At 37.2% G+C, this 233,872-nt stretch overlaps 8 protein-coding genes and 1 pseudogene across 31 annotated transcripts; 7 read left to right on the forward strand and 2 right to left on the reverse strand.

Moving 5' to 3' along the window:
• The first annotated feature begins 12,932 nt into the window (after positions 1 to 12,932).
• On the forward strand, positions 12,933 to 15,174 carry CALHM6 (calcium homeostasis modulator family member 6). The gene is made up of 2 exons (XM_079939720.1): positions 12,933 to 13,627; positions 14,566 to 15,174. The coding sequence occupies exons 1-2, from the start codon at positions 13,100 to 13,102 to the stop codon at positions 14,986 to 14,988; spliced, it is 951 nt and encodes a 316-aa protein (XP_079795846.1). The 5' UTR covers positions 12,933 to 13,099; the 3' UTR covers positions 14,989 to 15,174.
• A 20,172-nt stretch (positions 15,175 to 35,346) lies between these two features.
• TRAPPC3L (trafficking protein particle complex subunit 3L) lies at positions 35,347 to 39,840 on the reverse strand (the record flags this gene model as incomplete). Its single annotated transcript, XM_079939605.1, has 3 exons — positions 35,347 to 35,466; positions 38,593 to 38,778; positions 39,754 to 39,840. The coding sequence occupies 3 exons, from the start codon at positions 39,838 to 39,840 to the stop codon at positions 35,347 to 35,349; spliced, it is 393 nt and encodes a 130-aa protein (XP_079795731.1).
• Positions 39,841 to 40,968: 1,128 nt separating this feature from the next.
• CALHM5 (calcium homeostasis modulator family member 5) lies at positions 40,969 to 46,484 on the forward strand. The gene is made up of 2 exons (XM_079939255.1): positions 40,969 to 41,530; positions 44,999 to 46,484. Exons 1-2 carry the CDS (start codon positions 40,991 to 40,993, stop codon positions 45,404 to 45,406), a joined length of 948 nt encoding a protein of 315 aa, XP_079795381.1. The 5' UTR covers positions 40,969 to 40,990; the 3' UTR covers positions 45,407 to 46,484.
• A 22,005-nt stretch (positions 46,485 to 68,489) lies between these two features.
• RWDD1 (RWD domain containing 1) lies at positions 68,490 to 94,729 on the forward strand. Of its 3 annotated transcripts, XM_079939664.1 has the most exons (9): positions 68,750 to 68,884; positions 70,087 to 70,214; positions 71,233 to 71,343; positions 76,409 to 76,474; positions 78,286 to 78,416; positions 80,131 to 80,274; positions 80,971 to 81,103; positions 81,620 to 81,682; positions 91,273 to 94,729. In XM_079939664.1, exons 6-9 carry the CDS (start codon positions 80,149 to 80,151, stop codon positions 91,392 to 91,394), a joined length of 444 nt encoding a protein of 147 aa, XP_079795790.1. In that variant the 5' UTR covers positions 68,750 to 68,884; positions 70,087 to 70,214; positions 71,233 to 71,343; positions 76,409 to 76,474; positions 78,286 to 78,416; positions 80,131 to 80,148; the 3' UTR covers positions 91,395 to 94,729. The 3 variants fall into 3 exon arrangements, with proteins under 3 accessions (XP_079795789.1, XP_079795790.1, XP_079795791.1); XM_079939663.1 differs by lacking the exons at positions 70,087 to 70,214; positions 71,233 to 71,343 and having other exon boundaries at positions 68,490 to 68,884; XM_079939665.1 differs by lacking the exons at positions 68,750 to 68,884; positions 70,087 to 70,214 and having other exon boundaries at positions 70,970 to 71,343.
• Positions 94,730 to 105,399: 10,670 nt separating this feature from the next.
• On the forward strand, positions 105,400 to 121,537 carry LOC307195599 (amine sulfotransferase-like). 11 transcript variants are annotated; one of them, XM_079939814.1, is made up of 10 exons: positions 105,400 to 105,562; positions 106,819 to 106,867; positions 107,487 to 107,774; positions 108,393 to 108,540; positions 110,583 to 110,734; positions 113,022 to 113,230; positions 115,895 to 116,021; positions 116,963 to 117,057; positions 119,540 to 119,726; positions 121,165 to 121,537. In XM_079939814.1, the coding sequence occupies exons 5-10, from the start codon at positions 110,593 to 110,595 to the stop codon at positions 121,284 to 121,286; spliced, it is 882 nt and encodes a 293-aa protein (XP_079795940.1). In that variant the 5' UTR covers positions 105,400 to 105,562; positions 106,819 to 106,867; positions 107,487 to 107,774; positions 108,393 to 108,540; positions 110,583 to 110,592; the 3' UTR covers positions 121,287 to 121,537. The 11 variants fall into 11 exon arrangements, with proteins under 11 accessions (XP_079795940.1, XP_079795942.1, XP_079795935.1 ...); XM_079939816.1 differs by lacking the exon at positions 106,819 to 106,867 and having other exon boundaries at positions 107,487 to 107,583; positions 107,654 to 107,774; XM_079939809.1 differs by lacking the exon at positions 106,819 to 106,867 and having other exon boundaries at positions 107,487 to 107,583; positions 107,682 to 107,774.
• A 708-nt stretch (positions 121,538 to 122,245) lies between these two features.
• LOC307195485 (N(6)-adenosine-methyltransferase non-catalytic subunit METTL14-like) lies at positions 122,246 to 142,232 on the forward strand (annotated as a pseudogene). The gene is made up of 4 exons: positions 122,246 to 122,721; positions 122,951 to 123,979; positions 124,156 to 124,297; positions 142,089 to 142,232. The product of its transcript is annotated as a N(6)-adenosine-methyltransferase non-catalytic subunit METTL14-like (transcript).
• On the forward strand, positions 142,219 to 158,321 carry RSPH4A (radial spoke head component 4A). 2 transcript variants are annotated; one of them, XM_079939417.1, is made up of 6 exons: positions 142,219 to 143,176; positions 145,594 to 145,828; positions 150,849 to 151,580; positions 152,643 to 152,784; positions 156,219 to 156,336; positions 157,924 to 158,321. In XM_079939417.1, exons 1-6 carry the CDS (start codon positions 142,500 to 142,502, stop codon positions 158,159 to 158,161), a joined length of 2,142 nt encoding a protein of 713 aa, XP_079795543.1. In that variant the 5' UTR covers positions 142,219 to 142,499; the 3' UTR covers positions 158,162 to 158,321. The 2 variants fall into 2 exon arrangements, with proteins under 2 accessions (XP_079795543.1, XP_079795544.1); XM_079939418.1 differs by lacking the exons at positions 152,643 to 152,784; positions 157,924 to 158,321 and having other exon boundaries at positions 156,219 to 156,410.
• On the reverse strand, positions 154,758 to 182,839 carry ZUP1 (zinc finger containing ubiquitin peptidase 1). Of its 6 annotated transcripts, XM_079939420.1 has the most exons (11): positions 182,176 to 182,834; positions 180,187 to 180,762; positions 177,162 to 177,272; positions 175,311 to 175,432; positions 173,551 to 173,719; positions 167,127 to 167,315; positions 166,674 to 166,839; positions 163,886 to 164,037; positions 162,574 to 162,794; positions 161,028 to 161,079; positions 154,876 to 154,970 (listed from the first exon to the last, which is right to left on the reverse strand). In XM_079939420.1, the coding sequence occupies exons 1-10, from the start codon at positions 182,444 to 182,446 to the stop codon at positions 161,032 to 161,034; spliced, it is 2,025 nt and encodes a 674-aa protein (XP_079795546.1). In that variant the 5' UTR covers positions 182,447 to 182,834; the 3' UTR covers positions 154,876 to 154,970; positions 161,028 to 161,031. The 6 variants fall into 6 exon arrangements, with proteins under 6 accessions (XP_079795547.1, XP_079795546.1, XP_079795545.1 ...); XM_079939421.1 differs by lacking the exon at positions 162,574 to 162,794 and having other exon boundaries at positions 154,758 to 154,970; positions 182,176 to 182,839; XM_079939419.1 differs by lacking the exon at positions 154,876 to 154,970 and having other exon boundaries at positions 159,176 to 161,079; positions 182,176 to 182,833.
• A 631-nt stretch (positions 182,840 to 183,470) lies between these two features.
• On the forward strand, positions 183,471 to 232,732 carry KPNA5 (karyopherin subunit alpha 5). 5 transcript variants are annotated; one of them, XM_079939868.1, is made up of 15 exons: positions 183,471 to 183,725; positions 183,833 to 184,142; positions 188,561 to 188,694; positions 190,083 to 190,184; positions 190,297 to 190,396; positions 194,892 to 194,986; positions 197,162 to 197,293; positions 199,204 to 199,292; positions 213,590 to 213,689; positions 216,297 to 216,460; positions 218,483 to 218,561; positions 220,451 to 220,576; positions 221,147 to 221,274; positions 224,224 to 224,402; positions 229,167 to 232,732. In XM_079939868.1, the coding sequence occupies exons 3-15, from the start codon at positions 188,566 to 188,568 to the stop codon at positions 229,352 to 229,354; spliced, it is 1,611 nt and encodes a 536-aa protein (XP_079795994.1). In that variant the 5' UTR covers positions 183,471 to 183,725; positions 183,833 to 184,142; positions 188,561 to 188,565; the 3' UTR covers positions 229,355 to 232,732. The 5 variants fall into 5 exon arrangements, with proteins under 5 accessions (XP_079795994.1, XP_079795993.1, XP_079795996.1 ...); XM_079939869.1 differs by having other exon boundaries at positions 183,713 to 183,725; positions 183,867 to 184,142; XM_079939867.1 differs by lacking the exon at positions 183,833 to 184,142.
• Positions 232,733 to 233,872: the final 1,140 nt, after the last annotated feature.

A 233,872-nucleotide genomic window follows, 5' to 3' on the forward strand; every position in this document is an offset into this window, starting at 1 on the left:
ACTGGCTTGTTTCTGTCAACTCCAATCCCATGTTCTTGCTGGCTTATATTTCAGCCTCCTGTTTAGTTACCATTCAACCATCTACTCTCAGCTTCCATGGTCTTGTTTTATTCTCCATTCATTCATTCTGAAAATATTTTTTGAGTACCCACTAAGTGCGAGGCACCGTTCTGGTGCTTGGAATACTACATTAGTGAATAAAAAAATTAAGATCCTGCCTTCTTGGTGCTTACATTCTAGGGGTGGGTCTGACAAATTAGCATAATTCATAAGTAAATTATATAACCTATTAAAAGCTAATAGGTGCTATGAAAGCAAGGGAAAGATGGGATAAGGAGATTGAGAAGGGGAGGGTGTAATTTTAAATAGGGTGGTCGGAATAGGCTCTACTGATGTCCCCACCCCCATTCTCTTTTTCATTTTTAAAATCCCTTTAGTGGATTTAGTAGAGTTTCAGGAAGGATCAGAAATAATTCATATATTGAATCCAATATGTTTAAGGGGCCCTCAGGATACTGTGTCTCTGAGTCTCATTTACTGTAGAAGAGCAGATTGCCTGACTTGGCTCTGACCCAATCACCTGACTGTCCCTTAATAAACAGAAAATTGTGCAAACCTTCCTGCCATTTCTATTTTCAGCCTGCCTGTTTCAGGCCTTCACCTAGACGTGTGGCTGGAGTGTAGGGTGTGTAATGGAAAGGTGGTGGGAAACAAAACTGGGAAGGTAAACGGGGGTGCAGAGGAGGTGCTCCTTTCTTCCCCCTCCACTTAATTTTTTAAAATAACACCAATTGTAGGAGCATTTTGAGTAATCCAGGCAGTTGGAATACCTTCCACATGGGACAAGTAAAAGTGCTTCTTCTTTTCCATGTCTTATTGGGAAGTCTGTGTTGTAGAAGAATCATGTGATTTTCATGGTGAATCTCAAAGGAAACACCAATGATTTGGGAGGGGTCTTTGAGGCTTTGGTTTAAGGTAGATTTTCTTAAAGCAAGAGCTTCTAAAAACATTTCAGTCAGCCCATCACTTTCCAAATTAAACAATGAAAACTGATTTTAGTATATATTTAGGAATTATTTTCTGAACAAAAAAGTTTTCGGTGGTTTAGGTACCTTCTTTTACTTTCAAAGAAATAGTAATAACGGTACTGGAAATACCTTTCTGTCTGAAGGGAACATTTGTCAATTTTCCCTACTTTTCCTTGTTTCCCATTTTTCAGCATTTATTATTTACCACTTCTAAAATTTTGTCCAGGATAAGAGACAACCGGTAAAATAAAAGAAATTCCCATTTATTGCCTTCCTGTGCAGATACTCTTGATTTCTTAGCTCCTTCACCCCACTCTCTAAGGAATTTGTTTTACTGACGGAAGGATGGACCCATGCCATTTATTCGAGTTCTGAGAAGAATTCTTGGAGCCCTTAATATATTCCATATTTAAAGCTCTGTTCTTAATACAAAAAGAATTGAAGAGAGGAAAATGTGATTATTTTGAAAGATGAATTCACAGAACTTTTTATCAAAGTTGAATATAAATTGCAATAACAATTTAAAACATTGCTATTACTAAATATTGCCCTTCGGTAGCTCACACTTAGGAGATATAAAGAGATTATAAAAGTTGCTACTCCACCTGTCTTCCCCACTGGACTACACTCCTGGGGGGCTACATTCCTTGAACTACACTCTCTTGCTTATTGTATGTACATGATTCTTACACAGTACCTGGCACGTACATGGTATTCAAAAAATACTTGATGAATTGACTAACTGAATACATGAATGGAGCACAGAAGACTGTGGCCCCAAAAAACCTTAGCATACAAAGCTCCAGCTCTTACGATGAGCTGACATCACTAACCTCCCACACACTAGATCCTAGAGCTGTTTCAACATTGTCACCTCTGGGCTATGTGGTGGCCCTAAAAAAATCAATGTTCAGGACAAGTTACATGAAAAAGACAGATGTTAACAAGATACACATACAGTTGCTATATGGCTGTTACACATGTGGCGGTCCCCTGTGGGATAGAAAGCCCAGATGCCAAAGCACAACTTAAAATAACACACCGTTTGTGTGGGATGTTGTAAACCACCAGTAATCAACAGACTGTTACTAAGCTTCAGCAGTTACCCATGAGGAGGCCTTTTGAGTGCAATCCAGCAAGCGAGGCTACGCCAGCACAGCTGACTTCCTAAAGAACACAGGACAGTGCAGTGTGGGTGCAGGGGATGTGAGCAGGCAGTGCGGCTGGGAGGGTGGCTTGTTCAGCTGGCTCTACAGCCACACCTACACACGTGGAGAGTCCCACCTTGGCACCTCGGAATACGCCAGACTTCCTCAAAAAGACTCTGGCAAGGGCTTCTCATTGCGGTGGCTTCTCTTGTTGCGGAGCACGGGCTCTAGGCGCACGGGCTTCAGTAGTTGCAGCACGTGGGCTCAGTAGTTGTGACTCGTAGGATCTAGAGCACAGGTTCAGTAGTTGTGGCACACGGGCTTAGTTGCTCCGCGGCATGTGAGATCTTCCCGGACCAGGGATCGAACCCGTGTACCCTGCATTGGCAGGTGGATTCTTAACCGCTGTGCCACCAGGGATGTCCAATATTTGCCTTTAATTATTTGGAATGTTCAAAATGCCGCATTGTAATCATTTAAACTATTAGTTGAGTTATCAGCATCGTTATATCAAACCTATTTTGATATAGCAATTTTTTACCTTTAATCTTGTGAAACTGAAGAGAGTAAGCAAATTTTTCTTGTCAAAATAGATTTTTAAAAATAAGACAGACTAAAGGACATCTCTGTAATTTAGAAATTACTACCACTCCGTCAGAGTTTAGGGTCCTGCAGGACAGCTTACAGGGAGTATAAGATACACCATTAGAGCAAAATCAGACTTCTGTTTTTCGTTTCTAGTCTCATTCTGCACTCAAACTGTGAGTTATTTCGATGCTTTCCAAATAGAAGAGGGTCATAAAGGTAAAAACAAATTATTTACTAATTTATTCATATCCATCTTTAGTATTGTTTTCTGGATTTTGCCCTTAGTCATAGATGTTTGTGGTTTTTCAGGTGGTTGAAATTAATGAAGTCATTGTAAAACTTGAGTTTTTTGTTGGCCAGCTCATACTTTCTACAAAATAGGCCCACTTATCACCCTCTCCTAAAGAAGACAGAGATTTGGCTGAAATAGCTATTAACAGGTGTGAAGATACAGAAGAGGCTACAGAATATTTCTTTCACAAACAATACATCTTTCAGACATCCAATCGTTTGTCACTCACATTGACTTTTTAAACTCCAGCATTACGTGGAAGAAAAATATGGAACTTTTGTCTTCTGTTTGGCACATTTTAAAAATTCTTTGTTTTTCACATTTGATTGAATTTTGTCACTTCTTGGTTGAGTGTTTGTATTTTTGGAGACCATGACTGTTTCTTTAATAAGCTAGAATTGTATATTATAGAATGTTAGAGTTAAGAAGGACCCTGAAGATGATCTAGTCTAACCCTTCCATTTTACAGTTGAGGAAACACCTTGCTTGGCATTTCTTCACTGTAGTGCAGGTGAGGGCATCACCTAAATCATCACTGCCTGTTTAGACTTTTCTACTGTTAGTTGGATCAACCCTAGGTTGGGAAATAAGGTTTACGATGCCATCAATCTGGCTGTTGGACTGTTCTTCCCCAAAATAACTTCAAGTGAATTATAGGCTTAAATTTTTGAATTATATTACTTTATTTCATTAAATACAGATGGCTGATAGTTTGTTTACTAAACTTCCAGTTCTTTCTTTTGTTCTTGGTTAGATGAGCAAGTTAAGCGTTACTGCCCCACAGAGCACAGTAGCCTATTATATGGTGCCTTAGCGCCCTCTGGCACATCTCTGAGTCACCACTGTTAAAAAATCTTTTACAAAGTGTAATTGTGAAACTAAAATGTTCTAAGTACTGTGCTGGGTTCTTTACACTATCTCACTTTATTTTTTAATACAGAAATTGTATGACAAAGGTTGAGACAGCTCCCAGTCAAGACCCCAAGACAATAACCATTTTCCTTGTGATTCTTAATCACTTCTTTTTTTCTACAGTTTTGTCGCTTATGTATACATCCTCAAAAAGTAAAGTTTAGTTTTGTCTGTTTCTGAACTTTTTATGAATGGACTCATACTGAATATATTCTTTGTGTTTGATTTCTATTGCTCAACATTATGTTTTAAAGAGTCATCCTTGTTGTTGATTGTTGCTATAGTAGTATTTATTTACATTGCTGTATAGTATTCTATTGTTTGAATATTTCGCAGTTTATCTTGTCTGCTGTTGTTGGATATTTGTTCTTTGATTTTTAACCAGTTTTCACAGAATGCAAACAATACTACTATGAGATGTTTCTACCCTGTTCACATGTGCATAACACTTTCTAGGGTATATTCAGATTCCTTTTTCATGACTGTGTGGCAGAAAGAGTGGGATGAAGTAATAAGGGTCTGTCCACTTTCAGTGAGGATGGAGAGGTCCAATCTGAGAAATGGTCCTCAGGATGAATTGAGCTGCACAGGAAATGGAGTGGCATCCACAACTGACCCTGAGTTTTCTAGCTTGAAAGACTGATACCCTTAACTGACATCAAAACTCTGGAGGAGAAATAAGTTTTAGGGAAAAGAGAGTTCTGTTCTGGGTTTGAGGTGACTGCTGGGCATATAAGTGAAAATATCTGCTAGGCAATCAGAAATGCCTATCTAGAACTTAGGAAAAGGAGGAGCGGGAGATGAAGATTTGGAAATGGCAACATACAGTTGGCTGTCAAAGCCAAGGGAAAGGAGAATAAGGCTAACTGACAATGCTTTTTGAGCATTTACTATGTGCCAGGCATTGTGCTAAGAATGTTACTTGTAACAACTCACTATCTAAACAACAACCCAATCAGGCAAGGTAATATTATTATTTTCATTTTACAGAGAGAATTGAGGCACAGAGAGGCCAATTGGCTTGCCCAAGGTCACACAGGTAGTCAGTGTTGGCACCAAGAGGAGATTATTCGGAAGTTTATGTGGAAAGGATTGAACTTTAGTGAGCACCAATATTAATGGTTGGAAGGCAGAGGAGCCTGGGAAGGAGACACAGATGAAGTCTTCAAGTTAGGAGGAGAGCCAGAAGAGTGTAATTAATAGTCAAACTGAAATTAACTTAATAAGGGAAGTACTGCAGGCGCCCAGCCCTCCTGGGGGAGGTCAGGTAGCATACCAAAGTAGAGTCACAAATAGTCTGAGTCTAGGTGTCAACAAAACCTACTCAGGCTCAGTTCATTGCTTCCAAGAAAGGAAGTGAAACCTCTTTATGGAATCTAATAATAAAATATAGAAAAATAGTTACTTCCCTTTGGTTGCTGTCTACAGCTAAAGTACAAAGAAGAATCTCTCCCCTAAGGAGTTCAGTTATGTATGGGTATGGGAAGATGGTGGAGAAATGGGGCAGGTGGCGGGGAAGTTGAGCACTACATTCCAGACAACTCTGCTGAGAAAACAAGCTCTGCCAGGCGGGAAGGAGGCCAGGAGGCAGTCACGGGACCGTCCCTGCTCTGCCAAGGCCTGCGGCCCTAACAAACACCCCCCACTGTGGTTTGGTGACACTGATGAAAGTGGGTGGGAATGGGTGTCCAGGTGGCCCTACAGCTGTACCGGGACCTGCCCGATGGCCTTGTCCTCTCCCTGGTATTGCCCTGTTCCTGTCTGCATAGACTTACCTACTGTCTGTCACAAGGTTGGCAATTCAAGATGCTTTATGTTATTCTGAGCTGGGTGGCGTGCCCAGAAGGGCTCAAGTTCTGAGCTGAAGAAAGCAGGCGTGGTGCTGACTCTGCAGTAAGAGCAGAGAACTTCCAAGTCTGCTTCTTGTTCTTTCATTCATTCACTGATTCACTCATTAGTTCCACAAATATTTATTGAACACCTATAATGTCCTGGGTACTATGTTAAGACCTGTGTGACCAAAAAGGGATTAAATCAAACATGGTCCTTGCCCTCATGAAATGGATAATCTAGTTGGGGATTTGAAAGACATAGTAAGCAGCAAATAAAAGACTATAAAACTATCATATGAAATAAGGAAACAAATATGAGGCTAAAAATGGTCAAGGGATGGATGGGGGAATTGAAAAAGAATGGTCATAGTAGACATGGTAGACACATCCCATGTCCAGTTCTCTTTTCCTCAAAGTCCTGGGAGAGGACCATACTTCTTTCCCTTGCAGTTAGGTAGAGCCTTGTGACTAGTTCTGACCAGATATTGATACTGGAACAGGGTATTTCCATAATAAAAGTCTCCTTTTGTCTTCCTCACTACTTGTCCCATTTCTCCACCATCTTCCCATACTCACACATAAGTGAATTACCTGACGGAGGGATTTTCTCTGTACTTTAGCTGTGGGCAGGAACCAAAGGGAAATAACTATTTTTCTATATTTTATTATTAGATTCTTTAAAGACATTTCACTTCCTTTCCTAAAATATGTGGCAATAGCTTAGCAGTCCAGTGGTAGATGGAAAGCACGGAAACTGATCGTGGAGGCTGGAGAGATGGCATTTCTTCTTATGTGGTTGTTGATAAAACTGACTCATGCCTTAACTTGGAAGGAAGATTATGTAGCTTCAAAAAATGTGACTCTAGGGAGAAAGATTGGAAAACAATGTTTCCAGTGTGTGTTGGTTGCTCCTGGCTGTGTCTTGGCAAGGCTTTATAAGCTGAAAAAGGAACTGGTTGACTTGTAAGCAGAAATGAACAGGAATAGAGATATTTCACAAAACTAGGGCTTGCAAAACTGGAAAACCTGATGAGTTTTAGACTCCAAACACTAAGAGGGAAATTGAGGAAACCTCAAAAGACAAAGTCCATTAAAATAAACCCGTGGAAAGGCCAAATTAAAGTATGGTCTCCACACCTATTGGTAATACCTCTCAGTAAATTAAGGAACTTCAAGGCAAAGGTAGAATTAAGATATTCAATTGGATAAAGAGCCAGGACAAAGATCAAAGTACAAGTTTTCTACAGAAAACTGTAGTCTCATATTTACTCAGGGTACCTGTAATGGCAAGAGAGAGACAGATTATATCTATACCTATACCTATACCTATACCTATACCTATACCTATACCTATATCTTTATCTAGAGAGAGAATGGAGCAAGAAAGCAAAAGGATACACCAGATGTGAGAACCATGTTTTGAAAACAACTGAGTATAGGTATCGGCAAATATAGTTTACTGAATAAAAAAGACAAGAAGCTTATGAAAATCTGAGAGACATTTATAGTGAAAGGAATCGTAATCCCAACTGGACCTGTGGTCTTTCAACATTGTACAAGTAGCACATGGATGAAGAAAACAGCCACCAAGAAGGGCAAGTGCGCATTAAGTAGTATTGAGCCAAGGAAGATAACAGAAGACCTTCCAGAGGGTCGAGTCATGAGAATCCAAGAACGTTTTGCAGTCACCAGGGTAGGGACTTCTGTGGTGTTGGCCCAGGAGTAATTCAGAATTGTAGCAGGTCAGTTAGTGCCTGATGCCTACTTCCATTTTTCCCTTTCAGGATGGAGCGTTTCCTGGGGTTGTCCTGGCCCTGTTTCTCCACTAGGCATTGTCTGTGGCAAACGGATTAATCTATTACTGTGAATTCATAGTCTGCGGACCAAGAAGGGCCACATGAAGACCTGATGTGGAGACTATCACACACTACCCAGATATTCTGGACTCTGAGCTCCATGTCATGACCGGTTTGGACTTTCGCTTTGTTTCATTTGGGAAGATTAGTGAGTTTCAGTCTCTCACCCACCTCCTTCCCTCTCCACCCACCTTTCCCCTTGGCCTTGTTTCTATCCCAACAGTGGGCACACGGAAGACTCTACAGAGCACAGCTGGAGCGTTGTCTGAATGAGGCAGGTGGCTCTTTCCAGCCTGTATCCCCCAGGGCTTGGGCAGACGCCACCAGATCCCGATCCCATCTTTTCCACTTACCTTCCTATTGATTTTTGACACCTTTCAGTTCTCAAATGGTTCTTTATCTTCCATATTCTTTAAACACAGTTTCTCACTAGGATTTATTACTTTTGGCAACAAGAGGTGAGTTATTAGGATTCTAGGTTCAGGGAGCAGCCCTTGATATGAGCCCTGTGTGCAAAGAAAGAGAAAGAAGAGACTGAAAAAGCCTCTTCCCAGAGTTGTTCCTTAGATCTTCTCATCACATCAGGGCATTTTATATTAGTTTTTTAAATTGTAGAAATAACATATACATGTTAAAAAATCAAATACTGTTTATATATCTTAAAATTTTTTGCTTTATTTTTACACAATGGATTGTGTGACATGCAGTGTTTTTGCTTGCCTTTTTCAATTACCATGTCTACTCTGTCTTTTCAACCACACCAGCACATACAGATCGACCTCAGTCATACGGATCTGCTTTGTATTCTATTGCATAGATGCCCATAACTTATATATATAGTTCTCTACAACTGAACCTTATCTGATTGTGAATGTTTTAAATATGCAGCATATTTCATGTGATTTATTCTTTTAGGGAAGATCTTTCACAACAGTTTAACTTCTCCAATGAGTTGATTTAAATTTTTGAGATTTTGCAATAGTCACGTTTATAATTTGAAGAAACACGAATTTTCTCCTATTAAGTTATTTTCATTTCCTTTATCCTAATCCTTTAATCTTATTTGTTATTCAACGTTATTATCTTTGGAAATCCAAATCTTTGGTCATAGTTCATAAACTAGCAAACCAAATTTGAGTTCAGGGGAACTAGGCTTGTGATGAAGCAAAGGATGAATGGCCATTGGCAGTGAAGCGCTATCCCATGTTAAAATCACTCTAAAATGACTCTCTGAATTGATGGGAAAACACAATTTAATGTGTGTTTATCAAGATTCCTAATAGATACAGGTCTTAAGAACCATGGAAGGAAAACTAGGACCTTTAATAGCCTTTTATGGTACCAGATGATGATGATGGTGGTGACAACAAAGACTGGCCACATCTAGGTTCTCAGAGTTAAAATAATCATCTACCATAAGAAAAAAAATTTGGGGGGTGGGAATCACGGAATACTTAAAATTTTGTGATAGGTTTAGGAAATTCAAGCTCAGAAAAGGGGAAACTAATCTATTAAAAGGTTACTTGAAATGTTATGGGATTGCCACTTAGCAACTGACACCGCTGTGCTAAGGAAAAGTCTGAACTTTCCTTCTTTCTGCTTTATACTTCCAGAGGAAGAACTTTTATAAACATTCAAAAATCTTATTATATTAGCAAGTCCCAGGTCCCATACTCTCAAATACATTACTTAACATAAACAGTATATTCCACAAATTACAGCATGCAGAAAGGTACACTCTAAGATTCAGAATATCAGACGTTCTAAATTTACTTGTTATTTTGGCATCCAAAGTTGTGTCTTGCATATTCCAGATACTTAAAAGATATATGAACCTTAATTTGATTTTACTCTCGCGGGTCTTGGGGCCAGGATTGACACTTTGCTGGAATATAGCAGTTGTATTCCAAGCAGGACCATACAAAATTAGTCTCAGTTCTCATGAGAACTACAGAGACTAATGTTTGACATCCAGCTCACTTAAGGATGACTGCAAGGGACTTTCAGATTCACAGTGTGAATGTATACTTCCTTTCAAGAGTTTCTCTTGCTTTCTTTTCCAAGAAATGTTTTGTGGTTTCTGAAATCCATTTCTGACACCGATAATAACAGTGTTGAGAAACAAAGTACTACAGTTTAACAAAACAAAACAAAACCCATAACCATTGGTTTTTCGCTGTGTTTAACATGCGAGTCTCTCACTCATTTCTTAGAAGCTAAAGTAAATTGGTGTTAAATTATAGGTTTTCAAAAGTGTAAAGTTCTTTCAAATATTATTTAGTGTACTCTCAGAGAAAATTCTTGAATCTTCTTGAATTACTATGTTACTCTATTTGCACTAAAGGCTGAACTTCTGAGCAATGGCCTCTCAGAACAGAGCCGGCTATAAAGGGCTGGACAATCTTCAATAGACCCAGAACTAGAACCACCCATTGCTCCAGAGGTGGTAAGGGTGGGTGTCCGGGCACTAGACTCAAATCAGGGGCTGGGAGGAAATTCAGGCTGGTGGGCCGCAGCTGGACTCTAATAGTTATGGAAACCTGGAATAAGTACAGAAGGATCGTCTTATCTGGGAGATCTGTGATCGGGGGGACACAGTGGTGGCATCCCCAGGAGGTAGTGTTTAGAGACACAAGCTGACAGGATAATAGGTGAGGATGCAGCTCAGTCTGTAATGAGTTTCTGGGGCAGGATCATAAACCTCATACCCTGGTCTGTAAAGCCCCTAAACCTGACCTTCCACCTGCAGCTCTGACCTCGTGATGCACCACCTTCCTTCTCACTCTCAATGCTCTCGTCACTCTGGCTGTCTTTCTAACCGCAGAATACTAAGCTCCTTTACACCCAGAGCCTTTGTCATTCGCATTTCTGCTTAAATGTCCTCTCCTCATAGAGGCTTTCTCAGGACACTCTGTACCACATGATTGCATTTTAATTATCTGCGTAACCTGCAGACGTTCCCCCTCATCATCTATATCCTCTCCACTAGAACATCAGCTCAATGAAAGCAGGGCATCTCTTGGTCTTGTTCCTTGTTGTACCAAATAACACCAGGCACTTTTATAGGTACCTGGCATATTCTGGGTGCTTATTAAACCTTTAAATGAATGACTGAATGAACAAATGAACTAATTAATAAATTGGTTAACAAATGAATTACTCTAGTCAGGATAGTAACTAAAAATAAATGAAACCAAATCCTTGACAGAGGCGAGGAAGAAGAGGAAGGCTGTCGCCAGATGCAAACGTCTTAATAAACGAAGGGAATGAAAACAGATTGCAGGACTGAGGTGACGGAGGAGGTCATGCTAAACAGCTTGAGCCCTGATGGAGAATAAACTATTAGAAGTGATGGGAAAAGCCCAGGTGTGGATGTAGTAGTGGGGGAATGCCAGCCCTCCCTCTTGTTCTGAGAAATGTGGGAGAATAAATAAATCTCACTCAAGAGAATGGAAGGGTATGTTTGAGTTAGGTTACAATTAAGGGAGATTTGGATAAAGCCGTCTGCACAAAGGTTGTGATATAGTGGAATTGGTTCAGGACGGTATGTGGAAAGCGTGGGAAAGGAGGCAACATCTCAGAGGAGTAGTGTGGCAGTGAAGAGAGGAGAAGGGTCACCCACAGGAAAAGGGAAGGAAGAGTTTTTGCATATGTGGGCTTACAGAGATGATAGTCATAGCAGAAGTGATTTGCCTCAAACATGCAACTTTGATGCAAGTTTACAGGAAGCCTGGCAGTACCTGGTCCAACTCCAGAGAAGAGGGCCCCAACTGTCCAGCATGACAGAAAGGACCTTGATCTGGGGACAGCTTCTGAACACTCACACAGAGAGAGTAGCTATTCATCCCAGTGCCAGGTGGTTCTGTGCCAGGAACTGGTGCTGGGAGGGAGCTCAGGAGGCAAGTTGAACTAAGAAAAGAGTAACATGTTCCTGCCCCGTCTCTAACAGTTCAGTAGGCTCTGTGGGCTACCTGTTCTTCCCAGATAAATAAGGCAAACCTAGGGGATGGGCTTGAGCAGCAACCAGTTCACTGCGACCTGCCCCGCCAGACTCTGTATCCAGACACCCTCCTTGAAGTGAAATGGACAGCTCAGGGCACACTGATCCTCTGAAGGTCGTGGAGGATCATTGAGTCACTGAATACAATCCTTGATCTAAAATAGAGCATTCATTTGGATTCTTAAATAATGTACAACACAGTTGTCTGTTGTCTCTTCCTGACGTTGCAAGGTGAGAGGTAATCCCTCACACTGAGCATTCACTAATAGGCACACCCTGTGTGTAAAAGTGCTTTACAGATGCTACGCAATTTACTTGTCTCAACAATCTTGAAAAGTGAGCACTGTATTCTGCTTTTACAAATGAGCATGATGAGTCTATTAAACACACACATACACACACACAATGCACCTGACTTCACAGCCCATGTCCTTTCAAGTACACCTCACCTCACTCTAGAGCTGCTCAGAGTAAGGCTCAGTTTCACAGAAGTGGTTTTAGCCTGTGTCAGAGAAATGCTGCTTTGAGAAAACTGAAAGTGGAGGAAATAATGTTAGTTAGATGTGGCTGCAGATCGAAATTTTTTGGTTCAACTAGTGTTTTTTGAGCAACCATGTACCGCTCTCCTCTGCTGATCAACTTGGTGGTCACTGAGTAAGGATTTGACACTTGTCCACATACTACCAGTGTTAGGACCCACCTGAGGGGGAAAAAAAGAGGCAGAAGTCAATACTGTCTATTCAGGCTAATGTCCTGCAGGAGACCAGGCGGAGGAGAGGACAGTGGTAGTTCTGTCCAGAAGGGGGACAGAAAGGAGACAGACATCATGGACATACTGGAATTTGAGCGGGGCTTTGCTGCGATTTAGTTTATGAAAGAGAAACTGGAAATTTGCCCTTGAATAATGTTTCCTTTAAATGATCAGTTTTGTTTGATTTCTTTGTTTTGTTTTGTTTCTTGCAATTGTTTGGTCTGACTGGGAGTGGGTTTAGGAGCCAGGGTGGCTGCCATCGAGGAAAAGCTGGTGTTTTTCCCAGTTTATCCAAGTAAAAAGTATTCATTTGGTGACTGCATAGGGTCATTAAGGGTAAGGAAAGTCCCCTTGTCAGGAGGAAACAAAACTCACAGTGGAACAGGGCCTATCTTCCCTCAGAGTTCCGGAATTGAGGGATAAAGGTCACCAGTACCTCCCTTTCTGGAAAGGCATGAGTACTAGGGAGGTCAATGGTGTGTGTGTTTGAGTCTGCCGCACCTGGTCTGGTTGAAATAAGAAAGCGAAAGCTCAGGAAACCCAGAGAAGACCCTTTCTTTTTTGGAAGGCTTGGCTTAGCAGAGCAGGGAAAACCCCAGACCCCAAACCCTCCCCCAAATCATTCGAGGAGCTGGGCAGCGAAGAGGCAGAAGCACACGGGCACATCCACGGCGCCCTGGGGTAGGAGACCAATGGAGAAGTTTAGGGCGGTGCTGGACCTGCACCTCAAGCACCGCAATACGCTGGGTTACGTCCTGGTGAGCTTGCTGACGGTGGGTGGGGAGCGCATCTTCTCCACCGCGGTGTTCCAGTGCCCGTGCAGCGACGCCTGGAACCTGCCCTACGGCCTGGTCTTCCTGCTGGTGCCCGCGCTGGCGCTCTTCCTCCTGGGCTACGTGCTGAGCGCGCGCACCTGGCGCCTGCTGACCGGCTGCTGCGCGCCGGGCGCGCGCACTGGCTGCGGCGCAGCGTTGCGGGGGGCCCTGGTGTGCGCGCAGCTCAGCGCTGTCGCTGCGGTCGCGCCGCTCACCTGGGTGGCCGTGGCGCTGCTCGGGGGCTCCTTCTACGAGTGCGCCGCCAGCGGGAGCGCCTTCGTGGCGCGGCGCCTGTGCTTCGGCCGCAGCCCCGGCTGCGCGGACCAGCTGCCGCTGGTGCCGTGCCATCAGGTCCAGGCTCCCGACGTGCAGGACCTGCAGAAGGAGCTCAAGGCCCAGTCGCAGGTCGGGCGCCCGCGCTGGACGCGCTGGGGGGATCGGAGAGGGACGGGTTTCTACGGGGATGGACGGGGGAGGTAGAAATGCGTGCCCTTTCTCCAGACATACGACATCCGAAGACTAACTAGAATGGTTGTTGGCTTCTCGTGAGCCGATAGGCATTCCTTCCTTCTTTCCTCCCTCCCTCTCTCTTTCTTTCTTTCTTCTCTCCCTCCTTCCTTCCTTTCTTTCTTTCTTCTTCCTTTCCCCTAACTCCCTTCTTTCCTTCCTTTCTATCTCGGTGCTTTTTCTTTTCTTTTTTAAATTGAAGTACAGTTGATTTACAATATCGTGTTAGTTTCAGGTGTACAGCACAGAGATTCAGTTATACGTGTGTGTGTATCCTTCTTCAGAGTCTCTTCCCTTACAGGTTATTACAAAATATTGAGGATAACTAATTAACGGGAGAAAGGCACTTGGGCACTCATATAGTGTCAGGCATCCACTCTGTACCAGTCACTGTGCTGGGCCCTTTACTTCCTTTATTATTCTCTTCTGTCTTTACAGTGAATACACTGAGTCCAGGTCAAGTTGCTTGTCCAGTCAGAATTGTTACAGTAAAATGAGTCTGCCTGACTCTAAAGCCATCACCCCACACTACTTCTTGGAAATGAATGTTTGTTTCATTGGATTTTCTGAAATTCCACGTTTTGAGTTCCAGGGATTCGACATATAAACTCCTCCTTGGGCCCTTGACATGCCTTGGAAAATGACTGTCTTGTCAAGTGAGCACTTGTACTGAGGGGTTCGAGAGGTTACTGCCACTTCTTTCTCGTAAGGGATTAAGACCTAAAGCTGTTGCTTGTTCATCATCATAACTCTAAGTAGTTCACACTTTATCTGAGGATTTAAAAATTTCTAAAAAAAAATGTGACTAAATTGCTATTCTGTTGTGTTTTCTGAAGGTGTTGGGCTGGGTCCTGATAGCAGTTGTTATCATCGTCCTCCTGATTTTTACATCCATCACCCGATGCCTATCTCCAGTTAGCTTCCTGCAGCTGAAATTTTGGAAAATCTATTTGGAACAGGAGCAGCAGATCCTTAAAAGTCAAGCCACAGAACATGCAACCAAACTGGCAAAAGAAAATATCAAGTGTTTCTTTGAGTGTTCACATCCAAAGGAATACAACACTCCAAGCATAAAAGACTGGCAGCAAATTTCATCACTATATACTTTCAATCCAAAGGAACAGTACTACAGCATTTTGCACAAATATGTGAACAGAAAAGAGAAGAATCAAAGTATCAGATCTTCCAAAGAAGATGTGGTGGTTCCTGTTCTTGGCTTTGTAGATTCATCTGATATGAACAGCACTCCAGACTTATGACCTTATGAATAGGAAAAATGTTCTTTTGAGTTATTGATTCATTAAAAAAAATAAACATTGGTATTGTTTATGACTTTTTTTTTGGTCTTCCAAATTATGGAAACATAGCATATTAAATCAAATAAAAATTCAGAACTTTATCTCTTTATTATATTATAAGAAAAAAAGGAAGCAAAGGTAAATGGTTCACTCAAAGTGACAACCTGGAACTAAATCAGAATTTTTATATCCCTAGCCTAGGGTATTTTTCACTGAAAAATAATGCTGCTTTCAAATAAAAGAATTTAGTAGCAAAAACAGCAAAATAACAATTGAACTTCAGACCTTTCTTTTAGGGTATCTGATTTCAAATTCACTTTCATGCAGACAGCACATTGTTTGGTACTTTAAAATACTGGCATTTTATGGCTACTAAAACAAAATACAAAAACAAATCATCATGAAAAGGGAAGTAAATTTTTTTAAAAACAAAATTTGAAAAACTATGATAATTGCAGGCATAACCTGTATTTAGTTTGTAGGATCAGAAGGAAATTTTTAAAGCTGTTTGTTGTGGTAAATTTCAAATATACACAAAGGTAGAAAGGATAGTATTATGAACCCTCACATGGTCATTACACAGCTTCAATGGAGTGGGGAAGTCAGCTAAAGCCTACACCATACAAATAAATATAGAAATACAAATTGTGAGCTGGTTTAGATTGAGGAGGAGGGGATTGAGGAGGTCTATGAGAAACTGAAATCTGTAGAGTCAGAGAAGAGCATTTCAGTTTGCAGAACAGTATGTACAAAGGTGGAGGTAAGGAAGATCTTAGTACAGTCAGAAGCCTTAAAGGCGACTAGAGAAAATGTGCAAGGGACAGCTCGTGCAGCCCCTCGAAATCATGCAAAGGATTTTGGTTTTCATCCTATGAACATCTCAGGAAGATTGATCTGCTTTTCTTTTTATTTATTTATTATTATTTTTTTTTGTGGTACGCGGGCCTCTCACTGTTGTGTTGAGGCGGACTCTCAACCACTGCGCCACCAGGGAAGCCCTGATCTGCTTTTCTTGTGGGAAAAGGAATGGCAGGGGGAAGAGGGAGAGCCAGGGTGGAAATGGAGAGATTAATCAGGAGGCTACTGCAGGGGAAATAGGTGGGAGTGAACTTGAACCTGGTTGATGGTGATGAAGACAGAAAAAGAAGATAGATTCAAGGTAAACTTTGACAGCATTTGTTGATGGAAAGGATGCAAGGATGTTTTTGAGAGCAAAAATATCTATAGATAAAATTCTGTTGCTTGATAATGCCAGGACTTTCCAGGGGATCTTAGACTGTCATTCCTGTCCATCTCCCAAATTTATGGCTGTTCTGTGCGTTTAAAAAAATGACTTATGAAAACTTTGCAAAACAACTAAGCACAGATCATATTTAGCCCTTCTTCCTCTTTTGGCAGATCCTTGCTCCTGCTTCTATTTGCCCTTTGTTGCATAGGGGCCATTAAAAAGTACTGGTCAGTAGAGCTGAATATCCTGTTATTGAGAGTCATATATCGCAAGAAAGTTGGCAGAGAAACTGCATGATCAGTTCTTTTCTATTCCCTAATGAATAGTTTTGAAAATCATATCATGACTACTTTCATTTTTGCTTCCCTTATTTTAAAATTTCTTTAGTATATTCTTCTCTTCAACATTTTTTTTCTGGCCTACGATTTATACTTATGTATAATACTGTCTTCAATAGTCTCATGTTCCATTTTATTGACTTATGCTACACTTTCTCTTGCACGGTCTTTAATATTGTTGTGAAAGTATATATGCTTAAGATAAAAAATGATGATGGAGAAATGTGTGAAAGAAAAAGTGAAATCACCTCATTCCTTTGCAATATGTTCTTCCCAGAGGAAGCTGTATACTCCATGTCTAGATAAACATTATCTCATACTATAAATGTGGCTTTGCACATTTTTCATATAAAATATCATAGTTCCATGTATATATACATAACAATTTACCTCCTGAAAAATTACTGCATAGTATTCTACTGATTAGTAGGATATGATTCCTTTTTTGTTAAAAAAAAATACACACACATGCACACATATATATGCACACATTCATAGAGTATATAAAGATAGGCACAAAATTGTCAGATTTGGTCAATTCTGAGGAATAATAATGGGTCAGGGGATTCTTTTGAACCTCATGCACTTTTTTTTTTTTTTTGCGGTACACGGGCCTCTCACTGTTGTGGCCTCTCCTGTTGCAGAGCACAGGCTCCGGATGCGCAGGCCCAGTGGCCATGGCTCACGGGTCCAGCCGCTCCGCGGCATGTGGGATCTTCCCGGACCGGGGCACGAACCCGTGTCCCCTGCATCGGCAGGCGGACTCTCAGCCACTGCGCCACCAGGGAAGCCCAAACATCATGCACTTTTGATCTTTGGATTTTAAAATAATAAATATTAAGAGTATAATTAGAAACGATTAAAAAGAACCTTACTACTGGTGTAGGGCTTTACAGTCAATGAAGAGGTTTTGCATCTTTCACTTCATTTTATTTTCAGGAGTTTGTGGGATACCCATGAAACATATCACTCACACTTACAAGTAAGGAATCGAAGGTTAGAGAAGTCACATTGCTAGGCCAAGGTCACATGGTAGAACCGAAGCTAAGGGACTGCTCCTCTCTGGATCATGTAGTTCAAAGTGGCCACTTGGCTGTTTTTATTACTGGGTTAGATTTTTTCCCCTTTTAAATCCATGTGCCCTTGTGAGCGGAAAAGATACAGATGTCCTTAGTGACCCCCAGGAATTTTCATGTCCTTCAGAAACTTGGCGACTACTGATAGCTAAGACCACTTTGAACAAACACAGTGAGATCAGGACACAGCACAGTTATTTCATGGTGGGAACACGGTCACCACTGTTTCGCAGGATACATCACTCTTCTGACCCTGGCCCCAAACAGGCCATGTTGTGGGCTCAAGAAGCATTTTTATACTCAACGTATAGTCTTTATAATATCGCAATTAAGAGCTCAGTCACTGGAGACAAATGGGTGGTATATGAGCAATTGAAACTTATTTTTCACAGTTCTGGAGGCTGGGAAATCCAAGGTCAAGGCACCAGCACATTAAGTGTCTGGTGACAGCCCACTTCCTGGTTCACAGATGGTTATCTTCTCACTGTGTCCTACATGGTGGAAGGGGCACTAATCCCATTCATGAGGGCTCTGCTCTCATGACCTAATCACCTCCCAAAGCCCCAACCTCCAAACACCATCACATTGGGGATTAGATTTCAACATATGGATTTTGGAGGGACACATTCAGTCTACAGTACTGGGTTGTTGTTCTGGCTCAGCCTCTACTAAGGATATGAGCTTAATCATCTCTCCAAATCTTGGTTTCAGCAGTTGTAAAATGTAAAAAATTTACATTTTTTTAAATTTGTAAATTTAAAAAATTTAAATTTTTAAATTTAAATTATCTCAGTTTTAAATTTAAATTAAATCTCAGTTTTAAATTTAAATTATCTCAGTTAAATTAAATTTTTAAATTTAAATTATCTCAGTTGTGAGCTCACAACTGAGATAATGCCAGGAAAATGCTCAATAAACATAATATATTTTTATTATTGTAAGGCAGTAGGCTAACTGGATTGGAGAAAAAGAGAGAAATAAGATAACACTCTTAAGGAACTCTCAAGGAATTGATAGGCAAATAAATAAACAGTTAACCATTATAGGAAGGGGAATAGAATATACGATAATTAGAAACATAAGCAAGGTGTTTTGAGAAAAGAGAAAATAAATTCTGCCTAGGAATATTTGGAGGAATTTTCACAAAAGAGGAAATAGTTTAAGGCTTCCTAGTGAGTTGGATCCCACTCCTCAGGGAGGGACTGAAAAGTCAGCCTACCAAAACTGTAATAAACTCCCAAGCTACCCAGAGCCTCCCAACGAAGGTCCCTTGAGTTACATTCCTATTGAACATTGCTGCTCTAGAACATGTTAATCAGCGTTAAGTCTTAAAGAATTCTCCCCGCCCCACCCCGATGTGCCATTTCAGAGTTTCTCCACAATAGCTTCTTCCTCAGGAGAGTTCTTTCTTGAATTCAACTTCTTTTGTGGGCGTGGTGATTGTAGATTTCAATGTAATGTTTCATTCGGTGTGTGTAGAATTTTTTTAATTTATTTTTTAACAGTGGCAGCTTAAGAATCTATCTAATTCAAACCAATACTGCTATGGAGACTAACTTCTTCAGAACTCTTCCCAGTATGTTCACAGTGTCTGGTCACCTTTTCTCATATATTAAACAGTGATTGTCACAAAGAGCTCAATAACCACAAATTTTGACATTCATTGCGAATCAAGACAAACCAATTCAACATATGAATTTTGAAAAGTCACAGATATTCAGTCCATAGCATCGTCATTTAAAGCTTTTAAAACCTACCTGTCCTCTACTCCATCCCACCTGTCTACCCTTACTTTTTAATATTATCCAATATAAATATAATCTCTGAGTTAATCAGGCTTTTGATGTCCTACCACACCCATTAAACAGCATGAAAGGCTCAGTCTTACCTCTTCACTCAACTGGTTCTCTTTTCAGTCAGTGTTCCAATGTCTTGACTGGGATTTGATTTTATCCTACTTACAAGCTAATAGTTAGCCTGTTATTGTAACATGGAGGCTGGCAGGAGAGATGAAATTTCTGGGCCAATGACCAAAATCTATATTAATCACAGCAGCACAGACAGCATGAGCATTGTGTTTGCACTCGTTCCCCTTGCCCCCAAGTCCTAGGGGGAACAACACAGAAAGCTAAGATGGATACCTGCACACAGTGTGCGTTGTGTTGCTGGAGAGAACACTGAGCTTAGGGCACCACCATTTTATAGCAAGTAGTAATGAAGCCTGCTTTCTGTCTAAGAGAGACATTGTTTCTCTCAAGGCAGGTTGCTGCAAACACAACCCTGAGAAATGACCTGGTAAAAAACAGTCAGAGCCTTGCATTCCTAGCATACTAGTAAGACGTGCAAAAGCATGAGAGACCAAGGGAGGACTATCTCCCATCACACAATATCTTCCAACTTTCAAGCCCCATTTCCAATCATACTTCCCCCCAATGCATCCCCCAACTGCATCAGTCCACAGCAACTTCTTCCTTCTCTGAACTCATGACTTCACCTCTCAAACTCACTGTAGCACTTGATCAGATACCTGCTTGTATCATATTAAAATTTTGTGTTTTCTCTTCCCAGAATGATTTTATGACTTCTGAAGACTTAAAAAAAATTATCTTGTAAATGCCACAAAACAACAACAAAACTGATAAAAACAAGTGAGAAAGATTAAATATATTTATTATTTCATTAAGAAGAAAAAAGAGTTTAAGTATCACAAATACTTCTTGAAATTTTAAGACACAGGGTACATGACCATGATAATATATCAGTAACCAGAGACTGTGTTTTGGTAAATACACTATCATTTCTAGACTTGAAAACCACTTGTTTGTCAATCACGTGATTATTTATGTTATTTGTTCGTCTTTTGTGTATGGCACTCCATTTCTTAAAGGCAGTTTATAGCATAAGAAAAACAGTTATATAAATATATTTAATATTTTGCTTGCATATCATAGAGAAACAAAATTTAATAGCCAAAAGTTTTTTTTCATGGCGTATCCACTAGCAACTTGAGTTACTGATGTTCCACAGAATGCAGTTTGGGAACCAGTACCTCAGATAATCAGAGGCAGATGGAAAATCCACTGCTGTTTGGCTTGCTTCACGGTATTCTCAAATCACATAGTCTATTCAAAAATAGCAACTTGAATGAACTCAAGTCTGAGACATGGTCAAGCTGTGGGGCAACATTTCAATGGCCAAGCAAGTAAATGGATACATAGGGGATTCATTAAACTATAGTTTATTTCATGGAGACCAGATCATCATGTGTCTAGGCATCTTTAAAGATACTTAAAAGCACTTGGAAAGAGGGCAGTGCATAAAATAAAAACCAGATGTTTCTCCTCTTAAAAAATCAAAACAATCCTAACCCCTTGCTCAGCTCCCAGCTCTGCTCAAGAACTCTTGATGAGACAACTGCTTTTTATTCAATTCCTATGCAATCTAAGAAGACTAACTTTGAGTCCACATGCTTTAACTTTAAATCTGCTTGCCACTGTACATACCAACAAAATTCCACAACCCTTCCAGCCTCATAGGCACATTTACCCCAGCTAGAAGCTGCCTAACTCTCCCTGCAGATGTGTGCTGAATCTGTCTATAAAATAGGCATTTTATTTTCTAAAAATGTAAACGTTTACTGCACATCCTCTATATCCCCCCTCCAATTTGAGATTCAATAATTTATACTTGCTTAAGGAGTGCTTGATAAATGTGATCATTGGCAGTGAAAGGCTACCCAAAGAGGTACTTCTGGCTTAAATTGTTGGTTTGAAAGTATATATTCAGCCACAAGCAAACAAAATAGAAGGATTTCTTTCATGTCATAAAGCAACCAGAGAACAGGAGAGGAAAAGGCAACACTTTTTCTGGAAGTTGGAAAGCAGGTGGTAAGTGGTGACTGTACTACCAGGCCTGAGAAATCTGAATCCCAAGCCAGAACTGGAGAAAGATAAGAAGCAATATGATTTGTACCGTACAATCTGTACAAAAGGATCAGGATTCAGCAGCAGCAGCCACCTCTGGAAATGGGTCTGGCAGCAGAGTTATACGCAGGATTGGTTGAAAGCTTGTTTAAGAAGAACTGGTCCCTCAGATCTCTGCTGCCATTCCAAGCAGCTGGACAGCTGCTTCTCCCTACCTTAGCAAAAATGGGGGCTTTAATCTCTAGATAGAGTTTTTCAAAAAATTTCTGAACTGAGACAACAGGATAGTTGAAGACAGGGATACTATATTGAACAAAGTGAAATAAAAGTTAAAATATACATACTGAATTTTATTTTCTCCAACCTGGCTCCCAGAATGCTGGCATTCAGGCTCACATTCTTCAAGCAGTAGGTCAGGAGTCATATCTAGCACATTTGACTGCCCAAGAGAAGAGACCTCAACAAAATGACACATTTTGAGGGTCACATTTAAATTCCCCAACTTGCCATACTGCTCGGGGGTGGCAGGCAGCTGGGGCAACTAACATCACATCTGCCCTCTCCATGGTCTGAGTGGCAATCCTGACCTCCTGGGGTGCTTACAGTGCACCAGTTTAAGATGCAAAATTAACAACTGTTTTCTCTCTCCTTCTGCCTTGCCTTCCTTCTAAAGAAGAGCTGTTTGTCTCAATTATCATTCCTGCCCCTCTCTGAGCCCTGAGTTTTAGTGCCAGGGCTCTCACACAAATCTAGCTTCACATCCTGAGTGAAATATTTCACAAGAATGTAATTCTGGAATGATCTCACTGAAAAAGCACAGCCAGAAAAGGCCATAAGCATTCACACCCATTGCCCGTTCACACCCAAGGCCAAGGAGATCGCAGACCCCTTTCCCTTAAACAGAGAATGTGCTTGGGGCCCAAAGCAAAGCCCACCAGCTGCCCATGGATATTATCCTGCCCACTGCCAGACCCCCTGCTTGCAGACTGAAGCCTGGGTGCAGAACAGCCACCACCACAAAACATTCTGCACTGTACAAGGACAGACTCAGGAGAGAATCCAAGCAAACAGGCCCCCTTTGCAGATGCTCCCTATGTTTCACGGGAGATATCTGGCTCCAGGAAAGACTGGAAGAAACTATTGACACTCCCCTGTCACAGCCCCATAAGACAGAAGAATGTCAGAAGCCAAGCTGTTAAGGATCCTTCCCATAGCTGCCTGCTTTTCCCAACTCTCTAACTCAGTTGCTATCCAACTCTTGAGAGAGTCAGAAAGTAGGGTATTTAACTCTGAAACTAGATGTCAAAGCCAGGTCTAGATCAGTCCAGCAGGGCTGAGACCAAGTGAAACTGGAGAAGAAATAATGTACTTTGATGGACTTTCAAAAATCCTAGCTGAAAAATCACCAAGTTGGAATCTTTGGAAAAAAATTCCTTACTCCAATCTGTACCCCACTCCCAATGAATCCTCATAAAATGATCCAGAAGAGGAGAAAACAAATTAATGGTTTGCCGGGTCTATAAATCTAAAGCTATTCTAAAGTAAAATGTTTATTAAGATAAAAAATAATATAATAAGTCCCTCAATTTATTATTCTATGTTGAAGCCCATAATCTACAAGCTCCACTAAAGTTCATATTTTATCCAATATGAGTGGATAACCAAGGAGCTCCAGAGATTTGAAAAAAGTATGAGAGGCAGAAGCCAAAACAAATGGAAAAAGTTACTTGGAGGAAACAGACACTATGTACTCCTAAGAAAACTTTAAAAAGACGACCAATAATGATTTTAGAGATGTAACAGGAGACATGACATGTATGAAATGAGAATAGAATTGTATTTAAAAACATTTGAAGGACAAAAGAGTTCTTGAAAATTAACATGATAGCAGAAATTTAAAATGCAATAGGGCTTCCCTGGTGGCAAAGTGGTTGAGAGTCCGCCTGCCGATGCAGGGGACACGGGTTCATGCCCTGGTCCGGGAGGATCCCACATGCCACAGAGTGGCTGGGTCCGTGAGCCATGGCCGCTGAGCCTGTGTGTCCGGAGCCTGTGCTCCACAGTGGGAGAGGCCACAACAGTGAGAGGCCCGTGTACCACACACACACAAAAAAAAATGCAATAGAAGGTTTGGAAAATAAACTTGAGGAAATCTCCCAGGATGTAAAATATTAATATAAAGAGATGGAAAAGAGAGAAAAGTTAAAAAAAAAAAAAAGAGAGAGAGAACTAGTCTAGGAGATCTAACATCCTACTAATAAGAGCCTAGCAGAAAGCAGGGAAAATGGATAGAATAGGATAAGAAATCATCACAGAAATAATTCAATGTTTTCACCAAATGGAAGATGGATTTCTAGATTGAAGAGTTCATCAGGTGATCAGCACAGTAGAAGGACACAGAGCCACAGTGAGATGCATCATGGTGCAATTTTGGAACAATGGGGATAAGAAGATCCTAAAGTTTTCCAGAGAGAAATAATAGACCAAGAATCCAAAATCAAACGGCACTGAACTTCTGAAAAATATCTGGAAGCTAGATGATCATGTTTTCACAAACCTTATCCCCTATTCACTCTTTATCATGAAACTACTAAGGTATGCACTCTTTCAGAAGAGGGAGGACACCGAGAAAGGAAAGTCATAGGATCAAGGAAACAAAGGATCCCATAGAAGATAGAGGAGAAGAGAATCTCTAAGAGGATAGTGAGAGAAGACAAGAATGACAGTAAAATTAACCCCTGATAATAAGATTAACCCTATCTGGGTTAGTCAAGGGTTAGAAAGGAAAAAAGTTAAACACAACAAAATTATGCATTCTTAATATTTTACTGGAAAATCACTGTGATATCTTTCAAATAGCATGTGGTGTTTATAAAACATTGTCCACAGATTCTTTGAAACTCCTTCCTTCAAGAGATAGAGATGAATTCCCTTACTTGATTGTGAGCTGGACTTAGTGACCCATTTCTAATGAATGGGAAAAAAGTGGAAGTGATGATATCAAGTGTCTTTAGAACCTAGGTCATAAAAGATGTTGCAGCCTCCTTTCTCTCTCTCTCCTGGATTTCTCTCTCTGGTGGAATTCAGTTGCTGGGTTGTGAGGGTGATAGAGCAGCCTCAGGAGAAGCCCATGTTGTGAGAAATTGAAATTTCCTGTCAATAGCCATGTGAATGGCCTGTCTCGAAATCAAATCCTCCAGCTCTAGTCAAGCCTTCAGATGGCTACAGACTCTGCTGACATCCTGATGGCAGCCTTGAGAGAAACCCTGAACCAGAATGACCCAGCTAAGCTGCTCCTGAATTCTTGACCCCCAGAGACTGTGAGATAATTATTGTTGTTAGATCATTAATTATTTTAAAATTATGGGGTGGTTTGTTACACAGCAAAGGGTAACTAATTCACTGCCTTTTGAAGTAACTTATGTCTCTAAGGTCCATTCTCCCACCTGTTGTTTTATGACATTATATCTCATTTGCTCTTAGCTGAGTGTCACAGGTTGACACTCTTGTTGACCATGAGGCAATTTTTGGAGAGAGTTTTACACTGTACTCGTGTGTAAAATAACTGTGGTTTTGATGGGTTAAGGAACCTGGATTTGTAAATGCCCAACTACTGGCTGGTAATCACCACTTCTTCATTCCTGAATTGCAGCTCTCAGCATCATCAAAATCTTATTTTAAATTTTGAGTACGTTTTTTTCCCACTGCAGTAGGTAAGCAACAAGACAACATCAAAAGGCTTGAGAGAGACTATCTCTAAGAAGATAAATTGATAGAGAACTTAATGTGTTTGAAAATATTAAGAGGAGATTTATGCACATGGGGGAAGAATTTAAGGATTACTGATAAGAATAGGGAAAGTTAAGAAAATGTAAAGACTCTTCTATTATTAACTCTAGGGAAAAGTTGTAGAGGAAAGGAAACCTACTCTTAGTGTGCTGCATGGTCCAATGGTCAATAGTGTTTACACAGTCTTGGTAATGTAACCACCGAATATTGATCTAACCCCGATTACGCCCTAGTAGGAGGGATGGCAGTCAGGAAGTTTGCCTATGTGTGTGGTTAGGATGGAGACTGTGTGTGAGAAAGCCTTACATTTCTTGTGTGGAAATAAAAAAATAATATCTCAGACTGAAAAAATAAAGAGCTATGTAAGCATTTTATGCATAAAGGTGAAGTAAATGACAGAAGAATCAGTCACAAGAGTAGAGAGGAGATGCTGAGGTGAAGCAGGAAACGGTAAAAGGTAAAAGTGATGGAGGTCAGGGAGGAGAGGCAGGCAGATGATTCACACTCTCATCTGATGCTTTAGATTGTTTGCACAAATACATTTTTTTAAGTAAATTTTAAAAGAAAAGAGAAATAAGATAATTACTAAAATAATCACTAAAATGTATGGAAAGAGTCTGTAAATGTCACCAATGTTACTAACAGGTGCTTTATGTCTTTTGCAATGTCAAATCCTTTTCCAGGGGCCCCTCAGATATGGTCCTTACAGGTACAGAGAGGAATACTTGCTTGATATTAACTTTCACTTAAGATCTTCCAGTGTTTTCTGAACTGATGAAAAATAATCCTATGACTGGAGCCATAATAATCTGCTCTTTGAGAAGAATATCTTTGTGTTTTGAGATGAAACAAATTTCTAGTGACAACTTTAATCAGTTCTGGTGACTATTTTGTTGATTACTGATTTAAAGTATGAAAAACAATATTCCAGTTATTGAATAGATTTTCTTCATTTTAGCCTTTCCTTCTCTTTGCAATGTCACTCCAAAAACTTTTGAAACGGGAGACAGATTGATTTAATTAATATTTATTAAGCATTCATTACATGATCATAGTCTAGCAGGGGATGGGCAGCCCTGGAATCAAATAATTAAAATGCAATGGGACTTGTGCAAAGATTAATGTGTGTACATGTCAGAGAAATAGTAGAGAGATAATTTCTCTGAGAGTTGCCCCAGGTATTTATGGAAGCGGGCAAGATATAAATTGACTAAGGAGTTGGAGAGAGGTGATAAGGGAAGGTTTTAGAGAACACGAGACCAGTAGAGGTTTTCTGTGTAAGGGTTCTACTATCCAGGGGAAATATCTACCTTGAGAAAAGTGCCAACCATGGAGCCTGCATATATCAGAATCTGGGGAAGAAAGAGGAACTGGAGGAGAATGAAGGAGACTTAGGATTAATAGCCAGCTAAAATAGAGGAGAAGAATCAGGATAGAGAAATTTTAAGACAAATATTTTAACATAGAATTGTCCAGTTTCAAAGCTGGCACTCTGTCTTTGTTTGGGCTGCTATAACAAAATTCCATAGACTTGGTGGCTTAAACAACAAAACACATTTATCCCTCACAGTTCTGGAGGCTGGGAAGTTCAGTATCAAGGTGCCTGCAGATTCAGTTCCTGGTTTGCAGATGGCTGCCCTGTTGTATCCTCAGAAGGCCAGGAGAGAGGGATCTTATGTCTCTCTTCTTGTAAGAGAATTAATCCCATCATGAGGGCCTCACTCTCAAGACCTAATCTAACCTTAATTGCCTCCCAAAGTTCCTACCTCCAAATATGATCACATTGGGGTTAGGGCTTCAACATATGACATTTCGGGAGAGACAAACATTCAGTCCATAAAACACTCTTTCTGCTACATCACATTTTCTTAAAATTTGCCAGTGAAAGGATGAAGGAGGCATCAATTGTCTGTTAACTAAGCAGTGTTGAGAATGTTGTTTGTTTGTTTGTTTTTTTGCGGTACGCGGGCCTCTCACTGCTGTGGCCCCTCCCACTGCGGAGCACAGGCTCCTGACGCGCAGGCCCAGCGGCCATGGCCCACAGGCCCAGCCGCTCCGCGGCACGCGGGATCCTCCCGGACTGGAGCATGAACCCGCGTCCCCTGCATCGGCAGGCGGACTCTCAACCACTGCACCACCAGGGAAGCCCTCGAGAATGTTTTTTTTAGGATGGTGGAGACTTGAGCATACTTTTAGGCTTATGAGAAAGAGCCAAGTGAAAGGTGAAGGTGGATAAGTGACTAAGGTTCCTGAGGATGTAGTGGGAGCTAGAGCATGCCTGTGTCTCTATAAGCAAATCCATAGACTAGTAATTATTTAATTTGCTCTGGGGTCTTCCTCCTGACACCATTATCAACCTTTCAGGTCTCAGTAACTTTATTAATTTTTTTAAAAGCAGGATACTTTAGATAATTCCCAAGACCATGTTTGGTACTAAACTTTTATCTTTGTAGCTTTTTCTATAAAATCCACCATCCCAGAGCTGGAAAAAACTCTCTGAGTTATTGTATGGTCTATCTTCCTGCTGCCAAGCCAGATTTGCTGCAAATATTTTTATCTCTAAAAGGTAGCTACCAGGCATATCATCGTGTTCAAGTACATTTAACTTTCAGTTATAGAGTATCACAAATCTTTGCCCAGTCCGTGCATAGAAACTATTGGACCTGGAGAAGTTGAATTCTTGGCAAAGAATTGTCCCCAGAGCTGTGTAAACTCAAGCAACTAGTTTTGGCCTCCTTTTCCCCCCAGTTCATTCATTTTGATTTGACATCCTCATGAAGGACTCCACCCGGTGGCTGTTTAGAAAAGTTTAAAGAGGCAATTTCCCACCTCTCAAGGGGGTTGAAAAGCACATTGTTTAGACCTGGAGAGCTTCCAAACTGTCTGAAATGTCTTAGGTAGTCACAGGGCAGACACAGGTTATAGTTTTTAGGGACTGCTGACATTCAGGAGGGGGATTTGTTTCTTTCTGTTAGTTTTTTTTTTTTTTTTTTTTTCCTGTATGTGGGCCTCTCACTGTTGTGGCCTCTCCCGTTGCGGAGCACAGGCTCCAGACGCGCAGGCCCAACGGCCATGGCTCCCGGGCCCAGCCGCTCCGTGGCACGCGGGATCCTCCCGGACCAGGTCACGAACCCGCGTCCCCTGCATCGACAGGCGGACTCTCAACCACTGCGCCACCAGGGAAGCCCCTTTCTGTTAGTTTTTAAGTGTCTCTGCAGCAGTAAAAATTATGTCCATGGACACTTTTTACTTTTCAGCTCCAGCTTTTGTGCTGCTTTTCCTGTATTTTTTTTTTTCAATAGTGGCATTTGTCAGCTTTTTGCAGGATTCTGTGTGAACCCTTGAAAAATCTTTCCCAAAGAGGAACAGTGCCATTTCTTTTACATCTTTGGGAAAATCGCCTTACAAGGCTTTGTAGTCCAGTTATGTGGCTTTCTATGGCTTTCCTTAGTGGTCAGTTTTCTGTGTACACCATCAGCAGTTTCAGAATGCAGGAGTCCCTGGGGCAACTTTGTAACCACAAATCTAGTGCCCGTTGCAGGGAAGAGCTCCTTAAAAGAGCTGAATTTCCCAATCTCCTTCTGAGACACAGGGAATCCCGCTTTTGATCCAGGTGGAGTCTCAGGTCAGAGCGTGCAGTGAGGCTGTTATCCCCTTTGTGTTTGTGCGAGGGTGGAGAATGGTTCATTAGAGCACAGGGGAAGTAAAGGTGATCTGTATTTTCTCCCCAGGCATGTGTACAGTTATTCAAGCTGAAGGTTGGGGTATTTTCTACTTCCGGGTGTGCTTGCTGAGAGGATGGGTGGTGACCTGCCCCAAGAGGTGTCCTTATCCAGCCTCCACCCCCACTCCATCTCCACAAAGACCATGAACCTTGCTTCACAGTGAAGATTGAGGCCAGTGGTCACGAGCTCTAAGCTCTTCCCCTAACACCACCAATCCCATTCCTATTTATGCCCATTCTCACCACCATCACTTTTTCTCAGGGGAAGGGGTGGTCTTTCTGCTGTTCAGAGTCAAACTTTTCTCTTATGATCTGGATCTTGTCCCCTTCTACCTTCTGACAACCTTGCCTTGTCAATCATTCTCTCTCTCTATTTTTCTATGCCTGCATTCTTAAAAAATAAAAATAAAAGAGCAAACAGCCCAACTTTATACCAGTATCCTACTTCTCTTTCCATTTACAGTCAAGTTCCAAGAATCATTTATACTAGTATCTCACCTGCCACTGACCCTTCAATCCACTGCAATGAGGCTGCTGTCTCCATCTTGCCCTGTTGATCTGAGGCAAAGACCTCCTCATCAAGTCCAATGTCCCTTTTCTGGACTAACTTTCTTGACTGTCCTGTGGCATCTAACACCTCTGACCACTCTACTCTCCTTGAAACTCTCTTGGCCTCAGTGTCACCAGTTTCTCCCATCTCCATCTTTGACTAGAAGTCCAGCCTCCCTCGTGCTCTTCTTCTCTTGCTGCCTCTTGAGCGGTGGTATTTCTCAAGATTCTATCTTCGCTTCTTGTATTTTCGGAAGTCCACCCAGCCTCCCAAGCTAGACACTCGGGAGACATTGCCAACTCACTGGACTTCCGGTCCCACGAATAATACACTTAAGGCAGGCAAATTTAGGCCCTTTGTAGTTTCATATCCAACTCCTTTTTTCTCCCCGTTACCAACTTAATGCCTCACAGATTATTATGAAAATTAAGTGACATACCACATAATTAACGTGCCTAGCACCTGATAAAAATCTTAATTGAATCCAAAACCAAGAAAGCAGCATTTCCAGATGCTTCTATTGTTTGGCAAATACGGACCACTGGGAATTAGCACTTCCTCTTTTAAGTCATTAAAATCTATGTGGTTCACATGCTACAAGGAAATAGCAAGTCACTAAGTACAGTCTGCTGGCTTGAAAGATTCAGGCCACTTGGGAGGCTCCAGAAATCAGAAGGATTCCGAGTTGGAAATCCTCAAGTGACTCTGGATGTGACTTAAGTTTCCAGTAGAAATAGTTGAAGGAAGAACCTGAAATGTATGAGTTTTTTGTGTTTTTTTTTTTAAGAGCTACCACTGATTGAAAATGTCTTTTTTCTATGAAATCTACTTTTTCTGGAACCTGTGCTCTGTGGATGCACACCTTAATGCTCGTTCTATTCTCTCTGTCCTGTAACCTTTTCCTCTCTGTGAGGAAAAGAGCTATTGTCAATGCAAATTTTATTTCATTGAGCATTCAACCATGTGAAAAATGTAATAATAAGCAGTTTATTCTCTTTGGTACTCCAATATGTTGCAAATTATCTGACCTATCACATAGTTATCATGCAATGAACCTTGTTGCATTACTGTAACAGAAACCCAACTCTACTACTTAAGGAATATAGTAAATTTATTGCCTCATGTAACAGGCAGGTTTTTCTTCTCTTCAGTCCATTCAGCCTTGTTCCCCTCCCTATGTCAGCAGCAATGACTGTGGTCTGGGGAATGCCATGTCACGATTGGCTTAGATCTGACTGGCAAGATTTTAAACTGGGAAAGAGCCACTGTACCTAGGTAAGAGCAATGAAGCTGGGTGTATGGATGACTTCCTCTGAAGTAGATGGGTTGCGTTGCCTAATAAAATGCTGGGCACCTGAACAGAAACATGTCATTCTATTGGGACAGGGAAACATACAGGCAGCCAACAAATGTCCATACATGAAGAATAATTAAAATAAAGGAACTGAAACGGAGAATAAAAAAAGGAAGTAAAGGAGCTGCAGGGAGACTTCTTTGGAAGAAAGAGAAGTGTATGTAGTGGAAACAGAGCTCCTAGAAGAAAAAATGGAAGACAAAAGAAACTGAAGGAAGAAAAGCAAAGAAAGATTTAATTGGGAAAAACAGAGTCTGAGTTTAAGGGAGAACAAGGAATTATCCTAGGACATTTATTTCTTAACTGTTTTTAGTGAAGGATTTCCAATGGTTGATGCGTTTTGTTTGTCTTCTGTCAGTGAAACACTTGAAAAATAAAACTTTGCCAATGATTGTTGTGGCTATGGCTTGTTTTCGATTTTAGGGTAACTATTACTGATTGAATAAGAACGGTTTCCTTTTCAGATCATTAGAGGTGTACATTATACTGGCTGCATCCCTTTTCTGTCAGCTGATTATTTGCCATAGCCACTGTAGGTTGACCATTGGTCATGTCCAGTTAAAGTTCTGGAAGGTTTACCAGAATGAAGAAGTGCAGCAACTGGACAGATTTTTTTTAAGGAATAGGCAACCAAGCCATGTAAAGAAAACTTGGTTCATTTTTTAAAAAGGGAGTCTTTTGTTGTCCCAGGTTTCTAGGACTGGGAGGGTGCCCTCGTCAGGGACTCCTTCAGTGTTACTGAGAAGAAATGAATTAGCCTCCATAGCTGGTGGACGAAGCTGTGAACTCTCACCACCACCCAGAGTCTACAGTCCCAACTCCAGAGACTCTTAACAATGAATAACATTATATCTTTCAGCATTTTCTGTGCTACTCAACATTTAGCAGGTCTTGGTTAAAGGGACCTCTTTGGTTACAAAAGTTTTAATGTTATATTTGCACTTCAAGTGTCTGGTTTTCCAAATTTCTGCTTTGGTCCTTCATAAACAAGGAGAAGAGGGAATTTTCCACTTATTCATAATAGTCCATTCCAACTGCTAAAGAGATCCAGGCTTCCAATAACTAATGGATGAAACTGAGAGATTTGAGAAGACAATAATTAAATGTGCAGGCTGCTGAGGGAAGTATGTCTGATTCCTGGCATCTTTAAACAGTGAACAGGCAACCAAGGCAGGTCTCCTCAGAAAATAGCTCGAGGAACCATCTGGTGATGTCATTTGAATAGCACGAAACTATCCCTCTGTCCCAAACTTTTCTTCCCTTTGGCTGTGCCAAGATGACAGAAATCTCTGCATCGGTTAAGGTTTGGGGTTCAGAGTGAAGGCTTTTATGAAATAAAAATAGTATATAACTCTGTAGTTACACTGTGCAATTTCCACAAGTTCTTTGTGTAAAGACTCAACTTTACACAAAGGCAATGAAAATACACTTGGAGCCCAGGGGGTGGTGTGCAACCTTTCTTTACTATGAAGCATTTTTGTTTTTATGAATCCTCATTCAGTTTGTGAAGAGATAGAATTTCATGCATCTCTGATGTTCTCTTTCTCTTTACCTTTTATCTTTTCTATTCATCTCCTCTTTCCCTCTCCATGAACCTGGATCCTCCCCACTTATTCTTTGTGTCCAAGGTCAAGGAGATCCAATAGATCTTTGACTGGGAATTCTAGACCTGTGTACATATTACAGTAGCTGCAGCCACATACGGCTATTGCACACTTACAATGCGACTAGTGTGACCGAGGAAATGAATTTTTATTTTAGTTTAATTTTAATTAATTTAGATTTAAAAACTGAAGCTACTAAACAACACTAAACACAGTTTGATTGTTTTGGTAGGACTGCATTTTACTGTAAACTTTGAAAACTTAGCATTGAATTGAGATGTGCTAGAAGTGTAAAATACACACTAGAGTTCAAAGATTTAGTATAAAAAAGAATGTAAAATGTCTATAATCATTTTTATGTTAGCTAAAAGTTGAAATAATATTTTGGATAATTAGTCTAAATAAAATATGTTGTTAAAATTTATGTTACCTGTTTCTTTTTACTTTTTTAATGTGGTTATTAGAAAATTTATATATGTGTCTCTCATAATTCTAATGAACAGCACTTTCTAGATTCTTGCATTCTTCAAGATGGAGCAATTCAAGATTGAATACAAACGAGCCATTCTCTTGGTTATATAGATCATCTTTCATAGCATAAATTCAATGCCAAGAGACTTGCCTCCCTCTCCAGGGTGAGGAAAACAAAAAAGTATGGAGAACAAACCCCATCTTGAAGCAATCACCAGTTCCAACACTCAGCACCACGGAGAGTATCAGATTAGCTGCCTTCGGGGGGTGGGTAATAAAAGGACCGGGAGAAGCAAATTTTGATGTCTGGGTTGGGAAAGAAAGGAGACGAAGGTGTAGAAAAGTAGGAGAATATTCCAAGTCATGGAACATTTTCAAGACAGCTTGTTGAGTGCTAACTTCAGAGGGAGACCCTTAGACATGAATATCTTGGGTTTCTGGAGGGGTGAGTGTACTATAGAGGAGAAAGAGGAAACTGAGCAGAAGATGGAAACATCCCAAAATAAGTTTTGGGGTGGATTGTCGACAAACATCCTTGAAGGCATCCGTTTAAAATCCATGGCTTACGATATCACTTCTGATATCAGATAACATTCTTCTTCCAGATTCCACTCCTGGTCTTCTGTGGCTTTGGTTTGAAAGTCCTTCCATTGATGCTGCAGCTGCCCCAGTGACCTTATTTTGTCCTTAGTACCTACCTCAATGTCCTTTTGAAGAGATAGTTGAGTAGGTGGGAAACAAACAATTTCCCCATAGCCTTCTAAAGTCCAAAAATGTAGAATTTCAGTGGTGGTTGTTTATGTCATTTAAACTTACTGATATAATTTTAGATTTTTTTTTTTTTTGGCATACGCGGGCCTCTCACTGTTGCAGCCTCTCCCGTTGCAGAGCACAGGCTCTGGACGCGCAGGCTCAGTGGCCATGGCTTACGGGCCCACCCGCTCAGCAGCATGTGGGATCTTCCCGGACCGGGGCACGAACTTGTGTCCCCTGCATCGGCAGGTGGACTCTCAACCACTGCGCCAACAGGGAAGCCCAATTTTAGATATTTACTACATCCAATCCTCTCATTTTACAGATAAGTGAGAGAGAGACAGACAGAGACAGAGATAGAGACACAGACTGACAGAGAGACAGAGATGGAGAGAGGCTGAGAGATGATGTGCCTTGCCCAGGATTAGCCACTAGTCAGGATCAGCTGAAGCCACTAGAAACAGAACTGGGACTGTATCTTCAGGATCCTTGAGACCTAGTTGAGGTCTACCACTACCTTATTACTTACACCAGTTTTAACTGATGGTGCCACCCTAATTGGTACTTTTACTTATAATTTGAGTTCTCTGCAGAGCCTAGTAGATTCTGGACTGCTATATGCTTATGGTCTGGTAAAGATGATCATTTATTTAATCCAGTACATTTTGAATTTTAAAAATGTTCTGGTCACAAACAAAATACACTTTGTACAATTTTTAGGAGATAAAAATGATACTAAAGTTTCTAACTGAATAAGCTTTGGGATAAGAAAGTATTCTCAAAGAACATTCTTTACCTTTCATTTTATTTCCTGGCCTGACCATCAGTAATATTTCCTGAGAAAAGGAAGGAATTTGGTTATTACCAGCTATCTAAAAATTAAATGAATTAAAATTAAATGCTATTTTAAAATATTTCAGAATTAGCATTCAAATAAATAGCTTGCCTTGATGATTACAAGTCAAGAGTAGCTTCAGGAGGCCGAAGCTATAAGCCAAGCCTATATACGAGAAAAGTCATATCTACAGCTTCTCAAAAATATGGAAAATTGTTACAAATGGTACTGTTCCTATAGAGAATGCAATATACAGTATCTAGAAACTGTCTTTATATAGTGACATTGATATTGTATAATTTCATCCCATTTTTCCAGTAAGAAGGGATAAATACACCAACTGTGTAGGTCATATACTTTTTTTTCACCATAAGAAAATGAAAAAAAACAGACTCTCTTAGGATGGATTATGTAATATGTAGAATTCATGCTTACTATTTTACAAGGAGTTATTTGTATATGAAATCTTGCGGACTCGAGATTGAAAATGTGTGATTTACAAGCAAAGAAAAAAACAGCTTTAAATCTTAGTGCCCTGCATTTCAAATTTCTGGCTGATTTATAAGTCTTTTAAACCCCATGCTATTAAACAATTCAAAACTTCTATGGCTCTATATGTGCAGCTAATATTAACTGCTCAGCCGGCCAGCCTGTGGCATTTTGCATGCTATTCTTCATTTTTTCCGTCTGTATTTTTCCTCATCCAGCATTTTCAGAAATGTCATTCCTATTTCTGTCACACTGTCACCTTTTAGTCTGTTTTGCAAGAATGTAACATCAGCAGCTAAATGAACCTAGGAAAGACAAAAAGAAAAAACAAAGCAAAACAGGCCTGAGTCATTCAGGTTTAAAAAAAAACAACCTCTAATTTTTTCTGTCTTTATTTTCAGTTTGATTTACCCCATAAAGAGCTGACTTTCTTTACAAAATGATAAAAAAAGAGCTTTTTCTGTGGATGAAGGGCCCTTTACTGTGCGTCCTCCATTGATGATCTGGCTGTGGTCAGCTCTGTGTGTGAGTCTGCAAAGAGAGGGGTGGTCCAGGACAGGCTCAACCTGCTTGATTCTGGGGCAAGCCCAGGATGTGGGCCCCTTTTTGTTCACAGTGTGGGTCTAAACTAAGGCTCCATCTCAGGAAGAACACAAATTCCCAACTCAAAGATAGCCTTGACTCAATGTGCCTTGCCAAGCAGAACTTCCAAGGATAAATGGCTTCTTAAAATGATTTTTCTCCAATTGACTTGCTATAAATCACTCTGTCATTAGCTCAATAACATAATCACTTGTCCTAACAACATTTAGCAATTACTTATGGCTTTGAGAGCTGTGAAAAAACACCAACTAAATAAATTATAAGTATAAAATTAAAAATTGAAATTATAGACATGGATATTTGATACCCAGGCCTTCATTTCCACAATAAAGCATTTCTCATTTCCCAGACACTGAAGTAAACCCTAGGGCTTGCTTCTCTATTCATTAAAATATACTCACATTGGGCTTCTCTGGTGGCGCTGTGGTTGAGAGTCCGCCTGCCGGTACAGGGAACACGGGTTCATGCCCCGGTCTGGGAGGATCCCACGTGCTGCGGAGCGGCTAGGCCCATGAGCCGTGACCACTAAGCCTGCGCGTCCAGAGCCTGTGCCCCGCAATGGGAGAGGCCACAACAATGAGAGGCCCATGTACCGCAAAAAAAAAAAAAAAAAAAGAAAGAAAAAGAAATATATATGTATATATATATATATATATATATATATATATACTCACATAAGAGCAGCATATTGCTGACCTACCCTCAATAGAGTACCTGTTCAGCTATTTTAAGTCATTGGGATAGATAAGATATAAGCAAAATTACCTAGTAAAAAATACCTAGTAGTTAAATTATGACAAAGACAAAAACGATCTTATGGGGAAAAAATGAGAGTGAATTTAGCTTCCATATTTCAAAGTGCACTGTACATATGAACTACCATATGACCCAGCAATCCCACTATTGGGCATATACACTGAGAAAACCATAATTCAAAAAGAGTCATGTACCACAATGTTCACTGCAGCTCTATTTACAATAGCCAGGACATGGAGGCAACCTAAGTGTCCATCGAAAGACGAATGGATAAAAAAGATGTGACACATATATAAAATGGAATATTACTCAGCCATAAAAAGAAATGAAATTTGAGTTATTTGTAGTGAGGTGATGGACCTGGAGTCTGTCATACAGAGTGAAGTAAGTCAGAAAGAGAAAAACAAATACTGTATGCTAACATATATATATGGAATCTAAAAAAAAAAAAAAAAGGTTCCAAAGAACCTAGGGGCAGGACAGGAATAGAGATGCAGACGTAGAGAATGGACTTGAGGACGTGGGGAGGGGGAAGGGTAAGCTGGGACAAAGTGAGAGAGTGGCATGGACATATATACACTGCCAAAGGTAAAATAGATAGCTAGTGGGAAGCAGCCACATAGCACAGGGAGATCAGCTCAGTGCTTTGGGACCACCTAGAGGGGTGGGATAGGGAGGGTGGGAGGGAGATGCAAGAGGGAGGGGATATGGGGATATATGTATATGTATAGCTGATTATACAGCAGCAACTAACACAACAATGTAAAGCAATTATACTCCAATAAAAATGTTTTTAAAAATACCTAGTAAAAGCAAATAATAAGTGAAAAAACCTGGGTCTAGTAGGCAGTTAATTAATATTTATTGAGTCTTATCTGACTCACTCCCCTCTCTCACTAAGAATTCCCTGGCCAACCAGCCTGCATTTGTTAAACCATAGACTTTGGTGTACCAGCTTATCTGCTCCTGTAGCATGCAAAAACCATGCTTTTGTGATTCTCACCATCCAATAGAAGGATGTACAACGCACTTTGAAATATGGAAGCTAAATTCACTCTCATTTCTTCCCCATAAGATCTTTTTTGTCTTTGTCATACTTTAACTGAAAATCAGTTAAAATATCAAAAAGACTACATTGAAATTGTTTGGATATTTGGGACCATATGATGTCTGATACATATTTGTCATTCAGCACATATAATCAACTGCTACCCATGAAAGCTGGAGACTTCTTTATCCTATTTCAGACCTGATTTTTTTCCCCAATCTATGTGTGAATCACACTGAACTAGTTCAACTTCCTTGTCCCTTGAACAAAATATTATTTTTGTGCCTTTGGGCAAGGTCCTCCTTTTACCTGGAATATTATTTTCCTCTTACCCCAAGACCTTCACCTAACTGCTTTTTGTCTTTCAGATGTCAGCTCAGAGATTCCGTAGGAAAGCTTCCCTGCCCACCTCCCACCCCACTCCACCCCACCCCATCCCAGGTCCTCCCGTGGCCCTAAGTCATTTGACTTCTCTACTGGACAGAAGATTCTTGAAGGGCAATAACTGTGTTTTGTTCATCTGTGTATGCTCCGTGCCTCTTAACAGATGCTGATCACTGTCTTGGTTAAATCAATGAATAATTCAGGTGTGGAAGCCAGCCTCCAAGATGGCCCACAATGACCCCGCCTCCTATCATTCAGGTAGTTCCCTCCAACGTTGTCCCAGAGTTGACAGCACCTGTTGTGATTAGAGCTACAAAGAGACCTATGTGACAAAGAACTTCATGAAGCCTCTAACCGACTGCGAGAAAGGCACTGAAGCCACGTGACTGAGCTTGGAAGTAGATTCCCAGCCTTAGTCAAGCCTTCAGAGACTGCAGCCCTGACCAACCGCTTGACTGCATGTGCATTAAGCTGTGAAAGGCTTTGAATCACAGCCACCTAGCAAAGCTGCTACCAGATTCCTGATCCTCAGAAACTGTGTGAGATAATAAATATTTGTTGTTTTAAGAGGCTGCATTTGGGGGTAGTTACACTGCACTAGATAATGAATATACCTGGCAAAGTAGAGTCTGTGCCTTACCATTTCCAGGGCCCCTCTGATAATCCCACAGAGTAAACTGCAGTAGCACAGAGAAGATCGCCCAGCAGGGAGCTCTTCCACAAACTCCACCAGAGGATTCTTTTCTGGAATCAGCGAAAATTCATTTCTGCTTGAATTGTTACAGGTCACACTTGGTGTAGTTCCCAAGTACATCTTGAAGGCAACCTAGTAAACAGGAAAAAATTTACAAAACTTGGTCTAGAACAAAGAACTGTTAGTAAGGCACCCAAATACCCTTTTCCAGGCACAATGGTTAAGCTCGTGGCGTGTGTAGTCAGAAAGCTTGGGTTCACGCTCAGCTTTGAAATTTACTGACCCTCTGACTTGGACAACCCTTCAACCCTTTTATTTTCATGGAGTATCCTAAAGGACAAGTTTTCTATGGAAATAATATGGTTTATGAAACTTAGAGTTAAGGCATCATTTTTGAAAAAATCTTTTTCAAAAGTGAATATCCTTTAGGAGGGTAAGAAATTAAAATATTACCAATCATCAGCATACTAGCATAATGTTTGTCACATGTGCCTAGTAAAGGATAAGATCCTGAATTAGAAGGGACCCAAGACACACCTGCCACAACAGGAAGGCGACAGAGCAGAGGGCAGAGGGTGCCATGGGAAGATTAAACCCAAGGGTGTGTTTTGGGAAGTGGAGGGAGCCGTAACACCAAGGATGACAGGCCTCTGAGAAGGAACAAGGGTTAGTGGTGGGAGGCACATAAGTGAGTCATAACGCAGCTTCTCAAAAAAGTCTGCTGTTTTAAAGCTGAAAGAATTCTACAATGTAGAGATAGAGGAAGCCTTGGAGACTATTTCTTGCATACCTCCAGTTTCTCAAATGAGTAAACTGGGACTCAGAGAAGTAAAATGACGTGGCTAAGTTTACATTGTAACTTAGTTCCCTGGCTTCCAGTCCAAGGGACTTCCTTGTCACAAAATATACAGGCCTGGAATCTGAAGTTCATTAATGGAAATTTTCAGCTTGACTGTTGTCTTTCAAGTGCCTTAATTAATTTAATTTTAAAATTAAAAGCAGTGTAGGACAGATATGGGGACAATTTCCTTAAATTATTTATAATTAGAAGTACTAGAAGTTTCACCATTCATTCATTCATTCAATAGTACTCATTGAGTACTGTGCCTGTCTAGCACAGTGCCTGGCACACTGTGTAGTGGAGTGTGGAGTTCGATAACTATTTGAAAAACGAATTATTGAGTAAGCATCCATTCTGTGTTTGACATCATATTTATGCCCAGAATACAAAATGTAATAAGATGTAGTTCCTGTTTTATAAGAGCTCACAGTTAAAGAGGAGCTATAGATATTAAAAAAATAACTGCAATACTATAAGCTCTGCAAGAACAATGTTATATATTTGGTAGCAACCCTTGAAATATTCACAGAATAAGAAGCTTCTACCCTGTTTATGAATATTGAGTGAAAGTTTGCCAGGTGGACAAGGTCAGGTGTGTGTGTGTTGTGTGTGGGGGGGGATATTCCAGATAGAAGGAACATGTCAAGGGCATGAAATACCATGATGAGGTTCAGGGGAAGTTGGCATCTATCAATTTGTGGGCAACAGGGAGCCCCAAAGGTGTGAGTAGGCTAGGGAGGAACTGGTTTTCTGTTTTAGAGGGATCTCCTTTATGTCAGCATAGAGGATGGATTTAGGGTTGAGAATGGGGGTGGCCATGAGGTCAAAGGCAGAGATACCAATCAAGAGGTTACTATGAAAGTCTAGGAAAGAAATGATTAGGACCCTTCTCACTTTGTCTTTCATTCAAAACTCAAACTCTCCCTGAACTTTTCCATATAAGTTTCAAATAGCCCAACTCCTAAAATTTGGTTTAAGTCACTAGTCAGTTAAAGAGGATGTAAAATGAATCTTCCAGATCTTAAGTCAAAGTGCAAAAGTCTTAAGCAACAAAAGAAAAATACCATCATGAAACTCTAGGCTAGGAGGCTTGATTCAATGGCTCTCAATCAATTGGCTGAAACCCTATTTCTGCTAATGTTGATTCCTCTGGTTGGAAAATTCCTAGACTATTACTATCTGCAGAGTCGCAATTTCCTTCTGATTCTCAATCCAAGCCACATGGAAATAACACAAAAATGGAGGCTGTTCACTTTGAATTTACTCTAATTCTCAGTGTTTTGGCTCTAGTTTCATGGCCTAATATCCACCAGTAGGAGGCATTATCTGAACACTGTTGGGAAATATTCATTCCTAGGGAATGACATTGTTTCCTTATCTGGCTGAATTCAGTCTGAGAAGGACTGTTGCTTCTAACGAAGAAAGAGCTCCACCCTCGGCCACTGCCACAGCTGCTCTGCCAATAAGTAAGAGCAAAGCGTTTTCCCTTTGTGTATCTCCATCATGGATGCTTTTCAGGGGATTTTAAGATTCATCCTCAACCGGAAAACTGTTATTGGCTACAGCTTTTTGGCTCTGCTGACTGTGGGAGGTGAGCGTCTCTTTTCACTCGTGGCTTTTAAGTGTCCCTGCAGCACTGAGAATGTGGTGTACGGATTGGTTTTCCTTTTTGCTCCTGCCTGGGTGTTACTGATCCTGGGATTCTTTCTGAACAACAGGTCATGGAGACTCTTCACAGGCTGCTGTGTGAATCCCAGGAAAATCTTCCCCAGGGGCCACAGCTGCCGCTTCTTCTATGTCCTCGGTCAGATCACTCTGAGTTCATTGGTGGCTCCAGTAATGTGGCTTTCTGTGGCTTTGCTCAATGGGACGTTTTATGAATGTGCCATGAGTGGGACCAAAAATTCCAGACTCCTGGGGCTGATTTGCAAGGGCAAGCCCAAAGAGTGCTGGGACGAACTTCACAAGGTACCTTGCGGCAAAATCAGCATGACCCATACAGACAACGAAGAACTGAAACTGTCCCTGCAAGCCCAGTCTCAGGTAAGAGAGGACAAACATGACTTTTTTCTTTTTTTCCCCAGAGTGAGCTTGAAGTATTCTCTCTGTACTCTGTTGAGCCAGGGCTGAGTCTGAATCCTCCTAAAACATTTTGAAACTAAATGGAAATTGGAACACGGGGCAGCATTAAGACAATCTGAGGAAAAGCTTTTCAGTGGTTGCTTGGCTAGACATATTGCTGATTGGATTGTTTTTTCCATTTCTGAAAAGAAATCTCCTCTGAGTTATACATATGTAAATACTTATGTATTTTAAGACAATCCCTCTGGGTTGATTTTGTAAATAATGCATGACACTAACTCACAATAGAGTGCTAATGGCAGAGTAATTAGAAGTTACTGGCTTCTATTAATTATTTTTAAACTGGTTTCTCAGAAAAACACACGTATCTATTAAAATACAGCTGAACGAAATGAGATAATACTTTCCAAAGCCGCACATAATACAATGAGTGTAGAGATTCCCTTGCATGATTTCTGGCAACTGCTACCTCTATGTATAAATATTGTCGAGATGGAGGAGAACTTCCTGTATAAAGTGGGGGTTGGCAGTCTCTAAATAGCCTTCAGTGAAACGGGACCATATTCTCCAGGGAGGTTTCGTCCTGTGCTCTGTGCTCTACAGCTAAAAAAGTTCTTACATTATTTTAGAAGCTCAAGATTTGGGGCACTGTTTTATTTAACAGCAGGAAATTGTAGCTTTACCTAACTGACACAAGGAAGTAGCTTGTCATCCTTCCAGGTACGTGAGCACAAATCCAGATGTGAGCCTGGCCCTGGCCTCAGGAAAAGACTGAATTCCTACTTGTGAGGAGTAGGAATGACATTCCCCAAATCAAAACAAGCAATAAGAGTAGATAAATAGATCCACAGTTTGTCAGGAATGCTATTTGTTCAAGAATAAATGTGCTGAAAATAGTGTAATTTTACTTTTTTTCAGCATAGACTTGCCTTTTCAACAACACATCAAGGCAAAATCTTTTTCTAAAATCATACTTTCCAAAACTGGTTGGCGATATAGTCATACTCTTCATAAACTGCTAAGCCTAAAAATGCTCCCCAAACAAAATCTTTTGTTTCATGCATAAAGCGCATCTTAGATAAAAACATGCCAGGCTCCCTTCTTTGGTTGAAGGAAGGTATTAATTACAAATGTTATGATACAATGAGTGATGTATGATTTGTGTCCTCGGGCACCAGGCTCCATTCAGATAGATCCAAACACTTGTCACTGTGTGAACTTTTCTTCTCTAAACAGAGACATAAGGAAATCATGCACATCCTCCCATAGCTTAGCCTGGGCGCGCTGACCTGTTTACTTTTCAGAGGAATGAGAAGGGCCTGGGGCTGATTCCTAGAAGAGGCATAAGAGATGTGGACAAAGGGAGCTGCGTCACAGCAGGTGCTGACTACAGTGCTTCCCACAGGCAGGAGCGACAAAGAGTCCAGACCAACAGCTGGGTGTGCGGCTGGGGGTAAAAGGTGCCACGTCCATGGGTGGAGCAGAGAAATGAATCCAGCTGGGTGGCTTGCTATTCCTCAGGAAGGTAGGGTAGAGCAGTGGCAAGAACTCCGTCTTGGAGTTCACTCTCCTTGGGTTTGAATACTGATTCTACCACTTACCAGCTATGTGGCCCAGAGCTACTGGTTTGACCCCTCAGGGTCCCATTTTCCTCATAGTTTCCTCCTACCTGGGAGGGGTGCCAGGATGTATAGTAGATGATGGACGTAAATGGACATAAAGCTGCTGGCACGGGGTAAGTGTTCTAAACTGACGAGAAAAACGCCAGGGTTTCAGGGAGAAGACTCGTGCAGAATGGGACACTCTTGAGGGCTGGGGTGGGAGCATCCACCATGTCTAGGTAGACCCTGGGTACCATGAATTTGGGAAGAACAGAGGGCTCAGTGCTCAGTGCTCAGCGCTCAGGTGAGAGCGAGTCGAAGGTAAGGTCATGCAGTGGAGGGAGGGGGAGTCTGAAGCTGATCAAACAGTTGACGACACAGCAGCATTGGTTCAGATACTGAGGTGGGATGGCCTACTGGCCTACAGGAGAACCTATGAGGAAAAAGAAAGAGGTTAAAGAAAAGAGGAAGATCTGAGGGAGCTAAGCCCAAGTGACTAAAGTAAATGTGAGGACTTTTCACACGATGGAAGCTGTGCTTCATTTGTTAAATCACATCAGAAAGATATCCTGTGTTCAGTAATGCTTTTACATAGACATGGATACATTTGAAAAGTAGCAGCACATGACAATGGCGGATACTTACTGAGTCACGTGTATGTCTACATCATCTTTTTTTTTTTTTTTTCATCATCTCATTTTAATGCCCCAAATTACCCTCTGAGGTAGGTAAGCCCCACTTTACAACTGAGAATCCTGAGGCATGGAGAATAGCCACAGAAAGGAGAAAGTTGAGATTTAAACCCAACTAGTGGCAACCCAGAATTAACATTCATGTGGGGTCTGGGACCCTGTACAATGACCTCCATAGTCTGGAGTTGGAGTTTGGGAAACACTTGTTTAAAGCATTGGAGCATATTTGTGGTTCTGTTACGGTCTGAATGGGTTCATTTGCAGATTGTTTCTGTGTTCATATAGGCCCATCTGCTGAGAAATAGTAAGGGCCATCTAACTAAAATGTCAAGAGAAACTTTGAAAGAGCTTTGTTAGCTGTCCACATTTGAAATTAATTCCAATTGTGAAAAATATAATTAGAACAACAAAAAGTTTAGAAGATAAGTTGAGCTGCTTAGACTTCTGCTTTTAAAGTTCAGAAAAAAACCCCAGCAGAACCATTTCGTATTCAAAGAGGAATTTGTTTTTTCCAATTACCCAGATTCAGAACCAGCAAATCCTGAAGGTTTGCAATGACTCTATTTTTTTTTTCTTGGCTTTTATGCAGGCTTCCAATTCTTATAGCTTCAGTTTCCTTATTGTGTTACGTTTGTCTCACTTTATCCTGGATAATGAGTGATGATACTTCTGTCAGGGAGGGTCTGCTGTTCTCTGCAAACAATGTAACATGGGAAAAATCAGTCACGGGTCATGAATATGCACGTATCAACGCCTGAAAGCACTCCGCTAAGGAACTGGTCATTTGCTCAAATGAGCGCATTTACTCATGCACAGAATTCTTCCCTCTAATAGCTAGTACTATTTGAGGGCTTGGTTTTCCCAGTTCTTGGATAATCTATATTTTTGCTCATTTCCATTTGCCTACCTTCTGGGTCTTTCTTTGCATACCAGCAATGGTGGGTAGGATGGAGAATAGAGGTTAGGTAAACCCTAACTTTATTTGACTGTAAAAAAAACCTGTCGTTAGTAATTAAGAGGAAGGATTTCAACCGAGGTCTGATATTAAATTAGCCATACACTTCCCAATAACACTACCCCGGCTCCCGGAGAAGTGGCTTTGCTTTGGAGGTCCTCAATATTTCTTTCTTTCTAAGATTCTAGGCTGGTTCCTGATTTGTTCAGCAGCTTTCTTCTCTCTGCTCACTGCTTGTTATGCTCGCTGCCGATCAAAAGTTAGCTACCTTCAGCTGAGTTTTTGGAAGACGTATGCACAAACGGAGAAGGAGTACTTGGAAAATACGCTCCTGGACTATGCCAAAAAGCTGAGTGAGAGGAACCTGAAATGCTTCTTCGAAAACAAGAGGCCAGAGGTCTTCTCCATGCCTACATTTGCGGCCTGGGAGTCTGCTTCAGAGCTGCATTCTTTCCACCCAAACCAGCAACATTACAGCGCCCTCCACAGGGTGGTGGAAGATGGTCTGGAACTTCGCCCTGAGGATGATGAGACTACAATGGTGCTTGTGGATGCTTCTCAAAATGTGCAGCTCACCGACCATCACTGACTCGTGGTGTCTAGACATCTTCCTACTGCATCAACAGCTACCCGAGCGTCTCTGCGTTTTCTCACATTTAGCGTTTCTTTATAAGACAATAACGCAAAGGCAAGCAGCTTTGCAGCTCCCAGCTGCAGACAGTGTCATGTGCTCAAACTGATGCTGAGTGACCGGCCAAGGATGGTGACAGAGGTGCTGCCGCATTTGTCGGGGGTTGGGCTCAGGGGCTTCAAGTTCTAAGATTTTATGATTGACAGTGAGACTCATGCAAGAAGGTCTGCCACTCTGTGTAAATATGGTCATGGCATCCGGGGGTAGCAGTGGTGACTTGGGAGTGAGTGTGGTACTCTTAACAGACTTCTGTACCGTGGGATCTGCAGTGTAGTTGGTAGAAATCCTCACTCAGTAAATCTATCCTACTGCCTTTCAAGGATGTGTGAAATTCTATCATTTGAAATTCATTTCCTTGGAATCTGAAGACACCGGTTCTCAAAATAACACACTAAAAGAATATGATGCATAAAATTCAGAGCTTTTCACATGTTTCCACTATGCACTGAAAGTAGACCCCTACGGTCAGGGCTGTATTATGACTTTTGTGGGCTCTAGGTACTTTTGCCTTCATGAAACCATTTCTACATTAAAAAATACACATACACACAAGCACAAATATACATATATATATTTATGACTATTGATATAGACATATATTAATATTACATGTTAAAACTTTTTTTCAACCTTGAAGTTCATTTATTTCCTGTGACTTTATAAGAAACTAAAAACACTTTTGTGGGCACTTACAGAATGCAAATTTTGCATTCTATTATGTAATATATCCACATTAGTTTAACTATACAGATATATTAATTCCCTCTAAATCTCTGAGTGGGATTGATATTTAAGGGAGAGGCACCATGTTCTATGCTGTGGCTCACATCTTATACCACAGAGAGTCCTTGCCTCCTAGTTGGAGAATCCTGGGGATGAACTCCTTATTACTATGGAACATTATCCCAAATTGGGGAAAGGACCCTATAGGTATAAGACCTGAAAAAACATATCCTTGGGAACTTGGAGGTGCAGAGTCAGGTTGTGTGTGTGTGTGTGTGTGTGTGTGTGTGTGTGTGTGTGTATGTGTAGGTGGGAGAGTGGGAGGTGGGGGCTGTGATGTTGCAATATTTGAAATATTGTTTCGGTTTTAAACATGGTATGTGATAAATGTTTAACAACTGGCTCTCAAAAAAAAAAAAAAACAACCCTGATTTGAAGTGTTTGCCAATTTCTATGATGTAATTTCAAGTTACCAAGGTGATGTCACTGAAAGCAGAGTTAGGAAGAGATGCTAACTATGGGCTCTATGAGCCGGAACTTTCTAAGAAGTTTTTTATAGCTAGTATTTTTTTTTTTGCATTTACTTTGATTCTAGCCAGACCATCTCCCGTGCAACTTCGGTGCATCTGAGTTTCACTGTAATAAAACCTAACCATGGGAAATTAAACTTGGCTCAGTGGCTCCAATTGAGAGATGGAGTCTCTTTCTCTTCTTGATTCTGACCTTAATGAACCAATAGAATGTAGCAGAAGTGAATCTAGATTGCAGAATTGTTGCAGCTTATGCCTTGGTCTCTGGCAATGCTCAGCCTGGTAAAAGCCAGCCACCATGTAAGAAGTCCAATTACCCTGAGAGCGCCAAGCTCTGAAGAAAGCCAAGCTAGCCAAATGGAGAGAGAGAGAGAGAGAGATTAAAAAGAGTTAGTTGGCTAACTCCAACTCTTTGAGTCATTCTATTGATAGGTTAGGTAAAGTACCAGGCATCTGAGTGAAGAAGTCATTTTGGACATTCCAGCCTCAGCAGACAAGACATGGAGAAGAACCAGGGGACCCAACCGACAGCCAGAAAAAAGGTCCCAGGTCTATGGTCTGAGTGAAGTCATTCCAGCCATCAGACTTTCGAGCCACACCATCTGAGGCTGCAGACATTACAAGGGGGTCCCCACTATGTCCTGTCCAAATCCCTGATCCAGAAAATCATGAGCTTAAAAAAATATTTGTTGTTTTAAGCCATCAGATTTGGGGGCACTATGAAGTAAGATAGCCTGAACACTAATATGTGAAAATCAGAATTTATTAAAAGAGAGAAATTAGAGGCAAATTGAATTTATACATAGACTTATACCAAAATTCTCCCTATGCATAGGTGTTTCCTTAATAATTTTTTCCTCTTGATTTCAGGAAGCAGTATATCCTCTATGGAATGATTTGATAGATGCTGAATAGGGACCTCTCCAAACTAGCTCCACCAAAGCCTGAAATTCATTTTTAATGATTTTGGTTTGAAAGGAACACACTGATGTGAGTTAATTCAGTTTAAAATAAATAACTGAGAGGAGAAACATACTGTTATCATTAATACCTAGAAGAAAATGGCAGTAGAAGGCACAGGATAGGTTGGCCTTGAGTAAAAGCTAGAAACAGATTGGTCTTCTAGGCTTGCTCCTCAAAGTGTTGCCTTCAAACCACAGCGTCAGTAAACGAGGGAGCTGTTAGAAATGCAGAACCACACCCCATCCTAGACCTGTTGAATCAAGCCTGCTGTTAAACGAGATCTTAGGTGATTCCTACGCAACTTAAATTTTAGAAGTGCTGGAGTGGTGGTTCTCAAACTTCAACGCATGCCAAAATCATCTGGAGGGCTTGTTAACATGTAGATTGCTGAGCCCAAGTGTCTGATTTGGTAGGTTTGGGGGGAGAATTTGCATTTCTAACAAGTTATCAGGTGCTGCTGCTGCTGGTCTAGGGATCACATCTTGAGAACAGCTGCTCTAAAGCAGGGGTCCCCAGCTGCCGGTCCGTGCCTTGTTAGGGACCAGGCCGCATAGCAGGAGGTGAGCAGCGGGCGAGCGAGCGAAGCTTCACCTGCCGCTCCCCATCGCTCCCCATCACTCACATCACCGCCTGAAACATCCCTCCCAAACCCCGGTCTGTGGAAAAATTGTCTTCCACAAAACCGGTCCCTGGTGCTGAAAAGGTTGGGGACCACTGCTCTAAAGCACAAAGCAGGCCACACCAAGGAAGGAAGCCTAGAAGAACTTCAGAATCTTGGCCCCCACCTCAGACCTACTGAATTAGACTTTATGCTGTTATCAACCTGAGAACATGGGGTAACTTTCCATGTATTTTCTATTTATTCAAGGTGACCTTTTATCCCTTAATGATATTTTAAAGTTTTCCTCCCGTAAGTTTTGCAAGCACTGTGCATTTGTAGGTAACTTCTTTGCTGCTAGTCTAATGGTTTCTTTTTCCTGTGATATTTTCTAAGTGATGGTTATTTGAGTACATGAAAAAGCTATTACTTTATGCATATTAGTTTTATACCACTATATCTTACTGATTTTTAAATTATCTTATACTTCGTAGAGCTTTTCAGAATTAGAAAATAAATATTTTGCAACCCCTAATGACATAATGGATCTGGACAACAAATAATGAATTCTGAACTACCAGGTGAAGGCGGGATGGGTGAGGAACATGCAACTTGAAGCCACTCCTCTGTCTTAGCATCCCTAAAAATGGGACAACCACACATTATGTGACTCCTTATGTTATGCAGTGCAAGAGTAAGTACACAGTACAACTTGTGAAATATTGTTTCCTAAAATAACTAAATCTGACTCTAATCAAGATCTTACGCTTAGTTTATAGGAAATGTAGGCAAGAGAAAACAAGTTAATTAACACCATGAGGAAGCAACCAAGTAAATATAGAATATAGGACATGCTATCGGATGTATGACCCAGCTTTCCGTAGACCAATGCCATTAAAAAAAAGGAGAATACAAGACTTAAGACATGTAATGACCAGAAACAACATGTGGGCCTCATTTGTATCCTGTTTCAAACAACCACTGACATAGGATACCTTTGAGATATTTAGGGAAATATGAATGGGTATTAAATGGGTATTAGATAATTTCAAGGAATTGTTCATTTTGATGTGTATGATAATAGCACATTTGTTTATGCTTTACCACTTTGAGAGGCACATTGAAATATTTATATGTGAATTACCAGAATGTCTAGAGTTTTCTTTAAAATATTTCAGCACAAAAAAAGGGGGAGCTGATAGTTGAAACAAGAAGGGCAAAATACTGATACTTATTGAAGCTGGATAGTAGGTACTTGGGACTTACTACATATTCTCTTTATATTTGTGTAGGTTTGAAATTTTTCATAATAGTTGTATAATGAAATAAACAATGTGCTCACCTCAGTTCTTTTTGCTGAAGTTCTGTCAATCAACTCCTGCTTGCCTGGAGTTTACCCTCCAGTATTATTCTCAGAAAAAGTTCTCAGGAATCCTATTCCCTGAATTTTTACATATTCAAGTTATTGACCTATTCTATACTTGAAGGACAGTTTAGCTGGTTCACACTTTCTCTACTTGAGTATATTTTAAGTGTTACTCCACTGTCTTTTGTCATTGAATTCTGTTAAGGAAACATCTGATGCCATCTTAATTTATTACTCACATGATGTTTTTAACCTATATTCTCACAAAATTCTTTCTTTATCTTTAAAGTCCAAAAACAGTACCAAATATGCTTTCAGGTAGGTCTTTTGGATCAATTTTCCCTGCTACAAGTTATACTCTTTCATTATGGAGAAATATTTTCTCTTGTTTCAAGAAAATGGAGTTGGCGAGTTTCCCATTATTCTCCTTGTTGCTCTATATGATTTTTAAGAAACCTTATGGTTTTAGATTCAGAACTAAGCCACTGCTGTGTTCCTATTGGAATCTCATTAATTTAATAATAATTTTAAAAAGCTAAGTTATCTTGTGGTCTTGATTCTTGTTTAACCCATTCCTACCCTCTCCTTCTCCTTTGCCCGTTCATGCAACCAGCATAAAGTCAATACTTGCAGCCCCTCACCTATGAGATGAATAGCAAGGAGCAGTGGGTCCACACATGTACCTTTTATATGGAAGCTGCAAGGATGAAGACTTTTCTCGTTTGTGTGGTTGCTGCCTTGATTGTTGTCCTGTATTCAAACAATCCCATCATTGCCCAAAGTTCCCAGGGGAACCTAGATTGCCCTGAGGAGCTGACACAAGGAAGGATCTGGCTCCAGTTCTAATCATTTATAGCAGTGGTTTCTGACTAAACCTAAATGAAGCCCCAAATGTGTACTGGGACATAATGAGACTTAAGGAGAGGTAGAAGGGCAAGCTGAGCTACTGAGGCTGGACTTGCATGGAGCGTAACTCCAGAAGGAGGCCTGGCGTTGCTTGTAGGCAAGGGAAGTGTCAGTGGCTTTGTACTTATACCTATACTTATACCTATAGGGTTTTGGTCAAGAGCATTAGGTTAGTTTAATCCCTTTTGGAGATTGGAAGATTCTTTTTTTTTTAACTTAAAAAAAATTATATTTATTTATTTATTTTTGGCTGCATTGGGTCTTCATTGCTGCATGCAGGCTGTATCTAGTTGCAGTGAGCAGGGGGCTACCCTTCATTGTGGTGCGTGGGCTTCTCATTGTGGTGGCTTCTCTTGTTGTGAGTCTAGGCACGCGGGCTTCAGTAGTTGTGGCTCATGGGCTCAGTAGTTGTGGCTCGTGGGGTCTAGAGCACAGGCTCAGTAGTTGTGGCTCATGGGCTTAGTTGCTCCATGACATGTGGGATCTTCCTGGACCAGGGCTCAAACCCGTGTGCCCTGCAATGGCAGGTGGATTCTTAACCACTGCGCCACCAGGGAGCTCAGAAGATTCTTATTACAAACATAAAATGTCATATTTGAGTCTGGAAGAAAACTGCTTTTAGGTTGCTTCAAATAATATTTTCAAAGTTCAGTAGTTTGTTAAAATTGAGTTATGCAGAAAGAATATTTGCCCAGCTGTAAGAGAGATCATATTCTAAATTTTGCTATTCCACCGAAGAGGAAAGGCAGAATTAAAATTTATTAACAAACTATTATGTGCTGGATACTTTACATAAGATTTATATTTAAAATTTCACAAGCATACTGGGAAGGATTATTGTTTCCATTTTTTACGAATAATGCTAAATTTCAAAAAGGTTAAGTTTAAGCCGCAGGTAAGAGATAGAGCTTAAATTTGGACCTGAATTAGTCTGATTCCTAACTTCCATCACACAAATGCTGCCTCATGTTGGTTTATTCTCAAGTGTTTATTTAATCTTTTGAAGCAAGTTTTTTCACTTGTAATATTAGAGTGTTGGATTAATACATCAGAATTTCTTTCAATTCTGTCGTCCTAAATCTTAAGGCCAGTAGCACATGAATTCCCAGTCAGTTGGCTTCTTGATATACTCCTGGGAATTGATGCCTATCTCCAAGTTTCTTGGCCTCTGTCTGGGTCCCTGGCCCCTTTCCCTTTCAGCACAGCTTTTCCACCTTGGGTTTCTAGATATTTGAGACAGTTATGCTCTAACTATACTTCTAGTTCTCTATATTGATAAGGTCAACTTCCCATTTTATTTCCTTAGGTAAAAATGACAATTGAGGGCTTCCCTGGTGGCGCAGTGGTTGAGAGTCCGCCTGCCAATGCAGGGGACACGAGTTCTTGCCCCGGTCCGGGAAGATCCCACATGCCACGGCGCGGCTAGGCCCGTGAGCCATGGCCGCTGAGCCTGCGCGTCCGGAGCCTGTGCTCCGCAACGGGAGAGGCCACAACAGTGAGAGGCCCACATACCGAAAAAAAAAAAAAAAAAAAAAAGACAATTGATAAAGAAGGAATTTTCAGCAAGGGAAAGTTCATAAAAGATTTAGAATAGTCCCCAAACTTTAACTTTTATACCTTTTAGAGTACAACTTTCTGTCTGTCTGTGTGAACAGCTCTCTCTTCACAGTTTCAAATTTCCTGACCCTACAGCTACACCAATGCCAGAGAAAAATCTTTAAACGTTTTAAATTGTAATGAAAACTGAGATTAAATTGGGAAAAATGAATTAATCAATTCACCTAATCACATTCTCTAGATCATTTCAAGGAATAGGATAAAGTAAGAAAAGTTATCAACTCAGGTGAATATTGAATAATTTTGCTTTAGAAAATACCTCAGAATATATGCATCCTTTGGCAGAATACATAACCTATAAAATGATTACTAGTTGCATTGTAACAACGTTTTATTCCTACATTTTAACATAAAAGGATGTGCTTCTGCAATAATAATAATTGCTGATGATATCAACAGATCAAGATGATTCTCCCAGGAGTTTTGTCCGTATTTGTGCCATGAGAGGAAACACAAGGGATAGTGCTTTTAAAACGCTTGCTCCCTTAAACAACTGGCTATGAGTGAGTTTCACTGACCCTATATGGGAAGTAAAGTGGTTAAAGAAATATGCAGACAAATATAGAGTTACAGACTAGTGTTTGATCAATATCCATCTTCTTTGGAGTGAAGGACCTGGGAGACAAAACTTCTCTCCCTACCTCCTCTGCGAGAGATAAGCTAGTTATCTCTAGTTATCTCTAGGTGGGCTTTGTTTTAATCGAGACTATCCTTGATTACATCTCTCTAATGTTTTCCACTTTTTTTCCAATGACATTTTATTTTATTTGAAACACTTAAAGGAGACAAAATGAGTGGTAACTCTGGAAGAATTTGGACTGAGGGACGGGAGGGTAGCAGTCATCACATGCCGCCTTGCCTCTGCAGTGATCACCCTAGAGGACCAAGGAACGCAGTTTGAAAACCCCTGCTCTAGGGCACTGGATGCCCATTAAGATCACCTGGGGAGCATTAAAAAAGTTCTGATCCCTGAGTCTTTTTCCCAGAGAGTGTGATTTAATTGGTCAAAATTAGGGCCTGGGCATCAGGATTTTGGGGGGGAAAGTTCCAGGAGATTCTATGGGGGAGTCAGGATTCATAACCATTACCCTGGAGCCTCACTGAGAGGTCAGGGTAAGTCTGGACAAAATCTTACTTCTGACACAAACTAAGAGTCACACCAAGCAGGGCTGACCAAGGGTGTGGCTGGCCTTCCATGTGTCTCTGAGTGTGGCTGGCCTTCCCCATGCGTTCCTGAACCTTTAGGCTCAGATAAAGGTTGCTTGAGCCTTGGGGGTTTTGTTTCCCAGAGTATTTCCTCAACTGTTTTCATCTCTCGGTAAGGAGTTTCATTGTAAATAGTTACATTAATGAAACGTTCCCCATGCGATTGTTATTTTCAATCCACACACTTAGATTTGTTTCATAAGTCAGTCTCTCATGAGTTTCTTCCAAATAAGTTAAGCAATAGGAATAAAAACAAGAATCTCCAATGGAAACTTAGGACAGCCTAGATTTTCATGGACTGAGATATCTGGAAGATTGAAAACTTCCTTCTGGAACATCTTTGGTAATAGTGTTAAGGAGACAAGATGCCTAGAGAAAGCCAGTTTGCTTGTAAGACTGGGTCATGAACAGGAGTGGAAGATGGACGTTCATGAGTAAGGGGAGATAACTTGCAGAATTTACTGAGAATTGAGCCTTAAGAGATACTTTTCTGGGACTAAAAGAAAAATAATGTTACACAAACGTAGTAACAATAAAAGTTTAAGCGTAATTTTCCTGCAGATGCCTTGCCTTCATATCGGGAATCTGCCTTAAGTAATTGATGCAGTTTTCTGGGTTAGACCTAATCAGTCTGCAGAACCCACAGATCTTGTGGTTATGCACACAAGCTTGTCCACAAATGAAAACTTTCTACGTTTTTCTTCTTTCTCCCCTCCCAGAAGTACAAAGGGGAAGAGAGCAAGTGCGTGGGTGTTTATATAAGGCAGTTCTTGCTTACTCAGAGGGGAAAATTAAGCCTAAATGGTTATGTTTGTTTAAACAAGTTTCTCATTTTTAATAATTCCTCCGCCATATTTCTGGACCAAATGGTAAGAATTTTCAAAATATTTTGTGCGTTCCTTTTGCTGTTAATATTCACCATTCTTAAATACTGAGAATTTTATGACTATAAAGGGTTTTTCTATCCTTTTAATTTTTTCCACTCCCGTCTTCCTTGCTCAAAAATGTTACTAAGAAGGAAAATGGCCTGACATTCAGCTAACTGTGAGGCCATCCTTCTCTGGAATGCTGTCTGGTGCCGTGCTGTGACTTCTATGGAATTCAATCCCTGTTTACCAAGGGTTTCCACTTATTTTAATATCATATGTTGGAAAAAGTAAAGTAATTCAATAGACCTCTACCACTAAATTGTGAGTTAGCTTTGAAAAATAGTAAGTAGTAGCAAAGAAAGATGTTCTATTTAGGCCTAATCTGATTAGCTTCCATTGCTTCGTGGAGGGAAGAAAGGAAGCAGTAATCCTAGGAAGGAGGTTGGGAATTAGGCACACACTGTGCCTTAACCCTGGGACCCACCTCTGCCTGCACTGTGCTAAGAACTGCCCTCTGACCTGGTCTCCAGTCCACCCTGTTGGTTGTGAATCTGACCCTCCAGGGCTGCCCAGACCCTTCTGATGAGTGACCGAGTCTGTCACTTGGCTTCTTCCCACCCTTCAGCTCCCTGCATGAGTCACAGGTAAGGAATGCCTGGCTCCCGAATGCAACGTAGACTCTGAGGACCTCAGTTTCCCACTTCAATCTTTTGGATGGGGTTAGAGGCCCATACCATCATGGCTAAATACTCAATCTTCTATTTACAAATGATTCTAGTATAAAACAGTGGCAAGATACCTAAATATTTTAGGATTGGGGAATCTTTGTGACAGAGTCACAATGCTTGGCTGTGTGATGGAGGTGACATTAGTGGTAGCCACGCTGCCCCTTCTCCCCCTTCCCACACTGCACTGTTGGGATTCCTGGCAGGTTATCTTTGAGTTGCCTGATGTGGATAGATTTGAGCTGAGTGGAAGTTGGCCTCCAGTAGTATGTGTGTGGGGAGCACATGTTCCAGAAGAAGGAAGGCTGGGCCAGGGCATGTCATCATCTGGTGGTGCTGACCACTAGGCAGAGGCAATGACACGCTCCCAGCCCTGATGCGGTAAAAGCAAGACACATCACGGCAAAATACAGTCCTCCGCATCAGTGAGAGATTTCAACAAAGGGCAAGCATTGCCCAGCAATAAAAATGTTCCAAGTCTCCCTCTATTTCATGCCATTCAGGCTGCATTTCTTCGTCTATGCCTTTGAGTAAGTTGTGTGTAAAAGGAAGGGGTATGTGTCTGTCTATGTGTGTCTGCGTGTTGGGTGGGAGGGTGGTGTGGGAATGGAGGCAACTTTAAAATTAAGATTTAAATTTTCATCCTGGTAAAGGAAAAAAAAAAAAAACGTTCAAAGCACTGAAAACAGCCTCTCCATTTTGTGCACAGAGTTATGATGTCAACACAATCCTGCGTGTTGTGCCTGGTACTGGGTGCATTCCATTTAGGCTTATACTCAGAATTGTGAAATATGGTAATTTTCAGGGAAAATACTTCTTTTAAAAATGTACATTGTTTAGAAAATGAAAGGAGCCAAATATGGGGGGAAAAAAGGAGAGAAAGTAAAATACAGAAACATAAGGAACAAAACTGTTTGTTTTGTTTTTAAGAGAAAAACAATATCCTAAGATATGCTGATGTCTCTGACTTGAATGGCCTGGTTCAAGTTCACTTCACCTGGGCAGTTTTTCTATTCACATAAAAAAATCAGGTCATCTCTGGTAACATTCTCTGAAAAAACACAGACTGCCAAGAGAAAGGACTGCAAGAGATTTAGAAAAAGAGAAACAAAAGCAAAAGCCCCATAGGATTAGAGGACCAGAACTTTTATGATTGGTTCCTTTATAAGAAATTCAAAAGAAAAACCTAATACTATCTACTGTAGTACAAAATCATTTTTCTTAGGAGAACTTGGTTGTCTCCCTTCCACCAAAGCATCCCTCTGAGTTTACTGTTCTAAGAAATGTCTGCCCCACTCTTGCTAATGGTCTAAAATATTTACTTTCAACTAACAATGTAGTTTCACTTGGACTGCCTCATGGGGGAAGTTTTTTTTTTTTGGCGAAAGGTTTGCTTACTTGATTATTATCTCCAAAATGCATAACAATGACAATTCCCTACTTCAATACCTTATAGTTAGCATGCTAAATGGAGCCTGCTACACTATTCTCTACAGGACTTCTAGCTTCTGGAACAAAGGAAAACAAACAACAGCATCAAGATGAACAGTAAGATGAAGCAAGTGAGCAGAGCATTCATAGGTGAAGTAAGACTCATAAATTACTGCTACTAATTTCCTAGACAGGAAGAACAAGGTCTTTGCCAGTTACTTTTCCCCATTTGGGGAAAACTCAGGATGTTTTTCATAACCAAATGCCCTTCCTGAGGGGTTCCCTACGATGGCCATGCTTTGTGTCTCATTACCCTATTGTTTTGGCCACGGATAATGGACAAGGATGGGCATTTGAGAACCCGGACTGTCAGTCCATAGTTTGGCTGTAGGCCTGAAAGTGGCTTAGCATGAAAACTCTACCCAGCAGAGGGCTAGTGATTGGCTGCACAGGCTAGAGACTCTTTTTGGGACTTTGAATGTGAGACACACAGAGAGAGTCACAGTTTGGATGATTGGGCAGAAGACAAAAAATGCCTGGGGAAAAGAGAGTAAGCAGAAACCAAGAGGCAGCAGAATCACGGAGATGGAGAGAAGATATAGAAGAATAGAATGATATTAATATGTAGCTGCAAGAGCATAATAACCAGAGAGTAGTTGAGTCACCAAAATGGCAGAAGACTGAAGTAGGGAACCATAAATGCCTGCTACTGAGATGACAAGACAGACTGAATTTCTGTTCTTCCATGAGGCTTAGCTGTCGTGTCCCAGAATATCCTCACAATAAACCCCTATGACCTGACAACCCAAATGCCAGCAACATAAAGAAGCCCACCTAACACAATTTGGCTGCATGATGAGTTTTAGGATACATTTCAAATATTTTCCACAATAAATGAGAATGATTTATTTAAATGATCATTTTTGTCTCTAGCATCTCCTGATAATAAAACTGACCATAAGTATGTTTGGAAAGCATGAGATATATTTTTGTGTAACTAAAGAGATGTTTTCTAGATCTTAGACCAGAGAAAGGTACAATTGTATTTTCTATTTGCGCTTGTAATAAACTGGAAGAGATATGAGCCCATTAAGTAAGTTAAGTGATATAAAATATCTAGTGATTTGATTACCTCTTTAATGTTTGCATTTTGTAATTACAATTGACATCAATGTAGCAAGAATGAATCTTGCCCCGAAACTTTCTACACTCATATAAATCATGGAAAAAATAAACGTTTCTATAAAATTATCAAGATGAGTTTACTGTCTATTATTTAATGACAGTTATTTTCCTGTCCAGGATCCTATTGTAATTCAAATTTTGTTATTGCTGTTTTGTTATTGTGAGCAACCAGACATTTCTGGAGCATTGAATTTTCACCGTAGTAAATATTGCTTGAAATAAGGGGGCTTTTGCCAGTAGTGAGAGTTAGGGTAAGGGGGAAGGGATAGGAAAGAGTCTTTAATTTGGAGATGAATGTTGCCCACTGCCCTCTTCTGGACAGAATAGGAGGAGCAACAGTGTGTAGATGTGTGAAAAAAAAAATCTTCAAATATTTTGTAAATTCACTTCTATATTTAATGAATGTCTACAATGTACTGGTTTGCCATGGCATGGTGGTCCAAACCCCAAGAATGTCTGAAATTTCCCTTCCTTTGGAAAAGCTTACAGACGTGATGGGGAAATGAAATTTCCCAGAAATGAACTATAACTTCACTGGATAATCTAAGAAAGTATCAAGTCAAATTGTATGTCTATTAACATAACTCGAGAAAACTTCATATGATTTTCGTTCTTTGTAAAACATTTTTGCTCTAGTTGGATGGAGAATAGGAATATATACAAAAGAAGCTGGCCAGCAGCAAGTTCTTAGAAGATCAACAGGCACAAAATACAGTAAAACTGTGTGTCACATACTGATTAAAACATTAAACTAAAGGGCAGATTTATACAGCTCTATGTTCGTAATAAAGATGCTCTCAGTAAAGTTGATCATGAGTTCCCTTACCTTTCCAAGGTTTCAATTTATACTATTCAAAGTAAAAGATCTCATTTTTGCTTTCCAGAATTTCTAACAAGCACAATATATGGAGTTCCAATTTTTCAACCTAAGGATCAGAATTTCAAGTTTTATAAGTCTGTTTCTATTTTTTATATATTTTATATCATATTTTTCTCTATTTAAAAATTTCATCTTACTGTGACACCACCAATGATGTGATGTTTTTACTGAAAAATCATACATTCCCCCATACCCCTCAGAACAAACATCATAATGACATTGACCTGACAGTAAAAAGCTTTCCCAGCTTTGATGAACAGAGTTTGCACCAGGCCAAGTATTTGTAAACACTATCTGTAACTAGAAGGCCCGGATGCCCTAAGGGGGGCTTTGGAAGCTACAATCAACACACTCATCTATTTATGATCTAGTCTGTGTCCAGAGTTTAGCTAGGGAAAGCAATACCTGAAAATCAGGAGAACTAAGGCTGGAAGAGGTCTCACCTGACAGATACGAAAAACGAGGTCTGGACAGGCTAAATGACTTGCTCAGGGTCACACAGTGGGAATGTGGCGGAGCAGGATATGTACTCTTTTTTTTTTTTTTTTTTCCGTACGCTGGCCTCTCACTGTTGTGGCCTCTCCCGTTGCGGAGCACAGGCTCCGGACGCGCAGGCTCAGCGGCCATGGCTCACGTGCCTAGCTACTCCGCGGCATGTGGGATCTTCCCGGACCGGGGCACGAACCCATGTCCCCCGCATCGGCAGGCGGACTCTCAACCACTGCGCCACCAGGGAAGCCCTGTACTCATATTTAATCTCCATTACATTGGACTTGGTTAGACTACCGCTCTGAATCTGAGGAGGATCAGAGCTCTTCATGTTTAACTCGTAACGGCAACATCATAATATTTCTTGTCAAACCTATCCTTTACGATGATCTTGATTTAAATGATCAAGTTTATCTCTGATTAGCTTCTCCTAATAATAAAACTTTTATCATAAATGTGTTTGGAAACCATGAAATATATTTTTGTGTATCTAAGGAGCTTTCTTTTAGACCTTAGACAGGAGAGAAGTACAACTTTATTTTCGGCTTGCTCTTATAATAAACACAGGGATTTATGTCTGTTAAGTTAAACCCTCTAATATTTCATTACTACAACTAAAATCAACTATGGTAACTCTACTGCAAATTCCACATTTTCATTTTTCTCAGAATGATGATCATAATAGGAGAAAATCTTCAAAGCTATATTTTATATATATATTTTTTATTGAAGTATAGTTGATTTCCAATGTTGTGTTAGTTTAAAGTGTACAGCAAAGTGATTCAGTTGTACATATATATATTCTATTCAAAGTTATATTTTAAAGAAACAATTAATTTTTGGAAAAAGCACTAGAATAAAGTCAGAAGAATTAAATTCTAAGCTGGCTTTTTTTTCTCTGAAAATTATACATTTTTAAAATTGAAGTATAGTTGACTTACAATACTGTATTTGTTTTAGGTGTATAACACAGTGATTTGATATTTTTATAGATTATACACCACACAAAGTTATTAAAAATATTGTCTATATTCCTTGTGCTGTACATTATATCCCTGTTACTTGTTTATTTTATAACTGGTAGTTTGTACCTCTTAATCCCCTTCAACTATTTCACCCCTCCTCCCATCCCTGCTCTGGCAACCACTAGTTTGTTCTCTGTATCTGTGAGTCTGTTTCTGTTTTGTTATGTCTGTTCATTTGTTTTGCTTTTTAGATTCCACATATAAGTAAAGTCATATAGTATCTGTCTTTCTCTGTCTTTCTCTATCTGACTTATCTCACTTAGCGTAATACCCTCTAGGTCCATCCATGTTATTGCAAATGGCAAGATTTTGTTCTTTTTTTAAATGGCTGAGTAGTATTCCATTATATATATATATATATATATATATATATATATATAATGGAATATATATTTATATATATATTCCATTATATATGTATATGTATTCCACATCTTCTTTATCCATTCGTCTATTAAGGGGCACTTAGATTGCTTCCATATCTTGACTATTGTAAACAATGCTGCAATGAACATAGGGGTGCATATATCTTTTCTTTAATTACTGTTTTTGTTTTCTTCAAGTAAATACCCAGGAGTGGAATTGCTGGATCTTATGATAGTTCTACTTTTAATTTTTTTTTAGGAATCTCCATACTGTTTTCCATAGTAGCTGTACCAATTTACATTCCTACAAAAAGTTAAACTGGCTTTTCTTACTATGTTCGTGGTGACATCACCTAAGTCTTAATTACAGCATCAGTAAAATGAGGCTAATGACAGATGTAAAATGAGGCTAATGGCAGATGCCCTTTTTACTTCACAAGGCTCTTGTAATGGAAAAACAGATAATAGGTGGGAATTACTTTGAGCTTTTCTGAAGAAACGCTCTGTATTATTCATGTTTTAAAATATCAGGACTTCTCTGGTGGCGCAGTGGTTAAGAATCTGCCTGCCAGTGCAGGGGACACGGGTTCGAGCCCTGGTCCAGGAAGATCCCACATGCCGCGGAGCAACTAAGCCTGTGAGCCACAACTACTGAGCCCGCGTGCCACAGCTACTGAAGCCCGCTTGCCTAGAGCCTGTGCTCCGCAACAAGAGAAGCCACTGCAACGAGAAGCCCGCGCACCGCAAGGAAGAGTAGCCCCCGCTCACCACAACTAGAGAAAGCCCGTGCACAGCTACGAAGACCCAACGCAGCCAAAAATTAAAAAAAAAAAAATAATATTTATAAAAAAATAAAATATCATGTGCTGCTGTATATCATATGTTACAATGCTGCTGACAATTTTCATAAATAATGCCTTATTTAAATTTTGTAGTTGTATTTTGAGTCAATAACCACAAAAAGTACACTTGTATATGATAAAATCACATTTAAAGTGTATATATTTTAATGTTGCAGGAAGTTGACATTAGAAGTAACCTATCTCCTTTTTATTTAAAATGTAAGGCTGACTACCCTCCTACACTGTTGGTGGGAATGTAAACTGGTGCAGCCACTATGGAGAATAGTATGGAGGTTCCTTAACAAACTAAAAATTGAGCTACCATATGATCCTGCAATCCCACTCCTGGGCATACATCTGGAGAAAAACATGGTCCGAAAAGATACATGCACCCCACTGTTTACTGCAACAAGACAATAGCCAAGACATGGAAGCAACCTAAATGTCTATAGACAGAGGAATGGATAAAGAAGATGTGGTATATATATACAATGGAATATTACTCAGCCATTAAAAAGAATGAAATAATGCCATTTGCAGCAACATGGATGAACCTAGAGATTAGCATACTGAGGGAAATAAGTCAGACAGAGAAAGAGAAGTATCGTATGATATGGCTTATATGCGGAATCTAAAAAAAGGAAGTGTTTTAATGGCCTGAAATGTGGTATATTTTGGTGAATGTTGCATGTAATTTTGAGAAAAATGTATATTCTGTTATTGAATAAAATTTTCTATACATGTCAAAAATGATTTGGTCTCCGGCATGAGATTTCTTTTCACATCGCTAGATGGCGCAATTTAAGGTTAAAGCCTGTCATAAGAATTTGTCAGAAGCCTAGTGATAGAGTGACAATCTGCCCTGTAGAAAAGGCAAAATGAGGAAAACAAGAGAGAGGAGAATGTTATTAGTACCCTAAGTCACATAGTTGTCTCCTCTCAGAGACAAAGGAGTGTCGAGTAGGGCATAAAGTCAGGAGACCTGTTCCTATGTGCAGCCTTTCACTAATCAGCTCTGTAAGAATCACTTAACTCATATGGGTATAGATTTCTTCATCTAGTCAATTCCCTTCAAATGCATCCTCTTTCTCTCTTTCCTTCTCTGGAGTCAGGAAACAGTCATGAGTTCTGTGGAAGCCATGGTATGTAGGTATACAGTAGGTACTTGGGAATGATGATGATGGTTTTCTGTACAAGTGCATGGTCTGAGAGGGCAGCCAAACGAAAGGCACACCATTAGGTTCTGTTCCTGATTCTTCTGTGCTCCACGGGCAGCATGTGACTATGTGGACTTCCTCTAACCTTGCCCCACTTCTCTATAACACCAGCTATAGAACATTTTACACTTGCCTAATGAGATAACGCTGCTGAAGGCCAAACCTTTTAACAAAAGCTACTAATTATAAGCAAAGCATCAGAGGGTGAGTATAAAGTCTGACCCTTCATTTGTGTTAAAAAGCTCTTGAACTGGGTGACATCATTCCCACATGTAAAAGAACACTTTGCTGGTGAAGTGAAATTGATCAAGAGGGAGGAAATCAGGTCTTTGAAGGAAAATGCAAAGGCCAAGAGACAGCCCCTTTGCACAAGAGAAGGGTGAGGGTGACAGAATATTCTCTTCATTAATAAGAAGGAATTTTGTATAGGAGTGGAAGTGGATCTTTTCCCAGTTCATTGAGGACAGGAGGGGCAGACAAGAATTTACATGACATCAGAAAGGTCAGAAAGACATAAAGTTTAGAGAAGAGATATTTGGAAAGTGGATGTTGTATACATTCTTAGTTTTATAACAAACAGACCTGTTTCTTTTAAGTTTTTTTTTTTTATTGTGGTAAGAACACTTTAGCGTGAGACCTACCCTTTAACACATTTTTTAAGTGTACATTTTTGTTAATGTACATAGGTACAATGTTGTACAGCAGACCTCTGGAGCTCATTCTTTTTTTTTTTTTTTTTGGCCACGAGGCATGTGTGATCTTAGTTCCCCAACCAGGGATTGAACCCGCCCCCTTACATTGGAAGGGCAGAGTCTTAACCACTGGACCGCCAGGGAAGTCCCCTAGAGCTCATTCATCTTGCTTGACTGAAACTTTGTGCCCTTTGATTAGTAACTCCCCATTTCTCCCTCCCCCCAGCTGCTAGCAACCATCATTCCACTCTTTGATTCAACAAATTTGCCTATTTTAGATACTTCATATAAGTGAAATCATGCCGTATTTGTCATTCTGTAACTGGCTTCAACCATGTTGTTGCATATTGCAGAATTTGCTTCTTTTTAAAGACTGGATAGTATGCTATCGTTATGTATTGACCACATTTTCTTTATCCATTCACCTGTTGATCGAATTTTAGGTTGCTTCCACATCTTGAATAGTGCTGCAATGAATATAGGCATGCTAATATCTTTCAATTCTTTTGGATAAATATCTCCAAAGTATGCAAGCAGCTCATGCAGCTCAATATCAAAAAAACAAACAACCCAATACAAAAGTGGACAGAAGACCTAAACAGACATTTCTCCAAAGAAGATATACAGACTGCCAACAAACACATCAAAGGATGCTCAACATCACTAATAATTAGCAAAATGAAATCAAAACTACAATGAGGTATCACCTCACACCGCTCAGAATGGCCATCATCAAAACGTCTACAAACAATAAATGCTGGAGAGGGTGTGGAGAAAAGGGAACACTCTTGCACTGTTGGTGGGAATGTCAATTGATACAGCCACTATGGAGAACAGTATGGAGGTTCCTTAAAAAACTATGACCCAGCAATCCCACTACTGGGCATATACCCTGAGAAAACCATAATTCAAAAAGAGTCATGTACCACAATGTTCATTGCAGCTGTATTTACAATAGCCAGGTCATGGAAGCAACCTAAGTGTCCATCATCAGATGGATGGATAAAGAAGATGTGGCACATATATACAATGGAATATTACTCAGCCATAAAAAGAAACGAAATTGAGTTATTTGTAGTGAGGTGGATGGACCTAGAGTCTGTCATACAGAGTGAAGTAAGTCAGAAAGAGAAAAACAAATACCGTATGCTAACACATATATATGGAATCAAAAAAAAGTTGGTTATGAAGAAACTAGGGGGCAGGACAGTAGTAAAGACGCAGACTAGAGAATGGACTTGAGGACACGGGGAGGGGGAAGGGAAAGCTGGGACGAAGTGAGAGAGTCACATGGACATATATACACTACCAAATGTAAAATAGATAGCTAGTGGGAAGCAGCCGCATAGCACAGGGAGATCAGCTCGGTGCTTTATGACCACCTAGAGGGGTGGGATAGGGAGGGTGGGAGGGAGATGCAACAGGGAGGGGATATGGGGATATATGTATATGTATAGCTGATTCACTTTGTTATACAGCAGAAACTAACACACCATTGTAAAGCAATTACACTCCAGTAAAGATGTTAAAAAAAAAAGGCAAAAAAAAGAAAAAAAGTTGGGACAGAAGATTTTCAATAGGAGGAAATCAGAGGGCCTAGATTTTGTTACAGATAGAGGAAATGGTGGACTTCAATGTTAGAAGACAAATAATCAATAGAAATCATGTAATAACAATTTCCAGATGAAATTAGTGCATGTACTCTTTAGAAACAAGTTCAATACCCACTGAGAAGTTGATGAGTCTGCTCAGAGAAGAAAGGGAATTTTATTTGTATTGCATACATATTATAAAACCTGTAGCTTGTTTTCAGGAATGACAATATAATTGGCCTCACTTTGGGAGAAATTCCACAAATAAAGAAATACTAATCGAATAAAAAAAAATGGAGATGAGGGAGTAGGCCATTTGGGCATGGGAGAAAGAGCATTCCAGAAGGAGGGAACAGCAAGTCCCTCCTTAGGAAGAGAACCTGCCTTGTGGGTTTGAGGAACAGCAAGGAGTCTAGTGTGGCTGAAGCACAGAATAAGTGGCAGAGTAATAGGAGATAAGGTTAGAGAGGTCCCAAGAGCTGCAGGTGATGGCCAGGGAGCCAGATTCTATAGAGTTTACGCTGTAAATACATGGGCCTCTAATCTGAGACGGGGAGGGGGCAGCTATGAGCAAAGGAGTAACATGACCTAATTTACATTGTAGCAGGATCAATCTGGCTGCTGTGTTGAGTCAGTCAGGGAGATCAGTTAGGCTAGAAGAAGTGATACTGAAATTCACTACCCTTCAAAGGAACTCACAGAATTAGAATTTCATATGGCTGTATTTGTGACTGGTGATGAGTTCTTGAGACACCTGGCTAAATAAAAATTAGCCACATGAACTGTGCTTGAGGAAATTAACCTTTAAATAGGGAATTCTCAATTCTGCACCTCTGAGAGAGGCGAGATTGCCTAGAAAACTCATAAGGACAGAAAAGCAAAAATAAACGTCAAAACACACTTTAAAGACTGCTAATATTAGGAAGCAGCAACTGTGACTTTGCGTTCTTTGCAGAAAAAAACTTAAACACAAATGAGTAAGATGAATCTCTCAGGGACATTTTTCTTTAGCAATGAAGATGAACAGAGAAGAGGGAGAACAGAACTGCTTCAGAGGAATATATATATGTGTATGTATATATATTACTAATTACTAATAACACTGATATCCTATTTGAGAATTTGCAGTGTGTTTTCACATACATTATTTCATGTTATTCGAATGATCTTGTAAGTTTACATAACCTGTAAATGGCTAAGGCTGGGCTTCTCATTTTTGGCTCCAGATCCCATGATGGTTATTCCCACCAAATCATTTACATCCCTGCAGAGCTTGAAACACACTTATCCGATAACATCTGTAACTACAAATTAAAAATGAGACACTGAAAGCAAGCCAATCTGCCTCATAAAAATTCTCCATTTTCAGGAAGTTAAGGACTTCCCTGTGTTTGCTGAAGTGTCTCTGTGTCAAAATGAAATTAGAGATCAACGAAAAATGCTTAATGATGCCCATGTAGGTGTGACAAAGATTTGGAGGTATGTTCTCTTCCTTACATTAGCATTGGAAGTCTCTTAGAAAGTTCTCCCTAGTAGTAAAAAACTAAAGAACAACTCTTGAGCATTCTGAAATATGAAGGCTTTTTACAGTGGATAAACAACAGGTTTGAAAAGGACGTTTTAACAAAAACTCTGTTAATAAAAGAGTAAAGCAAATAAAGGGGCACTCCATTTACCTAAACTTGTAACCAGTATTAACCTTCTCTTTCTAATATAAACCTTAAATTGGTTGCTTTGCTGCACCTATTTTGATAAGTTGTGTTTTTATTATCAGTTAGGAAATTTAAAAAAATTTTTACTTGATGTTTTTCTTTGATCCATGGATTAAAGGTGCATCAGCTTCCTTGCCATACTCATTCTGTCTTCCTCACCTGTCACTGTGGTCAAAAGAACTTCATCTTTCCAGTTGTTCCAGCCAAAAATCACCCCTTACTTCTCCCTTTCGTACAACACATATCGAATCCTGACAGCTTCAAAGTATATCCAGAATTCGTTCAGTCCTATAGCTTTGGTGCAAGTCATCGCTATTTTTTGCCTAGGTTACTGCCATGGACTAATTGGTCTCCATGCTTTCAGACTTTGTCCCTCTAAAATTGTCACTCTTCCACCTAAACCCTCCAATGATCCCACATGATCTGGATTCCCACACCAGTTCACTGTGCACCAGCCACACTGGCTTCCAAAATATCAAGTGGGCTCTCACCTTAGGACCTCAGCACTGGCTGTTCCCTCTGCACAGAAGCTCCTTCTCCAATAACAAATCATTGATTTCTCTAAGCTGCGGATATCCAGAATAAGAAGCACCTTGTATTTGCAAAGTTACTTCCTGTATTTTATTTGATTCTTACCATCATCAGAAGAGTTTCCACATTTTTCCTGAAAGTTTAAAAGAATGTCCCAAATCAACCCTTAATACTGAAGACATGGAATCAGTACCAAAGTGTACCTGAATATGTTTGCTTTAACGTATCCTTCTGCTATAAGTAGGCAACAATTCCCAACAAAAGATCAAGACGCCTTCTGGTCCATGGGACCATCATTTTAACAAGAGAAAACTTTAGAGCCTTTATCGTTCGGGAACTTCCTATTTAAAAACTGTTTCCCCCACTACACAAGTGAAACCAGCTTTAATACAAAAAACAAAACAAAGGAAAACACAAATGAATGTGAAAAATCTTTTAATGTTTGAATATTTTCTTACATTTTTTCTGCATTAAAAACAACATAAACATCTTCCTTTATTATAAACATAAATGGTACTTCAGCATTCATTTCATAAAAGTACCATGTTTATCCATTTTCTTAGCTTGTTGCCACATATGGCAACAAGGTTATATACTTGTTGCCATTATATCTCTTTGTAACTGCTGCGATGAACTTGAAGATAACAGATGTATATATATATACGTTAAGTGCTATTATTTCCTTAGTTTCACTCTCCCAAATCAAAAATTCTGAATATTTTTCGGAGTATTTATACTTACTTTCACATTACTTATCAAAACTGTTACCCAAATTTACACACCCTTCATCAGTTCATAAATTGCTATCACAGAAATATTTAGATCTGCATCCTGCCGCGTTCATTTTACAAATTCAAAAGTGAAGCCTGGAATCCGAATCTAGAACCCAGATCTCAGGCCTTCCAGTTGACTTCTCCCCCGGATTCACTCTGGCTATTCTACAGTTGGGCCGATCCTTCTGGACTCGCCCGATGCACTAACAGAGCTTCTGCACCTCTGCCCACTGGATCTTTTGTTTGTTGTTTTTTTTTTTTTTTTGCGGTACGCGGGCCTCCCACTGCTGTGGTCTCTCCCGTTGCGGAGCACAGGCTCCGGACGCGCAGGCTCAGCGGCCATGGCCCACGGGCCCAGCCGCTCCGCGGCATGTGGGATCCTCCCGGACCGGGACACGAACCCGCGTGCCCTGCATCGGCAGGCAGACTCCCAACCACTGCGCCGCCAGGGAAGCCCTGCCCACTGGATCTTACACTCTCGTGGGATGCCAAGAACTTGGAGGTTCCAGGAACGTAGAAATCACCTGTGACCCGCCACTAGCCATCACCAGGACATGCCTTTGCCCAGTCTGCCGCTGCCGCAGCGTCCTAACCCGGAAACCTGGTCCCGCCTCCGGTCCCGACTCCCCCAGAGTCCCGCCTCCAGCTACATAGTCACGCCCCCGCACGCCAGGCCGGCCTTAAGCCCAGACAAGTCGGGCAAGGATGCGCCGCTGAGGGGCTTCTCAGGCTCAGGCCCTGCAAAGCCCAGGAACCAATCCTTAGGTGTCCATGGCAAATGCCAGACCGGGTGTCTTCACTATCCCTGCAAATCCCGAGCGGGCGTGGGACAGGCGGCCCACCGGCCAGGCCCAACGAGTCGAACGCGGAACTAGGGAGCAGGCGGAGGCAGGCGCTGGGCTGTGGCTCAGCAGGCCTAGCCTGGCTTTGGGCCTCCGGCCTCTCAGCCGGGGACTCTGCGCCTGCGCCCGCCCGGCAGCTGCCTGCTCTCCCAGTGCGCCGCGGTCCCGGCTGCCGCGCGCCGCCTGGGTGTCTGGGCGATCCATGGGCTGCAGCGAGGGCCGCGATGACAGATTACGGCGAGGAGCAGCGCAACGAGCTGGAGGCTCTGGAGTCCATCTACCCTGACTCCTTCACAGGTGACTTACGCGGCCGCGGGCCCGCAGCTACTCGGGGTGGAGTGGGACCGGCCGCCACCGCCACGGCCCTCGGCATCCTGGGCCAGGATGGAGAAGGGAACGGAGAGGCCGTGTGGCCACTGCGCCCTCTTCTCTACTTCTCTTCAAGGGTTCAGGCATCTACGAGTAACTCTACGGCTGTTTTCTCTTCTTCGCTTGTTTCCTGAAATCTGAAAGTCCGGGCGAGGCTGGCGAGGTCCCTGGAGTCTCGGGCCTGGAATTCAGTCGGGGGCAAAACCAGAGAGTTCCATTGTGACTTAACAGCAGCCCGAGGTTTAGTGAAATACACGAATATAGATACTCCAAGTGGGAGTAGTCTTTCCAGTGCCGCACAAGTGTCAGTTTTCACATTTTCACCTCTATTCAGGTAGAAGCTGTTTTTCAGACGATGGCGTTTTAAAGTTTGTGGGATTCAGAATTCTCAGTTACCCAGAATCCGTTTTGAGAGTAGTGTTGTCCCAGAAGTTTGTCGTTTTTCTTTTCTCTTCTTTCTTTCTTTCGTTCTTCTTCTTTTTTTACATTCTCATATTCTGCAGAATGCCCCATGAATGAGGTGGCCCAAATTTCAGGTCCACTGTAAGATCACAGGTAATTAGACCAATAGTAGGATATCATCAGGCCTGGCTTCCTCTTGCTAGAAGCAAGGTAGTGGAGGCTCAGGAGAGGTAAGTGCTTGCTCTGGGTTGGCCAGAAAGTTAGTGGCAGGACTGGTAATAAGAGTAAGGTCTGGGGCTTGGGATCCAGCTCCAGCTGGGATGAGGGGGAGCAGAAGATTACTTGGGAAGTTGGGCTAATGTGAAATATTAATGAGAAGTTCATTTGGTATATTTTAAAGGAAGAGAATTCTTCAGTATTAAGCCTTCAGATGATTCTGAAAATGCTGCAAGATAACCATATCAATATGGCTTCTCTCACTTTACACTCAGTTTTTGAGAGGTGATCTAATAAAGCAAACATGAGCGAGTATAGCCTAGGTTTGTGGGATTTACCTTCCCTATCCCTTCCTTTGAGTGTTGTCCATCACTGATTGTCAGAATTCAGAGTGTAAGGTAATGTTATTTTAACTCATAAACTCCCTTTTCATTGTTTAGCTTAGTTTTCTTAGCTCTACCCTTTGATCACTGCTTGCAATGGTAGCAAATTTTGTTCTGCTTTGCCAACAGGCAGATGTCTCTCAGCTATCCCTGTATAGCTCCAGTCCTGTTCATGTTCTCTGTCAACAGCAGTACAGCTGTGCTGTGAGGATGTTAAGGGGATGAGTGAAGAGGGGTTTGAGAGTGTCATTAACTGGGTGAGTGTGTATGGAGTCTGGCTCCCTTATCTATCCTTGCTTATATATCAATGTCTAAATAAAATAGAATATAGGGTCAGTTGTTGGATATATTCTTAATCATGACGTTTGGTCATTTCTAGTATATTGGAAACGTAACAGGCATGAACACAGTGTAGGCAGAGTTAAGAAAGCATAAGATGTGCTGTTGTTTTCATTTCTTTGGGCATAAGGTATCACTCATTAAGTACTGTGCACATAAGCATTTATGACAGTGATACATTTTTAACCCTAGAATAATTGGATGGTTCTTTCAAATTGTACTAAGCTCTGATGTAGTTCAGTATGTGAAATTCTTGTCAGATGCAAAAGTGCTTGAGGATTCCGAGCCAGGGTAATGAAGGACAATATGTGAATCTTTGACGCATCAAGTATTCTGCAGTGTCAGCTGAGCCCACCTGTCTCTAATTCCTATCAGCAGTCCTACAATTGCATTAAATAAATTAAAATGAGATGTCTTGATTTATAGTTCTTTAGGAACTTTGATCAAGTTCTGTATGATGCCTCAAGGAAAAGGCAGAGGGCTTTGGAATCATATATTTCCATGTTTGGTCTTTTGAAATTTTGAGGATTTGCAAGGTTTACTGTTTTACAGCTTTCTTTCGTGTTGATGATTTCATACTTTAATATTTTCATACCAGGTTTCAGAAAGAGACCTTGTTTGTGTCAGTTTGCCAAGGAACACTAATTGGTAGTTTTCAAACGTCACTTTGAATCACATTGAATATTAGATTTGGTAAATACTTTTTTTTCAGTACATGGTAGAGTGCTGACAGAGAAGCCTTTGTTAAGTACATCATGACCCCCTTGTGGATGCTGAAGAGGCACAGTTCAGCCAGCCATAGTCCTAGGCACATAGACCTAACCTGACTTTAGAATTGTTGCTTGACTATTTGCAGAGAACTTTTGGCCTGATGTTGCATTTGTTGTGAAATATGACAGATCATAATACAGTTTCTTCTCTGTGCCTATTCTGTAGCTTGACTGCACATTGATCCAATTCTCCTAACAACTAGTCTCCCAAAATGTAAATGGACTTTCCTGATACCACATTCTCCTTCAGTGCTTCACTTGACAAGGTCCTGCTAAGGTAGTTGAATTTGGTTATTTCCATTTCTGTGTCAAAATCCTGGCTATCGGGTGTTTTGTTGGAACAAATTGGTTAGCTTTAGGCTAATCAAAAGTTAGGTTCCCTTAATTCTCTTTGATCTTACAGAGAGGGGTACGTAATCCTGTATTTGTTTATATTAGTACCTCTAAGTAACACCCATGAGCTTAACAGTTAAAATTGCATCTTAGAGATGGGGCAGAAGTCATCTTGTGAAAGCAGTTTTTCTAGGACAGTCACTTTCTAAGATCCAAAGAGACTTATTTTATCATGAGCTGATCTGGTTCTTTGTGAAAACCTTAGTGTCATTTGTGTGTCCTGTTAGTGTACCTTTCAGCTACTACCTCCGTTTTCTCTGCTCTTTACAAAATCCTAAATTCTGTCTAGTTTACCATCATCTGCCCCTATATCACCTAACACTTATGCTCCTCCGCTGGTTCCTTCCGCAATGCCCACCAACCTTATTCTTTTTCTCAAAAGTATTTTGATCCACTCACAGTGGTGGAAGTCTGGTCTCTAGTGAAAGTTAATCTTTCCTCAACTCGCCCCAACTCACAGTGTGTAATGCATTGGGATAGGATTATTGCTTCATGAGAACTCAAGAATAATTCATCTTTTCAAGTTCAATTCAGTAAGTTTCCCTATTTTAGTAACCTCCAAGCTTTGGAATATAATCCCTTTTCCATTTTTTTTTAATTAGATTAAGCTATGATACGAACCCCCAAATAACTGGTTTTAAAAAGGTAAAAGTTTATTGCTCTTGCACATAAATGATAGATGTGTAGCTCTGGTGCAAGAATTCTTCAGGGACCCAGGCTTCTTCTTAGTTCTTTGTCATTGCTAAGATGTAGTCTCATGCTCATGGTGAAGATGGCAGCATTCCTTTTCCAGGCAGTAGGATAGATAAAGGAAGGAAGGGAAAAAAAGAAGAAGAAGAAGTAAAAGACAGCAGTTTCTTAAGAAATTTCTTAAATATTTCTTAAATTTCCTTAAGGAAATTTCCTCAAAACTATAAAAGGGCTTATTTCTTTCTATCCCATTAGCTGGAACTCGGTCATTTGGTGAGACCTAACTGGAAGGGACGCTGGGAGAGATAGTCTTCATCCTGGGTGGGCAATACGCTCAGTTAAAAATGGTATAACTGGAAGAAGGGGAGAGTGGATATTAGCAGTGTTCTCCAATATTTTTTTTTGTTTGTTCCTGGTTCACAATTTTCTCTCTGTAATGGCAGTTTGGTGGAATGCGTATCAGCTCTTTGTCCTTGGACAAATCATATAACCTCTCCAAGCCTCAGTTTACATATCTATTTAATAAGGAATAATGTAAGTGTAAAAACTTTATAACTGTTAAACAAATATAAGATACTCTTTACTAGAAATTTACCATCTTAGTTGTGGATTCTTCTAATAACATGGCTTCATAACTCCCGTCTTTATCAACGAACAGTTTTGATTTCTGTTTCCTCCAACTGCAGGGGCCATAGCCACAGCTTGGATGGGCCATCTTTAAAATTTTGGCCTCTGAAATTCCTCTTTCTGTCTATAAGCTTTGTAGCCCTACGGTTTTTCATTCCCATGCTTTTAGTGAACATGCCTCTCATCATGAATTCTCATGGTTTGTTAGTTTATCAGCTTCTTTCTTGTTCATCTTGCCTCCCTCTCCTGTCTAGCTCCCAAGGTCAGGCAGTTCAGGGATGTTCTTGCTAGCATTCCCATGTCCTCATTTACCACATGGGGTCCTCATTTACCATATATTTAGTATACTTATTGTTAGAAGCTCAATCTCTTGGGAAAAGACATCAGGTAAATAATTTACAACACAATGTGATGATTCTTTCATGGAGGTTCATATAGAATGCAGCCACAGCAAAGGGAGAGGGGACGGTCTGAGTTGTTTTGGAGAGCTGAGGGGTGATGAGTTATGTGAATGAGACTGGGGGATGGGGCATATGTGCAGAAGCATGACTCTGTGAGAGCCAAATGTGTTCAAAGGACAAGTAGCTGGGTATGGCTAGAAAGTAAAGTGAGAGTCACGGAAAATGAGACTGACAAGTACACAGGGGCCAGATCACGAAGGGCCTTGTTAGGGATTTAGATATGATCTTACAGGCCAATGGTTCATTCCCCATTCCCCCTACCAACAGCTGCTCAGACACATACAGCACATAGAGACTGCCATGTCAGAGCTGGATCTCTCGGTACTTAGGTGGATTCACAAATAAAATAGGCTTCTCTTGAGTTTGTCTTTACCTGTCATGGCTGCTACTTTTCTTTTAACCTTTGGCACTTTTTCCTCCTCTTACTTTTGTTCTGCAAATTTAGGATCCCTTACATAGCTGACATTGGCCCTTATTTTTCTCTCTGTATTCTCTCTGGCGATTTCATTTAGTCGAATGGCTTTAGCTGTCACCTCTGTGGATGATCCCAAATTAAATTCAGGCCCAACTCTCTTTAGCCCCATTTGCCCATTTCTAATTGCATACTTGATACCTCCAACTGAAATTCTGTGTTCTTCAAATACATCTGGTTTTTCTTTTCTATTTCTGGTTTTTGTTATTGGCACTGCCTACAAATTCAAGTTGTCACACATCACCATCTTAGATTTGTCCCTGTTCTCTGCTGTTCCCATTGCTCCCAGCCTAGTTCAGAACCTCATTAACTTTGCTGAAATGATTTCAGTAACTATCAAGTTTCATCCTGCATCTAGTCTTGTTTTTCCCCTTCCACTTTATGCACTGTTGCTAGATTTATCTTCTATGCTTAGAAATAGAATTCTGACCTTATTACTTCTGCTAAAGAAAGCTATCACTGTCCACACTAAACTTTCAGCTGTATATTTTCAACTTGTTTTATTCACCGCATGTACATTCTCTAGTGGAATAATTTCTAATTCCTTGCATAGTCCTTAAGCTTTCACACCATTATACCCTTTGCCGTGTTACTCTATTCTGCATTCCTTTTCTCCATCTCTATTTACCAGTATGCCTTTATTCACAGCCTAGCTCAAATGACTTCCCTGGAATTTCTCAGCTGGAAAAATTTTTTTTAAAGAGAATGAAACTCTATACAGTTTATATTCAGTCCTGCCAGTTACTGGCTATATAACTCTTTTATCTCAGTTTCCACCTCTCTAAAATTGGGATGATACTATATTTAACTGATTCAAAGACATAGTTTTACATGTAAACATTTCTGAAATATGAATTTGTCTTATAATTGATTACATATCATAGTTTAATTGGTAGTTTCTTTCTTAGTGGTACATAAAGTAGGGTGCATCACATAATTGATGGCATCTTAAACTTAGTGAAATGTGGTAACGGTATAAAAGCAGGATTTTGGTGTGAGAAGTAAAGGATCTTTGTGTAAATGCATAGAACAGCACAGGTGCAAAGTAATGCTCAATAAATGTTAGCTGTTGTTACTGGTTATAGGTAACCCCTAAATTACAGCCTCATGGAGCCCTAGAAAATGATAATAAGTTGGAATGTCATTGAGTTGAACCCTTATTTATATAGTTGCAATGTTTATATTTCATGACATGTAAATGCTAAGGTTGGTCATGAAAAGAAATAGGAATGAAGTACATCAAACATATTTTACACACGTTTGTTAGAAAAAAGGTAGGGCCAATCATATTATAAAAGCTTTATTATAATTACCTTTTAGGGACTTTTTCTGCATAGGCTGGACTGCCTGAGGCCTATTAAAATATGAGTCCAGTGAGTCTCTTATCTTCCTGACAAACACCTTTGTACTAACCATAGATGTTCATCATTGCTTCAAGTACTTTCAAACTTCAATTAAAATGAGGGAATATGTCTTGATTTTTTTTTTTTTTTTAACATTTTGGCCGTGCCACTGGGCATGTGGGATCTTAGTTCCCCCACCAGGGATCGAACCTGTGCCCCCTGTGGTGGAAGCACCGGAGTCTTAACCACTGGACTGCCAGGGAAGTCCCCTGAAACTTTTATTGATAATTCATTTTATTGATAATTCATTTATTTATGAAGACTTCAGAAGTTCTCGAATAGGAAAAGCTGAGTAGTTTTTGTGGTGACTTCTTCAGAGATCCCCTTACTCTTTCATGTCCGAAAGAGGCTGCTGAGCTGCACAGGGGTCAGGGCTTCCCAGGCCTGAAGTGAAGCACAGACTTTTCTTTTGGACTCAGCAGCAATCAAGGGTGACTTGAATTTTCCTTGTTTAATCATCTAATGGTTCTGAATATTAGTTCAGCTCTTTCATTGAGCCAAACTTTATTGAGTTTCTAGATACTGCCAGGCACTGATGTAGGAGTTCTCAGAGTTTTTACAGTATTCTTGTGGGGGAATAGATCATAAACAGGTAAATAGTATCAGATAGACATCAGGCTTCAAAATAGCATATAAAACTTTCTTATTTATGTAAATGTTGATTGACATGTCTTGCTTAACAAATTATAAGTAATTTGATACTTGGATTCATGGATAATTTTGTAATTCCATGGAAGATGGTAGATTTTCAATAATTTCTGAAAGAATAAAGCTTGGTTCTAGAGATGATATAGAAGAATGAGAGAGCTAGAAGACACAAACTCTAACAAATTAATATTTACTGTTTGTCATGGAGATTCTGAATTATATTTCAGAATATATAAGTATAAAAATTAGTGATAATACTGAGTATTTATGAGGGTAGGTTCTGATGAGAAACATCAATTTTTTTTTTTGCCGTTTCATTTGGAAATTTTTTAGAATGTAATTTTCCATGTATAGGTGGAAATTTTGAATTAAAAAGTAAATTACTTATTTTAATTGATTTGATAAAACTCAAAGAGGGTATCTATTATAGGTATTTTTTTCCCCAGATTAAAGAAAACCCTAGATTTAAATAGAAATTGATGGACGTTTTATCGTTTGAATTGTTCTATTCAGTCTGTATTTATGGAAATGGAAATACAGGCTAGGAATCAGTTTCCAGGACTGGATATTGATATTTTGCTAATAAGGAAAAGCATGTGCCGTAGGAAGCATCTTAATAACTTAATCTCTGTGTATAATTTCTTGCAGTATTATCAGAAAATCCACCCAGCTTCACCATTACTGTGACATCTGAGGCTGGAGAAAATGATGAAAGTAAGTCTAATCAAAAATACTTTAGGTTTTTCTAAGCCCTTCTCTCGGGAATTTTATTCATTCTGCAGCCATTGTGTTGGGCATTGCATGTGTGGAGGTGCTAAGGTGCTGTTAAGAATTTAGTATGAATGTTACATATTTCTTGTCAGTATTTACTATGGAATAATGACTTCTAGAGAAACAGAGAGGAAGTCAAGGAGATGTGTTCTGACAGTAAGCTTAATTCTTAAAAGTGAAACAGAAACATTAACAATACAGCAGATAAGAAAAGGGTAGGACATATTTGTCAAGAACACTTGGCATGCACATGTAATTTAGTGGTTGTGTGGTATTCCTTGGCATAGCATGGACTTTTTCCTTTTCGGATATTTAGATTGTTTACTGGACATTTGCTGTTATAAATTGGGCTGGATAAATACCTCTCTGCATTTTTCCCCTCTCTCTTTAGAATGGATATTGTACTGTTATTTAAGTATGTGTATACATAAAACCAAATAAAAACCAATATTATACAAGTGTAGAACTAAGACAAATATACAAATTGAAATAAAGGAGCTATAAAACTAATAAATTAAAATTAATTTAAATTTGATACATGTTGGGGGAAGAGTGTCTTAAGTTCTTTTCTGCTTTTAGTCCAGTTCAGTTAATATTGTAATTTGATAAGAATGTTGTATAAGTTGGTGTTAACCCCAAGGATTTTTTTTTTTTTCCTGTCAACTAAAATTCTGTCATGGGTATTCAGTAATACCGTTTTAGTGGTGTCATTTGATAACTCTAAATCTGTCTTGTAGAATTGAAAATGAGGTTAGTATTGATATTACTGAAATCTGAATTAAAAAGCTGTTGAATACAGTTATTTACATATATTTATATAGATAGATATTTATATATATTTATATATAATTATATAAACTTCTTTGTTAACGTCATACATAAAAATTAAAACAAAATATCAAGCCAGCACATTTTGAGGTGTTTTTTTTTCCATTCCCATGGAGAGAAATCTAGATTTCAATTAAAATCATCAATATCAGGAAGTTTTAATAATTAAAATGTGAGTTACAGGAAAGGCAAAATCTAGACAAAGGGTCATTTTGATGAGTAAGTTTTAACAGAAAATGTTTAGCCCTACTGCTTAGTTGACGAAATTGAGAATTCATCATGCTAGGTAGCAGAGAGATACTTTGCACTAATGCGCCTGTAAGAATCTCACACCTATACCAGTGTCAGATCTGTGAATTGGCACAGGCCAAAAGACTGGGGGAGCATGTATGGATGAGTCAGGTTAAAAGTTTCTCAGATAGCCTCTCAAACTGTCCAGTTAACAGCTGTGTACTCTAGCAACCCCTTAGCAGTGCCCTGCTGGCATTGTGCAGATAGCAGTATGGACTCCTGCACTGGAGCTGGCTCTGGTAGAGGCCTGAAAATGAGCCTAAGGTAGTACTTTTTCTGTATGTCATATTCAGTGCATTTTGTTCATCTTAAGGAGAGTTTTAAAAAGAATGTGTTCTTCATCCTCTTTCTCTGATGTGCAACATGATAAAATACTCATAAGTAGTAGATGTGTTAGAAGTGATCTTTGGTATTCCTGTGATTTGTTTTCACTTATATTTGTGGTACATGTTGTTTATGTTAGTAGTAATTATCTATCTGGTCTCATGGTAACCTTGTTTCTCTTTGTAGGAAAATCTGTTATGCTACTTTTCATTGACACATTGTAAATTAATTAATGATTCAACAAAGATGTTGACCTCTCTGTACTTTACATTTTAAGGTGTTCATATCAATCTCTTATCTTGTGTCTTTAGCTGTCCAGACTACCCTCAAGTTTACATACAGTGAAAAATACCCAGATGAAGCTCCCCTTTATGAAATATTCTCTCAGTTAAATCTAGATGATAATGATGTCTCAGACATTTTAAAATTATTAGCATTACAGGTAAGGAAGTAACAAGTTTTGTAATGGCATTATTTTATTGGCCTTAAATATTATACAGTAATGTTAAGGGTCAGAAAATGCTATTAAATATGTATAACCAGTGTTTTGAACAAGCAAAATTCATGATGTGTGTGTGTGTATATATATTCACAAAGCATCTTTATTTTTGTTTCCCACTGTACCTTTAAAATTTGAGTAAGAGAAGTTCTTCCTATACCCTTGTTTAAAACTCAGTTAACCCTGTGACTTGTAGGCGATAAAAATGTGATTAGGGACTCTAAGTTATAAACACAGTTAAAATTTGGTTCTCAGAATGCCTAGTCCCGTGTAAACTTAAAAATTCCAACTTAAAAAACATTAAAACTCCTAACCCCCCTGACCTGTTGCAGGCTAGTTGCCTATAATTTGGTAAGAGAAGTGGTGGAAAATGGATATCAGAAAGTTCTTACCTGGCTATTTCTGTGATGGGATGGGCTACTCACAGTCTGGGCATGGGGGATATTTAAAGCTCTCTCTTGCTTGGGTAGAGAGTTTTCATGGGATCTTCAGAGTAGGGAGTAGGGAGGGCAAGTAAAATCTTACTCCACCAGCTTAAAACAGAAGTCCTGATTTTGTTTGTTTTCTAAGAAGAACTGACATAAAACATGTCTCCATCATAAATGTGACTTGTATATTTCAAAGACTATAGATGCTCTAAATGCTGACATTTTAAAAATATCTGGAGCTATTAGAGAATGAAGAGGGAAGGGATATATCAAACATTAATTGATGCTGATCTGGGCCCTGTTCACTCTGTTACCCAGTGTGAAGTTATATTAATTCTCTATATTTGGTTTAACATTCTTCTTGTAAAAACATTGCAGAGAGCCTGGAACAATATACTGTATTCAGTCAGTCATATATTAATGTAAGTTATTTGATCTGAGTGATTTTGTTAATATGCATTTTATATTTCATTTATACTCAAACTCCTTTCTTTCAAAAAGAAAGTTTTGATTTCTTTCTGATACTTAACCTGAGATCAGAGATAGAGCACATATTTGTATTTTTTCCCCTAAAAGTAGTTATATTAATTTTTAGTTATCAAAATAATGAATTTATATTATAGAAAACTCAGAAAATACAGAAAATAATGAAGAAGAAAATAAAGATTACCCTTAATCTCACCAGTCAGGTATAAATGCCTAATAACATTTTGGTACGAATTCAGAAAACTTTTTCCTACAGTAGCTAGCACTATCAGTTCTCCAGTATGTTATCATTATTTTAGTTCTTTGAGGGTATCTTAAGAGCTCTGACAATGGACTGAATTTTGAGGGCAAAGTGATTTTCTAATATAATACAACAATAAAGAATGTAGGTACTTTTATGATTTATCTTTATGTATCCTTTTTTCTTTCTATTTGTAATGGTTTAAAACTAAAATCATGAAAACACGCTGGAGAACTGATGTTGCTAGCTACTGCAGAAAAACGTTTTCTGAATTCTACGTATATTTATGATTATTACATAGAATTTATTGAAATTTCTTTTTTTCTCTGTTTTAGGTTGAATATGGCAAATTACAAGACTTTTAAAATGTTATTTTTATATATATGCTTAATATATATATATATGCTTAATTATATATATATATATATATATATATATATATGCTTAATTCTTAATTCTTAAGTGAAACACTACAACCGTTTTTTCTTTTTTGGTTACATAGACAGAAGAAAACCTTGGTATGGTGATGATCTTTACTTTAGTGACAGCCGTGCAAGAAAAATTAAATGAAATAGTAGATCAAATAAAAACTAGACAAGAAGAAGAAAAAAAACAAAAAGAAAAAGAAGCAGAAGAAGCTGAAAAGGTATATTTAAAAGTCAGATTTTCTTTCATTATTCTTTAAATCTGTATTTTTTGGGGGGGTTTGCTTTTGGAAATTTCAGTAATTTGGGGGGAATCACAAAAAGAAGCACAAGTAAATTTTAATAAAGCTTTACTAAGTAAAATTTTAGAAGGTCCCTCATTTAGTTGATGCACATGGCACAATAATGATTAATAATCAGTTAGTTAAAGGTTATTAAAGCTTATGCAGGTAAAATCAAGAAATATAAACTATTTCACTTACGGTATAGAGTTTAGAATTATAAAGCCTCCACCAGAGTGATTTAAATATTTACTAAATGTAAAGAAAACCTTAGATTCTAAAATGAAGTAAAAAAGATAAGCAATGATGTTAGTGTTATGAATTGATGTGTATTTAAACATATTAATATTGACAGTAGCAACTTTCTTCTTAACAGTGAATAGCAATGGGGACACATTACGTATTATCTTTGCTTTTTTGTAATAAAAATTAAAAAAGGACTTTTCCAGAGTAAATTGCCAAAACCAATTAGAGTAGCCAATGCAGGCAGAAATCAGACTAAATATTTTAAACTTGAAACCATTTTTCTCTGTTTTTCCTGTGAGTGGCTGTATTCATTTGTCTAGAAGATCATTAGGCTTTATTTTCTAACTGTTGTATCATTTATCTGGTGGTGTGTCTTTCTTCTTTTCTAAGCAATTATTCCATGGCACTCCTGTTACAATCGAGAATTTCTTAAGTTGGAAGGCCAAGTTTGATGCAGAACTCTTGGAAATTAAAAAGAAACGAATGAAAGAAGAAGAACAAGCAGGAAAAAATAAATTAAGTGGTATGACCCCTCATATCCTGTTCCTTTAAGCCCTCCTATATTATTTCTTACATAGCAAGAGGATCATTTGGACAGATTTCTATAAGAAAATAATATACTTAGGCATCTAGGACAAAAAGAGAAAGCATTCTCTCCATATGGTGATGTTTCTTCACACATAATTATAATTAATTTTTATGGCTTATCTTTCATCTAAATATTGGAGTGGATAGATGTTGAGATATAATTACCATGACTTTTAGGATCACAAGCCTTAGGACTGATAGAATCAAACCGTTTGTTTTTCTAGGACTCTGAGGCAGATTAGGTTTTCACTTCTTCCATTTTAATGCAAATACATTTCATATGCCTCTTAGCTACTCACTGAGTTCATAAATTGATTGAAATTCACAGAAAAAACAGGTTTTAAGACTTGTTTTTTTTATAACTTGTTTATATTATTCTACTGTTTAAAGCATTGTAGGGGAGATGGAGGAAAAGTATGCCATTCGAGTTAAATATGTTTATTTCTTTTAGGGAGACAGCTATTTGAAACAGATCATAATCTCGACACATCTGATATTCAGTTCTTGGAAGATGGTAAGATAATGTTAGAATTCCACATGTACATAATGTGCTGTTTTTATTAAACCATGAAAATCATAGTGGTAACTTAATGTAAATTTTTCCTCCCAAGGCTATAAAGAAACACATTTTGAAGAATAAATTCAAATGTTTGATCAATTTATACATTAAACTACAGCAAAGTATTTTTTTGGTAACATCTTTATTGGAGTATAATTGCTTTACACTGGTGTGTAAATTTCTGCTTTATAACAAAGTGAATTAGCTATACATATACATATATCCCCATATCTCCTCCCTCTTAGGTCTCCCTCCCACCCTCCCTATCCCATCCCTCTAGGTGGTCACAAAGCCCCGAGCTGATCTCCCAGTGCTATGCAGCTGCTTCCCATTAGCTATTTCTTTTACATATGGTAGTATATATAACTCCATGACACTCTCTCACTTCATCCCAGCTTACCCTTCCCCCTCCCTGTGTCCTCAAGTCCATTCTCTACATCCCTGTCTTTATTCCTGTCATGCCCCTAGGTTCTTCATGACATTTATTTCCTTAAATTCCATATATATGTGTTAGCATATGGTATTTGTTTCTCTCTTTCTGACTTACTTCATTCTGTATGACAGACTCTAGGTCCATCCACCTCACTACAAATAACTCAATTTCGTTTCTTTTTATGGCTGAGTTATGTTCCACTGTATATATGTGCCACACCTTCTTTATCCATTCATCTGTCGATGGACACTTAGGTTGCTTCCATATCCTGGCTATTGTAAATACAGCTGCAATGAACATTGTGATATATGGCTCTTTTTGAATTATGGTTTTCTCAGGGTATATGCCCAGTAGTGGGATTGCTGGGTCATATGATAATTCTATTTGTAGTTTTTTAAGGAACCTCCTTACTGTTCTCCATAGTGGCTGTATCAATTTACATTCCCACCAACAGTGCAAGAGGGTTTCCTTTTCTCCACACCCTCTCCAGCATTTATTGTTTGTAGATTTTTTGATGATGGCCATTCTGACTGGTGTGAGATGATACCTCATTGTAGTTTTGATTGTGCATTTCTCTAATGATTAGCGGTGTTGAGCATACTTTCATGTGTTTGTTGGCAATCTGTATATCTTCTTTGGAGAAATGTCTATTTAGGTCTTCTGTCCAGTTTTGGATTGGGTTGTTTGTTTTTTTGATATTGAGCTGCATGTGCTGCTTGTAAATTTTGGAGATTAATCCTTTGTCAGTTGCTTCATTTGCAAATATTTCTCCCATTCTGAGGGTTGTCTTTTGGTCTCATTATGGTTTCCTTTGCTGTGCAAAAGATTTTAAGTTTCATTAGGTCCCATTTGTTTATTTTTGTTTTTATTTCCATTTCTCTAGGAGGAAGGTCAAAAAGGATCTTGCTGTGACTCATGTCATAGAGTGTTCTGCCTATGTTTTCCTCTAAGAGTTTTATAGTGTCTGGCCTTACATTTAGGTCTTTAATCCATTTTGAGTTTATTTTTGTGTATGGTGTTAGGGAGTGTTCTAATTTCATTCTTTTACATGTAGCTGTCCAGTTTTCCCAACACCACTTATTGAAGAGGCTGTCTTTTCTCCATTTTACATTCTTGCCTCCTTTGTCAAAGGTAAGGTGACCATATGTGTGTGGGTTTATCTCTGGGCTTTCTGTGCTGTTCCATTGATCTATACTTCTGTTTTTGTGCCAGTACCATACTGTCTAGATTACTGTAGCTTTTTAGTATAGTCTGAAGTCTGGGAGCCTGATTCCTCCAGCTCCGATTTTCTTTCTCAAAATTGCTTTGGCTATTCGGGGTCTTTTGTGTTTCCATACAAATTGTGAAATTTTTTGTTCTAGTTCTGTGAAAAATGCCATTGGTAGTTTGATAGGGATTGCATTGAATCTGTAGATTTCTTTGGGTAGTATAGTTATTTTCACAGTGTTGATTTTTCCAATTCAAGAACATGGTATATCTCTCCATCTGTTTGTGTCATCTTTAATTTCTTACATCAGTGTCTTATAGTTTTCCGCATACAGGTCTTTTGTCTTCTTAGGTAGGTTTATCCCTAGGTATTTTATTCTTTTTGTTGCAATGGTAAATGGGAGTGTTTCCTTAATTTCTCTTTCAGATTTTTCATCATTAGTGTATAGGAATGCAAGAGATTTCTGTGCATTAATTCTGTATCCTGCTACTTTACCAAATTCATTGATTAGCTCTACTAGTTTTCTGGTAGCATCTTTAGGATTCACTACGTATAGTATCATGTCTTCTGCAAACAGTAACAGTTTTATTTCTTCTTTTCCGATTTGGATTCCTTTTATTGCTTCTCTGATTGCTGTGGCTAAAAATTCAAAAACTAGGTTAATAGAGGTGAGAATAGGCAACCCTCTCTTGTTCCTGATCTTAGGGGAAATGGTTTCAGTTTTTCATCACTGAGAACGATGTTGGCTATGGGTTTGTCATATATGGCCTTTATTATGTTGAGGTAAGTTCCCTCTATTCCTGCTTTCTGGACGGTCTTTATCATAAATGGGTGTTGAATTTTGTCAAAAGCTTTTTCTGCACCTATTGAAATGATCATATGGTTTTTCTTCTTCAGTTTGTTAATATGGTGTATTGCATGATTGATTTGCGTATATTGAAGAATCCTTGCATTCCTGGGATACACCCCACTTGATCATGGTGTATGATCCTTTTAATGTGCTGTTGGATTCTGTTTGCTGGTATTTTGCTGAGGATTTTTGCATCTATGTTCATCAGTGATATTGGCCTGTAGTTTTCTTTCTTTGTGACATCCTTGTCTGGTTTTGGTATCAAGGTGATGGTGGCCTCGTAGAATGACTTTCGCAGTGTTCCTCTCTCTGCTGTATTTTGGTAGAGTTTGAGAAGGATAGGTGTTAGCTTTTCTCTAAATGTTTGATAGAATTCGCCTGTGAAGCCATCTGGTCGTGGGCTTTTGTTTGTTGGAAGATTTTTAAACACAATTTCAATTTCAGTGCTTATGATTGGTCTGTTCATATTTTCTATTTCTTCCTGGTTCAGTCTTGGAAGGTTGTGCTTTTCTAAGAATTTGTCCGTTTCTTCCAGGTGGTCCTTTTTTTTTTTTTTTTTTTTTTGGTATGTGGACCTCTCACTGTTGTGGCCTCTCCCATTGTGGAACACAGGCTCCAGATGCGCAGGCTCAGTGGCCATGGCTCACAGGCCCAGCCGCTCCACAGCACGTGGGATCTTCCTGGACCGGGGCATGAACCCATGTCCCCTGCATTGGCAGGCAGACTCTCAACCACTGCGCCACCAGGGAAGCCCCAGGTTGTCCATTTTATTGGCATATAGTTGCTTGTAGTAATCTCTCATGATCCTTTGTATTTCTGCAGTGTCAGTTATTACTTCTCCTTTTTCATTTCTAATTCTATTGATTTGAGTCTTCTCCCTTTTTTTCTTGATATGTCTGGCTAATGGTTTATCAATTTTGTTTATCTTCTCAAAGAACCAGCTTTTAGTTTTATTGATCTTTGTTATCATTTCCTTCATTTCTTTTTTATTTATTTCTGATCTGATTTTTATGATTTCTTTCTTTCTGGTAACTTTGGGATTTTTTTGTTCTTTTTCTAATTGCTTTAGGTGTAAGGTTAGGTTGCTTATCTGAGATGTTTCTTGTTTCTTGAGGTAGGATTGTATTGCTATGAACTTCCTTCTTAGAACTGCTTTTGCTGCATCCCATAGGTTTTGCGTCATTGTGTTTTCATTGTCATTAGTTTCTAGGTATTTTTTGATTTCCTCTTTGATTTCTTCAGTGATCTCTTGGTTATTAAGTAGTGTGTTGTTTAGCCTCCATGTGTTTGTATTTCTTACAGATTTTTTCTGTAAGATATCTAGTCTCATAGCGTTGTGGTTGGAAAAGATACTTGATACGATTTCAATTTTCTTAAATTTACCAAGGCTTGATTTGTGACTCAATAAATGATCTATCCTGGAGAATGTTCTATGAGCACTTGAGAAGAAAGTGTATTCTGTTGTTTTTGGATGGAATGTCCTATAAATATCAATTAAGTCCATCTTGTTTAATGTATCATTTAAAGCTTGTGTTTCCTTATTTATTTTCATTTTGGATGATCTGTCCATTGGTGATAGTGGGGTGTTAAAGTCCCCTACTATTATGTTACTGTCAATTTCCCCTTTTATTATGGCTGTTAGCATTTGCCTTATATATTGAGGTGCTCCTATGTTGGGTGCATAAATATTTACAATTGTTATATCTTCTTCTTGGCTTGATCCCTTGAGCATTATGTAGTGTCCTTCTTTTTCTCTTCTAATAGTCTTTATTTTAAAGTCTATTATGTCTGATATGAGAATTGCTACTCCAGCTTTCTTTTGATTTCTATTTGCATGGAATATCTTTTTCCGTCCCCTCACTTTCAGTCTTTACGTGTCCCTAGGTCTGAAGTGGGTCTGTCGTAGACAGCATATATACGGGTCTTGTTTTTGTATCCATTCAGCCAATCTACGTCTTTTGGTTGGAGCATTTAATCCCTTTACATTTAGGGTAATTTTTGATATGTATGTTCCTATTCCCATTTTCTTAGTTGTTTTGGGTTTGTTATTGTAGGTCTTTTCCTTCTCTTGTGTTTCCTGCCTACAGAAGTTCCTTTAGCATTTGTTGTAAAGCTGGTTTGGTGGTGCTGAATTATCTTATTAGCTTTTGCTTGTTTGTAAAGGTTTTAATTTCTCCGTTGAATCTGAATGAGTTCCTTGCTGGGTAGATTAGTCTTGGTTGTAGGTTTTTCCCTTCATCACTTTAAATATGTCCTGCCACTCCCTTCTGGTTTGTAGAGTTTCTGCTGAAATATCAGCTGTTAACCTTATGGGGATTCCCTTGTATGTTATTTGTTGCTTTTCCCTTGCTGCTTTTAATATTTTTTCTTTGTATGTAATTTTTGATAGTTTGATTAATATGTGTCTTGGCATGTTTCTTCTTGGATTTATTCTGTATGGGACTCTCTGTGCTTCCTGGACTTGATTAACTATTTCCTTTCCCATATTAGGGAAGTTTTCAACTATCATCTCTTCAAATATTTTCTCCGTCCCTTTCCTTTTCTCTTCTTCTCAGACCCTTATAATTTGAATGTTGGTGTTTTTAATGTTGTCCCAGAGGTCTCTGAGAGTGTCTTCAGTTCTTTTCATTCTTTTTTCTTTATTCTGCTCTGTGGTAGTTATTTCCACTATTTTACTTTCCAGGTCACTTATCCATTCTTCTGCCTCAGTTATTCTGCTGTTGATTCCTTCTAGAGAATTTTTAATTTCATTTATTGTGTTGTTCATCATTGTTTATTTACTCTTCAGTTCTTCTGCATCCTTGTTGAATGTTTCTTGTATTTTCTCGATTCTATTTTCAAGATTTTGGATCATCTTTACTATCATTACTCTGAATTCTTTTTCAGGTAGACTTCCTATTTCCTCTTCCTTTGTTTGGTCTGGTGGGTTTTTACCTTGCTCCTTCATCTGCTGTGTGCTTCTCTGTCTTCTCAGTTTGCTTAACTTACTGTGTTTGTGATCTCCTTTTTGCAGGCTTCAGGTTCGTAGTTCCTTTTGTTTTTGGTGTCTGCCCCCAGTGGCTAAGGTTGTGTAGGCTTCCTGGGGGAGGGGACTAGAGGTTGTGTTCTGGTGGATGAGGCTGGATCTTGTCTTTCTGGGAGGCAGGACCTCCTCTGGTGGTGTGTTTTGGGGTGTCTGTGACCTTATGATTTTAGGCAGCCTCTCTGCTAATGGATGGGATTGTGTTCCTGTTTTGCTAGTTGTTTGGCATAGGGTGTCCAGCACTGTAGCTTGCTGGTCATTGAGTGGAGCTGGGTCTTAGCGTTGAGATGGTGATCTCTGGGATAGCTTTCACCGTTTGATATTACATGGAGCTGGGAGGACTCTGGTGGACCAATGTCCTGAACTCCGCTCTCCCACCTCAAAGTCACAGGCCTGACAGCCGGCCGGAGCACTGAGACCCTGTCAGCCAGAAAGAAAGAGAGAGAGAGAGAGAGAGAAGGAGAGAGAGAGAGAAAGAAAGAGCAACCAAACCAAAAAAACGAATCCAGCAATGATAACAAGTGCTAAATTATACTAAAACCAAAATAAAACAAACAAAAAAAACAGACAGAACCCTAGGACAAATGGTAAAAGCAAAGCTATACAGACAAAATCACACACAGAAGCATACACACAAAAAGAGAAAAAGGAAAAAAATATATATATTGTTGCTCCGAAAGTCCACCGCCTCAATTTGGGATGATTCATTGTGTGTTCAGGTATTCCACAGATGCAGGGTATATCAAGTTGATTGTGGAGATTTAATCCGCTGCTCCTGAGGCTGCTGGGAGAGATTTCCCTTTCTCTTTGTTCGCACAGCTCCTGGGGTTCAGCTCTGGATTTGGACCCTCTGCGTGTAGGTCGCCTGAGGGAGTCTGTTCTTTGCTCAGACAGGACGAGGTTAAAGTATCCGCTGATTCGGGGGCTCTGGCTCACTCAGGCTGGGGGGAGGGAGAGGTATGGAATGCAGGGCGAGCCTGTGGCGGCAGAGGCCAGCATGATGTTGCACCAGCCTGAGGTGCGCCGTGTGTTCTCCCAGGAAAGTTGTCCCTGGATCCCGGGACCCTGGCAGTGGCGGGCTGCACAGGCTCCCCGGAAGGGGGGTGTGGATAGTGACCTGTGCTCACACACAGGCTTCTTGGTGGCGGCAGCAGCAGCCTTAGAGTCTCATGCCCGTCTCTGGGGTCCACGCTGGTAGCCGTGGCTCGCGCCAGTCTCTGGAGCTCGTTTAGGCAGTGCTCTTAATCCCCTCTCCTTGCACCCCGAAATAATGGTCTCTTGCCTCTTAGGCAGTTCCAGACCTTTTCCCCGGACTCCCTCCCGGCTAGCTGTGGGGGAGTACCCCTTCAGGCTGTGTTCATGCAGCCAACCCCAGTCCTGTCCCTGGGATCGACCTCCGAAGCCCGAGCCTCAGCTCCCAGCCCTCGCCCGCCCCGGCGGGTGAGCAGACAAGCATCTCGGGCTGGTGAGTGCTGGTCGGCACCGATCCTCTGTGCGGGAATCTTTCTGCTTTGCCCTCCGCACCCCTGTTGCTGCGCTCTCCTCCGTGGCTCTGAAGCTGCTTCCCCCCCCTCCGCCACCCCCTACCCCCATCTCCACCTGTGAAGGGGCTTCCTAGTGTGTGGAAGCTTTTCCTCCTTCACAGCTCCCTCCCACTGGTGCAGGTCCCGTCCCTATCCTTTTGTCTCTGTTTATTCTTTTTCCTTTTGCCCTACCCAGGTACGTGGGGGGTTTCTTGCCTTTTGGGAGGTCTGAGGTCTTCTGCCAGCGTTCAGTAGGTGTTCTGTAGGAGTTGTTCCACGTGTAGATGTATTTCTGATGTATTTGTGGGGAGGAAGGTGATCTCCGTGTCTTACTCTTCCGCCATCTTGAAGGTCTCCCCCCAGCAATGTATTTTTTAAAGTTTTATGATAACTTAAGCAGTATCAAAGATAGCAATAGATAAACAATGTGGTCACGTTTGCCTCTAACAACTAGTAAACCAGGTCACTATGACTCAAGTGACCTGTTTCCTTCAAATTTCTAGTATCACAAGTCTATGGTCTATCATGGAGCTTTATAAAAACCTCAAGCGTAGAACTAACCAAAAGTCTTAGATTTTATATCACTCTCACTGTCTTTGGCACCTCTAGTCCCTTGTGCTTTCCTTTTCTTTTTTATCCTGACCCTTATGCTCTTGCTGCCTTTGTCCATCCATTGTCCATCCATCCACAAATATTTATTGCATCCCTGTAAGGCAGGCACTGTCCTGGCCGCTGAGAATACAGCAGAGAACAATTTAGACAGATTTCCCTGCCCTCATGGAGCTTGAGCCCTATGTGTATCTCTTAAACTGAGCTCCTTACTCAGTCACCCCTCCAGTAGCTCCCTGGGTTCTGTACTTCATCGTCCTTCTGTCATTCCCATTATGCCAGCTGGGGATCCTCTAGCATCTGGCCTTTCGACCTTGTTCCTGGACTACCTTCTGGAAAAGGTTAAGAAGGTTCAGAATCAGCTATCTGTTGAGGTGGCCCACTGCTAAATCATGCTTCTTAACCTGAGCTGGGCTCCTACTGACACTGAGCAATTTTTTTAAATTTTAATATCTTATTACATTCTTGTTCTAAGATTTTTAGTCTCAAAAAAAAAATTCCAAAACCAAAAACCGTGAAACAGAAAACAAGGATATCTTCATCTATCCTCCTTCTCATTTTAGGAGCTTATTTTCCTTTCTATTTTGTTGATAAGTTTTAGATCCAGAAAGTTGAGTCTCATTCTCTCTTGAACTTTAAAAGTTTTACTGTCTTTACTCATTTTTGACTCTTTTCCTTGTCTAATGGATCAAGTGTCTCCTTATATCCAGTAACTTACCAAAAGCTCTGTTGATTCTGCCTCTGAAATGTCTTTTCAGCTCTTTCCTCCTAATTTGAAAGTTTTGTTATTTTTCAACTGGACTTTAGTAATAGCTTCATAAATTATTTCCCTGCCTCAGTCTCTTCCTCCTGGTGCCCTTTCCTACCTTGTAGTCACCACCTCTGAGGTGGTATTTCTAAAAGCCATGTGTAATGATGCCATTTCTCTCCGTACGGTCCTCTGCTGCTTAGAGGGAGAGGTTGACCTGCACAGTCATTCAGTTTGGCCTTCATCTGTGTTATCTCCAGATGTTTTTCCTCAAGAATCTTGTGTTCCACTTAGAAGTATTCAAGGTCTTAGCTCTTCTCTCTGCCTTTGCATAACCTACCTAGAATTGCTTCATCCTGGCCACTTTTCTTCTGGTTGCGTTCAAATTTATCATGAAGATATTTCAGATGTCGTCTGCCCTGTGAGGGCTTTACTGCTTCTCCCAGGCTGAGTCAGTTATTCGTCGGCTTGGACTTGACAAATTGTATTTTATTACTGAACTGCTCTTAGGCATGAAGCAAGACTCCTTCTCATTAAGTTGAATGTCAGTGGACTAGAGTCTGAGAGGGAAAGAAGGTAAACAATGTTTGGTGATTTAAGAGTACTCTGATATCCTACTTTATTTACTACAGATAGACTGAAGAGTGAAGATGTTTCATACAAAGCCTGGGTGTTACTTCCTATAGAGCTTAGACATTTGGAATCTTAGAAAGGCATACCACTGGTTACAGGGGAAGCGGGTGAGAGTGAAGATCAAATTTGTCAATTAATTATAAGTATGGTTGAGCTTTAATGATGTATATATCTCCAGTATTGGAAGAGATAAACTCTTGGTACAGGTCTCCTGGTCAGTGATAATCAACTTTGTATCATCATTGTCTTCAACTTATAACATGCCAGATCATAAATAATTCATTCTAGATTGGCATTTTTGTAGCTGGATTTTTTAGACTATGAACTGGAACCATGAAGTTGCTCTTAAAATGTGTCTCTGCTGACCAATGCAGATCACTGTTGGTATGAGTAGTAGTTCAGGATTTCGTCACTTGCACCTCAGATGCACATTTAAGAAGTCTCTGTTTGGTACTGCCATTGGGTTGTATCTTTTATTTCTGAGCGTAAGACTGCAGGGGAAATCTTCTGTCTTTTGCAGCTGGAAACAACGTGGAGGTAGATGAGTCTTTGTTCCAGGAAATGGATGACTTGGAGCTGGAGGATGATGAGGATGACCCAGACTACAATCCTGCTGACCGGGAGAGTGACTTGACCGACTAATGGACTAGCCCGTCTCCAGAGAGGCTTGACTGCCATAGCATCTGTGGCTGTGCTAAGAGGGTGTTGATTTTCCTTTCTTTTTTCTAAGAAAAAATAATTTTCAGGAGAATATTCTTCTGATGGCTTTCATCATTGAACTTAATAAACTGATCTTAAAATTTCAGATATAAAATGTTCAATTCCTCTTATTGGTGGGAAGAAGGCCACATGTTTAAAATCATTTAGTGTTGGAGAGAAATTCTGCCTAAAACACCAAGACTGGAAGGTCAGCTGTTGCTGTACCCAGGTGTGGGTTTACATGCAAGGAATTGGAATAACTTGGAATTTCTGTGCTAGAGACTGGTGGCGTTTGAATTCTAAGGTTTGTCATTCATATAAAATATTAGAAGACTGAGGTGAACAGAGCATTAAACCTTCTGAATTCTAGCCTTCGGGCATAATAAATTTAAGTCTTAACAAAACCAGAAGCCCATATAATAGTCAGGAGTAAAATGGACTTTAGTCATATAGTAGTATCTGCATCAGAATCATCTTTGAGTTATTAAAAAGTGTGCACTCCTGGTCCCTTCTCAGTGGAGGTTAATAAACACTGAGCCTCATTCTGAGTTTTAAAACAGTGAAATCTCATACCTGTGACACAGGTGATTGTGATGCACACTCCTGATGAAGAACTACTGTCCTACAGTTGTCAAGTCTATAAATTGTGATTTTCCCCACTTTTCTAATTAACCAGTCTGAAGTGGTTTGAATTCTTGGGATTGTACACTGTCTGCAAGAGTACCACACATCCACATTCATGCACACATTAGACCTTTGTGATAATTTGGAATGATCGACTTGGGGGCTCCAGGCAGGAGAGCCAGGCTTCGTGCAAGTTATCCAGTCATTGCAGTTCTGGAGGATTGAATCTTAACTGCAATAGGAAATCACTTGTGCTATTGCAAATGGCTTCCTCAATTCAGAAATACTATGTACCCACAAACACAGCAATATCAATCCATGTTTATTTTTGAAGTCAGACCTTATGATTAAAATAAAGTTAAGACAGAACTATCATTGCGGAATTTAATGCTTTTCACCCACCTTGATCCTGACCAATAAAGAGGAATAGCAGTAATGTTCAGTATTTCTATGCAGAGAGAAGTCCAAAAGTTTGTTACGTGAGATTTTGCTTTTCCTAAGGAGATCCTTTCTGCAGCTGATCAGCAGTTGCATAAGAACCTGAAGGAGTGGTTCAGTTAAGAAAAGCAGTCGTGAGCAGTGTAGTATGAGGTCAATGAAGACTTGACCTTGAAGTATCAAGAATGATTACACTTGCCCCTCACATAATTTTTTAAAGTCTAAGTTTTACACATTTTCTACAGATATTGAATAACCACCTTTGTCATTTCAGAATGTAGGCAGACCCTAATGAAATGGAAATAAAGACAACCTGGTTAGTTCTAATGATAATCCCAAATATTTTCACCCGGAGTAAAAATTAACTTTACTGTTGGCTTTGTATTCTGGGAATTAACCAAAGACTCTGCTTCTCAAACTGGAGCACACTTAATTCCTGGATGTGTAACAGCATGACTGGTAGTATTTGAAGCAATAATTGGCCCGTCCTGAATTATCAGTTTTGCTCTTGGATTTGGGAAAATTTTTGTTTTGGTTTTTCTACTCGTGTTAACTTGTATACAGTATTATTAAGTTAAAAACATACACAGATATTTGTATTCATTGCTGTATCCCTGGAACAATGGCGCTGAGTAGGCACCTAATTGTAGGAATAGTATGCAAGATGCTTATGCATTTTAAAGATAAAATATAAGGGTTCAAAGAAATGTTCTATTTGCTGTCTGCTGCAACTTTGAGTAATGCTTCTGGGTTCTGCTTTACATCACATTCTCCTGGCAGCAAGCATGCCTTAGGGAAAAAAAAGTGGATAAATACTAACCTAAGGTAACACATCTAAAAGGTTACAGGAACATTTCCTAGTTGAGGTAAAACCAAGAAAGATATCAGTAACATCTCTTATCAGTGAAAAGGATGAGATCATTGATTTTACTGTCCCAAACTCCCAAGATATATGTGCCAAGAAGTAAAGAGATGCATTCTTGGATTCCAGAAGAAAGGAAGTTGTGGGTTTTCAATATTTATGTGCTAGCTGGTTGTTAGGTGTTATGAAGGTGCAAACAGATAGTAAGTAAAAGACTGCAAGTAGCTCCTAGTGTTTGTCTTTCAGAGAACATACATGACAGGCAGCAGTCGTAGGGATTGTATGATTATGGGTCAAAATGAGTCACACAGTTCAAGAACTGTAGGGAGTAATTTTAGAGAGACCATTGAGGTCTAACGTGACAGGGAAAGTTTTCCACAAACGACACATGGAGTGTGAATTTATGTAGATAGGTAAATGTGAATGACACTAGTTTGTTTGCTGCCTTAGGACCTGTGTCTGAGTAACAGAGATGACAGAATGTTGCCAAAAGTTGTACTGTGAAGTTTATAGGTTTCTTTTTCATGTCACCTTTCTTGGGCAAACTCATCAAAGGACTTGAAAGAAGGGGGGTGTGTTGGATTCCAAATGTACTAACTCCCCTCCATTAATAAAAGATGGGAAAATGCTGGGGAAGTTTCAAGAATATTGTAAAGGGTTTCAATATTTCAAATTTCAAAAATTTCACAGTGCTGTGCAAAGCCATAACAGCACCTGAGCTAAAAGGAGAAACCAATAATTATTTAAAATTTGGATAATTCATTTATCATGGATTTTTACATTGATTTTTATTTTTTAAATGCAGCATTAAAATATTATTTATCTTTGTTGAATTTTATGCATCTCCTTAAATTTTGCACCCAGGGTAAGTGCCTCACTCACCTGACCATCGTCCTTGCTGTTTCAAAGAGGTTCTCAGGATCCTATGGCCTCCATCCCAAAGAACATTAGGTAGAAAGACCAGGAAAAGAAACTACTTTTTCAGGTAAAGTGGGCTTCTCTGCATAAGTGAAAGTGCTCAGTGGACAAACAAAATGAAGCCATATTACTACCGGCCAAATAGTTAAGGTAAAGTAATTAAGGACATGAAATTACTGGAGTGTGGGCTGCTGCCACATGCCCAAGACATTAAAAAATAGGTCAGTGGCTTTACTCATACCAGTCCAAGCTTATTTAAATGTGATAGACGTCTTCATTATAATTTGGTATCATTAATAGATTTATTGTTGTGGAACTCTGTTTTGAAATTATGGATCTAGAGCATTCTCCACCTGTACATTTGAGAGAAAGTTAAAAGAATTTATTGATTTTAATTTGGATGTATCTTCTGATGTAAATTTTGCTTTTAAAATATCGGAGTGATCCATCTCTATTGATCTAAAGGCCCTTAAGACATTAGGATCTGTTACTAAAGGTATTTGTTTTAAAAGGTAAATATTGATGCTAATAAAGGTATGCATTTAATGTTTTCCATGCTATTATCAGCTGATATTATGGGATTCTATTTGAGAATAGAATAGAAATAGTCTCTGTGCATATGGTTTTTTTTTACATAGTGAGGCTGAGATTTCTCACCGACATTGGTGCTCAATTGATAATAAACCAAGCACACTTTGAGCCAGCCCCTGGGAACTTGAGCAGAAAAGGAAAAAAGTAAGGATTTAATACTTGATATTTCAGTTCACCACTGAAATTTAATGTGTTGCTTAATATGAAAATATCTGAGATGGTTCTGCTGGAAAGAGGTGTGAATTGGAATAATGGGCTTGTCTACTAACTGTGGGAGCTTGAAGAAAATTCACATAACCTCTGATCGTCAACTTTCTCATCTGTAAGGTGGGGGATTATAATAGTTCCTTAACATGAAAAAGGTGTTAAAAAAAGGAAACTTAAACATCAAAACTGGGCTGTTAACAGGGAACTTCTTCACAGGCCTTTGTCTACAAATCTCTCCCACCTTTCCCATTCCACCTGCCCTACACAATCAAATTATAATGAAGACGTCTACTGCTATGGACTGAAGATTTGAGTTCCCTGAAATTCAGATGTTGAAATTATAACCCCCATGGTGATGATGTTAGGAGGTAGTGCCTTTGGGAGTTGACGAATGGGATAATTGCCCTTGTAAAAAGAGGGCCTTGAAAGCTCCCTGCCCCTTCTGCCATGTGAAGTTACAGTGAGAAGACAGCCAAGGGAGCCAATTCTCACCAGACAAGAATATGCTGCTGTCATGACCTTGGACTTCCCAGCCTCCAGAACTGTGAGAAATAAATTTCTATTGTTTATAAGCCACCCAGTCTATGGTATTTTGTTAGAGCAGTCTGAGTAGACTCAGACAAATACTCCTCCATCTTCCTTCTGCCAGTATTTCATCAAAAAATCGAATTCTGGAAAAGAACAAAAGATACATTTGCAGCGGAGATAGCACCTCCTTTAGCTCCAGTTGTTGCCCTGCATTTTCATCTGTAGCAGCAAAAGTGCCTCAAGTGAGAACAGCTCTGACGGGTGTCCCAGCTCCTTAGCCCCGTGTTTGTGACCCGCTGTGGATACTGTTAAACCGCATTGCAGTTCAACTTCTCCCTGTGCCCAGTCTTGCTTCCTTCACTCCCTCACAGGTGGTGTTCCTGAGAGCTCTTCCCAGTCTGCAGGCACGTCTCTGTTTCCTGGGGGAACCCAACCTAAAATGTCTTACAATAATTTTTACAATAAATGTCTTACAGTAATAATTAAATTAAAGCAGCATGGTGACTCAATGGCAGAACAATGATAGATCAGAACATATGAGGGCAGAGTTTGGTGGGATGGACCTTGAGTCAGTGCCCTTGGCTGCCCATAGACCCTAAGTGGTGCTCGGGAGTGATTCTGGGTCAGGGTTAAAGTGTGGGAGCGTTTTTGGCTGTCACAATATATCAGGGTGGCTAGAAGCCAGAGATACTAGACATTTTCTGGTGGGAGGACGTTCTCACAACAAGAAAAACTATTCTGAATCTTGCACAAATTTCTCACCTTCCTCTGGACATTCAAGGCTGTGAAAAACCTGTCTAACTACCTTAGAGTTGAACTAATTCCAGTTGTGTGTGAACTCAAAGTTTATTTTGCATAATTTTAAGAACTTCAGAATATTGTTACCATTCAAATTAAGAAAAGATTGTATTTTGTTTCCAGAAATTTATAAAAAAAATTTCAACATCAAAAAAATAACACTTCAGGGGGCTTCCCTCATGGCGCAGTGGTTGAGAATCCGCCTGCCAATGCAGGGGCACGGGTTCGAGCCCTGGCCCGGGAGGATCCCACATGCCGTGGAGCAGCTGGGCCCCTGCGCCACAACTACTGAGCTTGCGCTCCAGAGCTCGTGAGGCACAACTACTGAAGCCCAGCGCCTACAGCCCGTGCTCCACAACAAGAGAAGCCATTGCAGTGAGAAGCCCACGCACAGCAGTGAAGACCCAACGCAGCCAAAAAAAAAAAAAAAAAACATTGCAGGTAACAACTCCTCATATTCAACATGAATTACCAAGGCGATGTATATATTGCATTCATTAGAGTTGTTCCCTCTATGGTGATTCTGCTTGTAGGTGAAATGACTGGCCTACTCTATGAAATCTTATATTGCAGGAATACTTGAGTATTTCATATGTAAATACACGTTATTTTTTATTTGTAACTTTCTTTGTATTTCTTTATAATCGGTATTATATTGATTTATTTTTCAAATTTCATATGTAGTTAGGTCATGTTGTTTATGGATTTTATGTTAGGAAAGTAAAGGAATTACAATGAAAAAATCACAATAATATACTTTACACTCACTAGAATGTCTAAAATTTTTTAAAAAACGAACAATCTGGGGCTTCCCTGGTGGCACAGTGGTTGAGAGTCCGCCTGCCAATGCAGGGGACACGGGTTCGTGCCCCGGTCCGGGAAGATCCCACATGCCGCGGAGCGGCTGGGCCCGTGAGCCATGGCCGCTGAGCCTGAGCATCAGGAGCCTGTGCTCCGCAACGGGAGAGGCCACAACAGTGAGAGGCCCGCATACCGCAAAAAAAAACAACAACAAAAAAACCCCCGAACAATCTGAATGTTGGTGCAGGTGTGCAGCAGCTGCAATTTGTTCACACTGATGCTGGGGTGAAAAATGGCACGAGCGCTTTAGAAAACTGGATGTTTCTTACAAAGTAAGCAGTACATCTATTCTACAACCCAGTAATTTTATCGTTAGGTATTTGTACAAGAGATGTAAAATGTATGTCCAAAAAGTGTTGTACAAGAATATACATAGCAGCGTAATTCATAATTGTCCTAAAATATCTCTTGATAGGTAAATGAACAAATTGTGTTATATTTATGCAATATAATTCTACTCAGCAATAAAAAGGAACAAACTACTGGTACACATTCAAACATGGATGACTATCAACAATTTTCTGTTTAGCAAAAGATAATTGATGCGCTTTAGGTAAAGTTTTAGGACAGGGAAATCTAATCAATGTTGATTAAGAAAATCAAAACAATGGTTTCCTCTGAGTTATGGGAGATTAACTGGAAAAGATCACATGAGAACTTCCTGGGTTGAGGGAACTGTATATATTTTACAAAATTCATCAACTACGTACTTAACATTCATGAATTTTATAGGATGTAAATCACACCTCAACTTAAACAAAAAGTGTTATGAAAAAAAGAGGGAAAACCCCCAAAGATGTGGGGATGTGATAGGGCTGAGAACTATTTTTCTAGGACGTTAAGTTCCGCCAAGCTCTATAAAGGATGAAGAAGTAATAATAGAATCGGACAAGAAGAAACCTGGGAGGGGGGATAAGAGGCTCCTGAGTAGGAGGAACTTGAGACCTCAGGCAAAGCAGGTCCACGGTCACCAGCAGCTGCCAGTTTCATGCAACACACACCTGTGCCAGAGGCCGCGGTGGAAGGAGAGACGTTTCCCTGGAGGTCTGCAAAGCTTGAGAAGACAGAGCATAGGCCAGTCTAGACGAGACTCCCCCCACCAGTATGCAGACCGTTTTGAGAAGGAGAAGTAGGAGGAAAGATAAGTTAGGAGGAGTGAAACAGCTTGACAGGGAGTTTAAAGTGTCTTAATTAAATTTACCTCAAGTCCATGTTCAACACTGGAGGAGACATATAATCTTAATCTATCGTTTTATTATTTATTTATTTTGTTAGTGGGAAGGAGGATTTGTGAATAAGATGAATTGGTATAGAAAATAGAAAATGTATACTTTTTCACACAGGGCTTAGTCATGGAGTATAAATCATTAATTTTGTTATAGGAGAATTAAATTGAGATCATATAATTAGAGCCTTGTCTTGAATTTGACTCAGTGCCAGGAGGCAGCTTCAAGGTAGCAAATAGCTTAGTTAATAAATAAGCACAGAGTATAATCTATTGAAAATCCCTGTGGGTATGAAAATCATGCAGGTCCTGCAGTTATGCTTCAAGAATGTTAGGTTCTAGCTATATCAGAAAGACGGTACTGCTTGTATTGTAGCAAGTGAGATGAGTTTCTTTAATTATTCATAATTTGTATGATGAAAAAATAAGCAAAGATAAGCACATGCCCAAGCATGGTTGTGAATGGGGAAGTCAGTTTTATTCTGTATTGCCACCTGATACAATACATTATTACCATTTCAGAAAAAACTCTTTGTTCGTAATAGAGTCCTTTTTGTTAAGCACAGAGTGTATTCCTGAGACTGCCTGTTCACTCTGTAAATGATGTTAAATACCTCTTTTGATCTTGAAGAGGACTGTATCACCATCTATCAACCAAAATGAGTAAATTATCTTGAAAATGCTGGGTTTGCAAGTGTCATCTAGTGGTTAAGGAATCTATTGCGTTTTTAACCACCAGTATTTTTGGACAACAGTGGCTGGCTCCAGGGACAAAGAGGGCAAAACCCAAAACTTATCAAACAAAAAATAGGAGACCATCCCCGTCATGACCAATTATTCAAGTTTTGCATCCCCTCCACGCAATGTCTGCCTTCGTTTACTCTTCGGTATCTTCAACTAGTCGTGGGTTTTTAAGTCACTTGTCCAGAGAGTTTATAGATATTTGAAAGATAGGCTGAAAGGAGTTATGCCACCATCCCGGAACAAGAACTTGAGTGATAGGGTTTTTTGTTTTGTTTTGCGGTACGCGGGCCTCTCTCTGTTGTGGCCTCTCCCGTTGCGGAGCACAGGCTCCGGATGCGCAGGCTCAGTGGCCATGGCTCACGGGCCCAGCCGCTCCGCAGCATGTGGGATCTTCCCGGACCGGGACACGAACCCGTGTCCCCTGCATCGGCAGGCGGACTCTCAACCACTGCGCCACCAGGGAAGCCCCGAGTGATAGGGTTTTGATTCTAGAATCTTATGGAGCTTTGGATGACCATGTTGGGCTTTATCCTCTAGATTGGATTGCTCTCAGAGAAAATTCTGACTCCCAGATAAGATTCTCTCTCTTCTAGTATGAGTAAGGTTTTTATACAGAAAAATAGGCACCTGTAGTTGTTCCTTGGAATGTGGCCCGTCTTAGGTTCCCTGCCTAAAATTTCCTGCATCCCTGTTTTTCCCAGGAAACAATTGAACTGCATTTAAACCTTAAATCAACGCCCACTTAGAAAAAATTCAGAGAGAAGAGATTTCTTTTTTCCAAGTCTCAATCACACCCATTGACATAAAAGAAACAGAGAATGACATCAGCACCTTGGTGGCGTAAGATATTCCTTTACTCTTCTCCTTTGATTTATAACTAATTGGACATCCATAACCAAACAAAAGTGACTCTGCACAGCACACCAGGACACCTGAGAAACATCCATTTTGTGCATCTGAAAGTGGGTGGGTTGGACCTCGAAGGAGACTGTGGAGCCGAGGGTGTCACGGCTGCTATAGAGGCAAAGGTGGCAGTGGTGGCCTCTCTAGCCAAGGAGGTAGAAAGGTGTTTAGTGAAAATCTGTCTGGCTCCCCCGGGTGCAGCTGGAGAGACCTGTTGCTCTCCAGCAGCACCTGTATCTGTGAAGAGACCTCAGTGACCGGGAGGAGGGAAAGGAAAGGGAAGAAGGCAGACAAAGAGAATAACGGATCACATTTCCTGCTGTCCACCCCATGATTTCAGCAAGAGGACAACCCACAGTCCCCTGGGACTCCCTACGGGCTCTAGACACAGCCAAAGCCCCAGTGCTATGCATATATCTCTCCCACGCTGCCACCACCTTCTTTTCATGCCGTATTTTTTAGGGTCACTCCCAACTTTAGTTGCAAGTCAGCTCCACTAAAAGAAACCAAAAATTTGTGCTAAGAGCCAGCTTCTGGAAAACAAAAGAAAGATTTCTAATTGTCGATCTGTTGAATCAAGGTAAACAAAGCCTTCCCTAAATAAGAAAGGTGTTTGCCATTTCAAATGAGATGGTAAAGGTGCATTTTAACATTATCACACACTAGGAAATTGCCCAGTAATACGGCATCACAAGAAGAAAACAATTCTTCAGCAAAGCAATCGAAAGACACAGAATGCTGCAATCTAACTGATAAAGAATTCAGATGGCTGTTTTGAAGAAATTCAACGAGGTACAAGATAACTCAGAAAGGCAATTTAATGAACTTAAGAATAAAATTAACTCTATGGAAGCTGTTTCCCCAGCAGGATGCAAACTTTGATGTCTCCACTCATTAAAAGAAATTAAAAGTTGCAGTTTTATATTTACATATGGGCCTGCATAGCAGCATAGCTTAGTGATCAGTCAATAATAGGTCAGAGTCTGTGCTTAAATAATTTAAGCTAGTAAGTTTTCCACCTTTTCACCCTTATAAGACTGGAAATGAATTAGAAAGTTCACCAACCATAAGATTCAGTTTACTTGCCTTAATTTATTCACTTTAGTTGGAATCTCATAATTTTTCTCTTCTATTAACATACTTTGTCTTCTAGAAATGGCTTATTTTTTAACATTTAGAAATCGTGGAAAAAGGCAGTCTGAATAATTATAAGGTCAAGTGTCTGTCACATTAAACTCTTATTTTCTTAGCAGTAATGATTTCTTCGGTAAAAAGGGATTGAAGCCTTCCTTGGATTAAGTTTTTATTTAATGAAAGGTGACAATAGGAAAGATGAAACTATGAACTCCAAAGCTACTAAGAGTTGTTCTAAGTGAGAAATACAATGTGGCCTTGCCTGGTGCAGTGGCTACGGGACAGGAGTGAGGGGAAGTGTGTTAGGAAGAGCTTGAGTTATGTTCCAAACCAGATAGTGTGTAGTGGTTGGTGGAGTCTAACAGATAAGAAACTGGTCTATAACCCTATTGTCTATGTTACTGCGTCCTATATTTGTTTCTTAGCTCATCACCCTGTAAGAAAAAGTGAGGTACCAAACCCCACAGAGAACTAATGAATATTTGGCTTGGGTTGGAGAAGAGATTAAAGTGGGTTGTAGGAAATTTTGTCCTGTTAGTGCTACCTCCTCACCCAGGTGCTGTCCATGTGCTTGTCCCACGAGGTATCATTGGACACTGGAAACATCACTTGACCATGGAGCAAAATGAAAGATTTGACAGAATTTTCCAAAGGAAGATGAAAGATTTTCCCTTGAAGTTCATCTAGGATATAAACGAGGAGTAGAATCAATGTGAAAGAATCATATAAAAAAATCTGCTAACCAGGGAGCATATTTTAATACACATATTAATTTGTGCTGTTCATACAAATGTTAATTATACAATTTTATTACAAAACAAAGTGACTAAACTGTGCTTAGATTAGTTGTCATGAGTTTGATGAACACATTGAAATTTTGAAAATTAAAATGATTTGAGAGATAGTTTGCATTTGTAACCTATATGATAAAGGGATAGACAAAAGGCATGCAACATGAATTGTAAATGTATGGAGAGAGTTTTCTGTAGCGTGTATATTTTCTTTATATGCAATTAAATTTAGGATCAATCAAACATTAAAAATCCTTTTATTCTTTTATTTAAACCTTAAGTCTTTGGTTTAAAATCATTGTGAATGTCAAAATAGAGAAATCTCATGTAAACACAATGCATCTATTAATAATTTACCAGATCACAAAGTCTGAAGGGCAATCAAAGGTTCAAAAATGGAGTAATTATTTAATGGTTCAATTATTTAACTATTTGTTTGAAAATAGTTTCGGTTGTGTAACCGAAAGTGGGGTCTGGCTGCTCGCCGCTCAAAAGCCAATAAAGAGGCAAGGTTGGTGGAAAGGAAATTTCCGAGGCCTGCAACCGGGGTGGGGGGAATGTCTGTGCCAGGCCAACTGCCCCCCACTGACAGTCGGGGGCAAGACCTTTCTTTTATAGACGGCGCGAGGTGGCTACATGCAGAAACAGCACAGTCAGCTCTGACGTCATCTTGAAATCGGTCATCGGTGGTCTGACCAGTGTCATCTTGATTGTTTTAAGTACAGTTAATCTTCAGTTCCAAGGTCAGTTTGTTTCCATTTCTTTGAGGCCAATTCTCGGAACTGTGGCAGCCTGTGTCATGGCTACAGCCTGGTCATCATGTAGTTAACTTCTTCCACCTGGTAGGGGTTTCAGTCTCTATAAGACAGCTCAGAGGACATGGCTCAGAATATTATCTACAGCCCTTGAGGGAGAACTAAGGGGCCTTGACTTTGCTTAATGACTACATTATTATGTGGTCTCATTTGACTGTTTTCCTTTGTTTCTGCATTTTCTCACTTCTCCGATTAAACTTATCAGAGAAATAAGAAACTTAAAGTTTTTCCACAGACAAAAGGCAGATGGAGGACACGAGCAAGGACCTTAGGGTACTGCTCCGTTTCAGCTGTACCTGTAACTGTGCCCAAAGCATATTACTCACTAAACTAATTCCACCACGTGGAATTTAATTTTCACATTTCATATTTGAATATTTAAGATAAGTTATTTTGGTAACTAGAAAAATATAGGTGAATCTGTTTATAATTCCCAAATAGAGAAAAACTCGTGAAGCATAAAAGCAGTGGAAGAAACTTAAAAGAAAAAATTTAGGAAATTTACAATCATAAACAGTTCAAGCGCCACTGTCCTTAATAGTCAACAAATGGAAACAGCTCAATGTCCACGTACAGTTAAAAAAAAAATTATGGCATTTCAAATAAGGAAACACAATTAGGATGCATGCATTACGACTACATGGAAAATATACATGAACCTCAGAAACGTAATATTCAGTGAGAAAAACCGGGCACTTGTTGAATGATTTGCTATGTAAGATTTAAAAAACAGCAAAGTTACTCTATGGGTTAGAAGCAGAGTTATTACCTCTGGACAGGTAAATGAAGGAATTCCTGGGGTGTTGGTAATATTCTTTTCTTGAGTCTTAGTGCTGGTTCCCTAGGTGTTGTTACTGAAAATTTTCATTGGGACGTGCATGTAGAATTTGTGAATTTTTCTGTATTTATGTCATAATTAATAAAAATTGTGAAATAATTCCTGAACATGCAAACATTTTGTGAGACCAGACAACCAAAATCTTGCCATTTATAGAAAATGCAAAACATTTAGTCATAATTAGCAAAAGTTTAAAAATGCAGAATGCTCAATGTTAGAAAGACTAGGATGAAAAAAACATTCTCATATATTTTTGTGGAAATGGAAATCATTTCCAATCTTCTTTATAGCAATATTGATACAGGATCAATAGTCTTAAAAATCGTTACGTCCTATTATCCTGTAATTTCATTTCTAGGAAGCTTCTCAACTCCTTTCAATTAACTCAGTCTTCTGTAATTTAAATTTTACATTCACTCCAGTTTTTTTAAACTAACATTTTTTTTCCACGTCCATACAATTGGATTATTTTTTTACAGTTAAAACATCTATTTACATATCTGTGGGAATATGAATCTGAGATTTTCTCTCATTTTAAAAATGATTTCCCTGGCATTTGGTCAAGCACATTGTTGCAAATAAGAATAATCTACTTCTGACCAGTTTATGCATAATATGATTATGATTGATACGATTCAAGAAATCAGAAGAAATTGTCATACCTTCCTGAAGAACTAGAACCAAAGGGTATGAAGCCATTAGGGATTCACATATTTTTTCAATTTTTTTCTCTCTCTCTCTTGTCTTGGATTTTCGTGGTCTCTCATTTCTGTGTTCTTTATGTGAAGAAGACATTCTTTTTTGTGTCTCTGAAGACTAGCTGTGCTTCAGCATGATTGTAGTCAGACACTAAATCCAAATGAAATTAGTTCAAATAACAAACAGAGATAGGCTGGTGTTGTTGAATTCACATGAAAACTCCAGGGAGAGAAACTGAAGGGTATAGGTTAGGTCATCTAGCTTCTGTGAGCAGTCAACTTACAGTCAAGGGAAAATGGTCATGGAGTATAAGCACGGCACATAGAACCTTGTAGCATCCTTGAAAGGAGGAGATAGACATGAAAAAAAAATCTATTAAACTTGCTATAGCTTGAATTATCCCTAAAGGGCATGTTAATGTCTTAACCCCCATTACTTCAAAATGTAACATTTTTTTGGAAATAGGGTCATTGTACATATAATTAATTATATTCAGACACTGGAGTGGTGTGTGTCCTTAATCTAATAAAACTGGTGTCCTTATAAGAAGAAGAAAGATACGGAGTGAAATGGCCATGTGATGACAGAGGCTGAGTTTGGAGTGATGTAAGCCAAGGAATGGCAAAGATTTTCAGCAAACACCATAATCTAGAAGCTACAAGGAAGGATTCTCACCTACAGTCTTCAGAGGGAGTATGGCAGTGTTTAATTTGACTCAACATGGGAAGTGCTTCTTCATTTCCAACTGACAACCCTCTAGGGAATATTGTGGCAGACTGGTCAACCTATAATTATAAACCTATAAATAAGGAAAAAATAATTTAACACTGTGGTCACAATATTCTTTAGACTCTGGAGAAAACTTGTTGAGATGAAACTCTTTGGAAATTCCAAAACTGGCCCTTTTCCCATGTGCAGTTATAGAAAGTTGGCTTGATAAAATACTTTTTTCAGAACACTAACCCTGAGAGAACAAAAATATTCTTAGGAGAAAACTTGAAGTTAACTCTTATCATGTCCTTGAAGTAAAAACACAGCCCACTTTGCCTGGGACTTCAGCCTTGGGTTAATTAGTAGAACTTCAAGCCAAGGGAGGAAAAAAGGGAAGAAAAAGAAGCGTTTTAAAATCAAATGTGTAAGTTTGACTATTCTGACTGTTATTTGTAAACTGGTATGTTTAATTGAAATGGCTGATTCATGAACTATAAAAAGATGAAACAAAGAGATCTCTGTTTGTTTGGATGTATGTATGTCTCAGTATGTGTCTTTGTCTTTGGATAATATTGCTGAGGTTAATTTGAAAATGAGCTTTATTTAATTGGCTTAAAGAAAGGTAAGTGCTTACAAATGAAACAAATCTAAATTTACCTACTTTTATCTTCTTGCAAGAGGGAAACTAAAGATGTTTGTGTTTATTAGACACATGTCTTGTGCCACTTTGAGAAAAGAAATTGTGCTTTGGGAAAATGCATGTTTTTAGAGGTTATAGAATATATTCTTAAATTTGCAAATCAGAGAATGCCAATATGACAAACAATTCACAATTGCTTTCTTCTTAGTTCTCACTAGAGAACAAGGTTTTTTTGTTTAAGGGTTAAAAATTATAACGTGTAATTAAAACTACTAAAATGATATAGGAAACATTTCAATGTGTAATGCAAGTAGGAGATACATTGCCAGCGAGAGAAGATATAAAGACTGGAAATATTTTTGTTGAGGAAAATAATGATGCCAATAACAGTCCTACAGTTGGCTGTTTCTGGATGGAAAGAATAAGGGACAAATTAATATGAATCCAGAAAGTGATAAAAGTGTTGTGAAAAAGGCACTTTGAGAAAAGAATTTTGTACATCATTAAGACTGAGCTCCTCATTGTCAGACTTCTGCCATTCTGGTGACCTTATAACATGGAAACGGTCTACTCCTAAATCAGGAAATTTAAAATGAATAAACAATAGCTGTATATTTTTTAAAATCAGGGCTATGGGAAGTCCAAGATGGCCACTTGACTTTTCCTGGCTCCTGACAAACCTCATTTTCTATTCGGTGGGTTAAAGTTTTCCCTGGTTGCAGGGCTGATACCCTCACAATGAAAAGGAAAAGGTTAGAAAATGTGTTTCCCACTTGGAGTGTACTTTCTACAATCTCCAGTGATCAAGACATCCACTTCACTGGACAAATCATACAAGCCTTAACAAAAACTTCATGAACTTCTTGAAATTATCACTGTCACTATCATCCTCAATCATCAGCCAAGGTCAATGAAACTAATGGAAAAACTGGGCTCAAACAGAACAAAGATTAATTATATGGGATTAAATGAACTACTAAATATGACTAATTTTTATGACTTGTCTGACACACTACTGGCTTCTAATCTTTGTTTTTCAGATATAAAAAAGCACTTTTCCTCAAGCTACTCATGATTTACAACAATTTGGTAATTTACACTTGTGGTTAAAATTAAAATATTTTTCTTGCTGCCTGGTTCCTCCAGAAATTGGAGACTCTTGGGTCCAGAGCAACCTTATCAGGTGAATGGAAAAAACTGTCTCTTGGCATGTGCAGAAATCTAGATATTCTGGTGACCTGGAAAAGAGACAAATTTGACCAATATATGTATATCACAGGCAGAATCTGAAGGCAAGCCATTGGCATGGCTTTCCTGGCCTTGAAAGGCCTTTTAAAAGTTCAATCTGAGATTCCTAATGAAAAGTTCCAGTGCAGCCAGTTTAAAAGAGCCTATATGAGCAATTACATTTATATGAATAATCAGGCCATGTTTATTGAAACCAGACTTATTTTGAACAAATCAGCCTTAATTTAGCTGGATTTAGTAAAAATGAGGATAATCCAGAGAGAAAAATTGTGTTTCAATAATATACATTTGTGGATATTGAAGTTTTGTATTTACTGAGGCTTTGCATTTATTATCTAAGTCCAAGATGTGTCCTTGTTGCTATGTTACATTATTATAAAGTTTAATTGAATTAGTAAAAGAATATTCTAAGCTTGTTTCTAAAGCAGATCACAGTAATCTATCTTTGGTTGAAGATCAGATGCCCTGTGACCTACATCTATCTAAGAGGCTACGCATACTGGAAAAGACATCATTTAAAGGACTGTCTCCAAACTAAATAAAAGGACTCTTATCAGGTACTCTTAACTAGCACATGTACAACAGAAGTGAAGGGAATTGACTCCTGAATTCGTATTTCCATTTAAGAAGGGCCTCTGCATTGGACTGTCTATAGAAAAGACTGCTGACCCCAAATGACACTCACAGCGGGATGAGAAGGAGACAATAGCAGTGGAAGACAGCTGACATAAAAATCTGGACCAGACCTGTAAGAACCATCCAACTAATTCAATTGCACTGTTACCAAGTGTTTGTCTTCCTATCAAAATGGAAATTTATTGTTTTACTTCTAACCATACTTTTGACCCCAATGTTCAGGATGAAAAGAAAATCCTCTAGTGGAGTTGTCACAGAGTATAACTATCCATGACATGTATCACTGCTTGTTTTAAGTGTGTTGCTAAAAGCACATGTACACTGCTTGTGTGGCAATTAAGTACAAGTGATAAAATGTATAGCCCACACAGCATTTCCCCATTAGCATACCTCTGAGCCAGTTCATGATATCTGATTCCCCCCCAATGTGGAGAACTAGGTAAACTAGTTTCTGGAGAGTTTTTTTTTTTTTTTATCATAAATGGGTGTTTTTGAATTTTGTCAGAAACTTTTTCTGCATCTATTGAGATGATCATATGGTTTTTATCCTTCAATCTGTTGATGTGGTTGGTGTATCACACAGATTGATTTGTGTTTTGTACGGATGCCAAAATTAAGTAAGCAGGACTACTGTGTACCTGAAGTTCTCTAGTATTCGACTCCTTTGCTTTTTCTGGAGTAAACAGATAATGTTAATGCCAACTAAATCTTACCCAATTTATTTTTCCAGATTGAGCTAGCTGTTTACACCCTGGAACACTACTCATTGGCCAAGACAAACTCTGCAGGGAATATTTCTTTCTCGACCACAAGTGGATCGCTATCATCCTTAAAGTGATATCAGAAGTGGATTTTGCTTCCTCAGTATATCTGTAACAGTGAGTAGAAAAAGGGTAGATTTAGAGCCTTTTCAAGTCGCACCCTCTCTTCAGCATACAAATGTATTTATTTTTTTCTCCTCAATTTTCTGTTTTTCCTTCTCTTCTTTCAGACTTCAGTGAATGAATAAGAGGGAGACATTAGATGTCCTATCTCTTTATCCAAGCACTTTCTTCTATATTCATCAAGGAGATACAAACAATATATGATTTGCCAATACTGAGATCCTATATGAATCTACACTCTTTTTCTCTTGTTTCTGTAACAAAAAGCTCTCTAATTTTCTCTCTTCTGAGACAGTGCAAGAGAGACTAAGCTTACAAATAGCAAAAAAGAGTGATGCTCAGAAGGTTTCTGTGGAATGCCTGGCGCTCTTTCCTCTCTTCTCAGCATTCTGAGTTTCTGAAATTGGTGTTTTTTAGGGCATGTTTGGGGTGGCTTTGTGGGGCATCAGGAGGTATGTGACAGTGACTCACACTGTCATCCTTGGTTTTCACTTCAAGTTTGATTGTTTGTAAAGGGATTAATTGTTTCTTGACATGCAATTTAGACAAAACCATATGTGCAGCTTTTTAACAAATTCATTTTCTTGGTGTTCACAGAAATTTTTAAAAGTGCATAATGAAAATATATGCTTATTCTAAATCTAACGTTATTAGAACTTCTGGGATCCCTCACCTATTTCACATTCAACATTTCTCAGGCATGGCTAATAAAGAAATGCTTGCCTGGTCCAATTGTAAACTTTTAAAAAATTATTTATTTATTTACTTATTTATTTAGGCTGTGTTGGGTCTTCATTATTGTGTGGAGGCTTTCTCTAGTTGTGGTGAGTGGGGGCTACTCTTCGTTGTGGTGCGCGGGCTTCTCATTACGGTGGCTTCTCTTATTGTGGAGCATGGGCTCTAGGTGCGTGGGCTTCAGTAGTTGTGGCGCACAGGCTTAGCTACTCTGCAACATGTAGGATCTTCCCCAACCAGGGATTGAACCCGTGTCCCCAGCATTGGCAGGCGGATTCTTAACCACTGAGCCACCAGAGAAGTCCCTGGTCCAATTTTTGAACAGGTGTATCTTTAGACAGTTTGCTTCTGATTTTTGGCTTTCATTTTTAGATTTATTTCAGAATTCTGATAAAAAACTCCTTTTGGAAAATATGACGATTACCATAAAACATCTTGCAACTATATGAGGGAACATTTCCAAAGGAAATGCAATAAGTATTTCTCATGCAAAACATTTCCCACAATTCATTTCAAACAGTGTATCAGATCTCAAAGCCTCAGAAGCTTCTTTCACAGATAGCAGATTATTTATGTTCCAGAAAAAAAAAAAAGAAATAAAAATCATATTAATTAAAGAATTTTCTATTTCTGGAACAATGAAAAAAATGTAAGAATAAAAATATAGGGCTTCCCTGGTGGCGCAGTGGTTGAGAGTCCACCTGCCGATGCAGGGGACACGGGTTCGTGCCCTGGTCTGGGAAGATCCCACATGCCACGGAGCGGCTGGGCCCATGAGCCATGGCCGCTGGGCCTGCGCGTCCAGAGCCTGTGCTCCGCAACAGGAGAGGCCACGACAGTGAGAGGCCTGTGTACCACAAAAAACAACAGCAACAAAAAAGAATAAAAATATAAAGTATTAAGAAAATATGATAAAGTGATTAAAAGCATGGACTCTGGCTAAATTGGCATCACTCTTGCAGCTGGGCCACCTTGAATAGTTTGCCGAACCTCTTGTGCCTTAATTTTCTCATCTGTATGTTTGGAATCATGATTATAACTCATTCATGGGGTTTTAGGAAAAGATGTTTAACCTCTTAGTGTCTTAGTTTCTTAATCCTTGAAGTAGTTGTAATAACAATACCTTTAGCAACTTTGGGTTGCTGTGAAGAGTAAATGATTTAATATAGAGAAGGTGGTTTGTATGCTAAATGAGTTGATACACATGGGACATTTTGCACATACTGAACACTCAGGAAGTGTTAGTCGTTATTATGAAATACTCAGAACTTTGAAATAATTGTATCTGTTTTTACTTGTAGGTGAATAATTATGGACAACACAGACACATATTTATTGAACTTTAAAGGCTGTTATTTTCAACGTTCTTTAGTTGATGTTGACCTTGTAGAACATTTAGATGATTTTGAAATTAGAGATGATGATGTGTTTATAATTACATATCCAAAATCTGGTAAGTTTGAGGAGTGGCCACCTGTTTTAGTCTTCACCATGGTTTGGTAATTCATGTGGACAAATGTGCCCTTTTCCAGACACTGACGGTAACCCATCTACATTTACAGAACTGTTTAGGATCACAAAAAGTTAAATAAATCTCAAATCTCTATGCATTTGTAATGCATATATTGTCATTTCTGATGGAATATATGAAGAAACCAAATATTGAACCAAGAGGAGGTACTTGGTAAATACTGACCTGTTGGCTTGGTCTGAGAATTGAAGAAAATATATTTAAAAACCGAGGAAGATTTTTGTTACAATCATATCTCAGTCAGAACTAATTCCTAATATTCTTTTCAATTACTCTAATTGTTTTTTATTTCCTTAGAATAATACAATAATTTTTTTTTTTTTTTTTTTTTTTCGGTACGCGGGCCTCTCACTGTTGTGGCCTCTCCCGTTGCGGAGCACAGGCTCCGGACGCGCAGGCTCAGCGGCCGTGGCTCACGGGCCCAGCCGCTCCGCGGCATGTGGGATCTTCCCGGACCGGGGCACGAACCCGTGTCCCCTGCATCGGCAGGCGGACTCTCAACCACTGCGCCACCAGGGAAGCCCCATAATACAATAATTTTAAACTAAAATTAATTGCTCTTAATCTTAAATTCCAAAAAAAAAAAAAGACAAAAACCCAACCTTATTTTTTTATATTGCACTTTTCAGAACATAGGATGATAGGATGACTGGCGCCACTGAAGCAATGTTGTACAGAGTATTTAATGTGGTTCAAAGATATACTGGAGTCTAAGGCAATAAAAAAAAGTGTTCCTGATTTTCATGAAAATGCTCCAGTCCCTCCCTTTTAATCTACTTTGAAAATCATGACCTTGTTTACTTTCCCCAAATTAGTAACACGTTGCTTTACCCCTGAATTCTTCCACTCTCAGAACTTATGAGCACATCTGATTGAGCTTTTTTTTTCCTGCATTTGATGTAAGTGGTATCTCAGTTTGCTTAGTTTTAGGTCAAGCACAGCTGTCCATAAAAGAGTCTTTTCTTTCCCATTAATCCTAGTCTAGTGTTTGGGACACAACACACCAGTCCCCAGTGCAGCTTGCTGGATTCTTGCTCATCTTGGAGGGGAGATTAGTGAGTCTCCCCAGGATTCACTATAAATTGCATCAAATCTATCACGTAGGTACATCAGTTGCATAGTGACATTGTGAGACTTTTGGCATCTCACATCCTTTTAGAACATTGATGATATATTCATGGACAAAAATGCAAAAATCCTAAACCCAATATAAGCAAAACACATATAGCAATGTTAAATCATAAATACACTATGACAAAAGTGGGTTTCTTTCAAGAATCAAGATTGGTTTAAAAAATTATTAATGTAGTTCACCCACATTACTGAAGTATAAGAGAAAGCCTGAATTATCATCTCAATAAAGCATTCAAAAAATTCAGCAGTCATTCATAATGAAAACCATTAGCAAACTAAGGAGAAAAGGGAACTTCTTCAACTTGATAGAGTTTACCAAAATTTCCACAATATCGTGTGCAACAGTGATACAAATAAATATTACATTTAAAATCAGGAACAAGAAAAGAATGCCTGCTGTCACTACTGTTATTCAATATTGTGTGGGAAGACTTATGCTACACAATAAGTAAACAAAAAAAGTAAAAGAGGACTTGAGTTCTTAACTTTTTTTTTTTTTTTTGCGGTACGCGGGCCTCTCACTGTTGTGGCCTCTCCCGTGGCGGAGCACAGGCTCCGGACGCGCAGGCTCAGCGGCCATGGCTCACAGGCCCAGCCGCTCCGCAGCACGTGGGATCCTCCCGGACAGGGGCACGAACCTGTGTCCCCTGCATCGGCAGGCAGACTCTCAACCACTGCACCACCAGGGAAGCCCTTAAGTTGTCTTCTAAAAGATAACACTCTAAGAAAGGAGACTAAGGAAAGAGAAACAAAGGTAGCCAGAGAAAATTGTGGAAACAGACTTTACTTGAAGTACAGGAAAGAGAGGAGCTGAAAGATTAATCTGAATCACTGCTATCATGGAGTCAGAACCATCACAGCTCTTCAGAGTGAAAAAGAAACTGAGTCCTTGATTTTATCTTCATTAATTTTAATGTAAATGCAGACAAACAAAAAATTGGGCAAATTATTGACATCCTTAGAGTGATTAAAAGAAATAAAAGTTCCAAATCATTTTAAGAAGGACAGCCTTACTGTTGACATTTATAATTAAAAATTAACTCAGAGTTGAAAACAAGATTATTTGTTTTCACAGGTACAATCTGGACTCAGCAGATATTAAGCTTGATTTATTTTGAAGGACATCGTAACAGAAGTGAACTGGTGAACACATGTGATAGAGTCCCCTTCCTGGAATACAGTGCACAAAAAATGGACCATGTCAACAGACCATCCCCTCGTCTCTTCACTTCCCACCTCCCGTATTATTTAGCACCGAAAGGTCTCAAGAACCGAAAAGCTAAAGTAAGTCACAGAAATAGCTTATAGACATTTTTCACAGACAAAATTACTTTATTCAGATATTGTTTTCCAGCCCCATTCATCCACATCTTTTCAAATGTGATTACTATAGTCTTTATAATCTTGTTTTACATAATAAAAATATATACAAAATTATAGGTATATATATAAATTGGGTCACCATACATCATTGTTTGCAGTATAATTATGTAACATATAGTAAAAATAATTTTATATCAGCATATATAGTTCTATTTTTTAATGGTTTAGTAGGATTTTGCTGTATGACTACACAATATTGAATGTGTATTGATGGACAGGTAGGTGGCAGCCAATGAACATATCATATAGCAATAAACATTCTCATAGATCTTTGCACTTTTTTGTCCTGATGAAATGATTTCCTAAAAGTAGAATTTTCAGGTTGAAGTGTCCAAAAGTTTTGTGTTGGTACTTATTATCTATTTGCCTTCTATAATGTATCAATTCACACTTCTCAAACAGCAAGAATGATTTTTTCCTCTCACACTCACCAGAGATTGTGTGTTAGGTAAAACAATCTCATTCTTAAGTAACTGCAACCTTTTTGTTTTTAATAATTTTGAGCATCTTTTTATATATTTTGAGATCTTGAAATATCTATTATATTCTTTGCCCATTTTTCTCTAGCTTGTCTTTTATTTACTGTTTTGCAGAAGTCTTTATATGGGGGACATATTTTCCCAATTAACAATTTACCTTTACAAATTGTTGAATGATTCTAATATTATAGAATCAACTATCAATCTTTCTTTCATAGTTTCTGGATCTTGTGTCTTGCCAAGAAAACATTTCCTCACCAAAAAAAGAAAATATATGCAAATACACTTCAGATTTTTTCTAATTAACTTTATGTATTTATTTTTTTACATTTCACTGTAAATTATATCTGGCAATACATGTGATCTGAAATATGACTATTGCATGATATTTGCTAGGGGGTTGGCCAGTTGACCATCTATGAGTTGTTAAGTATTTAGTCTTTCCAACTAATTTGAAGTCTGCACTTTGATATACTACATTACCATAGTTCCTCCCTCTGACCCTGCATTCTTCATACCAAAATTGGTATGATCTGTTTAATATGTGATAGTTCTTCATATTATAACTGAGAAGGCAAATTGCCATCAACTTTATTTTTAATATGTTTATTCCCTCAATAATATTTAGATATTGATTAGAATTGATCAATTATATAGATTAATTCTAGGACAATCGTTAGCATTGCAGTACTCCAACATTTCATCCTGCATTATTCTGATGCTCTATTTATCAGGTCTACTTTCAAACCCACCTCATGTGCTATGTTTTTCTCTGCATGCTTTTTACACATTTTTTTTTCTGAAGTTGCAGTTTTTTATTCCTATTTTATGGATATTATGAACAGGTAATTTTTTCACAATTATTTTTTCTGTTTAATTATAAAGTAAATGGCACTGATTTTGGTACACTATTATATTTGGCTTCCTTAATTTCTCTTATTAGTTTTATTAATTTTCCCTATATTCTCTGGAATATATTTCTTCTTAAAATAATAATACATTTTATATTCCTTTATTTTCCAATATTTGCACTTCTATTTCCTTAGTTAAAATCTGCAGAAAAAAACAGAATAATGGAGGTGATGATGAATGTTGTTCTCTTGTCTTTGTAGCATTTTTAATATCTTTTCTTGGTTTTGTTTTGTTTTGCAATTGATTTTTGAGGCACATGATGCTGAGAAATAATTTTTTCCTGTTCTTAGTTTAATTGGAATTTTACTTTTTTTTTTCTTTTTGCTGTTCAGAAAAGGTCTACTTACATAAAATGCCTTTTTTGACAAATCTGACAGTACCACGTCTCCCCTCCTCCCCAAACCTCCCTTCAATTTATAATGAAATGAAATTCATTAATAATTTACTAATACTCTATTTCTGGAATAAATCCTACTTGTTTATAGTTTAGTACTTGTTTTAACATACTGCAAGAAGAGTTTTGTTTTCTTTTACTCAGAAATTTTTATCTGTAATTATTTAAAAATATACTTTAGGGCTTCCCTGGTGGCGCAGTGGTTGAGAGTCCGCCTGCCGATGCAGGGGACACGGGTTCGTGCCCCGGTCCGGGAAGATCCCACATGCCGCGGAGCGGCTGGGCCCGTGAGCCATGGCCACTGAGCCTGCCTGTGCTCTGCAACAGGAGAGGCCACAACAGTGAGAGGCCCGCATACCGCAAAAAAAAAATAATAATAATAAAAAATAAAAAAATATATATATATACTTTAATTTTTTGCAATTGCTCTATCTTTATTTTAGTATTGCTTTTATTCTAGTCTTGTAAATAAGTTTAGAAGCTTTTGGTATTTTTGCTAAGTTATCAAGTAGTTATAAATGTAAATCAACAGAATTTTTTGAAGTTTTAATTAAAGCCCATTATAAGTATATCTGACCCTGTTACCTTCATAATTCCACAACATTTTTCCTTTTTCTTATGCTTTTTTCGAAATTAGTTGTCTTTCCCTAAAGCAGTATTATGATTTTCCTAGATAAAATAAATTATTATGCATTCATATGATGTAATACTATGTAGATATTAAAATATCTGTTAAGATGACCAAGAATTGTTAAAATTGTTTCACTCTTCCCCCTGCAGATTGTTTACATCTATAGAAACCCCAAGGATGTTTTGACTTCATATTTTCATTTTTCAAATTGGTTAGTTACATTTGAACCTTCCGATAACATAGAACATTTCATGAAAAGGTTTCTAGATGGAAAAGGTAACTATTAATTCATTTCTCAGGCAACATTTTATGAGGCAATGTTGCTGTTTAGTCAACAATTCTCAAACCCATGGAAAAAAGTTTGGGGAGATGGAGAAGGGTAATCATAGAAGGAGGAATTGCACATAAGCGGTCACTATTGTCTGTCAACTTAATCTGTCACCCAAAGGTTTTTCTGTCCTCAGCAGGACCACTCTGGGGATTGTCAAGGTTGCAAAGATATATTTTGACCAAATGAAAAGAGATCTACAAATGGCCTAGCAATTCAAACTGGCTAGATCCAAAGTTAGATCCAGGTGTTTCAATATAGCTAATGTTTAGGTTGGGTGAAGTTTTTGTGCTCTGTCATGGCCCTTGGGTAGGCTTTATATGGCAGCTGTGAAATGTTCATTCCAGCACTGAGGAGGATTAATTGATGCAAGAGGCTTGTGGAATGTGCAATCAGTGCTCTCACTCATTTCAGAAATTATATTCAGGTTAGCTAAATATTGGGTTGGCCAAAAAGTTCCTTCGGGTTTTTCTGTAACATGGCGAAACCCGAAGGAACTTTTTGGCCAGCCCAATATAAATAGATAGCTAAACTTGCTCTGAACAGATCTTAAAACAGGCAACAAGAGGGGAAATAAAGACTTATGTTTTCAGGTGGATGAAGTAGGAAAAGGAAGGGGCTTACCTTAAAGAAATCTTCAAAATGAATTCTTTGAGATTGTTTTTTCTGAATTCCCTATTTCTTACATACACAGAGTACCTTGCAAAGGCAGGTTTCTGTGAAAACCATTTACTTGTTTGCTCAAACACCATTTTAAAAAGGTAGCATAGATCTAGTCCAGTGGTGGGTGCTTGATTTGTCTTGATGATCCAGAACAGAAAAGAAAAACTGTAGTTTGCTGTTCAATAAGTGCAACATTTTTACCTTCTTATGTATTAATTTTCCACAGTGATGGGAAGCCTTTGGTTTGATCACATCAGAGGCTGGTATGAACACAGACATGACTTCAATATTTTGTTCATGATGTATGAGGAGATGAAGAAGGTAGGAAGAGTGTTTTGTTTTTAAAATTATTCCTTTGAGACCTTTTCTTATCTTGGTTAATGAACTGCATTCTCCTAGTTATCTTTGTATCACTGTATACACTATAACTGAAACTATGATTATGCATAAAATTGAGAGTGGGAAGGGAGAAAGGTAGAAAAAGAGGAGGAAGAAAGAAAGGGGGAAAGAGGAGAGAGAAAAAAAAGAACTAGAATCTGTAATTGAGAGACATTAAGACAAATAGTTTGGGTACGGAGAGAAAGCCTACCCAGGTAACAAAAGATACTATCAGAAACGTAGCAAGGGAAGTACCCCTTTGTTGTACCCCTTTGAATTCTTGTGGGTTTATACCCCCAAGTAGAATTGTTGGATGATATTGTAATTATATACTTATTTTTTTGAGGAACCACCATACTATTCATACTATTTTCCATACTGACTGCACCATTTTATTCCTACTAGTAGTACACGAGGTATTTCTAATTACTCCACATCTTCATCAACACTTATTTTATTTATTTAAATAATAGCCATTCTAGTCCTTGTGAGGTATCTCATTGTGGTTTTTGCTTTATTTTTCCTTAGTGATTAATAATGTTGAGTATCTTTTCATGTGCTTATACATTTTTTATATATTATCCTTGGAGAAATATATTTAAGCCTAATTCATTTTGAGTTAATTTTTGTCAATGGTATAAATAGCATACCATAGTTATTCTTTTGCGTGTAAACATTCAGTTTTCTCAAAACTATTTATTGAAAAAGCTGTCCTTTCTCCATTGAATGATCTTGGTACCCTTCTCAAAATTCATTTGATCTTATATGTAGGGGTTTCTTTCTGGGCTGTACATTCTGTTCCATTGACCTATCTGTCTGACTTTATGTCAGCACCACACTGTTTTGATAAATGTGGTTTTCTGGTAAGTTTTGAACTCAAGAGTCTGATGCCTCCAACTTTCCTCTCTGTTTTCATGATTGCTTTAGACTTTCAGGGTCCCTTGAGATTCCACATAAATTGTAGAAGAAAATGTCACTGGGATATTCATAAAGACTGCATTGAATCTGTGGATCACTTTGGGTAGTATTGATATCTTGACATTATTAAGTCTTCCAATTCATCAACATTGGATGTTGGTCCAGTTATTTGTGTCTTCTTTAATTTCTTTTGCAGTGGCTTGCAGTTCTGACTACACAAATCTTTCACTCTTGGTTAAGTTTATTCCTAAGTATTTTTTTCTTTTTGCTGAACTTGTAAATGGAATTTAAAAAAAATTTCCATTTGGATTTTTCTTTGTTATTATATAGAAAAGTGACTGACTTTTGCCTGTTGGTTTTGTACTGTGCAACATTTTAACATTTGTATATTAGTCCTAACAGTTTGTTTTGCAGAATCTTAGGGTCTTCTGTGTATAAAATCATATTGTCTGTGAAGAGAAATAATTTTACTTCTTTTTTAGTTTGGATGCTGTTTATTTCTTTTTCTTACCTAATTTCTCTGGCTTGGACTTCCAGTACTATGTTGAAAAAAAGTGTCTTGTTCTTGATCTTTGCAAAGTATCTTCCAGTCTGTCACCACTGAGTACAATTTTAGTAGTAGGTAATTCATATATGACCTTTTAGGTGGAGGTAGTTTCCTTCTATTCTTCCTTCATTCAGTGTTTTGTCACAAAAAGGTGAAGGATATTGTCAAATGCTTTTTCTTCATCAGTTGAGATAATCATGCCGTTTCTTTATCTTTTTTCTGTAAATGTGGCATTACGTTATTTTCATATGTTTAAACTTGCTTGCATGACAGGAGTAAATCCCACTTGATCATGGTATATAATTCTCTTAATGTGTTGTTGGTTTATTTTGCTAGTAGTTTGTTGAGGATTTTTGCATTTTTATCTTTCATGATATTGGTCTTTAATTTTCTTTTCCCATAGTGTTTCTCTGGCTTTGGTATCAGGATAATGCTCCTTATTGAATGAGTTTGAAAGTATTCCCTTTTTTTCAATTTTTTGGAAGAGTTTGATGAGTATTGGTGTTAATTCTTTAAATGCTTTGTAGCAGTCACCAAAGAAGCCATCCAAACCTGGGCTTTTCTTTCTTGTGCCCATGGTATTTAATTACTTGCTTGACTCTACTCCTCATGATACTGTGGATTCTTAATGAACCCAGATAGCATGTTATTATTCTCTTAACCTTCTCCAGCATCTTGCACAGTTTTTAAAACTTATTAGGTATCCTAATAGTGTTGGTTATTTGAATGAATTGAGGTGAGTTCTCCTTATAAAATCAAACAGTAGGATGCTCTAACAGAGCTGACAACCAGAGCACTCATTTTCAAAGAACAAATAAGGTAGGAATATATTCTTGTCAAACTTTAGACTTAGAATAACCCCAAGCACTTTCAGTTTTCCAATATGTGATAAAGATGTTGGTCTGTAACTCATGTATTCCTTATAGGCTTAATAGACTCTTATACACACAATTTTTTCAGGATCTCAGAAGTTCTGTGCTTAAAATCAGCAGTTTTCTTGAAAAAGAACTGAGTGAAGAGGATTTGGATGTTGTTGTGAACCAGGCTACATTTCAGAACATGAAACTTGATCCACAAGCGAATTACGATTATATTCTAGAAGCTGAAAACTGGACAAGAACAAAAGAAGGAGATTTCCTGCGCAAAGGTGATGCTCAGTGGTTAAGAGGAGCAAAACGTTGAACGTTTTCTTGACTCCTTGGCCCCTAGATTAATTAAGGAGTGCTTCCAACATTTCTTTCCGAGCACTGCCATCTGGGCCCTAGAGAGGACCAAAGATTCTAACTGAAATAGCCTCTAAAAGTATCCCTGGAAACAGAACCATTCTGACTTATAAATATTAGATTCTTTCCTTCTAGTACAAGTGACCCTACTCTTGAAAATTGGTTAACAAGTCTTATCTGGAGGCAAGGATATATGTGACCAGAATAGCTGCAAGTCTTTGTTTTATTTTTCCTAGAACATCCTAGAAGTAAAGTTAACATGTATTTTGTTTTGAGAGACGGGGTTTGAACTATTGTAATTTCCTCATGTGTTAGATTTCCTTCATTGTCAAAAGTAGACTGATACCTCATTAACCTAATCTGCTATTCAGTTATTCAACAATGTGTGATACATTTTTATTGTGCTCCTATAACATGCCAGGAGTTGTTAAGAAAGAAAATATTTTCCTTCTGATACTCCTTAAGCTCAAAAATTTTTTAATTTAATCTTTTAAGGTACACCATTCTAAAACATAATGGGTACTTCTCTAATTTATTCATATTTTATTCCCTAAAATTTTCATAAGTTAGCATTATGTGATGGGCATTGATTGATCTTAATTATCTAAAGATCTTATTGAAATTGATGTAGATATTGATATTTTAAAAAGTTATTGTTTCTTCTTTTGTCCCATGTATTATCAGCTTTCACTTCTCGTTGCTCAATCAGATTACATATAAAGCATTTTTCAAGCCCATAAAAGCTTGCTTACTATTCCACATTCCAACAATAACCTTTACATAAGAAAATCTGATACCTTAAAAATGCCAAATTATTAATCTTCATTGTAAAATTGTCTGAATAATGATGGTTTCAAACTTGTGTCATATAAAACTGCAGCAATGGCAGCTCTGGCCAACCTCTGTGACTTTGATTTCATTACTTGAAAACATTTGGGTCCAATTTTTTTAATGAAGTAGTACTTATCTTGAAGTGTTGGTTAAGAATTATATTCATGATAGATGTAGTTTGACAAGTGTGGTGCCTGGCACTTACTGAAATATTTTTAAATATTTTAATCTCTTCATGTATTTTGGCTTTATTTTTCCTTCTAAGGAAAGGCTATAATTTAATGCAGTGGCTGGTGGAAGTCTAATACATAAGGTAGTGGACGATAACTCTATTTTCTGTGTTACTGCATCCTAAGATTTTTTCTTAGCTCATCCCTGTATAAGAAAAAAGTACGGTATCAAGCCCCATGGGGAACTAACAGATAGACATTTAGCTTGCCTTGGAGAACAGATTAGAGTGGGTTGCAGGAAACTTTTATCCTGATAGTGCTATCTCCTCACCAAGTGCTGTCCATGTGCTTATCCCACTAGGTACCATCGGAGACTGGAAACATCACTTGACTGTGGAGCAAAATGAAAGATTTGACAGAATATTCCAAATGAAGATGAAAGATTTTCCCTTGAAGTTCATCTGGGATATAAATGAGGAGTAGAATCAGTGTAAAACAATCACATAAAAAATCTACTAGCCAGAAAGCATATTTTAAATATACATACTAATTTGTGCTGCTCACATAAACGTTAATTATACGACTTTATTAATAAGCAAAATGAGTAAGCTTTACTTACATTAGTTGCCATGAGTTTGATGGACATTTTGAACATTTTAAATTAAAATGATTTGAGTAATATTCGGCATTGGTAGCCAATATGACAAAAGGAAAAATAGCATGCACAATGAATTCTGCATGTCTTTTGATTTGAGATTGAGATTTCTCAAATGATTGAGATTTCTGTTGAGTGTATTTTTTTCATTATCTATAATTACATTTAGAATTAATCAACATTAAAAGTCCTTTATTTCTTCTAATTAAACATTAATTCTTTGGTTTAAAATCAGTATGAGTGTTGAAATAAAGAAAACACATGTAAACACATGCATCTGTGAATAATTTATGAGATCACAAAATCTGCACTAAAGGGCTTCCCTGGTGGCGCAGTGGTTGAGAATCTGCCTGCCAATGCAGGGGACGCGGGTTCGAGCCCTGGTCTGGGAAGATCCCACATGCCGCGGAGCAACTGGGCCCATGAGACACAATTGCTGAGCCTGCACGTCTGGAGCCTGTGCTCCGCAACAACAGAGGCCGCGATAGTGAGAGGCCTGCGCACCGTGATGAAGAGTGGCCCCCGCTTGCCACAACTAGAGGAATGCCCACGCACAGAAACGAAGATCCAACACAGCCATAAATAAATAAATTAATTAATTAAAAAAAAGAAAATCTGCACTAAAGATTGAAGTTTCAAAGGTGGATTACTTCATGTAATGGTGCAATTATTTAACTATTTGGATTAAAAATAGATGTATTCATAACATATCACTCAATAAACTAATTCAAAGTGTATTTAATAGTTAAATATTTAAGACAAAATCATTTTGAAGAGTTAGAAAAATATAGCTGAATGAGTTTTTAATTCCCAAATGGAAAAAAACTTGTGAAGCATAAATACATTGGAAGAGGAAACACCTATTGAAAAAATACTGGGTACCCGTCGCCTGAAGCTCCTGGAGAATTTTGTGTTCCACGGTCTCCGAAGAAAAACTGGGCGGGTATTCATCCGCTAATTGCCAAGTTTTCGAGGTAGTGGAAAACAAGGGTTGGGACATGGAGAGCCACTTGCAGGAGATCCGGGAGCGGCAGAAGTTACCGCGACAGCTTCTCGCACAGCAGTTGGGAGCTGAAAGTGCTGCCAGTATTGATGTTGTGTTAAATAGCAAAGACGAGCAGAGAGAAATTGCTGAAACAAGAGAAACTTGCAGGGCTTCCTATGATACTTCTGCTCCAAATGCAAAACGTTAAGTATCAGGATGAAGGAGAGACAGATGAAGACAAAATGGAAGAATATAAGGATGAATTAGAAATGCAACAGGAGGGGCTTCCCAGGTGATGCAGTGGTTGAGAGTTCCCCTGCCGATGCAGGGGACACAGGTTCGTACCCCGGTCCGGGAAGATCCCACATACTGCGGAGTGGCTAGGCCTGCGAGCCATGGCCGCTGAGCCTGCGCGTCCGGAGCCTGTGCCCCGCAACAGGAGAGGCCACAACAGCGAGAGGCCCGCGTACCGCAAAAAAAAAAAAAAAAAAAGAAGAAATGCAACAGGAGGAAGAGATTTTGCCATATGAAGAAGAGATTTACAAAGATTCTAGTACTTTTCTTAAGGGAACACAGAGTTTAAATCCCCATAATGATTATTGCCAACATTTTATAGACACTGGACATAGAGCTCAAAATTTCATCAGAGATGTAGGTTTGGCTGACAGATTTGAAGAATACCCTAAACTGAGGGAGCTCATCAGGCTGAAGGATGTTAACAGATAAATCTAACACTCCTCCTATGTACTTACAAGCAGATATAGAAGCCTTTGACATCAGAGAACTAACACCCAAATTCGATGTGATTCTTCTTGAACCCCCTTTAGAAGAATATTACAGAGAGACTGGCATCACTGCTAATGAAAAATGCTGGACTTGGGGTGACATTATGAAGTTAGAAATTGATGAGATTGCAGCACCTCGATCATTTATTTTTCTCTGGTGTGGTTCTGGGGAAGGATTGGACCTTGGAAGAGTGTGTTTATGCAAGTAAACATACAGATGTGAAGATATTTGTTGGATTAAAACCAATAAAAACAATCCTGGGAAGACCAAGACTTTAGATCCAAAGGCCGTCTTCCAGAGAACAAAGGAACACTGCCTTATGGGGATCAAAGGAACTGTTGAGCGTAGCACAGATGGGACTTCATTCATGCTATTGTTGACATTGACTTGATTATCACAGAAGAACCTGAAATTGGCAATATAGAAAAGCCTGTAGAAATTTTTCATATAATTGAACTTTTTTGTCTTGGTAGAAGACGCCTTCATTTATTTGGAAGAGATAGTACAATTCCACCAGGCTGGCTTGCAGCTGGACCAACTCTTACAAATAGCAACTACGTATGCAGAAACATAGGCATCCTACTTCAGTGGCCCAAATTCTTACTTGACTGGATGTACAGAAGAAATTGAGAGACTTAGACCAAAATAACCTCCTCCCAAATCTAAATCTGATCGGGGAGGTGGAGCTCCCAGAGGAGGAGGAAGAGGTGGAACTAAAGCACTTTGCTTTAGTTTCTCCAAGCTGCAGGAGTATTTTAGCCAACCTCTGTTGCAGCTGTCACTGTCTGGTTTTGTCCAGAATAAATGAGTCATCCTGTCTTTTGTCATGTGCATGTAACCGAACAGAATGGAACAACACAAATACCCTCACTTTCAGAGACTGAATTTATAGATTTCAACTAATTACAAAGGCTTTTGCTTTTTAGAAATAAAGTGAGCAGTGAAAAAGACCCAATCTGGATTATCATACTAGTGCTGACAGTAGTTGATAATGGACATCCTGCCACTGCTGTCACAGCAAGTGGGAAGCTGTTTGACAGCCTTGATGGAATGGAGTTGGGACAGCTGGTAAACTTCTCTTAGGCTTTTTTTTTTTTTTGGTACGCGGGCCTCTCACTGTTGCGGCCTCTCCCGTTGCAGAGCACAGGCTCCGGACGCGCAGGCTCAGGGGCCATGGCTCACGGGCCCAGCCGCTCCGCGGTATGTGGGATCTTCCTGGACCGGGGCACGAACCCGCAGACTCTCAACCACTGCGCCACCAGGGAAGCCCTCTCTTAGGCTTTTAATATTTTCTTGTTGAAACAATAAAAAGAGACTTCTTTTTTCTTCCTTTTTGAAAAATCTTAAATAACTCATATAATTTGACCACAGAAGAAATTGAGACACTTGGAACAAAATCACCTCCTCCCAAATCTAAATCTGATTGGGGGGGGTGGAGCTCCCAGGGTTGGGCAGGGAAGAGGTAGAACCTAGTAGGCAGACTTTACAAAGAGAAAAAAAAAATACTCATTATAATCTCAGTTGCGCAGCTACTGATGACTGTTAATCATACTTCCTAAAAAGTGAACAAGGACAAATATCCAAGTGCTAGAACTTTGGTATGGACTTGATCTTGGATTGACTTTCAAAACAGTTTCATATTCCTTAACAAAATAAAAGAATTGGAGGCATCAGAGACATCTGGTTATCAGGTACTTGGTTTAAACATTTTGGGGAATAAAGTACTTGGTGATGAGGAAATGACATGCATCTTTAAACTTGTTATGGAGAAAATAATGTAAAACCAATTACAGAAGACCCTCAACTTAAGAAGTGAGCTTGGAAAATGGAACTACAGTTGCCTTTTAAGGGACTGGTTTTCCAGATCAGTTAGTTGTGTGAGACTTTATGTTGTCATTTCTCTTTCTATACTGTAACCCATGTTTTAAATGAATTTGCTGAATGAAATAATGCCATTATTGTTCTTGATAAATATATTTTTTATTTTGCATATGATTTTTCTAATGAAACTTTAAACCTTTTAAAAAAATTGGAAGAGACTGAAAAGAAAAAATTTAGTAAATTCACAATCATTGATACTTGAAGGCACCATCGTCCATAATAGCCAACAAATGGAAAGAATCCAATGTTCGTGACAGTAAAATGAATAAGTAAATTGTGACATTTCATAAAAGGAGAAACAATAAGAATGCGTGAATTACAGTACTTGAAAACATTCATGAATCTCAGAAACATACTACTCAGTGGAAAAAACCAGACACTGATTTCATGCTTCATTATATAAGATTAAAAAATAAGTAAAATTAATTTATGGGTTTAGAAGGAGCGTTGGTTTTCTTTGGGAGATGGTATAACTGGCCAGGCAAATGAGAGCGTTCCTAGGGTGTTGGTAATATTCTGCTTCTTGATCTTAGTGCTGGCTGTATAGGTGTAGACACTGTGACTATACATCGCACTGTGCATGTATAATTTGTGACGTTTTCTGTATTTTTTCATATATTAATAAAATTTGTGAAATAATTCACAGGCATGAAAATTTTCTGGACTACTAGATGAACAAAACCCTTGCAGTTTGAAGAAAAGATAAAACATTGGGATTCATAACTGGCAAAAGTTTAAAACCCTAGGAATGCTCAATGTTAGACTAAGGCAAAATGAATGTTGTCTCATATAAATTGTGACAAAACTAGTTCAAGTGTTCTTTATAGCAATTTTGAAACAGGATCAAAAGTCTTAAGAATGGTCACATTCTATAATCCTGTAATTTCTTTTCTAGGAAACTTCCAAACTCCTATCTGTTAAGTCAATTTTCTGCAGTTTAAATTTCACTTTCACTACATTTCTTTTTTTCAACTAACTACTTTTCCATGTGCATGCAATTAGCTTATTTTTATTGCACAGGTAAAACATCTATTTACATCTTTGTGAAGAACATTAAATCTGAGATTTTCTCTCATTTTTGAAACTCTTTCTCCTTGCATCTCGGTCAAGCTACTTCTAAGCAGCTTATTCAAAATAGGGTAGTTCGTTAAAATGATTCACAGAACAACAGAATAAGAATTTTCTTGAACTTCTTGAAGATCTAGAACCAAGAAATATGACGCTCTCAGGGATTCATATCTTTCTGACATTTCTCCTCTCTCTCTCTAGTCTTAGAACTTCATGGTCTCTCATCTCTGTTCTGCATGTGAAGGACACATTCTTCTCTCTGTTTCTGAAGACTGGCTTTGCTTCAGCATGGTGGCAGTCATATACTATGTCCAAAAGTAGCAGAGAAGAACAAACTTGACTCCACATTGGAAGTATTCTTTTACCTCTAAACTTTGTGCTCTGTTGCCCGTGCTTAGTCATGCTGGCTCTGCACCTTTGTCTAAAAGAATGTTGCCTATAGCCTGAGTATACATAATAGCCCTTTCTCAAGGCTCTGCATCCCAGGATGTGACATTTAAACACAAAACACTTTTCATTCATATAGAGATAAAAAGATGCAGAACAGAAAATAACATTTGTCTTGTTGAAGGTTTATAGGAACATGTGACCAGACATATATGGACAGCTGCAAGATCAAAGGATTATCACATCCTCTCTGGGGTCGGGTGAACACCAAGAAGTCTGCAATAACTAGCTACCCTTCCTCCCCTTTTAGTATAAAAGAAGCCTGAATTCTAACTTGGGTAAGATGGTTCTTTGGGACACTAACTAGTATGCCAACTTCTCAGTCTGCTGGCTTTCTGAATAAAGTTGCTATTCCTTGTCCCAACACCTCCTCTCCATTTATTGGCTTGTTATGTTGAGCGGTATGAGCTTGGACTGTGCAACACAAATTTTCTCAATTCAAACAACAAAAAAAGATAGCAGTTGTTGAATTCAAATTCAGGAAGAGAAACTGAATGGCGTAGGTTAGGTCACTAGGCTTCCCTGAGCAGTCAACCTGTGGTCCAAGCAAAATAGCCATGGAGTACAAACACAGCATATAGAAAGCTGTGACGTCCTAGAGAGGATGAGATGGACAGGGGAAAAAATCTATTATACTTATTATTGCTGAATTATCCTCAAAGGGTATGTGTAAGTCCTAAACTCCCTTACCTCAAATGTGACATTATTTGAAATAAGGTCATTGTAGATGTAATTAGGTTTTTTTTTTTCAAATACTGGAGGAGGAAGGGTATCTAATCCAATAATACTGATGTGCTCATGAGAAAAGGAAAGACACTAGGTTAAAGACAGTCATGTGATGACAGAGGTTAAGTTTGGCATGATGCTTCTATAAGCCAAAGGATACAAAAAAATGGCCGGCAAACACCAGAACCTAGAAGAGGCAAGGAAGGATTCTCTCCTACAGTTTTTAAAGAGAGTATGTCCCTACTGACATTTTGATTTTGGACTTCTAGATCCAGATTGTGAGGCAATAAATTCCTCTTGCTTTAAGCCATCTGTACGTCAGTATTTTGTTACAGCAGCCCTGGGAAACTAATACAATACCTCAACTCAATTAAATAATTGCTAGTCTAAACCACAGCCATCAGGGCAGGTTCTGGAGCAAAACCAAAGGGGTCAGTAAGGTAGCATACTGCTCAGTAGCTTTGATGCATGAGATAAATATCCAAACATATGTCAGCAAAACTGTAATAGTAATTGGATATTTAAGTCCATTCTCAACACTCCTATTCAGCATAGTACTGGAAAAGCCTAGCTAGGACAATAAAGCAAGAAAAGGCAAAAAAAGGTATATAGATGGGAAAATCATGTCATTTTCAAATGACGTGATAGTCTATGTAGAAAATTCAAAGGGATTAACAAATCTAGATGATTTTGAAATTAGAGATGATAATGTCTTTACTATAACATGTCTAAAATCTGGTAAGTTTGAAGAGTGGGACACCTGTTTCAGTCTTCACTCTGGTTTGGTAATACACATGAACAGACGTGCCTGTTCGAGACATTGACAGTAGCCTACCCACATTTATAGAACTTTTGAGGATCAGAAAAGAGTTAAATATATCTTGAATTTCTATGATATAAGGCCATTTGAAATGCATATGCTGTCATTTCTGCTGGCACATATGAAGAAGCCAAATACTGAGCCAACAGCTGATATTTCATAAATGTTTAGTAGGAGATGGAACAAAATATGTTTGAAAACCCAGCAAGATTTTTATCATCAGATTATCTCAGTCGGAACTAATTCCTAATATGTCTTTCAATTACTCTAATTGCTTTATATTTATCTATAATAATGCAATAATTTTAAATTAAAATTAATTATCCTCAAATCTTACATTGCAAAAAAAAAAACACCCTTATTTTTAAATTGTGCTTTTTAGAACATGGGTTGATTAGTGCCGTTGAAGTAATTTGTACTGAGTGGTTAATGTTGCTCAAAGGTACACTGGAGTTTAAGTCAATATAAAAAAAAAAAAAGATTATTCCTGATTTTCATGAATATGCTGCAGTCCCTATTTTTGCCACCTAGTTTGAAAATTATGACCTTGTTTACTTTCCCCAAAGTAGTAATACATTGCTTTATCCCTGGAGTCTTTTACTCTGTAAAATTCTTAGCACATCTAATATTGTTTTTTTTCTGCCTAGAAGTTGGTGACATCTCAGTTTGCTTAGTTTTAGGTCAAGCATTGCAACCATAAAATCTTAAATCTTTTCTTTACCCTTAAAACTGCCCAGGTGTTTGAGACATCGCATACCAGTTCTCAGTCCGGCCTGCTGAGTTCTTACTCATCTTGGAGGGGAGATTAGTGAGTCTCCCCTGGATTCACTATAAACTGTATCAAATCTATCATGGATGTAAATCAGTTGAGTAGTGACATTTGTAAGATTGTTGACATCACACCTCTTTCAGAACGTTGATGGCATATTAACGAAAAAATCATAAACCGATTATAAGCAAAACAAATACAGCAATGTTAAAAAATACACCATGACCAAGGTGGGTTTATTTCAAGCATAAAGACTGTTTTAAACATTTATTAGTGTGGTTCACTCTTATTACTAGAATATAAGAGAAAGCTTGAATTATCATCTCATTACTGCAGAACAAGCATCCAATAAAATTCAGCAGCAATTCATAATAGAAACTACTAATAAACTAGGGAGATGAGGGAACTACTTTAACCTGATAACAGAGCCTACCAAAACTACCACAAATATCAAATGCAATAGACATTTATAGTGAGGAACAGGACAAGGATGCCAGCTACCACTACTTTTACTCAACATTCTATAGGAAGACCTATGCTATACAATAAGGGAAACTGTTAACTGACCAGTTTTGAATTTGTTTATTAAGTTTCCTTTTTAAATATATTTTTCATATACAGGACTATCATCTTCTGGGTGAGAAAACTGAGGATCAGAGGTTATGTGAATTTTTTTCAAGCTCCCACCGTTAGTAGAAGAATCTATTATTCTAATTTTCACCTCTGTTTCATCAGAACCACCTCATACATTTTCATACTGAGAAATGTGTTAAATTTTGTGGTGGACTAAAATATTCAGGATTAAATATTAAATCTTCAAATGTCCCCCCTTCTGCTCAAGCTCCCTCGGGCAGCCTCAAAGTGTGTTGATTCATTATGAATTGAGCACCAATGTCAGAAAGAGAGAAATCCCAACCTCCCAATGTAAAAAATTACGTGTACACAGAGACACTTCCTATCTCAAGGAAAATCCCACAAAACTAGTTGATAATAGCAAAAAAAAAAAAAAAAAAAAAGACAAGACATTAAATACATACCTTTGAGAATGTGCCTAACCCTTTCCTTCTGTGACAGTTTTAAAGACCTTAGCATTAATCTTTACCTTTTAAAGCAAACACATTTGGTAACAGGTCTTAACTTCTTAAGGGCCTTTAGATAAATAGGCATGAATTCATCACATGCTATAAGGACGAAATTTTAATGTTAGAAGACACATCCAAATTAATATTAAGAAGTTTAAAAAATATATATTCAAAAGTTATAGTAAAATGTAAATGTAAAAAATATAGTATAGTAAAAAGTAAATGTTCTGGATCCATATTTTCAAAATGGGGTTCCACAAGAATTGATATATTAAAGAAACAACCAAATAAAATGCTTAAAATGAAAAAAGATACCACCAAAGTTGGAGTATACTTCATATTCATTTAATGATTATATCACATTAAATATGTTTACACTGCTATGGTCAAAGCCAATTACCTATTTTTTAACATCTTGGGCATGTGGTAGCAGCTCACATTCCAATAATTTTCAGGTTTCTTATTATTTATATTAAGTATCTGGTTGAGGCTGTCAATAATATGGCTTCATTTTACTTGTCCATTGAGCACCTTCATTTATGCAAAAACGTTTCCTTACCTGAAAGCTCCATGTGATGCCACCTCCAGGCCTTTCTACCTAACGATCTTGGTGATGGATGCCAGGTAACCCTGAGAGCCTTTTTGAACTACCGTGGAGTACAGGGAAGTGACTGAGGCACTTACCTTAGGTGAAGATTGAAAGAGGCACCAAAAACTCACCAATCCAGATAAATACTATTTTAATGCAATACTTAAAAATATAAAAATTAATGTAAAATTGATGGTAAACAAATATCCAAATTTTAAATAAGTACTGACGTTCTTTCTTGCCTCAGTGTGGTTCTGCACAGCACTATTACTTAATATTTTGACTTGATAATCCTTTACAATATTCTTGAATCTTCTGCAGCACAAAGACATTCCATTTCATACGCCCATAATGTCTACAACAAAAAAGACCGATAATAACAAGCATCAGCAAAGATATAAGGAAATGGGAATCCACACATATGGTGGGGATGTAAATGGACAGTCTCTTTAGAAAACAGTTTGGCATTTCTACTTCTAGATGTCTACCCAAAAGGAGTGAAAATATATGTCCTCTCAAAGACTTGCCCATGAATGTTCATAGCAACGTTATTCATTGTAGTGAAAAGTGGAAACAATTCAAATGTCTATCAACTAGTGGATAGACAAAATGTGGTGTATCCATACCTTGGTATACGCTTCAGGAATAAAAATGAACAAAATATTGATACATGCTACAGCATGAATGAAGTTCAATGTCCAGAAAAAGACAAATCAATAGGTGCAGAAGTAGTTGAGTATGTGCCTGGTCTGGGGCATGAGAAGGGGGATTAACTATCACAGGACATGTGGACTTTGGGAAGTTGATGGAATTGTACTAAAATTGAATTGTGGTGATGGTTGCACAACTCTGTAAATGACTAAGTATCATTGAATCATACACACAAAAGGGATGAATTTTATGGTATATTAATATTCCCCCAAGAAACAGGAAGCTTCCTTCACTGTTGAAAGGAATGTAAATTGGTGCAGCCACTATGGAAAACAGTATGGAGGTTCCTTAAAAAACTAAAAATAGAATTACCGTATGATCCAGCAATCCACTCCTGGGCATATATCCAGAGAACACTCTAATTTGAAAAGATACATGTACCTCAACATTCATAGCAGCACTTACAATAGCCAAGACATGGAAGCAACCTAAGTGTCTATCAACAGATGAATGCATAAAGAAGATGTGGCATTTATACAGAAACGGAATACTGCTCAGCCATAAAAAAGAATGAAATAATGCCATTTACAGTAAAGATTATCATACTAACTGAAGTAAGCCAGAAAGAGAAAAACAACTATCATATGATATCACTTATATATGGTATCTAAAATATGATACAAATAAACTTATTTACAAAACAGAAACAGACTCACAGACTTAGAAAACATATTTATGGTTACCAAAGGGGAAAGAGGATAGGGGAGGAATAAATTAGGGGTTTGGGGTTAGATACAAACTACTATATGTAAAAGAGATACAAACTACTATATATAAAAGAGATAAACAACAGGGTCTTACTGTATAACACAGGGAACAATATTCAATATTTTATAATCACCTATAATTGATAATAATATGAAAAAGAATATATATATCACTTTGCTGTACACCAGAAACTAACACAACATTGTAAATTAACTATACTTCAATTAAGAAAAATTTTTAAAATTAAATAAATATTCTCCCAATAAAGCTGTTAAAAGATCCCAGAGAAAGTTCATGTGATATACAATTCAGAATACAACAACCATTTTATACTAATGTGGTCCCTATATAAATTCTAAATTTAGAGGTAAATTACTTTCCCCCTTGCCTTCCACACCAAAGTAAGTGTAGTATAAGGAAGTAAGAGCTTTCTGTAATTTAGCCTAAGGTTGTCACTTACTCTAAAATTTTAACATGATAGCTCTCAGTTCAATCACATATTGTTTGTCTCATTAATAAATTCTCCTTTTATTATTTCTTCCACTCCTAGGCCTCAAATGGACGGAAAAAACAAGACTTGGATACAATGATGGCAAATAAATAACAGTCTCACCAAAAAGCATGTTTTAATTAGCTATATTCTCAAGTATAATAGCCATTTCATCTTGAACTAGTCACAAAATAGTAATAGAAAGATCAGAAACTTTATTTTTTCATGTTTATCACAGCCTTATTTATAATTTTGTATTGAAGTAGAGTTGATTTACAATGTTGTGTTAATTTCTTCTGTAAAACAAGTGATTTGGTTATACATGTATATAGACATTTTAAAAATATTCTTTTCCATTATTGTTTATCATAGGATATTGAGTATAGGTCTTTGTGCTATACAGTAGGACCTTGTTGTTTATCCATCCTATATATAATAGCCTACATCTGCTCACCTCAACCTCCCACTCCATCCCTCCCTCAGCCCCCTCCCCCTTGGCAGCTACAAGTCTGTCTATGCCTGTGAGTCTGAGAAACTTTCCTTTTAAAGCACAAAGTATAATTGGAGCTGCCTTATTTACTAAACTGATATCAAGATTTTAAATTTTATTGGGATAATCCCCATGAATAAACCTGTTTTTATTTTTGCAATCTAAGGATTACATGGATGCTAAATTACTGAAAAGATCATTACAAGAATTTTGGCCTTTAAAATTCATCAGAAAGCTTAATTTCAAAAATTCATCAGAAAGCTTAATTGCCACTGACCATATAACAAAACAGTCATGGATTTAAATACAAATAAGACAGACCACAATGGGAAGATGTATTGCTTGGGCCAACAAATACTGACTATGTAGCTGTAAAGCACTCTCAAATGATTAATTTACTTAAAGAAGTAAATATTAACATAAACTAGTATCACTTTAATTTTTTAATGATATGAAGAGAAAGTTGTTGAGAGAGAGGATATAGTACTGTAAAAAAATAACAAAGGAGAGTATTATTTATTAACTCTTGGTAAAAGTCGAGGAAAAATCATGTGGCAGTCATGGCTAATTGGCCAGTTACCACCATATCCTCAGATGATCTGCTTTTGAATAAGCAGATAAGTGAATCTTTTGTTTATTATTGCTAATTTATAAGCATTATTCTGGTCGCCGTTAAATTATCTGGATCCTTATTTAAAACAACATAATTTCCCATCAGATTCTCTCCAGAACACAAGCAATGCTTGAGGAACTCCTTACAGTGGGTCATGGAGTTTCTACTTTTCCTAAAATGCAGGCAGAAAGCCTGGCAGGCACATGTCAGAGATCTCTGGCAATATTTAGCAGGAATCTTCAGGATTTTACTGCTGAAACTCATATTTGTGAATAAGCCAGTCTTTCTGTTGTCTCCTATGCTAGCTCTCTCTTTTTAAAAAAAAAAAAAAAAACTTGGCTTAAATTATCAAGTAAAATAAATTATCCAAGTTCATGACCATATGTGTACATAATAATGAATCTACAAAGTGAACACCAATGCAACCATCGTTCAAGTGAAAAAAAAAATAGCATTCAGGGTATGCAATTTTGATTTAGTTCATCTAGGCAGTCACTTCGATTTTTATGTTTTAAAACTGTATACATTTTTACTGTTCAGATAATAAGATTTACTTTATATAGTAATATTCAACCCAATATTTTTGGCTAGAATGTAAATCTCACCAAGTTCTTCATTTCTATTCATGCATTGGGATCTCTTGTAAATCTGCTATATTATTTTTTATAGTTTCCAGTTCTGTCAAATTTTAATTTTTGTCTTTGATACCTTGAATATCATAGCATAGTAATTGAATTATTTCAGATAATTGCAGTATATGTAATATCTTCATTCATTTCTATTGTCTTAATTTTTGCTGTTTTTGGCTACATTTTCTTATATCTTCAAATACTTGCAGTTCTTGATTGTATGTTAGTTACTGTATACAAACATTATTTGAAGAAATAATTTGATAACGAGAGTCCTGTTATTTTACTCAGCCCATCACACTCAACCTTTTCCACTGACTACAAGGGAAATACAATTTACTTAAAATATAAATACTAAGGTACTCATCAGGTGTAGAAGATGATTCATCTTGTCTCCAACCTGCATCTCCAGGTAAATTTCTTGTGAGTCTATCAAGTACCAAGGACAGTGAAGTTTAATTTTTGCTGAATATGGAAAATATTTCAAGTTTCTGTAGTTTGGGACTTACTTTCACATTTTCAAAGGAATTTTCCAGCTTTTTCAGGGACATTTCTTATCTTTCCACTTGAATTGGAAGAAATGTTCTTTTTTCCTTGAAAATTGCTCTCTTTTCCAAGATAACTTAAATCTCTCTTTCCTATGAACTTCCATTGTTCATGGTGTTTCTCTTTCCAGTTTCCCCCCTCAATAGTTGTATTAAAACTTGTATCAGAATACAACATAAAATTTACTGTTTTAATCATTTTTAGCATACGGTTCCACGCCATTAACTACACATTGTTGTGCAACCATTACCACCACCCATCTCCAGGTTTTTTTTTTTTTCATCTTGCAAAACTGAAACTCGTACTCCAAATCAGTAACTCCCCATTCTCCCATCCTCCTATCCCCTGGCAACCACCATTTTATTTTATGTCACTATAAATTTTACTATACTAAGGTCTCATGTGAGTATTTAAACGTTTTGACTGGCTTAATTCAGTTAGCATAACACCATCCCGATTCATCCATGTTGTGAAATTGCCTACATTTTGAATGGTGAAAAATATTCCATTGTATTTATATACCGCATTTTATTTATCTGTTTGTCCATGGATGGATACATGGATTGCTTCCACTTTTTGACAATTGTGAATAATGCTGTTATGAACATAAGAGTGTAACTATCTGTTTGAGTCCCTGTTTTCTGTTCTTTTGAGTACCTACCCTCACACAGAATTATTGTATTACATGGTAACTGTATTTTTAATGTTTTGAGGAACCACCATACTATTCAAACTACTCTCCATAGTGACTGCATCATTTTGTATTCCCACTAAACAGTGCACGATGGTTCCAATTTCTCTACATTCTCACCAACACTTGTTATTTTTTTAACTTTAATTTTTTTGTGACTAGCCATCCTAATGGGTGTGAAGTGGTAGCTCATTGTGGTTTTTGACATGTATTTACCTGATGATTAGTGATGTTGAGTATCTTTTCATGTGCTTTTTGATTTACTGCATATTTTCTTTGGTAAAATATCTATGTTTAAATATATTCCTTTTTTGAGTTAATTTTTTCGATATGGTATAAGTAGGAGCTCAACTTTATACATGTTTCCATGTAGATATCCAGTTTACTCAACAGCATTTATTGAAAAGGCTGTCTTTTCCCCATCATATGGTCTTGATTCCTTTGTCAAAATTCATTTTGCTTGATATTGTGAAAGTTTCTTTCTGGACTCTGTATTCTGTTCCATTGATCTATTTGTCTGTCTTAATGTCAGTACCACAATATTTTGATAACTGATTTTGTGGTAAGTTTTGAAATCAAGAGATCTAATGCCTCCAACTTTGTTCTTTTTCAAGAATGTTTCGGCTATTCAGAGTCTGTTGAGATTTTTATGTGAATTTTATAGTAAATTATTCTATGTGCAAAAAATATTAGTGGACTACTGCATAAGATTGCATTGAATCTGTGGATCACTTTGGGTAGTATTCACATCCTGACATTATTATATCTTCCAATTTATGTACAAGGGATATTGTCTAGTTATTTGTGTTCTTTAGTTTTGTTTAGCATTATTTTGTAGTTTTCAGTATACAAGGTTTTAACCTCCTTGACTAAGTTTATTCCTAAATATTTTATTCTTTTTAATGCAATGTTAAATTGAACTGTTTTGTGAATTTTTTTCTTTGGATTGTTCCTTGCTCGTGTATAGAAATGCAACTGATTTTTTTTCTGCTGGTTTTGCATCGTGCAACTTTGTGAATTTGTTTACTGCTTCTAATAATATTTGTGTGGAATCTTTAGGTTTTACTATGTATAAAGTCATGTTGTCTGTGACCAGAGACAATTTTTCTTATTCCTTTCCAACTGATGCCTTTCATTTCTTTTTCTAGCTTAATTTTTCTGGCTAGGATTTCCAGTACTATGTTAGATAGAAATGGCATGAATAGGCATCTTTAATTTGTTCATGATCTTAGTGGAAAATCTTTCAGTCTTCAAACATTGATTATGATGTTAGCAGTAGCTATTTCATATATGACTTTTTATGTTTAGTTTCTCCCTATTCTTTATTTTTTGAGTTTTTTTTGTTTGTTTGTTTGTTTGTTTTTGCGGTACGCGGGCCTCTCACTGTTGTGGCCTCTCCCGTTGCGGAGCACAGGCTCCGGACGCGCAGGCTCAGCGGCCATGGCTCACGGTCCCAGCCGCTCCGCGGCATGTGGGATCTTCCCGGACCAGGGCACGAACCCGTGTCCTCTGCATCGGCAGGCGGACTCTCAACCACTGCGCCACCAGGGAAGCCCCAATTTTTTGAGTTTTTTTAATCATGAAAAGGTGTTGGGTATTATAAAATGATTTTTCTCTATTGAGATGATCGTGAGGTTTTCTTCCCTTTGTTCTGTAAATGTGGTATGACATTAATTAATTGATATATGTTGACCCATCTTTGTATCCCAGAAGTAAATTCTACTTGATCATGGTGCATAATCCTTTTAATATGTTGCTGGTTTGTTTTAAGGGTTGTATTAAGAATTAATATTACATGATAGATGTAGTTTGCCAAGTATGGTACCTGGCATTTAGTAAAACATATTTAAGTTTTCAAATCTCTTCATATATTTTAAGGGTTTTTTCCCCTAAAGAAATGTTATAATTTAATGGTAGTGGCTGTTGGAAGTCTAACTGATAATGAAGTGGACTATAATCCTATTTTCAGCCTTACTACGTCCTAAATTTGTTTCTTAGCTGATAACTGTAAAAGGAAAGTGAAGTATCAAAGCCTATGGAGAACTAACAGATATTTAGCTGGCTTGAGAACAGCCTGAAGTAAGTTGGAGAAGAGATTAAAGTGGGTTGGAGGAACTTTTTGACCTCATAGTGCTATTTCTTACCCAGTTGTTATTGATGTGCTTGTCCCACTAGGTACCATCGGAGACTGGAAACATCACTTGACCGTGGAGCAAAATGAAACATTTGACAGAGTATTCCAAAGGAAAATGAAATATTTTCCCTTGAATTTTATCTGCGACATAAATGAGGAGTAGAATCAATGCAAAAGAATCATAAAAAATCTACTAAATTTGTGGGCATATTTAAATATATATTTTAATACATACTTCTCATGCTAATGTTGATTATAAAACTTTATTATGAAACAAAATTAGTGAACAGTGCTTACATTCGTTGCCGTGAGTTTTGTAAACACTTTGAAATTTCAAACATTAAAATGATTTGGGAGATTCTCTGCCTTAGTAGCCTGTAAGATAAAGGGAAAAACAGAAAGCATGCAGCATGAATTGTAAATCCCTTGAGAGAGTTTTCTGTAGTGTGTACTTTTCCTTTATCTACAAATAAATGTGGGATTAAAAAGTAAAAATCCTTTATCCTTCTAAGTGAACTTTATTCTTTGGTTTTAACCAAACGTGAATGTCAAAATAGAGAACTCACATGAAACACATGCATCTATTTAATAATTTACCAGATCACAAAGTTTACATGAAAGAGCAGAGGTTCAAAGGTGAAATAATCATCTAATGGTTCTATCATTTAACTATTGGTTGAAAAAATACTTTTATCCATAACATCTCAGTCACTAAACTAATTCCATATGTATTTACTGGTTAAATAATTTAAGATAAAATCATTTTGAATAACTAGAAAAATATAAGTGAATCTGATCATAATTCCCAAATGGGAAAAAACTTGTGAAGCGTAAATCAATGGAAGAAACTTAAAGGAAAAAATTAGTAAACTTACAATCATCAACATTTCAAGGCACCACTATCCACAGCAATCAACAAAGGAAAGAACTCAATGTTTATGTACAGTGTACATTACTAAGGATGCATGAATTACAACCACACTGAAAACATACACGAATCTCAGAAACGTACTATTGAGTGGAAAAAAGGCTAGACACTTACTGCATGAAACATTACGTAAGATAAAAAAATAGGTTAAAATAATCTATGGGTTTAGAAAAAGAGAAGTTACCTATAGGAGTGGTATAGTAACTGGTAAGGCAAATGACAGAATTCCTGTGGTCTTGGTAATACTGTTTCTTCATCTTAGTGCTGGTTGCATAGGTGTGGTCACTTTGTGAATATTTATCAGGCTGTGTGCACGTGATGAATGATTTTCAATGTATTTTGTCATATATTAATAAAACTGATGAAATAATTCAGAAACATAAATAATAAGCATAATTACAATGATGTCATTATAAAGAAACAGCCTTTCAGAGTATGTATGGCCATACTTCAATATTTTACTTTTTATTACCAGTACATGCTCATTATGAAGAAACAAGAGAAGTAGATTTGAATGTCGTGCTTTTAAGGCACAGTGGAGAATGGATTACTTTTATTGAAGAATAGGTAAAACATCGTGTTTATTACACAATGACACTACAGCTAACCTAAAAGAATACGATATGCATGAATATAACCACACCAAGCAGTAATCGCAATACTCGCAACTCAGAGGAAAGAAATGGACGGAAAAAATATAAAATTTTAAACAGAATATTTCATCTCAACAAAGTCGCTTCACAAAAGTAAAAGATGAGGCTGCAATCAAAATAAATATGCAGTGATTCATTTTTTAACCAAGCAAAGTAAGCTATTTATTGATGTTGAGTTGATTAGAGTTTGAGTAAAGCATCTAAAGAAACATGTCTATAGAAAATAAACATACCTAAGACTGTAAACTGTCTCCCAACATCTGTGAGTCTACCCTTGTCTTTAGTAGACATATATTACAAAGAATTATTATAAATTATAATCTAGTTTGAATAAAATATAATAGAAAAGCTGTGGAAACTTTTTTCTTTCTTGTTATATAAACACATAATATTTGGGCCGCAAAACTAAAACAATTACTGGCCCATTACCGAAAAGTTTGCCTATGCCTCGTATTAGGCTCATGTCTTCTTTTTTATTTAAACAGTACAATCTGTACTACCTTTATTTATTTTAATATTTAAAATGTCCCAGAATTTGTCAGTTGCAATAAGTCCAAGTTGGCTCTGGTGTGCTTTTGACATGCTTCCAGTATTCTTTCAGTTCTTTCTGATATAGGAAGATGTTCTATGCTCATTTGTACTTTCCTTGCCGCTCCACTGCAATCAGTCATTGATTGTGACTGATTTAGGTATGCTTTAGGTATGCTCATTGCTTTGACTTCTCATTGCTTCCAGGTCCCTCAGCAGACAGACCTAGGTAATATAACATGGTACAATTTCATGTGATGATATGATGTGCTCCCAATTACTTCAATTCTTTGAGATCCAAAATGACAAAATGAAAAAAATGAATTGATTACTTGGAGTGAAGAAGAGGAACAAATTACGACATCACAATTATACAGGTCTTTCTAAAATGTTTCTCCATTTCACCTTTAGTTAAAATTTTGGGCAGACCATTATTGGAATAGGGCATCCCCTCCAACAGCTTAGGAAACTAAAACTTCACTGATCATTAAAAAGTTCCAAGGGGGGCTTCCCTGGTGGTGCAGTGGTTGAGAGTCCATCTGCGATGCAGGGGACACGGGTTCGTGCCCTGGTCCGGGAAGATCCCACATGCCGCGGAGCGGCTGGGCCCGTGAGCCATGGCCGCGGAGCCTGCGCGTCCGAAGCCTGTGCTCCGCAACGGGACAGGCCACAACAGTGAGAGGCCCGCATACTGCAAAAAAAAAAAAAAAGATGTAACATCACTAGAAATCCCATGGACATTAAAAGGATAATAGAAGATACTATGAACAAGTCTATGCTCGTAAATTTGATAACCTAGATAAAATGAAGCAATTCCTTGAAAAATACAGTCTGCCAAAACACACACACACATATATAGGCATATATATGAGGAAATTGAAGCAATAATTAATAATCTTTGAAAACAGGCCCAGATGGGTTCACAGGTGAATTTGATCAATTCTCTACAATCTCTTCCAGAAAATAGAAGCAGGGGAAATACTTCCTAATTCATTCTATGAAGCCAGAATTACTCTAATAACAAAACCAGACAAAGACATTGCAGAAAAGAAAACTACGGACTAAGATCTCTCATGAATATAGATGCAAAAAACTGTTCCTTATCATGCCTTTTTTCTGGTCCTACCACCCTGCTCTGGCTTGTCAGTCCAAGAAAAAATCCTCCATCATATCTTGTCAGCTTCGGTGGAGAAAATAGAACTATGATGGGGAAAAAATGCTATCTCCCCTTCAACTCTTGTATCAATTACAAAAAATCTCCAATTTATAATTCCAGTTTACCTTTCATTTTGTTTTTCCGAGTCTTATTCCAAGAGTTCTAATCTGGGACTCTGACTTCAAGGAATCCCTGAACCAGAAGAAATTACATGCAACATTTGGTGTGTGCACACCCATGTGTATTTTGGGAAGGGTAAATATCCACAGCTTTGAACAAATGATTGAAGAGTTCTGTGCTTCTCCCACCAAACTGGGGGTGGGAGGTAAGTATGATGCTCTTTCATGAAATTAGAATTTATGACCAACATGTTGCTAACTGGAAGTTATATCAAGTATTAATTGGTTTATTTTAAAAGAGAGAGAGATACAGAACAAAGTAACATTAAAGACTTTAATTAGGGAATTCCCTGGTGGTCCAGTGGTTAGGACTCTTCTGCTCTCACTGCTCTTCCCTGCCCATGGTCAGGGAACTAAAAATCCCAAAAGCCACGTGGCCAAAAAAATTTTTTTTAATTATAATCTTAAAGACTTTAATTTACAGTTTTTAGTCAAGCCAGATATGGTTCCATCCTCTATACCTTCTTTATGTTGGAGATGGAATAATATGAATTAATAGTCATGATCTTAAATATTGCAAAATTATGAATTCACATTCATATTATCAAATAAAGGTTACATTATACTAATATAGCTTTAGGGTTAATTTGAATTTCAATTATTAGGAAACAGGTAACCCATGAATTGTCTATTTATATAGGGTAAGCTTCTGCACTGCCTTCTCCTTGAAGGTAATTTTCTGCCTATTCATCTGGCAGATTCCACATGAGGGAGAAGAGCAAAAATCAGGACTTCCTTGTTTATTGTTCAAAAGTTGCCCAAGTTCGGTTGGCACAGATGAGAAACCTTTGCCCTCTGAGTCTTGGACTCTGATGTTCTGCACACTAGAGTCTCATTGTCACCTGCACCTCAACATTACCAAGGTCTCCCCCTCGCTCCGTCCCTCCATCCCTCCTTTCTCTCTCCCTCCCTCCCTCTCTCGTTCTCTCTCTCTCTCTCTCTCTCTCTCACACACACACACACACACACACACACACACACACACAAGCTCTGTAAATGTATTGTCCCTCCACTAATGCAGGACTCACTCCTCAACGTGCAACTTGAATCAAACTATCAGACCCTGAAAATCATCCCGCCGGGTCGCGGCTCCTCCTCTGCGTCGGACCAGTTCTCAGGTTTCCAACCGCGACTGACGGACTGCAGATTGGATTGGCTGAGCTAGGTAGAGGAGCAGAGGCTCCACCAAATCACAGATCTAGGATTTTCATCTTTCTTGGTCTCCTCCCTAGAATCCTGGCAACAGATGTGTGTTATTTCTCTTAGGGGAACCCTGCCTGGGGTTGCTATGGAGATAGGACGCTGCGACTTGCAGAGCAACTAGGACCCAGAAATCGCCGAGCAGACCTAAGCAAAGCCACTGCCTTGCGTTGCCTCCTTCCATATCTGCACGCCCCCTTCATCCAGAACTTTTTTCCTCTTGACTCCTTCCATGGAAGACTCGACCCCCCTGAAACAAAAAATACAACACCAAGAACTTGGGGAAACAGGGCGACCGTGGGAAGAAATGGTAACAGCCTCCCAAGATCCTGAACCTGGGTTATCCGAGGCCTCAGAGTCGGAGCAGGGGCCGGAAACTGGACCCCAGCCCAGGAGCAGCCCTCCTGGGATCCCCCAATCTGGAGCCAGCACGCCTGTGGATGACCTCGTAGGACCAGGTGTGTCATCTCCACCTTCCCCATCTCAGGAGCCCTCTTCCACTCCTTCTCCCCTGGCTCTGGCCGTGCAGGACCTTATGGCACCATGGCAGTCAGACAAGACCACTAGTGTGATTTCTGAAGCTGGGACACCTCACTTTGACCATTTGGAACAATCATCTGATAAAGGAGAATCAACTCCTCATCAAACATGCCAATCAGAGGGAAACACTTTTCATCAGTCTCAGCAAACCAAATGTCACCTGTATGGACTGAGGGATGTGAGCTACAACAACTCTAAACGGAAAGAGCTGAGATTTGACATCTTTCAAGAAGAAGACTCAAACAGTAACTGTGATCTGGATCAGCCTGAGTCTGGGGCTTCTGAAGTGGCCCCCAGCATGCTTGAGATTGCCATTCAGAATGCTAAGGCTTACCTACTAAAGTCCAGTAGCAAGTCGGGCTTAAATCTGTAAGTCTTGGAGGAGGGGGGTTGGGGGAGAAATTTGGCAAAGGAAAGTATCTCTGTGTGGGGATGTGTTTCTGTGGGTGAATGGAAATATATCTGAAACGTCTGTATGAGTGAGAGAGTGACTTAATAACTCTTTGTATCATAGGACTCAAAATAGGTCACTGGTGGAGATTCTTCTAGCTTCTTTAAAGACCCTAGGTGCACAGAAATAAAATCTAGGAATTGTGGAGTCGGGTTTGAAAGAAACCATAAAGACAGTGAAGTCCAAGCATCTCTCCAAGATGCTTGTAAAAAAGGACTGTCTACCAAAATCTAAGCATTCTAAGTGCTTATATGGCTTGGTTTTGAGTCCCCACCCAGGCCAGTGCTAGGGTGATAGATTACCTGCATTAACCTGGAACTGTCCTGATTGAGCACTGAAAGTTCTGCATCCTGAGAAACCTCTCAGTCCTAGGCAAACCAGGAGAATTGGTCGCCATACAGGCCACCCAAAAATACATGCCATTTTATCCAGATCTCTTAAAATGTGGTGATCAATGGCCCAAGAATGTTCTGACCATCCCATTATAGCTAAAATTCAGATCTTATCGTTGAGTATAATTTTCTAGAGATTCTTGCTGCCGGGGTTACATAACAATAGAATCAACAGAATTTTAGGGCTAGAAGGGACTTGAGAAAACATCTAATACAATCCACTTGTTTTCTAAGTGAGGGGACTGAGTCATGGAAAAATTAATTTGCTCAAGATTTCTCTGGCTTACAGCACTCACTGACTCTTACCTTTCCCTCCCTAGGCTTTAGCCACGTGTCCTCTTCAGTTCCCATGCTGCTCCCTCTGCCTGAAAGGCTTCTGCCCTAAGTCTTTCTAAGTCTTTGCCTGGCTGGCTTCTCATCTTTTAGAAGTCAACTTCCACAGAACTCTATTATAACTGCCTGTTCTTTCCTTCATAGCACGTAAGGCCATTTATAATTGTACATAGACTTATAGACTTATATTTAATGTCTGACTCTCCCACTTAAGTGCAGGCCTTCAGAGTGAGGGACCATGTGAGTTTTGTACACCACTATATACTTAATGCCTAGCACAGTGCTATCAGGTATTTACTGAATAAAGAATGAATTAATGAATGGAAGTACAGGAAATACAGCCCGGACCTTTTGAATCTAGTTAATCTACCACGTAATTTGCTGAGATGCCTCCTGATTAATCAGCAAACATTAAATGAATGCCCATTCAATATACAGTATGTGGCAAATGTTTGTAGCCATTACTTGGCTTTTAAAAATATGAGGTATAATTTTAAAGTCTGAAGAATAAGAAACCAATGAATATTCGATGTGAGAAATCTTCACAAAACCCAAATTAAAATATTATTTATAAATTACTGTTTTTAACTACAATTTACTTACGTTTCAGGGATGTGATTTGCTGCTTAGCAGTGGATTCTATTTGAATTACTGATATAAACTTCTTGTCACAATTCCCTGGGTTAAATAACAAGCATGAATTTACAAACTTTGATAAAATGCCAAAAGAGCTCATTATAAACACTTGAAAGTTCACAATTTAAAACTGAATACAAAACAAAAAATGGGAAAATTTCGTTTACTGAATGATTTTGTAACTGACATTACTTAAATAGCTGAATTTAATTTAATTTCCAAATATTAAGTCTCTGAGGTAACAAATGAATACCTTCCATAATATTCACTATTATTTTCTAAGTGCTTTAGAGCCTGTAGTTAACAATGGCTTTTAGTAAAGGACAACTTTAACTCCATCTCCTATATGCTGACCTATGACAGCCATGAAAGCTGTTTTTTGTTGTTGTCGCAATTAAAACAATATTTGCCTAAAATACAAAATTTCACATTGTTGAATAAAAAGCCTACAGAAAATAATTGCTTGCTTCTTTTTTGCCAGTCATAATATTTCTGTTCATTTATAAAAATAGCAATATTTTGAGAAAGAATATGATATTCTTCATATATAATATTTGTAAACTGGCCTTCACATTGGTTGCCCATATAATCTACATATTTTTCTTTGACATTCTTAAGATCCGTGAGATAGATACAGATATTAAAGAAAAAATAAAATAACTAACCTGGCGGTCCAGTGGTTAAGATTTCACCTGCCAGTGCAGGGTGTGAGGGTTCAATCCCTGGTCAGGAAGCTAAGATCCCATAAGCCACGCAGCACTGCCAGAAAAAAAAAAAAAAAGAGAGAACTTGCTTTGATTTATTTTATGCTCAAAGTTTTTCTTGGCAGTGGTAGAAATTACTGTGTTTTTCCACTAAAAATATCTAAAGTCTTCGAGTTCTTGAAGTTTCCTAAAAACCCACTGAGAATGCATGAAATGTTTTTCAACTGCTTTTGACAGGGTTATTATCTGGAATTTTCTCTTTTTGGGTAGATATGATCATCTTTCTGAAATGCTGACCAAGGTCTTAGATAAGCGTCCTGAAAATGCTGTGGACATCATTGAAAATGTTAGCCAAGATGTGAAGATGGAACATTTTAGTATAAAACTGGATACACTCCAAAATGAGAATGAGATGCTTCCAGCCTATGAAATAGCAGAGAACCAAAAAGCTCTTTTTCTCCAGGGAAATTTAGAAGGAGCTGACCAAGAAATGGAAGATGAAATAGTAAGTCACTCCTGTAAATTTGAATAGGTCAACCTTAGGGTTTTGAGGTTAGTGGGGTGTGGCTTTAAATTCATATCCACTGCCTTTTATAGCTTACTAAATAGTATTGCAGCCTCATTTCACACCACTCATTTCCTTGGTTAGAGTTTCTTATGTTTTCACACAGTGTTTTAGTATTTCAGAGGCTTAGCTGTTTTATATGTTTGTAGGGTTAAACTGCTTGATATCAGAAAAAATGTTTTCTTCATCTTTTATATTCTCCAAAGTACCTGGTACAGATCTGAGTGTGCAGCTGTTTCTTATTAAATATTTGCTGAATGAATGAATAAATGTCACATAATTTAAAATTAGGCTTTAAATCAAGTTGCATATTTTCCCCTTTAATTTACTGGAAAAATTAAAAGAACTACTAATGTCATTTGCATTCTCTTCCAAGGCTACTTCTTCATATTTTGTCTTGACAGTATATATATTATGTCAATGAGACAGAAGAGGAGAGAAATAAAATATTTCTTTTAATCCTCATAGATAAATTGCTGAAAATATTTACAAAGTTGGTGACAGAGATAAAAAGGTATCATTCGAGAATAAAATCAGCTGTATTACTGAAATTTTACCTCCAAATATTTCAAATCAGTATATGCTACTGTTTCCTAAATGCCTGCATATTTGCAATTTATTCTACTGAGTAATTTATACTGTACATCCACTGAGCTTCTATGTTCTGTTACTATTAGACTATTTAAAACTGTCCTCATACTTGCAAATTTGATGTTTGGAGTAACATATATTCAGAAAAGGACATAGAGTTCAGTCAAAGAAAGAGGAGGAGTAGGGATATGCACAGTAGGTTTACCCTCTAGAGCTCCTTAGCTGTTATAGGGAGACACAAATTGACACAATGAGATATAGAATACTCAGAAGGAACAAGTGATAGGTGTCAAGGATTTGATATTGGCTGACCTTTTCTAAAAATATCTTACTCCAAACACTTGATTATGTAGCCACATATAGTATTGACAAGTCTGGTGGCAAACAGCATGTGGGGATCAAACAGAAGGCAGGCACTCTCATGCAGGAGTTTATCAAAGAAGGTTCGACTCCAGTATGAGAATAGGGCACTGCACTATCTATAGGCACAGTATTACAAGGCAGGGATCTACGTTCTGAACTAGGTTTTGGGATGAGAATACAGATAAGCTGTTTTGATGCTGGAACCTGAGCCTCTTAACCAGATTCCATCAATTCCTCCTAATAAAGAGTAGGATTGGTTTTAGAGAAAGGATGAACCAAGTCATCAGATGAAGATAAAAAGTTCTACCTCAGAGAGTAGAAAGATTCAGGAAGAGGAAGACAGGTAGCTCTTGGAACTCTGTCCCAGACTGGTATGTTTAGAGTATTAATATTTCTATTCATGTCTTTGACCACACCAGAATTCCTGTTCTTAGTCGTCAGCATTCATTTATTCCTTCACCCATTGATTTGCAAACATACCTACTGTATGCTAGGTACTGACATATACACATAAAAAAGACTTTTCTAACTTTGCGTTGGTCACAGTCGAGTGAAAGAGATAAAAAAAGATTAAAGTTATTTGACTACTGCAGTAATAGAGATATGGCGGAAAAAACAGGGGCTTTTGAATTAGATCTGAATTTGAATCCTAGTTCAATCACTTATTCCCTGTGTGACTCATAATGACTAAACCTTTCCAAGCCTCAGGGATAATCACATGGCAACAACTTGAGGGGTAGAGGTCCTATATATAAAGGATCTGGCACATCCTAGAAACTTAATGAATAGTAGCAGTTACTACTGCGTTGTTTCGACAAGCTATGAGCAACTAACTCTGCCATTAGGGTCTGGGCAATGCTTTGTAATGGCAGTGATATTTCATTTGGATCATGAAGGATAAGTAGAAGTTCACCAGGTGAAGACTATAAGGCATAAAATTCTGGGCCAAAAGCACAATAAAATGTCAAGAGAGATTATTTAGCATTTGGGAAACTGACTTCAGATTTGAGGGATTTTGAGTGAAGGAAATGAAGCAAGCAGGGTGCTTTAAAGCTAGACTGCTCACCATGTATTGATAAGAAATTGATCTCTTGCGTACAGTGGGAAATTAATAGAGGCTTTTAGTAGAGAAAGCATGGTCTGACTTATGGTTTAGGAACATAACTTTGGTAGTAATGTGGAGCAGAATGAAAGAAGAAGGGTTTGAATGGGGACAAGGAAGACAGTATTAGCAGACTTCTGTGACAGGACAAGTAGTTCAGGTGGAGACTAGCATGTTAAAGAGGAGGGGATAATGCCAACAGCTCTTTAGGTGGTGGAATCAATAGGACTTTAACTAAATATGAGAGTCAAGGGAGTCAGAGGGAGCAAGGATGACTGAACTTTCTAGTTCGGGAAACTAAGTGATGGTGATATCTTTGGAAAATATTCAGATTGAAAGTTCTCGTGGCTGGCTAGGAATAAGGGTGTGAAATGTAGGAGGAAAGTCAGAGTGAGAGAAGTAGATTTTAAAAACCACATATCACTTGGGTTGGTGTGGGAGAAATCTTCTAGGCATAAAGTGCTGAGTGATGAGATGACTGAAATTTTGAGGACACCGATATTTAGGCCTCAATTAATTAAAAAGACTAAGAAGAAATAGTTATAGAAGACAGAGTAGGATCAGAGCGCGTGGTGCAATAGATCCCAAAGAAACAGTCTTACCATCAGATGAGATTAGGATTGAAAAAAGTCATGATGCTTATTTTGACACTCTATTTTTCAACTCAAGTTATAATACAAATAAGAGCAGATCATTTGTGAGAATAGCAAAGCGCTCTTAATTTCTCAGGGTCTAAAGGTTGTCTTGCCAAGTTATCCCTAGCTCAGTTAAGGTTATTTTCTACTTTCTCAAAAATGTTTTTCTAGAGTTCACTTGAGACTCTTTTTATTTTCCTGTATTTCTTTTTCAGAATTATTTCTGCTTTTCTCATTTTAAATCCAAAATTATTTATCATAAGTAGAAGCAAGCATCTAACTAAATTATGTCTTCGAATGTAGTCATGCCTGAGCGTTTACCTTATTATACATTCCTTTTATTTATCCTGTACATTACACCCATATTGATTTTTATTTACTCTATATCTTACCATATCCATATCATAAATACTTATTTAGTAAATGTATGATAATATATTAAAAACATATATAAACATATATTTATAAAAATTATTTTCTAAATATCTGTAGGTAGGTTTTGCTATATTTATTTATTTATTTGGCAAATATGGCATTTTAAAATTTTTTAATGTTTTTTGAATTTTATTTTTTACTACAGCAGGTTCTTATTGGTTATCTATTTTATACATATTACTGTATGCTACATTTTATTATTTCAAGATAGTAAAGGGGCCACTTAAATATTTCTTATAAGGAGAGGATGTTGGACTATTTTTTTCCATGGTAGGTTATTACAAGATATTGAATATAGTTCCCTGTGTTATACAGTAAATCCTTGTTGCTTATCTATTTTATGTATAATAGTTTGTATCTGTTAATCCCATACTCTTAATTTATCCCTCCACTCCCTTTCCCCTTTGGTAACCATAAATTTGTTTTCTGTGTCTGTGAGTCTGTTTCTGTTTTGTATATAGATTCATTTACATTAGTTTTTAGATTCTACATGTAAGTGATATATAATATTTGTCTTCCCGTCTTACTTCACTTAGTATGATATTCTCTAGGTCCATCCATGTTGCTGCAAATGGCAATAGTCCATTCTTATGGCTGAGTAGTATTCCATACACATCTTCTTAAACCAGTCATCTGTTGATGGGAACTTGGGTTGTTTCCATGTCTTGGCTATTGTAAATAGTGCTGCTATAAACATCAGGGTGCACGTATCTTTTGCAGTTGTGTCTTTGTTTTCTTCAGATACATACCCAGGCATGGAACTGCTGGATCATATGATGGTTCTATTTAAAATTTTTTAAGGAACCTCCATACTGTTTTCCATAGTGGCTACACCAATTTACATTCCCACCAACAGCGTAGGAGAGTTCCTTTTCTCCTTGTAGATTTTTTGATGATAGCTATTCCGACCAGCGTGAGGTGATACCTATTGTGGTTCTGATTTGTAGTCTCTAATAATTAGTGATTTTGAGCATCTTTTCATGTGCCTGTTGCCCATCTGTATATCTTCTTTGGAGAAATGTCTATTTAGGTTTTCTGCCCATTTTCTGATTGGGTTGTTTGTTTTTTGATATTGAGTTGTATAAACTGTTTGTATGTTTTGGATATTGACCCCTTGTCAGCAGCATCATTTGCAAATATTTTCTCCCATTCCCTAGGTTGTCTTTATGTTTTGTTAATATTTTCTTTTGCTATGCAAAAGCTTGTAAGTTTGATTAGGTCCCATTTATTTTTGCTTTTATTTCTTTTGCCTTGGGAGACTGATCTAAGAAATTATTGCTATGATTTATGTCCAAGAATGTTTTGCCTATGTTCTCTTCTAGGAGTTTTATGGTGTTGTGACTTATATTCAGCTCTTTAAGCCATTTTCAGTTTATTTTTGTATATGGTGTGAGGGACTGTACTAATTTCATTGATTTATATGTAGCTGTCCAGCTTTCCCAATACCACTTGCTGAAGAGACTGTCTTTTCTCCATTGTATATTCTTATCTCCTTTGTCATGGATTAATTGGCCATGGGTGTGTGGGTTTATTTCTGGGCTCTCTATTCTGTTCCATTGATCTATATGTCTGCTTTTGTGCCAAAACCATGCTGATTTGATTACTATAGCATTGTAGTATTGTCTGAGGTCTGGGAGGGTTATACCTCCAGCTTTTTTCCCCCTCAGATTGCTTTGGCAATTCTGGGTCTTCTGTAGTTCCATATAAATTTTAGAATTAATTGTTCTAGTTCTGTGAAAAATGTCATGGTTTTTAAAAATAGGGATCACATTAAGGTAGACTGCAAGCAGTTCTCTTATGGATAAAATATTAATCACAGCAATTGTATTCCCAGGCAGAACACTCTCTTCCAAATGTAATGGAGTCAGCTTTTTATTTTGAACAAGCTGGAGTCGGTTTGGGCACTGATGAGACTTATCGCATATTTCTTGCCCTCAAGCAGCTTACTGACACCCACCCAATCCAAAAATGTCGTTTCTGGGGTAAGATCTTAGGTCTGGAAATGAATTATATTGTAGCTGAAGTGGAATTCCGTGAGGGAGAAGATGAAGAGGAGGTGGAAGAGGAAGATGTACCTGAAGAGCGGGACAATGGAGACAATGAAGCTGATGAAGATGAATTACCAAGGTCCTTTTACAAGGCCCCACAGTCTATTCCAAAGGAAGAAAGCAGAACAGGTGCCAACAAATATGTCTATTTTGTTTGCAATGAACCAGGAAGACCATGGGTGAAGTTACCAGCAGTTACACCTGCACAAATTGTTATTGCAAGAAAAATCAAGAAATTTTTCACTGGGCGATTGGATACTCCCATCGTAAGCTACCCACCCTTCCCAGGAAATGAGAGTAATTACTTACGAGCACAAATTGCCAGAATTTCAGCAGGGACTCAGGTCAGCCCTCTAGGATTCTATCATTTTGGTGAAGAAGAAGGAGAAGAGGAGGAAGAAACAGAAGGCAGGCGAGACAGCTTTGAAGAAAACCCTGATTTTGAAGGAATCCAAGTGATTGATCTAGTGGACTCCCTATCCAATTGGGTTCATCATGTACAACATATACTCCCTCAGGTAGGGGCTTTGCAATTCTCAATCTATCATCTAGTCAGCAAATATTTATTAAATTCTGTCTACAATGCATACAATATATACAAGACAAAGGCCTTCAGACTCCAGAGACAATTAAAAAACCTAGTGAAAACAGAGTACTGTATAATTGCCAAGTCGTATAAACCTGTGATCCAGATGTAAATAAAATATATATTTCTATGGAGTATTTGACAAGTTACATAAGGATTTAGATTTAGGTGTGTTGTGAAATTATTTTTATATGTTAAATATAGATGGTACATTAATTTTGGTAGGAGTTATTTTATTCTATTTTTATAATACAAGGAACTTTTTTTGCCAAGAATGATAAAAGATTCTAACAAAAACAAGTAAACAGTGTTCTGTAACAGTTATATAGAACCTATTCTGCCAGTTGTTCTTAATAGCACTTCATATGTATTATCTCATTTAAAACTCAGAACTGTATGAAAGACTAATATCCTTATTTTACAGATGACGAAATTAAGGCAGAGGGTTTAGGAAATGTCACAAGGGGAACATAGCTAATAAACAACAGGGTCAGATGTGAATGGGCAGAATGGATCCAGAGTCCATACTCTTAATCAATCTGTTAAACTGTCTCATTTGCAGGTAGAAAATCTTCATTATACTTTGATGTACATAAGAGATATTCTTAAATACCTCTAGATGAGTTAATTAAATGAGAAATTATAAGCCCCAAACTCCATACCTAATCTTATTATCACATTTTTGTTATTAATAATAATAGTACCTTACCTTCACATAGATCAGTAAAATGATTACCTTCTTCACCAAGGTTCTAATGATTTTAATATATAAATGTTCTGTAAGTTCAAGAAGTAGGCAGATTCTTGAAATAAATAGTACAGTCTTTGCTTAAAATAACATTGATCAAAACAGCTTTTGGTAAATATATGTTGAATGAATGATCAATATGCCACATAATGGGATGTCATGCAGATAATTACTTCAATCCAAAAGAATATTTTGATATTTTAAGGTCCTTGTTAGACTACTAAATCTTCCAATATTTATACCCAGGGTCGCTGTAATTGGTTCAACCCCATACAAAAAAGTGAGGAGGAAGAAGCAGAAGAAGAAGAAGAAGAAGAAGGAGAAGAGCCTGACTACATAGAACAGGAAGTAGGGCCTCCTCTCTTGACACCAATCTCTGAAGATTTAGGTAATTTTACACACTATATGTGTGTGTGTGTGTGTATAGGCATACATAAGTATGTACATATGTACATACAAGCAAACTTTGGCGGTATTGCAGGATAAATTCCAGACCACTGCAATAAAGTGAGTCAATAATTTTTTGGTTTCCCAGTGCATATAAAAGTTTTGTTTACACTCTACTGTAGTCTATTAAGTGTGCAATAACATTATTTCCCAAAATATGTACATACCTTAATTAAAAAATACTGTATTGTGGGAGGATGAGAGAATTAGGTGAGGGAAATTAAGAGGTACAAACTTCCAGTTACAAAATAAATGAGTCAAGGGTATGAAATGTACAGTGTGGGGAATATAGTCCAAATAAAAAGTCCTTTGTATGGTGACATACAAAGTGGCTAAACTTGTCGTGGTGATCATTTTGAAATGTATAGAAAAAAATCACTATGTTGTGTAACAGGAACTAACATAGTGTAGGTCAATTATACAAAAAAAACAAATATACATGCAAACACAAAGAAAAACAGATCAAACTGGAAGAAAAAATATTGTATTGCTAAAAAATGCTAACCATCATCTGAGCCTTCAGCGACTCATAATCTTTTTACTGCTGGAGAGTCTTTCCTTGATGTTGATGGCTGTTGACTAATCAGGGTGGTGGTTGGTGAAGGTTGGGGTCTTAAAATAAGACGACAAGGAAGTTTACCACATTGACTCTTCCTTTCACAAACGATTTCTCAGTACCATGCAAAGCTGTTTGATAGCATTTTACTCACAGTAGAAAACTGAAGTCAATCTTCTCAAACTCTGCCACTGCTTATTAACTAAGTTTATGTCATATGTAAATCCTTTGTATTCGTTTCAACAATCTTCACAGCATTTTCACCAGGAGTAGATTCCATGTCCATGTCAAGAAACCACTGTCTTTGTTCATCCATAAGAAGCAACTCCTTACCATTCAAGTTTTATCATGAGATTGCAGCAATTCAGTCACTTCTTTTTTTTGTGTGTGTGTGTGTTACGCGGGCCTCTCACTGTTGCGGCCTCTCCCGTTGCGGAGCACAGGCTCCGGACGCGCAGGCTCAGCGGCCATGGCTCACGGGCCCAGCCGCTCCGCGGCATGTGGGATCCTCCCGGACCGGGGCACGAGCCCGTGTCCCCTGCATCGGCAGGCGGACTCTCAACCACTGCGCCACCAGGGAAGCCCTGGCACCACTTCTGATTACAGTTCTCTTGCTATTTCCACCACATCTGCAATTACTTCTTCCAACTGAAGTCTTGATCCCCTCAAAGTCATCCACGAGGGTTGGAATCAATGTCTTCCAAATTCCTGTTAATGTTGACATTTTGACCACTTCCCATGAATCATATATGTTCTTAATGGCATCTAGAAAGGTGAATCCTTTCCAGGTTTTCCTTTTTAAATTTTATTTGTTAAATTCTCCCATTTATTTATTTTTTCCTTCCAGTTGTATTGATATAATTGACATACAGCACTGTATAAGTTTAAGGTGTAAGACATAATGATTTGACTAAAACACATCACAAAATGATAACCACAATAAGTTTAGTCACCACCCATTATCTCATATAGTTAAAAAAGAAAAATGAAAAAGAATTTTCCTTGTGATGTGACGAGAACTCTCAGGATATACTCTATTCACACCTTTCATATATAACACACATCAGTGTTAATTATATTAATCATGTTGTACATGACATACCTAGTACCTACTTATTAGGATGTTTGTACCTTTTGACCACCTTCCTTCAATTTCAATTCCCCCTCCGACAACCCACCATCTCTGGTAATCACAAACCTGATCTCTTTTGTTATGAGCTTTTTTGTTTGTTTTTGAAGTATAATTGACCTACAGCACAATATTAGTTCCTGGTGCACAACATAATTCACCATTGTTGGAGCAGTCAGAACACACACAATATTTATAGAATTAAGTTCTCTGTTTTACATGGGCATGGTTTGTGGTACCCCAAAACAATTACAATAGTAACATTAAAGATCACAGATCACCATAACAAATACAATAATAATGAAAAAGTCTGAAATACTGAGAGAATTACCAAAATGTTACAGAGACACGAGGTGAGCAAATGCTGTTGGAAAAAATGGTGTCAGCAGACTTCCTTGATGCAGGGTTGCCACAAAATTTCAATTTGTAAAAAACTCCATACCTGTTAAGCACAATAAAACAAGGTATGCCGTACTATGTATGTATACAATGTAATATATATTTTTATATATATACCAAATACTCTCTCTATATTGATACTATATATGTATATATACACAGGTATTTCCTGCTTTTCAAAAGATAGACTTACACCACTTTGCTTTTATGAGAGAACTACATTAGTACCTATTTTCACTGATAGAAATCCAGAGGATTTTCTCTTTTACGAAGAAAAAAAAAAAAGGCAAAAATAGCACTTGTTTTGCAGTGAGCAGTTATAGAAGCAGCACACACTTCCATCTGTCAGAGGGGCACCTCCAAGCTCCTTCTCCAGGAACTACACTCAGCATCTCAGCATCAAGTTGCCACAGCTTTGAACTGTGCTTGTGAGCTTCTATGCTTTATCTCAGTTAATCTTGTCAATACATTAGCAAGATGTGTCCTAAGGTAACAGCTTCTTCACTCTATGTCATTTCAGCTTAAAAAAGGTTTCATAGGAATGCTCTACTTTTGGATAGCGGGAGAAACCTGTGTACACACACACACAGACACACACTACAGTCCACACACACACACACACACACACACACACACTACAGTACATGGTAGGAATAAAGAATGTAATGTAGCTGGCCCCACCGAGAACTGCCTAGGACAGCGGTTGCAGGAGTGCACTGCAGAGGAAGTATAAGGTGGCTCTACCTCTTAGTGGAAATGCTGATAGCTATCTTTTTTATCATTCTTGTTTTGCATTCTACAGATCATAAACACATGGCATAGCTAAAATATGAGGTACTGTTTTTGGTTTTTTTCTAATCTACTATTGCTTTCATATTCTTTTTTTCTTCCTATTCAGTTTTGGAGCATTCATGCTTATAACCCTAGCTCTCTTTCATAATAATGATTTGGTCATCACGTATTTTTCCCTCCGCCACATAGGCCTCCTCTTGTAAAACTTATTTTCTCTGCTTTACAAATGTACATACACATATAAACACAAATATATATATATACACACATATGTGTGTGTATATATATATCTATATAAATGTATACACACATTTTTTTTCAAATTTCATTTTTACACAACGTTCATATAATAGCCTCCTGCTCTTATGTTAAGCTGCTAATGTTTTAACTTCATGTCAAGTGTGTATTTTAAGATGTATAAATACAGCTTTTCTGTTACACAGTATATCCTTGTCTATTTAGCAGTTAAGTCTATTTTGAATTTCTCTTTGGTTTACAGAGATCCAGAATATACCGCCTTGGACAACACGGTTATCCTCAAATCTCATTACTCAATATGCTATTGCAGTCCTTAGATCCAACCTTTGGACTGGAGCATATGCCTTTTCCAATGGCAAGTAAGTATGTGACAACTTACAAGGCTATTATTTTGATTATTTAACTTCTGGAAATTATAAGTTATCACTGGAATGTCGTGTGTATGGAATAAGATTAATTCAAACAACATCCATCTTATACAACAAAGCATCAAATTTAGAACATTAGAGTAATTCAGACTTCTGCCTTTTCATCTGAATTATCCAATTAATGCTAAAATATGTTTTTATCCATATCCATAAATGTTTTTATCCAATATCCATAAAACATATTTATAAAATGTTTTAATCCAATTAAAGCTAAAATATGTTTTTTCTTCTATGATTATTTGAGTAATTGATATTCATTTCATGGAGGTAATTCTAAGCAGTATTTAGTTTAAATCTCATCATTTTTGTTGGATATCTTGATAAAAAATAATTTAAAATATGTATGATTTAGGCTATCACTTTCAAAAGAGTTAGGATAAGAGGACAGTAAACGTCCTTTAATTCCTCACCCAGAGCTTACACTTTCATTTGTCTTATGCTTCCATTTCTTACTTAATAACCTAGTGTCAGAAGCTTGGCTGAGCTGGAGAGCTGAGTGGTCAAATGTCAGAGTAGCCATTAAAGCAACAAGCCAGAAATGAAAATGTTAAGCCTTTAATCACTTACTGTGATGGTATAACCAAGTTGAAGGACTGATTCCCCCCACCCCAACCCCGTTCCATTTGCCCCCATGGAATGGCACACTGGTGGAAGGTCAGATGGGTCAGCAGAGTTGTGGGGTCATCTCAATGACAAGCAAGTCCCCACATAAGGCTCCTGCAGTTTTAAGGACCTGTGACCAGAGAAAGGTGGGGAGGACTAGGGAAAAGTACTGGGTACTGAGTCAAGAGTAGGGGAAGTGTCTATAAGGTCTCCCCTTCTCTCACCCAACCCTCATTAGGAAGCCTTGGCAAAGGGGCCTGAAGAAGACCTCTGCTGAAGGCCTCAGATGAAGAGGCCTGGGAATGAAGGCACCTGGGCCAGGAACACAATTGTGTTAAGAGCATGACAGGCCAGAGGGGCCAGAATCCTTGACCACAACGCTCTCTTAGAGATTGTAGTGCACTGGCTATGCACCAAGTCTGGGGTGGAGAGGGCAGTTCCCCCCCGTGAGGCCTAACTATGTAAAGCTTTTGTAATTGCTCAAGGATAGACCTGAAAACACACATAGGTTGTTAACCACAAGTCCGACTTCTCACCCAGCCAAGAGTTTTCAAGGTTGGCAACTTCTTGATTCTTTCTAACTCTAAGGAAGGTATGTAATTTTCAACTTCATTGCTTTGTTTTGTTTTTCTGAAAATAATTAAAAGATGAAAGGCTGTGGTCCAGGTGTAGGGTACATTTTGACAGGGTCTGGCCCTGTTTTCTTAACCAGCTTAAGCAGTTTGGATCATAGTAATTCCCTGTGGTAAAAGAATCATTTAGGGATATTTCATCTCTAATGCATTTAAAATATACTGTACTGTTTTAACATTATGGGACTATGATACTCTAAGTACCTTATCCTTACAGAAAAGAAGGTTCAATTTTTCTTACTGAAAAATTATATAATGATCTACATTTTTTTTTAACTTACAGGAAGTTTGAAAATTTCTACATAGGCTGGGGTCATAAATACAGTCCAGACAGCTATACACCTCCAGTTCCACCACCAGTTTATCAAGAGTACCCCAGTGGACCAGAAATTACAGAAATGGATGACCCTAGTGTGGAAGAGGAGCAGGCTTTCAGGGCTGCACAAGAAGCAGCTGTAAATTCAACAGAGGAAAATGAAGAAACTGAGGAAGATGAAGATGAGGAAGATGACTATGACTAATAAAAATAAAATTAGCCCAGTTTTATGAGACTGATACACACAAACTCCTTATTTGGGACTGATATATATATATATATATATATACACACACACACACACACACACATATACATATAGTTGCCTCTCTCCCTCTCTCTCTCTCTCTCTCTATATATATATATAGAGGCAACTATTGATGTGCAAAATACCATTCCTTGAAAATATAAAATTTGGAATTTTGTATGTAGAACTATTAATATGTACTTTTAGAAAGATACTCAATGGATTTTTCAGAGGCTAAATGACATTTTCTTACATTACTGTTTTGATGGCTGCAGCTAATGGAGTATGTGCCTCTATATTTTTTTCTCTTTTTTTTTAAGTCTCAGGTTGAATTTCTAATATGGCAAACATGGAAATACATAACCCACAAAAGCTCCTTGGGAACGTAAATATCTTTTGAGCATCAAGGAATACTGAGACCAAAAATATTGAAAATAACTAAATTAGAGCGTGTGTTCTTAAGCAATCTGTGATATTGTATGCAAATACTGTGTGTATGTATATACATCTATATATATATATTCCCCCCCTGTGGGGAGAGGGTATGTAACTCCACCACCTGCTCAAAGACTGTGGGAACATTCAAATTTTTTAACTCTTTTGCTTGTTGCTTCTTAAAGAAATGTCTCAATGTAACTCTTCTTTCATCCTATAGAAACTGGTTTTATCTGATTTCAGGGAAAACAATTTGCACAGAGACGGCTAGCTGGGACATCCAAAGACTTCAAACTGATATCTTCTACCACTGCTTTTCTAAAATTAGTTATTTCCATTAACCAAAATAGTATTTTTAAGTTCTATATGTGATGTGCCAGGCACTGTGGGGCTACTGTTAAAAACTAGACATTGCTCCTGAAATCTTCATGCTTACATTCAAGGAGGGAAACATATAAAGGTAGATAATTAGAATAGCAGGTATTGTGATACAAATATTACACCATACGACAGTGTCTGTCAAACTCTGTGGTGAAGAACCAATTAAAAAAAAAACAACTGCTAATCCATGGCTATTATCTGTGTAAAATAGAATAAAAGTATGTCAGCAATTGTAACTTCTATAATTATCTTGTCACAGACTGGCGGTTTGCAGCTCAGCAATCTATACTTTGAGAAACGTGTTGCTTATCAAACACTTAGAAGGTGCATTTAATCCAAACTTGAGCAGTTCAGGAAGCATTTCTAAGCGGAAGCCCTTCTAAGAGGAGAACTAAGGGGGTAAAGGCCCTAGGCAGCACCAGCTGTATTTTGGCAAAGGTCTTTAGGCTGAAAGGAGTGAAACTTTGAGAGTGGGGAGAGATGAAACTGGAGAGGTATGCAGGGCCCAGATTGTGTGGGATGTTTGGATTTTAACAATGAGCAATGAAGAGGACTCAACTGGAAGTCACAAAATCGCATTTGTATTTTAGAACGGTTTGCATTCCGTGTGGAAGATGGACTGACAGAGGATCAAGACAGGGAGCCCATTTAGGAGGTTATTACATTGTCTAGGTAAGAGATAATGATGGCATGAAGGAGCGTAACTGCATGGGGATATAGAGTAGAAACCTGTTTACCAGTCTGGATGACAGAATATTAGAAATGATAGCTTCCAGAATTTTCCAGCTGGCAATATTATTTTTTAAGACTATGAAGGTTATGGTTTTGTCAGTTCTTGCTGTTAATACACACTATTTTTTTTTAAACATCTTTATTGGAGTATAATTGCTTTACAATGGTGTGTTAGTTTCTGCTGTATAACAAAGTGAATCAGCTATACATATTATTCATTCTTGGAGTGCAACTTTCTGTATTTGATGCCATAAATAATATTTATAGAACTTCATTCAAATAAGTTCTTGTTCATTTTTTCATGGGGCAGTAGACACTTATTGCTTTTCTTTTTTGTTATTTAATATCCATTTCTTCATCTACCCGGATTTCCTTTTGAGAAATTGCCTCTGTCCCATGGCATACAGTCACATGCTAATCAGATGTGCCCTCTCTGGAATCTGAAATTTGAGCAGACATTCTACCTCTGCTCCTAACCTGATTGACCCTGCTGTAAATTATGCCATATTCTAGCCCCTACTGTTGCCTTTGTTCTAGCAGAGTTCCCTAGTTACCTATGGATTCTGTGAGCTTCTGATAATTTGAATGAATTCTCTTCTGCTTAAATTGGCCAGAGTAGGATTCTAGCTTGCAACCTTTCATGGCAAATCCAACAGAATCTGAAAGTTTCTTTCCTACAGGACACATTAAACACAACACTCTACATCACCGTTGTATAAGTATGAGTGTAAATATTTAACAAAAGTAAATCCCTCTTTTTAGAGCTATGCCTATTAAATATTAAGGTTATTTCTAAGTAGTGAGGAGGGAATTTCATTACATATATAATACAGAAGAAAGCAGAATGCTATAATGGTAAGAGCCTGGAGGTGAGCAGTCTGGGTTCACACTCTGGATGATGACCACTTTCTTGTGCAAATTACTAATCTCTCAGAGTTTCAGCTTCCTCACAAGCTAATAACAGTACCTGTCTCACAGAACTATTTTGGAGATTAATTAATACACACAAAATACTGCGAATACCTAACACAAGTAAGAACCCAATAAATAGTCATATAATACAAAACCAGTTTCTGAAACATGGATAAGAAATATAAAACCCACAATGCAAACAAGAGATTTTATTGGAATAACTACTAAACAATGGAGTACTAAAGGTATAATTTAGAATTTTAGAAATTAAACGGAGTATTTAGAGAATTCATATGTTGTATTAAAAGTTTAATATCTGAATTTGAAAAATAAAGTAAAATTCCACAATCACTGAAATGCTTACTTCTTCAAGGGATCTTCTCGGCTGTAAAGACTTGAGAAGCTTGTCTCCTGGCCTTGAAAAGAAATTAAAAAAAATATTAATAGTAAGGGAGAAGTCAATTAATTAAAGTATGTATTAATTTTATAATACAAAAAATCTGGAATTTTTTCCAAGATAATGAAAATTCCTTAAGGAATATTACAACTTCAAATTTAGGAAATTAGGAAAAACATTTTTAAAACCAAGCCATTAAAAAATTAAAGAAAATTCCAGATAAAGACAAAACACAAAGGATTAAAAAGAAAATAACACCTTTTTATGGAATAATGAATCAAAATTAAAAATCCTGGCTCAAAGTCAGAGAGAGGTAAAAACAGAGAAAAGGAGAGATAGAGATGGGGCTACAAGCAGAGAAACACCACCAAGGTCTCACTTTCCAAGACCAGAAAGCTAACAGCTAAATAAAATGTGCAGCTAGCCTCCATGATATTGGGTAGGCCAAAAAGTTCACTCGGGCTTTTCCATAACATCTTAACCCCACCTATGATGTCAAAAGTTATCGGTATATTGGTGAACAAGCATTTTGGTATTTTGTAACAGTTAAAATGAACCTCTAACTTTATTCAGCCAAATTAACGATAGGGTGAAAAAAATGAATGCAATTTTGGTATTTAAGTCATTGCAAAGAAACCTCTAACGTATCGTAATTAAACTGAAGAACCTCTTAAACAGTCCTTGCCTGTATATCCCAAGTTGTGATGCTGAAAAGATTACTCTAGCTCTATCTCTCATTTCAAACAATTTTAGTCCTTTCCCTCATGATCCTATTATTCTTCATAAACGCTCCTTTCTACTGCTCTATCTCTTCTCTCTTTAGAGGGAAATAAATGTGAAGTACTCTAATAGGGACATTTTTTTTTTCTTTAAGATTTGAGAACTGTGTATTTTCTAGACTTGATATGCTACCACATAGCTTCAGTTTATACAAGTGGAGGGTTTCCAATTCCTAGGAATTCTTCTATAATGTACTACTCATCACTTAAATGCAAGGGGTAAAGAGGTAACTGTACTGAAGTTAATTTCTGGAATTGTATATATCCAATAAGTAAGTGTATGTGTCCTATTAGAGTACTTCACTCTCTCAATAGTGTGATATATATATCTCCAATAGTTCATCCAACATATCCAAGTGCCTAACACAGAGCCTCAGGAATCACTAGAATCACATATAATAAACAGTAATTATGAGACCAATATGAGTTAGAACTCCTTGGATTAAGTTAGCTTTTTCTTACCATATATGTTGCCATTTTTCATTACTCCCCTGACATTAAAAATTAAATTATGTATTATAAAATTAAATATTTTTGTGAAGCTCCAAGTAAAATATTTGACAAAATTAGGTACCATTTGAAATTTAAAGATGTTCATTCCAGAAATTAAATGACATACAAAATATCTTTGCCAACCTAATGTTACAGAATGAGGTGTTAGGAGTTAGCTAAAAATTTTATACTCTGAAGTCCAACCTGTCCAAGCTTCACATAATAAATATTTAGATACTTACAATTTTCTCCTCTGAAGAAAGAACACCCTCTACTGCCACTATCTGGTACTGCTTATGTTTTAAATTCCCCACAAATTTCCGAAGTTGCTTGACACTGCTAGCTTCCATGTCTTGTTTTAAGAGTTTCTGCATTTCTCGAGAAGGACATCCAGGATCAAATACTAGTAAACATAATGTTCGGTTTTTTCTCTCTTCAATTCCAACAACTGTTTGACTATGACCTATCAAAAAATCAAGTATGAGCTATATATATATATATGTGTGTGTGTGTGTGTGTGTGTGTGTGATATCTACTTATATGTACAGCTATATACAGATATGTTACTATATATAAACACGCACATATATAGACACACTAGATACACTTTCTATATATAGTATGTGTGCACATGTGTATTTAGAATATAAATACAGTCAGTCCCTCTGACATATAGGTTATCTGAGTTCTTTCAGTTCTGAGACACTTTCAGTTTTCTTTGTTCAATTTTAGTTTTCTAAAGGCTTCATGGCAAAAAATTCTACTTTCACTATGCCGTATATTTTAGTTTTTCTTTCCTAATCCCATAGTCCTTCTTATTCAAATTATCTCAGAAGAATGGATTTGAAATTTACCTACTGAAGAACAAAAAGTCTCATGGTTCCAAAAGGTAAACAAGAGTCAATTTATACATACCAGAACTTCAATGGGAAGGGCTTAAACTTTCTAGCTTGTATCCTGAACAATGAAATTCCTAATATTTACTTCTCTTTCCTCCTGTCAATCCAAATCATCCATTCGACAAATTTTATGAAATATCCATATGCCAGGCACTATTCCATGCAGTTAGTGATACAAAAGCAAACAAAACAAACACTTCTGTCTTCATGGAGCTTATATTCTAATAGGAAGGAATTCTCCACAAACAAGGTAAATAGGTAAAGTTTATATATATCATGTTAGATAAAGAAAAATAAAGCAGGGAAGAGGGATAGGAAATGCCATTGTTGGAGGGGGGTAGAATAACAAGATGAATTTTTCAAAAAGATGGTCAGGGAAGGCCTCACTGAAGTGAGGTAAAGCCTTGGAAAATGTAAAGGATGAACAATAAAGGGAGAGTGAACCAGGTGGCCCTGAAGATACCAAGGACATCATCCATTACTGGAATGTGTCATGATGACAATACAGCTCTAAAAATAAGAGTAATGTCACAATACTCCTCTCCTCCCATTAATTATCAGAATCTTAACGTATCCTAAAGCAAAAGCCAATTGCCTGTCTCATAAAAATAAATTGTCTTATAAGTTATACTTAGTATCTGTAAGTTATACTAACCTTGATGTTGAAGATAGATAGGAGGTTTAGATGTAAACAGTACTTTCGGACTCCCTTCTCTCTCTGAAGAATAGTAGCTCAATATCCATTCGAATAAGCGAGGGTGTGTACCCAAAGGGCCAGTTGACTTGTGAAAGTCAATAATACGACACCTATAAAAAAAATTGACAAAATGGATTATTTAGAAAAATATTAAAAAAAATTTTTTCATCAATGGAGTTATAAAATACAAAAAATTCTTAATTTAGAATTAATTTTATTTCATCATCATTTTCTTAAGAAGAAATAAAAATTTTATTATTTATCTGGAAACTTATTTTATGAGGAAATTATTTAAATAACTTTTAAGGTTGATGACAGATATAAAAGTTACAAAAATTTTCTGACATATAAAACTTCCATTAGTAGTAAATGAGGGTCATACTTGATTTTTAAAAGTCTACCTATAACCTGAGACATAGGGACTTTTACTCCAAAGTCTCTAAACCCGATGATCAATTAGAAGCCGACCTCTAATTATAATTCCTCAACAGCCATTTGAAGCTATCAAAAATATCCTAAATATTTTTCCTGTCAGTTCTCTCAAATTTCAATAATAGACAAGAAAAGAATACCTGTAAAGATCATAAAAAACCTGTATGTACCCCCATCTATACATCTATCTATCTCCTATTTGGCAACAGACCATGGTGGTATTGTTTCCTCAAGAGGAAGTCAACCATGAATAAACCAAACTATTTTAAACAGGAGCACTATTTACACTTCTCAACAACTATTTTAAAAAAGGTCAAATATAAGTAAAAGCAATTAATATAGAGTCATGAAGCTTAAGGCAAACTTTCCATTAAAGATGATCATAAGCATCTATCTCCGATGTCTCTTGAAAGCCGAGGTCCGCCAATCAGCTTTTTAGTGCCTCATTCTTCACTTTAGGAACAGACAGCTAAGGATTTTTAAAAGTTACAAGAAAGCCTTCCAAATGGAAAAGACTAAAATAAATAGACATGAAAGCAATTTAACATGGAGGATACAGAAAAATGCAAGGAATAGAAAAAAAGAAAATGTTGGAAAAAAATTTTACAACCATAAAAGAATACGATGGTATGAATTACCCCTTAAAATTAAAAACATGATTGTTAAAATAAAAATTTCAATAGAGTAGCTGGGAGATAACGTTGAGTAAATTTAGATAGTAAAACAAAATCAAAGAAAGTCAAAGAAGTTCAGTGGCCAACTAACAGGAGTTCCAGAAAGAAAAATAAAGAAAATGGAGGGATCATAATTATCAAACAACATTTAACCTCTAAGCTCTTACTACATGCCAGTCATAGTCCTAAGGACATTATTATCTCATTTAATTATCACTATAACTCTATGAAGCAGTAACTATTTACATGTTCTTTTATCAATGGTGGGACTAGGACAAGTTCAGTCGTAGAGCTAGCAGGCAGAAAGCTAGAATCAATTGTAGGCAATCTTACTTCAAAAAGTCTAAGCCCTTAACCACTATACTGAGATCTTATAGCCTACAATTCCAGATTCAAAAGGAAAAACAAATGCCCAACACAATGAATCAAAGCCCCACATCCAATGGTGAATTTTCATAGTATCGGGGCTAAGAAAAGATGCAAAAAAACTTCCAGAGAAAATAAATAGGTTATACACAAAGGAACAAAAATCAGATGGCAGCTTACCTTCTCTTTAGTAATACTGATTGCTAGAAGTCAACAGAGTAACAACTTGATCTGATTTGAAAATGATTTTGGGTTAAGAATAATACAGCCACACAAACTATCACTTCCGTAATAAGACTAGGTACCATTTCTTAGAAGGCTAATAAAGGAAGTGTTCAAGCAAAAGAGAGTAATCCAAAAAAGAGAGAGACATGGAATCCAGGAAAAATCCAGGACCCAATTCAAGAAAACAGTGAAGAAATGCAACATGATTAGAGCTGTGGAAGGGATCTAGAAGGCAAATAATGCAGACTAGAGCAGAGGAAAGACAGCTTCAAGAAAAAGGTGTCCAGGAATAAGGAGCACCTCAGATTTCATGATAAATGGAGTTTTTGGAAAAATTTGACCATGATGCAGCCAAACTGTAAAACGGAAAAGGAAAGGCAATTCTTAACTCAAAGAAAATTTTAAAAAGCTTTTCAGGAAAGAGATAAAATCAGCAATGAATAATATTTACACAGTCATGATGTAAACCCTGACTTTAACTTAATAAAAACTGAGATTTAACCATATTACAAAAATTGAGGGGAAACAGATGGGAGATATAAGGAGAATGCAATAGACAATGTCTAAAAGTGACAAACCAAGAAAAGGCCATGAAAGCATATTATTTAAAAACAATATAAGTGGGCTTCCCTGGTGGCGCAGTGGTTGAGAGTCCACCTGCTGGTGCAGAGGACACGGGTTCGCGCCCCGGTCTGGGAAGATCCCACATGCCGCGGAGCGGCTGGGCCCGTGAGCCATGGCCGCTGAGCCTGCTCGTCCGGAGCCTGTGCTCCGCAACGGGAGAGGCCACAACAGTGAGAGGCCCGTACCGCAAAAAAAAAAAAAACAAACAAACAAAAAAAACAATGACAGCTGCCTCTGAGAGACAGGACTTGAGAATAGATAAGAGCATGAAATGGGGAATGAGTTGCTGGTTTTCACTGTAAGTCTTTCATTTTAATGCTACTTAAATTTTATTTTTTAACTATCCCTTTGATTAAAAAAAAACCACAATAACAAAAATTTCCCAGATATGACAATAACATTAACTTGGTTTTTTAGGTACATACTTTATCCTTAGGGAGGTCAGAAGTGTATATACTTCACATGCTCCAATCCAGGCCTTTGTTCCCTGTAACCTGTTATTAAGTTGAGAGGCACCCTGGGGATCAAAACCTTCCTTCCATGCATCTTCAATCATAGACTGAATTTTTGGAATGCAAGGAACTGACATACCTAAAATTATACAAAGCAAATATGTAATATGACAGTAAAGTACTGAATAATATCATTTAGCAGTACACCATACATTCTACAGGAACCTACGGTTTTTATGCCATTATTTCTGACATCTTCTACCATATCATTTTCTCTTCCTTCAACCAGAATTCAGGTTTTTAATGTAAATATCCACTAAAATACATCTTTATTAAAGCTATTAATTGTGCCTACTATATATTAATTCATTCCACATCAAATGTACTTTATCAGATGATAAGTTCAGGGTATCGTATTTCACATACCTTTCAAGCAATCATCATAAGCATCATTTTGTAATAATGATGAAAGCAGCATTTGGAAATTTCTGTAACCACAACCCCAACCTTTGTCACCAAAAGATGACTGAAAGTGATCCACTACTGTAGAAAGCCACACACGCCTCACATCTGTGGCAGCATTCTGATAATACCTATAAAGTGCTTCCATAATTCCTAAAGTGAAAAAGAGATTTAGAAAGTTTAGAGGAATATCATCTTTCTATGGCTGTCTCATATATTTCTAATATCAACCTCTTTCTCAAGGGCCACATCTAAATCCTGTCGATTCCATCTTCTTTATCTTTTTACTGATATAATCTTGGTTATTGTCCTGCTTATTTACTACTATGAGAGTTTCCTAATACTAGCATATTACTTATTATGATGAATTGAAACTGTTTGCTTCCTTCACTTCTGCATCTGCAGGGCCAGCACATAAAAGTACACTGCTGAATGAATGTTCTTGACCCCCCATTTTATTATACATTCTGCTGGACATCATTCTTTCTGAAGCTCAGTCCCAGTCAATTTGCTCTCAATTTAAAAACTTCAATAGCTTCCTATTACCCATGGAATAGTTTTAATCCATGGTATATGAAGCCCACAGCAGGCTATCCTCTAACTTATCTTTATTTCAAACCACTCTTCTTGCCACAATTTTGGCTGTGGCCTAACTGAACATGATTTTGACCATGGAGTTTTCATTCAATTACAATATTTACTAAGCCCTTTTAAAATACTTAGCACTATGCTAAGCATTGAGGATACAAAGTATTATGACAATATTCCTTAAAACCTCCTGGACCCAGATTATAATAAGTGCTATAGCATGAATAACAAGGTGTTAGGACAGGGTACATCTGATTCTATCCCTTTCCTCCTTCTAGTAACTCTCCCTATATTTCAAAATCCTACTGATACCTTCAGAAGCAAATGCTACAGTCTTTGTAAACACTTTTCCTGATTCCATAACCCCAAACAAAAAGGTCCTCTTTTTCTGAACAATCACTACATTTTACTTGTGCCTCCTAGGTACTGGTCATATTTCATGGCAGAATTCTACAGTTCTTTGTGTATACTTTACAGACTCTGGGAAGCTTATTGGCAGGAAAATCTTATTTGGATAGCCCATACTTTCTCACATAGAACATGGCACCAAAAAGGCAATCACTAAATACTTCACTTGAATGAAGATTATCCTATAGGAAAATGGGTTTTTGTCTTTAAGAAGGCAGAGTCAATAAATCAAAACAATTAAAGGAACCAAGAGTTGTAGCTGTGCCTACACTATGAAGGACAGAAATATAGACCATTATAACCATTTCCAGGGAACTTAAAAAGATTAGACTCACCGTCAAGAAAAAGAACAATTAAAATGCTATATAACTGAGTACTAAATGTTGTAGCATGGAATGGGTACTCTAGGAATTCAGAGAAATTAATGTGAGATTCAGTATCACAGACTTTGATAAAGAGATCAAGATTTGAGAGACATTTAAGAGTGAGGTGGAATAATAGAAAAATAGGGAAAAAAAGTAATGTACATTCTAATATACTTTGGCATAGTTATTACTAACTCAATGATGCCTCATTGTGTATGTAATACTGTCCTAGTAACCACATCATAGCACTTGCTTTTAAAGGAAAATTTCCTCATAATTAAAGTTCTTTATTTCTTAGCACCTAAATGTCTTTAGATATTTTCCAAGATGAATGTACCTTCTGTTAAATTCTATTCTATTCTATATAGAATATAGAATGTTAAAATAATGAGACTCTTCAAATGAGAGCAGCTTCAATTAACATCTGCATAACTAACAAAAAATACAAATTTTATTTGGAAGTCTGGATTTCCTGGATCTGGATTTCTTTTTCCTTCCCAAGGTTAGGGAAGTTTTCAGAGAGCCAGTGTCTCCTGGAGGGGAGCCTTACACACGGCTGGTGTCCTGGTTTTTACGCCTGGTACCCCAGCTTTTACAGCTGCCACCCTGACAGCCTGATTCTGGTGGCCAGGAGGGCTTGCATTCCTGGGTCTCACAGGACTATGCAATCGGAAAGACAATTCTTAGAAGGCCGCCATCTCCAGGGCACTGCACAGACAAAAAACTGAGGCATATCCCCAAGTCTTTCTCTGAAGGCAGCCTCTTTCTTTGTCTTAGAGATTCAGCCTGGGGGGCAAGCTTCAGGATTGGCACATATCTAGTGGACTAGGGAGCTGCTCTCAAGGAACGAAGGCTGTGGATGCCACCTTGGCATTCTCCCTCTTACTCCAGCTTACCAGACCCTTCCAGAAAAGAGCCCATACACTTGTGTGCAACTCTGATTTTTGCGATTGTCACCCAGGGGACACTGCCATATCACCTGGTCAGCAGGCCTTATACTAGCAGTCCAACAGGACTGTATATATTTGCATACTTTTGAAAGCTGTTGCAGCCACTACTGAAAACAGTATGGAGGTTCCTCAAATAAATAAAACTAGAACTACCATATGATCCAGAAATTTCACTACCATATGACACAGCAAGCCAATCTGTTTCAGAAGAAAACAAAAATACTAACTTGAAAAGATATATGCACCCCTATGTTCACTGCATAACGGTTTATAATAAACAAGATATAGACCCTAGGTGTCCACTGAAGGATGAATGGATAAAGAAATTGTGGTACACATACATACACGCAAAGGAATGCTACTCAGCCAGAAAAGAGAATGAAATTTCACCATCTGCAACAACATGGATGGACCTGAAGGGTAATAACGCTTAGTAAAATAAGTCAGAGAAAGACAAATACTGTATGTTATCACTTATATGAGGGATCTAAAAAATAAAACAAAGGAATGTAACAAAACAGAAACAGACTCACATATATAGAGAACAAATCGGTGGTTAACCAGTGTGGAGAGAGAAGGAAAAAGGGGCAAAATAGGGGTAGGGGGTTAAGAAGTACAAACTACTATGTATAAAATAAATAAGCTACAAGGATATATTATACAGCACAAGGAATATAGCCAATATTTTATAATAACTTTAATCTAAAAAGTACTGGATCACTATGTTGTATACCTGAAACTAATATAATATTGTAAACCAACTATACCCCAATAAAAAAAAATTAATGTAACAACAACAACAAAAAACAAAATGAGAAGAGATAACACACACATACATACATACAATGGAATATTATTTAGCCACAGAACAGAATGAAATCTTGCCATTTGTAACAGTGGAGGGACCTTAAGGGCATTATGCTAAGTGAAGTAAGTCAGACAGGGAAAGACAGATACTGCATTATCTCTCTTACATGTGGAATCTAAAAACACAACAACAAAACAACCACCACCACCACAACAAAAACAAGCTCATGGATACAGGGAACAGACTGGTCTTTGCCAGAGGCAGGATGTGGGGGGATGGGAGAAATGAGTGAAGGGAGTAAAAAAAAATCTTTAGCACTAAATCGATTACTTCTAAATAAAAAGGACACAGTACATTACAGGTCAGTGTTCTTCAATCTTTTACAGATATATTTATTTTAAATTATACATACACTACTATATTCTCCAGTAACTCTAAAACATATGTATAAACAGAAATTAAAGGATACCATAAATTAAAGACAAGTAGAAGTTCTAATATTTTCTTCCTATATACCCTAATGCATCATATTACACATCTGCTGGGAAGTCCTATCCTGTATGGAAACTTTCTGCAGGGAGACCCTTGAAGTATAAAGACAGCCTTCAGAAACAGACGTATGGATATATGAAAATATGACATATGTGTTACAAATACATGGAGACAGTACAGATTTGCTAAGTGGTACTGAGATAAACAAGCAATAACAACTTAGTATTATAAGTATCACTACAAATAAGGGGAAAAATTAGATCCATACCTTCTCTTTCGCTCACTCAAGTTTTTCCCTCCTTCCCTCTCTCTCACACAGACATATGCACAAATAAATTCCAAGTTGATTAAAAGTCAAAATATGAAAAGCAAGGTATAATTTTTTTTTTTAGTAACGGCTACTTTATTTTATTTTATATTTTTGGCAGTGCCGCTTGCGGGACCTTAGTTCCCCAACCAGGGATCAAACTTGTGCCCCCTGCAGTGGAAGTGCGGAGTCCTAACCACCGGACCACCAGGGAATTCCTGAATATGAAAAGCAGGCATAAATTTTTCTTTTGTTTTGTTCTATTTTTTTTAATTTTAGTTTATTTGATTGAAGTACAGTTGATTTACAATGTGTTAATTTCTACTGTACAGCAAAGTGACTCAGTTATACATATAATATTCTTTTCCATATTATGGTTTATCACAGTGAGTTGATTTTTATGTGCTAAAATCACTTCCAGTTGGCATAAAAAAATACCATGATCTATGTGAAGGAACTATCTTTTTTAAAAAATATATACTTTTTTAAAAACTTTTTATTTTATATTGGAGTATAGCTGATTAACAATTTTGTGATAGTTTCAGGTGTACAGCAGTGATTCAGTTATACATATACATGTATCTATTCTTTTTCAAATTCTTTTCCCATTTAGGTTGTTACATAATATTGAGCAGAGTTCCCTGTGCTATACAGTAGGTCCTTGTTGGTTATCCATTTTAAGGGTATAAATATTTAAAGACAATATAAAGGGATATGTTTATGATCTCAAAGATGGGGGGGTTTCTTAAACAAGACACTTAGAAAACAAATAAAGGGAAAGATTAAGAAATTCAATTATATTCAAATTTAAAATTCTAATTGAAGACACCATGTACAAAATTTAAAGGCAAATTATAGATTCGAAGAAGATATTTGCTCCTCATATAATCAATGAAGAATTAGTATCCTGAATACTTAATGGACTTCCAAAAATCAATAAGAAAAGGACAAACAACCCAACAGAGAAGGGGAAAAGGAAGGGACTAGGTTATTTACAGAAGAAACTAACTCAGGAGTAATCCGAGAAATACAATTAAGAGATGTATCCTCCTCTCATGCCCTATTAAATGGCAAAAATTAAAAAGTGTCACGATACAAAGTATAAGTCAGAACACACCGATGCTAATGTAGATTACAACCACTTTAGAAAACAACTCCATAATACCCTTAACAAAGTTAATTATGCAAATACCCTTTAATCTAGTATTTCCAGTCTGGATGTTAGAGAAACTCTTGAGGGGGAAACCTGTTCACAATTTGTAAGAATAAAACACTGGAAACAACCTAAGTAATACAAGGAAATTCTATACAGCAATCAAAATGAATGAAGTACAGTTATAAGAATCAATATATTTAAGCAAATCCAATTAAAGCATACATATTGTATACCAATTTACACGTAGTTTAAAATATAAAAGATTATGTATTATTATGGAAACCTACATATAAGATAAAATTATTAAAACATATATGAGACTGATAAATACCAAATTCAGGATAATGATTCCCTTTGTGGAGGACAGAAATCAGAATGAATGAGGGGTACGCAAGGGGTTTAAAATACATATGAAAGGCTTTACAGCTTTAAAACATTAAATTTCATAAAAACTGGGTGGCGGGAACAAAGCTGTTTTCATATAATTTGGTTTTTTTTTAAACTATACTAACAGACATGTTAAAAAAAAATGTTAAAAACATCAGGAAAAATGGCATTCTTTGGAACAAGACAGATCTGATTGTGAATACCAGCTGGGCCAATAACTAGCTATGTAACCTTACCTTGGGAAAGTAATTTAACCTAAGTCACAATGACCTCATCCAGAAAAATCGAACAGTACACAAGATTTTTCTTTTGAGAGTTACATGATACAATATATATAAAGGTCTTAGTATCTAAAACTGTACTGAACAATACGGTAGAAACTATTTACAGGTGGCTATTTGAACACCTGAAGTGTGGCTTGTCCAAACTGAGATGACCTGCAAAGTAAAATACACATTGGATTTTGAAGAATTGTAAAACATCCCATTAACAGTTTTTAATACCTATTACATGTTGACATATTATGGACACGCTGGAAAAATATTAAAATTAATTTCACCTAGTCCTTTTTACTTTTTCTAATGTGACTACTGGAAATTTAAAATTATTTATGTGGCTCACATTCTACTAGACAGCAATTGTCTAGAACATAGTAAGCACTTAAAAACTTTTCTAAAAGGTTTGTTTCCAAATGTCAAATAAATTGACACAATATAAAAGTGAATTATTTTTAAGTGAATTATTTACTATAAAAATAAAAGTTCAGGAGTTTTAAAACAACAAACAAAAAATTACTTGAACACACAGTCTCACCTAAAACTATATAAACTATGGGTTATGAAAATTACACAAAATTCAAATAATTCTGATTATTACTTCAGTGTGTATGGAATATTAAAACCATGATTTGGATGTTTAAATACTCACCAGAAGTTTTTGTTTTTCCATCATCAATACCAATAGCTAGTGATTCCATCATATCAGCTTTTCTTCTATGAAATTCAGATGGATGCATTCTTCCCCTATTTACTTCTATCTCCATATTTCGTAGCTGCTGTTGCTTGTACCCTCCAGAATTATTTAAACCATATTGTCTCTATTGAACATAAAAACAAATGACTTAATTTTTATGTCCCTTTACATTAATGAGGATGGAAACTTCCCACTATTTTTTATATCTGGAAATATATTTTGAAACATTCTGGTTTATAGACATTTATACAAGTCAACTTAAAGATTTTTATGAAAAATAAATCACACACAAAAAAATCCCTAAGTTAATAATAGCCTTTCTCTACAAACAACCATCATGGTAAGAGACTTGTTTTCCTTGTAGTAGGGAAAGTAGAGAATCCTGTCTTCCTACTAATGGTACTGTGAAAGGCAGATGAGTTCTGACCATACTGCTGATTTTTTCAAGACAACCTGTCAGTACTTGTTATTTGGTTCCTAGGCTAGCCTACAAAGGCCTACTTAATCCATAATTCATTCAGGTATTCATTCTACGTAGTGAATGAACTATGTTTTTGCACACTGACAATAATATGTTAAAACAGCCCCTATGGAAAACATTTCTGAGACCTGAACAAGTAACCTGCAAACTTACATAATAAACTCCCTTAAACACCGAAAAGTTTTTGTATTGATAAATGTTTCAAAATTATATAAGGCAAAGACGACTTAGGAAAAGCCAACTTTCTTTTCTCCTCTGAATCCTGGTGGGAAAATAATTTTGCAAATAAATGAATCATGAATGAGAAAAATAGCCTAAATTAGATATTCCAAAGGAAGAATAGCCATGTCTAAGATACTGGAGAAAAAAAAGTAAGAGGTCAAATAAGATCAGGAAGATTATAATATGTACAATGCATATTAGTATTTTAAAGGCTTTGAGAAGACCCCAAGTACACAAACCTGTTTAAGTGGACACTTTCAAACCTATTCAATCATAAACCCTTTTTACTCATACATTACCCTTATTAGCACATAGAAAAAGAACACTCAAAAACTATATGAGCATTATTAACACAGATGACATCATAGTCTACAGCAAATTAGGTCTGAAAAAAGTAGAAAAAGATGTTAAAATTTTTAATGCATTAAAAATATAATAGATGCTACCAGTTTAGTTCAACAGATACCACCACTCACCTAAAAAAAATGAAGTCTCAAACATCATCAAAAAGCATTTTCCATTAAAAATGGTTCTTTCTAAATGCCTGAATTACAATCACTAAAAGAATTTAAGACTCAGGAGACATTAATTCTAAGTTTCTGTTTTAAGTACCTATACAAACACTTAAAATTCCGAGTCTCAATTTCCTAATTTTTCCCATTGACATAGGTTTATATCCAGGCTTTACCATTTAATACTGCCAAACCCTGAGCAAGTTAAGCTACTTAAGTACTTTATGTCTCCATTTCTTCATCTTCTGTTAAAAGAAAAAGTCTAAAATAACTTCATGGAGCAGTGAAGATTTTAAGATACTTTATATGAAGTGTTCACCCTAGTACATGACCAGAATGAGTACTTATAAATGGTGGCTGTTATGAACTATAAAAAATATATGTAAAAAAATATTTTGTATAATAAAGACAAAAATAATAGGCTGAAGGCTTGATAGCATGTTTGAAAAATAAGAACTCTAACCAAACCAAAATAATATAATTGCTATTAATCTTTGTACCTGCAGGTTCTGAAATTCTTCCATTTCTTGTCTTGATTCTTCAGATCTCCTCTTTCTGTCTTCTTCTTGTTGAAGCTGTTGAGCCAATTCCAGATCTCTAGAACACTGGACTCTATCCATACCTATTATACATTTTTAATGTTTAGAATAAAATAACTACTGAAATAAAGGCTCACTTATATGTTAATACATATTTTTTAAAAGGAGTAAATGCTATTATTTTGCCATTTATTCATGACTACGATGTCACAGAAACACTGAGAACAAATCTAGCAGAACTTGGACTGCTTCTGTAAGGGTATAACCTCCACTTAAATCGCTAATACTCGCTGAGTGTTTACGCTGTGACAGGCACTTCTTATTAATTATCTCATTTGGATCCTCATAACAACCTTAGGAAGTTAGGTATTATTATCTACTAAGGAAACCAGAACTTAGAGAAATTAAGTAGCACCCTTGAGCAGTGCCCCTCATTAACAAAAATAAGGCATATTGGTTTTTAAAAGAAATACTAGGGGGAGGAAGGAAATAATAAAGAAGGTAAAAATGTAAGTTTGCAAAGTACAGATATTAGATTGTAACTTAATTACAGTCTGACCCCTAAGCAAATAGTACAACTATGGAACATCTTGCCCTTTTTCCTCTCTACCCAGTGTCCCACAGATCCATTAGTGAGTGCCTTCTGGCCAGCATCTCCTTGACCTCCCAATTTGATGGTTTAATTATGTATTTGAATATTCTTTCTTTCCTTTCAAATCTCTCAGCCTCTGCTACATCTTCCTAATTTGTCCCTACTTCCACTGGTAGAAATATGCAATTCAAAACTGATTCTTAGCATACTTCTGAAGCTATCAACAGTGATTCACTCAGACCATATTTTTCTCTCATCACCCACTACAGGCTTACAGAATAATTTATGTACCCATACAAAGCTTATCATAAACAAAGTAAGAACTATTAGACTCTCAACTTCAGAGATTTATTCTGCCATAGTAATTAGTAAAGAACCACCACAGTAGAGAACTGTTCCATCTTTACTCCAGTAATTCTCATCTTCGTATTAGGCTGAGTGAGCAGTCAATGCTGTCCCTGGACATCACTAAGTGGTGCTAGGATCATTGATAATGAACACTAAAAACCCCTGCATTAACAGGAGATATCTATGTACCCTAAGAAACTGAAATCCAGTAGAACACAATTGGTTTCTCTTTAGGTCTACATTACATTTTGTTTCAATGGAATTGTGAAAATCATATAGGATCTTTCCACTTCTAAGGCACCCTCATGATTACTTAATCAATACCACTATTAAAAAAAATAGGGGACAGAGGAAAACTTTAGAATCTCTTATAAAACTAGTAGGTGGTAATAAAGAAACTAGAAGAGTATCTGAAAATGCACTTGAAAAACTTTTAAGTCTCATAGTTCATATTCTTTTTAAAATTATATGTGCCATATGGCAGCTTCCTAGTTCGTAAACAATTTTTACTGACAAGATGCTAAATTCAACTACTTCCAGCTGCTGAAAGAATGGTCTCAACTTATAAATCAAAAAGATTTTTTAAATTGTACAATATTTCACTGTCTTCTAAATACTGATGTTCTAGGTCAAAACCCTGGATTCACACCCCTAGTTCAGTTGTTAGTCACAATAGTTCATCCTTTATAACTTTTCTGTGAAAGAACTTCTTTAAAAAGTTGAAGCGGTATTAGAATTTTTTAAGGGACAGATTTATTTTTAACCAGTGTGGGTTTTTTTTTCCCTCTATAACACTAATCTAAAAAGTAGATAGTATCCTAGGAAGTAGAAATCAAATCATGACATTCTTATCTTTAAACATATAGGCATACCTCGTCCAAAGTTGCTTTCTTCCAAATGCAAGTCAACATGTTCTTGGAGAATATGGTAATTTGTACAGATGAGCCCACACATAGGGCAGTCATAGAGTGGTTGATTACAATCTGTATTAGAGATATAATTTAGTTGGTTTGATTTTTAAAACCTTAAAATTTTTCACCCCAAGTCAAAGACTCTACTACCCACTAACTTTATTAAATAAGTAAAAGCTCTTTGTAGTTGGATTTAAAGCAATTTTTCTACTTCTAGGGTCAAGATGAAAGCCTGAGCATAAGCACAAACCTCTTACAATAAAGGAAAATATTAATAATAAACATTTAGCTCCGTAGTCAAAACAAGAAAAGAAAAGGAAAAAGGAAAATCAAATGGTAAGTAGAGACCAGTTCAGATATGGACTTTGGGGGCTGGATTCTCAGTACCCTCCAAACTGCGTGGTGACATGCAGAATTCAAGCATTCAGCAAAAAAGCAGGACACTGGGATCAAATGCCCTAGTTGGGAGCATGCCCAAGACAGAAGAAATGGTACCTCTACAAGACCAAGACCTGGCTGATACTGGGTACCGAAAATGTTATTATGTTATTAGGGAACTGCAAATTAAAACAAGATAACACTACACATATATTAGAATGACCAAAATCTGGACCACTGACAACACAAAATGCTGGCAAGGATGTGAGCAAGAGGACCTCTCATTCACTGCTGGTGGGAATGCAAAATGGTACAACCACTTTGGAAGGGTTTCGCAGTTTCTTATAAAACTAAACACATTGTCACCATATGATCCAGAATCATGAATTCCCTTGTATTTACCCAAATGAATTGAAAATTTCTGTCCACACAAAAACCGGTACATGGACATTTATAGCAGCTTTATTCATAATTGCCAAAACCTGGAAGCAACCAAGATGTCCTTCAGTAGGTGAACAGATAAATAAACTGTGGCACATCCAAAGGAATATTATTCAACGCTTAAAAAAAAAAAAGAATGGGCTATCAAGCCATAAAAAGACATGGAGGAATCTTAAATGTACATTACTTAGTGAAATAAACCAATCTGAAAAAGCGACATACTGTATGATTCCAATTATATGACATTCTGGGAAAGGCAAAAATATGGATAGTAAAAAGATCAGTGGTTGCCAGGGGGAGGGAAGGATGAATAGGTGGAGCACAGAGGAATTTTAGGGCAGTGTGACTATTCTGTATGATACTAAATACTAAATGGTGGGTTCATGTAATTATACATTCGTCAAAACCTGTAGAATAGGGCTTCCCTGGTGGCGCAGTGGTTGGGAGTCTGCCTGCCAATGCGGGGGATGCGGGTTCGACCCCAGTTTGGGAGGATCCCGCGTGCCGCGGAGCGGCTGGGCCCGTGAGCCATGGCCGCTGGGCCTGCGTGTCCGGAGCCTGTGCTCCGTGACAGGAGGGGACGCAGCGGTGGGAGGCCAGCATACCGCAAAACAAACAAACAAAAAAACCCAAAAAAACCCCTGTAGAATATATAACACCAAGAGTGAACCCTAATGTAAACTATGGACTTTGAGTGATATTGATGTGTCAATGTAGATTCACTGATTTTAACAAACTATCACTTGGTATGGGTTGTTGAATAATGGAGAAGGTTGTGAGGATAAGGGGACAGAGGGTATACGGGTAATCTCTGTACTTTCTACTCAATTTTGCTGTGAACCTGAAACTTCCCTAAAAAATAGCATTTATTAGATTTCAAAAAATGAATTTATGCACTCTCCTTAACCTTTTATAGAAATTAACTCAAATGAATCAGACTTAAATGTAAAATTCAAAACTCTAAAACTTCTAGAAGATAACGTGGGAAAGGTGACCTTGGGTCTGGCAAGGAGTTTTGATACAACACCAAAAGCATAACCCATGAAAGAAGAAATCAAGTAAGTTGAACTTCATTAAAAGTAAAAACTTCTGTGCTGTGAAAGGCACTGTTAAGAGAATGAAAAGACAAGCCTCAGACCAGGAAAAAATATTTGCATAAAACATTATCTGATAAAGGACTTGCATCCAAAATATATAAATTACTCTTAAAAACTCAATGGTATCAAAGAAATACATGATTCTAAATGTGTATGCACCCATAAAAGAGCCTCAAAATACATGAAACAAATCCTAATAGAGCTGAAAGGAAAAACAGACAAATACACAATTATAATTAGGGACTTCAACTCCCTTCCAAAAACCGGTAGAACTGCTAGACAGGAAATCAGCAAGGACATGGAAGATCTGAACACGATCAAACAACATACCCTAATTGACAAATATAGAACACTCGACCCAACAACCACAGAACACACATTTTTTCCCCAAGTGTCTATGGAACATGTGCTGAGATAGACCATATACCATACCTTAGGCCATAAAACAAGTTTCAAGAAATTCAAAAGAACTTAAACCATAAAGTTTGTTCTCTGATCATAACAGAATCAAACTAGAACTTGGTAACAAAATCTGAGTTCCAGACAGTTCAGATGCCACTGGGCTGGTGGTAAATAAAAGAATGGCCTCTGCAGGGCTTCCCTGGCGGCGCAGTGGTTGAGAGTCTGCCTGCCGATGCAGGGGACCCAGGTTCGTGCCCCGGTCCGGGAAGATCCCACATGCCGCGGAGTGGCTGGGCCCGTGAGCCACAGCCGCTGAGCCTGCGTGTCCGGAGCCTGTGCTATGCAACGGGAGCGGCCACAGCAGTGAGGGGCCCGCGTACCACAAAAAAAAAAAAAAAAAAAAAATGGCCTCTGCAAACTGGACTCTGAGTGTATTTCTCCTCAGAAAGTTTCTAAAACTATTTTCAATGTAGCTGAAACATTTACTATTTGCATCAAAACTCTTTTCCATTATTGTATTTTCATATTGCAATAATGGCAAATGAACAATGTTATAAACAAATTGAAAACACATTTGTAGTGATCTCATTTACAAATCAACTTTTGGGACACCACATATTAAACTGAGACTACTGCTACTTACTTATTATATAAAACGAATACTTTACCTTCTAATGGAGTGTCTAAAAGATCGGCATGCTCTGTTTTCACATGAGTTTCCATATCTTGACTACAACCTTCTATTTTTCCACAGAATGGACATTCAGGAGGACTATACATTGCTTCATAAATTGATCCTTTAATTTTGGTTCGGTCAGACTGTTTTTCCTTACTTTTCAGGAATTTTCTAGATTCAGTTAAGTTCTCTGAATGAAAGCCTTTATGTTTTAAAATACCATTGTTAGGCGGGCCTTGAGCTGAAATTTTCGGATGATTAGATGCACAAGCTGAATGAATACTTGAATTAACTTCCATTCTACACTGTAGGGTGCTGTCCTTCCTGCTATTGGAAGTTCCACACTGTACTGTATTAATCCTCTCAAAGTTTTTTTCTAGTTCATTTTGCTCAAAATGAGCAGTTTCAATATGAAAACACATTTCATCATAATTCACACCTGACAACTTGCAAAATGGACATGTAACTTCATTTTCCATGTGAACAATTAGGAGGTGAGTCTTCATGTCTGGTTCTGAGGTTACTGTTTCACCACATATATTGCAAGATAGCATGGTACAGCAGGTAACTAGAAAAGAATACAATATTATTTTAAGTTAGAAAGTAGAAGTTGAAGAAAATACATTTTATAAAATGATTTCAAGCAATTATATTTGTTATTTATAACTGGATTATTTAGATAAAGAAATTTTCAATGTACTTACTGTTCCTCAAATACACAAATTTATTTATAAATCACAACCAAAATTTCACTACTGTATTTCAAGTTTATGGTTTCGATAAAACAAAGGCAATAATAATGCAAATTAAAGTAAATAATTTTTCAAAAATTCCAAAAAGTGTGTATCTGGACTGAGGTAGAGAAAAAATAACGTTTATAAACTTGCCCAGGTAAAATAAGTCAAGTAAGAGAAAACAAAGAGAAGAAACCTTACCAACTGATATATCTAAATAAAAAACTTTAAAGTTATTAACAATGAATTGGGTAAATAAATCTTTATAATAGCAGTTAACAGTTAAAGAGCTTTACATGTATCAAACCAATTCAAGCATCATTATTATCATTCTATATGGAGGAAACCCTGGCTCAGATATGTCACCAGCGCCAGAAAATGGTTAGCCAAAATGCTAACCCAGTCACTCTCCAGAGGCTGTACTCTCCACCCAAAGAAATAAAAGCAGAGTGAGCATCATAGAAAACAGCACTGATTCCAGAGTCAAAGAGAACTGGATTATAATCTCAGGTTTCATAATTTTAGGTGAGACATCTCACCTCTTTGAGGTTCGGTCTACAAAACGAGTTGTACTAAATCAGCAGTCATTTCTGGGTTTTACGGACAAATAATGTACTGGCTACTGACACAAAGGTGATTTTGCTAAAAGTAATTTTCAAAAAGCAATCACCATCACAACCTTTCTACTACAGATTACCGTTCAGCTAAAAACTATTCAGAAAACAAACAGGAAATGAAAAATAAGAAAATTATTTCCATCATTTAAATAAATGTAGCTTTCTAAGAACTCCCAACTTTGTCCTTTTTTCCATCCCTTCAGGTAAGTGAAAATAGTCTCTGATTTTAGATGAAAATTCTCCCAAACCCCCAGTGGGAAGAACGTCACACGCAGAGAAGTTTCTACGTTCCCCGGGCTGGGACACAGCTGGACGCACAATGATGCGCTTCAACTCCCTAACACTTAGATCACAACAAGGGGATGAGAGAAGTACGGAGGCCGGCGAGAGGTGCCGGAGCCTACCCAAGGGTCCATGCCAGCATCCCGGGCCAGGACAGGAAACCAGCCCCGATACTAACTGGGTCAAAGCGTTGGGCCCAGGGAACCTGGGCTGGACGGTCAGTTCCTACTGGCCTGGACAGCCGGCCACAGGCCGGCCACACTGCCCTGTGCTTGGCTTCCTCTTCGGATCCCGCGGCTGACGCCGTCTGGCTTGCGGGCAGAGGAGTTCGTGCGCGGCGTCGATTACCTTTCCCGGCGTAAAAGACTGAGGCAGGCCCTCTTTCTACCCAGAGACTCACGGTGAACCGAGAAGAGAACCAGGGACTCCGAAAAGCTTCAGCCTCCAGGAACGAATTCAAAAAAGCTCTTTTTCTATTCCCCGGAAGGGAGGGACTCCCAGCATGCACCGCTTCACGCCAATCTGGGTTGTAGTGCATTCTGGGAGTCGTAGTCTTTTTGCATCTTCCCGACAAGGTTCCAACGCCTAATTTACGAGGAGAGGGCAAGTCCCAGGGCATTACACGAATCCACAATACCCACTATCCAGGGCCTGACTGAGTAGCACTCTATTACGTTATCAATAAAGGGCTTATAATGCTACAGCGTGCCAAACTCAGAGCTATGGAGGATGACAAAGACACGTTCTTGCCTCAAGGTTACAAGATAACGCTATCTTGATCCCTGAATTAAAAATATGAAACAGCTCTTGGGAATTAAAAAATACAATAGCAGAATTTTAAAAAAGACATCAATGGAGAGCTGTAGTATAGCCCAAAAAATTTCTCAGAAAAGAGAACAAAAAGAACAAGAGATGGAAAACAGGAGTTTCTTCAGGGAAGGAATCGTGTTATTTATCTTGCATATTCTGTGCCTAACACTACATGTAGAAAACAGTCTGTTTTCAATACTGCTTGTTCAACCCCAGGGTGGATTACAAGTCTATATATGTGTTATAATAATTTAGAGTACTTTATCTGGAGTTATTTATTTCATATATCAGTGACTACTTTTTTGTCAAAAATCCACAGATGTTACAGAATACAAAAATTTTAATAAATAGATAACTGAAACGCTTGAAACAAATGAAGCTCCATGAGGTTAAGATTTTTTTTTTTTTGCGGAGCACAGCCTCCGGACGCGCAGGCTCAGTGGCTATGGCTCACGAGCCCAGCCGCTCCGCGGCATGTGGGATCCTCCCGGGCCAAGGCACGAACCCGTGTCCCCTGCATCGGCAGGCGGACTCTCAACCACTGTGCCACCAGGGAAGGCCGAGGTTAAGATTTTTATCCGTTGTGTACACTGTTGTACCTCCAATATCAAACAATGCCTGGCACAGATTATGCCCTCCAGCAATATACCACGTTGTAAAATGAACAAATGAATGGGTGGATGGATGGATGGGTGAGCAAATCAACGAATGAGTGAATGAAAGACTGAGAGCTGGCACGGAGGACTAGGGCAGTAGGACACACTCCTGCAACGGCAACTGCTCCAGGTTAAAATCCCGGAGTCCGGGCAGGAGCCGGCTCCCCAATGGGTGGGTGTCGCTGGGGCTTCCGCTTCTCTCCGCCCCCTCTGCTGGTCAGTGCCGCAGCCTCCGCCGCCGCCGCGTGCAAGGGCTTCTGGGAGGCGAGCCTTGGGGTCTCGGGTGAGGGGCGCAGGAGGCCGCCATCTTGAGTTGCGAGCCTGGTCTTCAGACTCATCGCTAGGGGCGGAGTGGTGACCCCGCTGTTACCGCAGCAGACGCCGCAGCTGGGGACTGGAAAGTCAGAGCGCCGGATAGTGCCACATTAATAGGTAAGTAGGAGTGACACTGGACAGGTTGGGTGAGCCTCGGGTTTGGTCCCTTTGGGAGCTACTAGTTCCTGAGGCCACTGTTTTGATCTACCCCTTCCCCTACAAAGGGTTCAGAACCAGGCCAAGCCCTGATTTTCTCAGCTTCCCCAGGAGAGAGCGGTGGCGGGGGCGTGGCAGCCGGACCTTTCTCTTGAGGAGGCGAAGTCGCGGGGAGCACTGAGCCTCTCCGAGAGCCGGGCTGGTCCTCTGAAGGAGCTTCAGGCAGAGGATCTCATCCTATCGCCGCTCTGCTCCACTGTTTCTCGGTAGTTCCATTTTTTGGTACATGGTCTTGTCAAACGTTGCCTGTCACTTCTGGGGCTCAGCAATCTGTCCCGCGGCTCAGCTTATTAGAAGTTTCACCGTGTCCAGAATAAGGTAGGTTCGGTCCCAGGGGCCTACACATGTTAGGTCGCACCCTCTACCTCCACGAGCTGCCCTCCACCTGGATGCAGGTGCCGGGAAGGGCTCAGTCCTGGACGCGGGCGAGCGTGGCTTAGATGCTTCTCTCTAATAGTCGGCCACCTCACTTCCAAGATGAAAATTTAATCGTGTCTCCTCGATAATGCATAAGAGATGAAAGGAGTTGAAAGCTGTTAAACGGGATAGTGATACTTCAAAAGAATATGACATGGGCATTAACTCTTCGGCTTTTTGAACACTTTTTAAAAAAAAAAGCCTTCTGATTTGAGGTCTCTTAATTACAACATTCAGTGATTTATATTTTGTAAGAAAATGACTTTCCCTCTTGGTAAACAAACGGCTCTGTCCTTTAGATCTTCTGGTTGGTGCACTTTCCCCTTTGTACTGATCTTGTAATTTTACTAACAGCCACCCTAGCCCCTGGAAATGGAGGCTTTATGGAGACAAGAAATTCCGTTAATATATATTAGAAAAAGTTCGGATTCCAGTTGTTTGCCCAACGTCAGCAGTTTTTCAAAGAGGAGAGTGAAAAATAAGCTTATGACTGAAAAAAAATTCCTCTGGCAACTTTACAGTGTTTGAATAGCATTTCTTATATTTAAAATAACTTGTATGAGACAGCAGCCTTTGAAGTACAGTAGTTTTTAAAGCTATAATCCAGAGAAAGAAACAATCCCCTTGGGTGAGGCCCCTTTAAAGATCATTTTCCTTGAACTTTACATCCCCTTTGAAGCAACTGCAGTGAGGATGCAGATGTTAAATAAGAGACAGGAAGTTCGTACTACAGAAGAAAAAGGAACAAATGATGTATGAGTTGTTGGGGCTAGATTTTATTTGGTTAACATTTATATTGAAAGGTTTGCCTAGACTGATGGTATTAAGGAGTAGTGTCTGCTGTGTGTGTTGGGAGGCACAAGGTGATTCAATCAGATGTGGGGAGAAAATATTAGAACTTCTGTTTGTTTACCTTTTAAAACTACTCTGTTTTTTAAAAAACTTTTCTATCTGTGAATTTATAATGGGATAGTTTATTAAGCTAGTAATACATGTATATAAATAAACATGTTGAGGATGAATTCCCAAATGTATTTTGTGTACATGGAATTCCCAAATGTATTCTGTGTACATAGGATATGTGATCAAAAAGTTTAGAGGCCAGTGGCCTAGAAGATGCCTAATGTATAGGTGGTAAGTATATTAAAGAGGTTTATTGCTGCAAACATTTCATTTTGCTAAGATATTTTATACTGTTGAACATAATTGAGCAGCTAATGTTGAAGCCCAGTTTGCTCTGTCATGAACTCTGATCTCTGTTTTTCCCTTCCAAGAGCCTAAGCTTTTATTAATGTGACAGAATTTTTGTATATGAAGTAGAGAATAATGCTAAACATTGTTATTATTAAGAAAGTTAATAATAAAAGTTCAGAAGCACAAAGTTTTAAATCCTTGTGAAGTCCTCAGCCCATTCCATTCGCCCTTTAGCTCCACCACTAATGAAATTTCTCAATGTCTTTACCAGTGACCTAATTATCAAATCTATTGCTTCCTTCCTATGGTACTTGGCTTATTGTAGGCACTTAAACTTGCTGGATAAATCAATGAATGAACAAATTGGGTGACCTGTTTTTAGTGCTACTACAACTGAAATACTCCTTTATCTTTAGAATTCCCTTCTTTTTCATGACTCTTATTTTCTTCTGATCCTCCTGTTTATTTTTGGTTTCCTTTGTTCTTTCCATTTTCCACTGAAATGTGAATATCCTTAAGATTTCTCCTTTGGGCATCTTTCTTTTATATCTCTAATGCTCTTGGATTATCATTCAGCACTCTTTTCCTGAGCTTTGACTCATTTTTAACCATCCATAAATAAAAACTTTCTGTTTGTGCCCTATGTACTGTAAATTTAATACATTTAAAATTAAAAGTCACTGTATACCATTAGAATGGCTACAATTAACAATAACAAAATTCTAACAATACCAAGTGTATAGCCAGGATACAGAGTAACAGGAACTCTTATATGTTGCTAATGAGAATGCAAAATGTTATAGTTACTTTGTAGTTTGGCCGTTTCTTATAAAATGCGAAGCATACGCTTGTCGTATTATTCATCAATCCTACTCCTAGGTATTTACCCGAGAGAAATGAAAACTTACTTTTACACAAAAACCTGTACATGAATGTTTATAACAGATTTATTCGTAACTGCCCTAAACTAGAAACAACCTAAATGTCCTTCAGTAAATGAATGGATAAACTGTGGTATATCTGTACAATAGAATATTACTCAGCGATAAGGAGGAATAATCTATTGTTACATGCCAACAATATGGATGACTTATAGATGAACTATGCTAAATGAAAGAAGCCAATTAAGACTACATACTGTTATTATTTCATGTATGTGGAATTCAGGAAAAGGCAGATCTATGGAAGTAGAAAACAAATCAGTGGTTGTCAGGTTTTAAGAGTGGGAGAAGGACTAATAGGAGCAGCGTGAGGAAGTTTTGGGGGGAGTTATGAAGCTGTTCTGTATCTTACTGTGTTGGTTATATGCCTGTGCATTTTGTCAAATTCATGTACTGAAAGAGTGATTTTTGCTGTATAATTGAATGCATTATTTTCATCTCAAAAACATGGAGGCAAGAAAACAAAACCACCACTCTGTTCCTTTATCGGTATTCCTTATTTTGGGTTATTTTGTCCTTATACTGAAATGGCTCACACTAAAAACCATGGAGTCATACTCAACTCCTTTTTCTTCCTTACTGCATATTCCTTACATTCATTTGGCCTCTAATTCTTATTGAATCAATTTCTGAAATGTTTCTGGAATCAATCTGTCTTCTATATTTTTCAACGCAGCTACTAATATAGTTTAGGTCTTTATCATCAAAGCTTGAAACAACCTTCACTTTAATTTCTTTAATTCTATTCCTTAGGATCAAGTCCAGATTTCTCAACCAGATTGCAGGAAGCATATGTTTTCTTACCTACCTTTCCAGCTTTATCTCCTGCCCCTTCTCCCATGCATCCTCTTGTTCAGGTACACTTGATTTCTTACTGTTCCATGTTTATGCCAGGCTTCTTCATGAATTCTGTGTTTACATATATTCCCTCTGTCTGACATACTTGTTCCCTTCCTTTTCCCCTTTCATCCTCTTCCCTGGCAAATTCTTGCTCATTCTTTAAGACAGGATAACTAGGAAAACTTTCAGAACTCCCTAAGGCACAGTTAGTTTCTGTGTCTTCTGTGCTCCTGCAGGATTTAATGCTTATGTTTTAGTGTACTTTACTACTTAAAATATAATTTGCCAGTTCATTAATCTAGCTCTTCTATATCAGGGACAGCATATAAATGCCCATCTCTCCTTCTCTCCTGTTTACTTCATAAGTGCTAATTGATTACAGCATTCTCTCTGGCTATACATGGGTATGTCATCAGAATTTATCAGAATAACATTCTAGATAGGTATTAATTATCTCTCATATTAAATTCAAATTGAAACCCTGCTTTAGACTGATTTTTTTTAATGTGTAAATGCAGGATAGGTTATAGTATTAGTAATTTTGTATTTGTTTCCAATAATACCAAAATATTAATATAATACTAAGAAGTGTTTATAATTCTTATTCTAAAACTATTATATATATTCAAATATACAATTTTATATTTATATAAAATATATATTTTAAATATACTTATTAAAATGTTTATATAAATGTTAATTTTAAAAAAACATAATAAAACTACTTAAAAATAAAGTAGAAGTATTTCAGTATTTTAAAAGAACTAATTATACTCTAGTACTGAAAACTGGTAAGGCAGCCATAACTCAGGTCATGATCTGTGTGGCTTTAGTTCTTTAGGCAGTGCCTTAAGTAAATGAAAGAAGACAGACCCCAATAAATACGTGAGGTGTGCTTACTGAAGCCTGATACCATATTTTATTGAAAATAAGATAATTCATTGCTGGTTATTTCTTGATCTTTCCATAAGCTGTAATTTAGAAGTTTTTTACCCAACTATTTCATGATTAGTTCCTGGCTGACAGTAATTTTAAGATGCATCTCACTTACAGAAAGTTTAAAATACCAGGGATGGGGGAGTGCATCTCAGAATCAGTGGAATTAGGGTAATGACTTTGTGTTTAGACCAAAATCTATTATTTGATAGTTAAGTTCTAAAATATTTGGTCATTTTGCTCCAATTTTGATATGGCGGTGAAGAAATGTATTCTTTGTACATAATTTTCAGAATGGGTTTTGTTGGTCTATTTAATCCATGAGTCTGAATTTAATTGCCCTAGAGTAAACATCTTGTGTTGTTTTGAGAGTTATCAGTATCTGTTTTCTTCTCTCCTAATCTTAAGATGCCATGGCTTGTCCAGGGAAAGATAACTATAGAATGAAAAGTTATAAGAATAAAGCCCTAAATCCCCAAGAGATGCGTAGACGAAGAGAAGAAGAAGGAATACAACTTCGAAAACAAAAAAGGGAAGAACAGGTAGGTGTTTTAAAATATTTAATTCTGTTAACGTAAAAACATTATATAAAGAGTTTAGAAGTAGTATTATTATTGCTGCTAATTTTTAGATAATTTTAAATGAAAAAAGTGTTTTAGGAAATTGAATATGGGTAAATATATATTTTAGTTTATTAGGCTCCAGTAATAATATTAGCAAATTCACGAATCAGAATCCTGTGCTATTTTTAATCACCAACAAGAATGGCTTCTCCTTTCCATTGATAAACCTTTTACATTAATATTTTTGCTCCAGTGCTAAGTAATTTTTACTCTTGAGCCTATTTAGATCACTTCCACTTGTCATTGTAAAATTTGCCTCTTAAAAAAATGTTAATTGTATTCATTTGTTGCTTTATGATTTTCATAGCTCTTGCCCCTAAATTAATTATAATCGTTTTCCTATGCTATTCATACTGTTCCTCCTATAGTTATCAGGCAGACCTCTTAGCCTTCTCTGTTTGAACTTTATATATGTGACATAAGGAATAGAAAAATTAAAAGAATGCATCTCAACATTTTTCATTCCAGGATATACCTAAATTTAGGAGTATTCATAAATAATTAGGAGGGTATGGTCCTCACATACATGAATTAAAACTAATGTGTAAAAAGGACTAGCAATGAAGAAAGTAGAAAAAGGCCTGTTTTGGAAATATGACTATTTGTCGTTCCCCTATTTGTAGTAGCTAACATAGTCTCTACTATATTACAGTAGGTACTCAAAAAAAAAAAAAATCTCTTGAATAAATGAATAGAAAGAGAACTGTGTACAGACTGAGGAACAGCAGAATTTATTTACCTATCAAAAAGTATGTGATACCAGATTTTTTTCGTCAATTTTGATTTATGAGATGTACCTATAAATCTTTCTCAGTGACCTGACTATGTCTCTTTCCTCCTCTGTTTTTTTTCTTTATATTCACTCCTGAGTTAATAAGCATAGGGTCCTCTTTCCTGAGAGCTGCTCTCTATTCCTTGTTAATCTAATATACTAACTCTGTTAATATACCACATTATCTCACTCATATAACACATATGCTTTTTAACTAAGATTTTCTTCTTAGACATCTCATAATTTAGTATAAGCGTATGTGGTTTTCCAAGTGCTGTAAAATATAAATGTGTACTCTGCTTATGCTACTAGACTTTGGTAAAAGACCTGAGATTAAGAAGCAGTCTACAGGACAAGAGCTAATTTAGCCCCAAAACTACTCATAAATTTGTTATGGTGTGATGATTAAGAAATACTAAAATATTCAGAATTTTGAATGATAAAATTATTGTTTTGTTCAGTAAAGGAAAAATATAATTCTATGGGAATTTGTTTTATGGAAAGCTCAATATATTGTTATTTCTCTTTATTATAGTTATTCAAACGCCGAAATGTCTCTTTGCCCAGAAATGATGAATCTATGTTAGAAAATCCTATCCAGGATCCGGATATCAGTTCCACTGTACCCATTCCAGAGGTAGATATTACAAAACGTATTTCAAATTATATTTCAACAGTATTACAGAGATGATACAGCAAAATTACTAATGCAAAATATTTAAATAACAATTGTATTTTCTGTGTTTTAGGAAGAAGTTATTACCACAGATATGGTTCAGATGATTTTTTCTAATAATGCTGATCAACAACTAACAGCAACACAGAAATTTAGAAAGCTGCTTTCTAAAGGCAAGAATTATTTTCAGTATGCTTATTTGATCTTACAAGAATTTGTAGTACAGTTTTATTTATTATATTTTTTTATTTCAAGGCACTTTCTTTGCCAGTAGGTCTTAATTTTTCTCTAAAATATATTTTAAAATAACATCTCTTTTTTAAACATTATATTATCAAAGTAACGCATGTTGATTGTAGAATATCTGCAAATATAAAAGGATTTAAAGAAGCAAATATAGTCCCAAATTAGTCCCATTGCCAAGAAAGAAAGTTAGAAATACATATTTTTAAATTCTTGTAGGAATATTTTTCAGACTTTAAAAATTTTTTATTTTATTTATTTTTTTAAATTGAAAGTCTAGAAATAAACCCATACATCTGTGGTCAAAATCAGTTGATTTTTTTTTTTAATTAATTAATTTATTTTCGGCTGTGTTGGGTTGCAGGGAGCAGGGGGCTACTCTTCGTTGTGGTGTGTGGGCTTCTCACTGCGGTGGCTTCTCTTGTTGTGGAGCACAGGCTCTCGGTCAGTGGGCTTCAGTAGTTGTGGCGCACGGGCTTAGTTACTCTGTGGTATGTGGAATTTTCCCGGACCAGGGTTTGAACCCATGTCCCCTGCATTGGCAGGTGGATTCTTAACCACTGTGCCATCAGGGAAGCCCTCAGACATTTTTTTAACATCAGAGCATGACTGTAAAATGAATAATCAATCAATCAGATATTTTTTTCTAAACTTTTAAAAATTTAATTTGTATTTTATATTGGGGTATAGTTGATTTACGACGTTGTGTTAATTTCAGGTATACAGCAAAGTGATTCACCAAATTTTGATTATCATAAGCAAAGCTACATAAATCCTTGTATAACCTAAAGCTTCCTTAGTATGAATTTATAAAAGTGAAATCGTGGGTCAAAGGGAATAAACAGTGTATTAATTTACATTCCCATCTTTAGTTTGTGCAGATATTCATTTCACTATATTCTTACCAACACAGCTATCTTTAAAAAAGAAAAAGATGGTTATATAATAGTGCTTATAGTGTGGCAGTTTTTGAGTACCTAAGTTGAATATTTTTTATTATTGACCATTATAATTTATAATTTGCCTATTTATGTTATTTATCCAATATTATATTGAGTTTATAAAAATTCCTTATTAAATAAAAATTTAACCCTTAGTCTATCTCATCTTTCATACATGGAATTTATAGGATTAGTAATTCTAATTTTATTGAGCTGTATAGATGAACTGATAAGATTTTGAAATTGCCCTTGGCTAGCTGCTGTATCTTCCTGAAAGACAAAATTTAGTAACGTACGAGGAATAAAAGAAATCTTGTGTTCAGTTCAGCACAGATTACAGGCTATTACCTTTGCTTTCTTATTGTAGTTCTTTTTCATAAGTACCTTTAATTTTCCTTTTCCATCCCTTATCTTCCAAGCAAAAGTAGCTTAGCAATGTTAGGAGACCCTATAAAATCAAGAGTAGCTTCCTCTTCCTCACCATATTCCACAGTTTTTGTTTTTTAATTTGGATTTTTTTTTAGTCAGATTAATATTTATAAATTAAAACATTAATTTAAAAAATAGGTTAAATGTATTAATAGTAACACATCAATAATTTTTATATTACCATATTCTCTTTTAAGATTTCTTTTTGGCATATGTATTATGTTATAACCAATTAACAGAATTAATTTAGATTTAATTGTATTTAAGAATGTTAGAGTTTGCCACCAGTTTTTACACCACAACTTCCCCATTATTGAATTTATCTTCATTCTTAATTCCTCAGGGTGTTCTGTGTCTTTTAAAATATAGTATCTTTTTCATAGATTCAATGATTTTTCTGTTCCTTGTAGTGGGATTATGCTTGCCCAGGTTGGGCATATGTCAGGAATTATAGATACTTTCTTTTGCTGATTGGTGTGAGTTCCTGCCAAATATTTTAGGTCTAGAAGAATATTAGATTTACTATAATTTTCCTTGATCCATCACTGTAGGAAATATGGGGAAGGAGCTAGAACTAGAACTGGAGCTAGAAATAGAAATAGAACTCCTCTGATTTAAGTCATGATAGTGACCTTTTGCTAGAATCTGTTATTTACTTCCCTATTATGGCCACTCTTACAGATGTAAATCACAAATTATTCTTTTCTTCAATCCCAGTTTTGTTTCTCCAAGGCTTTTTTGTTGTGGATGACTCTTGATTAGTCTTCAGTGCTGAAGCAGATATTCCTCTATGTTACTTATGTTTACATTGCCATATTGTCTTCCCTGTAATAGTTCATCACCTTTATAAGATAAGGTAGGCTATTATTCTGTCAGTATAATATCAATGTAAAAGTTAAAAGTTCATGATACTTGTTAGATTACTTGATGATCCAAGCACACTTTAACTGCTTTCTTTTAGATGAAAGTAACTGTAAAGTAATTCCCCAGGAAGAGATCATATTTGGGTTCTTAAATCTATATATATATCTTTGTCTATATTTCTTTATCTACATATTCAGGTAGTCTCAATACCCACTTCTCCCCACCCTCTAACTAGAAAACCAATTTTCTATGTTTACTTCCTTTTCTCAACCTCCCCTTTCTTCTCTGCTCAAAAAGAGCAAGACAAAATTTTGTCCTTTACAAAAATAAGGGGAAAGTAGATTTAGAATTTTCTTTTGGGAAAAGAGAAAGAACTGGAAGGTAAAGATGGTAACCACAACCTAATAACTTTGTTTTGATTTTTTTTAAGATGGGAATAAAGGCATTAATAATATATATTATTTTATCTTGTTGATGTTTTATAACTATAAGAACAGTTTAAGCTATGGTCTGGAATTTACATTTTGAAGAATCCAGACTTTTCATTTAGAACACCCAAACAAAATTTTATAGTTTTAACTTTACTAATTTTGCAGAAATCTCCCAATTTTTGAGCAAGTTAGAAAGATAGCAGATTTGTAGAAAAAAGAAGAAAAGGAAGAAAAAAGTCTATTCCTTTTTTTTTTTTGCCACACCATGCAGCTTGTGGGATCTTAGTTCCCCGACCAGGAATGGAACCTGTGCGGACTGCAGCGGAAGCGTGGAGTCCTAACCACTGGACCGCCAGGGAATTACCAAGAAGTCCATTCCTAAATAAATCTTTCTTAACAGTTGAGAACACAATTTCTAAGCTTTAAACTGACTTAAAACTTAATAATAAGGTTTTTCTGTATCAAACAAGCAGGATTTGTAGACCTTTTATGGTTATCATTCATTTATTAATTCTACTTATTAAACATTATTTATGATCAGTAACATACTCAAACAGGAATTAAGAAAAGGAAGAGTCAAAAGTGGAAATGAGATTTCTCTCGTGTAACCAGGTGGACAGATAGCTCAGACAAATTTGTGTGGTGGGCACAGGGCAAGGGGAAGGAATAAGCATAGTGATATTATGAGTTTGGTTTTGTTTATGCTACATTTTAAAGAAGCTGTGGGGGAAAAAGGTAACCATAAGCACTTAAAAATGTGGGACAGAATCTAGGAAAAAAGAATTTACGGGGGTTAGATTTGTGAATGATAAGTGATAACTGAATTAGCAAAATAGAAATAAAATAGAAACAGATTTTCTAGGAGGGGATTTCCTAGAAATACATTTTCTAGGAGGAGAATAAATAACGGAGAAAACTAACCCGAAGGAACAACAGTGAAGAAGTTCCTGGAGAACCACAAGAGTGTATTTGTTGCTGAAGCCAAGGGAGGAGAAAGAATTCTGGGTACTTATATTATTGGGAGCTGAAATATCTTTGTTTTATTTTGGCTGTGCCCCGCAGCATGTGGGATCTTAGTTCCCCAACCAGGGATTGAACCCGTGCCTGCTGCATTGGAAGCGCAGAGTCTTAACCTCTGGACCGCCAGGGAAGTCCCAGAAATATCTTTGTTTTCAATTTACATATCTTTGTTTTAAAATTTCTTAGAGATTTTATGATTCTCAAAAGTCCTCAGCATTTCATGAGAATTTATCAAGAATTCTAGGTACTTCAATAGCATTTTTGTAAATAATAAATAATACCCTGACAAAATAGAACCTATCTAGCTGAAAGACATTAGGCAATTCGTGGTTGATAGTGAAAGAGACATCCCTGGAAATTGGAGTATAGTTATGAAGAATTAGAAGACACTTTATCCTTCGATTGGTATTTTGAGTATTGGACTGAAATATTCCCATATTGTGAAGGTGACCTCCTAAATAGCATTCAATTTATGAATTATAAATATTTGTATAGGAAATATTTTAAAATTTTCTTATCATTATGGTAATGAAAAACAATTTGCTTTTTTTTTTTTTTTTGCAGTAAACATTGCAATTATGAGAACGTTTATTTTCTTCAGCTACATCCAGCTAAGGGTTTTAAACTGGATCAGTGAAACCTAGGAAAGAGTTATTTTATGTGCCCTGTTAATTGGCATAGGGTCCAGATCATTGTGTTTTTGTGTCTATGTAATAACTTAATTATTTTTTAATTTTCAGAACCTAATCCACCAATTGATCAAGTTATACAGAAACCAGGAGTTGTGCAGAGATTTGTAAAATTTCTTGAAAGAAATGAAAATTGTACATTACAAGTGAGTTCTGTAGTTTACTTTCTTAATCTTTTTCCAGAAATGACATAGGATTAATGTGTCTAGTGAAAGCAGCTTCTACAGTACTGAGTATATTGTAAGCATTCAGTAAATACTTGGCAATTAAAGGTGGTGCTACCTGTCTTGCCTTGGTCAAGGTTGCAATGCTAATTTTTTCTAGGAACTGTTATTAAACAATTTTGGGAAAAATATATAAAATCATTCCTAATGTTAAGAAAAATTTTGTAGTTGTCAACCTTTAATAACTTTCGTTTTAGAAAACCATAAATCAAAATGTTAATTTAATGGTTAAATTTTTTTGGCTCTTAGCTAACTAAAGTTGTAACTTTTTAGTATAAACTCTTGTACCTCTTAAAACATTTTAGTCTGATTGATTAGTTCTTTTTTTGAAAAAAGAACGAATCAGTATAATCTACTTAAAATGTGACCAACGTTAAGTTTGTCCTAAAGAGCATTGCTTCTCAGTTATACTATAGTGAAAATTGTAAGATGTCTTCCAAATAATTGGCTACTAATAGTAAATTACTGAAGTTTGCAGGTATTTTACTGTTTAAGATTGTTCTTCCTGACTTTCATTGCTATAAATATTCTTAAGTAAGTGTACAGGGTGGAATTATATCTATCAGGAATTGCACAAGACCTACACCTAATTTCTCAATGCTCTTGTTGGTCATGGAGGACTTTTACTAATATTTGAGTAATAGTTGTTGAAATTACAACTTAGAATTGTGTTCCACTTATCTGAGTAATTTGGGAAAGGTCCTCACATCTAGTTGTAAGCAAAGGAATGTGTTGAACCTGTGACTATTAACCATCATGAGCTTTATGCTGAAAAATTGTTGAGAATGTTTACAACAAGGGTGTCTGAGGAAAAGACCCTTTTATCCATAGTATAGTGTTATTGTCAATTAGCATTCAGAGTCTTTAGGTGATAGTGCTGAAAGGACGGGAGATCATGATCTAGTCCATTTGCCTTATTCATAAGCTCTGAGTCCAGACTAAAACCTAAACCTCCTGATAACTAGTTTTTTATTTGGCTCTTTAATTCTAAGTGATTGAAAGAAGAAATGAGTGAATATGAATGAATAAAATTGAGTGTTAGTTTAAGCAATACATTGTATAAGGCATTGTAGTTAAAAAATTGAGTAAGATATTGTCCCTCTCTGCAGAAATTCTTCACTCTGTTGGGGGAGACAAACACACAAACAGATCTGTGATACCATAGTACAGTTAATGCTAGCAAAACAATATACAGAGTGCTTTGGGAGCACAGAGAACATGGCAACTTATCTGGGGTTTTTTTGGTTTAGTAGTGTCGCATGGCTAGTCTTGAGGGTGAATGAAAGTTTAATAGGCTGAAAAACGGAAAATTAATTTCAGGTTGTGAGAATAACATGTGCAGAGAGCATGCAGTATTCAAGAAGAATATTGGTGATTTGAGTGTTTATTAATCATTACACTTGAAACCTAATGAAATTCAGCAGTATGCTCTTGGGGCAGCTATATGCTGTGCCATATTATCCAAGTTCATATGAAATATGCTAGTTCGAAACATTGATCTAATAGAGAGGCCTCAAACTGGGGGCCTACATGCCAGATTGGCCCACAAACAAATTTTCTTTGGCCTGCACATGTTTTAAAAGATATCTGCTAATAATGAACTCTTTGACCTTGAACAAATCACCTAAATGTCTGGACTTATAATTTTCTTATTTCTTAAGTGAGGAGGTTAGGACTAGATGATGCCTAGGGAAACAAAAATACCTTTTATGATTCTAAGTTCCATAGGTATACTATTACTCTATTAAGTAGTGTCTCATTTATTTTTGCACTGCTTGCTTTAGAATACCTGGCTCCCTAATTGTAAACATTAGGAGTTTTATGAATTATAAATTCAAATGTGTTCATTTATTGCTCATGATTTGTAAATTTTATTATATTCTTCTCAGTTCTTATTTTTCCAGATTGAAGAGTCCTTTTTTTAAAATAAAGCATTTTTACCTATCAAATCTGATTTCACATTAAATCTTATTAATCGTAAGTCAGTCTTTCTCTCCGATTTGTTCAGCTAAGTCTTTACTCCCTCTCTTCTTCCTTTCTTCCCCTTTCTGACATTTTTTGGGTGCTTTCATTTATTCTACTTTTATTTTTCCTTAGTTTGAAGCTGCATGGGCATTAACTAATATAGCATCTGGAACTTTTCTACATACCAAAGTAGTGATTGAAACTGGGGCTGTTCCAATTTTTATCAAACTTCTTAATTCAGAGCATGAAGATGTTCAAGAACAGGTAACGTTTCTAATTTGACCTATTATATCTACTAGATTTTAACTTTCTCTTGAAAGTACCATTTGCGATTATGGTTTGAAATTCAGTTTTACCAAGTTGCCTGTGTTTTACATTTATTAGAATACAATAATTTCTATTTACTGTCAAATTAGAAGGAAGGAAGAATGAACTGTCTTAGGCATAATCCTGGGTTTTGTAAACATGGGATCTCAGCTATTGGGAATTACTATTCCCATTTATAAAAGAGCATACTGAGTGAGACCCAGAAAAGTTAGTAATCTACCCAAAGTCACAGTGAATGGCTGAACCAGGTTTTAAACCTGGGCCAGTCTGATTCCTTGTTCTTTGCATGTATGTAGATTATTTCATTGTTTCTTTTTAATATATCACATTATTTTGAATGAACCATTTTAGATTAAACTTTCTCATAGTTGTTGTAACAGGGAAAATTTAATCACATATAATTTGTTCCATCCAGAGAAAGTCGAATGTTTTTATATTTTCGTTTTGGATCATTTTCATGCAAATTGATCTGTAGATCTCTCTACCATTCCATCTGTTTGTTTATATTTATATTTTTATGTGTATATTTTTTTCCCACTTAACACTAGTATTGAGAGCCTTTGCATACAGCATTAATTATTCTTCCAAGAAAATTTTACTGATTACTCATTATCCATTCAGGTAGGTACCATAATTTATCTATTCCTCAATAGTTGTACATTTGAGTTATTTCTAGCTTATTAGTGTTAATAATATTGTGATGAACATCATTGTATATCGGTCTTGATATTAATATGACTTGACATATATATGTACCGCTATTATTTCATTAGGGAAAAATGACTTTACTCAGTCAAAGAAAAAATTTTAAATTTCTTATTACATATTTCAAAGTAGACTTCCAAAAATGTTAACAAATTTATATCCCCACCAACAAAATACTTCACAGGTTGCAAAATGTCATCACTTTAAAAAATTTTTCTTAAAAAAATAGACAATAAGCGTAGGTCTAGAGTAGATGTTAAAAATATTAATGCATATTTTAGATGTTAAAATAAAATTTTCCCAATTGAAAAAGTAACTTAATGTCTACTTTTATACTTATATGAAAAGCTTGAAATGAGAATATAATGATCATTTGCATCTGTGTAATTTCTCATCTAATTGAAATTTAATATTTGAATAATCTTTTACTGCCATTTAAGCTGGACTAACTCTAAACTTATTTTCAAGCATCAATTCAAGCCAATTCTCACATTAGCTTTACCTTCCTTTCCTATGGTTTGTCTGTCCTTTTTTCTTTTACAAGTCAGTCCCTTCCCAGTGAGTGGATTCCTTGGCATAGGAGCAAACCTCTAGCATAGGTAATTGGAAGATTCACTAAATATAGATATACAGTTGACCCTTGAACAACAACAGGTTTGAACTGTGCGGTTCACTTACACATGGATTTTTTGTAATAAATACGTACTACAGTACTATGCAGTCTGAGGTTGGTTGAATCTGCAAATGCAGAACCTTGGATAAGGAGGGCCAACTGTAAAGTTATACATGGATTCTCGACTGTGCAGGGCTTGGTGCCCCTCACCCCCTCATTGTTCAAGGGTCAACTCTATTTTGTCTCTCCATGTAGATTCAGAGTAGACACACTATCACTTTGTTGAACAGAATAAACATTTCACTAGAATGTAAGAAAAAGTTTTTAAATGCCCTATGCTTCAATTTGACTAAAAATATTACTAAAGGTACTTTTAAAGTTTTCCTTTCTTGTTTCCTACTAGCATGTTTTGTTTTAACATCTTGAAAACTATCACTTTTTTCCTTCTACACTAAAATCTCATTCTTAAGAGAGAGCATCTTATTTAAGATATTGTCATAAAAGAATCTTTTTTTCTTATTTTTCTAAGGCTGTTTGGGCACTTGGTAATATTGCTGGTGACAATGCAGAATGCAGAGATTTTGTTTTGAATTGTGAAATACTTCCACCTCTTTTAGAGTAAGTACTTTAAGTTATCATGATTAAATACTACTTTGGGAAAAGCAGACTGTTTTCTACACTATATTACTACATACACAATTAAGTTCTTCAATGATACTTCTAAATTTCGCTTATGTTTATCCAAGCCTGAAATAGCTTGAAAGTACGTAAAACTAACAACAACAAAAATTTTCCAATTGTATCATATCTGTCTTTTATGTTCTCTTAAGCCACACTTCACAGTGGTCCTTGCTTACTTGATGCTTACTCTGCTAATATAATTATTCTACAAAACAAGGATAAGTAGTAGTTTTTAATACAATAAAAGTTGCTAAAGCAGGGAGTATTTAATACATGAACAGATGATGTATTGAGGGTGTCAGGTTTTCATATTTGATTTTGAAATGTTCAGAGAACAAAGAGTTTTCTTTCAGAATTAGAATTTTACTTAAAATGACTTAGCTAGTGGTTTCTTTTTCAAATACCTTATACTTTTTTTAAAAAAGACATTACCCTGTAATGTAAGGTTCTTTACAGAAATGACATAAAATTATTTGAAAGATAGGTTTCTTTATCTATGTTGGTTATCATTTACTAAGAGGATTTTTATTTAGGCTAAATGCCAGTGGTAAATAGTGAAAAAGGAAAAACTAATTGAAAGGGAAAATTTTACTCTTATCATTTCTAGCCCATTCTCCATCCTTTCCAAACTGAGAAATTGGATAGGAAGAATAAATTTTTAGATATGATTTTGTAAAAGATATTTTATTATTTTAGGGAGTATAACTTTCCATGGACAAAATGGATTTCTCAGCATCATTTCACTCAACTAACATTGAGTACCTACTATGTGGAGGCCACTGAACCACTTGTGATTTCATTTACTTTGGGCTTATCCAGAGTTAAGCTTTATGGTATTTGAGAATTTAGTTGAGCCATGAAGGAAAACACTGATTCAGGGTTCAATATCAGAGTTATTTTGAAGTTCATACTATTAAAAACATCTCTTAAATTTTCAATTTGAGACTTTTTTGGCCTGATTATATGGTTTGTAGATTAACTGTGAGCACTTTGTTTCTCTTTTCACTTTTGCTCTCTGTCTCTAGGTCATTTTATTATTTGTTAATATCTCAAGTTGGTAATGGTTTATTAAGCAGTAAGTATTTATTAGTTCTAATCCCTTTAAATGTTCTAAGGAGCTTTTAATTATGAATAAAGAAACCAAACTAAAAAAAAAAAACTAATGACAAATAGTACCCAGCTATGTAGTCCTGGTTATAAACATAATAAATTTCAGAAAAAGAGTAGGTTTAGAAAGTTTCAAAGGTTCATTAAAAAATTGAGAAAGGTCGTAAAAAGGAAGTAATGTCAAGTTAGCTGCCAGATGTTCTCACTGTAGTTGGTCAAAAGGAAAAATGGTATTAACTTAAAAAAGATGATGGATAATCTGTAGTTCACACTAAAATTCACATTTAGCTAATGCTTAAGTATACATAAAATTTCTATTAATATAATATGGTTTTATCAATTCTGCCTTGGGGAGTTTCAATTTGTTTTATTCTCAGTAAATATAAGCCTTTTGCGTCTATGGACTTTCTATACTGATATAGCTTTGTTGTTTTAATTTAATTCAACTTTAATTTATAATACAGCAAATCTGGACAAGAAAAGGTTTGCAATTTCTCATAATAATCCCATTAATACAAGTGAAGAAAAATAGTATACATCACAGCTTGGCCAACTACAGTGTTCAGGCCAAATTTGGCCAGTCCCCTGTTTTTGAAAATTAAATTTTATTGGAACACAGTCACATCAGTTTGCTTACTTAATGTCTATAGTTGCTTTCATGCTACATCAACAGAGTTCATAGTTGCAACAGAGAAAGGCCTGTGAAGCCAAAAGTATTTACTGAAAAAGTTTGTCAACCCCTGATATAGACAATCAGTGTAACTAATTTATTTCTAAATGAGTTATGGTTTTAGGAGGCTTCAAAGACTGTTTATAGGAAAACCTTTAGAACATATTTTTTGTGTGTGTGATAAAATATACACAGTATAAAATTTGCCATTTTAAAGTATACAATTTACTGCCAGTAAGTACATTCATAGTGTTTTGCAATCATAACCACTATCTAGTTCTAGAACTTTTTATCACCCCAGACAAAACCCCAATACCCATTAAGCAGTCACATCCCCTTTTTCCAGTGCCTCAGTCCTTGGAAATCACTAATCTTCTTTCTGTCTTTATGTATTTACCTATTCTGGATATTTCATATAAATGAAATCATTATAGTGTGTGACCTTTTGTGTCTGGCTTCTTTCACTTACCATATGGTTTTCAGGGTTCATTCATATGGTAGCATGTATCAATACTTTGTTCTTCTTATAGCTAAATAATATTCCATTGTATGGATGTACCACATTTTGTGGTACATTCGTCAGTTGATGGTCATTTGGATTATTTCCACATTTTGACTACTGTGAATAGTACTCCTATGAATGTTCGTGTACAAGTTTTTGTTTGAACACCAGTTTTCAATTCTTTTTACATATTACCTACCAGTGGAATCGCTGGGTAATGTAGTAACGCTATCTTTAACTTTTCAGGAACCACCAAACTTTTTCCACAGTAGCTGCACCATTCTACATTTCCACCAGCAGTGTGTGAGGGTTCCAGTTTCTCCACTTTGTCACCAACATTTGTCTGTTATTCTGATTTAAGCCATCCTAGTGGATGTGAGGTGGTATCTCATTTTGCTTTGATTTGCATTTCCTAATGACACTGAACATCTTTTCATACATTTGTTGGCTATTTGTGTATCTTCTTTGGAGAAATATCTAACTCCTTTGCATATTTTTAAATTCAGTTATTTGTCTTTTTGTTGTTGAGTTATAAGAATTCTTCATATATTCTGGATAGATTCTTGTCAGGTATATGATTTTTAAATATTTTTTGCATTCTCTGGGTTGCCTTTTCACTCTCGATAATTTCCTTGATTCACAAAGTTTTTAATTTTGATGAAGTCCAACTTATCTATTTTTTTCGTTTGTTGCTTATGTTTTTGGTGTCATTTGTAAGAAACCATTGCCAAATCTAGGGTCATGAAACCCTTTTGTTTTCTTCTAATAAGAGTTTTATAGTTTTATCTCTTATATTTGCATTTTTGATCCATCTAGAGCTATTTTTTTAATATGACATGAGGTATATGTGGACATCCACTTGTTCCAGCATGATTGGTTGAAGAGACTGTTCTTTCCTCATTGAATGGTCTTGACACCCTTGGTGGATATGAGTTGACCATCCATGTGTGAGTTTATTTCTGGATTCTTACATTCTGTTCCATTGATCTGTACGTCTGTCCTTATGCCAGTAACTGTTTTGATTACTGTAGCTTTTATGGTAAGTTTTGAAATCAGGAGGTATGAGTCCTTCAGTTTACCTTCAAATTTTTTTTCCATGTTGTTTTAGCTGTTCAAGTTTCCTTGTAATTCCATGCAGATTTGATGCCTCACTTTTCCATTTCTAAAAAATACCATTGGCATTTTGATAGCGATTGCATTGAAGCTGTATATCACATCACTTTGTGGAGTATTTCTGTTGTAACAAAATCAAGTCTTCCATCTGTGAACATGCGATATCTTTTAATATAATTAAGTATTCATTAATTTTTTCAACAATATTTCATAGTTTTTATTGTACAGGTCTTGGTTAAATTTCATCTTTAAGTATTTTATTCTCCTTGATGCAATTTTAGATGCAGTTATTTCTTGGATTTTTTGACTTGTTCAGTACCCAATGTATGGAAATACAGTTGATTTTTGTGTGTTGATCTTGTATCCTGCACCATTGTTGAATTCATTTATTAGCACTATTAGTTATTTTGTGGATTTTTTTGGATTTCTATATATAAGGTCATGTCACCTGTGAATAGTGATAGTCCTTCCATTCCAATTTGGATGCCTTTTATTTCTTTTTATTGCCTGATTGCTCTGGCTAGAGCTTCCAGTACAGCGTTGCATAAAAGTGGTAAAAGCAGGTATCTTTGTCTTGTTTTTTATCACTCTTTCACCATTGAGAATGATGTTAGCTGTGGGTTTTTCATAAATAACCTTTATCATTGAGGTGGTTTCCTTATATTCCTAGGTTGTTGAATGTTTTTATCATGAAAAGGTGTTGGGATCTGTTAAATGCTTTTTCTGTGTCAATTGACACCATCACATGTTTTTTTCCTTCATGCTATTACTGTGGTGTATTATATTGTTTGCTATTGTTCATTGGATCATCTTTGCATTCCTGGGATAAATCCCATTAGTTCATAGTGTATAATCCTTCTAATATGTTGCTGGATTCAGTTTCCTAGAATTGTGTTAAAGATCTTTCGTATCTACTAGGAATATACATACATACTTGTGGTGTCTTTGGCTTTGATATCAGGGTAATGCTGGCCTCATAAAACAAGGTAGGGCACAGCTGGAACTCGCAGCTTGGTGTCTCTTTCCTCCACTGTCACAGAACTGCCCCGGAGCCCGAGGGGAGGGCGGCCTCACTGAGGCTGCCGGATCTGGAGGGGCCCCAGCGGCCAAAGCTGCGACAGTTGTGGAGACGGCGGGCCGGGGAAAGATGGCGGAAGACTAACACGTGGAGATCACCTTCCTCTCCACAGATACATCAGAAATACATCTACACGTGGAACAACTCCTACAGAACACCTACTGAACGCTGGCAGAAGACCTCAGACCTCCCAAAAGGCAAGAAACTCCCCACGTACCTGAGTAGGGCAAAAGAAAAAAGAATAAACAGAGGCAAAAGAATAGGGACAGGACCTGCACCAGTGGGAGGGAGCCGTGAAGGAGGAAAGGTTTCCACACACTAGAAGTCCCTTTGCGGGCGGAGACAGTGGGTGGAGGAGGGGGGAAGCTTCGGAGCCGCAGAGGAGAGCACAGCCACAGGGGTGCAGAGGACAAAGTGGAGAGATTTCCGCACAGAGGATCGGTGCCGACCAGCACTCACCAGCCCGAGAGGCTTGTCTGCTCACCCACTGGGGCGGGCGGGGCTGTGAGCTGAGGCTCGGGCTTCGGTCGGAGCGCAGGAAGAGGACTGGTGGTGTGAACACAGCCGGAAGGGGTTAGTGCACCACGGCTAGCGGGGAGGGAGTCCGGGAAAAAGTCCGGACCTGCCAAAGAAGCAAGAGACTTTCTTCCCTCTTTGTTTCCTGGTGCGCGAGGAGAGGGGATTAAGAGTGCTGTTTGAAGGAGTTCCAGAGACGGGTGCGAGCCGCGGCTAACAGCGCGGACCCCCAGAGATGGGCATGAGATGCTAAGGGGGCTGCTGCCGCCACCAAGAAGCCTGTGTGCCAGCACAGGTCACTCTCCACAACCCCCTTCTGAGGAGCCTGTGAAGCCCGCCACTGCCAGGGTCCCGGGATCCAGGGACAACTTCCCCGGGAGAACACACGGCGTGCCTCAGGCTGGTGCAACGTCATGCTGGCCTCTGCCAATACAGGCTCGCCCCGCACTCCGTACCCCTCCCTCCCCCTGCCTCAGTGAGCCGGAGCCACCGAATCAGTGGCTCCTTTAACCCCGTCCTATATGAACGAAGAACAGACGCCCTCTGGCGACATACACGCAGAGGTGGGGCTAAATCCAAAGCTGAACCCGGGAGCTGTGCGAACAAAGAAGAGAAAGGGAAATCTCTCCCAGCAGCTTCAGGAGCAGCGGATTAAATACCCACAATCAACTTGATGTACCCTGCATCTGTGTAATACATGAATAGACAACGAATCATCCCAAATTGAGGAGGTGGACTTTGAGAGCAAGATTTATTATTTTTTCCCCTTTTCCTCTTTTTGTGAGTGTGTGTATGTGTATGCTTCTGTGTGAGATTTTGTCTGTATAGCTTTGCTTTCACCATTTGTCCTAGGGTTCTATCCGTCAGTTTTTGGTTTTTTTTACTTAAAAAAATTTTTTTTCTTAATATTTTTTTATTTTAATAACTTTATTTTACTTTATTTTCTTTTATCTCCTTCCTTCCTTCCTTCCTTCCTTCCTTCCTTCCTTCCTTCCTTCTTTTTCTCCCTTTTATTCTGAGCCGTGTGGATGAAAGGCCCTTGGTGCTGCAGCCAGGAGTCAGAGCTGTGCCTCTGAGGTGGGGGAGCCAACTTCCGGACACTAGTCCACAAGAGACCTCCCAGCTGCACATAATATCAAACGGCGAAAATCTCCCAGAGATCACCATCTCAACACCAACAACCAGCTTCACTCAACGACCAGCAAGCTACAGTGCTGGACACTCTATGACAAACAACTAGCAAGACAGGAACACAACCCCACCCATGAGCAGAGAGGCTGCCTAAAATCATAATACGTCCACAGACACCCCAAAACACAACACCAGACGTGGACCTGCCCACCAGAAAGACAAGATCCAGCCTCATCCACCAGAACACAGGCACTAGTCCCCTCCACCAGGAAGCCTACACAACCCACTGAACCAACTTTAGCCCCTGGGAACAGACACCAAAAACAACGGGAACTATGAACCTGCAGCCTGCAAAAAGGAGACCCCAAACACAGTAAGATAAGCAAAATGAGAAGACAGGAAAACACACAGCAGGTGAAGGAGCAAAATAAAAACCCACCAAATCTAACAAATGAAGAGGAAATAGGCAGTCTACCTGAAAAAGAATTCAGAATAATGATAGTAAAGATGATCCAAAATCTTGGTAATAGAATAGAGAAAATGCAAGAAACATTTAACAAGAATCTGGAAGAACTACAGATGAAACGGGCAACAATGAACAACACAATAAATGAAATTATAAATACTCTAGAAGGGATCAATAGCAGAATAACTAAGGCAGAAGAACGGATAAGCGACCTGGAAAGTAAAATAGTGGAAATAACTACTGCAGAGCAGAATAAAGAAGAAAGAATGAAAAGAACTGAGGACGGTCTCAGAGACCTCTGGGACAACATTAAACGCACCAACATTCGAATTATAGGGGTTCCAGAAGAAGAAGAGAAAAAGAAAGGGACTGAGAAAATATTTGAAGAGATTATAGTTGAAAACTTCCCAAATATGGGAAAAGAAATAGTTAAGTCCAGGAAGCACAGAGTCCCATACAGGATAAATCCAAGGAGAAACACACCAAGACACGTATTAATCAAACTATCAAAAATTAAATACAAAGAAAACATATTAAAAGCAGCAAGCGAAAAACAAATAAAAATAATTCCCTTGAATCCCCATAAGGTTAACAGCTGATCTTTCAGCAGAAACTCTGCAATCCAGAAGGGACTGGCAGGACATATTTAAAGTGATGAAGGAGAAAAACCTACAACCAAGATTACTCTACCCAGCAAGGAACTCATTCAGATTTGATGGAGAAATTAAAACCTTTACAGACAAGCAAAAGCTGAGAGCGTTCAGCACCACCAAACCAGCTTTACAACAAATGCTAAAGGATCTTCTCTAGGCAAGAAACACAAGAGAAGGGAAGACCTACAATAGCAAACCCAAAACAATTAAGAAAATGGGAAGAGGAACATACATATTGATAATTACCTTAAATGTAAATGGATTAAATGCTCCCACCAAAAGACACAGACTGGCTGAATGGATACAAAAACAAGACCTATGTATATGCTGTCTACAAGAGACCCACTTCAGACCTAGAGACATGTACAGACTGAAAGTGAGGGGATGGAAAAAGATATTTCATGCAAATGGAAACCAAAAGAAAGCTGGAGTAGCAATTCTCATATCAGACAAAATAGACTTTAAAATAAAGACTATTAGAAGAGACAAAGAAGGACACTACATAATGATCAAGGGATTGACCCAAGAAAAAGAGATAACAATTGTAAATATTTATGCACCCAACATAGGAGCACCTCAATACATAAGGCAAATACTAACAGCCATAAAAGGGGAAATCGACAGTAACATATTCACAGTAGGGGACTTTAACGCCCCACTTTCACCAATGGACAGATCATCCAAAATGAAAATAAATAAGGAAACACAAGCTTTAAATGATACATTAAACAAGATGGACTTAATTGATATTTATAGGACATTCCATCCAAAAACAACAGAATACACATTTTTCTCAAGTGCTCATGGAACATTCTCCAGGATAGATCATATCTTGGGTCCCAAAGCAAACCTTGGTAAATTTAGGAAAATTGAAATTGTATCAAGTATCTTTTCTGACCACAATGTTATGAGACTCGATATAAATTATAGGAAAAGATCTGTAAAAAATACAAACACATGGAGGCTAAACAATACACTACTGAATAACGAAGTGATCACTGAAGAAATCAAAGAGGAAATCAAAAAATACCTAGAAACAAATGACAATGGAGACACAATGACCCAAAACCTTTTGGATGCAGCCAAAGCAGTTCTAAGAGGGAAGTTTATAGCAATACAATCTTACCTTAAGAAACAGGAAACATCTCGAATAAACTACCTAACCTTGCACCTAAAGCAATTAGAGAAAGAAGAACAAAAAACCCCCAAAGTTAGCAGAAGGAAAGAAATCATAAAAATCAGATCAGAAATAAATGAAAAAGAAATAAAGGAAACGATAGCAAAGATCAATAAAACTAAAAGCTGGTTCTTTGAGAAGATAAACAAAATTGATAAACCATTAGCCAGACTCATCAAGAAAAGAAGGGAGAAGACAAAAATCAATAGAATTAGAAATGAAAAAGGAGAAGTAACAACTGACACTGCAGAAATACAAAAGATCATGAGAGATTACTACAAGCAACTCTATGCCAATAAGATGGACACCCTGGAAGAAATGGACAAATTCTTAGAAATGCACAACCTGCCAAGACTGAATAAGGAAGAAATAGAAAATATGAACCAACCAATCACAAGCACTGAAATTGAAACTGTGATTAAAAATCTTCCAACAAACAAAAGCCTAGAACCAGATGGCTTCACAGGCGAATTCTATCAAACATTTAGAGAAGAGCTAAGACTTATCCTTCTCAAACTCTTCCAAAATATAGCAGAGTGAGGAACACTCCCAAACTCATTCTACGAGGCCACCATCACCCTGATACCAAAACCAGACAAGGATGTCACATAGAAAGGAAACTACAGGCCAATATCACTGATGAACATAGATGCAAAAATCTTCAACAAAATAGTAGGAAACAGAATCCAACAGCACATTAAAAGGATCATACACCATGATCAAGTGGGGTTTATTCCAGGAATGCAAAGATTCTTCAATATACACAAATCAATCAATGTGATACACCATATTAAGAAATTGAAGGAGAAAAACCATATGGTCATCTCAATAGATGCAGAGAAAGCATTCAACAAAATTCAACACCCATTTATGATAAAAACCCTGCAGAAAGTACACATAGAGGGAACTTTACTCAACATAATAAAGGCCATATATGACAAACCCACAGCCAACATCGTCCTCCAATTTCACAGTTTGTATGGAAACACGAAAGACCCCGAATAGGCAAAGCAATTTTGAGAAAGAAAAACGGAGCTGGAGGAATCAGGCTCCCAGACTTCAGACTATACTACAAAGCTACAGTAATCAAGACAGTATGGTACTGGCACAAAAACAGAAATATAGATTAATGGAACAGGATAGAAAGCCCAGAGATAAACCCACGCACATATGGTCACCTCATCTTTGATAAAGGAGGCAGGAATGTACAGTGGAGAAAGGACAGCCTCTTCAATAAGTGGTGCTGGGAAAATTGGACAGGTACATGTAAAAGTATGAGATTAGATCACTCCCTAACACCATACAGAAAAATAAGATCAAAATGGATTAAAGACCTAAATGTAAGGCCAGAAACTTTCAAACTCTTAGAGGAAAACATAGGCAGAACACTCTATGACATAAGTCACAGCAAGATCCTTTTTGACACACCTCCTAGAGAAATGGAAATAAAAACAAAAATAAACAAATGGGACCTAATGAAACTTAAAAGCTTTGCACAGCAAAGGAAATCATAAACAAGACCAGAAGACAGCCCTCAGAATGGGAGAAAATATTTGCAAATGAAGCAACTGACAAAGGATTAATCTCTAAAATTTACAAGCAGCTCATGCAGCTCAATAACAGAAAAACGAACAACCCAATCCAGAAATGGGCAGAAGACATAAATAGACACTTCTCCAAAGAAGATATACAGACTGCCAACAAACACATGAAAGAATGCTCAACATCATTAATCATTAGAGAAATGGAAATCAAAACTACAATGAGATATCATATTCCACCAGTCAGAATGGCCATCATCAAAAAATCTACAAACAATAAATGCTGGAGAGGGTGTGGAGAAAAGGGAACACTCTTGCACTGCTGGTGGGAATGTGAATTGGTACAGCCACTATGGAGAACAGTATGGAGGTTCCTTAAAAAACTACAAATAGAACTACCATATGACCCAGCAATCCCACTACTGGGTATATACCCTGAGAAAACCATAATTCAAAAAGAGTCATGTACCAAAATGTTTATTGTGTCTCTATTTACAATAGCCAGGAGATGAAAACAACCTAAGTGTACATCTTCGGATGAATGGATAAAGAAGATGTGGCACATATATACAATGGAATATTATTCACCCATAAAAAGAAACAAAACTGAGCTATTTGTAATGAGGTGGATGGACCTAGAGTCTGTCATACAGAGTGAAGTAAGGCAGAAAGAGGAAGACAAATACCATATGCTAACACATATATATGGAATTTAAGGAAATAAATGTCATGAAGAACCTAGGGGTAAGACAGGAATAAAGACAGAGACCTACTAGAGAATGAACTTGAGGATATGGGGAGGGGGAAGGGTAAGCTGTGACAAAGCAAGGGAGTGGCATGGACATATATACACTACCAAATGTAAAAGATAAGCTAGTGGGAAGCAGCTGCATAGCACAGGGAGATCAGCTTGGTGGTTTGTGACCACCTAGAGGGGTGGAATAGGGAGGGTGGGAGGGAGGGAGACGGAAGAGGGAAGAGATATGGGAACATATATATATGTATAACTGATTCACTTTGTTATAAAGCAGAAACTAACACACCATTGTAAAGCAGTTATACTCCAATAAAGATGTAAAAAAGAAAATGGTAGGAATGTTCTCTTCTATTTCCTGGAGGAGTTTGAGAAGGATTTCTTTAATGTTTAGTAGAACTTACCAGTGAAGCTGTCTTGTGCTGGACTTTTCTTTATTGGAAAGTTTTTGATTACTGGTTCAGTATCTTTTATTGTTATGTATCTATTTAGATTTTCTGTTTCATCTTGAGTCATGGTAGTTTATGTGTTTCTGAGAAATTGTTCATTTCTTCTAGGTTATCCAGTTTGTTGGCTTACAATTGTTCATAGTATTCTCTTATAATTATTTGTATTTCCGAGAGATAAGTAGTAATATCCCCACTTTCATTCCTAATTTAAGTCTTTTTTTCTTTGTCAGTCTAGGTAAAAGTTTGTTTATTTTGTTGATTTTTCTTTCAAAGAATCAACTTTTGATTTAGTTCATTTTCTCTAGTGTTTTTCTCTTCTCTATTTCATTTATTTCTGCTCTTTATTATTGCCTTCCTTCTGCTAGCTTGGGGTTTTGTTTGCTCTAATTTTTTTAGTTTCTTAATTAAGATGAAGGTTTATGTTATACTTTTTTGAGATCTTCTTTTTTCATGTAGGTGTTTTCAGCTATAATTTTTCCTCTGAGCTTTCACTGCATTCTGTAGGTTTTAGCATGTTGGGTTTTCATTTTCATTTATTTCGAAGTATTTCCTAATTTCCTTGGAAGTTTTTTTGACCCATTGGTTGTGTAAGAGTATGTTACTTAATTTCCGCATATTTGTGCATTTTCCAATTTTCCTTCTTTTAGTGATTTTTTGTTTCATTTCGTTGTGCTCTATATGATTTCAATCTTTGAAAATATATCAGATTTGCTTTGTGATCTAACATGGAGTGTACCACTGCACCACTGGGGAAGCCCTATATTGAGGTTTTTAACAATGATTCTATAGCTGTCTATTTCTCCCTTCAATTCTGTCAATTTTTGCTTTGTATGCTTGCTCTGTTGCTATGTGTTATAACTTCATGATGGATTGTCATTCTTATCAATATATAATGTTCTTCTTTATCTCTTAAACAATTTTTGACTTAAATCCATTTTTCTCATGCTAGTATAGCTCCCCTGGCTCTCTTTGGATTATTACTTGCATGGAATGTTTCTGCCACCCTTTCACTTTCAACCTGTTTGTATCTTTGAATCTAAAATGAGTGTCTTGGGCTTCCCTGGTGGTGCAGTGGTTGAGAGTCCGCCTGCTGATGTGGGGGACACACGTTCGTGTCCCAGTCTGGGAAGATCCCACATGCCGCGGAGCGGCTGGGCCCATGAGCCATGGCCGCTGAGCCTGCGAGTCCAGAGCCTGTGCTCTGCAGCGGGAGAGGCCACAACAGTGAGAGGCCCGCGTACCACACACACACACACAAATTAAAATAAATAAATAAATAAAAGGAGTGTCTTGTGAGTGCATTACAGATGGTTCATGAATTGTTTTTGTTTATTTCTGTTTTTTTTAAATGCATGCTGCCAGTCATTGCCTTTTAATTCTAAGTCAAGAGTTTAGTCCATTTACATTCAGTGTAAATACTGATGGGGAAGTACTTCTACCATTTTGTTGTTTTCTATGTGTCTTATGGCTTAAATCTTTTTTTGTTCCTCAGTTCCTTCCTTCTTGCCTTCTTTTGTGTTTAATTGATTTTTCTTTTTTTTGGTAATATACTGTATTGATTTACTTCTCATTTCTTTCTTAGTATATTTTTTAGTTACATTCTTAATGGTTAATCTAAGGAGTACAACTAACATCTTAAACTAACAACAACTTTGAATTTATACCAATTTAGTCTCAATATTATACAAAAACTCTGTTCCTTTACATCTCTGTCGTACAATAAGTTACTGTTGTCACAAGCTACATTATTAAACATTGTGTGCCTGTTAGCATAGATTTGTAATTATTGCTCTATGTATGTATCTTTTAAATCATAGAAAAAAGAGAAATTATGAACCAAAAATAAAATAATACTGCCTTTTACATTTACCTGTGTAGTTATTTTTAGTTATGTTATTTCTTCATATGGCCTTGAGTCATTATTTATTGTCCTTTTATTTCAGGACATTTTAGTTATTATAGTTATTCTTATAAAGCAGATCTACTAGTGATGGAATTTCCTCAGCTTTTGTTGTTCCTTCATTTTTGAAGTGTAATTTTGCTGGATATAGAATTCTTCTTTGACAGTTTTCTTTCAGCCCTTCAAATATATTATTGCCTTCTGTCCTCCATGGTTTTTGATGACAAATCAGACATTCATCTTAATGAGAGAGTTCCTGGTTAGGCAAAACAAAGGCAAGCCCTTCATTGGTTCTTCAGGGAGTACCCAGACAGGTCAAAACAGAGAAACACAGTTCCTTGGAAACAAGTCTCCATAGCCCCTTTTGGAACCAGAACTCACAGTGGGAACTCCAGCTTTTGTCTTCAAGGCTGCTTCCAGGCTGGGGAGGGTATTGGGCAAAGGCAAGTTATATTGCCAGAAAGCTCTCCTACCACATTTCAGCCCCTTCCTGATTAAAAGTTTACTTGCTTATTGTGAACTTTTACTTTCTTGGAGAGTTCTGATAAAGTTGATTCTGACAGAGTTTGCAAAATTTTTTTGGTGTTTTGGGGAAGGATAGGCCCCCAGAGTTCCCTTCTCTACCATTTTTGCTGAAGTCACTCCAGAACAAGAATTTTTTTTAAAGCTAGGTTCTCTGTACTTCTAGCAGGTTGATAGCAGGTTGCAGATGAAAATACTAAGATAGGCAATCTGTTTAAAACAAAACAGAAGAAAACAAACTCTCTCTTCTCAACAGCTGATCTTCATTCACTTTGACTCTGTAGTTCTTACTTCATGAATTTGTATAGTGTATTATTTTCACGGTTAAAAAAAGTAATCTAATAATATACTCTTTTTAAAATATATAGAAATTAATAAGTCAGTTTACCATAGCACTCTTTATTTTGAACATGTTTTATATCTTATAAGAATCCATTCAGGTCATATTTTTAAAATTTTCAAAATAGAGCTGTGATATGTTTATTTTTGTTTCTGGAAATATAATGAATTTTTTAAAATTCCTTTTCCTATTTTACCAGGTCGGTTTGAATTCCTTCTAAAATATATTAAGAATTTTTATGTTATGATAGTAGAAAACAGCTAAAGAGGAAAAATGAATGTAAAGTGACAATTCCTTTTTTCTTTTTCTTGGCAGGTTATTAACAAATTCAAACAGACTTACAACAACCAGAAATGCAGTATGGGCCCTCTCAAATTTATGTAGAGGCAAAAATCCTCCTCCAAACTTTAGTAAGGTATTTGTAAAATACAAAAATTAAGGAATCTGTCTACATAAACTTTTAAGTCTCCTTATTATAGAGTTTTAGAGATTAAAGGGACTTTACTCTTTTTTTAGTAATTACTTTTTTTATTGACTAGACAATATTTGCACATACATAAAATCAAAAGGTATACAATGGAAAGGCTCACTTTATTTTCCAAAAAAAAATGTCTGCCAAATATCTAAGACTAACGATTAACAGTCTTTTAAGTAAAAATGATATTCCCATGGGAAAAAATAGCTAATTCAGCTTGTAACTCAAATGAGTGTTTTTCCTGGGGATCACCATCTTACTTTTTTGATATGCAGAAGTGTTCTATGTGTATTCCCCATTTTATCTCACAATATATTCAGAAGACATATATTCAAGTGTTGAGATTTAATAAAATTAGTAATTTTTACTGCTTCTTCAAGGTTATTCTTCCTCCCCACTTTTAACTACAAGTGTGTGGACATGAAGAATACAAAGATCTGTGGTACATTTTGGTATCACTGCTTTGATTTGTGCAAATGTGCTGATAGTTTTACCCACCGTTTCTTTCGTTTTTTTTTTAATGTCTTTATTGGAGTATAATTGCTTTACAATGTGCGTTAGTTTCTGCTGTATAACAAAGTGAATCAGTTATATGTATACATATATCCCCTCTTTCTTGTGCCTCCCTCCCACCTTCCCTATCCCACCCCTCTAGGTGGTCACAAAGCACCTAGCCGATCTCCCTGTGCTATGCAGCTGCTTCCCACTAGCTATCTGTTTTACATTTGGTAGTGTATATATGTCAGTGCTACTTTTTCCCTTCTTCCCAGCTTACCCTTCCCCCTCCCCGTGTCCTCAAGTCCACTCTCTACCTCTGGATGTTTATTCCTGTCCTGCCCCTAGGTTCATCAGAACCTTTTTTTTTTTTTTTTAGATTCCATATATATGTGTTAGCATACGGTATTTGTTTTTCTCTTTCTGACTTACTTCACTCTGTATGACACCCACCATTTCTTTTATATTTTTCATGCAAATGTCAACAAAATGAAAAAGGCCAATTATGTGTTAGTATAATTATGAAAATAGTTTTGGCATTAAAGACCCCCTAAAGTTTTCAAGGGGGTCCATGGACCACACTTTGAGAGCCACTGCCCTACAACACTGCTTAATATCTACCTAATTCCCTCTTCTTTAAGTCTTTGCTTAGAAGTTACCTGTTCCATGAGCTCTACCCTAACTACTGTATTTAGTGTAATCTATCACTATCCCCCAGCCACAGACCCCCACATTTTACTCTCATTTTTTAACACCTTTTAACATAATATGTGTTTATTATTTATATTAACTTAAAAAAAAATCTTCCTCTAAAATGTAAACTCTTTAGAGTTAGGAATCTTGGTCTTTTTTGTTTACTTACATATTCCAAACTTACAGTGTAATATCACATTAATAGGGCTTAAGACTTTTGTTAAGTAAATTTTCTGTGATTTTCTATGAGACAGATTCCTTTATCATTCAGATTTTTTTGAAATTTTATTTCCACAATCATATTTTATATTCTCAACAATAATTTTGTTTGTTCTTTGATTGCTCATCTTCATGTAGAATTTTGTTCTTTTATGGTTTCAGCAAATGTTCTTATCTGTGGATTTATAATTTTGGAAGTTTTCTTTTTTCTGATGTCTGTCTACATTTTTGTTTTGTTTATTGTTTGTTTGTCTTGATCTCTTTCCTACTGGAGGCTCTCCTCATATATCTGGTGATCCTTGACACGCTGGAAATACTCAGGAGGCAGACACTAAAAAGCTGATTGGAAGATGGGTGTACAGGCTTGTTATCTTATGGGCTTCATTGTAGGATAATTGGGCAGCAAAACCATATTTTCTATGAGGAACTCAAAATTTCAGTATGTTTTCTAAAACTGTTTTGTTTCTCTAGAGACAGATTTTCCACTCTCCTATTGGAAGGTGGGTAGATTGGGTTGACTAGGTAATACCACTGGAGATCTGGGAGCTGGGAATTGCAAGAGGGCTGGAAGTTTTCAATTCAATCAGTATGTAACTTTTACTTAATCTCTGTAGTTTCCAATCCAGTGTTTAATTTCAACCTCCTCTATGCTTGATACCCCAAAATTCAGTTTCTGTAGTGCACCAGTTGTGGTCAGGTATAAATGTCTACTGGACTCCTCAAAGATGAGATTTGTATTGCTATTTCTTCTTTTCCTTGTTTCTGAGAAGCCAGAAACAAATGCTTTTATTTTACTTTCTTAAAACTAGAACTCTGTAGGACTTTGTTTTTTAAATCATTGAGGGTGTGTGTGTATGATTTGGACATAGACAGGGCATCCCAAATACGTATTTAATTATTTTTAAGAACTTTAAATTACCACATATCTTATTCAATATAAGATAAATAGGAATCATAATCAGTTTCATATTTATATATAGTTTTCATGATCATAATTTTAAAACAATAGAATGTCTTAGTTTCTCTGGTATTTTTGTAGCATTAAATTTTCATTTTAAACAGAGTAGAAACAATTTTCCTAAAGAAACTTTGTTTTAGATAGAGAAAAATTTTAAATACTGGCTCTTTCTTCCCTTCCAGGTTTCACCTTGCTTAAATGTCCTGTCACGATTGTTGTTTAGCAGTGACCCAGATGTATTAGCAGATGTGTGTTGGGCCCTTTCTTATCTCTCCGATGGATCCAATGATAAAATTCAAGCTGTCATTGATTCTGGAGTCTGTCGAAGATTGGTGGAACTTTTGATGTAACTATAATTTATGGTTAATAAGTGTATGATTGTGTTTTAAGTTTAGCAGTTAGAGTAATGGCCTTCTAAACATCTCAAGAATCAATATCTTCAGGAAGGATTGAAAAGCTACCAAGTCCACTCTGCAGAATAGCTATAATACTGAGAATTTGACCCTTAAACTTAGTTCTTATATCCTCTATTTGGAACTAATCAGTTTGTTAATGAATTTTACTAGTTTTAATCTCTTCAGGAATGGGCGGGACTTAATTCAACAAGTATTTATGAAATGCCTATTACCTGCTAGTTTTGTGCAATGTATTAGTGATATATGGAATACAGTTCCTGCTCTCACAGAACCAATAATCTAGTTAATTGTTCATTACAGTAATTAATTTGTGTATAAGTCCGTGCAGTGAAAAACATTTAGTATTTCACTTGTATTAAAGATCATGTTTCTTTTTGCTGGGCTGTTATTGCTACCTTCTTTAAAAAGAACAGATTTGCTTTACAAAGAAGTTAAAAAGTTGTAAGAAAACTTGTTTTAGAAAGATATTGTAGTTTCCTCATCCTCTTCTTTTAAAAAAGTGTATAATCTTTCATCCTTTCTTCTTTTGTCAGAAAACCATTAGGTAGGCCTAAACAAGGTAGATGGTAGAAAAAGAGAGGTTCGATAAGGGGTTGTAGCCCTAGCTTGAGGACAGCATCTGAGGAGGATGGGAAGGCAGATCCAACAGGGGGATCAGATCAGGACCCAGGTTAAGGATGGCACCCACTAGAGCAGAGCAGGTAAGCAGGCTGGAACAGGGGTTGGAGCCAACACACTCTGGGATAGGATAGCAGCTTAGCTGGATCAGAAGACTGGTCATATATAGAGAGATTATGATCATGGAAGCCAGCTTCTTATTCTTAGAAAATGGAGATATACATATGAAAAGGAGAAAAGCCAAAATAATCTTGTGTTATTAGATCTGAAATAGAGGTATCAGTGTGAACTCATGGCTTTCATCATAAAAAGATAGATATAGAAAAAAATGTATATGTAAATATATGTGTATATATGTTATGTGTCCTCTTAGGGGCCTGAGAGCAGTGACACATCTGTACTAACAAGATGAGCACACCAAATGCATAAATCTTGGTTTTTAAACACTATTCTCCACCACATAGAGTTAACAGGTTCTTGAAGAAATGACTAACTCCAGGGCTGGGACTGAGAAAAAAATAAGATGAACCCAGAAAGTAATGAGTACTCAAAGAATAGAGAAATGTCAAAAGCCCACAGAAGTCCACTTGAAGGGACTCCTACTGCTTAAACCTGGGATGATTTGAGCATTGAAATAAATTGTAGTAACATAACTTATTGAATAAAATAGGAATCCATGAGTCCACACTAAAATAAGTAGATAGATCAATAGATAGAAAAGACACATAGTTGAAGTGATAGCATTAGAAAATCATCATGGGCAACAATACTAATAATTATTAATAATTCAGACAATAAATATCAAGATATGCTAAAACTTATGGTGAAAGTAGGTTAAGGAATGGGATTTTACATAGTCTAAAAGTAGTATTTCTTCACAAAACAATTATAAAGGGAAAAACAGTAGTGTTAAAGTGAAGAAATCTGGGAGACACCATCTTAAGTGACCAGAGGCCAGTGCCACTATAATGGACAAAATAGATACCATATGCCATCCAATACTATGTAATGAAAAGACTGTATAGCTTTTGTGACCTCAGCCAAAAGCATATAACTTGGTCTTAATCACTGAACAAAAAAACCCCCAAATAACTAGCTTGTGATTGTCAAAGGGAAAACTAAGGAACTGTTTTGAGTTGAAAGAGGCTAGAGAGACATGGGTGCAACACGTGATTCTGGGTTAGATTCTTTGTTATAGGAATATTACTGAGATAATTAGTGAAACTTGAATGGGATCTCTGGGTAGAGAGTATGCAAGAATTTTCTGTACAATTTTTGCAAATTTTCTTTAAATTTTAGTATAGTATGTAAGTTCATATTTTTATTACTTTTAGGCACAATGATTATAAAGTTGTATCACCTGCATTAAGAGCAGTTGGTAATATTGTGACTGGTGATGATATACAAACACAGGTGAGTTCAGACTTTAATGTGATGAACTGGTGACATAATGAACTTTAAGAAGTTTATCATGTTTCATACCACTTGATTACATATTAATCAAGATGTTATTACCATAATTATGCAGGCATCTACAATGTGACAGTAAGCATATTTTTGATAGTAAGCAATCCATCTCAGATACCTCTATCTGAAAGCACTATCCTAGACCTATATTGATGTAAAGAAGTACAAGATAGGAGTTCAGCTCTTGAGGGGTTTACAGTTCAATTGAGGAGAAAATATATATTGAAACAAAGCAAATTACCTGAGGTAGTATGTTTGCTGAGAACTGATTTGTCAGTAAATAGTATAAAAATTTAAAAAAGAGATCAGTGTGCTGAGAACTCTGTAGATTCTATAAAGGAGTTGGAACTAAAGCTAAATCTTAAAAGTGGAGAAGAATTTCAGCAGACTAGAAGAAATTCATGTGACTGTAGGTACAGAGACAGACGTGTGAGTTATGTTTAAGAAGCGTGAAACTTGACTGGTAAAGAAACTGCTAGTGAGATGGTGATTGGTTATAAATAGGTTAAAAGTGGGGCTGGAAATGGAAGGGCCTTTTATAGTAAATTGAAGACTGATTATGAGAATGGAAGGAATGATAGCAAGGAAACATTTCCAGATTGGTAACTAACTCTGTGTGTGTGTGTGTGTGTGTGTGTGTGTGTGTCTTTGTCTGCCTATCTTGGAGGATGGTGAGGTGTCAAGAAAAAAAGGTGTGTTGTCAGATTGACTTCAGATGTGGGGTGGTCTTTCTTGAAGACAGAAGCTTAAACTCTGAAACATTAAATCCTCCTTTGTTTGCCATCATAAAGTAAACTTTTTATTCTAATCTACATTCTTTCAGTTTTAATATTTTAAGGTCATATTTAGATACTTACCTTAGTTATCAAACAGATCTTTAGAAATTGATAGTTATTAATTTAAAATAGCTCTTTAAAATAAAATGCACTTCTAAACATACACTGTTTTGAGCAGAATTTCGGTGCACTGCTTCATATGTTTTTAACCAAGTAAACTTAATGTAAATCATTGTGGGTACTGTGAAAATGGAACATAATTAATCTTGCCATGGAATAAAGAATGTAAAGAGACAAAGCAGACTATACTTACTTAGAAAAGGAAAATGGAAAATGGAACAGTAAAAATTTTAATGAAACAAACAGACTTATACACATTAAGGTTTCGTAACAGTTATGGAATTAGATACTTTCAGACTGTTTGAGATATGTTGATAGACAGATATATTTTTCCCTGTATATTTTTTTCATTTGGCAAAACTTAGAGGATGGTTGCTGACCAATCACTAAATCTCTCTTCAAGTAGTTGTATCAGTCGAACTGTGAATGTATTTGTAAACTTGAAGGACACACCTCTGAATATGCTGCTTTTATTTGCAGATGAGTGGATTGAGAGCAGGGCACCTCACTACACCAACATTGAACAACTTTTGGCAAATTGGGAGGGTAGAAGACAGCAAGTGCTTAAGTTTTACTTTGAGAGGAATTGCTTTTTTCTTTTTTCTCAATGCAGTTAATGATTTTTAATGCAGAATGATTTTTGTGTTTCTAAATAGTATTTTTCTTTGAAGTTTTGAATTTTATTTATTTTTTATACAGCAGTTTCTTATTAGTTATCTATTTTATACATATTAGTGTAGCTGTGTCAATCCCAATCTCCCAACCACTACCACCCCCTGCTTTCCCCCCTTGGTGGCCATACGTTTGTTCTCTACATCTGTGTCTCTATTTCTGCCCTGCAAACCGGTTCATCTGTACCAAATAATTAGTATATTTTTGTGTAGTTTTTCTCCAATAAAACTTTCTATTTCCATTTTTTGTTGTTGTTGTTTGTTTTAGGTAATTTTAAATTGCTCTGCATTACCCTGTCTCTTACACTTATTGAGTAGCTCAAAGGAGTCAATCAGAAAAGAAGCCTGCTGGACTGTTTCAAACATCACTGCTGGAAATAGAGCTCAGATTCAGGTAAATACCTTTCAGATCTGAAAAAACAAGAAGATCTCAGGAGTCATTTTGGGCGAAAGTCAGCATTTTATCAGTGATTTGTTTTTAGTGAGTTACTAAAAAAAGATTCTTAAAAGATTCTTGAAAAGTGTTTTAAAAACTGGACTTTCCTCCTTTAAAATAATAACGTTTACTTGTAGTAGGCATTCTAGTACCGTGCCTGACATTTAGTCTTTAAAAAGGGATTGAATTTTATTAGGCTTAAATATAAGTTAGGCAATGATCTTCCTCTCAAAGCTTTTAAATAATGATTTGTTAGTGTCCCATCAAGCTCCTTGAGTCAGTGATGACTAATGCATTTTGATCAATCATATGTTGGTGCTTTATCATCTTTAAAATTTATATTCTGCTAATATATTCTCCAGTCTTAAAAAGAAAGTATGTGAAAGTTTGTTGGAAGATTGGAAATAAAATATTTCCAAAGGTGTTTCCAAAAAGTCATTTTAAAGCCAACAAGTTTCAAAATTCATCTACTTCCTAATATTTTTAAAATAGTATTTGCATTGATTATGATTATTTTTTTCTCCTCAGGGTGTTATAGATGCAAATATTTTTCCTGTATTAATTGAGATTCTTCAGAAAGCAGAGTTTCGCACCAGGAAAGAAGCAGCTTGGGCGATAACTAATGCGACATCAGGAGGCACTCCAGAACAGATAAGGTGTGAAACAGATTTTTTAAACTGTTTTATAAATGTAAATAGGACAAAATTTCAAATAATACATATTTTTTATTTGTTGATGAAACTAAAACATTATTTCTAAGTTTCTTAAGCATTTCTAATATGAAATGACAGCATTTGTTATATCAGTTATTCATTCACAGTGGTTTATTTTTTTCATTTAAAGTATAATTAACATCATTCTCCTTGGCAGACTACTTATGAAAAATCAGAGGTTTAAAAAATCGAAGAAGCCTGTGTTAATTTGAAAAATATACTATCATGGGCATTAAGTATTTTTTAGGTCATTAAAATCACATGCATGTAACTTTATAAAATGGCTAATAAATTTAAATATCCACTTATTTAAAATAAAATTGAAACAGACATTCCTAATTGGTTGTTAGCTTTACCTATGGATAGTGTCTCACTTTTATTTTTCCATAAATTATTCTTTTTTTTTCTTAGGATAGCTTTTTGATTCTAGCCTTTTATTGTTTATTTGTTTCTTTTACTAACAATATAAATAATAGGTATATGGGCTTTGAAGTCAGCCTGCTTTCAAATCCTGTTCCTTTAATAAAAGATGTGTGACCTTTACAAAGTCATTTAGTCTCTCTAATCCACAGTTTTCTTCATTTTTTAAATGGATTCAATAATGGATAGTACCTTGTGGTAGTATGTTGACAATTAAATGTAATTTGTACATTTAAAGTGCTTTAGCATGGTGCCTAAACGTTAAGGTCTGTACTAAGATTAGCTATTATCATTATTATAATTTATTATAATTTTTATTATCAATTCCTAAATCTCTTTTCATCTTCTGCTTTCACTCTTTTTTTTTTTTTTGGCTGCACCTTGTAGCTTTCGGGATCTTAGTTCCCTAACCAGAGATAGAACCCATGCCCTCTGCAGTGGAAGCACAGAATCCTAATCATTGGATTGCTAGGGAATTCCCTGCTTTTACTCTTTTTTCCTTGATAGCAAAATTCTACTTTGCAATTCTATAAAAGCCTGACTTCCTACAGAATCTTCTTGTTCTGAGGATCCCTTCATGAAACTCAGGACTTTTTAGGTTTCTTGAAGTGACTATTTAGGAAATATTTTCTAATGCATATTTGATTTATTTCTTAATTTATAAAACAAGAAGTCAGTCTGCTATGCCATTTTACAAATCATGTAGAGGATTTTGAAATCTACTTATTGGGAGATCATTGTCTATTATTGCCTTCATTTCTACTGTTATCTTCTTTTCTCAGATTCATATCTCTACATGTTGATAACATCTGTCTGCTTTTTATTTTCCATTCCTCTTCTTTGATTTAATTAGTATTATTTCCATTTCATTTGTGTCATGAATACAAGCAGTAATAAAACAAGGTCTTTCATTTGTTCTAACTTGTATTTTTTTTAATGCTGGTGTTATTTTTATGTGCTTAGGGGCCCAAAGTTTGTCCACCTATAAACAGTTGTATTTTTTTCAATTTATTTTCATCTTTGTGTCTGTTCCGTATATTATTCCTTAAAATGTATTAGTATGGGGCTTCCCTGGTGGCGCAGTGGTTGAGGGTCTGCCTGCTGATGCAGGGGACATGGGTTCGTGCCCCAGTCCGGGAAGATCCCACATGCTGCGGAGCGGCTGGGCCTGTGAGCCACGGCTGCTGAGCCTGCGCGTCCGGAGCCTGTGCTCTGCAACGGGAGAGGCCACAACAGTGAGAGGTCCGCGTGCCGCAAAAAAAAAAAAAAAAAGTATTAGTATGAATCAGGTGTCCAAACTGAGATCATTATTTTTCTAGCCAGTTTTCACTATTTCATTAACTCTACATATATGGGAAGAAGTCTTGATCTCAGATAAGGTTCAGCATGCATATCACTAATATTTACTGAGTGCCAGTTGTTGTGCTAAGTCGTTTCAATTATTGAGCATCAGCAGTGCATCAGATACTTTCAAGTATTTTCTTTTCTTTAACTTTATAACTCTGTGAGATAGTTATTCATTCAGCAATTATATTTGATCAGTCACAGTAATAATAGTATATGGCAAGTGAGTGCTCCAGTGAAGGTATGCACATTTAAAAAAGCCAGGGGGTGGGGGGATGGAAACTGTTACTGAATACCTGCAGTATTCTTACAGCAACCTTCTGTGTTTGGTACTATTATTATTCCCACTTAAGATGTGAAAACTGAGGCACAGAGAAGTTACTCAAAAATCACACAACTAATAAGGAGTGTAATTAGGACTTGAAGCCATGCAGCCTGGCTTTAGAGCATATTTAATATGGACTTCAGGACATGCTTAATGTGGACTTTTTGCCAAGTGAACAAATCAGTTACTTTAAGGAGCTAATAACAACTAGAAAAGGAAAAAAGCATTAGGAAATGAGTAGAATAGTTTTTGTGATCATTATTTATTAAAATTATTCACAACATGGCCTGTTTTGCTCCTAGAAGCCGTCTATGCTTCTGAAACATAGCAGATGTTTTAGAACATTAACTACAATTGTTTTTGTGGGAAATTTCCTGAAGTTTGATTTAGATGTCTTCTCCATCTTCATTTCTACCTATCCCCATATGACTCCATGTGTTTCATGGGCTAACTAACCATAAAAATCAAAACCAAAAATAAACCTTGAGCCCATTATTCTTAGTGCTCATATGCTATGCAAAAACAGGTGTAAGTACCAATTTGCTTGCATGTATTTTTTTCTAATATTTGTAATACCATTTATTGCTAATTATGTTAAATTATGAAACTAGGAGAGTAAGAATTTTCAGGTTCCTATGTAAGTGAAAATTTAAATTTTTTGATGTTTTAGATTGTATAGGAATACTTAATTGTTTATGTAGCATTTCGCTGAAGAATATTTTCATGTCATTGCTATAAATAATATTTATTTAAATCTTTTAAAATGTTTTTTCCCCACTTTTCTTTTTTTAATTACTCTGAAGGTATTTGGTAGCCTTAGGCTGCATTAAACCACTTTGTGACCTATTGACTGTTATGGACTCTAAAATAGTCCAAGTGGCTTTAAATGGACTTGAAAATATTTTACGTCTTGGAGAACAAGAATGTAAGCAGAATGGAATAGGCATTAATCCATACTGTGCCCTCATTGAAGAAGCATATGGTAAGCAGTCAAAAATTTATAATTACTATCAATTTTTTTAATTGAGATACAAGTGATATATTGGTTTCATGTATATAACATAGTGATTCAATATTTGTATATACTGCAAAATGAGCATAATAATTTTAGTTCATGTCATGAAACATAGTTAAAAATTTTTTTCTTGTAATGAGAACTCTTCAGATTTACTGTCTTAGAAGCTTTCAAACATACAATACAGTATTATTAACTATAGTCCCCATTGCTGTACATTACTTCCCCAAAGCTTGTACAAACTAGAAGTTTGTGCCTTTTGGCAGCCCCTTTCACCCATATAATTCACCCCCCACCTGCTGCCTCTGGCAACCGCCAATCTGTCCGTGCTCTGTATCTATGAGCTCGTTTTTTGTTTGTTTGTTTGTTTGTTTAGATTCTACATATAAGTGATATTATACAGTATTTGTCTTTATCTATGACTTGTTTCACTGACTGTAATGTCCTTAGGGTCCATCCAGGTTGTTGCAAATGGCAAGATTTCCTTCTTTTTTATGGCTGAATAATATTCCACTGTGTGTGGAATGAATATATATATATATATATACACATATACATATACATTTTCTTATCCATTCATTCTTTGATGGATACTTAGATTGCTTCCATGTCTGGGCTATTGCAAATAATGCTGAAGTGAACATGAGGGTTCATATATTTTTTGAGTTAGTGTTTTCATTTTCTTCAGATAAATGCCCAGAAGTAGAATTGCTGGATTATACAACACTTATATTTTTAATTTTTTGAGGAGCCTCTGTACTGTTTTCCATAGTGGTTGCATCAGTTTACATTCCCACCAACACTGCACAAGGGTTCCCTTTCTCCACATCCTTGCCAACGCTTATCTTGTCTTTTTCATAATAGTTATTCTAACAGGTGTAAAGTGATACCTTGTTGTGGTTTTGATTTGCATTTCCCTAATGATTAATGATGTTGAGCATCTTTTCATGTACCTGCTGGCCATCTGTGTATCTCCTTTGGAAAAATGTCCATTCAGATCTTCTGCCCATTTTTTAATTGGATAGTTTGGTTTTATGCTATTGAGTTGTATGAATTCTTTATATATTTTGGATATTAAGCCCCTACCAGGTATATGATTTGCAAGTACTTTCTCTCATTTCATAGGTTATCTTTTCATATTATTGATGTTTTCCTTTGCTGTGCAGAAGTTTTTTAGTGTGATGTGGTCCCACTTGTTTATCTTTACTTTTGTGGTCTTTTCTTCTGGCATCAACTTCAAAATTCAAAAAACCATTGCCAAGACCAGTGTCGAGGAGCTTACCGCCTATATTTTCTTCTAGGAGTTTTATGGTTTCATGTGTTACATTTGAGTCTTTAATCCATTTGGAGTTAGCTTTCGAGTATGGTGTAAGATGGTGGTCCAGTTTCATTCTTTTGCATGTAGCTATCATTTTCACAGCATCACTTATTGAAAAGACTGTCCTTTTCCCCCATTGCATATTCTTGGCTCCTTTGTCATAAATTAATTGACTATATATGTGGGTTTATTTCTGGGCTCTCTACTCTGTTCCACTGATCTGCTTATATGCCAATACTATACTGTTTTGGTTATTATAGCTTTATAATATAGTGTGTAAATCAGGGAACATGATACCTCCAGCTGTGTTCTTCTTTCTCAAGATTTCTTTGGCTATTTGGGTTCTTTTGTGGTTCTATACAAATTTCAGATTAATTGTTATATTTCTGTGAAAAATGCCGTTGGAATTTTGATGGAGATTGTATTGGATCTGTAGATTGCTTTGGATAGTATGAACATTTTAACAGTATTAATTCTTCTAATCCATGAGCATAGCATAGAATGTCTTTCTGTTTATGTGTGTCTTCTTTAGTTTCTTTCATCATAGTTTTCATGGTACAGGTCTTTCATGAACCTCGTTGGTTAAGTTTATTCCAAGGCATTTTATTCTTTTTGATGGAATTGTAAATGGGATTGTTTTCCTTATTTCTCTTTCTGATAGTTTGTTACTAGGGTATAGAAATGCAACAGATTTTTGTATATTGATTTTATATCCTGTGGCTTTACTGAATTCATTGATTAGTTATAACAGTTTTTTGGTGGGGTCTACAATTTTCTGTATATAATATGTCATCTGCAAATGGTGACAGTTTTACTTCTTCATTTCTGAATTGAATGACTTTTCTTTTTATTGCCTAATTGCTCTGGCTAGAACTTCCATTACTATGTTGAATAAAAGTGATGAGAATGGACAATCTTGTCTTGTTCCTGATCTTCGAGGAAAAGCTTTCAGCTTTCCACTGTTGAGTATGATGTTACCTGTGGGCTTGTCATATATGGCCTTTATTATGTTAAGGTACATTCACTGTATACCCACTTTGTTGAGAGTTAGTCAATTCTTAATTATCTACCATAGGCATTTTCCCCCTCTAATTCTATAAAAATATTTTGTGTAAAAGCAGTATAATATTTTTGATATCTTTTTTTTACAGTTACCCTTAATTCTATTATCCTAACAATTTCTTTTTATTATTTACCATCCTTTTTACATTGTCCTTATGCAGAATTAGTTTACATTGATATAATTGCAGTCCATGTATAGTTTGGTGTTCTACTTTCAACATTTTGGAGGAATTTTACATTTTCTCCAAACAATACATAATTTCTATGATTTGCATAATTTTCTGTGATTTGCAATAGCCACATAATGTTATAAAAAGAGAATGTTGCCTGCTGTTTTAGCCATATTAAGTGGGGTTTTAGCCACACTCTTGTAGTTGACCATTAGTTTGTTTCCAATTCGTTTTGCACTTTACATATGCCAAAATAAACATCTTTCTGATGCTTATTTTTTAATATTTTTATTAAAAATATATCATTAATATATTTTAATATTTATAATATACAAAATATACAAAAATATAATATTTATTAATATTTTTCTTCTGTTGAGTTAATACTTGGGGATAAAATTTCAAGGATATTATTGCTGAGCTTGAGCACAAACTTCTTTTTAAGTTTTTGATATGTTTTCTCATTTTGCTTTCTGAAGGCATGTTACTCGGCAGTGTCACTGCCTCTTACTTGTTTTGTTGATTTTGCTGATTTAGCCAATGTAAAATGGTACCACCAAGTTGTTTTTATGTGTTTCTTGTTTTATTTCATGTAGAAAGTGGTGTGTATTTTCCATGTGTTAGTATATTTCCTTATCTCAATTACATCTTTATTATACTTTGTCCAGTTACCAACTTGTCATTTTTTGTAAAAATTTGAATTTTATTTTATAGTTTATTTTAATACAGCTTTTCTCCCATCCTTTTTACCTTTTTAATTTAATGAGATAAACTGTGTTCTTTTATAATTAATAAATGGTTCAGCCTAATATTCTATTCCTTCAAAGTTTACAAAGTCATTGTCCTCACAGAGATTTGATGAAAATTATTTTATTTATTGGCTAGATTTTTCTGATTGGAGTCTTAAGATATTTAACTTAACTCACATGGAATTTATTTTAGGATAACACATGAATCTAAGTCAGTATTTTTTCCTCTCAATATATTTCCATTAAATATTCACTTTCTGTCTTAAGTCCTATTATATTATATGGTTGAGTCAAGCTTTTATTTGTGATTCTTGAACCAAGCCTGGGAGATCACTTTGCCTTTATTTCAAATTATATAATGTCAATGGTTAAAACATCATATAAATAAGAGTTATCAATCACTGATATAAGAATATTTCCTTACTACAATCATTATTTTGATCCCAAGTTATACTAGAGTTTAGGCTATTCTATGATTGTATATAGATATGACTACTTTGCTTATTCCTTATATCCTGCAATCATATAATTGAAGAGGTTTATCTGTAATAAGTGAAAAAGATTTTTAGCATCACCCAGACTTGTATGTAGATTATTTTCTTGTGAGCAATAAACTAGAGCACTGTAGATTCTCCTTATACTATTGAAATGAGCTTTTTCAGTTTCACTTATAGGCTGTATTGGATTTGCAAATAGTATTCATTTATCCTTATTGATACCTTTTGGCTCATTCTGTGAGAGAACTTGTGTGGTAGCTTGCTTGTATTTTAGTTTTTTTCTTTTTATTTTGTTGCTTTCCCTTTTTGTGCTTTTTATTTAGCACAGTTACTCTGGGAACAACTTGTGGAGTTACATAATGTAAAACTGTCATTTTAAAATTCAGAAACTAAAGTACAGAGGAACCAAACTTATTTGGGAAAAATCACACAACTGGAAGGGTGGAGTCTATGATCTTCCTACTCCCCAGCCTGTGCTTATTCTTCATACCACATTGCCCCATTCTTTCATTCTTGAAGTATAAGGCATAAGTGTTGGCTATCAGTATGTGCAAAAATTAGATTAAAGTTATGATATCACTTATATGTAGAATCTAAAAAATACTACAAACTAGTGAATATAACAAAAAAGAAGCAGACTCTTATAGAGTAAACTAGTGGTTACCTGTGGGGTGGGGGAGTGGGAGGTACAAACTATTGGGTGTAAGATAGGCTCAAGGATGTAGTATACAGCACAGGGAATATAGCCAATATTTTGTAATAACTGTAAATGGAAAGTAACCTTTAAAAATTATATTTTCATCTTTTTAATTAGATAAAAATAACAATCCAATTGCCAGTGGACTGATGGATGCTATTGATTCATTATTTTGACTTAAATGTATGTTGAAATTCGAGTAACAACTTTGTTTTTGACATATGCTTTGCGTTAATAGGCCTGGATAAAATCGAATTTCTTCAAAGTCATGAAAATCAGGAAATTTACCAAAAGGCTTTTGATCTGATTGAACATTACTTTGGTGTAGAAGATGATGACTCCAGTATTGTACCTCACGTGGATGAAAACCAACAACAGTTTGTATTTCAGCAGCAGGAAGCACCAATGGAAGGGTTTCAACTTTAACTTGGTAGGAGGAAAAATTAATGGCTAAAAAGGGTAGCTTCAGATATCTCCCTTTTCTTGTAATGTCATTAGGAATATTTGATGTGTTTTTATGTAGAACAAAAAAGAGACGTTAATGCACTTTTAAAAAGCAAAACAAAACAAGTTTCCATCCATATGCAACCTTTTATTATAGTTTTGTTGTTATTTTGGTGTGCCTGTATATATGTCTTTCATTGTTTTTTTTGTATCTATTTGTGAACAGTTAAATACATTATGAGATTATTTAATAATTTAAGCCTGAAAAGGAAAACTTTAGTAAAGTATTACAATAATGGTTCTGAATTTTTCTAGCATTCTTAGAAACTGCACATTAGCAGTACAGCTGTCGATAATTGCATTTTGGCAGTAAGTTTGATATGCCCATTCTTTACTAAATCTACCTCTCAAAGCAAAAACAAAACAAAAGAGCTTCAGAAGCATGAAACAGAGAAAAAGCTAAATTAGAATGTGAAAATAGCTATTACCTTAAATTATAAATCACTGTGCTGTAAGTTATACTTTGCAAAAAAAAAATTACTACAGAAAACCTGTAAAAGTTACTTATAAAATACAGAAGAAATATTGTACTGATAATCAATTAAAATGTGGCAATTGTGAAGAAAGAAGCTGTTCTTCATGTTGAACACATTAAAATGATTACACAACATTTAAATGTTTGTGTTTTTAACATATAAATGCTATTATATTAGTATATTTTGTATTTTGACCAAATATGCCAACATTTTTGAAATAGTGTTCTATTATTTTTTCACTGCTCATTTTAAAGAGCATCATGAGATGCCATCATGAATCTAAAGTAGTGCTGCATAGCAAAAATAATACTGTATTCCTTTCTCTGATTTTTCAGAGCAGTAATTGAGAAGTTTCACTTTCTATGTAATAATGAACTTAGGTACTTGAATGGCAAAATTCTCCTGAAGAAATCACCTTGTTATGTGTTAAATTTTATTAAATGGACTTAATGGTTTGGACACAAAAGGATGCTATTCATGAAAATTACTAAGGATTCTTTAATTGGTTGAACCCTATATTAGGATTTTTTTCCCCTTTGGTGATCCTCAAAGGGTCAAACTGCTGCTTGTTAATGAACCATTGTATTAGATTACATTTGTATCAGATTTGTCAATATAATGTATGTGTTTATGTATTAACAGCAAAAACCTCTTCATACTGTGAAACTTTAAAAAAAAGTTTCAATAGAAAATTATATATATATATTTATTTACAGATACATATATATGTGTGTGTCTGTGTGTTTTTCTCACAGTACTATACTTGGTAGTTTTCTAAGCAGATATGGTACTGTTGAATCAGTCTTTTCATTATTATAGTTATGTGCAGGCTATTTACATTTCCAATTGTATACCTAAAATACTTGTTTAAAAATTAGTTTACTGATGTTTTAAGATGGGAACTAAAAGCATTTTTGATATGATTCATAGTCTATTCTGTAAAGAAGGTTTCATTTATGATAGCATTTATAATGTTTCTGCTGGAAATCAGAGGTATGTTACAAGAAGGAAATGTATATAGGAGTACTTTTAAATAGTATGACACTTTGTAAATTAAATATCATGAAACTAAGCTTTTGGCAAGACACTTAAAAACCTACAAGCTATACAATACAGGTTTAAATGGTGTCCACAATGCTGACTGCATCTGCCAAACCTCTTTTATATTGTTAAGTAGAAGATTGTATCTGTGCCCTTTTTATTGTAGTAGAAGTTATGAAGTTCAGTATATGTATATTTAAAAGAACAGGGTAGTTATATTAAAGATCACCAAATTGATGGTGAATTTATCAGATAAACACTTTTTTGTGATGCAGATAGTTTATAAGTATCAGGTGACAGGGTGTTCCACTCTTTCTAATCAATTGAACTTGTTAATGCAGCATAATTCATAAACTAACCAGCTGTGCCTGCTTTTTTTTTGAGGACCCTGTAGTCACATTAATAAATCTTTAAGCTAAGTCTTTCAAACAAAATAGTTCTTACAGAAGGAAAAATAATAGAAATAATAGAATGACCTTTGAGGGGAGGATTTTTAAATTTTTGCCAGTGAAATAAGCATTATATCTCTAAGTATAGAATTTGACCATATTTTAAGCATTTATATATAAAATTATATTTAATTCATTGGATCTGTTACTTGGGTAATTAATTTGATTAGATGTGAATGCAAGGGGTAATATGTAATAGTTGGTGTGGTGATGACTTTATTGAACCAATACTAGCAAATACTTTGTTCCTACAAATTTTTTTAATATGACTACTCTTTTCAAATGTACTATTTTAAATGCTCCAAAATGTATTTTCATTAATCTTCACTGACCCTTGTGGGAAAAATTTTCTTTTTTCAACTTGCTTTCCTAAGATTTATTATATTTTAATCCGAGAGAAACTGTGCCAAAAAAAAAAACAATGAAAACATGTTGTAAAAGGGCAATGCATGCAACATTAATGTAAAAATCAAGAGAATACTTGAAAGAGTCCTTTACATTTATTGAATTAAATTCGGTGTTTTATTTTTGTTTGAATTTGAATTTTTACTAGCTAATCTATGCAATTATGCTTACTTGTTTTATATTTGTAAGTACTTGACTCAATGCCCTGGGGTTTTTTTTACTCTAAGTTTTATTTTGAAAATTGTTCCTAGAACTTAATTTTTAGTGTCATTTTGTTCACTTGCTGGTAGCACTAGAACAAGCAAGCAAAAAATAAAAACCAAAAAAAAGTGATAAAATCTGTTGGCACAGAAACAGCATATCATTTGGTAACTGTAAAACCTATTTGCAGATAAAGGTTGATTTTTTGGATAAAGGACTTTTGTTGGACAAAGCATTACCTTTGCCTTCATATTTTTTCTTCTCTCAAGAAGGAGCATTATGGATAAAGTAATTATAATACAAAGTCTTCGTGGATTTTTGTTGCTGTTCTAAATTCAGCAATCTACTGGCTGCTTTGTGAAACTGTGAAATCAAAGTAATTGTTGTTAACCTTTACTCATTTTAGTTCATAGCATTACTGTTTTATGAAATGTAACATATTAGGAGCCAATATGATGGATCTCTAAAAGGATAATGCATCTTTAAATTCTAATTGGGAAGTGGGATGAGGGGAAGATATTCTTACCAAACTAAATAAACCAACATTTGAGTAGTATGCAATATTATGAAATGTTCCAGCACTATATTAAAAATAATAAAATACTATTTTACGATTGCATTTATATAAGTGTTTCATTTGTTTTCACTTATGATTGTATATGCCTAATAAAGCAAAAATAGATGCCCTGATTCATTAAAATTCCATCCCCTTTCTAAAACCAGTAAGATTTCATTGGTAGCATTATCTGATAAAGTAGTATGTTGCTTTTATTTTAGAACTTGTATATTCAGCTATAACGGGGAACATATCCAATTTATCTTTGTAGCTCAAGTCTTGGCAGTTAGTGGGACATTCACATGTTTCAGCTGAGATTATTTTTCTTTTTCTGTTATTTTAATGCAGTACAATGCATTTATTTAAGGCTTAGAGTTTTAAACCTAATAAATACGAGGGAATGTCTGATTTAACTTCCTTAATATACTGTGAAACACAAAATCACACAGTAGCCAAGCTTAGGCCCTCCTAGCTTACTGTTTTTATTTTTTTCTTCTTCCATTACCATGGTTTTCTGTTGTTCATTTTTTTTGTGGGGGGGGGTGTGTTTGTTTTGGCTGGCATCATTTCCTTCAGTATTTGAAACTATGTTAATCACAGAGTAGTGAAACTAATTGGATCAATTATTTTTAGGGTTTCTTGCTCCCAGTAAAGTGGTCAGCAATTTTAGTGGGAAATGAATTCCTGAAAATGTATGAAAATATAATGTACAGGTCAAACAATAGATTTAAACACGCAGTGGAGTACCCATCGCAGAAATCCTTAAGTATACCCTTTAATTATGTGTTTGCTCAGTTGTATATTTGTTCTTTCATTTTTTTCCTTTCATATTTGAACAGTTTACCACTGAAATTAAATGAGCATATGATTCCCCCCTTTCAGGACATCTAATGATTTTCATGTTTGCTTCAGTAGTTTAAGTTTTAAGAGATACATACATCATATCATTATTAGTAGCACTTTAACATTTCAATTTTCCATTCTGTTTTGAAATAAAAATTTCAAGTAGTTGCACTTGCAAGCACTGCTCTATAGCACTACCAGAACTAAAATGTTGATTGGGAGCAACTCCACCAAGTAAAGAGCTTGGAGTGTTCACTAGTTTATGAATAAATATTTAAATTTGGAAACAGTAGGCAGTTTAGGGAATTTAATGTGCAATTCCCCAAAGTACCTGTTATTTAAAAATTGGGAGTTTTAAACTTTGGACAATATTACTTTTGAGGGATCCCTCCTGTTCCCTTTCAGTTATGGTTGTTTTCTTAAACTGTTCTAAAAAAGCATGGCAAAATTTAATATATTCTTTGTTTAG

Source organism: Stenella coeruleoalba (assembly GCF_951394435.1).
Source record: "Stenella coeruleoalba genome assembly, chromosome: 12".
Classification (NCBI taxonomy): domain Eukaryota; kingdom Metazoa; phylum Chordata; class Mammalia; order Artiodactyla; family Delphinidae; genus Stenella; species Stenella coeruleoalba.

What these genes read in the sequence shown, in the direction of transcription:
- CALHM6 (XM_079939720.1), top strand. Translation starts at nt 13,100, where the DNA reads ATGGAGAAGTTTAGGGCGGTGCTGGACCTGCACCTCAAGCACCGCAAT. An exon ending in AGCTCAAGGCCCAGTCGCAG is followed by an intron (nt 13,628 to 14,565) that starts GTCGGGCGCCCG and finishes TGTTTTCTGAAG; the next exon opens with GTGTTGGGCTGGGTCCTGAT.
- CALHM5 (XM_079939255.1), top strand. Translation starts at nt 40,991, where the DNA reads ATGGATGCTTTTCAGGGGATTTTAAGATTCATCCTCAACCGGAAAACT. An exon ending in CCCTGCAAGCCCAGTCTCAG is followed by an intron (nt 41,531 to 44,998) that starts GTAAGAGAGGAC and finishes TTTCTTTCTAAG; the next exon opens with ATTCTAGGCTGGTTCCTGAT.
- RWDD1 (XM_079939663.1), top strand. Translation starts at nt 68,524, where the DNA reads ATGCCAGACCGGGTGTCTTCACTATCCCTGCAAATCCCGAGCGGGCGT. An exon ending in GGCTGGAGAAAATGATGAAA is followed by an intron (nt 76,475 to 78,285) that starts GTAAGTCTAATC and finishes TTGTGTCTTTAG; the next exon opens with CTGTCCAGACTACCCTCAAG. An exon ending in TATTCAGTTCTTGGAAGATG is followed by an intron (nt 81,683 to 91,272) that starts GTAAGATAATGT and finishes TGTCTTTTGCAG; the next exon opens with CTGGAAACAACGTGGAGGTA.
- LOC307195599 (XM_079939808.1), top strand. Translation starts at nt 110,593, where the DNA reads ATGGACAACACAGACACATATTTATTGAACTTTAAAGGCTGTTATTTT. An exon ending in AAGGTTTCTAGATGGAAAAG is followed by an intron (nt 116,022 to 116,962) that starts GTAACTATTAAT and finishes AATTTTCCACAG; the next exon opens with TGATGGGAAGCCTTTGGTTT. An exon ending in TGTATGAGGAGATGAAGAAG is followed by an intron (nt 117,058 to 119,539) that starts GTAGGAAGAGTG and finishes CAATTTTTTCAG; the next exon opens with GATCTCAGAAGTTCTGTGCT.
- RSPH4A (XM_079939417.1), top strand. Translation starts at nt 142,500, where the DNA reads ATGGAAGACTCGACCCCCCTGAAACAAAAAATACAACACCAAGAACTT. An exon ending in AGCAAGTCGGGCTTAAATCT is followed by an intron (nt 143,177 to 145,593) that starts GTAAGTCTTGGA and finishes CTTTTTGGGTAG; the next exon opens with ATATGATCATCTTTCTGAAA. An exon ending in TACAACATATACTCCCTCAG is followed by an intron (nt 151,581 to 152,642) that starts GTAGGGGCTTTG and finishes ATTTATACCCAG; the next exon opens with GGTCGCTGTAATTGGTTCAA.
- ZUP1 (XM_079939420.1), bottom strand. Translation starts at nt 182,446, where the DNA reads ATGCCCTGGGACTTGCCCTCTCCTCGTAAATTAGGCGTTGGAACCTTG. An exon ending in TTATGATGATTGCTTGAAAG is followed by an intron (nt 166,840 to 167,126) that starts GTATGTGAAATA and finishes GTATAATTTTAG; the next exon opens with GTATGTCAGTTCCTTGCATT. An exon ending in TATCTATCTTCAACATCAAG is followed by an intron (nt 162,795 to 163,885) that starts GTTAGTATAACT and finishes ATTTTTTGATAG; the next exon opens with GTCATAGTCAAACAGTTGTT.
- KPNA5 (XM_079939868.1), top strand. Translation starts at nt 188,566, where the DNA reads ATGGCTTGTCCAGGGAAAGATAACTATAGAATGAAAAGTTATAAGAAT. An exon ending in ATGAAGATGTTCAAGAACAG is followed by an intron (nt 197,294 to 199,203) that starts GTAACGTTTCTA and finishes TATTTTTCTAAG; the next exon opens with GCTGTTTGGGCACTTGGTAA. An exon ending in GAAATAGAGCTCAGATTCAG is followed by an intron (nt 220,577 to 221,146) that starts GTAAATACCTTT and finishes TTTTCTCCTCAG; the next exon opens with GGTGTTATAGATGCAAATAT.